Source organism: Oreochromis aureus, linkage group 23 (genome assembly GCF_013358895.1).
Source record: "Oreochromis aureus strain Israel breed Guangdong linkage group 23, ZZ_aureus, whole genome shotgun sequence".
Taxonomy (NCBI): domain Eukaryota; kingdom Metazoa; phylum Chordata; class Actinopteri; order Cichliformes; family Cichlidae; genus Oreochromis; species Oreochromis aureus.
Window position 1 is genome coordinate 20420909 of NC_052963.1, and position 217762 is coordinate 20638670.

The 217762-nt window shown below is 40.5% G+C and overlaps 8 protein-coding genes across 18 annotated transcripts; 6 read left to right on the plus strand and 2 right to left on the minus strand.

The window, feature by feature from the left end:
* Positions 1-31568: 31568 nt before the first annotated feature.
* On the minus strand, positions 31569-51993 carry LOC116317266 (NLR family CARD domain-containing protein 3-like). Of its 2 annotated transcripts, XM_031735984.2 has the most exons (13): positions 50570-51993; positions 50314-50372; positions 49792-50207; positions 43270-43314; positions 42627-42704; positions 41842-41955; positions 39621-39699; positions 36361-36565; positions 34399-36178; positions 34128-34301; positions 33793-33948; positions 33393-33439; positions 31569-32869 (listed from the first exon to the last, which is right to left on the minus strand). In XM_031735984.2, the coding sequence occupies exons 4-13, from the start codon at positions 43275-43277 to the stop codon at positions 32313-32315; spliced, it is 3198 nt and encodes a 1065-aa protein (XP_031591844.1). In that variant the 5' UTR covers positions 43278-43314; positions 49792-50207; positions 50314-50372; positions 50570-51993; the 3' UTR covers positions 31569-32312. The 2 variants fall into 2 exon arrangements, with proteins under 2 accessions (XP_031591844.1, XP_039463127.1); XM_039607193.1 differs by lacking the exons at positions 39621-39699; positions 42627-42704; positions 43270-43314; ... (1 more) ...; positions 50314-50372; positions 50570-51993.
* Positions 51994-52237: 244 nt separating this feature from the next.
* LOC116316868 (growth/differentiation factor 8-like) lies at positions 52238-54674 on the plus strand. The gene is made up of 3 exons (XM_031735515.2): positions 52238-52590; positions 53437-53804; positions 54069-54674. The coding sequence occupies exons 1-3, from the start codon at positions 52251-52253 to the stop codon at positions 54447-54449; spliced, it is 1089 nt and encodes a 362-aa protein (XP_031591375.1). The 5' UTR covers positions 52238-52250; the 3' UTR covers positions 54450-54674.
* A 6196-nt stretch (positions 54675-60870) lies between these two features.
* LOC116317277 (protein Shroom2-like) lies at positions 60871-98452 on the plus strand. 4 transcript variants are annotated; one of them, XM_039606285.1, is made up of 11 exons: positions 60871-60965; positions 63273-63529; positions 67094-67242; positions 83461-83577; positions 83651-85913; positions 86219-86274; positions 89264-89893; positions 93103-93594; positions 95340-95514; positions 95612-95884; positions 97179-98452. In XM_039606285.1, exons 2-11 carry the CDS (start codon positions 63314-63316, stop codon positions 97449-97451), a joined length of 4644 nt encoding a protein of 1547 aa, XP_039462219.1. In that variant the 5' UTR covers positions 60871-60965; positions 63273-63313; the 3' UTR covers positions 97452-98452. The 4 variants fall into 4 exon arrangements, with proteins under 4 accessions (XP_039462219.1, XP_039462220.1, XP_039462222.1 ...); XM_039606286.1 differs by lacking the exons at positions 60871-60965; positions 63273-63529; positions 67094-67242 and adding an exon at positions 69001-69338; XM_039606288.1 differs by lacking the exons at positions 60871-60965; positions 63273-63529; positions 67094-67242 and adding an exon at positions 69376-69627.
* Positions 98453-105448: 6996 nt separating this feature from the next.
* On the plus strand, positions 105449-109292 carry LOC116317288 (claudin-34-like). Its single transcript, XM_039607284.1, has 3 exons — positions 105449-105546; positions 105952-106112; positions 107611-109292. Exon 3 carries the CDS (start codon positions 107816-107818, stop codon positions 108515-108517), a length of 702 nt encoding a protein of 233 aa, XP_039463218.1. The 5' UTR covers positions 105449-105546; positions 105952-106112; positions 107611-107815; the 3' UTR covers positions 108518-109292.
* Positions 109293-109950: 658 nt separating this feature from the next.
* Positions 109951-124577, minus strand: sumo1 (small ubiquitin like modifier 1). The gene is made up of 5 exons (XM_031735812.2): positions 124441-124577; positions 123978-124052; positions 114459-114536; positions 114244-114315; positions 109951-112430 (listed from the first exon to the last, which is right to left on the minus strand). The coding sequence occupies exons 1-5, from the start codon at positions 124450-124452 to the stop codon at positions 112362-112364; spliced, it is 306 nt and encodes a 101-aa protein (XP_031591672.1). The 5' UTR covers positions 124453-124577; the 3' UTR covers positions 109951-112361.
* A 3657-nt stretch (positions 124578-128234) lies between these two features.
* Positions 128235-146466, plus strand: map3k2 (mitogen-activated protein kinase kinase kinase 2). 2 transcript variants are annotated; one of them, XM_039607110.1, is made up of 18 exons: positions 128235-128572; positions 129727-129760; positions 131588-131660; positions 131978-132096; positions 132179-132219; positions 132317-132416; positions 134374-134487; positions 134722-134818; positions 136263-136393; positions 137210-137289; positions 137380-137444; positions 137912-138004; positions 138097-138336; positions 138418-138566; positions 138950-139081; positions 139303-139432; positions 139526-139703; positions 141584-146466. In XM_039607110.1, the coding sequence occupies exons 3-18, from the start codon at positions 131606-131608 to the stop codon at positions 141801-141803; spliced, it is 1944 nt and encodes a 647-aa protein (XP_039463044.1). In that variant the 5' UTR covers positions 128235-128572; positions 129727-129760; positions 131588-131605; the 3' UTR covers positions 141804-146466. The 2 variants fall into 2 exon arrangements, with proteins under 2 accessions (XP_039463044.1, XP_031591682.1); XM_031735822.2 differs by lacking the exon at positions 129727-129760.
* Positions 146467-148521: 2055 nt separating this feature from the next.
* On the plus strand, positions 148522-174281 carry si:ch211-113j14.1 (cytochrome P450 27C1). Of its 4 annotated transcripts, none has more exons than XM_039606299.1 (10): positions 148522-148668; positions 148748-149009; positions 149676-149866; positions 150750-150949; positions 151039-151236; positions 151330-151493; positions 162777-162943; positions 168241-168322; positions 168397-168633; positions 171940-174281. In XM_039606299.1, the coding sequence occupies exons 2-10, from the start codon at positions 148758-148760 to the stop codon at positions 172054-172056; spliced, it is 1608 nt and encodes a 535-aa protein (XP_039462233.1). In that variant the 5' UTR covers positions 148522-148668; positions 148748-148757; the 3' UTR covers positions 172057-174281. The 4 variants fall into 4 exon arrangements, with proteins under 4 accessions (XP_039462233.1, XP_039462232.1, XP_031591695.1 ...); XM_039606298.1 differs by lacking the exon at positions 148522-148668 and having other exon boundaries at positions 148684-149009; positions 171940-172073; positions 174132-174281; XM_031735835.2 differs by lacking the exon at positions 148522-148668 and having other exon boundaries at positions 148684-149009.
* A 78-nt stretch (positions 174282-174359) lies between these two features.
* Positions 174360-216763, plus strand: tmem198b (transmembrane protein 198b). 3 transcript variants are annotated; one of them, XM_031735847.2, is made up of 6 exons: positions 174360-174470; positions 176389-176758; positions 210631-210909; positions 211009-211590; positions 212940-213142; positions 214090-216763. In XM_031735847.2, exons 3-6 carry the CDS (start codon positions 210753-210755, stop codon positions 214240-214242), a joined length of 1095 nt encoding a protein of 364 aa, XP_031591707.1. In that variant the 5' UTR covers positions 174360-174470; positions 176389-176758; positions 210631-210752; the 3' UTR covers positions 214243-216763. The 3 variants fall into 3 exon arrangements, with proteins under 3 accessions (XP_031591707.1, XP_039462235.1, XP_031591713.1); XM_039606301.1 differs by lacking the exon at positions 176389-176758 and having other exon boundaries at positions 174366-174470; positions 210766-210909; XM_031735853.2 differs by lacking the exons at positions 174360-174470; positions 176389-176758 and adding an exon at positions 189632-189962.
* Positions 216764-217762: the final 999 nt, after the last annotated feature.

Consider the following 217762-nt stretch of genomic DNA (forward strand, 5'->3'; position numbering starts at 1 on the left):
TGTACATAAAATGTATTTTTAATCTAGTTTAAAGCAACATGACGCAGGCTTTTCGGAGGGAGAAAGTCAGTAAACAGAAGAGCCGAGAGTGACCACGTGTTTTCAGAGAAAGAGAAAGCGGCAAGGACGCCTACAACTCTGAAACTGAAACTTAACTTAAAAGTTCTGTTTGATCGTTGACATGTGCAAAAATTGTGGAATAAGAAAACAATAACTGATTAAAACAAGACGCATTTAAAAAACATAACAAAAAACTAAAAAAAAATTAGAAAAAAATAATAATTATTGCACTCTAAATATCAAAAGTTACGGAAGCGTAGAGCTGCCACCCAGGCAAAAGAAAAATAGAAGTATATCACGTTATAACGTGAAAAGTTTATTGTTCTAACAAGATACTTTTCATGTTTGTACAATATACTTTTGACGTTTGAACAACATAATATCACGTTATTACAATATACATAAATATCACGTTCGTACAATATTTATATTGTACGAACGTGATATTTATATTGTACGAACGTAATAATTATGCATATTGTAATAACGTGATATTATATTGTCCAAACGTCAAAAGTATATTGTACAAACATAGTAGTATATTGTACAAACATGATAGTATATTGTACAAACATGAAAAGTATCTTGTTAGAACAATAAACTTTTCACGTTATAACGTGATATACTTCTATTTTTCTTTTGCCTGGGTGGCAGCTCTACGCTTCCGTAAAAAGTTATAATCTTGTACCGACAACAAAAAATCACCGGTTTTAAAACGTAATTATTTCACTAATATTACTTCTTTGTAAGGTAAGTTCTTATATTTTACAAAGTTGAAAACTTCCTTGACCCAGCCCACATTTCTTCCAAGAAGCAGAATTTCCTGTAATTTTCTAAGTGGTTTTGAGCAGTATTTCCCCAGGCTTTCCAAAGACCTCTCAAAGGTTTTCTTTGGGCATTAGCTAAATTTTCACTTCACTTAATTCTTTCAGAGGAAAAAAAGAAGTGGTAGATGCATCTGGACCTTCAGCTGATCCATCTAATGTTCACCGAAGCCTCATCAGAAATGGTCTCAGTAGAAGGTGGCTGTCAGGAAGCCATTCTTAAACAGGAAGGGAAACAGGAAGAAAAGGCCTGAACTGAAAGTAAGTGGAAACCGGTCTAATGGAGTGATGAATCCAGATCTGAATGTTTATGGTTTATGGTTCTAATCATCATTAGTATGCAGACCGGTAGGCAGAAAAGAGGTACAGTGAGTGTTTACAGTCATCTGTAAAACATGGTGGAGGCTCTGACATTGTTTGGGCTGCATTTCAGTCAGTGATGTTGAAGATCTTTGTAAAAACTGATGAATTATCAACATAGAAAAGTACCATCACATTTTGATCCAGCATGCAATACCATCTGGAAAGCATCTGATTGGAAACAGTTTAATTTTTCTTCATGACAATGATCCCAAACACACTGCCAATGCAACAAACATACGTGGATAGAAAAAACACACAGTGGAACACTATCAGTCATGGATTGGCCTCCCCAGAGCCCGGACCTCAACATTATTGGAGCAGTGTGGGATCATGTTGACAGAGAACAGAACAAAAGGCAGAAACATCCAAAGAAGAGCTTTGAATGTTCTTCAAGAAACCTGAAGAACTATTTCTGAAGAATGACAGATTTCAATAAATCAATCACCTGTTTCTTATTATCCTAGTAGAAGTAAGGGTTGGTTCCCTGTTTCTTTGTGCTATGCTAGGAACCTTCTAAAATAGGGGTGTGGAACTCCAGACCTGCAGCACGGTGGCACGGTGGTTAGCACTGTTGCCGCACAGCAAGAAGGTCCTGAGTTCAATTCCACCATCAGGCCGGGTTCTTTCTGTGTGGAGTTTGCATGTTCTCCCCGTGTTTGCGTAGGTTCTCTCCGGGTACTCCGGCTTCCTCCCACCGTCCAAAGACATGCAGCTTGTGGGGATAGGTTAATTGGATAATCCAAATTGCTACTAGGTGCGAATGGTTGTCTGTCCCTGTGTGTTAGCCCTGCGACAGACTGGCGTACCCCGCCTCTCGCCCTATAACAGCTGGGATAGGCTCCAGCGCCCCCCGCGACCCTGAAAAGGATAAGCGGAAGCGAATGGATGGAACTCCAGACCTCAAGGGCCAGGTCCTTAGACATGTCGTTGATCCAACATAGCTGATTTAAATGGCTAAATTACCTCCCCAATATGTCTTGAAGTTCTCTGGAGGCCCGGTAATGAACTAATCATTTGATTCAGGTGTGTTGACCCAGGGTGATATCTAAAACCTGCAGGCCAGCCCACCGGACGTTGAGGCCTGGAGTTCCCCACCCTGTTCTAGAGGCTATCATGAAGTTGCTGAAAGCAGTGCATCATCCACCAACCAGTTTGACCGGTAGACAAACTGCAAAGGGTCCAACTGGTGGCCTGTAATGTCCTTCACATGGGCTAACACCAGGTGTTCAAGGGATTTCATGACCACAGACGTCAAGGCGACAGGCATACATGCCAACCCTCCCGATTTTTCTGGTAGAATCCTGAATTTCAGTGCCCCTCCCGAAAATCTCCCGGAGCCACCATTCTCCCGAATTTCTCCTGATTTTCTACCCGGACAACAAAAATGAAAAACCATATCCCAGAATTCATAGCATGGCCCAGCCAATTCCAGTTTCCAACAATGGCGGCAGCTACTCAGGTTTAATATTACTCTTATTACTCTTTCTGGGTTGCAAACTAAACTTTTAGCATATTTTCAGGCGAGAATGTAGCTGAGTAAACTTCAAATATCTGAGCCGGCGAGAACAGCGAACTCCCGGCACATCGTTTTCAAACCCCCGTGGTCTTTCGCTACTCAGGTTAAACATGATATATAAGTCACTTAGATAGCCTAAAAATGTTATTGCTTTTTACTTTTTTCAGTGTTTTATTTGTTCCTGAGTAAATCGGTTTGGCTGAGATTAAAATTATTAGATTAGATTAAATAAAACTTTATTAATCCCTTGGTAGGGTTCCTCCGGGGGTTTTCACACAGCTGAATAAACGTCAAACAGAAAACTGATTAAACAGAAGTGTGAGATGGTCGAGAATTTACGCCAGTGTCCTGTTATATTTAGGTGGGTCCTCAGGTGGATGCAGCCTGTGAATTTGGGCAGCCTGACTGCCAACACTGTGAAATTCAAGTTTTTTTGTAGATCCTCAGATCTTTTGAGGATGTGGGTAAAGCTGGGAGTTCCTGTTTTTTTTTTTTACCACTACAAAAATTTCTGGGTTTGTTTTTTTTGTTTTTTCACAATGTATCCACTGTGTATCCACTGCACACTCTCCATTGTACACATGGATACACTTTTTCTCTAATTTCACATGTGTATGTCTTACAATTTAAGAGTTTTCAATTTAAGAGTTGGCAGTTTTCATGCATTTACTACAGAAGCATTTCTTTGGAAAAAACTGAAACCTAATGTTGAAATAGCCCTTTGTTTTCTTATATTAAGATATCTCAGAAAATAAATGTGTAATTAAATTTCTTTATATTGATAGAAAAGGGTGTTTCAGAGGTCTGGCACACTTAAGATTAAAGTAGGCTGTATGTGGCCAACAATGTAAAATGAGTTTAACATTGCTGGTCTAATAATGACATGTCTGTTAATTTCCACATCCTGCTTCCTCTTCCTCATTAACCGTCTGCTTAAACAAAAATAAAAAATCCTGATTTCATAATTTCTCAAACTGCCACTCATGTTCTGTTTCTCTTTGGTTTTTGCTGTGGATCTGATCTGTCAAAGGGGAACTCACAAACAGCTTCAAGGTCTGAAAATCAGCAGATGCAGTGAACACTGAACATCAGACTGCTGCTCTCTGGAGGTGATGGTTCACTTCTTCATCTCTATGTTAGGCTGTAGCCGGCTTGGCTTAGTTCAGCTCGACTCAGTTTTTAGGGTTTTCCATTAGGTGTTAGCACCTTGTACTAGGTACTTCTTTAGTACTTAAATACTTTTTTAGGAGTCCCAAGCGAGCCTAGTCAAGCCCAAAACATGATGTCAACAGACTGCAATCTACTAATTGGCCAGGGACATGCAGATTGTCACATCTATTGTATTTCTAGCCTATAAGACATTTAAACAACAGTAACTAACCCAGAGTGGCTTAGAGAGAGCCATATTTACAAACCACGTCTCCACACTGCTTTCCCTTTATAGGTTAAAACTATTGGTATTGGTATCTGCAAAACCTGTATTCACTTGGTATCGGATTGATACCAAAAGTTTGCAGTATCGCACAGCACCAACCGGCGGATGACGGGCTATGTGAATGTGAAACCATCGCAAACCATGTCACAGCAGATAAATCAGAATCCTTTTACTGTCATTAAACATCAGAGGTTCAACAAAAAGCAGCTCCCCGGTAGCAGCATTTAGAATAAATAAAAATGAAAACAAATAAATAGCTAACTATAAATATAAATACCAACTATACAATTGTACAAATATACAAGGTTTATATAGATGTGCAAAATTGCTCTGTAGTGTTGCACATGTCTTGGGCAAGTGTGTTTGTGAGTGTGTGTACATGTTTAGACATCTTTGTGAGGACAGAAAATTGGCATGCTACTATACTTCTGGGGACCAACAGTCACTTATGGCAGTGTTTCGTAACCACTGTGCTGCAGCACAAAGGTGTGCTGTGGAAGATTATCTGGTTTCACCTGATTAGTACTCTAAGCGAATGTGAGTAACAGGAAGAACAATTAAATTCTCTTCCACTGGTGGGGAGTACAACGTCTTGCTCCAATTAAATGGGTTGCCAACTGCTAGTAAAACAGAAGGAGATGAAGAAGAAATAACATATAGTCATGCGACAACTCAGCGCGTAATAGCAATAGATAAATATTTGAAAAGAAAAAGTAGTCAATCTGCCCGGGATCCTGGAGAAAATTCCGACCTAGCATGAGTAGCGGTCAGAAGAAAGCAAAAATGTCATTCCAAATTATTATGTAAATATTATTTAAGTGTCATAAAGATTAAATATGTTGTTTTTCAATTAAACTCATGGATGGCATCGTGTCTCAGGGCTCTTTGGATCACTGAAATCAATCTCGGACACCTGTAATAATTAGTTTGCCAGGTGAGCCCAATTAAATGAAAAACTACTAAAGAAAGATGTTGCACATTATAATAATACATTTTACATTTTATTTAAAAGCACCTTTCAGAACACCCAAGGACACTGTATAGCAAATAAAACAGGCATAAAAACATGAAATATACACAATAATACAAATAGCAGATAGAAAGTTTAAGATCTTGGATAAGTTATATGGAGTAGGCAATTTTAAACAGGTGGGTTTTGAGTTTGGACTTAAAAAGAGGGAATGAAGTGATGTTTCTGAGGTCAGGGGGTAAGGAGTTCCAAAGTTGAGGGGCAGAGTGACTAAAAGCCCCCCCCATAGAAACAAGACGAGAGGAAGAAACAAGAGAAAGGGAAGAGGATGATCTGAGGCACCGGGATGGGATGGCCATCCGAACCAAGTCAGAAAGGTATGGTGGGGAGAGAGAATGAATAGCCTTAAATTTATGGAGGAGTATTATAAAATTAATGCGAGATTTGACCGGGAGCCAGTGAAGCTGCTTCAGAATAGGGGTGATGTGGTATGTAGAGGGAGTCTTAGTGATAATAGGGGTAGCCGAGTTCTGGACACGTTGAAGCTTATTGATGGACTTTTGTGTAAGGCCAAATAAGAGTTAATTACAGTAGTCGAGGCTATGAACGAGAATGGCAATGGCATGAGGAGTGAGGAAGGGGCGGAGGCGATTGATGTTACAGAGATGGAAATACGCTGAGCGAGTGACATTATTGATGTGTGAATTGAAGGATAGTGTACTGTCAAGAATGACACCCAAACTTTTCACAGAGGGAGAGATAGAAACCGGCCGGTTATTGATAGTAACAGAAAAACAGGTAGTTCTAGATAGCAATGATTTAGAGCCAACCAGGAGAAGTTCTGATTTGTTGCTGTTGAGTTTAAGAAAGTTGGAAGAAAACCATTGTTACAGCCCTGGCCGTCTAGAGTTTGTTTCTGTCTGTGTCTTTAAGAATCTACAGGTCCTTTCTGATTGGAGAGCTGGCGGCGGCTGATTGGTCCCCTCATCATGTGGCGGTTTTTAAAAGATCCCTCACCAGCAGTTGTTGGCGGCAGTGACTGACAGCAGCAGCAGACCTTACCCTGGCTTCCAAACCTTGTGTTATTCGTGGGTTGTTCCTGAGATATACTGAGCTTTGCATATAGTGTGTAAATTAGTCTTCACTTGTAAATAGTACATTGTAAATAGACACTGAAACAGAAGGGGTGAGCTGCCTTATTATTCTCTTGTACTGTCTTCTCCTGTTTATTTCAGTAAGGGAGTTAGGTGTAGCATGTGTCTTTTGTTTGGAGGGGCCCAAGAACAGATCCCTGGGGCACCCCAGTAGACAGAGGAAAAGGCTGAGAAGTGAAGGATTTTAGTTGAATGAACTGAGTGCGGTCAGACAGGTATGATTTGAACCAAGCTAGTGGAGTATGAGAGAGGCCGATGGTTATTATTGGTTAGGTGTAAGTGAACTTGTGAAGCAACTATTTCTTCAAGAATTTTTGAGAGAAATGGTATATTGGAGATAGGACGAAAGTTATTAAGGTTATTGAGATCTAGACCTGTTTTTTGTTTTTTTCAGAATTGGGGTAATGGCAGCAACTTTGAAGGAAGTAGGAACAATTTAAGTGGTGAGTGAAGAGTGGATAATTGCAGATATGAGGGGATAAGAGAGGGTAGACAGGCTTTGACTAGGACTGTAGGAAGAGGGTCAAGCTGACAGGTAGAAGGCTTTGATTTGCAGATGAGATCAGAGATATCAGTGACAGATAGAAGTTGGAAGGCAGAGAGGCAATGTAATGGAGGTGGGATTACAGAGGAGGGGCTACATGAAACATCAGGAACCAGATCTTGGTGTATCTTGTGATTTTTTTCAGTGAAGAATAGCATTGGAGAGTGGCAGAAGTTAGACAAGTAGAGATGAACAGGTAGAAAATCTGGTGGCCTGAGAAAAGAATTGAATAGTGAGAACAGTGTCTTCATAGAATCTTCACTTGAGCAGATAATGGTAGAGTAATAGGCAGATTTAGTTTGATTGATACGCTCCTTGTAAAACAGAACATGATTATTAAACATTTCCTTATGAACAGTAAGGCCGGTTTTCTTGTAGAGACTTTCAAGTCATCGGCCTTTTGCTTTCAGAAGTCGAACTATTAAGCAGACCATCATTTTCAAGCAATATGGGAAAGAAAAAGGATCTCCCTGCTGCTCAAAAGTCTGAAATAGTTGAATGCCTTGGACAATGAATGAAAACCTTAGATATATCACAAAAACTTAAGCGTGATCATCGTACTGTTAAGAGATTTGTGACTGAGTCACAGCACACACGGGTTCGTGCAGATAAAGGCACAGTGAGGAAGGTTTCTGCCAGATAAATACACTGGATTAAGACAGCAGCTGCTAAAAGGTCATTACAAAGCGGCAAACAGATATTTGAAGCTGCTGATGCCTCTGGAGTCCCACAAACGTCAAGGTGTAGAATCCTCCAGAGAGTTGCAGTTATGCATAAACTGTTCAGCCACCCCTAACCAATGCTCACAAGCAGACAAGCTGAGAGTGGGCCCAAAACTACATGAACTACAAACAGTCTTGTTCACTGATGAGTGCCGTGCAACCCTGGATGGTCCATATGGATGGTGTGGTGTTTCTGCTGATTGAACAACACAAGTGATTACTGACGGAAGGAAATTTCTCTTTTGTGAGTTTAAACATGATCTTAAGAATTTGAACATGTGCATGTTGTCCTGTCAACTTGGTGGGCTATGAGTTGATTATATCGTGAGAAAAAAGAAAAAAAAGGAAAAAAAAAAAGGGGGGAGAAGGCTGACACAGGGCCTGGCCTGGTGTTTCTCCCCTCTCTGAATAACACAGCCAAAACAACATCATTTTCCTGTTCGTCTGTTTTTGTTTTGTTTTTTGTTTTTTCTCTTTATGCTTGATTACAGGCTGCTTTGCCGGCCCTGAAAGCCGAAGCTGATCTGGACTCCTGCTCTCCCCTCTCCCATCGTCGATGTGACCCTGACTAAATGCTGCAGCAGCTGGACCCACAACAACAACCTGAAAATGTCAACAGTGCTGCAGGAAAGGGATCTCATGCAGCGGAGACGGAGAGCGCTAAACCTAAGGCCCGTTTCACTACACGGGGGAAAAAATTTCAGACACCTTCAGCTGACAGAGCTGTGACGAGACGCCCGCCAAGCCCGAATGAAAAGTGAGGTCAAGTAACATAATGCTGACATTGATAACTCTGCATTAACACTGTGCAGGAGAGTGACGGACCAACACGCATGATCGGGCAGCAAAAAGGGCGTGCCAGGGACCGAAGGAGCAACTGAGGTCAAAAGGCACCTCAGAACGGACCTCAGAGCACAGAAGAAGATGCAGGTTTCACCTGCGGTGAGCATGGACACTGGAGAAAGGACTGCCCCAACTGCCCCAAAAAGCTTCTTTCTATCATGGACAACCCCTCCCACCCCATGCACGCCCCCATGATGGACCATGCATGTGACTGGACGGTGATGGACTGACTTGATACTGAGACAAAGACTGCACCAACTTTAGGATTAGTAAATGCCGACAAACAATTCACCCAGCCGGCAAGAGAAGGGTGGATGCTTCGCTTTGTTTTGTTTTGTTTTTGCAGGAGCAGGAGTATAAGAGAGACTGGAGGAGGAGACTGTAGCTTCACATGAGAGTGTGGAACTGCAGACTTAACCCTTTGGTTCCTAATTTTGAGTTACTGATGTTTGCATTAAGAAAACTGTGTTTTATTAGCGGTGTTTTGATTAAGGTATCACATTATATTGTTGGGAATATCAAATGCTACAGTGGAGAAAACGTTTGATTTCACTCATGATTGGAATATGTTACTATTAACCATAGCAGGCCACTGTAAAAAGTCAATTAAATTTCATAGAGGAAAATAGCCAAAATCAAAACAATATTTGTGAAATAAACGGGAAAGGTAAATTTTTATGTTCAAAATAGAGTTATGTAATAACAGACACTGGGCCACGTGACCGAGGTTTTTTCCCCTTAAATAGTAGATTATTAAAAGTAGAATACAACCAACAGGGACATGTGATAGGATGTGGTACTGCAAAAGAACAAGAGCAAAGTAAAGAAAGAAAAACTATTGTGTTTAGTTTTCCATCCATCCATCCATCCATCCATCCTCATCCACTTTATCCGAGATCGGGTCGCGGGGGCAGCAGCCTAAGCAGAGAAGCCCAGACCTCCCTCTCCCCAGCCACCTCCTCCAGCTCATCCGGGGGAACACCAAGGCGTTCCCAGGCCAGCCGAGAGATATAATCTCTCCAGCGCGTCCTGGGTCTGCCCTGGGCCTCCTCCCGGTGGGACATGCCCGAACACCTCACCCAGGAGGCGCCCAGGGGCATCCTTGTCAGATGCCCGAACCACCTCAACTGGCTCCTTTCGATGTGGAGGAGCAGCGGCTCTACTCTGAGCCCTCCCGGATGGCCGAACTTCTCACCCCATCTCTAAGGGAGAGGCCAGCCACCCCGGAGGAAGCTCATTTCTGCCGCTTGTATCCGCGATCTCGTTCTTTCGGTCACTACCCACAGCTCGTGGCCATAGGTGAGGGTAGGGACGAGATCGACCGGTAAACTGAGAGCTTCGCTTTTACACTTAGCTCCCTCTTCACCACGACGGACCGGTGCAGCGTCCGCATCACTGCAGCCGCAGCACCAATCCGTCTGTCGATCTCCGGCTCCCTTCTCCCATCACTCGCAAACAAGACCCCGAGATACTTAAACTCCTCCACTTGGGGCAGGAACTCATCCCCGACCCGGAGTGGGCACTCCACCCTTTTCCGGCTGAGAACCATGGCCTCAGATTTGGAGGTGCTGATCCTCATTCCCGCTGCTTCACACTCGGCTGCGAACCGTTCCAGTGCGAGCTGGAGGCCCTCACCCGATGAAGCCAACAGAACCACATCATCCGCAAAAAGCAGAGATGAGATTCTGAGGACACCGAAGTGAAAGCCCTCCGTTTAGTTTTGATAAATTCAAATTAAAATGTACCATTACACTCAGAGGATCAATATGAGATAAAACATATGCAAATTTTGTATGAAGCACATGACTGATAGCTGTTCTGTCCTGAGCTTTTGTTTCCTATGGCACCCACTTGACCACACCACCAGTTTTCACGCCTAAAGGAGGGTAATTGCGAATATTCTAGGGAGGAATATCACCAAAAGTGGGAAAGGTAAGCCCCGATGGGGGTGATAACACCATAAAATTCACTTATGGTCAAAATTCTTCAAATTTTGACAACAAGCATAAAATTTTCCAAAACTTAGAGACAGAGCGGAGTTCTGGATAAACATAATTTGGCAAACCACATAAGGATGGAGGGTTTGAATCTATAATATTTTGAAATAACACTCAATATAATGCTGACCATGTTGATTATGTTTATTCTAGTATGGAAGGGTTGGCTAATCTGACCAGGAAATGTAATGAGCAGGATTGTCAGAACAGTCGGCGTTAAAGTCACCTTTCACAGTCCAGACTAGGATGGCGTTGGACATCCTCAGGGTGGAGAAAGGGTTGGTGTAACCAAGGTGTGGTTTGGCTTGTTGTATGTACATTTCAAAGTGATACAGCTCTGGAGGGGCCAGTTACCAGGGCATGGAAGGATGACAGACTTTATTAAATGAGGAGAAGGAATTTTCTGGGATTGAAGATCCTCAGGGTGAGTGGTTGACTAAAGCATGCATAAAATAAAAGCTATCATTTTGTTATTGATTGGTAATAGATTGATAATTAGCCACATTCACAGCTATATTGACTTGTTGTGGATGCAGTCTACTTCATGTTTAAGGACTCTAATTAACAGATTGAAGATAGTGACATCGAGGGAATAATATGCAGTGCCACACTGTCAGATGCCAGTGACGGTTGGGCTCAGTGATGAATCAGGTGAGCTGGATTCATGGCTGAATCAAGACATAAATTCCCCTGCTGTGGACAATGAGGGAAAAACAGTGGGAAAAATGGAGTTGCAAATATGAAGTTCATATTAATACAGGTTTTGTTTCTAGGCAGTTCTGCAGATGCAGGCTCTGGGCGGAGCCAGGAGTTTAACAGATTTAACATGATAATTAAATTGCTTTCATTCCCTAACACAGGATGACAAGGCTGGAGCAACGGTACTGGGGAGGAGAATTTCTGATGCTTTCTGAGATATGATGTCACTAACCTTTTTAATTTTCTAGCTCCGGTGAATTGACACATGGGAGTGTGTCAAAAAGGGGGAAGTTGAGAAGTTGAGTTTTAACATCAAACAATGGTTATATGAACATTTTTATGACTTTATTTGTGTGTTTAATAATTTAGCGATGGTAAAACTTAAGCTTATAATGTGTTAGAATTAAAAATGGTTAATTTGTTTTTGATTTCTTTTACTAAACTAAGCGGTTAGGTTCATTTTCATACACACATTGCAAATGTGCTCATAGTGAGTTGACACTCAGTCTTTTGAAGGTCATAAGCTTCGTTCGGCGTGATTGTCCGGACTGATATATTGTAGGTATTGGCTTTGAGTGCAGAGGGGTAAATGCAAACATGCTTACACACATAGATTATGATTAGAATAAGTCCCTGGGTCAGAGAGTCCTGAACATGATATTCTAAACCAAATTTGAATCACTAGAAGAACAATGGATAACAACATTAGATTGTCAAGGCTAGGCAGAGAGGTGTTTTGGTTTTCTGCCTTACGAGAGAAAGGAACAGACACCAGATGAGGTCACGGAGACACGAGGATCCTTCGTAGCAGAGACAGACATAGAGACTACCAGGACAGCAACTGGGTCATGCAGTTTGGGCTCCGGCTAGTCACCTCGAGAGGATGGATCCCAGAAGCACAGCAATAACCATGAAGGGGTTGGCGAAAAGTCCAGGAACACCAGACCAACGAGGTTCGAGAGGCTCTTGGTAAAAAGGGGGACACGGCATGGACATGGAAAGGTATAAGGTGGCACCAAAATGGGGGTGGGAAACGGGAGCACCAAAATAAAGCTGTGGGAGAACTGGAGAGCGATGGGAGTGTCATTAGTAACTACTGTTATTGTTGTAAATCTAGTTTTTCTTGCATCTGAACTGCGGAAACGCAGAGGTCATCCCACATATGGTCAACCCGTTAAAGGGGGACAGAGGGCCTCAGGACCAAGAAGAACTGGACCTTGCAACACTGGAGTGTATGTTGTAAGTGATCTCTTTTTTAAGAGATCAAAAGGGGGAATTGTGAGATTATTATGCTATCATATGTTACCTTATATCTGTAATCAAAGTAGTTGAATCGTGATACTGCTGTAGGTCATATTACATCTTTTAGTCTAGATCAGCGGTCCCCAACCCCCGGGCCTCGGACCGGTACCGGTCCGTGAGTCATTTGGTACCGGGCCGCTAGAGTTGAGGCTCAGGTGTGAAATGTATGTTTTTCAGGGTTTTTATTGGTTTTCAGCGTTATTTTGTTATCGTTGTTATCGTTAACTCGGTTTTCCTGGGTCTTTTCACGTGTGTTATGAATAAATCTTCTTTTTTTCGGTACCGGTACTAGTTTTATTTTGTTGTATTTATCCGTGACACCTTAAAGGCCGGTCCGTGAAAATATTGTCGGGCATAAACCGATCTGTGGCGCAAAAAAGGTTGGGGACCGCTGGTCTAGATGGTGTGATGTGTATGCAGTTTAGTTTCCTTTATACTTCTGAGTTAAAAGAATGTGACAATCATTAGATTTGTTAGATAGGTGTGTATTATCCTGTACCATTGATCTGCTGTGAATGTGTTACACTGTTTCTTGACATTTCATACTGCTGAACCATGAAGAGAATGTTGGGTGCAGAGGGCCTTGTGCTGATGATAGAAGAGACAGACCACATTCCATACCCCCACCTTTACAGAGAGCAGAAAGACAGGGAGCCAAGGCCATAAGTCAGGCTCGCTAGGAATTCGAAAACATGTGAAGGTTTAGATTTTTACGACTAGGTGGGGGCCACTAGAGGCTATAAGAGGTTGAGTAACCCTCCACCATTTCGAGATTTGCTGTGACCCTCTGCATGCATGTCTCCCCATCCGGATGGTCTATGCTCATAAAGTGTTGAATTGTATGGAAATAAATAATTGTTGATTGAGCATTTATACACCGAGTATTGTCCTTCCTTCAGCCCAAAGATTAAAAGAATTGGGAGGTTTTAACAATGGAGTGGTAGATGGTTGGTGGATGGCCACCATGTCCCAACAAGGCTGCGAGGTCAGCAAGGAGGTGGTGATGTTTTCGGCCGGAATCACGGGGAGAGAGCTGGTTGGCCCCTTTAAGGTCCCTGAAGGTGTGAAAATGACCTCTGCAAAGTATGTGGAGTTTCTCACTGACCACTTTCTTCCATGATACAAAAAGAAGAACTGTGCTTTCCACAACAAAATCATCTTCATGCATGAGAATGCACCATCTCAGGCTGCAAGGAATACCTCTGCATCATTGGCTGCTATCAGCATAAAATTAGAGAAACTCATGGTGTGGCCCCCATCCTCCCCTAACCTAAATCCTATTGAGAACCTTTGGAGCATGCTCAAGCAACAGATCTATGAGGGTGGGAGGAATCCACATCCAAAAAGCAGCTCTGGGAGGCTATTGTGACATCCTGCAGACATTCAAGCAGAAACTCTCCAAAAACTCACAAGTTCCATGGATGCAAGAATTGTGAAACTGCTATCAAATAAGGGCTCCTATGTAAATATGTAACTTGACCTGTTAAGATGTTTTTGATTGAAATAGCTTTTGATTTCAGTAAATCTGATCTCCTAATGCTGCAAATTCAACAAATGACCATTTTCAGTTCATTACAACCTATAATATATTTTGGAACTCTGTGTGTAATCATTTGGAACAGTGCATTTTAAGTTTTTTATTTTTGTAAAACATACTGTTTTCATTGGGAGGGTTGTTCAGTAACATTCGAATTATACTCTAATGGTTGATGACTTGAAAATTATGCTGACTGTCACTTGCATCGACTGTTTAGGAAAATCGGAGGGAAATATCATTTGCATACTAATTTGGAATGCAGTGTATTGGGGACAAACTGAGCCAATTCCACTATGCCTGGAGCATAGTGGAATTGGGAAAATAATCAATATGCTTTTTGTGACATTTTTGTTTGGTGGAGTGCCGTGTGACTTTTCTAATGTGAAATATGTGCCGTGGCTCCAAAAGGTTGGGAAGCACTTACTTATGGGGACAAAATGCCCCCATGAGTTTGAAGGCATTTTTGAGGGTCAAAATGTAGTTTTGGTATCAAGGGTTAGGGTTAGGCCTTCATTTTTGATGGTTAGGGTAAGTAGCTAGGGAAAGCATTATGTCAATTAGGTGTCCTCACTAAGATATGAAAACTTGATTGAACTAAGATGTAAACTTTGTTAAGCAGGATAACTGGTTATCTCTTGCTCTTGATGAAAGCGGTTGCACTTTTCTCCTCTCCTCCTCTCCTCTCCCTTAGCTTCCCTGCTTAGCCTCTTGTGTCCTTGTCTAGTCTCGTGTTTTTTGTATTACTTTTCCCTGGAACACTCTCTCAGTCTTCCAACAGTCTGTTCTCTAAAATCCATCCTCATCCATCCATCCATCCATCCATCCTCATCCGCTTTATCCGAAGTCGGGTCGCGGGGGCAGCAGCCTAAGCAGAGAAGCCCAGACCTCCCTCTCCCCAGCCACCTCCTCCAGCTCATCCGGGGGAACACCAAGGCGTTCCCAGGCCAGCCGAGAGATATAATCTCTCCAGCGCGTCCTGGGTCTGCCCTGGGCCTCCTCCCGGTGGGACATGCCCGGAACACCTCACCCAGGAGGCGCCCAGGGGGCATCCTTGTCAGATGCCCGAACCACCTCAACTGGCTCCTTTCGATGTGGAGGAGCTCTAAAATCTAAAAGAGGAATTATGGATTTGATCAACTGGTCCCTGAATGCAATTGACACCCTTTTCTCAATGAGAAGTCTGGGCTCGGGTGAGCCTGAGTGTCCTGGAGCTACTTTCCCTGCCGGATACACGATGGACGGGTGGCATAACTGGAGGGTTGTGTGCCTGGCGGGACTGTCGATCGAAGATGCTGAAGATATCTATCTATTCGGAACCATGATAACAGGGTTCTTGCTGATCGGAGCTGGCTTGGCCCTGGCTTATCGAAGAATTAAGAAAGCGGAACCGGCTGTTCAAACCCCCACAAGACTGCCCGCTGGGATTGAAACAATGGGAAGAGGCGTGAGTTCTCAAAATGGGCTCATTGAGTGCAGCACGGATATCTCCAAGATCTTGGAGAAGCTTACGGCTGCCGTGAACACTCAGAATAAGACCTCTGAGCGCAAATTGGATCACATCTTGGAGAAGCTCACTGTGGTCGTGAGTTCTCAGAATCGGCTCTTTGAGCACAAGAATGACAACATCACGGAGCGTAAGTTTGATAACATCATGGAGAAGCTCACGGCTCTCCAACGGGAGATTGAGAGACCAGTGTTGGACTGTTAGAACAGCTTTGACATTTTATATGAGTTGTTCGCACTAAAGTAAAAACCATCATCACTTCATGCGGCTACCACTCGGCGCCAGCTGTGGTGTCAAGGCTGGAGCTGAACAAAAACACCCTGATAACAGACTGTGCTTAGACTGTTCTTCCTATCCTACGCAAGGCCACCTGGGTTGGCTGGAAGACTGTTTACTTAGCCTGGCAGGGCGAAGGACACTGTCTCAGCTGAACTCTGGACACATACACACACACGCACACAGACATATACACATGCAGATATACAGTCATCCTCCCCTCCCCCCTCCAAACGCCTTCGACGTTTATTCCCTTCCGATGCTGACGGTGGATCATGGAGACCAGTGCATATGCTGCAGGCCCGGATGCACTGTCTACATTGGCTGTCTCTCACCCATTACCCATCCCTGTTGCTTGTCATGTGTTTCTTTGGTGTATTAAGAGTTTTTTCATGTGCTATGTGCAGAGGTGTTTTTTTTTCTGTTCTCAAACTGATCTCCCTGTTGGAGCTCAGTCTGGGGGGAGTTATTTTTTTCTCCTTATCTTTCCTCATGTTGTGCATTTTCCATGTTATACCTCTCTGACCTGTCTTCCCCATGTGATGTTTGTGTAATGTATGTATGGTCGGAAGGGTAAGATGGCACTGGCACGGCTGGCAGCCTTAACCCAATTTCCCTCAGGATGAATAAAGTATGATCAATCAATCAATCAAATTTGTGAAATAAAAGACAACGCCTCTCTTTTTACCTGTTGCCTTACTAACGCAAGAAAAAAAAGAAATGCAGCCAAACCAGCCCATGCCCATAAACCTCAGAGCATCTGTTGCACACTCACAGAAAGTACAGTTGGTGTCTGCCCTTCACATCAAGTAAGTACACTCATTTATCTTCTTTCATTATGAGTTTGATATTTAAGGAAAAGTACTGGAAGTTTTGCAGAGCAAGAGATCCAAGCTAAATTTGTCTTGCAGAGGGAGTAAGAGACTTAGTTTTAATTAGACTAACATTCAGCACCTGCTGGAAGTAGTCTTGAACACAGCAGAGAGCTAAATGCAGCTGTTTGTCATAATTCAATCTCAAGTTTATACTTTTTCTTTGACTGCTAAACTTAAAATAACTACAACATGAACGATCATATGATTGAAACAACAAAATCTCTCTTTGGTTACTACAAAGATCGACACTGTTCAGAAATAACATGCTGCAAAACCCATAATTACACAGCTATTCAGCCAAACTGGTTTAACTGAGAAGTGAACGGGTCCCCGCCCTGCTTTCTTTCATTTAGCACCATAATAAGCGGATCATCCGTCACAAAGTCTGACACTGACAAGCATGTTCAGCACCAGTACAGGTAAGACACGCAGCTTATCTCCCATTTCCTGATCCTGTGCAGTGGGGCACAAATTAAAAGCCTCACCTTTCCAGGTGAATGCATTAAACGTTTAAAAAGCTCAAATCTGCTGGCTTGTTTTGTGCAAAAAAATATGTTGACCTAGTTGATTTTTTAATTTTTAAAAATTATTTTCTGATGTTCGCACAGACAACCACCCCTCGGGATACAACCTGGGCCCACAGGCAGGTGACCAGGGGTCTCGTGGGGGCCACAAGCCTGAAGGAGACCACGGAAAAGAGGGGCGCCACGGTGGAGATGGTCGCCATGGAGGGGATGATCGCCATGGAGATGATCACCATAGGGATGACAACCGTGGAGGTGATCGCCACGGCAATGACCATGATGGCAGTCAGAGGAGACGCAGCCCCGATCGCCATGGTGACCGTGAACATGACCTCGACCACAGCCCTCGTCGGCATCGCCGCGGGAGCGGGAGCGGCAGCGGCAGTGGCAGTGGCAGCGATGGCGAGGGTGGTCATGGAAAACATGGCAAACACGGGCGCAAACACAGGCATCGTCATGGGAGCGGAAGCCCCAGCCGTGGTCATGGTCACGGTCACGGTCGTGGGCGTGGTCGTGGGCGTGGGCATGGCCACGGGCCTCCAAACTGGTAGTGCAGTGAATCCAGGTGAGACACAAAAACAACAGAAACCTGAACCAGTGATTTGTGGATGAATTAGTCGTACTACTGCTGAATGACATCCCACGTAGCAAACAGGTCTGGCCCGGATCGGGTATCAAGCCGGCACTGCTGGCTGACTTCTGGCATGATAAGAAGTATGTCATCCAGATATGGGCCAGGCCTGGCGTAGATGGCACTGTTTATGTGATGGCATGCCATATCTGGCTCGATTATGGTTTGGTTTATGTGGCCCAGGCCCGTAGAAAAAAGGGCTTCCCTGGATCTGGCATCTAGCTGGCACTTCTGACTGACTGGTGTCATGGCACAGTGTATGCCAACCAGATGTGGGCCAGGTTTGGCAATGACGGCACTATTTATGTTATGATGGCACGATTTTTGAGTCATGCGACCGTTTTGGTGATCGGCCCGAGTTTCGCCTTCATCGTGTGTTGTGCATCGTGTAGTATACGTGGGGTAACGAGAAGCGATTAACACCTCACGACCAGCTCCCGATCATCAATCGCTTGATTTCAAACAGGTTTGAAATCCTCCCGACCGTCATGAGGGTGTCACCGCAACCGCTCACACTGCGCACGCGCAAAGACATAAACGTCAGTGAAAAAGACGGAGTAGCACAGCAGTGCAGCGTGTGATCTGGACACAAGCGATGGAGGCAATTGTAGAACTTTGGAAAGCTCATCCGAGCCTTTTCGATGTGGCCTCACAAAATTATCACGACCACAACAACCGTGAAAATAGTTGGATTTACATTGCTGCTCAATCACAGCTGCCTGATCAATGTTTTTCATTAGCAATTTAGCAAAGTTGATGATGGTGGTGTGCGTGTCTGTGTGAGTGAAAGACAGAGAGGGAGAGTGAGCGACAGATTTTCTGTTATAACCTTCATTTTTATGGACGCACAGTGTGAGCACTCAGGTCGCATCAGAGCATCGGGCCGTATAGTGTGAGACCCTGCATCGTGACCTGCGAACTTATAACCTCTGCGAGTCAATGTGCAGTTTGAGCAGAAGCTGAAGTCGCTTAATCTCTGCTGTCTGTTTTTTTGTGTGTCTCTCAGGCAGCAGAGCAGGCCACCAGCAGAGGCCCGTCCTTTTGAAGAGCCTTAAAAGTGAAAGTATGTTGCTCTGTCCTGACACTGAGCTCACTGCTACAGTAGTTTCAGCGTTTTATTTTTTCACTGAAGAAGTTTTGTTTTTTTTAATCCTGCAGCCTTTGAAATCCAGCCAAACAAGCTGAGTGGACGACTGCATAGTTTAGGCAATAGTTTAGGTGATCTTCACATTTGGGTGAAATAAAAAATGATCAAACTGAAATGGCTCTTATGTTTGCTTTTTTTAATGGCTTCTCAAAGTTTTTTAAAGTGCAACATTCTAGCCAGGATCTTTGCAACTTTCTTATAATAGTAAAGTTTACTAAACAACTTTGTACAAAGAGAGAAAAAAAAAAGAGAGCCGTGCTCAGTGTTTTCATGAATCCATGGTGGATCTTTTCAGGTTTACAGACATGTATATTGCTTCTCTAACTGTGCAGCCAGACAGCAGTCCATGCTTCTTTGGAATATACTTATATCTACGATAAAATTAACCTAGTAGATGGGTTACTTTACATATGCCAAAGGTCTGCAAAAGTTTGCAAATTCAAGTCAAAACAGAAAATCAGTCAACAAAAATAATGGTTAAAAACATAGATTATCTTAATAGCTTAATAAAATGCAATATTATAAAACAAAAAGTAAAAGAAAAACTAAAAGAAAAAAATATAAAAATGAAATAAAACAAACAAGCAAAATATTAATTTACACTGAGAGAAAATAAAAAAAATCAATACAATCGTAATAATAATAATAATAATGATATATTAAAATAAACTTAAAGATAAAATAATTTAGTATAATAAATTAATATATTTACATTAAATAAAAAAATAGAATAAAAATGCTGCTGTATAGAGTACAATAAAATATAAAACAAGTCGAAGTTATAAATAGAATAACAAATAACTATATACAATTTTTTAAAAAGTTGCTGGATTTTTTTTATTGAATAAAATGTACAATAGTCAATCAATGAGCTCTAGTGACCTAAATTTAAAATAAAATAAAATAAAATTTCAATAAATAAATAAAAACTAAAAAGCTTCAAAAGCCACATGGAAGAAAATGACAAGCTCCCTGGGGTAAGTAAAGAACAACAAAGAAAAGCCTGTGAAGCAAACTCAAAAATTTTAAAAAAGCATCTTTTCATGAATGTGTTCAAGAGTTCATTTTTCCCTGGATGTGGTCTCTCAGGCACAAACGATCAGGTCTGTCACTCCACCTCTGGGTGGAGCTGCAGGGTCAGTTAAGGTTGCCGTGTGGATTTGGTTTGGCTCCGCCCACCAAACTGACGCAGGTGAGGCAGCAGAGTGTGACAAAGTAAACAGAGATAATCACGTGTGGAAAAGAGAGTGTAACTATTTGTACTCTTATTTGCACTTATTTGTACAACTCAAACATTAAACTAAACATATTAAATACTGAAATATTTAAAACATCCTCCTTTAAATCCACACTCTAAGTGCAGACGTGTGTCTCTCTGTGTATGTTCATAGTCCAGGCTGCTGATATGAAACATGAAGTTAACGTGCGCTCAGCTCTCACTGGGCTTTCATGTCCACAGAAACTCTGAGAAGGTCGAGCTGGTGAACGCACATATTTGTAGGTCAAAGGTCAACATTTTCAGTTGTCATGAAAGAAAACAAGAAAGAGGCGGATTTCTCAAATAAGCAGAAACCAACTTTTAAAACTTTGATGCTTTACTGACGGCGTGCACGCTAACATGCAGATACAGACTGCACATGTAGCTCTGATAGCTCTTTCATACATTACAGCTAACAACATACTCCTGATCCTGGCCTCCAAGTCATCATTAATACCAGCCCAGCCTCTGGAGCTGTCCCAGCACACTGTGACCTCAGCCTTTATTTACAGTGTTTATTTAAAGGGTCCAGATAATTCAAATCCAGTCTGCTCAACTACTGCTCATTTCTAAAGTTCTAAAGCAAAATATAAAGAACTGGAGGATGGCTCAGGACTTGTGCACAATACTGAATATGAGATTGAGGAGAATCGATAAAAGGGTTTCTCTAAATACAGACATATTTGACAGTAGCGAGCTGGTTGATAACATGGTGGTAAATACGCTCCTGTCACAACTTTTTCAGTGTTTTTTTTCTTGCTAGCATGAAATTATTCAAGAATAAAAATGTGTATTCAGTGATTTACGGTTTTGTTTACAAATCTTAGTAGATTTCTTGTGCTGAGGTAGGATTTTGATGTACTTTTACTAAGTTTCTGTGTCATGTTCCTTCTGGTGCTATTCAATTATATACTGAAGGCAAACATTAGCACACATTACAGCACTGTGCTGCACCTACTTTAAAGCTTTTAACAAATATTTGAAGATTTACATTTGACATTTTAGAAAACAAAACAAAGTGTTTTATTATACCTTACAGCAGTAAATTATAAAGTCATTTATAATGAATGAATAAAATGAGCTGTTCTGCTTCACTCTTATTATATTCTGATGGTTATGTGCTGTTTCTGCAATATTATATTTACTTAACAAATTTATAAGATTACCGCTCAATGTACATTTACTAAATTAAAAAGAAATAATATTTTAATGTTCCTGCAGGCTCTTTAATGGAAATTATATTTTTAACACTATAATTGGTGTTGTTATCTGTGAATATTCAAAGTGTTTTACAAAAAAGTAAAAAACAGTAGTAAAGCACATTATCAATTTTTCTTTTTAATTATTAAATGTCAAATTACAGTTATTTAAATGCATTCCTGAACAGAAAAATATAATAGTATTAAAATGTGAATTTGGTTTAACAAATTTTAACTTTTAAACAATATAATTTGACAGATTTTTAAAAAACAATTGTGTTTCCTGTTTTTATACCAGGCGGTTTTATAAATTACTTAAGTGGTGTTAGTAAATTTAAGTTTTCAGTGTATTCGTGCACCGCGGAGCCTGAAATCATGCCTATTGTTAGCTAAATTTTAAAATCCTGTATTTATTTCCTGTTGAATATTATTATTATTTCTCTGATTTCACATGACCTGTTTTTCGTTCCTGGTTTCCCCTGTGCCACCGTGTTTCTGAAAAACCATATAAATACTGCTAATACTACTTAGAACGTTACAAGTCTGACTTCTTGGAAGAAACATGGGCTGGGTCAAGACTTTTGTATTCCATGGAAGTTTTCAACTTTGTAAAATATAAGAACTTACCCTACAAATCTGAAAGGTAAAAATGCAAACTCTCAGTTATCCTCATTAGATCTGTGTTTTTGAACAAAAACATGGGAGTTCTCATAGTTTAATGTGTCAATATCACTGATCTCATTTACAGACTGTCGACTACAAAAATCATCGACGACTAATTTAATTTTGCGTTTGAAGCTTTGTAAGATCCTGAAAGACAGGAATAAGTAGTAGGAGTGTAATAATGGAGTGTAATAATGGACAGGAGTGTAATAATGGAGTGTAATAATGGACAGGAGTGTAATAATGGACAGAAGATGGCAGCAATGCATCTACAAGGATGTCAGCTGCTGTTAAACGCCAAAGAAGAAGGAGAAGAAGCAGTCTCCAGTATCGTAGCTGCGTCCAAATTTAAGGGCCGGATCTTTGGGGGGCTGCATTTGTACGTTACGTTACAGCGACGCAACGAAGGCTGTCCAAGTTTTCCTCAGAATTGAAGGATGAGTCAGGTGTGTCCTTTCTGGCCCAACCTATCCCACAATTCATGGTGTGGCCCAGCCAATTCCAGTTTCCAACAATGGCAGCGACTACTTACTTTTAATATTACTCTTTCTGGGTCACGAAATAAACTTTTAAAATATTTTCAGGCGAGAATGTAGCTGTGTAAACTTAAAATATCTGCTTGATTTATCAAGATATCATGTATTTGCAAAAGTGCTCTGACATTTTCGGAGATGTTACCCACCAGCTCGATAGCTAGCCGGGGTTCAAGGCTCACTAGAGCCGGCGAGAACAGTGAACTCCCGGCACATCGTTTTCAGACCCCGCACAGTTTTTTGCTACTCAGGTTAAACATGATATATACATGATATAAGCAATTAAAATGTAATTGTTTGGCTTTCAGTGTTTTATTTGTTCCTGAGTGAATTGGTTTGACTGAGATTAAAATTATAGTTTTCACACAGCTGAATAAACAGAAAACAGAAGTGTGTGATGGTACAGAATTTACTTCAGTGTCCTGTTATATTTTAGATAGCAAGGAGCAGACGGCTGAGTTTATTAAACTCCACCGAGACAATCTGCAAATTTTATTAAAAGTTTAATAAACTATCATCTCGTCTTTATTTTTAGTTAGCACATACCTTAAACACTTCAAGCTGTAAGCTAATGTTAGTTATAAGAGCAGATGCATGCTGGTGCAATAAGCTGTATGTTATACCTCTAATGGATTCATGATCTGATTAGTCGACTAATCGCAAAACTAATCAAGCAATAATAATAAAAAACAAGTCGATTATCAAAATAATCGTTTGTAGCAGCCCTATTATCAAATAGGAAAAGTACCATCAGATTTTGATCCAGCATGCAATACCATCTGGAAAGCATCTGATTGGCAACAGTTTCATTTTTCATAATGACAATGATCCCAAACACACTGCCAATGCAGTAAAATCATACCTGGATAGAAAAACACACAGTGGAGCACTATCAGTCATGGATCGGCCTCCCCAGAGCCCGGACCTCAACATTATTGAAGCAGTGTGGGATCATGTTGACAGAGAACAGAACAAAAGGAGAAACATCCAAAGAAGAGCTTTAAATGTCCTTCAAGAAGCCTGGAGAACTATTCCTGAAGAAATTACAGTTTTCAACTAGAAAGCGAAAATTTCAGAAGAAATTTTATGTGTGCCTATGCCGCTGCTATTCAGTGTAGTTTGCCATTCATACAGCTACAGAGAGCAAAACTCAGAAGAGCAGCCATTCTCCACCATGAACTATGGTAAAAACAAACACCGCTCACGCTTCACAGATAACAGCTTACAGTTTTGTGTAAAGATGAAGTTACTTCAGTACAGCCCGATTTGCAGGCGCTGTGCACACAGGTTCATGAGCAGAAGTCCCATTGTACCACGGCAGATCCGACAATGTTTGCATGAACACGCTTTGAAGCATTACGTTATGGACCACTTTTCACACATGGTTGGTGTGCCCAAACAGCCGGCTGTAGCTTTTCAACTCACAGCCCGACACACACCCAAAAACAGCCGAGAGAGCACAGACTACGCCCGAGAGGCGTGATTGCAGGTGCCGCTCAGGTGGGTCCACCTCCCTGCAGCGGCACTGCAGACCACGCCCGCCACACACATCAAACACGTAAAATAAATATTTATGCACTTTTGCATTCACTTTTTGTTTTTGTTATTTTTACACAGTGTTCTGAATGATGAACAATGGTCTACAGCCAATCTTGTGTATTATTATACAAACTTTGGTTGTAAGATTCAGATAACTATTTAATAAAAGCTAAATATTTTATATGAGAGTAAGAAAGAAAAGTATATCTTTGTGTCCACCTTTCTCTGTTAATGCCCTACCTGGCCCCTGGCAAAAGCTTTGCTAGATCCGCCCCTGCACAGTTACCAGCTGTCAGCTACACAAAAAAGGAGCTTGGTGTATATTTGTCTGTCAGAAACAGTTCATAACTTCCCTTCAACTCATTCATGTCACCTAAGGGTAAACCTGTTTCTCCATCACCAGTTCAGCTCTGATGATTCAGTAAGGACATCTCCTGATTTCATCTTCATGCTCCAGCAAACATCAGCTGATACTAGAAATTAAAATCAAAAGAATTCTAACAACAGCTGATCAAGCTTAAACGTGCTGCTGTTGTTTAGCGCGATAAACAAACAAGAGAGAAAAGCCGATCATTGATCAGTTTCATGACTGAAGTTTCAACAGGCGAGAGAATGACAGGGGAGGCTGTCATAAAGTTCAACATCGGTAACATCGGTAACTTAGCCCGCACACAGCTGTATACAAACTCCGTAGTGCTAGCTAGCACGCAGTGCGAGTTATTGTAAGTGATTGAAAAAGTCAGCACAGCGAAAATAAACTACACCTAAACTCGGTTTATATCTGACCCAAATAGAGTGCAGGTCATAACTTCTTACCTGAAATTCAGTTCACCTCACGCTCCTGCCTTCGCTTTTCCTGATCCACGATTGACCTCCGCGTTAGCAAACACCGGTCGATCGGCGGTAGCCTCACCGCCTTGTATGTCTCGTTCGCGGCATGTCCTTTCTGTCACACACCGGTGGATAGCTGCCCTCTGTAGCTCCACCACCAAACAACTCAGTTATTTTTCCACATCGACCAGCATCATCGGCCCATATAAAGCGAAAAATAAGTCCAGCTAAGACACAGACCCCTTGCCGAGCGATCGGGCGATTAAACAAATTTTAGCCACCTCACTATCAGCCAAGCCTGGGTGGTTTTTCACGAAGGGTCGCTAGTCGCCGCTAAGCTAGCGGCGCTAAGCTAGCGGCGCTAGCTAGCTAGCCAGCCAGCTATCAGCAACACGTAAGAGAGCTGTTGCTAAATAAACTACACCTAAACTCGGTTTATATCTGACCCAAATAGAGTGCAGGTCATAACGTCTTACCTGAAATTCAGTTCACCTCACGCTCCTGCCTTCGCTTTTCCTCATCCACGATTGACCTCCGCGTTAGCAAACAGCGGTCGATCCGCGGTAGCCTCACCGCCTTGTATGTCTCGTTCGCGGCATGTCCTTTCTGTCACACACGGTGGATAGCTGCCCTCTGTTGTAGCTCCACCACCAAACAACTCAGTTATTTTTTCCACATCGACCAGCATCATCGGCCCATATAAGCGAAAAATAAGTCCACCTAAGACACAGACCCTTGCCGGCGATCGGGCGATTAAACAAATTTTAGCCACCTCACTATCAGCCAAGCCTGGGTGGTTTTTCACGACGAAGGCGCTAGCTAGCTAAGCTAGCGGCGCTAGCTAGTTAACCGACTATCAGCAACACTTAAGAGAATTGTCGCTAATATGGGATGTCTTGATAAAATGAGCAGATATTTGAAGTTTACACACCTACATTCTCGCCTGAAAATATCTTAAAAGTGTATTTTGTGACCTAGAAACACGAATAAAAGACATATAAAACGAAGTGGTGTCCGCCATTGTTTGACTCGGTAGAGGCATGCTATGAATTGTGGGATATGTAGTTTTCACCAAGCATGGCACCCTTTAGGCCGTACTACTCCCGGTATACCACTAGAGAGAGCCAACACACCACAAATGAAGTCTGTTTCTATGGCGCCAAAAGCAGAATCTTTCTCAGGAGCCTAGAAATTGGCCTAAATTTGCACTAAAATCTAAATATTTCAAAAACTATAAAAGTTATAAACACCAAAAGTCACACCATACTAGCCCAGCTCCAGCCGCACAAAATGATGTAACATATGTACCCCTATTGTCAAAACTGTTTGGCAGAGGAGCGCGGAAAATTTTCACTAAAATATTAATATTTAAAAAACTATAATATTCATAAACACCAAAAGTCATAGCACACCATTCCAGATCCAGCCGCACAAAATGAGGTAACATATATGAAGCTTGTCTCAAAACTGCGGGTCGAGATACACTGCAAAATTTCAGGCGGAAAAAGGAAAATAATAATAATAATAATAAGAATAACTAGAAAGCGAAAATTTCAGAAGAAATTTTATGTGTGCCTATGCCGCTGCTATTCAGTGTAGTTTGCCATTCATACAGCTACAGAGAGCAAAACTCAGAAGAGCAGCCATTCTCCACCATGAACTATGGTAAAACAAACACCGCTCACGCTTCACAGATAACAGCTTACAGTTTTGTGTAAAGATGAAGTTACCAGTACAGCCCCGATTTGCAGGCGCTGTGCACACAGGTTCATGAGCAGAAGTCCCATTGTACCACGGCAGATCCGACAATGTTTGCATGAACACGCTTTGAAGCATTACGTTATGGACCACTTTTCACACATGGTTGGTGTACCCAAACAGCCGGCTGTAGCTTTTCAACTCACAGCCCGACACACACCCAAAAACAGCCGAGAGCACAGACTACGCCGAGAGGCGTGATTGCAGGTGCCGCTCAGGTGGGTCCACCTCCCTGCAGCGGCACTGCAGACCACGCCCGCACACACATCAAACACGTAAAATAAATATTTATGCACTTTTGCATTCACTTTTGTTTTTGTTATTTTTACACAGTGTTCTGAATGATGAACAATGGTCTACAGCCAATCTTGTGTATTATTATACAAACTTTGGTTGTAAGATTCAGATAACTATTTAATAAAAGCTAAATATTTTATATGAGAGTAAGAAAGAAAAGTATATCTTTGTGTCCACCTTTCTCTGTTAATGCCCTACCTGGCCCCTGGCAAAAGCTTTGCTAGATCCGCCCCTGCACAGTTACCAGCTGTCAGCTACACAAAAAAGGAGCTTGGTGTATATTTGTCTGTCAGAAACAGTTCATAACTTCCCTTCAACTCATTCATGTCACCTAAGGGTAAACCTGTTTCTCCATCACCAGTTCAGCTCTGATGATTCAGTAAGGACATCTCCTGATTTCATCTTCATGCTCCAGCAAACATCAGCTGATACTAGAAATTAAAATCAAAAGAATTCTAACAACAGCTGATCAAGCTTAAACGTGCTGCTGTTGTTTAGCGCGATAAACAAACAAGAGAAAAGCCGATCATTGATCAGTTTCATGACTGAAGTTTCAACAGGCGAGAGAATGACAGGGAGGCTGTCATAAAGTTCAACATCGGTAACATCGGTAACTTAGCCCGCACACAGCTGTATACAAACTCCGTAGTGCTAGCTAGCACGCAGTGCGAGTTATTGTAAGTGATTGAAAAAAGTCAGCACAGCGAAAATAAACTACACCTAAACTCGGTTTATATCTGACCCAAATAGAGTGCAGGTCATAACTTCTTACCTGAAATTCAGTTCACCTCACGCTCCTGCCTTCGCTTTCCCTGATCCACGATTGACCTCGCGTTAGCAAACACCGGTCGATCGGCGGTAGCCTCACCGCCTTGTATGTCTCGTTCGCGGCATGTCCTTTCTGTCACACACGGTGGATAGCTGCCCTCTGTAGCTCCACCACCAAACAACTCAGTTATTTTTTCCACATCGACCAGCATCATCGGCCCATATAAAGCGAAAAATAAGTCCAGCTAAGACACAGACCCTTGCCCGGCGATCGGGCGATTAAACAAATTTTAGCCACCTCACTATCAGCCAAGCCTGGGTGGTTTTTCACGAAGGGTCGCTAGCGCGCTAAGCTAGCGGCGCTAAGCTAGCGGCGCTAGCTAGCTAGCCAGCCAGCTATCAGCAACACGTAAGAGAGCTGTTGCTAAATAAACTACACCTAAACTCGGTTTATATCTGACCCAAATAGAGTGCAGGTCATAACGTCTTACCTGAAATTCAGTTCACCTCACGCTCCTGCCTTCGCTTTTCCTCATCCACGATTGACCTCGCGTTAGCAAACAGCGGTCGATCCGCGGTAGCCTCACCGCCTTGTATGTCTCGTTCGCGGCATGTCCTTTCTGTCACACACGGTGGATAGCTGCCCTCTGTTGTAGCTCCACCACCAAACAACTCAGTTATTTTTCCACATCGACCAGCATCATCGGCCCATATAAAGCGAAAAATAAGTCCACCTAAGACACAGACCCTTGCCCGGCGATCGGGCGATTAAACAAATTTTAGCCACCTCACTATCAGCCAAGCCTGGGTGGTTTTTTCACGAAGGCGCTAGCTAGCTAAGCTAGCGGCGCTAGCTAACTAAGTCGGCTATCAGCAACACTTAAGAGAATTGTCGCTAATATGGGATGTCTTGATAAAATGAGCAGATATTTGAAGTTTACACACCTACATTCTCGCCTGAAAATATCTTAAAAGTGTATTTTGTGACCTAGAAACACGAATAAAAGACATATAAAACGTAAGTGGTGTCCGCCATTGTTTGACTCGGTAGAGGCATGCTATGAATTGTGGGATATGTAGTTTTCACCAAGCATGGCACCCTTTAGGCCGTACTACTCCCGGTATACCACTAGAGAGAGCCAACACACCACAAATGAAGTCTGTTTCTATGGCGCCAAAAGCAGAATCTTTCTCAGGAGCCTAGAAATTGGCCTAAATTTGCACTAAAATCTAAATATTTCAAAAACTATAAAAGTTATAAACACCAAAAGTCACACCATACTAGCCCAGCTCCAGCCGCACAAAATGATGTAACATATGTACCCCTATTGTCAAAACTGTTTGGCAGAGGGGCGCGGGAAAATTTTCACTAAAATATTAATATTTAAAAACTATAATATTCATAAACACCAAAAGTCATAGCACACCATTCCAGATCCAGCCGCACAAAATGAGGTAACATATATGAAGCTTGTCTCAAAACTGCGGGTCGAGATACACTGCAAAATTTCAGGCGGAAAAAGGAAAATAATAATAATAATAATAAGAATAATAAATCCGAGGAATAGTAATATGTGTGCCTCTTGGCATAGGCACACATAATAAATCCGAGGAATAGTAATATGTGTGCCTCTTGGCATAGGCACACATAATAAATCAACCACCTGTTTCTTATTATCCTAGTAGAAATAAGGGTTGGTACCTTGTTTCCTCGTTCTATGCTAGGAACCTTCTAGAGTAGGGGTGGGGAACTCCAGGCCTTAAGGGCCGGTGTCCTTTCTGTTGTGAAAGGGTCTTTATGCTGCGCAGTGTGACTCACAACACTGGTCCCTGGTCAGCCCTGACTTTGTATTAAAGTAATACTAAAGTAATAATGGTATTTCTGACCACTGATATACCCCAACTTTATCCTTTCAGCAGCTACAGAAAGTTAAGGGACCTAGCTTGTATGAGCCTTATGGGATATTCATATAGAGATCCTTCAGCTTCAAACTGTATTTCCCGTTCAGGACCTGAAGCTCAGTAAAGTGCCTCACCGACAGCCAAACAAAAAAAATTGTAACTTTTTGTACAAACACAAATCTTTTTTACACACACAAATTCTCATCTATACATGCACAAACATAAAATTTTCAGATATTATGGTTTACAAGGTTACAAAACTCAGTTCACAACTACACATTTGATTTACAAGTACAAAATATTTATGACCACAATTTGAGCCCATACCAGTTTTTCATCACATACTTTCATCACGACTGATATAAAAAATTATTGATGTGAACTAATTTACCTGCTCCTCACATTTACATTTCCACATTTATGTCCCAGGTGCAGTTTCAAAACACATGAAGGACTGAAAGTATTTTGTTAATTAATTATTGTGGAAAGTAAAAATCACAGCGATTTAGTGGTCATTAAAAGGTCTTCAGAATTTGCAAATTGATGATGATTCATCTCATAAGTCATGGCACATTGCTCTTCCCTACATAAGCTGCCTTTTCAGATTAAAAGTATTGGTATTAGTATTTTTATCAGCAATACTGGGCCTGTGTTTAATTCATGCACTAGTGCTGTTGCTTATTTAACACACTTTTAATATATTAAGAAATATTGTACCGGGCCATAGGTAGGAGCCACTAGCCCAAAGACTCATGGAATCAGACTTGATCTGACATTTACGTGTTAAATTACAGTGTTACAGCTATTCCAGTTATCTTGTGTTGATCTATAGTTGTTATTGTTGATTTATTGCGGCTGTTTGTTCTGTATTGAGTGTGGCTAGCAATGGCCACCATGACTGAGATTGCTGTGCCAGTTAATGACTTATGTTCTGTTTGGGATGTTATTCTAATAAAGCTGCATTACTGTAGTTGAGTGGTGTAAGGAACGGAGCACCACTGCCTCTACTTTCTCAGGAGACTGAGGCATGTTGGACTTGGCAGTTTAGTCCTGAACTTAATCTACAGATGTGTCATGGCAACTGTCCTGCATCACTATGTGGCATGGCAGCTGCTCTGTAGCAGAGAAGAAGAAAGCTCTGTTGAAGGTGAGGAATTGTAGGCAGCAGCTTCCCAGCCTTCATAGAAATCTACACCAGTAGATCCAGAAAAAGAGCCTCCTCCATCATGAAAGACCCTAGTCTTCCAGCAAATGCATCAATAGGAGCACCACCAGCCTGAAGAATAGCATCTTCATGGAGGATGCCAGACTGTTGAACACTGGTGATGCTCCGTAGGCTCTGCTGCTCCCAGACATAAAAAAAACTTTTACACTATCCACTGCACACAGTTCTGACATTTGGAAATTGACTTGTCATTACTTACTTACTGTAAATATGTTTTTTTTGTATATATTGTTCTTGATGTGTGATATTCTTGTTGGCCATAATTGGGCTCTGATTGCCAATATTTGTTTCACTTCATGTGGATATGTGTTATGGAGTCACAATAAAAACTTTTCAATACTTGAACAAATGACATTGTATGGTTCAGTCTTATAAATATCTCAATACAGCCTAAAACATTTGTCTGTGTTTTTTGTGTGTACACAGAATAAATCTGGTTGTCAGCCACTGCCCTTGTCTCTCATTGTGTTGCAGGTCAGACAGGGTAAAGAGAGACAACATACAGGCAGGCACTGCTCGTCTCATTTGGGATTTTATTGCTCAAAATCACAAATTACAGGAACAAAGGGCTTGTGTTGACAAATCAAAGAAAAGAATACAGATAAATGCCGACAAACATTTTCCATATTGACTTACAAAATTACATAAGAATTAAAAGTTACAACATCCCCCAGCTGACCGTGAGCCTCTTTGACTCACGGTCAGCTGTTTGGTCGGAAAACTTTGCTAATTGGAGTCATTATCTGAACCTCCACAATCCTGTTTGTGCTTCTGGAAATGTTTAGATCATTTTTAAGTGTATTTATTTGTTTATGTATGTATGTATGTATGTATGTATGTATGTATGTATATATGTAAAATAATATAGGATTCTTTTAGGTACGTTGTACTAATTTGGAATCATATGTGTCTGCCCAATGCAACCATACAGTTTATAGAAGGGCACTGCTAACCAAGCTAACTATCCTTAGCTAATAACTTGGCACTCTACTCTCATCCAAATATGGTTATGTCTGGATCTGAAGAACAACCATGTCTGCAGCCAAAAAGCAGGACTGAAACCTTTAAAATGAGGAATCTGGGTGCCGGTTTTTGCTCAGTGTGTTGAGCGGGCGACCACATGCCATACGGCTGAGAGTGGCCGGCCCAAGTTCTGAGTCCGACCTGTGGCCCTTTGCCGCATGTCTTCCGCCTTCTCTCTCTGCCCCTGCTTTCCTGTCCTTTCCTCACTGAGTGTATCAAATAAAGCTCAAAAAGGCCAATAAAAAAAATATATATATATTTTAAAGTGGAATCCAAAACCAGTGAATTATAGGCTATCTTCTATATACAGTCTAATCTACACGTGCAATGGTGGGGCACATAGGTGCAAAAATGGCCAAAGCATTAGTACATTTTCTTTTTAACACTTTTAATCTATGCAAATGCTGGCTCTCTTTCTTCAAGCTCACATAAGTACAACGATGAACCGTAACCAAGCTTAAATGCTGGGAACACAGGTTTTTTGAATGAACACTGGAAACTGTGGAGGTGAATCAGATTGTCATTCGAGACACTATAAAAGGACAGAGTACCAGCAGGCCAGTCCACATACACTGCAACTTTGAAAGATTCAGTCTTTGGGGGTGCTGGCAAACGTTTTGCTTTATTATTGTGCCAGGCAAAACAACCTTGATTGGTGTATTCCAAACTCCAAGACTGATCATTTCCCCCCAACCAACAGTATAAACCAGCTCCTCTTCTTTCAATTTCTCTGTAAGTCACTGCTATCCCAAATGTTCCCTGACATTGAACCTCCCAGTAACAGTTACTAGTTATGCCATTTTTACACATTAGCTGGCACCAGCAGTCAAATCTTTCTGGATGGTTAGGATATCGCTCTTCCTCTCTGACCATGGTCACCTGTCTGTAGTTGTTTGATAGCTTTAACTTTCTGTGAGCTGAGTTTTGTTCCAGTGTGAGTTCACAAGCATCTGATGGGAAGAAATGACACAATGCAATAAATAGCTGACAACAGCTTTTTGACATTTTTGCATAAAAATAACTTAAAACACTGGCAGATTAAAGTGTATTGAAGTAGTAGTACAGTATTAAAGTAGAAAGAGAGAAGCCTAACAAAAAAATTAAATGAAACTAATTAAAAAAAAATCATCCATTATACATCAGTGAGAGAAAAAGTATGTGAATCTCAGGGATCAGAACAGTTTTTAACCATTCATGTTGTGGGTTGCCATATCTGTGCAGCTTCTATGGGTGTGCATGTAGCCCACAACTTTTGTCTATGAGGTGTGTCTTTGACAGGTTTAGACTCTGACAGAGTACAAATAGATTCAATTAGAGATCACAAAGGAACCCATATTAACTTAGTCTGTCTATGGTTAATATTTGGATTGACTGAAGTCTGAAATCTATGTATATAATCTATATATCATCTTAATAATTCTATCAACACTACTATGCTTCCATGTTATGAAACTAAATTAAAAATATTCTTACACTTTTTCACACCAGGTTTCAACCTCCAGGCTCCACAGTGCTCCGCTCTGGAGGAAGATATACATAAAGTCATCAGGATATCCTTTGGAGCATACTCTTTCAACTTTTCTTTAATAAAAAAGCTGAATAACATACCAAAGCAAACAGCAAAATTATTATGAGACTGGTAAACATGTTAAACATGGTAAACTCCTCTGAAGTTAAAATGTGGCATAATATACTTTCCTGTTTATGTCTTAGTTTTTTGTTTGTTTGTTTTGCCACCAAGGTAACTTGTTTTACAGGTATACATTTACCAAATAGATTGTTTGGAGCAGTTTGTCAACAGCTGGACAGCAAGATAGCAAAGCAATTCTACTGTAACTCTCCTATCTGATTTTGCCTTTAGCAAGCTTGGTACCTGAGTATTCGTTTTAAATCCTCAGAGAGATGCTTTAGTCCTTCCTCTCCTGGATGATTATAGCTCAGGTCAAGCTCTCTCAGATGGGTGGGGTTGTTGTTTAGAGCTGAAGCCAGAGCATCACAGCCAATCTCTGAGACCACACAGCCAGATAAACTACAAAGCCAAGCAACAACCCATATATCTTAGATATTTTTATTAGAACTGACATGAATTTGCTGAAATCATGAATCATAGATTGAAAAGAAAATTTTCAACAACAAAATATACAAGCAAAATACTAAATCAAATAACATTTTAATCTTCAAGTTTTCCTTAGACTGAGGAATCCTGACCTGAGAGTTTCCAATTTGCAATCCGGACTCTGCAGTCCTTCAGAAAGCAGCTTCACGCCTCTATCCTGCAGGTCATTGTTACTCAGATCCAACTCTCTCAGATTAGATGACGGAGAGCTAAGAACTGAGGCTAGGGCTTCACAGCTTTTATGTGACAGATTACAGCCACTCAACCTAAGGAAAACAACAAAGAACACAAGGAAATGTTATGCTTTAGCCTTTCCCCCATTTAATATATATCATAACTTCTTTGAGACTGCTATAGACCTACAATGTTTTCTTTGAAGCTTTGACCACTGGTAGTAGCCTCAGAAGAACATCCTCCGAAGCCGAGTACTTCTTCAGGTCAAACACATCTATCTCTTTTCCTGATGACAGTAAGATGAAGGCCAGGGCTGACCACTGATCAGGAGAAAGTTGATCTGGAGAAAATTTTGTGGAACTGACATACTGTTGGATCTCTTCTGCTATAGACCCATCCATCAGTTCATTCAAACAGTGAAAAAGATTAATGCTTCTGTCTGAAAACTGATTCTTTCTGATCTTCTCCTTTAGGTACTGCACAGTTTTCTCATTTGATTTTAAGATTCTCCCTGTCTTTGTCAACAGATCTTTCAGGAGGTTCTGATTGTTCGGCAGTGAAAGGCCAAGAAGAAACCGGAGGACCATGTCCAGGTGTCCATTTGGACTCTGTAAAGCTTTTTCCACAGCACTCTGGTAGAAGTTTACTTCAAAATGAAATTTTTTTTTATCCTTCTTAGTTTGTTGTTCTTCCAGCAGATTGACTCCAGAGCTGATAAATGTCTCATGTATATAAAGAGCAGCCAGAAACTCTTGGACACTCAGATGGACAAAGCAGAACACCCTGTCTTGATATAGCCCTTTCTCCTCTCTAAACACCTGTGTGAACACTCCTGAGTAAATTGAGGCTTCTCTGATTTCAATGCCACACTCTGTCAGATCTGAATCATAGAAGATCAAGTTACCTTTCTGCAGCTGCTGAAAAGCTAGTTTTCCCAGGGATTTAATCATCTCCATGCTCTCTGGACTCCAGTGCGGATCTGTCTCAGCACCCTTTTCATATTTGACCTTCTTCACTTTGGACTGAACAACCAGGAAATGGATGTATAACTCAGTTAAGGTTTTGGGAAGCTCTTCTCCCACTTTGGTTTTCAGAACTGTTGCAATGATCCAGCAGAAGACTGGGATGTAGCACATGTTGTGGAGGCTTCGTGAAGTCTTGATATGGGAGATGATCCTGTTGGCCTGCTCCTCATCTTGTATTCTCTTCTTGAAGTACTCGTCTTTCTGTGGGTCAGTGAACCCTCTGACCTCTGTCACCATGTCAACACACTCAGGAGGGATCTGACTGGCTGCTGCAGGTCTTGTGGTTATCCAGAGGCGAGCAGTAGGTAGTAGATTACCTCTGATGAGGTTTGTCAGCAGCACATGTACTGAGGTGGTCTCTGTAACGTCACTCAAGATGTCAGTATTGTGGAAGTCCAGAGGAAGTCGACACTCATCCAGACCATCAAAGATGAACACAACCTGGAAGTCTTCAAAGTTGTAGATTCCTGCTTCTTTGATTTCAGTAAAGAAGTGATGAACAAGTTCTACCAAGCTGAACTTTTTCTCTTTCAGCACATTTAGCTCTCTGAAAGTGAATGGAAACATGAACTGGATGTCTTGGTTGGGTTTATTTTCAGCCCAGTCTAGAGTGAGCTTCTGTGTTAATAGTGTTTTCCCAATTCCAGCAACACCTTTTGTCAGCACTGTTCTAACTGGTTTAGCGCTTCCAGGTGAGCCTTTAAAGATATCTTCTTGTTTGATTCTTATTTCTGGTCTGTGTGGTTTTCGGGAAGCTGCTTCAATTTGTCTGACTTCATGTTCAAAAATCACTTCTGGAGCTCCCCCCTCTGTGATGTAGAGGTCTGTGTAAATCTCATTGAGAAGGGTTGAATGTCCAGCTTTAGCAATTCCCTCAAACACACGCTGAAACCTGTTCTTCAGCTTTGATTTGAGTTTGTATTGGCACCTGAGAGCAAAGGATTCTAGATGGGAAATAAGAATTGAAATTGGTGAGTGGATCTTTTTGTTGACCTGTATCTCTCACTAGTTTAACAAAACACTGGCTATTTCTACATTTACAATAATTTAAAAATGCAAATATGCACAAATTTTCCCACTTTCTTTTGGGATATTTTCATCACATACAGCATTTAAAGCCTCTTACTGTTCTGCAGAAGGTCAGCCCATGTATTCAGCTGCATTCTCTTTAGGACGTGCACTGTCATCTTCAGAACTGCCTCTCTGTTGGTCCTGCTCTGCTCTTCATTCTCAATGTCTTTATCTTCCCTGTAATCATCTTGGCCCATCACAATATTCTTGAATGACTTTAGTTCATTCTTCACAAGTGTGTTGATTTCCTTTTCAATTTGCTGGAACAGAGAGCAGCAGTATTTCATAACAGGAGGTACAATGGATCTAACCAGTGGCGGTCCTAGCCTGTTTGGCGCCCTGGGCGAACACTCCCTCTGGCGCCCCCCCACACACACACACACAAAACATGTTAAGGATTGTACATTAACATAAAACTGTTGTCCACACACACATATGAAGAGAGAGAGAGAGAGTATGCATAGTATGCAAACGGCAACCAAACAGCCATCATAATTCGTCATACAATGAGAACAGGACAAATCAACAACTGACAATGACTAATTAATATTAAAATCTGTAACATAATGTATTGTTTGGAGTTTAGTCTGTTACTGTTACTATTTTTACCATTTCTTCTTGGGGCAACTGTAACCCACATTATTTCCTTAGGGATTAATAAAGTATTCTGATTCTGATTGTTTCAGGATGACCTGCCATTATCCAATGACACATCTGTTTACCTGTATCATTTGTTCGTTTCTTCTCCTCTTCTTTTCTCTTTTTTCTAAACTGAGCACCTGATGGCTTTGAACTTTTCTTGTCCATCTTCCATTGGTTTTAATTTTGCACTCCAGTATGAACACCCATCCCTCAACCAGAGGATCACCACAACATAACCTAATAGACCCACGCCTTAGTTCACAGATTAACTTTGTCTAGGGTGTATTTCTGGGATTTCACACAACCCAGGATTCAAATCATGAATACATAATGGGCTTGGATTTACAACATTATGAATGAAATGTGCTCTCTTTGAAGCAGCAGGTCTCCCTCCCTTTCGACGGGTTATGTGTGAGACTTTAAATCATCAAACTGTAAATTATAAATTTTAAATTGTTATTGATCCCGTTACCCGAGTCCTAAAGTGTATATTTATTTTCTTACTCTACTATATTTATTGTTCGTTTATTTGCACTGCTGTAACTGGAGCCTCGTCGCCTCGTCTCTCTATATACTGGACTGTATTTAGCGGAGATGACAATAAAGTTTACTTTGACTTCAGCAGCAGCCAGCAGGCGCTAATCGAGGGCTCTCGCACTCAGTTTTCATGTATAGAATTTCGAAAAAACATCGGTGCAAATTATAAGTCTGTATCATAATGTCCGGTGTTTTCGTGTTTGTTGTTTTGTTTTTATTTTGTTTTATTTTGCGAGTTGGTTATTAGATGCTGCTCCAGCCAGCCAGAGAATCCCCCGCCGCCCCGCCCTCTCCTCCCTGTGTGCCGCAAGCAGCAGGCGCACCGCAAACGGAGGGCGCCTTACTCCCAGCAAATGGGCGATAGAAAACCGATCGGTGCCTATGACATTCCTAATATGCGCTGGCTGCCGTCGGGGCAGCATGAGTACGAGCATTTTTTTTTTTTTTTTTTTTTTTTGCCGATGCCACCCCCCATCACGATGCCGCCCCGGGCAACCGCCCGTGTCGCCCGTATCTAAAACCGCTACTGGATCTAACAAAAAGTCACAATGGGACATTTTTTTTCTGAATTGCTTTTGTGCTGTTATGATCCATACAAGCTGTTTGCATGCTGGTCACTATGGATTTTATTTGCTGCCAGTCAAGAGAAAGACTCCACTGACACTTTTAAAGGGAGAAATGATGTTTAGAGATTTTGATTTATTCTCCATTACTATTTATTTTGTTTTTGTTTTGTTTTATTTTGTGCCTCAACCTAAATAAGTTGCTTCATTGGTAAGGCAATGGGTTAGAGAATGAGTTAGGTCTAAATCTAATTCAAGAGTTTTGTTCAATTTAGAAAAATAATGTATGTATAGGTCTAGAACTTTTGCAAGTACCAAGGCTACAATCATAATTATTGTGGCAGGTTTTTTGAGGAATTTTGGATCACTTTTGTTTAAAACGTTTCTTCAATGTGTTGACGTTTGAGGACATTTGTTTATGCACAGCTCTCTTAAGGTCCAATCACACATTTCAGTCGGGTTAAGGGCTTGACTTTGACTGGACAATTGCATCATAGACAAAACATATTCACTTTAGTTTGGTCTGTTCAAAGGACATTGTTCTGGAAATCTTGTGGTTTGTTCAGATGTAACTTCGCAAACCTAAGCAGTGGTGCTCTGTTCTTTTCAGAGAGAAAAGGCTATCCCCTGGAAACCTTTCCAAACAAGCCAAGTCTTTTTCAATGTGTTGTGTCTATGTGCTGTCATGAAATTGGCATTTAACAAACTAACTGAGAGCTGCAGACTCTGAGATGTAGCGCTTGTTTTTTTTGTGTGTGTGTTTACAGTTTCTCTGAGTATTTTACAGTCTGTCCTTGGAATGGTAAATGCACTGCATTTTAAAAAGTGCTTTTCTACTCACACTTAAAGCATTTTACATTCATATTCCAATGGTTGAATCAGAGAGCAACTTGGGGGTTAGTATCTTACTCAGAGATGTTTGGCATACAGACTGGAGCAGCCAGTAGATGACTTGCTCTACCTCCTGAGCTACAGGCATCCCAATATAGAGGAATTTACATTCATTTACATTTGAATGTACATTATTGGACAGATTGTTGTATTGTGTTAAAACACACCTGAATGCTCCAGACCAGATAAATGCCAAAACCTCTGCTTTTATAGAGGTGATCACATGTTTTGAGGATTAATTAGTCAAATGCATTTGATTAACTTTGATTAGTAACAGCTGGATGCTACTTATCCTTTTAATTCCTATGTTCCTATGTTTTTCACAAAACTGCTTAGGATTTTAGGTTAATCTTTGCTAAATACATAATGATATGATGTGTATATTTAAGTAATTTTAAAACCAGATAATGTTTTAATTATGTCCTTATATGTAAATCCTTTGAGTTGAAAGGCTGATTAGGGAGCTTATAACTTGTTCAGCACATGTTTTGATACACATATTGATGTTTATCTGTGGGCTTGCTTCATTACACAAAGTATGCAGTCATAATCACAGATAATCTTAATCTCAGGAATTTAGCTTTAGCACTTTACTATGTCATAGATATATCCCTGTAATAATACAACACTTCTGTTTTATATGTCAGAAAAAAAATCAAACAATTACTGTTCATATACAGACCTCAAATATGGAGTTCAGCTTTTGTTGATTCATTTGGCTTGGCTGAGGAGGCTTGACGAGCTTTAAATCACCTGGAAAACTGGGCAGAAAGAATTACGTTCTGTACCAAATAGATTAAATTTTATTTCCCAGCTCCCCTTTTTGCCACCCTTTTGTCATGGGCTTCACAAATTCTTCAGATTTCTCACTTTGTTTTTGAAATGTAATAAAACTTTCTTTTTAAAATGTGTCCTTCCTTGAGGTCATTTTTGTCTTACATAATTCTCTTAGATTGGATATAATCTAAACTAAGGAGGACCAGACGAAAATCATATTTGGCATGGTTGGATCTTAACAAGGTTCCAAGTAGAGCTTCAACATGCAACAAGAAGCAATGGGAGTGAGGCAAAACATTTTTTGAGCATGCAATTTATTGAAAACACCGCTTAAACTGAAACAGGCCATGTAAAATATGATTTTTTGTCATTTTTCAAGTGGTCTTAAACTTTTGATTGGGACTGTACACATATATACATAGACGTGTGTGTGTGTGTGCGCGCGTGCGCTTGCGTACCCTTAACCATGCAGTTTCAACGTTTTCTGTTGACTTACACAATAATTTTGTAAAGCCAATATTAAGTCTAATTCTAGATGCTAGACATGCACTGTAAATGTTGAAAACTTTGCTTTTTTTAAAATTAGTTTTTTTTAAATTAAAAATATTGGATCTATAGCAAATTGTTTTGCTAAATGTTGAACATACAATACAATACTCCCCTCATATGAGGAATATAGTACTATGAAAATGTCTTGAACCACATCTTGTTTATATTTTGGTGTGACCACCTTTATCCTTCAGCACAGTCTGAACTCTCTTATTCAACTTTCTCAACATTTCTTTAAGTAGTCTTCAGGAATAGTTCTCCAGGCTTCTTGAAGGACATTCAAAGCTCTTCTTTGGATGTTTCCATCTTTTGTTCTGTTCTCTGTCAACATGATCCCACACTGCTTCAATAATGTTGAGGTCCGGGCTCTGGGGAGGCCGATCCATGACTGATAGTGTTACACTGTGTGTTTTTCTATCCAGGTATGATTTTACTGCATTGGTAGTGTGTTTGGCATCCTTGTCATGAAAGATGAAGCTGTTACCAATCAGATGCTTTCCAGGTGGTATTACATGGTGGAACAAAATCTGATGGTACTTTTCTGTGTTGATAATTCATCAATTTTGACAAGATCTCCAACAGCATTGACTTAAATGCAGCTCAAACCATGACAGAGCCTCCACTGTGTTCTACAGGTAGCTGTAGAAAATCACTGCTGCACCTCTCTCCTGACCTTCTCCAAACACACTGATGATTTGAATGTAAAATGTCAGTGGATTTATCACTCCATCAGAGCTGTTGTCATTGATTTTCAGTCCAGTTCTTGTGTAATTTTCATACCTCAGCCTCTTCCCCTGTTTCCCTTCCTTAAGAGCGGCTTCTTGATAGCCACCCCTCCACTGAAACCATTTTTGATAAGGCTTCAATGAACAGTAGATGGATCAGCTGAAGGTATATAAGCATCTCTCAGGGCCTGTGTCAGGTCTTTGCTAGATTTTTTTTTCCTGGTTCTTAAGGTCTTGACTTTCAGATACTGTTCATCTATTGTAGATATTCTTTTAGGCCTTTTGTTCCCCACTTGTCCAGTTTCCTCACATTTGTACGAACACAGTGCACACCATGCTGAGATATGCCAAGCTATCAGTTAACAGCTATTTGGGAATCACATTCTTGGTCCAAAAATACTGTTTTGTGTCTGTCAAACCGTGTTTTCATTGACATTTTCTATTGATTCAATATAAGATATGTGAACAAATGATGTCATTTTGTGACAAGCTGCTCGTAACAAAGTACCTAAAAAATAAAATTAAAACAGCTTCTTTGGTAAGTTGTCTGTTTTGTGTAGTCATAACAGTGGTTCATCCCTTGAGTTAGGAGCCTTTTTTTTATGCTTGAATGATTCATGATTCATGTCCTCAGCATTCATCTGAAAATGAAAATGGTCAGGTCCAGTCCAAGGACTGGAATGAAAATGACTGAAAAAAAGCAATGGAACCTGCTTCATGCTAATAACAATTCATGGCACTGTTGAACATAAATGTGTTTAGTGTATAATGTGCTTAGGAGTTGTCCTGACCATTTCCCACCTAAAGAATTAGTGGGTGAGCATATTTAAAATAATCTTAGAATAACCTTACTTTGGTCCAGTGGAAGAATGATCTGTTTTGAAGTTAATAAGGCTTTGTTTAGATCCATCACTCTTCAGGGACACACTGCTGGGCTCAGAACAAGCAGACCTCTTGTTGTGGATCCTAGACAACAGTTATATACACATACACCATAAATGTCCAGTGTTATCACGCACTTCATGTATATAATAAAGATCAAAGGTTCTGTAAGTGAAATGATCTCAGTCATAAAATTAGTACCAAAGTCCACATTTAGCAAGACTAATTGCAAGTTTTATTACTTGTTCGTAAAATGTCGTCTAAAGTGCATCTGACACGTAATGGGCTTGTTTTTTCTTTTTCAACTACGTTGACTTTTAATTCTTTAAATGACCTCCTTTATTATATTTTAATTTATTTTTCCTATTTACCTGAGTTCTTTTGTGTAATTTTTCATTAATTCTTTAAATCTTACAAAACTATTATTTTTTGCCATCTTATGTTTTTTTTAAATTGAGCTTGGTTTAAAAAACAAACAAATAAACTAACAAACAAATAAACAAACATTGACTGACTTTGTAATAAAGTAAAAAAGTTATTACTACATTAGTTGATTATTATTTATTTTAAAACCTACAAAATAAGAAGTAACCAGTTTTAAAATAAAGTAAAAGTAAAATATTTGACTTCAGACTACAGTTAAGAAGACTTACAAAGCAACATAACATAGAATGCTTGTACTTTATGTAATTGTACATAAAACTGTACTTAAGGTCCACTTCTGGCATGAGTGTCATATTGAGGTGAAAGCTTACATTTTCTCAGGGGAAAGCTGATGCTCCTTGATGTCAACAAGACCTTGCTTTGGGGACTCTGATCCTTCATTCCATTCACTATGCAGACATTCATAGACACAGAGTTGTACAGGAAGATGTAGCATGTATCATAGCATGTGGAAAATTGAGAGAGAGCAAAATCAATTGACAGACAATTGACATTTGCTCTTGCAGAGACAATTTTAAAGAAACTCTTAAACACTTTGGCACTGTAGCAAAGTGCAAGGTTATTAAAACATTAAAAAAAAAGCTGTGCTACTAGTCTTTGATTTAAAATCTCAGATTTTTGTCAGAATTCTTCTGTCTGGATCCATTAGTACTGGTGTATAGTAGATCACTAGTTCACTAGACAAAAAAGAAACTGTGCCAGTAAATTATTGTATAACTTTTCCATAATTACAGGTGTTATAGACACTACTGACATTAACATTTTTCAGATCAAAGTGGGTTCCAGTGTTATAACTGAGATTTTAAATTATTTTTAAATGATACCAGATACAAGGGAGTCCCATGGTATCTGGTATATGTAATATAAATGTATAATTAATTATGATAATTGTTTAAGTGTAGATATAACTCTAGGGTGATAGTGAGCTATTACAAAAACCTTTGACCAGTGTACCTTTCCATTTTGTAGATACTCAGCAGCCACTGCAATCCGAGACAACTAGAGAGTGAAAATGGTTGGGTTAATGTGGTCATTACCAAGCACTTAACAAATGGTTATGATGAAAAATGCACACACACAAAACTACAGTCTAGACTTGCACCACACAATCTAGCTACAATCTAGCTGCTTGTAACTGAGTTGTGTATTATTAAATTTAAACCCACACACATTATTACACACATGCTTTCTGTCATGACTGCAAAGAGTTTGGATTAATACTGGAAAACAGTTTAATGTACCAAGTGTTCAGTAAGTCTGTGTGACTTTATTAAAGACAGCTAACTAAACTGCAGGGTTGCTGCAGTCTTTCTATTTATTTTTTTTAATAGTCCTTTATTTATCCAGGTAAGAAATCTCATTGAGATTAAAAATCTCATTTCCAAGAGAGACCTGGCAAAAGACTCCTGACTAGACTTCTAACAAAAGACGTACGCATACTTGACTAAGACATGCTAACACTTCATAATATCTTTTACAAAGGACATCTTATGACATGAACAGCCAAAATGAAACCCAGTAACTTTGGTTTCATCTGAGATCTACTCAGCTTGTTTTCATATGGATGCAAAGCATGAGACTAAAGATTTCGTAGAGAAATGTTGAGAAATGGTTTTTACAAATTGAGAAGTTAATTTTTGTGCCATTTTTTTCAGTAAAAGGACTAGATGTTAAAATCCCTGATAATGCATTGCTTCAAATGGAGAAAGTCTTGAGGGATGGCTGCTATGAATATAAATAGTATAAATATAAATATATAAATAGTGATTCCTCAAATAAAAGTGAAAGTAATATTGCTAAGCAACAATTGCTATTGTTATATATTAATAAAAGGGGGACAAAACTACCATGCCAGGTAGGTACTGTAAGAACAGGAAACTGCAGCTACAATTCACACAGGCTGATGAGTCTTAATTTTTGCTGTGAGATTTAGATGGTAGTTTCAGAATTTGACACAAAAGGATGGCTTCATCCTCCCTTGTGGTATAATAATGTGGAGAATATGTTTTTGGCACACTTTGGGCTCCTTAGCACCAAATGAGCATAATTTAAACACCACAGCCTACCTGAGTATTGTTGCTGACCACAACCATGCCTTTAGGACCACACTGTACCATCTTCTAATGGCTGCTTTGAGCAGGATAACACACCATGTCTCAAAGCTCAGATCATCTCACACTAGTTTCTTGAACATGAGAGTGAGTTCACTGTATTCAAATGACCTCCACAATCACCAGATTTCAATCCAGTAGAGCACCTTTGGGATTTGGTGGTACAGTAGATTCAGCAGCAACTGTTTGCTGTTTGATGCTGTCATATCAACAAGGTACAAAATCTCCGAGGAATTTTTCCCACATAAGTGTACTCATGCCAAACGCCTTTTTCCAAAAGGAAGTTAAGAAAAGCTAAATGTCTTTGTGGCTTAGTAGGATAACTGAAATTTGTGAAATAAAAGACAACGCCTCTTTCTTCACCTGCTGAATTCACCTTTTTCCTACTGATGCAGGAAAAAAAAAAATGCAGCCGAACCAGCCCATGCCTATAAACCTCAGAGCATCTGCTGCACACACACAGAAAGTAGAGTTGGTGTCTCCCCTTCACATCAAGTAAGTAAACTCATTTATCTTCTTTCATTACGAGTTTGATATTTAAGGGAAGGTTTTGGAAGTTTTGCAGAGCTAGAGATCCAAGTTAAATTTATCTTGCAGAGGGAGCGAGACAGTTTTAGTTAGACCTGCTAAAAGTAATCTTGAACACAGCAGTGAGCTAAATGCAGCTATTTGTCATTATTCATCCTAAAGTGTATACTTTTTCTTTGACTGCTAAACTTAAAATAACTACAACATGAACGATCATACGATTGAAAAGTTCTTTTTCAAACTTAGATGAAAAAACTGTAAACAAAATCTCTTTTTGGTTAATACAAAGATTGACACTGTAATTACACAGCTATTCAGCCAAACTGGTTTAACTGAGAAGTGAACGGGTCCCCGCCCTGCTTTCTTTCATTTAGCACCATAATAAGCGGATCATCCGTCACAAAGTCTGACACTGACAAGCATGTTCAGCTCCAGTACAGGTAAGACACGCAGCTTATCCCCCATTTCCTGATCCTGTGCAGTGGGGCACAAATTAAAAGCCTCGCCTTTCCAGGTGAATGCATTAAACGTTTAAAAAGATCAAATCTGCTGGCTTGTTTTGTGAAAAAAAATATGTTGACATAGTTGATTTTTTAATTTTTAAAAATTATTTTCTGATGTTTGCACAGACAACCACCCCTCAGGATACAACCTGGGCCCACAGGCGGGTGACCAGGGGTCTCGTGGGGGCCACAAGCCTGAAGGAGACCACGGAAAAGAGGAGCGCTACAGCGGAGATGGTCACCATGGAGGGGATGATCGCCATGGAGATGATCACCATAGAGATGAGCCCCATGGAGGTGACTACCATAAAAGATCTTTTTTTCAGTAATCTGGGATAGTGAAAAGTGCTATATAAGAATCAGTCCATTCACTGTCTGAACAGAGTTTCGTCATGTTACTTTTGCACTATTATGCACATGTTGTTATTACATGGCTTGATTAAAGTACACATTAGGCTGACATCTGGGGCCAGAGCTGAAACTGTTCTGGGCCAGCAGTGTGTCTACAACTGGTCTTGTGCTGGCCCATGTGTTGGCCACCGCTGGCAAACCAGATCTGGGCCACCAAAGGCCCGTCATTCTTTGCGGTATGTGGGCCATGTGTAAGCACATTGTGTGGGCCAGATCTGATCCATACCAATTTTGCTATGTGGGATACAGTAGATTATCAGAATTCCTCTCGCTGAAAATGATCTTTGTAAAGATCAGATAATCAGATAATTACATAAAAAGCCACCAACAGTCAAAACCTGGTCCACCTACAATCGCCTCAACATCTGTCTTTTAAAGCAGCTTTGCTCCTAATGTTAAACCTCAGCAAAATCCAAATGTATGAGCTAAATTATTATGAAGGGTGAAACTATCCGTAGACACTGTAAACATGTTTATTTCTGCTGTAAAGTTGGACATTTTAACATAGGAGTGTATGGGAATTGACTCATGTTGCCATGTGGCCATTAGAGGAACTGAAGCTTTTGGTGCTCTAGCATTGGATTTAATTTTGAAGTCAAAATGTTTCCTGCTTGTTTCTTTCATTCAGTTTAGGGTGCGCAGGGCAAAATACCTTCTAGAAGCAGTTCTGAAATTTATTTTAAAGGATAATTTAAACTGACGTTAATTTAACTAAGTCTTAAAACCTTTTTTCTCCCCAAAAGTTACACTTCTACCACAATCTTCCCCCAACATATTTCCATTCAGGATTCTTTTCAATGCCACATCTCTTTTATGAATCGTCTGGCGCTGCTCAGTATGAAGATAATGTCATATTTCTTCAGGCCAACTGGTGGGTTGTTTAACTGTCAATAAAACCTATATACTTATATATATGATAAAATTAACCTAGTAGATGGGTTACTTTACATATGCCAAAGGTCTGCAAAAGTTTGCAAATTCAAGTCAAAACAGCAAATCAGTCAACAAAAATAATGGTTAAAAACATAGATTATCTTAATAGCTTAATAAAATGCAATATTATAAAACAAAAACAAAAAAATTTAAAAACTAAAAGAAAAAAATATAAAAGTGAAATAAAACAAACAAGCAAAATATTAGTTTACACTGAGAGAAAATTTTTAAAAAATCAATACAATAATAATAATAATAATAATAATGATAATAATAATAATAATAATAATGATAATGATAATAATAATATATTAAAATAAACTTAGAAATAAAATAATTTAGTATAATAAATTAATACATTTACATTAAATAAAAATAGAATAAAAATGATGCTGTATAGAGTACAATAAAATATAAAACAAGTCAAAGTTATAAATAGAATAACGAATAACTACTACAATTTTTAAAAAGTTGCTGGATTTTTCTTTATTGAATAAAATGTACAATAGTCAATCAACCCACATAGCAAAATTGGTATGGCCCGGATCTGGCCCACACAGTGTGGTTACACATGGCCCACACACTGCAAAGAATGACGGCCCTTTGGTGGCCCAGACCTGGTTTGCCAGAGGTGGCCTACACATGGGCCAGCACAAGGCCAGTTGCAGACATGCTGGTGGTCCAGCTTGATGCCAGATCCGGGCTAGACCTGTTTTCCATGAGCCTGGGCCACATAAACCAAACCACAATCGAGCCAGATATGGCATGCATCACATAGACAGTGCCATCTATGCCAGGCCTGGCCCATATCTGGATGACATACATCTTATCATGCCAGAAGTCAGCCAGCAGTGCCGACTTGATACCAGATCCGGGCCAGACCTGCTTGCTATGTGGGAATTAGCTCTAGTGACCTAAATTTAAAATGAAATAAAATAAAATTTAACCTCTTCCATGGCATGCATTTTTAATTTCTCTTTGATATTTGGGCATGTTGGGACCTGCTGAATGTAAAAACAATGAATTTCCAGATTTTGTTTTTTTTTACCTGTTTTTTGTTTCTGAGAAAAATTAGATTCACATATGAGGACATATGTTTAAATTTAGATGGAACAGTGGCAGTATGATGTCCTTGTAAGTGGATATCAGGCCCTTGTAGAGCAGAATTTATTATTTTGGTCTAGACATCCCAAAATGTGATGTCCGCATATGTGGATGCCAGGTCCTAGGAGGTTAAATAAAATAAAAACTAAAAAGCTTCAAAAGCCACATGGAAGAAAATGACAAGCTCCCTGGGGTAAGTAAAGAACAACAAAGAAAAGCCTGTGAAGCAAACTCAAAAATTTTTAAAAAGCATCTTTTCATGAATGTGTTCAAGAGTTCACTTTTCCCTGGATGTGGTCTCTCAGGCACAAACGATCAGGTCTGTCACTCCACCTCTGGGTGGAGCTGCAGGGTCAGTTAAGGTTACCTTGTGGATTTGGTTTGGCTCCGCCCACCAAACTGACGCAGGTGAGGCGACAGAGTGTGACAAAGTAAACAGAGATAATCACGTGTGGAAAAGAGAGTGTAACTATTTGTACTCTTATTTGCACTTATGTGTACAACTCAAACATTAAACTAACCATATTAAATACTGAAATACTTAACACATCCTCCTTTAAATCCACACTCTAAGTGCAGACGTGTGTCTCTCTGTGTATGTTCAAAGTCCAGGCTGCTGATATGAAACATGAAGTCAACCTGCGCTCAGCTCTCACTGGGCTTTCACATCCACAGAAACTCTGAGAAGGTTGAGCTGGTGAACGCACATATTTGTAGGTCAAAGGTCAACAATTTCAGTTCTCATGAAAGAAAACAAGAAAGAGGCGGATTTCTGAAATGAGCAGAAACCAACTTTTAAAACTTTGATGCTTTACTGACGGTGTGCATGCTAACATGCAGATACAGACTGCACATGTAGCTCTGATAGCTCTTTTATACATTACAGCTAGCAACATACTCCTGATCCTGGCCTCCAAGTCATCATTAATACCAGCCCAGCCTCTGGGGCTGTCCCAGCACACTGTGACCTCAGCCTTTATTTACAGTGTTTATTTAAAGGGTCCAGATAATTCAAATCCAGTCTGCTCAACTATTGCTCATTTCTAAAGTTCTAAAGCAAAATATAAAGAACTGGAGGATGGCTCAGGACTTTTGCACAATACTGAATATGAGATCGAGGAGAATCGATAAAAGGGTTTCTCTAAATTCTCTAAATACAATTTTGTTTTACAAAAAAGTAAAAAACAGTAGTAAAGCACATTATCGATTTTTCTTTTTAATTATTAAATGTCAAATTACAGTTATTTAAATGCATTCCCGAACAGAAAAATATAATAGTATTAAAATGTGAATTTGGTTTAACAAATTTTAAGTTTTAAACAATATAATTTGAGGGATTTTTAAAAAACAATTGTGTTTCCTGTTTTTATAACAGGCGGTTTTATAAATTACTTAAGTGGTGTTAGTGAATTTAAGTTTTCAGTGTATTCATGCACTGCAGAGTCTGAAATCATGCCTATTGTTAGCTAATTTTTAAAATCCTGTATTTATTTCCTGTTGAATCCTCTGATTTCACATGACCTGTTTTTTGTTCCTGGTTTCCCCTGTGCCACCGTGTTTCTGAATCTTGACATCGAAGCTGCTGTTTGTTGTCAAAACACATGTAAGAGATATAACAGGAGCCAGCATAAGGATGTCTCAAGGTGAGTTTAGTGTCAAAGTAAAAAGATTTAGTTCACCTGATGTTGGAATAAGGTGAAAAAAGGTCTAATTAAAAATGAAAGAAAGAAAAAATTGCTCTGCTGTTATCCCACAAACTGAATTCTACAAAATTTAAAAGAAAAAAAGGAAAACAGAAAAGTTATGAACAAATAAACAGCATAAAAAAATTTCCAATCCACACCTCAGATTTTTGCTGTGGACAGAAACTAAGATCTGAACTTCACCTGTTTCATGCAGTCTGGGTGGATGTTCAGGCAGATTTCAAGTAAAGAAATGTTGTGGTTCATTAACATAATCTGCGTCGCTGTCAATGAAAGGCAGCTCGTTGTATCGGATCGCCGCCTCCCAGCAGAGATGCAGAGCCTGGGCGACAATGTCCTCCGACATCCTCTGAGCAAAGTCCAACAGAGCTCTGCTGGCTGGAGAGGGATCCCGGAAGCTGCCGTCAGCTGAGCCTGCAACACCTTCAGAGTCGCTTGTATCCTTCAGAAACCCCTCAGCCTCGTCGGTGACGCCCTCAACCGGTTTGTCAGAACGGGCTCCAAACCAGCATCTTGACCTGTTACATCCCATTTCACAGAGACGCTGACGTAGCTGTTGAATCTTCAGCAGCACAAGTTTCTACTGGTGACCTTCATGTCTGCAGAAACAATCAGCAGAACAAAGACATGTTGGTTCTAAACACTTCCAGGTGGTGTTTGACCCAACAAGAGGTGTTTATCCTTTCTGGAGAAAGATATCATCACCTTCCGACCTCTGTTTATCCGACAACAGCAACACCAGAGACACCGGGCTCTACGAAACACTGGAGGAAACAAGCCTTTTTAAAATGGGAGAAATTTCATACACAGTCACATATAAAGTTTCTGTCAGACTCTGGACTAAATAAGGCATTTGAAGGCATTAAAAATACACACATGGGTGGCAAATCAAAATAAGAGCCTTCTACAACACACAGTGATATTACAAAATGTGAAAATTTAATTATTTTTTTCAAGTTACCCTCTCTCCTGTGCTGCAGTTCCTCTCCAACCTCCAGAGCTGCTGATAACCAGGCTGCTGAACCAGTTTCCACTTGCTGCTGGTTTGTGGGAGGAGCGAATCGCTGGACACCATCCAAAACAAACTGTTTACCCCCTGAAAGCCCTTAAAGTGCACCTATTCTGCTCATTACCAGCGCCATGCTTTTATTCTTGGACTCATAGTAGCTTTGCATGAATCAGTTGGTGAATGAATTCAGAATAATCCTTCTTTATCTTACGCTGGGCCTTGGTTCAGCTCTTCGGGCCATCCTCTGTTTGAAACACGCTGTTTCAGCTCCTCGTCCTTGAAACCAACTTTCTTAGCAGAGTGTGTGAGCAGCAGATGGAGCTTCTGTGCCTGAGATGACCATATTAGGAATACCTATGACATCATACAGAGCGGAGAGTAGAAAAAAACAGTATGAAACTGAGCATTTAGATCTGGATCTGTCACTGCCAGCTTGTTACTTTGGTGAATTGGTGTGTTTCATCCTAAATCATGACCTTTTAACACCTTTTTAAAAGGGACTGTTATTTTCTGGGTGGCTGATGCTGCCACTGCCAGTGCATCAATGGCAATGACGTTACAGGACACTTGGCTTCGATGCAGATGCAGGAGCTACCTGACAAAACAGGATTAGGATGTGAGTGCACTGGCTCTGGCTCTGTGTGAAACCTTCTGTTTGTGAGGGGCAGCCAATCAGAAGAAAGTCAGCTGCAGGCCAAAAACATAAAGAGAAACTAATGGGCCAGACCCTGCAGGCTTAAAGGGAGAGGAGCTACAAAGCTGGTTTCACACAGAGGATGAACTGAGGGGCAACACTGGGGCCCAATGCAAGAAAAAGAATGATTATTTTGAACTGTGATTCATGCAAAGCTACTATAGGAGAGTCCAAGAATAGAAACGTGTAGCTAGAAATGAGCAGGATAGATTCTCTTTAAAATAAAAACAACAACATAGTGTTATATCATTCTGCATGTGTCATCTAATAAACAACAAGCGCAAATTAAACTGTAGATTTAGCTTTCCAGTTAACACTTACAGCTGAGAGTGATTTTTAAGCCCCAGCAAACAGGAAGCAACAACTTCGAGTAAAATGTAAATGTGGGTCATGCGCAGGTGACGGTGCCTTCAGAGTCCTGCAGAGTGGGAGTTTGTGCAGCTCAGAATGTGGGCACAGAGTCAGCGGCGCTCTCTGGTGGCAAAACAAAATAAAATACAAACAAGAGGGTTTGGAGAGGAAAATGCAATGCGCAGCTGTCAATTCACCTTTTAAAACTCCCTCTGTGTTGATGTTACCAAAAACTAAGAAAAGAAAAGAAAGAAAAAGCTTATTCTAAGAGATCCAGCTAGCTGACTTACCCGTGTGCATGACTGAGACGTTTAGAGATGTTTATATCTCTGTGTTTAGGCTGTATCACACTGTAGTGTGGCATTGTTTCATTTGTCCCGCTTTGCCTTTTTAAACCTTGTTATAAACACACTTCAATCAAACGTATTTGATTATTTCACATCTGAAAAGTTCTCCTACCTCTTTAAATGTCACTTCTAAAAAAAAAAAAAAAAAAAAAAAAAAAAAAAAAAATGCAGCCAATCATAAAGTCCTGGGGGGACAGGCTCACATCAGACGGCGTCACTGCGCTCACTTCTTCTCTCCAGCATGCTCCTCTCGCTCTGCCTGAGCGTCTCCGTTATCTTCTTTTCCTCATCGGGTTTTGCCATGGAGATGAACCAGACCTCCAAGCTGCTGGGGGAGAGCGGAGAGCAGTGTTCGGCCTGCGACTTCCGGGAGCACAGCAAGCAGATGAGGCTCCACAGCATCAAGTCGCAAATCCTCAGCATCCTGCGGCTGGAGCAGGCGCCCAACATCAGCCGCGATATGATCCGCCAGCTGATCCCCAAAGCGCCTCCTCTGACACAGCTGCTGGACCAGTATGATCCGCGGGTGGAGGACGAGGACCACGCAACCACGGAGACCATCATCACAATGGCAACAACGCGTAACTAAACAAACCACTAAGGGGTTTATACCTAAAATAAAAAAAATATTAAATACATGAATACATAAATAAATTGTTTTGCACTTTTTTGTGCGTAAATCCTGTGCGTAAAGAGGCGCAGTAAAATAGGATACTGCTGAGGCGCAAACGACCAAACAGACCTGAGTTACGACTTTAAGGCCGTAAATGTTTATATGATACGATGTTTATATTTACATTAGCCATGAAATCTTAATGGCAGGTGACCAACAGTTATCTTTAATGAGGATTTGTATTTGGTATTACTGGTGTTGAGCGTTTGAGGGAGCCTCCCAGCCTTCACATGCTCAATTGGGGTGGTTAGCACCAGATTTCTGTCGTTTTAATCTGGAGAATTTTAATCTTAGATTAAGTAGTTGATGAATTTAGAAGTTATGGTGATGCAAAATACCATTATTGAAGGACAAATGAAACATTTAAGGAGTTATCGTGCTAATACCACTCATATCTTAAATCACCATTAAAGTCTAGCGACAGAATTTCTCCAAATTTGTTAATTTAATTTTCCAAAAAGGAGACAAAACAGACAACTGACTGACAGCACTAACTGGAATAACGTCGTTCAAATGATCAGGGGCACCTCCAGAATTTTTTCATAGGGGTGGCCACATGGGGGGGGCACTAAAAATATTGTAGTGGCACAGCAAAAACAGAATTTCCAGTTTTAATAAATATTTTTAATAATTATAATAATATCCTTTCGTGAATGTCTGCATGCATGACAACCAAAAGTTTATGTGAAAATGTTTTTAATGCAACAGCATAATGTTTTTGTTTTTGTTTTTTTATATGACTCACTTCTTCCAGACAATCCAATCGCCCAGGACGAATTGTCCTGTTGTCTGTTCAGTCTCAGTCCAAAGATTCAGCCCAAAAACATCCTGAGCGCTCAGCTGTGGGTTCACCTGCGGCCTGCCGACGTGGTTACCACCGTCTTCCTGCAGGTCTCCCGCCTCAAACCTGGCAAGGAGGGAAACAACACCCGCGTCCGGGTTCGCTCCCTGAAGATTGACACCGACGCTGGTGCTGGCTCCTGGCAGAGCATCGACATCAAGTCTCTGCTGCAGGCTTGGCTTCGTCAACCAGAAACCCACTACGGCATAGAAATCAACGCCTATGACTCCAAAGGAGAAGATCTGGCCGTTACTTCAGCAGAGCCTGGAGAGGAAGGACTGGTGAGTCTATTTCCTCTATGACTCTATAAGTATTGGTTTGTTGTAGCAGCTATTTTTATGCATTACACTTAAGCAATGGTTAATTATTGGCTAAATTTCAAGTGAACTCAGTACCTATGATCATTTTTATAATGAAACAAAATTATTACTTAATAAAGTGAGGCACCAAAAACTATGTGGTCAGGTATAGGCACTATAAACTATAAACCTTCCAGCCTGTCTTATGCATTACTGTTTAATTTTCCATTTACAACTCCTTCCTAGCAACCCTTCATCGAGGTCAAGATCCTCGACAACCTCAAGAGATCCCGTCGTGACTCGGGCCTCAACTGTGATGAAGAGTCTGTGGAGACACGCTGCTGTAGATACCCACTCACCGTTGACTTTGAGGAGTTCGGTTGGGACTGGATTATCGCGCCCAAACGCTACCGAGCAAACTACTGCTCGGGGGAGTGTGAGTTCCTGCACCTGCAGCAGTACCCACATGCACACCTGGTGAACAAGGCTAACCCACGGGGTACAGCTGGGCCCTGCTGCACGCCCACCAAGATGTCGCCCATTAACATGCTCTACTTCAACCGCAAAGAGCAGATCATCTATGGAAAGATCTCCTCCATGGTGGTTGACCACTGTGGCTGCTCTTGAGGATATCAGGCATCCTTGAGGATGAAATGTCTAACAGAAATGATGCAAAGATTTCAAATATTGCACTTTTTTTTTCAGTATGATTTAGTAGTTTAAGAAAAGCAGCCAATAAACAGGTTCCGAAGATGTTAAAAAACATCCAAAACTATGAAATAAGTCATTTCAGTTATTCAGTTTTGGTCTTTGTGTTCTAATCCAAACAAAAATTGACCAAACAGGACGCAAACACGCAACAAAAACAAAAAAATTTTAAAAATGTATTTCAACAGAAAGACAATTTCAAATGTGCAAAAAGAGCATTTAGACAAAAATCTAAATATATTAAATGCTAAGTATATCTCATATCTCATATATATAACGCATTTAGACAGGATTCAAAACTGAATACAAGAGTAAAAGTTAGTAAAAGTATAGTATTACAAGTGACTCTTTAGCACAGTTTTTGGTCTCCTCTGGGAAAATGTCTGTATTTTTAGCTGCTAAATGCTGCACTATGTTCTCTAACTGCGTGCGTGTGTGTCTGCTGTTAGCTTTGTAGAGCTGTTTTTCTCTTTAAACTGCTCCATGAGGAGTGCTAATCAAATAGTAAAGTTTAAACCATAACAGTTTTTACACAACCTTTACAAATAGTCATTGACTATATTGTTATACAAGACTTATTGAATATAAGTTATTGTTTTTAGTTTAATCTTTAAGGCTTTTGAGATAATCACTGTTAATATATTCACTTTTTCAGAAAATACCAGAAGATGCAGTCTTACACACATACGTCTTTTTTTTAATGGTGTGTTTACCCACTTTCAGGCCTTTTCGCACATTAAAGTGTAAGGCAATGTTTGAACATGAATATCTCAAAATATTAACAATAAAAGCCTAAAATATTCACTGGTATTTCTTACCATCAAAATAATTCAGGTAAATTGGGACAGAGTCATTAAAAAATGTCTGAGTATTGGCTGGCTAAAATGCAAAAAAATATTTGAGTGCACGCTATTAAAAAAACTTTACATTGCAAAAGAAAACTAGTGACAATTTTTGAATGATATATAGTTATATTTTACAATAATGAAAAGTAAAACGTAAAATATTCTTTAACATTAAATCGTTAGTCACAAAAATGAAGAAAATTCTTGTTTTTAAAAATTAGAATACCATCTGGAAGCACCAGAATTTTTGATGTATTCAAATTTTGATCTGGACTAGCTGCTGATATTTTTTTGTTTTTAGGGTACAACGTGTCATATTTGCTCGATTCAACATGGAATTTGAATGAAAAAAAAAAGGTTAAACAGGACTTTAAAAAAAAAGTAAATATCTAAAAGTAAGTATTTGCCATATAAAGATGAAATTTCACAACAGTCATTTTATATGTCCAAACGTTGGGCCATTAATTTATTATGCAATTTGAAGATGATAAAAATGAGTCATTTTTTAATGAATCTGTCCCAAATTAAAGATCCTGATTCATTTTCATGGTAAATGTGAAGCTGAAATTTAACAGCAGTCACAAACTCAAAGTCAAACTTTGGACCATAAAAGTTTTATTTAAAAGATGGTTGAGCAGATGAAGGACCCCTGTGTAACTCCCCGATGAAGGCGTCTTTGCTGAAATTAGTTTTGTAGGTTAAAACTAATTTCATCATGTTTAATTGTTATTTACAGAGTGCTTTGCAGAGCTTGGATTTGTAAGTAGTTTAACTAGCTGAAGCCAGAGAGTTTGGCTCTATGATTACATACATACTAACTGCATTAATTCAAACTTGGCCATGTTTAATATGAACATTCACCATTGAAATGGGCTAAATATAGCAGGAAATAAGAAAAAGCAGAATAGGCCGCCTTTGAAGAAAAACATGGCTTATCCAGCTGTTACTTTTCAGTTACAGTATTGTGCACAATCAGAAATCTGTATTATTGTTAATGTTACCTTCATATCTCCAGTGTTTGTTAAATGTTCTGTATGCACATAAAAATGCATTTTTAACTTAATCAGCACTTTGTACTTTGGTGGAATCACTATGGGGGTCTAAACACAGTAGTATCAGACAATCATATGTGAAAATGTCTGGAATTTTTATGCCATCCTAACTCAACTTTCACACAAAACACGACTTTCAGACTCAGTAGATGGACCCCTGCTGCTTCCCGTCCTATTTTATGAAATCGTGTCCTGACATGAGCCTTGACCAGAGCAAACCCTGCAGGGCATCTTCCACGTGCGCCTTTATTTTGAAAAACATGAACTGAATGACTCTGATCTGACACTTTGTCCCTCTCCCTGTTCCAGCGCTCATTTGAGAGGAAAAGAGTTGCTCTTTTTTTCCCTTTTCTTTTTTTTGAGGACGTTGTTGCAGGTGTGTTATTCAATGTTGGAATTTTATACTGCTGTTGTATTTTTGTCGTGGTGGATTGTGTGCAGAGACTTACTCACGTGTTAACTGGAGGCAGGAGAAAAAGCTATTGTGGGGTAATTTGGGGCGAAGATTTGTCATAAATGAATATAGTCTCTTTATTCTGAGTCTAAACGTTGAATGTAATCACTGCCTCATAAAGTACTGTCACATTTTGGTACATAATTTCTTTGCCATGTTCTCTTCGCTGAGCTTTGTGACTTCAGTATTTATTTTTTATCAGCAGAATTAGCTTAGAGAAGTCCCAGTGTACTGTGCAAAAGTCTTGTGAAACTCATTTCCTTATATGGTAAAAGGGAAATATATCATTTCTTCAGGAATAGGAAAGTAGTCTTCAGGAATAGTTCTTCATGCTTCCTGAACGAGATTCAAAGCTCTTCTTTGGATATTTCTGCCTTTCGTTGGAATCTAGGATCTGTTTGGGATCTGTGTCAGGTCTTTGCTGGATTATGTTCCTTTTACTTGACATGAATATACATTGCTAGGCTTGATACTTCTGCTTTTGTCCTCCCCTTGTCCAGTTTCCTCAACTTTTTAGAGATACGCTGCACACCATCCTGAGATATGTTAAGTTTTCTGCTAACAGTAGTTTATTATAAGCAGCCTGTTAGAAAAACTTGAATCTATGAAAAATGCTAACAATAACACAGGTTGACAGAATTAAATGGCATTTTTATACCAACAAGGTGATTCCTAAACTACCAAAAGATTAGTTTAAATCAATTCTTTGTTGTCATCCTCTCAAAATGTCCAGGTAGAAGGAGTGAACTGAAAATGAGTGAAAAAGGAGCCAGTATCAAAAGAAACACTTTGAAAGACCTTCAGAAAGTCTGGAGAACTGTTGCTCAAGAGCACTTAAAAGAATTACAACAAAGTCTGTCTAACTGGAGGTAAAGCAGAAAGAAATGAGGGTTTTTGCACTTTTGCACAGTACTGTATACCACTACATCGTTGCAGTGATGTGAACCAACACTGTTGGTCAGGAAAAATAAGAAATTTAAAGGTGTGTTAAGTTCAGGAAGATCCATAAAAGGATCCATAAAAAATGAATCAGCTTCATTGTGTGACAGTTTGTAATGACTGCAGTGTCAAAGTACTTTATTATGTAAAATCTGAAAACTAAACCTATAACAGAACTCCTGCAGTATGTCAAACTCAATCTCATTAAGGACCTGACGTGTGAAATACTTTACTGGGATGCTTTTATTCAACAAGAAAACACCACAGGTTATTATATAGCATGCTCTTACAAACATTTTGATTCAAAAATTAACAAGCTGCCTATACATTACCATAAAGACCACAGTCATGCTTCTGAATATGACTGGTCATATGGAGCATTTGATAAAATCAAATACAATTTTCTGAACGACCTCTCGCCAAATGGAAGATCTGACTGAGCGGTTTCCTCTGCTGTGAAGCATCTTGTCTTTGTGACTCCATCATTTACATGCATTTATGCTGTTCAGCGACTTTCTGAAGACTCTGTTCTCCTGTTCTTGTGTCAGATATATACTGTGAGTTTAAAAAAATACTGTAAAAATTTAAAGCAAAACTGGGTTGTTATCTCACTGTAGACCTTAATGTAAAAAAGTCTCACACCTCCTAATTTTTAGTCTCCACCACCTCCTCGGGGAGATTTCTGTGTTTTTAGCTGCTAATCAGACGGTGAGCGTTGTTGTTTTTTAGAGCTTTGATCTGAAAACTGCTCGATGAAAGTTTGGTTGTAATACTTTTTTCAGTTTTGCAGATGAACAGTAAGAGGTGGAATTTATGATGTGAATGACGGTGGTGGAAAATCTGTTGTGCTTATTGCCAGCTCTATGTCCTTTCATTATTGGGCTCTTTTAGAGTAGCTCGAACTCTCCTCGGTCTGAAACAAGCAGTTTTGACTCCTACCCCTGAGTTTATTGTGCCTGAGCTGACAATATTAGGGATATCTCCCCCCTCTATGACATCACACAGAGCCAGTGTAGAAAAAACTCAAGCAGATTGAATTCTGGGTTTTGGCTCAGAGCGAGGACTTGTACATCCCCTGACCTCGTGGGTTGTTTTTTTTTTTAACTTTGCCCATGTTTAGCCTTAACAAGCATTCAAACAGTTTATATAAACAGAATAACTTTCAGCCTCCTTCCATGGAGGACAAATCGGGAGAAAGTCACTGACTGGTCCAATAGTGTGTAAATAATCAGGAAACTTTGGCTCTGTCAGCCAAAATTCAAGTGTGAGAACAGAAAGCGTGACTTAGCAGGGAGGTTTCAGCTCAATTTGAAGCCGCGTGCAGATGTCCTGACTGTTGTTGTGCTTCACGGGGGTTTCTGACCCAAACGTCTTTGTCCCGCTGTTGGAACAGAGCGTCCACGGGTGACACATATCCACGTGGGTGACTGTGCAGTGAACTGAAGTAAACTCATCACACTTATTTAGTCTCTTGTTAAAATTGCATATGCAGGTGGCAGGTGCATTTAACAAACAAAGATGGGTTTTTTCCCCCTGCAAAAAGGGTGCTAACTTCCAGCTCTGAGTTTCCCACTTTGAGGTCTAAACATCAGGCTGTGTTGCTGCATTTGAGGACCAGAAATGTGTGAAACTCTAACTGCTAGTTTTTGCGTAGTGTTGCTGATGAAGAGAGACACGCTGAGCTTTTCTTTCTGCCACACTTGGTCTGTAAATGTGGGTTCATTTGTCACCTTTATTGTAAATTATATCCAAAATGGAAGATAACCTTGAAAGAGTATAATAAAATAGAGTATCTTGAATAATGTAGAGTATTGTTATTAATCACAGATATTTTTTTTCCAAAATCATAAGAATAAAATTATGGAATCAGCTTTTTAAAACAAGTAGTCACAAACCTAAATATGCAGTTTGTCTGCAGTTAAAACCCTCAATGAGCTGTTGTACCTGGCTGATCGAAAGGAAGGATGGAGCTAATAAGAGAGTAATCACTAAAATATTTACTTCATGACTAAGGTTTAAGAACAGAAAAGGAAAGATGTAGATTTAAGTCTGTGAAGTTTCTCAGTCATCCAGGTCATCGTAGTCTAAGGAGCTTGGAAAGAAAAGCGTCTGGACTTCTTTGAGTTGCTTGAAGACGTTTCACCTCTCATCCAAGAAGCTTCTTCAGTTCTAGGGTCAATGGTGGAGAGTCCCAGATTTAAGCCCAGTGGGAGTTTCCCCCCAAAGAGGGACAAAGGACCCCCGGATGATCCTCTACCTAATCACATGAGCCAAGGTGTGAAAGTGGGTGTGGGTCCCAATCAGCCAGGGTTTCAGGTGAGCTCATTGTGAAACCTGGCAACACCCTATCATGTGATTTCCTGAGGTCAGATGGCCCAGGGTGTGAGTGGGCGTTAAGGCGTCTGGGAAGGGAACTCAAAACTGGATTATAGATGGCAGACAGTTGGTGTCGTAAACCACCGCCTCTGTTCAAAGATGGTCGCTCACAGTGGACGTAAATGGCTTCTTTCACTCCTCTTTCAAACCATCTGTCCTCTCTGTCCAAAATGTGAATGTTGGCATCCTCGAAAGAGTGACCTTTGTCCTTTAGATGCAGATGAACTACTGAGTCTTGTCCCGTGGAGGTGGCTCTTCTATGCGCTTGTGAAGTGGCTGTTTGGTCTCTCCGATGTAGAGGTCTGGGCATTCCTCGCTGCACTGTACAGCATACACCACATTGTTAAGTCTGTGTTTAGGAGTTTTGTCTTTCGCGTGAACCAGTTTCTGTCTGAGTGTGTTGCTGGGTCTGAAGTACACTGGGATGTTGTGTTTGGAGAAAACTCTCCTGAGTTTCTCTGATACACCTGCTACATAGGGGATGACAAATGTCAGTAAATGAAAGGTTCATTGGAGAATGAAGTTTATAGGAGCAAGTGAAGGCATCAAACGGTGAGACGCCGCCGCTAGGGGGCGTAGTGACATCATAAGACAGGTGTAAGAAGACCGAGGGAGAAACGATTGAGAGTCTCTGAGGAGGGTTGAAGTTTTCTGAAAAGCCGTTCAGGACGAGCAGCGGTTCGAGTTTCTTCAGGTTAAAAGAAAAGACCGGAGAAAGCAGAGCGAGACCATCACCTGCTGGAGGCTGTGGAGAGAAGGTTCGTTTACAGTAAGTCAAAGGTGTCGAAATTATATAAATCATAAAATAAGGGTTACATTTTCAACTTTCTTCGATTTTAGCTCATTTTAATTTCTAATACAATCATAATTGATTTTTATCTGCCGTAATATGGTTAGTGGTGTTTTCACATTTATATAGTGGTAAAATATGCGATATTTTGTATATCTAAAACATATTTAAAAACATAAAAGACATAAGGCTGATTGGGGCAGTTTATGTGACATGTATGTCAGCATTTGTAACACTGAAGGTGCTGCCTGTCAGTTTAACGTTGTATCATATTCTATGGGGGTGTGGCAAACTGACCACAACAAGCTTTGGTACGGTTGTGTGGTTGGAACAGCTTGTTTTATCACTGATTTAGGCTCTGGGTAAACATTTCTAATACACTTTAGTGTTAAAGGTTTAAAAACCATCACTGACCGGGGTTTTCAAACTGTTTGGAAATCGCTGGATGAAAACAGCCCTTTTTTTTCTTTTTTTTTAAACTAGATGCTTTAATGGTATTAACACTTCCCCCCAGTAATACATCACATTCACTCACTTTAAAAGGTTTTCAGTGTAAAACATTAGCCATTACAATTTTATGACCTTATCATAACACTATAGACTGTACATAAAAGATGGTAAGATGGTAATTATAATGTTAATGTTTACTTACTGCCATGTTGGAGCCAAAAGTCACCAAACCTCAACGAGTGGGTGATGGGCTAAATTATCAGCTAATGCTAGCTTGGTTAGCAGATTGCACCTATAAACAGTGTTGGTCAAGTTACTTGAAAAAAGTAATCAGTTACTAATTACTGATTGCTTCCCCCAAAAAGTAATCCCGTTACTTTACTGATTACTTATTTTCAAAAGTAATTAGTTACTTAGTTACTTTTTAAAAACACGATTTACAACCTGAATAGGTGATAAAGCGATAGATCTTTCAGCCCAATTCTACTTTTTCTGCATAATCCATCATACAAAATGTAATCAAATGGAAATGTCTCCTTTTAAAACTTGTTTTATTAGTTTTAATCTTTTAACTTTATGCATCAAGCAAAAATTAAATTATATGCAACATTCTCTGACTGGAAGAAATTTGTTTAACATTTAAACCTATTTTCTGCACATTCCAGCACATAAAATAAAATATTTTTTTGTGTTTACACTCAGTCTTTCAAATAGATGCAAGTAAAACACAGCAGAAAATAAATAAAGTCAAAGGCTAGTTGCTCTATTTTCACCTGTAAAGTAGGACGGGAGTAGGCGGAGGTTTAGCCTGGTGCAGGTGTGCCGCAGCGGTCAGTTGAAGACTCCGCGAGTTTCTCTGTGAGTTTCACATTACGTCGTAGCGCACTCGGCGCTTGCTTGGAAGTTAAGGGGGTTTTTTCGCTGTAAAAAGAAGTTTTCTTCCCACGCACAACGGACGCTAATGTTTTTGTCACTTTTTATGGAATCAAACTCAAAATAAGGTCAATACTTCCACGCTTTAAACGCTGCATGCTACACTCTGTTGCGCACTCGATATATTATGATCTGCAGACAGCTGTTGTCATGAACGTCGCACTCGCTCACGTCACTGTCATGAGACGTTCTCGCAAAAAATCACGGTTTTAGTAACGCAGTAACGCAGCGTTCCTACGTGAAAGTAACAGTAATCTAATTACCGTTTTTGCAATAGTAATCCCTTACATTACTCGTTACTTTAAAAAAGTAATCAGATTACAGTAACGCGTTACAAGTAACGCGTTACTGCCCATCTCTGCCTATAAACTGTACAGGTATAAGACATAGACCCATTTACCTGCTAACCAGTTTCAGACATTCTCAAACTTCACAAATAAAATCCATATTATTTGTCAAATAACTTTATTAAAAATGCAACAAAGACACAAACAGAGTCCAGCGATCCTATTCAGTGGCTAGATGTAGCCTAGCAGACAGCTAACAGCTATTTAATTATTGCCGTTTGGCTCTGTAAACAGGAGCACCTCCAGAACGTTTTCATTGGGGTGGCCATATGGGGGCCAATAAAATACAGGGGAGCGGTGACGGGAAATTGTGAGGGAGATATAACGTGACACAATATGAATGACAGAAATTGTTTATGCAAAAATAAATAACAAGTTAAGGTTTCAACTCATTGTACAGTGTCTTCCTCTCACTTATCCTCACGTTTATCAAAATTATTACCAACATAGGACATTCTTGCCCAGAGGGAGCCAACAAACTTTGTGGGGGTGGCCCGTGCCCCCCCCGGCCCCCCTTGGTGGTGCCCCTGTCTTTAAATGCTCCGTCTTTCCTTAGAGTGAGCTGGTGTTGATGGAGCTCACTGAACCAGAGGCGTCATGCATGCTGTGGACTACAGAGATGACCTGAAGCTCTCAGCAGGGAAGATGAAGTGGTGGAGAGAGGTGGACAAATGGAGAGGTACAGTAAAGGAGAAGAACGTAGAGGAAGAGGAGGACAGGGAGCTGGTGGAGGTGCTGCTCCAAGGCAGAGCTCCGTGGGGCTTCACACTGAGGGGAGGCACTGAACACAGAGAACCCCTGATAATCACAAAGGTAACATGCAGAACTTTGTGCTTTTTGTACAGTGATTTAAAAGAACATGTAATCATTTTTTTACTCATTAACCTTATTTACCTGTGAAGGGCAGATTCAGTTGCCCGTCTCTTGGTGTTAAAGGACTGCCGTCAGGATTTAGTTAAACTAAGTAGTGTCCATTTTGAGCCAGAAAGGCATGGACTGATTGTGTATGTATTTGTCAGATACATTTTTAGGGAGGAGAGTATTTAAATGAATAATAAAAACACAACATAAAGTTAATTTATTGCAAATTGCACTGTAATGAATGCATTAAAATGTCTTTTTTTGTGCGTGATTACAATAGTTATTGCTAGGAGTGTTTATTCAAATGAAACAACAAAGGTCGATGGTGTTACCAGAAAGATTTGGGAGGACTGGCACTACAGATAATTGTTACACTGGGTTTAAGTGTTTCAGGTTTTTAATTATGTTTCTGCCCCCAAGCACATCTCCATATCCTTTCTCAGCAGTGCATACACACAGAGCTCTGCAACATCACAACTGGTAGTAGATCGGTTACATATCATATCACTATAGTTTTTAAAATACAGCTGTTGATGGGAGTCAGACACATCTGAAGTTTTTTTAATTAATGTCTGAAATGTTTAACTAGATGTTCAAACGTCTGGTTTGAACAATACATTCCCAATATACTAGCTAGTAAAACTAATTATTCTTATTTTATGAATGTGCAGTGCTTAAATAGGAAATGAATGGCTAAGCTGTATGTTGCGTTTGCCTTTAGGCTACGTTCACACTGCAGGTCTTAATGCTCAATTCCAATTTTTTTATCAAATCCGATTTTTTTGTCTGCTTGTTCACACTACACATAAAACGCGACAGCAAACGCGCTCTAGTGTGAACGCTCAAAGCGGCCCGCATGCGCAAAAGAAGACGTCACACACAACGCGCTCTGTTTAGACCCAGAGCAAACAATATTGTTTGACTGATGAGCCTTAATATAAAGACTTCGGACTTTACGTTTCCCAATTTTTGCTTTAAGTTATTTTGTTATTTACATAATAATGTAAATAACCTAATAATGATCCTTATTGCTGTTTTAGAGGAGCGGTGCTTCAAAGGATAGTTGCAGATTTCTGTCAGAATCTGCAGATTATACAGTACAAATAAAATGTTCACGTTGTCTTCCCAACAGTTTCACTGACATCTACACTGGATGGCCAGGAAGCGTTCGCGATGTCTTCTCGGGCGCTTCTCCGGCGCTGATAATTGGCGTCTGTCTTGTGTCAGTGACGTAAAAGACGGATTTAATGCGACATGACCGTTCAAACAGCAGTCGCTTTCTAAAACATCGGATATGTATCGGATTCAGTACCACATACGAAAGTGACCCAGATCGGATTTGAAAATATCGGATTTGTGCCGTTCACACTGTCATACCATGATCGGATATGGGTCGCATAGGGTCAAAAAAATCGGATTTGATGCGCTTTCGCCTGCAGTGTGAACGTAGCCTTAGCCTCACCCATTGTGGCTGCATTTAAAATATGATTTATGATATGATTAAGAAAATAATCTAATTAACAGTTTCGAATGCATAATTTGTACATCTGTAAAACTTGACTAAATGCTAACTGTTTTCCAAGAATTTTCAGATTTTTAGACTTGTTGGTTTTTAAGATTTTTTTTGTTATTCTGTTTAAATAATTAGTAACCTATTCAGCAGAAACATCCATTTTCTCTTCAGTATTTCATAGTTTGCAGTATTTACAGTAATAAACACCTGCAAGCCTCACAGGGCATGCAGAAAACACATGCATGTGACACAGTAAGAGTGTTTTCACAGTAAGAGTGTTTTCTGATGGTCAATAATGCTTACATTCTTCAGTGCATCTTCTAAATGATTTCTGGTTTATTTGGTGTCAAAGTTTGTTTTTTAAACCTCATGTCTGCCACACTTAGTAACTCTGGCCCTTAATTTTTAAGAAATACTTTTGTATATTGGCTGTAGATATTCAACGCATTGGAGAATATGTCAAACTCTCGTGCCAGAGCACATTTTTTGCAGTTTCCTTACACTGTAACGGGTAATATTTGAGATTTGGAATGGGAAGGATGGACTGATGAACAGGAATCCCCTTGATCTGTTTCATTTCAGTTAGATGTCTGGTGCAGAATTTAAACCCTCTCTGTGCCTGAATCATTGGACTTTAATTAGAGCCGCTGAAAGCAGTGTGAGATGTTACACCTGAGGTTGAAATGTGCCCTCAGCGGTTGCAGAGTAACTTAACTTCAAATTACTTGGAAATTTAGGGTCATATTCCTGAGAGCGTTGAAGCTTTTGTCTGCCTGCTGATCAGCGGGGCAGCAGCAGCCTTTTCCGTCTGCTGCTGCATGAAGAGGTACATCTCAGGGTACCTCAGATTACAGGTGGCTCAGGGTTTTAATATTAATCAGAGCACTCGGGTTGCAGCCAACACAGGTTCTCCTGGATAATGAAACAGTTTACCGAGTGAACTATCCACCTAAAAAATAAAAGAAAATAAGAAAATATAATTTGGTGTGATGCCTTGTGTTTCTGGGATTTTTTTGCTGGTTGTATCAGGTGGTTTAATCATGCGTGTCTTTCTATTCTTGCCTATGAAATAATAATAAGTCTGTACTACAATGGTAAACTTTATCCAGGGGATGGTGCCAAAGGTGCAGCAATGTTCAACCAAACCATAGATGTATGTAAAAGATGGACGTTGCCAGTTGTAATGGAGAAAGGGAAGGTGGAGCAGTCGTCAGATACACAGATATTTGATACCTGAATATGAAGATGTTCTTTTGAGACAAAGTTTGAGTTCAGTTTGTCGCACTCTCTGTTTAGACAGCTTTGTGTGTCAGGTTTTGTGTTGGTGCTCTGATTGGTGTATTCGTGGAGGATTTTTTAGCCCTAATATACTGAAGATAACATACTGAAAATTTCAGTGCTGAGGCGTAGAGACTGGTCAGTGTATTGGCCACTGAGCTAACATGTATTGGCTGAGTGGTTGTTGAGTAGTTGCTGACTGTTGCCAAGTGAAATTGGTAACATAGAGAGTTGTTTGGCTTGGTTGCTAGCAGGTTGTCACTGCCACCCAGAGTTTACATAGTTTGAAAATTGAAAAAGTTTAACACATACCAAAAACAGAGATTATTCGCTTTCAGAGTAAAGGTAGTATGTTACTGTTGCAACCAATACATTACAAAAGAGGGGAACTTTTACTTTGAAGACAAACAGTTTCCAGTTTGGTTTATAAATTTCACAATTTTACTACCACTTAACTAAGTCACCGTCTTCCATGGAAGCTACTGCTGACTGAAGCAACCTACCAGCAACCAAAGAGGTATATTTAGGTGTGACTAGTTTCACCCAAGCGACTGCAACCTTTGCCAAATGTAATGATGGTGAAAACTAAAAGAGATTTTCTTGTATAGCAAATGATGCATTTAGTGATATTGTGATTCTGTGGAGCAGTATCCACACACAGGTTTGGGTCACAGAGTGGCCTGTTATGCAGTAACTTCCATGTGTGTTACCCTCGTGTTGCCCAGGTGGAGGATGGCAGCGTGGCTGCAGCAGTCCGTCTTCAGGCCGGCGATGAGATGGTGAGTGTGAACGCGGTTCCCCTTAGCGGCTCTCGGCAGGAGGCCATATGCCTGGTGAAGAGCTCCCACAAGACCCTGACCTTGGTGGTCCGAAGGTACCGCAACAGCGAAAATGACAGATACTTCTTTATATTTTTATTTTTATGGAACAAAAGAGGAACTTTCTTAGGATTTGGGGGGTTTGATACCAGTTTTTGCTATGTTTGACTGCTTTCTTGGCTCATGTGTAGCTTGTTGGGGCTGAGCAGCAGCCAGCCGGTCAGCAGGAGTTCAGCAGGAGGTCAGAGGTCAAAACCACAGTGCCGGAGTCTGACGGTATATATCAGAAAGAAAATGCAGACACAAGTAATATGTGGTTCAGAAGCACACGTTGTCCCCTGAAAATGCTAAAGCCCTGCAGTGTTTCTTCTACAAACACGAGCTTGTGGGATCGAGAGGAAGGTCGGCTGCAGCCTGACAGCCTCTTACGCGGGCCTCTCGCTGTTTGTTTGCTCCTGAGGCTTAAACAAAAGCTGGTATTGTGGAGGCAGCAGGGCTCCGGCCAGTGCTGTTATTCCAGAGCACAGATAACGACTTGTAAATTACACCGAGAGAACCACCAAACGCCCCCCCCCCCCAAACTTCTGTCAAGGCAGCCTGACTGGGAGACGGTAAGTGACCAGTTTAACCTGCAGGTCAGCAGCTCATCAGATTTCTTTTATCTAACTTTTGAAAAGTCTGTAAATAATGCTAACAGTAAAATGCAGACATGATGTCAGAAATGAAAATTGTCTGAATGAAAAATCCAGGGATCCAAAAGCAACACTAGAAGAGTGAATCAGCGTAACAGGCTTCCAAACAGTAACATGAACTCCAACACAACAAGAACTAATGCTCAAGATGCTGAAATTATAAATCAAAAACTCGACCTAACAACAATCAAAAATGTTAAGCACGAGAGGAAGAGTGAAGCAAAGCAGAATAATAATATAATAAATGATCATATCAGCATAAATATATCAGCACAGACAAGGTCCAGAGGTCCAGCTCAGCAAGTCTTAGTAGTGACAACTGCTTGTCACAGCTGTCAATCAAACCAGTCATGCCAACTTAAAGCTTTTTTTTTTTTTTAAATGACCTCCTGTACAGTTTGTGTGAAGGTGGAAAATATCCATAAAGACAAAGAATGCTTGTTGTATCAGGCTGTAAACATGTTTATTTCTGCTGTAAATTTGGACTTTTTAACATGGGAGTCTATAGGGACTGGCTCACTTTGGGGACAGCCTCTAGTGGACATCAGAGGAACTGCAGGTTTTCACCCTGGCAGTTGCTGCTTAATTTTTTGATGAGCATCTAAACTTTAATAAAGATGCGATATGCCTGTAGATATAAAAATGAGGACTCATTTACAGTTTTGGGTAAAAGTATCTGCCCCTTCTTGATTCCTTAATTTTTGCATATTTGTTACATTTGCATTTTATTAGCTTTAGGGGGCAATTTCTTTTTTACACAGGCCCAGGTTTTTAGGATTTTTTCCTAATAAATGAACTCATTTGCCAAATATTAAGATTTGTTTCATGACTTAAAACATGTAAGTGTATAAATATGCAAGAAAAAAAAACCCCTCTAAGAAATCAGGAATACAAATACATTCTCACAGCGCTATGGACCCGTACAGATAACCTTTTTGATTACATGTGTCATGATGTCCTGTCCTGTCAGAAGAACATGCTCGTCTCTTTGCTTGCAAATGGCAACAGAGTCTTAGAGCTTGAATCCAATTACTCCCTGCAAAGCCACAGCGTGGACCCAGCTTTGCAGAGTGGGTTGAGTCAACAGGAGGGAAAGGTGGACTGGTGGTGTTTCAACAAGCTGCTGATGGGAAGACCTTTAATCTGAGCAGGTTTAGAGAGCAAACGACGGGCTCAGAACAACAAGACGACATTTAAAGCTCTCTCTGAGACACCATTGAATTGCCGTGGGAGCTCCTTCAGTGCAGGCGTCCTCCCCTGTTTGCAGTAGGAGTGGTATAGTCCATGTTGCCTAGGTGAGTTGACACTGCTTAGTGGGATAGGCCGTATCAGCAGAGCCCATTGTTTTCAGGGGCTTTGGCTACTCAGACAAGAGTGGGCGCTCCTATGTGTGTGTGTAGGTTTCCAATCTCTGGACATGTGTGGTTTTTAGAAGATAAAGAGAAGATTTCCACTCCCAGGTACTTCCTCTTTTCCTCTCTCTCTGTTTCTGTCTTTTTTCTTTTTTTACTTCATCATCTCCTCTGATTCAATCAGTTGGTTTCCTCTCAAGTGGGATTAAATCAGGAAGCGGTGAATAACTTTGAGATAACGGCAGCTTTTCTCTGCCTAGATGATATATAAAGGTTGAGAAGCTGAGGCACATTTTACCAAAGCCTAACAAACAGCTTGAGGGGGATTTTTTCTGTTTTCCTTCATTTCCTGTGGATTCGCATTGAGGTGGAAAGAAGGTGGATGGCATTAATGCAGGTAAACCATATCTGTGTGGGTAACTGATTCTCCGCTTTAGCGGATATGCTCGGTGTGGATTTAAGAGGCAAGTAATGTGTGTGGAGTCTTAAACCTGTTGCTCTGTTACCACAAAGATAAGTAAGCTGTTTTTTTTGAGCCTGTGTTCACATTTGTTGGCAGGATTTTAGAGGAAAAAGGACATTTTTGATTTTACAGGGACTTTCCAAAAACCCCATCCCCTGACATTTATATAATTCAAAGTTAAACTGATGTGATGTTTTAAAGGCTTATCGTTAGCTTAAAATGTTCACAGGTTTGAGAGCCTGTTACACAGTTCTTAGATTTTAAAAGCTGCAATGATACAAAATGCTAAAAAAAGACACCCATAAAAAGAGAATGAAATCAAGCGCATCTTCAGGGATTGTTTCTTAGATGCTGTTGGAAATAAATAGTACATAAACATCATTTTTAGGAGACTGGTTTGCTGCTTAACAGCTGGAGTTTAATGGAAGCTTCTGAAAACAACTTCAGTTTCCTCTGCATCTAAATGCTAATTTCCTGGGGAAAGCTTCAGGTTTCAGAACATTTTTCTTCACTTTACACTAAAACAATATTTATGCCCAAAGTGCTGACTTTAAGTAATTTGATTACATATAGTGTGAAATGTTACATTTAATGGAAACTGGTCAGATGAAATTTACTTGATTGGTATACATTCAGTTTATAACAAGCACATGTTCCTTAATGATTCATTTTTTAATAAATAGCATTTTGATTTTATATATTAAGTTGTATAAAGTTATATTAATCAGAATTATTGCTTTGTGTTTCTTGAGACTGAATAAAGTAATGTTAGTGAGCACAGGATCACAGCGGTGTCCTGGATACAAACATATTGCAAACATCTTTGTGGACTTTGTTCGCTGCAGTTTGCTGTTGTCATTTCAGCCTCCTGGACTCTTTTGCTTTGCTTTTTTATCTGTATTCATATTAGACTTTAAAAAAAGCAACAAAGTCCTGAGCAATAATAAAGGCAACAAACATGAAAACTTAAAATAGTAAAATGGAGTTAAAAGCAATTTCAGATTCAATGCAACGGGGAAAAAGAAGGAATAACTGGCACATATACACAAGTATAGTAGCAAGTATATAAAATAAAAAAAAATTACTATGTTAAGTAAAGTGATTAAGTGTTTTTCACAGACAGCCACAAAGCGCTGTACAAAAAAAGAGTAAAATAAATGAAAAAATTAAGTGTCATAGTAGCTAATGTACAGAGACAGTAAGACACAATAAAATAAACAGGTTTTTAAAAATACTACTACTACTACTAATAATAATAATAATAATAATAATAATAATGATGATAATGATAATAATAATAATAATCATAATAATAAACGTTAAAGAAAAATGCACAATAGAAATCCTGTTTAAACAAAACAGGAGTGCAGAAAGTCAGCTAAATGGTAGTAGCTAATGGTAGTGCTAGCCCGGGTTCCACACACTGAAAAGCTCTGTCCTGCCCAGTCTTTAATTGTGTACGAGGAACAACTAACAAATTCTTAGCCTGCAAATGAAGAGATTTCCCAACAGTTTAAAGGCTCTTCTAGCCACAAAGGCTCAATCACCTTTAGTGACTAGAAGAGCCTTTGGGACTAGTCCAAAGTCACGCCAGAAGATCTCAAGCAGCATCCGGGCTCAAGCTCAAACTAACAGGTAGCCAGTGAAGGCTGCAAGGCCTGGTGTGGTGTGGTTGTTCCTTTTGCTACATGTTAAAAGCCTGGCAGCAGCATTCTGTGTGCTTTAGGATAACTGATAACTGGATCCTGTTCGACATATTCAGGTTATCTTCCCTTTATCTGTTTTCACTTATCCTAACATTGGTAATCAGGCTCAGCGGTCACATGAAGATCATTATCAGCTCAATGATTGTGTTCACATGAAAGTGTTAAGTTCAGGTCTGCTGGCAGCCACATTTTAACTTTACGCCATAACAAAAAGATCTCATTTAGACCCACAAAACTTAATGTGCCACGGCGCCTGGCAATCACCTAAAAGCAGTAACAGCAGAACCTCAACATTGCACAGGACCCATCACAAAACTGGCTAATTATGATACTGAATCACATTTTGTCACTGCTATTAAGTATATCAGTTTGACAACAGCATGAAAACAAATAGAAAAATAAAGCTGTAGCATGGGCATGTAGTAGTAGAATTAAATTGTATATTTATTGTTAAAGCTCATAGTAAAGAGTATAAAGTTTATCTGATCTGCTGTTTTCTGGAGATTTGAGAGATCAGCAGGAGGTGATTTCATATTTACTAATGCCTAAATTTGATCAGGTTAAGACTAAAATTAGGTTGCTGGGGTTTTTGTAAAGATACTTGAGACTGTGACTCTGAATTAGTCAAAATTGAAGATGTTCCAGATGTTTGGTGATCCCATATTTAAACAAAGTTTTTGCACTTTTCTCGGCACTGCATTCGATTCCTCTTCTCTCCTCTTTGTTGTTCTTTTAAAAAAAAAAAACTATTTCTTTGTTTCGCGTGGTGGGCAGTGACACATCGATAAGCCCAGCTGTGATGACGCTGGCACTTTCTTTTGTGTGGGCAGCGTTCACAGCTCAACGGGGCGAGATCGGCCCCGCAGACGCCCGCTTGTTTGGGTTCCACTGTCAGCGAGATGGTGAATCAGCAGCATGTGAAAGGGTGAGGGAGGAATGGAGTGACACAGGGAGTGGTGATGTCATATGAGTGATAAATAATCAAACATTTCTTGCATATGTCAGTATCCTGCTGTGGGTCAGCTAATTAATTACAAATACAAAGGTTTGTTTGTTTTTTTGTTGGGAAAACAAAAATAAATTGGGTACTGAGCTGTCTCAGTTACAAAGTTGAACTTTTTAAAGAAGCTATTCAGAAGGTTCCCGGTGCAAATACTGACACTTCTGGGTATGATGCATCAGGGAAAAACATGTGAAAAAAATCTTCTGCCTTTTTATTCCCTGAGGACAAGATTATTATGAAACAGTCCTAAAAAGCAGAAACTGAGGTTTCAAAAATAGAAGAAACTGCAGTTCCTCTAGTGGCCACTTGGGGCTTGATTCAAGTCTCAAGAGTCTCCATAGTTAAAACGTCCATCTTTACAGCAAAAGTAAACGTGTTTCCATCCTACTACAAAAAAGATTTCAATCTCTAAGTTTCGCCTTTCATAACATCTCTGAGAAAGGTGAATTTTATTATAACTAATTAATTAACAAGAGTACTGAGAGCACACTCGCCCATAAAATAATTAACTGGAATTCAAATGTTTATTTTACCACTCTCTGCACTAAATCCCAAGACTCATGATTTTCTGGAGCATTAATCTTGCCTTTGCAACAGTGTTGTATTTTTATGTTCTTTATAGAGTTTTATCACCATTTTATCATCATTACACAATAATGTCTCTGATTGGAGTAGGTGGTGCTCATAGGGATCATTTATGCAGAAAAAAAGTCACATGACACGTGAAATCCCCGTTGTTATGTGAGCGTGCACAGAGCCTGACGTAGACAGCGTGGCTTAACAGAAAAAGTTGATAACCACCTTCATGATACTTGTTATCTCCAACTGTGGTTTTAGGATTTGCCAAAACTGCCTGGCTGTGTTGATCTTCCTAATGTGCACCTCGGATTTACCTCCAAACAACATCCATGCATGTCTGGTATTTGTGGGTTCAAACTAGAGATGGCACGATACCACTTTTTTATGTCCGATACCGATACCGATATCATAAATTTGGATATCTGCCGATACCGATATGAATCCGATATAGTGTGTTTTTAATCAATAAAACTGTTTTTTAATATCTTGCTGCATTTTGTATAAGTTCATACTCAAGTTTAAATAAACAATAACACTAAAGCTATTCTGTTATACCTGTATGTAAAAAATACACTGCACCCAAAATATTTCATAGTTCACCAACACTGATCAATCTAATAAACTTAATTCTCCCTATTCTGGTATTTTAAAGAGTACTTAGCAGAAATATTAAGCAACCTAACTAATAGGGTTGCAAACTCCCAGCAAAAGAAAATAGGGAACCACCCCCCACCCTCCACCTCATGATGCTTAATCGATGTAATCAACTTTAATTTGATGCAGGGTGAGAAAAAAAATGCACAGAAATAAATTATTTTTCAAGAATAATTAAATAGATTCAATATCTTTCTTCAACAGAATTGCAGAATTCACAGATCGTACCTTCTCAAAGAAAAAAGTACTATAGCTTACTAGGGTATATAGACTTAACAGTTACTATATACAGTAATGGACTTCTATACATTTTACATCAGATTAAAACTTTGGGTGTAAGATTCAGATAATTATTTATTAAAAGCTAGACATTTGAAATGAGAAAAGAAAGAAAAGTATGTCTTTGTGCCTCTTTTCCCTGTTCATGCCCTATCGGCCCCCTGGCTAAACTTTGCTAGATCCGCCCCTGCACAGTTACCAGCCGTCAGCTACGAGAAAAGGATCCTGGTGTAGAAAGTAATATTAAATAAATTCTAACAACAGCTTATCAAGCTTAAACGTGCTGCTGTTGTTCAGCCGCTGGTTTCCTCTTTCTGGTGCAAAGTGGACCAAAAACAAAGAAGAGAGACGGAGCCGATCAGCTGATCATTAAGCAGTTTCACGATTGAAGTAGCAGCAGGAAGGTGAGGGAGAGGGAGAGGCAGTCACTCCATATATCGGTTGTTAAGCTTAACATGGGAATGCTTTACAAACATTCAGAGATGAACTTACACACTTGCTTTACTTCTCTCTGGGATAACTTCCTCGGAGAGGAAATGCTGGTTTGGTAGCAACGCTCCAAATACACACAGCCGCTCTATCACGTGATGCATACTGCTGCAACGTGCTACGGTTATGAGCCGAGTTACGCCGTGTCGCAAGTTTTGTGAGGTGTTTTTTTTTTTTAATATTTAATGGATCGGATTACATTTTTTATTTCTCACCGATATCCGATCCAGTAATTTAGGTCAGTATCGGACCGATACCGATACATAATATCGGATCGGTCCATCTCTAGTTCAAACACTGCTATAATTGAAGGCTCACATGTGCTTTTGCCAGTTTTAAATGCAATGCAGTCTAACACATGTTGTGAATCAAATATAAAGATCAGACTTGGCTTTGCTTTTCTGACTTTTTAAATCATAAGTTGGACAATAGTAGATCGTCTGGGTCTGAATTAGCTGTGAAATTGTTTAAAGTTAAACTAACTGGACACATACATCAGTATTGGTCAACCTAGCAAATTAAATTAATGGTGCATTCATCAAAAGCTCCCATAAACACCTGAAACCTATCTTTACTGTTTTGCCTCGTTGGCCTAAAACAGCAAGAATTGGAGTAAAGATTGGCTCTTGGAATAAAAGCATATACTCACTGTATGGCTATAGCTAAGCAGACTCAGACCTTTGTGTGGTTCCTATGGTGTTTTAAAGTTGGCGTATCAAAACTGTCACCTGAACAGTAACGTGCCTTCACACACAGTTTTTAAACTGCTGCAGAGTTGGCAGCGTCTCCTCCCCCTCTCTGGAGGAGTTATCTCAGGGTGAGGCAGTCACTCAGCCTCTGCCCCCTCAGTCTGACATTTGCTGGTATCTCTCAAAACAGACGTGGACCTGAGCCAAACATTCCTGTCTGTGCAGCAGTTCCTGGGAAGGACACTGAAGGAGACAGTCAGCAGTGGGAAAAAACAAGGGTTGTGTGAGAAACAGAAAAACCTTTCACAGAAAAATGTGTTAGTTTTGGAGGTTAAAACTCAAGAATGTTTTTGAGAGGTTGACATGAGCCACTGATTTCTAGACTTTTTGACCACCATGTTTTATTTTATTGAGCCAGAAGTGATCGTTTTTGAATGATCACTGGCTCCTGTCCAGTTGGGCATTTTAGCTTCAGATACTACAGGGATTGACTCCTTTTTAAAGATGGCCTCAAGTGGCCACTAGAGGAACTGTGGATTTTGGCACTGAAGTTTTTCCTCTCAGCTAAAATTTAGTGGCATGTTTTCAAACCACATCATCCAGGTAGTGTCACATTTTATGACCTGAATGGCTTAATCCCGCCCTCCCATGATCGTGCTTGCTCTGTCTTCATTTACTTTCCCAGCAGCCTCAGTGGCTCTCTGCAGAGGCAGAAACTCCCAGACCAAACACTAGATTACAGCAAGGACGCCGGACAGGACAATAACTCCTCCTCCCCTCCATTTTCTCAAATCCCCCACTTTATAATCCTCAAGGAAATCTCCTCCCCCGAGGAGGAGTGTGTTTGTGTGTGTGTGTTCAGACTGGGAGCAGCAGGAGCAGGAGGAGGAGGAGGCAGTAGCTCTTGAGTCATGGAGTTGTCAGATTCCTCAGGGTGCTCGTCTCCATCAGGCTGGTGGGAGTAGTCATGTTTAAGTGCGTCTTTTTTTGTCCTCAAGTGTTTTTTTAAAAAGAAGCGGGTGTGGAGAAATGGAGGGAAAGTGTGCACTGTGAACCAAAACTATCAGCTTACACGTACACATGACACAACCTGTTTCATGTAGCTGGTAAGTTACAATGTTTAGTCATTCATTAATATCATTGTTTAGTTAAAATAATAGTCCTAATTTCTGCACTGTGTCAGACAGATCTGAAGACTTGCTGCTGTCTGGAGCAGGTGTGTTTTAGATATTTATAAGTTTTTGACCTTCTAAGCCTCTCTCGACAGATACTTGGGGATTTTATTGTAAGTTTGAGCATTTCTTTCAGATGCAAGCTCCCTTTTAGGTCATTGAAAGCTGACCGCCTGCAAAAAAAACCCCAAATAAAATCCCTCCAGGGTACACAGACTTTTGGAAACAGTGACAGAGATACCTGTGTTTGCTTCCTGATGTCATCACACTGTGTCCTCCCCTGGCTCCAACTAAGCAACCAACCCTCTGCTTCCTCTGTACATCATGTGATGATGCAGAGATTATTACTGAAACTCGATGAAATGCTGCTCGGCTCTGAAAGGTGCTGGAGAGAGGATTCAAATGCGGGTTACAACTGTGAGCAGAGTAGTAGAATTAGCACTGAATTAGTGGTGGGGACAATTTTGAGCAATCAGAAAAAGGATATAAATTATGACCATAGTGGGTTGCAAAGCAGCTTGCAGAGGCAGCAGAAATGGTTTTCACACTGAAGCAACTTAAAACTATGAGATATACCAACTGAATATAAAGAAGAAGACAAGTACTGGCACTGAGATCAGCTGAAGCGTGCTCCATACTAGGATAAAGGTAATGGTAAAGTTCAGAGTTAACAGCAGATACACGTTATTAATAATTGAGGAGATCAGAAATAAATCGCTGAATCTGTTTCAATCATTTTTAATTAATTAACAACATGTTATTACAGGAAAGCTTTAACACAGTGCTGTGCAAAAGTCTTGAGCCACTCATCTTTTCTTTATATTTTGCTTCCAAGGAGCCAGACTTTCTTCTTTTTTTAAAGTCCCCTTGAGGAGTGTTTCTTGGGACATTGGCTGCTTTTTCACTCATTTTCATTCCAGTCCTCACACCTGACCATTTTCATAGGAATATTTTTTGTTTGTAAAGCCACTTAACTCTGACCTATGAATCAACACGACAATGATCACAGACACGCGTCAATGCTCGGATAGAAAAACACACAGTGGAACACTAGCAGTCATGGATTTTGCTTTTCCTAGCAAATATAAAGAAATGAAGGCTGGTTCGAGACATATGCACAGCACGGTCTCTAATGATTAACATATGGTCATAATGTGGAGTCGTGGTTATCGTCGTGACTCTATTATTTGCAATAGAAGTGACAGTATCAGAGCATCACAGCTGGTTACTAAGGGACTGAACTCTTTGTTTGTGTAACTGTTGTAGCACCTTTATTGCACCCTGTAAAAATCTTATCTTAAAGCATCAGCTGTTCTGTTTCTACACTGACTGCTAACTTTTGCAGATAGTGTAGCCTTAGTTCATCCTCAATACTCAAACGTTAATCTACAAAAACTCTGCATTTTCTTATTTATTTATTTTTTTACCAAAGATTTACATTAGAAGATTCTGCTCCATGATTGGCACGGATTGGCTTTAACTCAGTAACCAATCAGGTGGGAATATTATCAGTTCTTCCTTTGACTGTAACTTCCATCTCTTTCACATGGTCCAACAAAGCTCTCGCTGTGTTTTTTTTTCAGATCCAGATTTTATTTACAGTAGTCAAATATTCACTAAGAAATCAAGACGAGTAGCTTCTAAAGATCACTTGTTACTTTTCATGTGGTTCAAATGATAATGCTTGCTTGCATCCCAGGGTACATCTGCACTGTAGCTGGGTCGGAGAGCCAAATCATTTTATTATTAATCGTTTGGTAATCGGGCTGGTTCTTACTGTATTTACTTTTCCATTCTAATTGTCCTCTTGGAGCACTTTACACAACATGCCTCATTTAAGGCAAGCATTTTTTTTTAGCATTTGCCCTCTGATGAACATGAATGCATGGGAAGCAACTTTAAGTCCAGTATCTTGCCCAAGAGCACGTTAGCATGCAGACTGGAGCAGCCAGGGATCGTCCCACCAACCTCCCGAGTAGTAGAACACCTGCTGTTCCTCCTGAGCTACACCCTTTTACAAAAATGCTTAATATCAGCCATCCACTGCAAGTGACTGGGAGCCAGCAGCTTCTGTTCTGCTTCAGCAATAGGCCCAACTGGAAGCTGGCTGTATCGCTCTCGCAGCCATGTGGGTCAGCCACGTTTCAGTTTCAGGTTCAGTTCTTCCTGAATGAACGCAGTGTGGCTCGTATTTCCTGGAAGCAATATCTGTGACAGCACAGCTGCGCCCCCCTGACAATAGACCCTCAGCGCTTTAGAAAGGGGGATATTTGCATTTTCTTTGTGCAGCAGCTTGTTTGGAGCTCTCAGTTTTTGTGTCGCATGGAGGCGAGGCAGTGTTGGTGATTAAATACAGATATCGACTCTGTAGAAACAGCAAATGATTGTGCAGATTTGGAAAAACGTAAAGAAATATGGGAGGCTAATATTAAAATAAATTCACCCAGGCCCAACACTAGTCACTCATATCTCAGCTGTATTTATTTTGATCCTCTGTTTTCTAATTTATGTTCTGTTACAATGTAAAAACAGAATTTCTGCATTCCCATCACGGTGCTCCATGGCTCAACTCTACTGCACTACAGGCTCAGCTCAGGTTGAAAGTATGAAACCTTCAGCAGAGAATATCACACTTAGTGTTGCCAGACCCAAAATGTTTGACGCTGATCTTCAGGAAATGATGTGAAGCAAACAGGGAAAGTGTCGATTGTTGATTAGATACCAGTGAAACCAGTGAAGATAAGACAGGGAGCAGGACTTAAAACAAGTTATAATGTTAATATAGCCAGGCAACAAAATACCTCGCTATCCCATTAATCTGGCTTCATAGTGCACTCCTCAGATCTTAAGAAAGCTGCTTATAAACTCCAAACACTCCATTTTTACCAAACTGTACAATAAATAAAGTTTACCAGATTTGTAGTAGGAAAGATTTTTGAACCTCCAAATCACAAAAAAACACAGCAAAGGGCACCAAAGACCAAAAACCAAAACTTTAGATGAATCAATCGAACCTTTGGATGCTTATAAACACATAAAAAAACATAAGTAAGTTTTAAAAATTAATACAATTTGAAAAAAAAATCTCATTATTATCTGAAAAATTTTGACTTACTAAACTTCTGAGAAAATAATAAGAAAAGTCTGAATATTGAGATAATGCTCTAAAATTTGTTCCATCACAGTGAATCATGGAAGACGGCCAGTATCGCTGTCCCACTTGAAGCGAGGGAAAATACCTCCCTGCATTCCTTTGCTGAAAGAATGTGGCGTCTACATCGCAGCCTGGCAGGGTTAATGTTTGGCTCAGGGCAGGTAAAAGTCTGTTCTGGTCCAGATATTTAGTTCCTGGACAAATAAACAGCACTGCGTGTTTTAAAGCACCAGCTAAGATGAAAAAGAAAGCTAGTTTGATATCAAGGAGTGTTATCAAAGAGAGGTTTGGGGGTGTCCAACTCAGATCTGATTTTTCTAAGCTGCTAAGCTCCATCGCGACCATATGTCTCTGACAGATCCGTCTCTTAATTTGAAAGTCCTTCACAGTAAGAGACGGATCAAGTCCAGGAGCCAGTAAACCTGCTCGCTTGACCTTTAGACATCATTCTGGATTAAATGTTCCTCACAAGTTAACAGCTTACACTTGAAAACAATGACAAGACGGCTCAGTTAAATGTCACACATCACAGTCCAACTTGTTTCTCACAAAGACTGCAAATAAACGACAGCTGTAGCTTTAAACTTGCATTATTTTTAAGGACCAGCAGGGGCCAACTGCGAGCTAGACAAGTAAAATATAAAAGTGCACAATTTTATTATAGCCTTTCATTTATATTTATTATCAAACATATTTTGGCTAAAAATAAAAGAAAGAAAAATCCCCAAATTTTCTTAATCCTTTTGTGTATTTTGTGTAAATTGGTATGAACCAATTAAAAAAAAAAAAAAAAAAAAATCTAACGCAGATAGCGGAAAAAACTTTTTTCACTAGGTGTAGCATGAGTGACTGTGAGTCATGTTTGACTCTGTAAAAGTTATGAAAATACAGTTTATGCTGTCCTTCACATTTTCCAAAGTTGTAGAAGATTGGAGTCTCTGCCAGGCCGATTCTGGCCTCCAGGCCTCATGTTTGACACCTGTGTCCTAGAGCAGCAGTCCCCAACCGGACGGACTGGTTTAATGTCAGACAATATTTTTACAGACCGGCCTTTAAGGTGTACAACAAAATAAAATGATACGACCAAGACAAAAACTGTGTTATTTTGTAAATATAATAATAAAAGTGAATTCACTGTGTAATTGTGTAACTTTATTAGCAGCGTCCTCCTGAAATGCGCCAACAACATTGACAGGAACATCCTCCTCTCTGCCCCTTAATGCTCTCTGGTCGCTATGGTAACGTGTAAATATTTCTTTCAAAATAAGACACACAACTACAACACGGGAAAAGACCCAGGGAAACCGAGTTAATGATAAAATCCCTGAAAAACATAAATTTCACACCCGAGCCTCAACTCTCGTGGCTCGGTACCAAACGACTCACGGACTGGTACTGGTCTGTTGCCCGGGGGTTGGGGACCGCTGTCCTAGAGTATTGGTCAGATGTTGGTGGAAGTTGCACACTGTGAGCTCATTGTATTATTTTACGGGCAATAACCTGTGAATCGTGAAGAATCGTGTGCCGGATCAGAGTCACTGACATTCTGGTTAAAAGCTGCTGTATAACTAATATTATCCTTATATGCTGAGGTTAGTTATTAGCCAGCTAGAAACTGATGAGAGCGGGGTAGTCACAGTGAAGAAATAAAACTAAAAGGAATCCACGAGAACCAGTGATTACCAAATAAAACAGGAAATAGATTTAAGCATAACTATCCAGAACCAGTTAGAGGTTTATGGGAAAACCGTCCTCAGCACCCTCACTCTGTCACCTCAGTGAACACTTTCCAGATGACTTCATGAGCTCAACTGCTAGTTTCAGATCATTCTGGGGAAAAATGTGAAGCTTATTTTGTAAATTAAGGTCACGTGTAGACTGAAAAAGGAAAGGAGGTGTACGTGTCTTCGAACTGTGGGAAAAACCAGAGCATCTGGAAATTAATAAGTAAAAAACTACATTTGATTGACATCTTTTATTCTAACTTTTGACTTTTCCTCCACCTTTTCTTCTTCCTGCTTCTCTTCTTCGCCCACTGCCCATCAGGGTTAAAATGGTAGATGTTGTGTCACCAAGTACAATGCCGTCAGAAAATGAGGTGCATGTGGCGAGGAGCTTTCTCACCAAGATTTTGCGAAGTTCTATGAGGTACCATCCAGTTAGCTTGTGTCTGGCTGTGTTTGCTGGTAGTTTTTTGGTGGACCTACATGGCGTCAGATCATTGAGCTTTGTGCTTTGTGTTCTTTTGTGGTATTTTAATGTGTATGGTGCTAGCTGTCCAAGTATCTTTAGTTTACTTGCACATTTGTGTCTGTCATCAGTTCTGTGATGTGGGATTTACTAGATTTTACACGTACAGCGCATTAACATGACTTGCTTGCATGGTTTTCTTGTGGTTTGATATGTTGTGGAAAAATTAATGTCTATGATCCTTTTTCAACATGCTCTCCAGGAAGAACCGCTTCAAGGGGTACGTGCATGTTTGGTGTGAGCAAAATGAAACTGTGAAGCTGTCAATTTACCTTTGTGGGGTCTTACCTATCAAGGTACTGATGATGTTTGCAGGCCTGAGGCACACAGTGAGACCCCCCAAAAAAAAACCCAAAACAAATAATACCCATATAATAATCATTTGTTATTCGAGATCACAAATGTGTTACTAAAAATAATACATTTTTTCATCTGCAAAAGTTGCTTTAGCTGTCTACAGTTTAAACAAACAGCATATCTGAATATTAGGAATGATCATGATTTTTAATTATTCAAATATTCATTAAACTTCAAGTCACCGAGTGCCCTGTCATTCTAGGTGTTGTTGTGATATTGTTAATTATAAAAATGTTTCCTATCATGTGTTTATGAATCTGCTTCTACTTTTCATAGCTTTTCCCATTAATTAGTATGGACAATAGAAATGAAACATGGCAGGTTTTTTTATTTTATTGTAGAAAATGTATTTTAGGAAAAATATTAGCTCGTACTGAATCTGATGGCAGCGACACGTTTCAAAAAAGTTGGGATGGGGTCATGTTTACCACTGTGTAGCATCCCCTCTTTTTTAACAAGTCTACAAACATCTGGGAATTGAGGAGACCTTCTTCTGGACTTTTGTCCTTGATATGCAAGGCCTTCCCTGAAAGAGACGTCAGGCATATGTTGCTCTAAAACATGTAGATACCTTTCAGCACTGCTGGTGGCTTTCCAGATGTGCAAGCTGCCAGTTTTCATTTAAAAGTATAGTTAATAACATTAAATTTTTGAATATCTCTCATAGAGATATGAGAAAGACAACAGAGCTATTAAAATATTAAGACCCCACTCAGTCATTTTAGTCAACACAATAGCTTGGTCACTTCAGTGTTAAGTTATAGCAAATACTAAACAATATGTAAGTATATTTTCTCCAGAAATATATATTTTCCCCTGGTTTTGCTATTGCCTGTTAAGATGTAAAATGCTAGTACTTCCAGAGTGTGCAACTACAACCAACAAAACGGGCCATCATTGAATAACATCCCACTACTTGCTATCAGGCATCAGACCGCTAAATCATATATGGTGCTGTGAGATTAGATTCTGCTGACGATTTTAGCTGTCAAAAAGTGTCACTGAAAGAGGAACTCATTCAAAAAATGATTAAAACGTGGGTCCAGAGCAAACGCTGCCAGGTCACAAGTCTGCTACAACTATAGTTATTAATTTTAGTGTTTTTGGACAGTGTAGCTATATAATTCTTACCAGTTCTTTGTAAATATCTGTGTTTGTAATGGTGCCATAAATTTTATCTAATGATCATGGGTTGTTTTTTTTTTTTAAATTTTCCTTGCATTTCTGTGGAATTGGAGTAATAAGACTATTTACGCTGTTTAAAATACTCATTGTCCTGAATCGATTGAATACACAGTGGTATCAGGGGGAAGGATTTGAATGGTGGTGGCCTGCAAAGCCCATGAAGAAATGTTAACTCTGTGAACTCTTGTCTTCTATGAAAGAATTTGAGAAAGAGTATTGAGAAATTGTTTGCTGTGCTTCTGCTTTGCAGGAAGAATGACCCAGGCTCACGTCCTCATTCCTGGTACGCCTCGAAGCTGACAGAGGAGGAGCCTCCTGAGAGAGAGGCTACCCAAGCCCCAGTCTGGCAGCCAAAGCATGAAGCAAGGTGAGCTTTTTTGGTGGTTTATCTTGTCTTTAGTAGACAGATCACAATATTTTTTTCTTATCATCCTCTCCAGGCCCAAAGAGTCGTCCACTCAAGGAGATCAGAACATTCAGCTTCAGCAAACCAGTCAGATCAGCTCAGTGAAAAACATGGAGAAACTTGAGCGTCCCTCACATCCCTACCCAGCAGGTCGTCTTTCCCCAAATAAATACACCAGCAGTGCTGAGCCAATCTGTGGACCGGGACCAGGCAAGAGGGACTCTGGGTTCAGCTGTTTCTCAAGTGGCTCCAGCCCCCCTGTTCATGACCTTAATGCATCTGGTAGAAAGGGAACAAGCACTGAAAGCTTTTTCTTCAAGGGTGTTCACAATGAAGGACCTCAGCCGAATGAGCGGCCCAGATATCTGCAGCCAGCACTGGGGAACGGAGGCTGGAAGGAGCAGCCAGCATCTCGTGTTTCCATTGCAGGGAGACCCAACGTAGGCCCAGTGTGGCAGGTACCAGACAGGAAAAAGTCTCAGTCTCCTCCTCCGCCACCTCCTCCCCTGCGTAGTGACAGTTTTGCAGCTACAAAGGTGTTTCCATACTCTGAAGGTCCAGCAAAAAGCCAAGGCACATCATTTGAAAAGCTGCCAGAAAGTAACCACCACAATGGCATCAGATCCCATCAGGAGAAATCCTCAGAAACCAGACGTAGCTTCAACCCAATGCCTGCCAAAGACTTCCTCCATCCAAACATGCCGGCTGATTACAACCACAACCAGCTCAACCCCAACAAACACTTCTCTTTGTCCAGCAGTGATGTCAGACAGTTTCATTACACCCAACCACCTGCCCACCAGAGGCAGTTCAGTGATGAAAGTCCCTTCTACTTCCTGCAGACTAGAAAGGCTCCTCCCACCAAGACTCAAAGTGTAGGAAGCTACTACCGCAGCCTCCAGGATCTGCCCACAAATGCTTTCAGCCGCAGGCAGATGCCGCACTCTGCAGCATCCATGGTAAGCACTGCTGCAAACCCAAACCTGGAGAGTGGAGGGCATAAGAGATACTACGGTCTTGCAAGTAAGACTGCGGAGTACAAGGCTAGGCAGGGCAAAACTGAAAGCCGGATGACAGAAACAGGGTACCCAAGTTCTCTGAAGACTAACACTAAGGCAAAGTACTCACTGCCTCAGTCCCAAATGCCTTATATTGAAAATAAGGAATGCCATACCCATTCCCACTTTGGGAATGGACTTCACTACAACCACCAGACCTCTGAAATTTCTGTTCAAAGACGTAGTCCAGAGGATACTGCAAAGAGAGGCGAAGGTCACACTAATGACATGAAAATACAGTTTCCAGTACATCAAGTCAAAGATCACAAGGCTAGTCTTCCAAGACATCAAGACCCATGGGTCCCTCAAGAAGACCAACGAATAACCGCCCTGAAAACTCCACTCCTCCACTCCCTGACTCTGGAAAACAAGACCCTGGCAGCAACAACTACAACTGTCTTGTCCACCCAGGACACCAGTGACACCATGGCTGCTAGCAGTGGAAAAGCAAATCGCCGCAGTGACCGTTATGCCACCACTCTTCGGAAAGAGATCCAGCAGAAGCGAGCCCAGCTGCAAAAGAGCCGCAGTGCTGCAACTCTGACTTGTGATGCAGAGGATGAGGATGCAGAGGAATGGAGATCTACGGAAGCTTCTGCATCTTCTGCTGCTTCCTATTCAAATACTTACAAGGACCACCTGAAAGAGGCGCAGGCCAGGGTCCTCCAGGCCACTTCATTCCAGAGACGAGACCTAGAACCCCAGGGACCAGAGGCCTCTGTGCTTAAAACCTCAAATGGGCGCGCTAGAGGACGTAAGCGATGTCAACTGGCAAAGAGGACGCACTCGTTTTCAGAGCCTGACAAAATGGACAAAGTGGGAGTGGAAAGAGAATCCCAAACAGGCTCATTTGGGGAGCGGAGGAAGTTCTTTGAGGCGAAACCAGCCTTTTCCAGGCCTGTACTGAAGTCAAGTCAGAGTGCAAACTTGAACACAGACCTGGATGAGTTGGGCAAACCCAAAGAGAGAGCACCTTCTATAGGGTCTGTTGAGCCTCATCCATCCACAGACTCCAACCACCTCAACCCTGGACATAACGAAGTCTTACTAGAGCAGCAGAGGCTCGGAACATTTGCTGAGTATCAGGCCACATGGAACAAGCAGAAGAAGTCATCGGAAGGCAAGACACAAGGGCGGTATCACTCAGCGGAGAATATCTTAGATGCAGGTGCAGAAGAGAAGGCCATCTGCATCCATGAGAGATCCAGATCTTCGCCTTCTGCAGACTTCTATACACAGGTGAACAAGATTAGGATGATTTTATATTCTAGACCTCCAAACAACAAAAAAGTACAAAAGTCAGTTGGAAGATAACCTTAAGTTGTAAAGCATATTTGGCTGTTGGTTAGGTTTGGGCAACTAAAAAGTCCTATTTAAGATAAGGGGAAAATGGAGTCACAGTTATAAGAAGCCTTTATGACACTACTCTTGAGAAGTAAAAATATGCACAACAAATACCTTAAAGTGTACTAAGTATTCAAATGAGCAAACTGATGCTGATGTTTTCTATGAATGGCACACTAAACCTCACCTTCTTATTGCAGAAAATTCCTTCTTCTTGGAGAGACACTCAGGCCCAAAAGGGCAGTTTAGCTACCAGGTAAGATTAATTTTTGATTGTACTACTAATATACAGATTAATATACTAATGTACCACTAATATACAGAAAGAGAAAAACAGCACTGGGTTTTGATTCACGAAAACTGATACTAAGTGCATCTACAGTTAGAGTACTGTGCAGGTCTTGAGACACCTCTCATTTCTTTATATTTTGCCAGAAAAATGGAAGCTATGTGCAGCAATTTAGTGAAGCACGTGTAAACATACATGAAAATGCCTTATATTAAGCCAAAACAAAATATTCTTTTCATTTCTTTAAGTAGTCTTCAGGAATAGTTCTCCAGGCTTCTTGAAGGACATTCAAAGCTCTTCTTTGGATGTTTCTGCCTTTTGTTCTGTTCTCTGTCAACATGATCCCACACTGCTTCAATAATGTTGAGGTCCGGGCTCTGGGGAGGCCAATCCATGATTGATAGTGTTTCACTGCGTATTTTTCTATCCACGTATGCTTTTACTGCATTGGCAGTGTGTTTGGGATTATTCGCATGCTTGAAAATAAAGCTGTTGTTAATCAGATGTTTTCCAGATGGTATTGCATGGTGGCTCAAAATGTGATGGTACTTTTCTGTGTTCATAATTCATCAAACTTGCCAAGTTCTCCAACAATAGTGAGTAGAGACTGTTGTACATATGTCCTGACCTCCTCTGTACATACTGATGACATTTGGAGCAAAAAATTTGGATTCATCACTCCATTAGACCTGTTCCGACTGATTTTCAGTGCAGTTCTTGAGCAATTGTGCATACCTCAGCTTTTTCTCCCCGTTTCCTTTTTTTGAGAAAGCCAATGTCCAAAGAAACTTTGACTGACCTTCAGACCACCAAAAGACCACTTTTAAAAATCACAAAAAGCCTGGCTCATTTAAATCAAAATGCAAATAAGTAAGGGATGGCTTCAGACTTTTCTGAACATTTCTTTTATGCTCACCAAAACCTACATGTGTTTAGAGGAATGCTCATCACTTTGCAGTGGGACATTTTACAGGAAGAAATATCTGTTTGGTTTCATATAAATGTGGAATTTATCCAGTCTGTGACATTTCAGTGCAGAAAGAACTACTCTCAGTTTCTCCTCTCAGGCTTCCTGAGCTGAAGTGATCACTTTCAGTCACACTAGAACCCATTTTTTCTAACTTTATCTTTTGCTATTGAAGCTCAGGTTTGGGTGAATAGATTCTCCTCAGACTCCAGTCGTCAACTACACCCTTATTTACAAAAAGTGTCTGAAGCTACTGTGGATTTACAGTGGGTGGAGAGTGTATCAGTTTATCCGTAAGCTGCTGCTGACAAAGAACACTTATCTGCTGCATACATGATCAGTAATCCTCAGCATTCACTCCTTTTGTTGATGTGCTGCCTGGTATGCAAGGTGGGATATAAACACCTTTTAGAAAACAGGGAAATTCAAACTCATCTTTCAGCATAACTTTCACTGAGAGGTGTAAGCCAAAGTGATGCTCAAATTCTTTCTTTCTAGTGTTATAATATGCACTTTTTTCTTTTGTTGTATTGGATTTTTCCACATTTACTCTTTTATTTATCCCATCTAACTGTATATATTAAATGGAAAAAGCAACAAAACATCCTAAATTTTTAAAATTAATGTGTTAGATATCTAATAATACCATATTTTTCTAAACATGTTTAGATATTTTAGCCTGTTATGTGAATAATGTTCCTCAAAACTGTCAATCCCTGAAAATATATCTGCAAATATAAAAAGCATGCAATGCAGTCTAACAGCATATGCATCAGAGCTCTTTTTAAGCTCAGTGATGAGCTGCAGGATGCTGGTTTTGATATGTGAAAGATGGGAAGAACAGGTTTTGGAGGGTCCGAGTCATATAAAAGCTTTAAGATTTGGTGCTGGAGCCCTGGAAACCTTTAAGTGGTTATTGTAATTATACACTGCCCCTAACTGTGGACTGGCTCCCTTGTAATCCAAGCTCTGTGTTTGGTTTTCACACTCGTGGTTCGGGTGTTGGGAACTGTAATAGACTCACTCAAACCACACTTGTGAACCTCAAAGTCATCAGTAATATTACTCAAATGCAGCAGGTGAACAGGTTCTTCTGAACTTTGTATCCATGTAACCTGATGTAAACCTGCCCCAGGGTCTCGTCCCAGTCAGATATCCCAGAAAGACCTCACCCAAGACGGATGAATTTTGCACACGTTGCTCCATATAAGATCAACAAGATTTGATGAATTGTTTAACCAGCTGAGAACTTTAGAATTTTTATAGAATATTTAATGACGAAATATTGTGAATACTTTCCCAGTGATCAGCCCTTTAAGTACAAAATCTACATGATGTTTTCCAGCATAATTTCATAAGTACAGGAGAAATCCATGTGAAATTATGAAGGCAATTTTACACCCACTCCAAGTGTCACAATCTAAAGATAAAATCTGTTTTTTCCATATCTCCATATGTAGTTTCATTAGCACAACTGCAGCACTTTAATGTCTGTGAAGTGTTTGTTCCCTTTTTTTTACTTGTTTTCTCATAATTCAGTGGAGAAAACTTCAAAAGGTGTGTTTTGGTTAAACTTTCAAGGCTCATATCACCATGTGGGAGAGGTGTCTGCTCATAACAAGACGGGGGGAGACAGTTCATGATTATTAATTTAGAAAATGAGCTGTGTTAGGCATTTATCTAGCTATCCAACTAAAAATAGAGGAATAAATTGTATTAAACTCTATTTTTTAAATTATTGTTGCAGACTTGTTTTTTGCTCAGACATGTGGTTCAATCATCCTGAAAAACTTCATATTGATGCCCAGTTTCTTCCCAGAACTGACTCAAAAGGAGGCAGCACATATTTTAACATTCCTGAGAAATGTGAACTGAAAATGTCTGAATCATCGTGTTGGAGATGAAATGAATTGATGTATTTTTAAGTCATGTGATGACTGATCTTCCTCAGGTGCTTATGATGAGGTTTGTATTCATTTTGACCTCTAGAGTGAAGTCGGAGAGTCGGAGTTACGAGCCTGACCACAGCCCACAGCTGGTCGAGGGCCCCTCCCCAGGGCTCCCTGACCACAGGACAAATCCCGCTGCCATTCCCGCCCACACCACGCTGTCCTCCGGCCCTCGGAGCCTCAGCCCCAGCCCTGGTTCCAAGCACCCAGCCCAGCCGCCACAAACCCAGAGCCTCCTGCCGCCACCCAGGCCCCATTTAGGCCTAGAAACCACATCCTCCTCCCAGGAATTCCTCGCTGGCGCCCAGGCAGACCCGGCTGGAGTCCAGCCTCTGTCCAGCTCTGCCTCTGACACCCAGCACCATGCTGCCACCTCCACCTCCACTGCCGCTGCTGATCAGGTCTCCTCTGCTGGCCCCGCCTCGGCCAGCTCCCCTCGCCTCAGAGAGATGTCCTGTGCAGATGCGAGCAAAGCAGCTGAAGGACATGAGGTGAAGGAACAGTCACCTTCTCCTTCCTCATCCCCACTCTCCTCCTCCTCCACCTCCTGCACGGCCCCTCTGCCTCTTCCCGGGCCCGATGGAGCACGGTCCCCCTCGCCACAGTTTGCGCCACCGAGGCTGACCGACAGACCGCCCGCCGCGTCTGTGCAGAATGACTCACTGCTCAGGTAAGCAGCTTAACCTCTCTGCCTCCTTGTTACGTAAAGTTCCTCCTTCCCTGTTCCCAGAGGAAGAGGCTTTGAGGAGCAGCTTTAGGTAAACAAGTCCAGGAGGGAACGTGAGATTGAAAACACGACAACAGCGCACCAACAAAAGATAAATAACGACCGAAGCGGTGACGTAGCCGCTCTGCCAGCAGCTGTGGATGCAAAAAAGTGCTCACAGAATCAGACCGGAGGCTGTAATTTTCTCAAAGCCACATGAAGGCTGTGACCTTTGATTTCCACTCAAGTTCTGCTGAGCGATTCTTCCTCCAGTTAGAAACTCGCTTTATATAAATCTCTCCCTCATGTTTCAGCCTCTTTTAATCAGTTTAATATTATTTGTTGTCATCCATCTTATCTAGAAAATTTACCTTGTAATGAGAAATGTGATCATCTTGTTGCAAATTGTGTCATAATGTTGTAATTATCTGCACCTTTTTTTATTACCCTCATAATGGTTTAAGGGTATATCCCCCACATCATTTGTTCTCTTTAAATGATGCTGTTAAAGACCAGCCTCAGGATTAATACCAGAAACTGTTCTGAGAGCTGTAATTATTGAACTACATCTCCTATAGTAATTGTAGGACTGAGGATGCACTTTTAAAACAGGAACCTGAAAATAGTGGAAAAAAACAAAAGGTTTTAAGCTCTGCGTATTATTCAGCAGAGGTTTGATCAAACCTTGTGCCATTTTTCTTTTACAGCTGGTCTTCGTCTGAATAGATATTTCCAGATTGTCGTTGTACTTCTTTGACTGCCTGCAAAGCTAAAAACAATCTGAATCAGAATACTGTATTAATCCTTAAAGGAAATTATGTGGCTACAGTGGCTCCAAGACAATAACATTAACAGACTGAACTAAATTAAATAATACAATATATTACAAAGTTTACAAAATATAAGAAATAGCTCTAATATATATACAAATAGCTCAGTTATAAATATTCTGAATATTACAGAGATCCTGTGTTGTTCAGTGGTGAATTATGGGTAATCTCAGTCTTGTACTGAGCGTGATCATGTGACTGGCCAGCATGTCATGGAGGGGTTGGGAGGTATTGTCCTTATCTTGGACAACATCCGCCTCTCCGACACCATCTTAAGGGAGTCTAGCTCCATCCCCACAACATTACTGGCCTTGCATCCGTGACCCTCAACCTGCTGCCACAGCATGCAACAGCACAGAGGATGGCACTGACCACAACAGACTCATAAACAGACTCACAGTTCCTTGTTATAAAGCACTGCGCCCCCTCATTTCTTTATATTTTGCTTCCAAACAGCCAGACTTTCCTGTTATTTTTTTAAAGTGGTTTTGAGTAATAGTTCTCAAGGCTTTCTGAAAGTAATTGGCTGCTTTTTTTCCACTCATTTTCAGTCCAGTTCTTGTACCTGACCATTTTCAGAGTTATATTGGTCAAGCTCTTTAAGGCTGACCTAAAAATCATTTCTTTATTCAATTATGAAAAATGTCAAACATAACACAGTTTGACAGATATAAAATACTATTTTATGTGATTCCCAAAGAAATATTAACACAAATCTTGGCATGTCTTAGCATGATGTGCAGTGAGTCCTTGAACAAAATGAGAAAACTGGACAAATGGAGGACAAAATTCAGAAGCGTCAGGCCTAAAAACTATCTACAGCAGATGAACAGTATCTGAAAGTCATGTCTATAAGAAGCCTGGAGAACTATTCCTGAAGACTACTTAAAGAAATGACAAGAAAGCTGCCTAAGAGAGCTCAGACTGTGCTGAAGAATAAAGGTGGTCACACCAAATATTGAGGTTTGCACAGTGCTGTACCTTCAGACTTGAACTTCTGTGTGTGTTGTTGTTGTGTTTCTTGATGGTTGACCACCTCGTGTGTGACTTTCTGTTTTGTTTACGGGCTGTGTCTTTTGGTTTATTCGCTTCACCTGGTGTTTAAAGTTTGTATCTCAGCCTCTGTGAACTTTATTTTGAAAGACTTAAAAGTAATCTCGCTGAGCAGACACATTTAAGCTGATCAAAGGAGGTGGAAAAAGAAGAAACACCAGGCACCACCTTTTTCTTCCTCATCCCAGTCCTCCTCGTAGATGGACGCTCTGTTTCTTTCCACAGGAGATTTAGTTTGGTCTCCTTCACTGTTTGACAGTCGTGCTCAATGTGAGGTTTCTCAGAGGTCCGTCAGCTCGCTCGTGTTTGCTATAGTCGAGCATTGACTGGAGACCAAAACCACCTCCAGGCCACCAGGAAATCAGTCTCTGAGGCCTGGGATGGAATCAAATTTCTGGCCTGAAATATTGTTTCAGTCTACCCTGGAGCCATGTCTTCTCACATGGAAGATTTGTAACATCAGATTTCTTTTTAGTCTTTGGGAATAAAAGTCAAACTAATTTAAAGGTGCCAGCGAGGAAACCAAACAAAAAGGTAGAGTCAGTAAACAAATTCGAATTTGGAAGTAAAACACAAGGAAATGTCTGGAAAGCTAAAAATAAAGAAGTGTAATAAAGGATCTGGTAACTGGCGTGGGGAGGGGGTACACAGGGGAAGAAAGAAAGACGGAAGTAGCCACCCAAACCCCAAACCCATTTGTCTGTACAGGCCTTGAGCTCAGCGCTTGACCGTCTGTCACCAGCTAACGACTGAGCATGCTCTATTTTATCACAACAGTAATAATGATTTACAAAATAAACTCGGTGTCTGTATTACCTGAAACCAGGAACTGAGTCCCAAAAAGTCTCCAGTAAAGTCTTTAGTGACATCAGAGGCACACAGACTTCTATACAACCAGAAGTCTTTTTGCAACCAGAGGAGTCGCCACCTGCTGGCTGTTAGAAAACATGCAGTTTTAAGGCCCTTCCAGACTGACCTGATCTGTGCATGTAAATTTGGTTACTGGCCACTTGGGCACAGGTCCAAGAGGAGGAACAGAGCAAAGGGATGAAGTAAAAGTGACAGGAATGATAAGGAAAACTACATACCACACTGTGTCACACTAGACTCTCTAAATAAAGGTCGTGACAGTCAATTTTAATAATTACAGGTACTCTAAAGTTAATATTAAGACTGGTGGATGAATGATGTGGGGGATTTAGTGCTTAAAACATTATCAAACTAAAAATTTAAAAAGGGATGCAGATACTTAAATTTTCCAGCGCTGATTCTATTGTGATTCTTTTTCAGGTCAGAAAGTGAATCAAAGCGCCCCGCAGTGATGGACGTTAGCGGTCAGGTGAGGAAAGTCCCCGTGAGGATCGTCCACGCTGAGAGCAGCACAGGACGCGAGGGTCGAGCCTACCTGCCTCAGAACAGCGGGTCCTGCAGCCTGCCCGAGCTGCCACCATGCATCCCTTCCCTGGGCGCCGCGGAGCGTTTGTCCTCATCTCGGTTCAGCACCTACAACCGCCAGGCGGCACAGGAGTCAGCCCCTGAGCCCAGTTCACCTGGGCCCCAACATTCAGAGGAGGATGCCAAGAGAGAGGAGCTGGTGAGGGACATTATGGGTAAAGACAAGTCTCTGGTGGAGATACTGGACCAGAGTGGCAGGAAGACCACCATGGACCTGATGGAGGGGCTCTTCCCACCAGAGGAGGAGATCCTGGAGGGGGCCCAGCAGCGCAGGAAGGCCCCAGCTGGATCCAGACTGCTCACATCGTCCCCCAGGAGCACAGACAGGTGGGACACTGCAGCAGGAAACATTTAAAATGAAACCTTACTCTTCAAAATGTGCATTTTGTGATTCGAGTAACAGTAAGTGGATCTAGAAAGGCTGATTTTACACACAAGATAACAGCTGTTTCAACAAGCTTATTGAAGTCTGGGGAGGAAATTAAACAGTGTTTCAGACAGATTATAACCTGAGTCCAACTTTTAGATAAATTACAATTATTTCTAACTGTAATCATGCAAAGCTACTCTAGTAAAGTCCAGGTATAAAAGTGAACTGCTGGAGAAGGAAGCGTCCACTGCAAGGCTGATTTTCCATTTGCCAGACTAGCCTGCCCTCTGGTGGACAAGTGTTGCAATTTCGATTCATCCACTTTCCTCGACATCATAATAATAATAACTTTATTTTTACAGCACTCTTCAAAACAAGGTTACAAAGAGCTTCACAGTTAAAATAAAAGCTGCACATTGTAGATAAGTGTACATGTTAAAACATACAGACACATGCATACATACATGCATGGTTTCAAACTATGGCAACAAATGAAGGAGAACAGATTAAGAAAACACTAACCTATAAAAATGAGTTTTTAGCATTGACTTAAAACAAATAACAGTGTCAGCCAACATAATTGAAGGCTGTTGTACAAAATCACATTTAGTGGACAAAAACACATTTGTCTTGACTATTACTGGCTACTTTTTAATGCTAATTGTGGCAAAAAGCCTTTCCTATACTAATAAAATGCAGTTATGGTTGTCCCTGGATCAAATGCTTTAGGTAGGCATCTGTAAGGTTCTGGTATAATTCTGGCTGATATTCAATCACTCTTCTTGTCAGAATTTGTAGAGTTCATTTAAATTGGTTTATTTCCCAGCACAGATAAAGCTTTTAAGTATAGTCCAGAAATTGGGTTGGGGTCGGGGCTTTATGAAGGCTGTTCCAGAAGCTTAATGTTAGCCTGCTTTATCCATCCAAAACCAGTTTTGATGTGTTTGGGATCATTGTCCTGTTGGAACAACTGTCTCCAAGTTTCAACCATCTAGCTGTTGATTTGAGATAAAGTTGAAGAATGTGGAGGTAGTCCTCCTCCTCCTTCATTATTCCATCCACTCTGTGCAACGTACCAGCACCACTGGCAACAACACAGCACCAGAGCATGATGCTACCACCACCATGCTTGACAGCTGGTACAGTGCTCTTAAGTTTGAAAGCCTCAGCTTTACTCCTCCAAACATACCTTTTGTATTTGTGGACAAACAGCTCAAACTTTGTCTTGTTTGACTATAAAACATTTCTCTAGAAGACATTTGGGTTGGCAAGATTTAATTCGAGCTTAAAGGTATTAATTTGTCAGATTTCTTGGTCAGCACCCTCTTGAATCTTGAATCTCAATCCATGATGATGTAAAACTGGCTTTATTGTGGACAGTAATGCTGGTTTCCAGTTCATGGTAGGATTGAGCCTCGGTGGTTTCTGGGTTGTTCCTGAATATCCTAACCGATTTCCTCTCATCTGAGGGTGACAGCTTGTGTCTTTGTCCACACCTTTGCAACGTTGTGACACATCTAAATAACTTTTACTTACGTTCAATTGTTTGAACTGATGATCGCTTGAACATACCGAATGTTTTTATATTTTGGTGTCATCACCAAAAGAGTTCCAGTTGAGAACTTCGAAGATTTTAGGTGCAGACATGCAGTGTCAGTAAAAGTTGCGTCATAGTATTTGTGTTTGTCCTTGTGCGTTTCAGAAGGGAGGAGGAGGAAGTGTCTGTATCAGCAGCCGCCTCACTAGTCCCCAGCTCCTCCTACTATAACACGTCAGCTCCTAAAGCTGAGCTCCTCATCAAGATGAAGGACATGCAGGAGCAGCTGGAGGAGCAAGACTCAGAGGATGAGCTGGATGTTGATCTGGTCAATAAAAAGGTAAAATATGCCCACTTTATGTTTTATTATGTATGCCATTCTGCCATCCTAAAGTAGTAAACGGATTGTTTTTATGTGTCTACTTCATCAACTCCAGCAAGAGCTGATCTCCAGCCTTGCGAAGAAGCTGGAGGTGCTGCGGGAGGCAAGGCAGAGCCTGCAGGAGGATGTGGAGGACAACGAGGCTCTGGGCCGTGAGGTGGAGGCCATCGTGCAGCGCGTCTGTCAGCCCAACCAGCTCGACAAGTTCCGCATGTTCGTGGGAGACCTGGACAAGGTGGTGAGCCTGCTGCTGTCACTGTCGGGCCGGCTTGCCCGGGTGGAGAACGCCCTCAACAGCCTGGAGGATGAAGCACCGCCAGAGGAGAAGGTAACCCCGGACACTGTCCACCAAATCGACTGCTTTCCTCAGCTTTATGGAAGTTTTACACCAAGTTTTAGGCCATTGTTTAGCTCTTAATTTTATAGTTTTGTTTATGTGTATTTCACAGCATATTTATTGTTTGTAGTTTACAAATCTGAACACGTCTGAAAAAGATGAAAAGCTTTGTGCTAATCTATTTAATCATCCCTCCTGAAGCCCAGTGACAGAACAGCAGCTGCAATAACAACAGTACAGTAAAAACAATCTTTACCTTCTGTTTATGCTCATAAAAATGCTAATTGAATTCACATAACATACAAAACACTGTATTTGTCCATTGATGCCAAACGTGTAATTTAATAATGTATGTATGTTTACCTTAATAGTGTGTGAACATTTTAGTTCACAGTACTGTGCAAAAGTCTTGAGCCACCCCACATTTCTTTACATTTTGTTTCCAGGGATCCAGACTTTCTCTGAAGGGTTTAGCAGGCTTTCTGAAGGTCATACAAAGGAAGGTCTTCTGGATATTGGCTTCACTCATTTTTACTTAGTCCTTTACTTTAGTCCTTGTACCTGACCACGGACGTCAAAAAAAACCTAAAACAAAAAAAGAAAAAACAGAACAAAAGGCAGAAACAAAGAAGAGCTTTGAATGTCTTTCAAGAAGCCTGGAGAACTATTCCTGAAGACTACTTAAAGACATGACAAGAAAGCTGCCTAAGAGAGTTCAGACTGTGCTGAAGAATAAAGGTGGTCACACCAAATATTGACTTTCAAGCTCTTAGTATTGCACAAAAACTCTGTTTTTGCCTTATCTGCTGTATTTACATGTATGTTTGCACATGTGTCAGTAAACCACTGCATATATTTCCTATTTTTCTAATAAATGTAAAGAAATTAGGGCTGGCTTAAGACTTTTGCACAGTAGTGTACCTCTCTGCTGTTATGAAATGAGCTCTCTGCAGTAAAAACAAATGCAAAAGAATAATCCTACCACAGTTGTTGGCAGCTTAAATCATAACTGGAATTAAATTCAGGTAATGAATCTACAGTGCAGCAGATATGGCACATATTTCCCTCAGGAGCTGGCTTTAACTGTGTTTGTCTCCACCAACTTACCTCTAGGACTCTAAATGAAGAATAATCTAGCTTAATGAATGTTGGATTGTGTGAATATGTAACTGCTTCCTAAGACATTTTCTGTTTTACTGTTTTTGCTGCACTAAGCTGGTTTAACGTGGTTACATGATCCATAGATGATGTTCTAGATTAATAACTCATATCTGTCCTCTATCAGCGAACCCTGACTGAGAAACGGAAGCTGCTGATGCGGCAGCACGAAGACGCCAAGGAGCTGAAGGAGAACCTGGACCGTCGGGAACGGCTGGTGTCCAGCATCATGGAGACCCACCTGGACATGGAGAGCCTGGACGACTACAGGCACTTTGTGAAGATGAAGTCTGCGCTCATCATCGAGCAACGCAAGCTGGAAGATAAGATCAAGCTGGGCGAGGAGCAGCTGAAGTGCCTGATGGACAGTCTGCCACTAGAGCAGAGACCACTGCTCTGAATCAGTCAAGAGGATGAACCATGTGGCATTTTTATATGAACATCTTTGAATTGTGTGTGAGTTTGTGACCTCAGCCTGGATTTGATGCTGGTGGAGTTGCTGTTTGTTAAAACCAAACTGAGGAGCCTCAGAAACCAAATCAGACACCAGGATTAGTCAGTTACACCTTAAACAGCTTAGAGTGGACCACCACTGCTCATTTCCAGCTCTTATTGTGGTTCTTGGACTCTCCTAGAGTAGCTTCACATGACTCACAGGTTAAAATTGTTCTTTTTTTTTCTTTTTTCTGGGCCCTGGTGCAGCGCGACAACAGCTGTTTTACCTTCTATATGTCTGATTGGTTGCCCCTCGTAAACAGTGTGTGGGTGGGACTTCTCCACGACATAATTTAAAGCAAAGACTAGAAAAAAAAATATCCAAAACCGAGTGTTTGGATCTTTTGGGCCACAGGGATGGCCATGCGTAGTATGAACATAAACATAGAGCACATATAACAGGTCCACTTTAAAACTGTGGGGTGTTTTTGATGGTCAGTTTTTACTAAGAAGGATTCGACAAGAACACAATTGTGTTGTCATTTGATTAGTAGAATCATGCCAGGCATGTTTGTCTTGGACATACAGGGCGGCAAGACACCTCTCTGCTTTGGTCTATTTTTCACATTATTTTGCTGCTTAACAGACTTAATTAAAGTCGGTAATAGATAAAACCATTATTGCGTGCAGGTGCTGTATCAGAACTCCCCTTTTGGCAAAATGGGCTCATAGTGTCAGAACATTGCTCATTACCCAAGCAGAGGATGACAAATACAGATGAAACCAGAAACCATAGACTGTATATAAAAGATGGAGGACCACAATGTCACCATTAGGTTAGTGAATTAGTGGCGACTGTGGCTCAGGGGGTTGGGAAGCTCATCTGTTGCCGGTTCGATCCCCCCGCTCTCTCTGTCCTGGTCGTTGTGTCCTTGGGCAAGACACTTCACCTACCGCCTACTGGTGTTGGCCAGAGGGGCCGATGGCGTGATATGGCAGCCTCGCTTCTGTCAGTCTGGCCCAGGGCAGCTGTGGCTACAACTGTAGCTTGCCTCCACCAGTGTGTGAATGTGAGAGTGAATGAATAGTGGAATTGTAAAGCGCTTTGAGGGTCTGGAAAAGCGCTATATAAATGCAATCCATTATTATTATTATTAATTTCGCTTATGAAGCCTTAGCCTGAGATTTTTTGGTGTCTTTGTGCGTCAAAAGCAGACATGTTGACAGAGGGTTGGACTTGACAGAGGAATCAAAGACACTGTACACCCATTGGCTAATGACTCATGATTGACAAGTTGTTAGCCAATGGTATACTCGCACTAAACTCATGTGACTACAGACAGGAAGAGGAGTGCAATCAATAGCTGGGCCCAAGTTACAGAGACATAGTTGCAGAATTTGTATGATTTCTCTCAGTTTTTTCCCTAGCCCTCCCTTTTTTTCTGTCTTTATATTAAGCCAACACTTCTTTATATTAAAATAGAAGCCCCAGTGGCCCACAAAATGGTGACCGTAAGCATGTCTTCTTCTGATTGTCATTGGTGTCAGTAGACTGTCCTCTCAGTAGACAGGCTTTGTGACCCAGAGTGAAATACTGGTATCTTGGAATATATTTATCAAGCTGCACAGAAAACTTTGTGGCTTCATGTGAATAGGTCTTTGGCAATTGATTTGATTGGTTGCCATGTGTGTCACGTTTCCTTCAAAAAGACTTGAAAACAGTATCTGAATAATTAGGTAAAAATAAAAACGTTTACTTAGGTCACAGAGATCTCTTTACTATTAGCCCCCTATACAACTGGGAATCTTTTTAAACTAAAGGTATCGCCCCCTGATGGCCTAAAAAAAAAATGCAAGTTTAAGGTATTGCAGTGACGGCTTCATGTTCCAACTTTTATATACAGTCTATGCAAGGAACTCAAAGATACTGCTTTTTGTGGAAGAGCTGCGCCCCCTGTCTGTTTTGTGGAGTAAAGCAAACCAGCACAAAGTGAACCAACTCTATGATTTTATCACACTATTTAAACACCTATTAGCATGCCAAGGTCAATATATTTATCAAGTAATATTACAGTAAGGGTGAGTTTTAATACATACATATTTCTACACAGTGTGTTAAATGCTGATAGTGCTGCTCGCTGTGTGAAGCCTTTTTAAACTATGAAGCTGAGCCTTTATCTAGACCCTTGTGAAGTTTAATACATAGAACTGCTACCACATATCAATTATGATATTTTCCTGATTCCCCGTATGAAAGCTGCGTTTCTTTTGCACCTCATAAAACCAAAGCTCATAAAACCAAATGACGCTGTTACTTTGCTCACCCTGCAGTGTTTCCAGTCCCCTCTAATGTTGTTTTTATTTAACTTGCTGAAAGTGGCTGGGTCACGTATGTTTTATGTTTTTAAGGTAATATTTCGTAGTAATTTATTGTAAAGCTTTGTCTGGAAATGTATGTAAAGAAACACTTAACTGCTCAGCAAACATTTCAACTTGGATTACCCAGTGAAAATCATTTCTTAAAAAAAAGAAAGAAGTTTTTAATTTTAATTTTTTTTTCATGACATACTTTTTTTTGTTGTCTAATAAGATTAGAAAGAACAAGTTTGAATCCAAAATGGTAAAAAGAGTTACGATCTGTTGAGGAAAATATTCTTCTATTACAAACTGTTGCTTTCCAGATGTTATTTTTACATGTGATGCACATCTCATTTTAGAGTGAAGCTATTTTGTTTATGCCAGAATAAAGGGTGAATTTGATAAAAACTGGACTATCTTCTCATGAAACAGTGCTAATGTTCCCCCTGCTTGTTTTCTACAGGGAGTGCAGAATTATTAGGCAAGTTGTATTTTTGAGGAATAATTTTATTATTGAACAACAACCATGTTCTCAATGAACCCAAAAAACACATTAATATCAAAGCTGAATGGTTTTGGAAGTAGTTTTTAGTTTGTTTTTAGTTTTAGCTATTTTAGGGGGATATCTGTGTGTGCAGGTGACTATTACTGTGCATAATTATTAGGCAACTTAACAAAAACAAATATATACCCATTTCAATTATTTATTTTACCAGTGAAACCAATATAACATCTCCACATTCACAAATATACATTTCTGACATTCAAAACAAAACAAAAACAAATCAGCGACCAATATAGCCACCTTTCTTTGCACGGACACTCAAAAGCCTGCCATCCATGGATTCTGTCAGTGTTTTGATCTGTTCACCATCAACATTGCGTGCAGCAGCAACCACAGCCTCCCAGACACTGTTCAGAGAGGTGTACTGTTTTCCCTCCTTGTAAATCTCACATTTGATGATGGACCACAGGTTCTCAATGGGGTTCAGATCAGGTGAACAAGGAGGCCATGTCATTAGTTTTTTCTTCTTTTATACCCTTTCTTGCCAGCCACGCTGTGGAGTACTTGGACGCTGCGTGTGATGGAGCATTGTCCTGCATGAAAATCATGTTTTTCTTGAAGGATGCAGACTTCTTCCTGTACCACTGCTTGAAGAAGGTGTCTTCCAGAAACTGGCAGTAGGACTGGGAGTTGAGCTTGACTCCATCCTCAACCCGAAAAAGGCCCCACAAGCTCATCTTTGATGATACCAGCCCAAACCAGTACTCCACCTCCACCTTGCTGGCGTCTGAGTCGGACAGGAGCTCTCTGCCCTTTACCAATCCAGCCACGGGCCCATCCATCTGGCCCATCAAGACTCACTCTCATTTCATCAGTCCATAAAACCTTAGAAAAATCAGTCTTGAGATATTTCTTGGCCCAGTCTTGACGTTTCAGCTTGTGTGTCTTGTTCAGTGGTGGTCGTCTTTCAGCCTTTCTTACCTTGGCCATGTCTCTGAGTATTGCACACCTTGTGCTTTTGGGCACTCCAGTGATGTTGCAGCTCTGAAATATGGCCAAACTGGTGGCAAGTGGCATCTTGGCAGCTGCACGCTTGACTTTTCTCAGTTCATGGGCAGTTATTTTGCGCCTTGGTTTTTCCACACGCTTCTTGCGACCCTGTTGACTATTTTGAATGAAACGCTTGATTGTTCGATGATCACGCTTCAGAAGCTTTGCAATTTTAAGACTGCTGCATCCCTCTGCAAGATATCGCACTATTTTTGACTTTTCTGAGCCTGTCAAGTCCTTCTTTTGACCCATTTTGCCAAAGGAAAGGAAGTTGCCTAATAATTATGCACACCTGATATAGGGTGTTGATGTCATTAGACCACACCCCTTCTCATTACAGAGATGCACATCACCTAATATGCTTAATTGGTAGTGGGCTTTCGAGCCTATACAGCTTGGAGTAAGACAACATGCATGAAGAGGATGAAGTGGACAAAATACTCATTTGCCTAATAATTCTGCACTCTCTGTATATTTGTGAATGTGGAGATGTTATATTGGTTTCACTGGTAAAAATAAATAATTGAAATGGGTATATATTTGTTTTTTGTTAAGTTGCCTAATAATTATGCACAGTAATAGTCACCTGCACACACAGATATCCCCCTAAAATAGCTAAAACTAAAAACAAACTAAAAACTACTTCCAAAAACATTCAGCTTTGATATTAATGAGTTTTTTGGGTTCATTGAGAACATGGTTGTTGTTCAATAATAAAATTATTCCTCAAAAATACAACTTGCCTAATAATTCTGCACTCCCTGTATACAGCAATGCTTAAATAGTGACTGATCTTTTGCTCTCTCGAGTAAAAGGACTGAGACACTGCTGGTGTTTCTGTGGAGGCTGATGTAAGAAGTAAGCATGTGAAGATATGCCTGCTGTAGCCTCATGTACAGCCCACACTTCATGTTTGCAGAAAGCAATAAAGGGATTGCTCTGAGGGACCTGGTGACACAGGCAGCATTTGTCTTCTTTTATATAGACATAAATATTCCATTTTTAGTCTTTTTATGTGAGTTGTTAAGGGTTACATGAGCCAAGGCAGGGGCCCGCCCTGCCGTCATGTGAGTCATTGAGGTCACACGGGTTGACGCATGAATGGCAGGTAAATTACTGGGAAGTGATCCCAGGACTGTACTACAGGTGGCTGATAGTTGGTGTCATAGGCCACCACGTCTGTTCAATGATCGTTATTTGCAGATGGCCTCCTTAACGCCTCTCTCAAATTTTAATATCAGACAAAGATAACCCGAATAAATGAAAAATGCAGTTTTTAAATGATCATTTCATTTATTAAGGGGAAAAAAGCCTAACCTACTTGGCTCTGTGTGGAAAAAGTAAGTGCGTCACAAACCTAATAACTGGTTGTGCCACATTGGCAGCAAGAACTGCAATCCAGTGATTGTGATACCTGTCAATAAACCTTTGACATCACTGCAGAGGAATTTTGGCCCTGTCCTCTTTGTAGAATTGCTTTAATTCACTCACGTCAGAGGGTTTTCCATTTGAACTGCCTTTTTAACACCATACCAAAGCATCTTAATCTGATTTAAGTCCAGAGTTTGACTCGGTCACTCCAAAAACCTTCAGGTCTTGAACTGATGGTCGGACATCCTCCTTCAGAGCAGAATTCATGATTCCATCAGTTACAGCAAGTCGTCCTGAAGCAGCAAAGCAACTCCAGACCATCACACTACCACCACCATGTTTGACTGCTGCTGTGATGTTCTTTGTTTGAAACGCTGTTGGTTTTATGTCAGATGTAACAGGACTCAATTGTTCCAGAAGGTTCAGTTTTTGTCTCGTCAGTCCACAGAATATTTTCTTGTGGATCATCAAGATGTTTTTGGTAAATGTGAGACGAGCCTTTAGTCAGCAGTGGTTTTCTCCTTGAACTCTCTCATGGACGCCATTTTTGCCCAGTCTCTGTCTTATTGTTGAATCATGAACTCTGACCTTGACTGAGACAAGTGAGGCCTGCAGTTCTTTCAGTGTTGTTTTGGTTCTTATGTGACCTCCTTGAGTAATTTTGGAAGGTCGCTCGCTGCTGGGAAGGTTCACCACTGTTCCAAGTCTTCTCCATGTGTGGATAATGTCTCTCACTGTGTTTCACTGGAGACCCAAAACCTTAGAAATGGCTTTGTAACCTGTTCCAGAGTGATAGATGTCGCTGACTTTGTTTCTTTAAATTGTGGTTGGTGGGTCAGACAGGTTCTGTTTAAGTGATTTCTAACTTAAGCAGGTCTGGCAGTAATCAGGCCTGAGTGTGTTTAGTGAGACTGAACTCAGTTTTGGTTAATCACAATTAAATTCAAGATTTTCCCACAGGGCCAGAAAGGTTTGAATAAATTTTTTTTCCCTTAAGAAATGAAATCATCATTTGAAAACTGCATTTTGTGTTTACTCGGGGTACCTTTGTTTAATATTAAATTTGTATGATGATCTGAAACATGTAATTGTGACAAATATGCACAAAAAAACAGGAGGAAATCAGAAATGAGGAAGGGGGGAATACTTTATCACAGCACAGTATGTTAGGAATGGTTGTTTGGCCTTTCCTATGTAAAGATCTGAACACTCATCGCATATGTGCACAAATATGAACATTATCATTAAATTTAAGCACTTAGAAGATCTATGGGCATGAAAATTGGGAAAAATGTAAATTAAAATAACTGGATTTAACTATTACTGTAGCAAGCAATCGACAATTACATCTTGTACTTAAACATACCTTAAACTTAACTTGATGGCACTAGAGGAAACAGGCATGTTTTATCATCGGCTGTGTGCATGAGTAATGATGTCTGCACACGCCTGAGTACAGGAAAAAAACAAGTGACTCACTTAAAGCAGCATTTTGGGCTTCTGTTACAGGTTTTAAAGCAGCATCTGATAGCTGTGTCAGATTACCTGTGAATAAAAAGATTAGTTAGGGACCGATAATATTTAAATAACAAAGATATTTGGTTTTGACCTTTGAAACAGTCGCATGTTGTTTCTGTTTGTTTTGGTTGGGCTGAGGTAAAGCAGAGGTGAAGAGAAGTCTGTCATTCAGGAACCATAACCAGCCAAAAAAAAAAAGGTGTCTTTATCTGTTGTTTACTCAGTGTTTCAAATATTATATATTATCCATTTTTATAGCTTTGCACCGTGACGTTTCACAGCCACTCCTGTCTGTTATCGTCTCTAAGGGATCAGAGCTTTTTTCTCCTTCCCAGACCCCTTCACCTTAGTTCACTTTTATTTATAGCGCATTGCACAAGCTTCATATTGTAAGGTACATATGAGAAGGAAACCTCAATAATCAGCAGCACTTGGTGACAGCAGGGACTAAGAACCCCTTTTTAACAGAACAGAAGCAGTCACAGGGAGAGGCAGCCATCTGAGAGATCACCAACAAAAAACAGGTCAAAGCACTCTGGAGAGAGTGGGCTAAAGTTAATGACCTGCAGTAAAGGAGTGGAGGAAAATATCTCAGTGCATCATGGGAAGTCAGCCTGAGTGTAAGGCAGCACAGCCAGGGGATGGTTCAAGGTCAGTAATGTTGCTGTGAATGAGTCACTGCTATAGTCAAGCCTAGAGATTCGACTTTACTGTAAGTCCTCTGCTGTTGCTCTGATCTTTCTCTTCTTATTGGGAAAGAGAAAGAGAAACCTCCCCTCCATCAAACAGAAGAAATCATCGTCTTCATCACGTTTCCATGTCATTAAATTGTATTTAAAGGGAAGAGAAGAGAATAATAATGTTCAAGTAGTGGTACTGATCAGTGTGGTGCTATTCTTAAGAGATACAGTAATGTGCAAAATTCTTGAACCATCCCTCGTTTCTTTATATGTTGCAAGGAAAATTGGAAATAAGTGCAGGATTTATTGAAACGTGCAAACATACATGTAAATACAGTATATGGGTCAAAAACAGAGTTTGTACAATTCTATAGTCAATATTTGGTATGTTGACCATTATTTTTCACAAAGTCTGAGCTTCAAAGCTCTTCTTTGGATGTTTCTGCCTTTTGTTCTCTTCTCTGTCCACATGATCCCACACTGCTTCAATAATGTTGAGGTCCGGGCTTTGGGGAGGCCAATCCATGTGTCATGATGTGCGTGAGTAGAGGACACCTAAATGCAGACTGAAATTACTGGTAGGTCAAATGAAAAACTTTAAGCATACCTTTGATAAACAACCGAGGAAACAGTCCAAAAGAAAAACATGTATGAAAAAGTGGCAAAATCCAAGGAGTTAAGAAAAACCACAAGAGCAGGAAACCAGATACAAAAATAACTAAGAATATCATGGGGAGGAAAACCAAACGTACTGACAAAGAATAAGTTCAAACTGAAGCTAACAAGAAGTGACTGTCAAAATAAAGCAGGAAGTGAGAAGAGAGAATAAAACGGGGAAATGCAGATAGTTTCATTTACATTTCAAAAAAACAAAAAAGCCCCAACAAAGAGCTGTGAAGTGATCTGAAAGAACATAAAGACTAAAATGACTTGACCAGTAGCAGCGTCTACATCTAAACTTTTATCCTGTCAATCATTTACAGCTTCGCAATCGTGACCAGAAGCTGTATCCAGGTTACCGGTGCACGATGAGGAAGTGCTGCAGGGTACCTGTGAATGAAAAAGCCTTCCTGTTCGGCAGTTTTAGTCTGGTTTTCCTTCCCTGAAGGCGACTTGGGAGGTGTTCCACGAAAGCACCACTCAGGTATGTAACAAAACCAAGAGTTTATCTTTAAACGCTGCAGTTTTTTAACGGATTTCAATGACCTGATGTCTTCAAAACCTGCTTTCATCACATGCTGTGTATAATAGATGTGAGGAACAAGTGTCGGTAACATAAGTGAGGGTAATTTGCAGGGCTTTAACTGTTGAATGTTCATTTCATCAATACTGAGAGAAAATGGTGTGTGTTTTCTTTCTTTACCATCATGTAGAAAGTTCCTTTAGTTTTAGTTTAAATATTACAAAAAGCGAGATACACATAATGTTTGTTCATGGTGTTGTATTTAAAGCCTTTAAGCATTATCTAAAACTCTTTTAGTTGTTAGAGGAGAAACAGAAACACAGTTAAATCTTTAAAAAGTGGAAGCTAAACAAGGAAATTATAGCAGTTTAGTTGGTGTCAAGAAACCAGACAGAGATGACATAGGTCATTATGTACATTTGACTGTGTGCTTAGCTTCATTGTCAAATTCATTTATGGAAGTCAAACAACTCTGTGAATAATCATAAAACAGCACCTGGACACTATAAAGCGGTTTCTCACCGTGTAAGCTCATAAGACTGCATATCACAAGGTTACAGTGGGCTTAAATGGGGCCCAGTGAAATTCAAAGGTACTTATCGGTGTCTATAGTTTATAAATTAACTAAAGCTACCAAAAGAACAGCTATGATTTTATGTATCTACAGCAGATGAACAGTATCTGAAAGTGACGTCTTTAGAAACAGGAAAAAGCTGCATTTCAGTGGTGTTGGAGACCTTGTTAATGACGTGACAATGATCGCAAACACACTGCCAATGCAGTAAAATCATACCTGGATAGACAAAAACACAGTGGAACACTATCAGTCATAGATCGGCCTCCCCAGAGCCCGGACCTCAACATTATTGAAGCAGTGTGGGATCATGTTGACAGAGAACAGAACAAAAGGCAGAAACATCCAAAGAAGAGCTTTGAATGTCCTTCAAGAAGCCTGGAGAACTATTCCTGAAGACTACTTAAAAACATGACAAGAAAGCTGCCTAAGAGAGTTCAGACTGTGCTGAAGAATAAAGGTGGTCACGCCAAATAATGACTTTCAGGCTTGTTAGAATTGTACAAACTCTGTTTTTAACTTATATACTGTATTTACATGCATGTATGGGCATTTTTCAGTAAATCTGTGTCCATTTCCCATTTTTCTAACAACATATGTCCAGGCAATTTAACATTTCAGGAAATCTTTCTTGAAATAAAAGTGAAAGATACAAAACTAACAGTCTTATATATTAAGATAACTTTGAAGAATTTTCACACAGAGATACTAAATAAAAATGCCTACAGGGTACTTAAAAAGGAAGCACATATGGTATTTATAGGAAGTATGTCTGCACTGAGATGGTGAAGAGGAAGATAATCCAATTGAAATGCTGCCCTTTAGTCTTTGTTGGTGGTGCTTTGTTGCTCACTAACAGCTGTGCTTGTGTTTCTTTCCTCTCAGAGGGAGCAGCAGGTGCTTGTTCAGGAGGTAACCCAGGACACGAAGGAGGAGAAAACCCTGACGACTTGTGAGACGAGAACAGAAACAACAGCAAGACTGTGCTGGAGCACAGAAGAGTGAAACATGACAGAGGTGACATCGCCCACCTTCCACCTGTGTTCGGTCTCCTGTTGACACCTTCTGTAGGATCAGGAAATCCAGAGCTATGACCTACCTGGCTCACACAGGCCACGCCCAGTTTGGTGCTCTCGGGCTGGCCTGTTTGGGATGGATGCTCACCGGCGTGGCTCTTGGACTGATCCAGTGGAGGGTGTGGCAGGTATCGGACAGGACGGTGATCACCTCCGGTGTGGCATGGGTCGGACTCTGGAGGGTCTGCTTCGCCAGCCACACCGTGGTGAGCGAGGGCTTCAAGGTTATGTACTGCAGGTACATCATCCTCACCGATTCCTTCACACCACCTGAGATTGCTGCAGGTCAGGTCCTCATGCTCCTGTCTCTGCTGGTGGGGCTTTGTGGGAACGCTAGTGGTGTTTACTCCATGAGGATCGTCTACTTTGGGATAGGTAACAACTCTGCGGTCCGCCGCGGCTTCATCCTCACGGGAGTGCTGTGCCTCCTCGCTGCTGCGATATCGCTCGTGCCTCTCCTCTGGAATCTGAGCGCTGTGGTGACCAATCAGACCATCGAGTTCCCGCCCGAGTTTAAACTCCCCCCAGCACCTGAATCTCAGCACGTGGGAGGCGGCATTGGTGTCGGGATGGCAGGATCGGTCCTGATGATTGTCTCTGGGATTATTTTCTGCACATACCGATTACCAGAAAGGCCTCTGAGAGAGCAGGTGCACCAGGAAAATGACACCCGGGGGGAAGATAACCCCACATTTGAGCTTCAGGAACACTTATGAGGAGTTTGTGTGTGATAAAATAGACAAAAAAAGGTTTTTGCACAGACTTTACACTCGTTTCTTCCTTTTTAACTCCTCGAATATTTACAGTGACTCATCTAGTTTTATAATCTAAAGGAGGATGACTCATCTGCTGACAGCAAACACCCATAACGTCCTCACCTTCATGCCCGAGAAGCAGGCAAATGAAGATAACATGTTTCTTACAAAACAGACAACTCTTTAACTTATGGTTTAAAATTGGAGCCAAAGAAATTCATGTTCATGTTCACTGTATATACAAAAGCTGTTAAGCTACTTTAAAAACTGCATTGATGCGTTAATAACGCTCATCTGCTAAATCGCTGAATGTAAATGTTACAGTGTGCTGAACAAATTATTGTGTGCTGAAATTATTTTATTACACTTCCTTTTCAGATTACGTCACATTTTCAGTGTTTTATTGCACCTCAACTGAAGTAAATGTGAAAGTGAGAACACTGTGAAGGGGGTGTGTACAGCGATACCTTTAATCTGCGGATTTCTGAAAACAGCTCATCAATAAATTAAACACAAACATGAGTCACAAGAAAGGCACTAAGTGTCCCATCTGTAAGCTGTGCTATCGATGAATGTGGTTGTTTTGTCTCAAACGGAAAAATTCCCACCACTGCTCTTCAAAGGTCTAAAACAGTTTGCTATTTAACCCTCTTAATATTTTATTCTTGACTGTAAATACAAATGATTTTTACTGGTTTCCTTCTGCTCAGTCAGTATCTGACGTTTTCTACTTCCCTTCATGCTTTTGTCATGTAAGCTATTGTTCCTAATTTTATTCTTAAAACAAAGAACATGGTACAGTACATGGTAAATGACAACAATAAACAATATAAAAGAAAATGTTTTTTAAAAATTGGGAAATTATAAAGTACGTGATAAAATGCAAAAAAATTATAAATAATAAATAAGTAAAAAACTAAACTAGAAAAGTATAAACAAAATGAAATGCAAAAATATAAAAAAATATGGCCTACATTTTTAAATATTTTTACTAAAGATATAAAGAAAATAGCAATTACAAAAATTTAAAGCAGAATATAAAATTTATAAATTCCTAAAATTAAAAAGTCTAAAACTAAAATGCTAAATTACAATAAATACATAATAAAGAAAAATATCATGTATGATGCAAAATGCAAACTATTTTAAAAGTGTAAATTATAAATATAAAAGATGTATAAAATGTGTCTGGCTCTTAAAGCATGTAGTGAGTTCACTGATCCACTGCTCAGTATGAACATCCACCACTGGAACAGGACAAATATTATATGAACAGCATAACAGGACCACTTTAAATTATTGGACTACAACAAGTGCATAAAGCAGGCACACACACACACACACACACACACACGCACACACACACACAAACACAAACATGAAACACACCAAAGTTTTGTTTTTAAATATTTTATTCAAAAAAAGCCAAAAGCTCATCTCCAGAATTTCAAACCATCTGTATCAATGTTCCTCGAGTGGCGGACAGTCCCGTCACTTCACCGAGATCGGCGTTATGGCTCAAATCACAGCCCTGTACGTCTGGGTGGAGTTTGGGTGGAGCAGATATATCACCAATGCACAAAAAGGACAAATTTCAAACAGCCGGCCAGGTTGAGAAAATCTCATCTACCTATTTTTTTTTTTATGCACACACCTCTGGGGAATGACAGCCACTGATCATTACTTTATTTAACGTTGTTTTTCTACTATGAACTCTGAGGTGCTGCTTTAACCTGATTTAAATGTGAGCCAGAGCTCTGGGGCTGCGTTTACCTTCAGGAGGAACTTCATACAGTACACAGATTAAGAGTTTCATTCCAAAACCAGGAAAGAAAAGCTTTAAAAACACGCGCCGACACCACAGCAGAAGACCTTTCTTTGCACAAAACTGCCAGAGGACTTCAAAAATCTCTGTGACTGTCAGCGAGTAAAACGTGTCTATAACAGGTTTATATTTTCATACATAATTACAGAATGAAACCCTTGAACATATTAAAATAAAGACACTGGAGATATACATGGCATATCATTCACACACACTAATACTGAATACAACATATACACGTAAAAGTCATTTAAAAATGGGTTCAAATCTGAAGTAGTTTCATTTCAGGTTGGTTATTATCATCTTACAACATGGTGCAGTTTAAGAAACATGGCACACGGAGGATGATCAACACAAACTCTTATGTTGTCCACTTCTTATGGTGGACTGTCCACTAATCCAGCTGTTTATGAGCCCTGAATGTCACACAAAACATGTGGAATGAAACATCTAACCTGTTTCTTTTCTCCCCAAACATGAAAATGAAAGCTTAAAAGGAACAGTTCATCCAGAAATCCCTGACTATCACCACGCTTTTTTTTGTGCGTTTCTCAGATGCTTCACACGTACTGAATCATCCAACAGATGCTGAACATCATGTCTCAGTTTTCCATACAGTGAAAGATCCCAAAAAAATGTGGCCTGCTTCATAAGCCTCATAATTTCCCTTTAAAGGTGGTTAATTTAAATTATTCTGTTTAAAATGACCCAAAAGCTCCCTCAGAATGTAAAGAAACAAGTCCTGCGTGTTGTGTTTATAAGATGTCAACTGAGGCTGAACTAGGGCTGAGCTGTACTTTGACATTATACCAGTTTCTACCACAATATGGGTGCAGTGAGTCAGTGTGGCCTTTGTTTAGTCAGATAAATTATTAAGAAAACTTTTTTCTTAACAAACAGAGAAAGCCTCTGAGGAAATGGTGACAGGACTAAAAAGAAATAAAACGCTGCCCCCTGGTGATGAAAACTAAATTCTGCATGTTTGAATTTTACTTGAATTTGACTGAAATAGATGAGATTTGTCTTAAAAGTAAAACAAATAGATGATGTTTCTAAAGCTGGGGTACTGTAATAAATGATCATGATTATAATTCAATCATAAATTGAGCCGTTGTGAGTGACAGCAACCAGATGTGGGTCGCATGTTAACGCCAGGTGTTAATACAGCATGTGTTTCAGCTTCCTAACCAAACTGAGGATATGGTACTCCACCCCACTGACCAAATATGGTGATCCCATGGTGGCTACAACCCCAATATTTAGTTTCTTTTCCAATATAACCCAAGTAAACTGCTTGTGTATGTACTGTGTAATGTACAAATATAAAGGATATAGGCAAATTTTTTACTCCAAAGATCCATGTTTACTGGATTATAGAAGGCAAATAGCATAAGACCTCAAATCGGGCATTCTCAGCACGATCAGAAACAATCCAACCTGCTAAACTTGACAGCTTGCTCCAACCTTTTGTCAGGAGGAGTTACATTTAATCTATCTTGGTAAAGAGGTGGGGCACATTCAAAAGAAGATGATCAACTCAAACCTTCAAACTATCAAATCCCATACCGAACAAAAAACAGCGAGTACTCAAAATAGAGATTAACAAGGAAACCTGAAACTCGAGGGGTGAACTGAAACAGAGCAAACCTTTTCATTCTGCGTGAACTATTCCTTTTTCTGCAGCTGCTTATTATAGGATCATTTATTTCTTCTGATATAACTACATGGATGATTAAAAACAGGAAGGAAAAAGAACGTTTTTCTTGGTAAATGTGGGCTGAATTCATCCCTGCACTTCAGAGAACCGGTGGTCCATGTCCTCAGCCTGTTTGCCAGCCTGCCCACACACGCGGAAGCCCTAATTGAGTCCGTTTTGATCCAGATGGTTTGAAACTGAACAAAAATACGTACATACATAAAAAATAAAATACAAAATAAGTAAAAGAGAAAGAAATAAAAGGATTTAGAAATGTGGGAGGTTTAATCGTTCCAAAGTCCGCCAGTCTGTTCTTGATACACCTCGATGACATCCTCGTCCTCCATTCCCAGCTGGCATTAACACACAGCACAGAGACACGTTTTAGTACAACAGTAATTCACTTCCTGTTATTTGCAGCTCACCAAATCCTGCTTCACATCCAACCCCAACCCCTTCTTCACTACGTCCATGAACCTTCTCCCTGAGACTCGCCCCCACCCACTCCTTTGATTTAGATGATTGACCCCAGGTATTTAAATTCATCTACCTTCACCTTTCCACTTGGCTCTTTCTCTAATTCAAACACACGTATTCTGTCTTGCTTGTACTGATTTTATTTCCTCATCTCTCCAGAGCACACCTCCACCTGTCTGGGCTCTCTTCCATCTGCTCCCTACTCTCACTACAGGTCACAGTGTCATTTGCAAACAAACTGACCTCATCTGTCAACACGTCCATCAACCCTACAAACATGGTTCTCAGAGCTAATGCCTGATGTTATTCTACTTGATGTAATCTGTTAGTGCAGTGGATAAATGCATAGCCGCATTAATACATCAGAATGTTTTACTAACATAAAAAAAAAAAAAAAAAATCATTCAAATATGTGCTTAAAGTATTCATAATAAAGTTTAAGGGCCATGCAAACAAGTTTTACACAAGTTTCCAAGGGAAAAAACAAATAAAAACAAAAATAGGAAATCATGAAATGGATTTAAGATATGAGAGAAACCTGGAAAGAACTGGAGCGTTCACAGGGCTGCAAATTCAAACAATTACCACAGTGTAACACAAAGTCAGTTAAACTTCAGGGATATCAGTGTGTCCAGTTAGGAAGCAGAAACCACCCTGAATCCATTTCAGCTGCTTTAATGTAACTGTTTAGCAGACTGATTTCTCTCTAGTTTAGCTTTGTGTTAGTGTCCTTGTCACTGCTGGTAGCAGTGCTGGAGACCTGCAGCCCATTCAGAATGATCAGGTAGTCCAGCTCCTCCAGGACAAGACAAAACAGTTTGTTGTGTCTTACAGCACAGTTTCAAGAGTGGAGGAGATAATCAGGGGATGGGCTGTCACACAAGCAGAGGTGGACAGTTCAGTAGAAGAAGACCAATCCAGCAGCAAGACGACCTCCAGCGAGCTGTTGGTGAGCATGTTTCTGACCAACAATCAGAAACCAACTTCATGAGGATGATATGAGGGCCATGCACTCACAGCGGCATGCAGTACTTGCTAGAAAACACCAGAACTGGCAGGTCCTCCTACTGGTGCCCCGTTGCCTTCACAGACAAGAGCAGATTCACAGTGAACACAGGTTACAGATGTGAAAGTGTCTGGAGAAGCCGTGGAGAGTGTTATGTTGTCTGTGGCACTGTTATCCTGCCACTGTTTGGCAGTGGGTCAGTGATGGTTTGGGAAGGCAACTCCCTGGTGAAAAAAAAAAAAAATCATCTTGCGACGTCCCATCCTGGAGAAGCTGGACTACCTGTGCAACCTGAGGCCTGCCACCATCTCATGCTACCAGCAGTGATGAGGCCAGTAAAAAATCTAAACTATAGAAAAATCATTCAGGAGGAATAAGGAGAGAGTACTGGTCTGTGTCCATCATGTGCTAAACTGTCTTGTTGTTTGCTCCCCAGTGTACCTGTTGTCATTTTGATTTTACTGACTATGTTACACTGTGATGATTCTTTGTTTTTTTTTTTAACAGTGAATAACAGGGTATTAAAACACACATCAGGAATCCAGATCCAGGACAGGTTTATGGAAACTTCAGTAATTTAACAGAAAGGATGAAGGAACATGCATCTCTACAGAAAGGAGGGACTCTGGATAAATGTGGGGAAGAGCTTAAGAGGACAGTAAAGCCTAAAGATGAAAGGTTACCTCTTTGGGAGTCTGGTTGTCTGCGATTCTCTGTCCTTCAAACAAAAACCTTAGCGTGCTCGCTGGGACGCCCTGGAGGGAAAACACAAATGCACAGAGGTTGGGTTTTTTTTGTTTGTTTTTTTAAAGTGACTTACTCCTGAGCTCTCAGCCCTCTCTGTGTGTGGCCTGGAGTCAAACCTGTGTCACTGAGTAACTGGGAGTGACTGATTTACCTGTCTCTGGCTGTATGACTCCTTCAGCTTCTTTAGATGTGTTGTCATTTTCACCTTAAAGTGGATTTCACTGCTGTCCTGTGGAGGCAAGCAAGGCAGTGATAAGAAACACAATCCCAGGAACTTTATTGTGTTTATGAACCGCCGCTTGCCTGAAAATAACCTTCACTTTATATTGTGTTAAGTCAGATTCCACAGCGCAGGCGGACTGTAACACTTAATAACTTGACTCCGTGTCATACACTTCTTTGTGCTTTTCATTGTAAAAGCGTTTCCTAGCATGAATTTTGCTACAATGTCTCAAAGTTTTTACAGGATTTGGTTCACTGGTGTGTCAAAGACAAGAGACTTTATTGAAATTTTCCACTTCTAATTAATACTTTGTTAAATTTTTCAACTCTTTTTTTCCAGTTATTTCAGAAATCTAAATGTTTTGAGAGTCTGACACAGTTTAAAATATTCCACATCTCCACAGGGTCAGCAGCCTGAACAGAGAAACCCAGCCCTCCCTCTCCCCAGCCACCTTCTCCAGTTTATCAGAGGGAACACGTGAAAATCCCACTCTAGCGGACAACAGTGCCTTTTATATGTACGCAAACGCGCGTTGCAACTTTTTATCTGGTGCGCGTCTTTTATTTTGACAGCGAATGCGCACCTGCGGACCACTTATGTGAACCCCTGGATATAATCGTTTCAACGAGTCCTGGGTTTGTCCCTGGGCCTCCTCCTGGTAGGACTTGACTGGAACATCTCACCTGGCTCCTTTGGGCCAGGCACGCACCTCTTGATTTTTGTAACCTCACAAGTTGTGCTGTTTCCACCACAGCCGGGTTGAAGCCACAATTGTGCAGTCGTGTTAGTTTTTACCACTGATAACCTCAGAGACACCCAAACTACTATTGAAACATCAGAAATCACAATCAAGTTGAAGCCTTGATTGTCAAGTCAAAGTTTAAAAACACAGACTTACATTTTTCCATCCATTGGGCAGTAGTAGGGGAGGCATATTTGAACTATTCATGGCAGGAAACATTTTTATGACTAAAAATATCACAACACCACATAGAAATGTACAGCACTCGCTCACTTGAAAGGTGATGTGCCGACGCTGCCTAACAGAGTCTGTGAAGAGATGGGAATAAAAACTATCCGAGTTTCCCTGAACCACTCGTGTAGTTAGCTTCTAGCTTCTAAGCCCCAGCAGTCATACTATTCTTACAAGTAGAGCTGGGCGATATAAGATTTTTTCATATCACGATATGTTTTTTTTTTATTTCAGGCGATAACGATATATATCACGATATAAGCCAAGTAACTATATTTGTAAGATTTAAATGTGCCGTTGCTCACAAGTAAAATGTGAAATAATCAGCAGCTTGTTTTGATTTAAATATTTATTTCCCATAATAAGTTCAACAGGGTAGATGTACTTAAGGAACATGAGACTTCAGTTTCAAATAAATAAAGGCAAATACTGCAAACTACACAAAAGGCAGCCGCTAAAGCATTTAAGTTTCAAAATAGAACAAACAAAACAGACTACTAAATTGTCAATTTCACTTAGAAACAAAATTTTAATTCTAAAAATAAATCTTAGTTTGTTTTACAGAAGAACAGACAAAATTGACTAACTTTTGTCAATATCAAATAAACTGAGAAACTAAAAGGAAATTCTCAATCTCTCCTTGTTGTATAGCTTAGCTTTTCAAACACTTTTAACAGTTACTTTAGTCTGACAAAAGCCGAATGACGAATTAGCGCTTTCAGTCAGAGACTGAGCATGCACCGCTTTATTGTATTTCCAGACTTGCTTTCGGCACAATTTACAGTGCGCTACTCTGTTTTTTGTCAGACTTGAAATAGCCGAAATACTTTCACACTACGGAACTTCTGTGGCCCTTCCATTCGACAATCTCTCCGGCATTGGAACCATCATCGGTTTTCTTTTCGGTAACCTTCCGTCACGCTGTCGGTTGATTTTTCTCTAGTCGGCATCTCATTTCCTTCATTACCTGGGCAGCCCGGCTGCAAAAACAAATAGACGTGTGCCTTTGCACTTGTGCTGTACGTCACGTGACGTGACGCTGCGGCTGTGATTGGTTCGGCTCTGCGCTACTTAATTTGGATTGGCTGTTCTTTTTTTTCTTTTTTTTAAGAGGACAAGGGAGATGAGGCCTATCGCAATAGTTTAATTTTTCTATCGAGAAAAAATTATTTCGCAATACATATCGTTATCGTTCTATCGCCCAGCTCTACTTACAAGCATCAGCTTGTATTCTCGCTTGTCTGGAAACCGGTTTCATTAAACATGCATATTAATCACCCACTATTGTCCTTTCCATTTTTGGTGTGGCGTAGGACCTGGGTCATGCCAGTGACAGTAATATTTATCTTTAACTTTGTCTATTCTGTCCTTTGATGAAATTGTTGCCAAGTATGACTTAGCCCGCAGCCAGTTCTTTAGATATTTACAACTGAGAGATATTATTAGAACATAGCAAATCAGTCCTTGTCCATTCCTGGCGTATCAACACTCGAAGAAATGATGGTGAAAGATTGCCAGGGAAGGGGCTTGACTTCTAAAGTGTATAATGAACTGGTGGCTGCCTCGCCAGAAACATCAGTAAAAAAGCTTGAGTCCTGGGCCGTTTATCAATGCCCAAGTACGCGAGTACGTACTCGCGTTCTCGGTGAGTACGTACTCGCCGAGAACGCACTGGAGTACGTACCCGCTGAGAACGCACGGGAGTACGTACCCGCCGAGAACACGAGCACGGACTCGCGATATGTACAATTGGAACACCTGCGTACGTGATGATGTCACAGGTCCGGAGTTTTACTGCCGTCCCCTCCTAATTTAACTGTGAGTAACATGTTATGAAGCTTAACTGTAATCACAGCCAAACGGTTTACTCAGGAACAAATAAAACACTGAAATAAACCAAACATTAACATTTAGAAGTGATCTAAGTGACTTATATATCATTTTAACCTCAGTAGTGAAACCTCTATTAATAAAAATAGTGTACATGTACATACGTGTACATACCTTAATAAAAAGAAGCAGGTGAGATGTTAGAACGCTTTTATTTCTATTCTAGTGGACACTCAATACTATAGACAGCTGCTGGAGTTTCTTTAACCTGAGTAGTGAGAAGTCCATGAGCGGGGGGTGAAAACGATGTGCCGGGAGTCCGCTGTTGAGTTTTGGACGAAATCTGCATTCTGGGATATGTAGCTGTCCCAAGTCCACACCGATGCATGCTCGATAAAGCGGGCGGATCGAGAACACATCCGGGACTTTTTCGCGTTCTCGGCTTGATGCGTGCCAATTGGAACAGTACTTGGTCTCCGACTGATGACGTATCACGAGTACACGAGAACGCAGCACGCACAAGCACGCATATTGATAAACGCCCCTGGAGAGAGGACTTACAGGAGAACATCTCCATTGAAGAGTGTGAGAGGGCTTGTGCCAAGGTACAATCTTAAACAGTGAACACTCATTTAAATTTCTTGCAGTACAACTGGTTAAAGCGTACTTATATGACTCCAGTCAAACTTTACGCTTTCTACAGTACCATCCTGGATGTTTGCATAAAATGTGACGAGGAAAAGTGCACGATTTTCCCCTGTTTGTGGCAGTGTCCTGAAATTAGGAAATTCTGTGAAGAAGTAAAACAATGCACTGAAGAAATATTAGAAATAAAAATACATTTAGAACCTAAACTTTTTCTGCTGGGTATTTACCCAGCTAATTGTAACATAACAAGGAAGCATCGGCTATTTTTAGACATAAGGCTGCTGATGGCCAAGAGAATGTCTGCAATTGCTTGGAAAGAGGTGGATAGACCATCCATCCATCCATCCATCCATTCACTTCCGCTTATCCTTTTCAGGGTCGCGGGGGGCGCTGGAGCCTATCCCAGCTGTCATAGGGCGAGAGGCGGGGTACGCCCTGGACAGGTCGCCAGTCTGTCGCAGGGCCAACACACAGGGACAGACAACCATTCGCACTCACATTCACACCTAGTGGCAATTTGGATTATCCAATTAACCTATCCCCACAAGCTGCATGTCTTTGGACGGTGGGAGGAAGCCGGAGTACCCGGAGAGAACCCACGCAAACACGGGGAGAACATGCAAACTCCACACAGAAAGAACCCGGCCTGATGGTGGAATTGAACTCAGGACCTTCTTGCTGTGCGGCAACAGTGCTAACCACCGCGCCACCGTGCTGCCCGTGGATAGACCAAGGATGGGTAAATTGATTTCAGAATTAACATCAACTCTGCCCTTAGAAAAGATAACCTACGCAATCAGGGGTAAACAACAAAGCTCTGATAGCATCTTCAAAAAACTTTCTTGCAAATAAAGGCTTGCCCGTTTGGTGGAAGCTTTTGGAGATGACTCATAAGTGGCCCTCTGCAGTCCATTTGGGAATATGTTTATTGCTTGGCATTGAACGACTACTTTGTAATTTACGTGTAACGTATACCTGCGACTGTGAGTAATGTATGGTGGGAGTCCCACACAGTTACCCCCCGCCTTTTCTTTCATTTTTATGGTGATATATGTACTACTGCAGTATGTGTAGTTTGTAGTGTATGTAAGTTTAGTTACTTGTTTTGTTATGTTTTAGTGGTTGTGTACAGGTGTTATGTTTGAAAATAAATAAAGACACTGTAAGAAAAAAACCCATTGTCTTATTGTGCATTTTGTCTCATTTTGGGAAATACATTATACTCATAATACATGAAAAGCAAGGTGGAGGAAGTCTAAAACTATAGAAAAAGAATAATTCCACTATTATTTAAGATGTTTGATTTCACAGTTACTGTCATTATGGTGTACAGCATCGAGCCTAGCCCTTAAATAGACTGTGATCAGATCTCAGCAGCCTGAACACAAAGTTTTCAATATGCTGAAGGCTAAAAAACACACTTTTACAAACAGAGACAGAGTGTAAAAATATAGAGGAAATGTCTTTAGCCATTAGGGTCAAAGGACTGGGATAGAAACATGACTGACTGTCATTGTTTATGTTGTAATCCATTAAGTGCCAATCATCCCTACATTATAGTTGTTAAAGCTTGTAGTGAAACTTATAAAATCCTAAAATAACTGAACATTTTCAGACAAAACTAAGCAGCAAAAAATAGAACACATTATGGAAACCAATTGAAACTAATTTCAAAGCAAAAAAAAAAATATGATGTGAAAATGATGTGCTCACTGAGTGGCTAAACTTCTTTGTGAGGAGGATTCATGGGATTTATCGAGCCTGGAAAAAATTTGAGCTAAAACAAACAGATGCTCAGCTGCTGTAGGAAACTGTGTGGTTATTAAAATCCACTGTGAAAGAGAGGAGGATGACCTTCCTCAGGGTGATTTAAATGCACCTATACGTGCGGCTCTTTCCACCCAGAAAAATTCACAGTTGACAGCAGAGATGTGAATCCAAAGAAAATAAAACTACGAGGATACATATCCAAGTAGGGCTGTTCGATATAACGATATATATCAGATGACGATATAAAAACGCCTATCGTTTCATTTTACGCTATCGTTTGTTTCGTGGTGTCGCAAAATAAACTGTTTACGGCAATATTTTTTCATTATTTTGATGGTCACTGTAGTGGCTATATTAATTTCCTAAAGTTCTCTCTTTCTCTTATATTTAATATAACCACACTACAGACGGACAAGTGCTTGTTTTTATGCGTTGTCGTTAGCAACAACGACGGTAAAACCACCTCGTGTCCGCTTGTTTATTTTCCACATAAACCTTTCACAATAAAGCTCAAGATCCTGTTAAGACTTTTCAAAATAAACTGAATCACGTGAAAGATGCAGAGTATTTACGGATGAGAAGCAAAAAAGAGCCGTCAGGTGCTAAAAAATAAATCTTAGACTCAAACGTTAGAACAGGCTTTTCCCCGCAGCACGCTGTGTAATAAATACTCACAAAGAAAACGGCGGCCGTTACAACCTATGTCTAAAAATGTATCGTTTCATGCATCAGTTAAAACACTCGACTCCAGGTACGCGACGCCCAGCTGGAAACACTTCACGCAAGTCGAGCTGCCCGACATTCACAGAATTTACAGAAAATGTTACATTTTTGTGATTTATATTGTTATTGGACGATAGATGTCTTAATATCGGGATATGAGATTTTGGTCATATCGCACGGCCCTATATCCAAGCTTGCTTTGTGTTAGCGGGCTTGACAAAGCCTAAACGCTCTTCCAGAGATAGTGGGTGTCATGACACTATCATCTTTCTCCATTAACTCAGGCTTTCTGCTTCACCCTCCTCGCATGTTAACATAAAAGGGACTGTTCATTGTGTCATTTCACGCTTCCTCCTCACAAAATGGATCAACTGAGCACCGTCCACTCCAATCAGAGACATCATCACTGAGATCTTTTCATTAATTAGTGAGTTCACGAGTTACTTTATGAATAAATATATCCATTTTACCACCCAGTGTGCTTTCAGTCAGCATATTAACTGCACATTAGAGCTGTGATACTCAAGACTGCTCAGTATGTTCACATCTGACTGTCTCCAATAACGTAATAAAGGAGGAAATCTCTGCTTTGTTGCCAGGCCAAAGTTAAATTATCTGTATTGATTGAACAGAACTATGTGAGCAGCAACCTCCCAATGTAACCGCTCAGTTTTCTAATCCATGCCATTAACTGCAAATCCAGCAGTGTAGAGCAGATTCAGCAGCATTACGGCCTAACAAAAAGACATACAGATTCTCTGCATCACCGACTGAATTCATTTAAATTTCAGAATTAAAGCGATGCACAGTTTGCACGGCTGTAACCTTTTATGAAGGCTTCACAGAACAGAATTGCTACTTTCTTGTCAATCAGAACATAGACCAGTTTGCACACATCAGAATGAAACTTAGGTGCATTTACTCACAATGAGACTGTAAGGTATAAAGCATTAAAAAAAAAAAAAAAAAGAAGGATATTTACATGTAATAATAGAGGAAAAATCTGTCTATATAAATATTCATAGTAAAAAAAAAAAACCCACCCCAAACTGAATAGGATCTTAAAAATATACTGCACAGCAATACAGCAGCCAAACAAAGCAGCGCACATTCACCATTCCAGACATACTGGACTGTCCTACATATAAGGTCAATTTCAGAAGTTTGCCTCATGCGTATATGGAGAAGGGCAGGGGTTACTGTGAGGGGTCACATCTCAAGGTGCATGGCAGACCATCTTTGATGGCTTTGTGGCCAGCATCTGTGACATTCAGTGGTCTTTTTTGTTTTGTTAATGCCACACAAAGCAAAACAAACATAAAAACTTCGACACTACACACTAACGGTTCACTACAAACACGCTAAATATCTCAAATCTCTCAACTTGCCGTTTTCTTTTTCAGCACCATCACTCCCACAACTTCCCCCTGTTCCTCAGCAACCAAATGCCATGTGTTACCATATAACTTTTTCAGGAAAGTCATGTTTTGTTTTGTTTTCATCTCAAGCACTTTCTGCGTGCGAGCGCTGAATATCTAAGAAAAAGCATGGCATCAATTATTTATCACAGCTCTGGTTTTATCAACTCAAAGTCTGTTTTCCCTTTCAGAAACACAACAGAGAAACAGATTTCCCTGACGTTTGTGACATACAGGTGTATATCGTAGGGCTGCAACTAAAGGACTATTTTGGTAGACAACTAATCTGCCAATTTTTCTTTGATTAGTCAGTTGATCAATGACTATTTTAATAACTCTTATCTCCACTTCCTTTGGGCAAACCTCCTGTTCTAGGCTCCAGTACTTCAGCTGCTCAAGCCTGCCCACCTGTGAATATCACCCTGCTGTCTTGTCCCACAGCAAATTAAAATAATGACCCAGGAAACATTTGTTCACATAAACAAGCTCATCTATACGTGCTCAATGCCAGTTAAACTGTTTGACTATATACATAATTAATTACTGATATGGGCAAAACCACAAATTAACTACCTAACATTAGGTGGGAGAGGTTTACTATTCACAGGGGTGCACGTAAGTGGTCCGCAGGTGCGCACTCGCTGTCAAAATAAAAGACGCGCACCAGATAAGACGTTGCAACGCGCGTTTGCGTACATATGATTTTCTGGAGGACAGACATTTGTTTAGAACTCTTAAAGATGTCGAAGAAGCAAGCTCCTTTAAGCAATTACTTTGGTGTTCCTCCACCTCCAAAGAAATGTCAGGAGTCCGAATCGCAAAAGAAGCGCGTATTCTTGGAAAAGTGGTTGAAGGAGGTGAGCTGGCTTCAAACAAATGATGAACGCACAGAGATGTGGTGCAGAATATGCTGTGAAAATCCCACTCTAGCGGACAAAAACAGTGCCTTTTATATGTACGCAAACGCGCGTTGCAACTTCTTATCTGGTGCGCGTCTTTTATTTTGACAGTGAATGTGCACCTGCGGACCACTTTTGTGCACCCCTGACTATTCAGAATAAACACTAATATTAATGTGAGAAGAAAAAAGACAAACTAGGAGACAGTGTAGCTACTCCTGTTTAAAGGTTTACTATCGCATTTCACTCATTGGCTAACAAAACATGTTTGCTTAGCTAGCATCACCCTAAGAAGTTTCCAACAGGTAAGCTAACATAAATATTAGTGTACAAACACTAACATAAACAAGGTAACAATGCGACACACTAACTTAGGTCCCTAAAACTGTCCCAGTCAAGAGTTGAGGTCACAGCTCCAGGGTGCCGGCATTTTAAATCCTCATGCACTGCAAGTGCTGTCATGTCTTTGCACAGTCTGCATTTAAATTTGTCTGTTTTCTGCGTAATGCTTCCACATTGTTTACAATAGTATATTGTCTCATTAATGCTCTGCCTAACTATAAAACTATGTTGTAACAACCCTTAAAACATGGTTGAAGATTGTTTCCCCCATCTCTCGTTTGCTTTTAAACTTTGCCTTATCACTCGTTAAACACAGCGATACCAAAAGATAATAAATAGCCAATAATAGCCGATAACCTCAATTTGCTGATAAATCAGTCAGGTTCTAAGGGTAAGTGAATAAAACAGAAAGACACCCCCCATGTATGTCAAACTTGCTTCGTAATAAAGGAACCAACTTAAAGGACCACCACCTTTGAGATATTGCAGCATCAATCAAGATAAAGCCAAATATTATATTTTTGTTAAAAGAGCCACTGAGTAGATTTATGGTTGTGGATCTGTAGTTTCAGTTTATGTACACTTTATTTACTTATTAAAGTATAAGAATCCTACGAATGCAAATATGCAAATGTTTGGTCATGGAGTGTAGCAGGATTTTGATAACAAAAAAAACTGGTTATGTCTGATAAGACAGTGTAAAGTGACAGCCTTTACTCTAACAGTCTCTCCCTCCTCCCTGGAGCTGACTCTACACTGACACTGGTACAAAAAGAAAATATAACAAAAATAACACTAAAAATATGTAAGAAAGCATCATTAATATCATCTAACACATACACACCTGACCAATCACTTTTAATTTGATGTACTCTCCATCTTTTTTATCCCCTCCGTCTTGGCTGGATGGTTTTGTCTCCTAAAAATAAACAAAAAAACCGTAAATAAACAAAACACCTCCAAGCACGACACACACACTCATATATATAAATATTTATTTAATTCCAAGCCGGGCCGACACCCGAGTGTCACTGCTTTGGAAAACCATGTCACTCTGTTTTGTAACAGTTTCTGTTTCGTATTACTGCCAACAACCATTGCTCCACAGCAGAACTTTAAATAAGAAACCAGAGCTAGCCGCTAGCGGCTAAATAAGCTGTGACTTCAGGCCCGAAGCTACACGAGCTAACAGCTAGCATATTAGATAACTCGATACGAGGCAGCGGGCATAAATAAACAGCAAGCAGCCTTTTTCCGTTTTCTGCTGGTGATAAAACAACACAGAGCCTTCGGAGCGCATTTCTTACCGTATCTGACATGCTTTTTCTCTGTGTGTGCCGAGGAAAATACACTGACAATAGATGAAGCGTTAGCTCACAGGCGCAGCTCCGGGTTGATGTTATTCGACAACCGGAATTGACGCATGGGGTTGCTTCTTTCAAAAATAAGAGTCTCTCCAAAGTGAAGCACAGACATGATCGTTTAATTTTGAAAAATATAGTTGGGGTCGCTAATCTTTACTCTCAAAAGAGCTAATTTTACCCTATTTTGACTGTAAAAAAACCAAAAACAAAACAACAACAAAAAACACACTTGAGCCCTACAATAAAGCCTATTACATATAAATTACCTTGTATCAATGTTACTAATAGGTGTAAATGATTAAAATGTATTCCTATCTTCTTTATTACCAAATAAACTGAATAATTGTGGTACAAAATATCCAGTAAAATGCTCTGCAAACCACTTTGAGCCCTACTTGTGATTTTACAAATATATAAAATTTGACATAGGCTACTTTTACAAAAGAAAAAAAATAATTTTAATTTCAATTTAAACAAAAAATTTTTTTTTTTTTAAATGCCAGTTTTGATGTAATTTTGACTAAAGTACAGATGTAGATAAACCTTGCTGGAAGTGAAAGAAGCCAAATTTGTCCACATACTTAGTTACCATTTTTCTTTCTTTAACCTTATGGATCTTGAATTGTTAGCTGAGAAGACCCAAGGCTTGAGAATTCAGCGAACAGGCTGCACATTTTTACAATCATAGAATATGAAGAGTTCCTTACACTAGTGCTGAATAAAGTTCCAAAAATGAATATCCACTGATCACATTTATATAGTGTTTTGTTGTTATTTTAAAAGAAGAGGAAGCCATCGGAGATGGGTAAAAAAAGAAAAAAGAAAAAAAAAGCCATATGTAGCGCAGGTTTGTGACCCTGAAACTGTGGCCTGTTGTTATGAGGCCAGGCTATGGTTTTTCTGTCCAAGAAGGCTGACCAAGATAAAGCCAGCAAAGGTCCACATATTGGACAGCTGTATTATAACATATCACATGAAGAACTATATAAATTTTTGTAACTTCATAAATTTGAATTTCCCCATAACAGGTTATTTTTACAACAAGTGGCTCTGTGGTGTAGTGGTCAAAAAATTTGAGAGGGTGGAGACACAAACTCAGTCTCCACTCAGTGTCCTTAGTGTACGTGCTGGTCCCAAGCCTGGATAAATGGGAGGGTTGTGTCAGTAAGGACATCTGGTGTGAACTCTGTGCCAAGGCAACAACTTTTGCACATCTATCGGCTGTGGCACACCCTTGGGAAAATAAAGGCACAGCCAAAAGTGTTGTTTCGAAAATGTTTTGATTATTCTAAATCTACAAATTGTTACAACACTGAGTGAAACCCCCCATATCAGACAGCCCCGTATGAGCAAGCACTTGGTGACAGTGGGGAGGAAGAACTGCCTTTTAATAGGAAATGAACTTCCAACACAAGCAGATTGAGGGAGGGTCGGCCATCTGCCCGACTGGTCACCAAGGCAGACTATTTTACAATATAATATATGTATAATGTAATGTTTGACCATTAGAGTGTGATATAAATCTTTGCTGATAGTAAATGCAAGTTTATGGACACGGTAAATAATTAAACCCGGTATTTATTTAAAAAGTATGGAAAAATATCTATAAAACATTTAAATGGAAAATTCCTTTATTTTAAAATGGTACATTGTACTTTTTTATGGACTCTTGCCCCTTTTCAGTGTACTTTTATAGCACAGAAAAAACTTTTTTTTTGAAAACGGACTAATAATGTGGTGAATATGCAGCACAGAGTACAGACGTTTTATGTTTTTTAAAGAACAATGTTTATATTTTTATGGAAGGAATGCTTGCAGTCTCTGTATTTGACTTTTATCAAGCTGGGTGTAACAATCCAAAGACCAAAACCATAAACCACAATCTAGATAACACTGGGTCTAAATGCAATAATAAACTTAGACAACATGAACAAAACTGACACTAAAATATAATATAGAAACTCTTAGATGGAGAAATGTATTATAATGGGGCCCTTTCCATATCATACAAGTTGTAGGCACATTGCAGAAAACATAGGGCTGTTTTTGTTTTTTAAATTTTGATAATGTCAGGATGACACACACACACACACACACACACACACACACACACACACACACACACACAGACACACAGACACACACGCACACACAGACACACACACACACACACAATGACACTGTGTTTTATTGCAGGATCATTTTAAAGCTCTAAAATATGTTTGTTTTTTGTTTTTTTTATTAACAAATTCATTTTATCTGGCTAATAAGAATGAATATAAACTAGATAAACACTGGCTTATTTGGAGTTTGAGGTTTTTAAAATCAGTTTTGTCTCACCTGAGTGATATCAGAATTTCCATTTGTGCTTGGTCTAAACTGCCCCTATATATGTTTCACATTATTTTTAAGCACCCAGACAAGTTGATTAAAGAGTTTGGCTTTTAATTAAAATTAAAATTCACATTTTAAATTATAAATACAGATCAATACAATACATATTGATCAGTCCATTAGTGACATCAAGTTATTGGCCTTTTAAATGCTGGTGATGTGGATATATAACAAAATACTTTTATAATACATTAAACATTTTGTTAAATTTTATTTAAAAAAATAAACAACCTAGAGCTGTATAGGAAAGAAAAAAAAATTAAAATCATATTATGCATTTGCAAAACTAATTTAAACAGAATTAAAATATCAATTGCTTCAAATTTACTCTTTTTCAGTTTAGTCCAGTTTCAGCAACACGTCAGCCTCAGGTGTTAATTATAATAATAGCAGTAAATACCACCATTACCTGACAATACCAACAAATAGCACCCATTACATAACAAAGAAACCTCCAAACTAATACTAAAAATAATAAAAAACTAAACTAAAATGAAAGAAGCAAATCCGCAGAAGCAAAAGATTTAAATTTATATTTACTTTATTTAAATGGGACAATGCACATTAATTTACATGAGCGCTCAGGTTTATGATGTAAATGTGCCAGAGTAGTCATGCAGGCTCATTTTAATCTCCAAGCCAAATATGCAAAGGCATCTACAGTCATGTAGATGTCAAAGTGTATATAGATATATACCAGCTGTAAATAACTCATGTTCAATTCTAATGTGCAATATTTTGATGTCCAGTCTCATTATTTACTTCCTTCAAAACTACGTATGGTGATATATTATTTATGCATTTGTAGGCATGGCCCTGTGTGTATGTATATATATATATATATATATATATATATATATATATATATATATATATATATATATATATATATATATATATATATATATATATATGCATATTTTAATTTTATGCACCCTGAGAGAGTGTAGCTATAATTTTGTGCTTGCATAATTAATAATAATGAATTTAATCAATAGAAACTCTTAAATCTCTAAATATGTTGAACAATTATATTAAATTGTAATAAAATCTATAAAACTATTAAAAAAAAATAAAACTACAATAACTCAGTGATTAAACACCAATCAAATGTATTTACTCTTTGACAGGAAACTCATAAATTTCTCTGACGTGACAGGTCGTGTTTTTATTGGACTCTTCCGACAAGGTTGGGGTTAAGACCTTTCAAGTTTCCGTAAATGAAATATGATATCCTGGCACTGGTTGTCAAAATAAAACACATAATAGTTACTTGAATGTATCTTCTTTTATTCTCTGTCTCTACTTCCGGTTAAATTATTTTTAATAAGTGACAGCTTGATGGCGTCGTGGGGTCAGCAGCGAGCGGAGCTACCGTTAACCAGGGTGTAAAGTACAGCTAAAAGAGCGCCTCTGATTAAGTTAGCCTTTTAACCACTGCACAGACAAGGAGCTACTTAGTCAGACGAGCCGCCGTTTTGTCGTCTTGTGGTCGAAAAGCTTCAGCTGGCTCCTCTGACAGTCGTCAGGCCTCGTCGTCGTCGTGGTCCGGCAGCACTCGAGTGAAGTTGGGAGCGGACTGCCAAACTTCTGCTTCCTCCAGCGGCTCTCCGCGGGGCCCGGGGCTCCTGTCACCGGCCCTGTGGATGAGGAAGTGACTACACATCTAATTAGCGCCCAGGTACGATACTAAAGAAGTATTGGATCCATTTGAAGGGTTTATTTATTCCTTTAAGGGCTGTTTGTTTTTATTATAGTCGTGCAGCGCAGGTGAACGCTGATTAGCTGTGCGGTTGGCTGTTAGCATTAGCTCAGCTTGACAACTTCCCTGGCCTGACAGCTAGTTGCACACGTCTAGCTTAGCTTCACATATCGGCTCTCTGATTAGATAACAAACAGTATTTTGGGCGTAAGTGTCAAAAGTGTCTTATAATTATTCATCAAAGCGGCTGTAAATGCTAAAAATATGCTAGCATCAGTTGCTATGTTGCTACTCGGCTAACGCTAGCAGGAGAATCTAAAGCGAGCTAATTATCTACCAAAGGAGGCCATAATTGTGCTGTTGATATCAACTTTGTTGTGAGCACTGAGCAAGAGTCGGCACAGAAGATGATGCTCATCAGGAGGATGATGTATGTAAGGGTAAAAGAGAGAAGAAAAAACGCTAAGCTAAAGCTAGCACCAATGCTGCAGCTCTCTCATCAATCAGTGATGATCACAGACTATCATCACCAATTTCCAATCAACTCCTCGTCAGCAGAGGCCATCTTGACTTAAATTTCCACTCTTTTGCAATAACAATAAGATGAGGGCTAATTATGTTTGTACAGATTAAATTCTGGAGGTTATGTTCAATAATATTAATTGATAACTGAACAATAAACTACTTTTATTCCACACTCAAGCGTATGCTGCAACCTTTATAGCGCCTTTATTGGACACTCATAGCTACAGTCATTGCATATTTCACTATACATGGCAATGCAATAGTATAATATACAGTTTAGTGACAAATTCAAAAGCTAAATGCTTGACCTCCTATAGTGTGGGTATCCGGAGCCCAGTTAAACATAATCAGTGATCAGTAGAAAGGTATGGTCTGGAAACTGACTCATCTGAATGGAACCACATTAACCAATATTTTCACATTAAATTGGCAATAAAATATCCACCAGTGTGGGTAGTTTAAATGTGAAGAAAAGGGCTCTTAAAGTAGGGTCAGCATTTACTCCACTACACTTGTATTAAAGATTTTGTCGCTGCTGTTTTCTCATGTGATTTTTTTTTTTTTTTTTTCCCCTTATAAAATCACAAATATACTATTTATCTTTGTAGGGAACACAGCAATTTAAGGGCTCCCATTCCAGAAGTGAGTTCCTTGTTCATTCTCTCTATTGATGTTTCAGAAAATCCTTATATAAAGAGTTTTAATCCTCAGACCAAACCAACCAGCTATGAGGTGAATCATGGCCATTAAAAAGATTTGATTTGGATCAAAAAAAGAAGGCAAAGGTACGAGGCTGTGTACAGGAACTGCTCATCCCCATAATGCGCTGCAAATCCTAGATTTCACAGTGAATGAATTCCAGCCTCCTTCAATGTAATCCTTTGGGTTGTTTTAGTGTTGCGTAATAACAGTTTTGACTATATGTTGTAATTCATGGTGTGTGTGTAGTAAAGTTTAGCCTCGCTGCAATCATTGCTCGCTTGTTTTTCTGAAGTTTTGTGCTGATGTTCCTACATTTAAAGAATTTCAACAGTAACAGCGACCTCCACCGATTGGAGGCATTGCTGTTTCAGTTCAGGATTGTGGGTAGAGTAGTTCTTGTAAGCAGTGTCATAAGTAAAACAGGTTTTTGTTAAACCAGGGTTGTATGTAAATAATATTTAGTAAGCCTGCTTAAGGTGTTTAGATTATGGCTGATATTCAGAATACGTGTGGGATTTTTACTTAAGCAACCTCACAGTTGAGCTCGATATTCTTATGGTTTAAGTCTGTAGTGTGCAGAATAATCAGACACAAAAAGAATAATTGTTTTTACTTGCATTGGCAGTGTGTTTGGGATTATTGTCATGCTGAAAAAACAAGGCGTTGGCAATTAGATGTGTTCCAGATGGTATTGCATGGTGGATTGCATGGTACTTTTTCTGTGTTCATTATTCATTGATTTTAATCTCTGACACCACTGGCTGAAATACAAAAACAGATGATGTTTTGTGACAGGCTTCTACTAAGAAATTGGTTCTTTACTCAAGGCCACTTTAAAAAATGACAGTGTGGCTTCTTGGAAGCAAAATGTAAAGAAACAAGAGCTGACTCAAGACTTTTGCACAGCACTGTATATTGATATCAAGTACCGGGTTTGGGTTTCAGTGTTAATTTAATCATATGTGCTCCTCACTGTGAGGAAGATACTGAGAATCTTTTTTGCTGATCAAAACGTTGCGTTTGACTCAAACATTATTTTACTTATTTTAAGAAATGTGGTGAATACATCCAAGAATATAAACTTATTGAAGTTTATTAGTGAAAAAGACAGATGATTGGCCAGCACAAGTAAAATGAATCAAATGTGTCTGAATTCCTCACCCTAGTTTATTTGCACTATTCTTCTTTCAACTCGCTGGGAGCACTCCTGACTCACACATGCACTTTGTGTGGGGCGTGAAGTGAAGAAATATTGATGACGACATGTTATGTTACCATAAAAATGCAATAAATGCTTCCTAACAAGTTTTACACCTTACACATACCGAGAGTGAGAATGAGAAGCTGACAGGGAAGCTCACAGTTAAGTCAAAAACTTCTGCAAACATACAGAGAAAAGCTGCTGGTGTAGCAGTACTCAAACCCCTGACCCTCGTTGCTGCTGGTGTCCTCCAGGCTATGTTGGAGCAACTGCTGCTGATATGTAACATAGTAGACATAGAACAGCATAGATGATTTGTATCTGATCCAAATGCTGGATTGGTGCATCGGGAAATAGAACTATCATGTAGACATAACACTCTTAAAATATGTATAAAGCCTCCAGATGCTTGTTTTGACATTGAAAAAAATAAATAAAGGCGAGTTACAATAAATTTGCATTTTTCAGACAATTTCAGTTAACAGAAATGTTTTTATTCACACACTATGTGTAATGATCCCTTTTAACTGCATGTAAGGATTTATGATGATGTTTTTGTGTTTCAGGAGAAAGGAATCCCTTTGATGGGAGAATCCTCTTTCCTGGCCTCCTGGGTCAATCGCCGTGCCATTAAGATGGGTAGGTACATGCTGTGAGACAGTGTTACTCATTGGCAGCGAGTCAGCTTCATCTTTTGACAGACCTATAATTTGAGGAATGGTTTTTTTTTTTTTTTTTTTTCCCCGAACAATGGCTCTTTGACATCTTTGCCTGACAATAAGTCCCTTGTGTTGTGCGGCTAAGTGGAAGCGGCTTATCTGAAGAGATAAATGCAAACAAGGCAACTTCATTTTTTGTGTTCATACCGCAAGACAGGTTTTTAGAGGAGTCTTTAGCAAGTTGAGTTTTTCAATGATAAAACCTGTTGAATAAGCAGAAGTCGTGCTGTCTCGCAGATGAGCAGGAGGCGCTGAACTCCATCATGCAGGACTTGGCCGAACTGCACCGCTCCAGCCGTCCTGCCGCGTTCCTGTCAGACCTGTGCAAACCCAAAGCCTCGTCGCCCAAGAACCAGGTAACCCAAGTGAAAGCACAAAGGCTCAGCCTGGCTCATCTTTGCTCTGGCTGTCTTTAACTCTGTGCTCTGTCTCCAACAGAATGATGTGAGAGTGAAGTTCGAGTTCAAAGGGGAGAAGAGGTGAGGTTTCCACTGCTGTGTTTCTCCCTCCAGTGCTGTCAGTGCAGACCAGCAGCAGTGCCCGTCTCTGACCGCTCACCTGTCTTCTTCTCTGCAGGATTTTGCAGTTCCCTCGACCTATCAAGCTGGAGGACCTGAGGTCGAAAGCTAAAGTGGCTTTTGGTCAGACAATGGACCTCCACTACACAAACAATGAGGTACGAAACTTGAAATGTAATTTTCCTCTGCTTCCTGTAGTAAATGGACTGGTTCTTATATAGCGCCTTTCTACTCTACCTAAGCGCTCAAAGCACTTTATACAACATGCCTCAGTCACCCATTCACAGCCACTCATACAGGGACTTTTTTCTATGCTGAAGTGCTTCCTATCTAACATTCACACACAGTCATGGATGCATTAGAGCAGCGGTCCCAACCCCCCCGGGCACTGCGCTGTGAGTCGTTTGGTACTGGGGCGCGAGAGTTGAGGTTCGGGTTTTCAGGGTTTTTATTGTTAACTCAGTTTCCCTGGGTCTTTTCCCGTGTTGTAGTTGTGTCTTATTTAAAAAGAAATATTTACGTGTTAGCATAGCGACCACAGAGCATGAAGGGGCAGAGAGGAGGATGTTACTCTCAATGTTGTTGGCGCATTTCAGGAGGACGCTGCTAATAAAGTTACACAATTACACAGTGAATTCGCGTTTATTATTATATTCACCAAAGACCACAGTTTTTGTCTTGGTTGTATCATTTTATTTTGTTGTATTTATCTGCGACACCTTAAATGTCGGTCCATGAAAACATTGTCTGACATTAAACCGGTCCGTGTCCAAAAAAGGTTGGGGACCGCTGCATTAGAGAGCAACTTGGGGTCCAGTAGCTTACCCAAGCATGCAGACTGCATTGTACCACCAACCGTCCGATTAGTAGATGACCTGCTCCATCTCCTGAGCTACAGCCAGCCCCACCTTTAGGGCAGCCTTCTAAGCAAGAAACGTTCTCCAGCTCCACACAGACTGGATCCCTTTCATGTGGAGGCTCTGTAGCTGTGCTATGATCCCCCTCCTGCCATCCTAAACCTGTCCCTTCAACTGCCCTCGGTGCCCCTCTGTGATGTTGTTCTTCCCTCTGTGCAGTTTTTAAGAACACCCAGTGTGTTTCAGAGGCAGTGTGTCTCACTCTTTGCAGACTGACACAACTTTTCTGCTGTTTTCTTTGGTTATTTTGGAGCAAAGATCCACCTCTGGGTCTGGTGGTGGATCATTGTGATTCATCAGCCAGATGTTTAAATGTTGCTGAATCGCTAGTCTGCAACAGAAATACTAGTAGGTTAAATGAATATTTAAATAATGTACACGACCAGCTACCTGTTGGCTCTAAGATGCCTGTTGGCAGGGGCGAGTGGGATCGTGGTCTGTGGTCTGTTTCAAGAAAGCAGACCACAGTTGTGCTACCAGTGCCATCCTGCCGGCTTTGATGTAGAAAATGAGCGATTGTACGAAAGCTGCATTAGGGGAATAAAAACAGAACTGAGTGAATGTGTGAGCGTGTGACCACATCCTGCACAGGCGTGTGGATGTTAACCTGCTGCTGCTCCACAAGGTTAGGCACGTTCTGCAAACTAACATGACACTGTTAACCACAGAGCTGTGCATGACAGCAACCTGTAACTCTGTTTTACCTACCACAGAACAGGCCCACCAGAGCTTAGCTTTACAGGTTTGCATGCTTTAGCTTTTTCTTCCTATACACAATAGATAAATAATGACTCACAACTGAATTGAAAATCATGAAGTGTTTGAAATGGTGCAGTCACAGTTCTACGCGTCCCAGGAACTTATACAGAAAGGCACAAAGTGAAACATCACTTTCTAATAGCACCAGTGGAGCAGTGTTCTTGAGAAAATGATGGCACTTCCTGTTGCATCTAGTGGAATGCATGAAACCCCATGATGGTACAGCATGACAGACACTGGAGTGTAGGAAGTGCTGTGAACAGCTGATTGGATCAATGAAGCACCTGTGTGTGGATTATGTTTTTGTTGTTGTGCGCTTTGATTTCCACAAGTGGTCAAAAAGAATCACACAATTTTTAAAAGGTTATGTATTCAAGTCATTCTATTTCCTTTGGGTTTTTTTTTTTTTTTCTTCTTTTTTTTTTTTCTCCTCTTGCAGTTGGTGATTCCATTGACAACTCAGGACGACCTGGACAAAGCTGTAGAGCTGCTGGATCGCAGTGTTCACATGAAGAGTCTGAAGATTCTCCTCGTGCTGCAGGTCTCCTCTGAGGTGGGTTATACTACACTGACTTTAATGGTAGTTTCTGCCGGCTTTGTTTTTCTGTGCTGTAACCCCTCGACAGTTTTTACCCCTCAGCTGTAAAAGGCTGATTGGGGTGTTTTTATAGCAATGTTTTTAATCTTTATGTTATAGCAGTGTTACCATAGGATTAGCTGGAAAACAAAGGAGTTGTTAAACTTGTCCAGAATTTCTTTTTAATGTTATTTTGTGTTGTGTATGCAGAACTCGTCATCCAACATGGACCTCCTGCCGTCCCACGAGGAGCTGGACAACACGGGGTTCCGGGTCACAGACAAGAAGAGCATGCTGGCGTTGATAGGTAAATGTTTGCTAAACAGTGATGCAGACTCAAAGCTTGCAGGGACGGGTGCTAGTGACCACCACAGTGTGGTAGTAGGTAAGCGGTGAACATGCTCCTGGCCCAGTACTGCAACAACAGTAGTAATGGCAAGTGAATAATTACTTGAACAAGTTAAGTTTTTATTTTCATCCAGTTTTAAGTAAAATTTGAAAAGGCTAACCATTCAATGATTTGGATCATTTCAAGTTAAAATACAAATAAAAAATAAAGTCATAAACAGTTCAAAAGTTAAAAATAAATTTTGCATAATGTGGTATTAGCACTAAAATAAATATTCGATATTTGATGAATAAGCTATTGTAGGAAAAGTCGTGGCGATGAGATGATCGATTTATTTATTTTTTAATTTTGGAATTTTAAATTGACTGTCTCAGTGGTTCCAGTGTTAAGAAAAATATATGAATGCATGAAACTCTGAATCTTTTGTGCGAAAATAAGAGTCACCTAGGTAGGGCTGCACAATTAATCGTTAGAAAATCGCAATCTCAATTCATACTTATGTGCGATCTCATTTCCAAATGACAACGATTTTTAAAAAAAGAAAGGAAAAAAAAAAGATGACGATTGTACCGCATTTTGATCCGGGACATAATCTGCATGAAAACAAGCGCTCACTCTTCCTGCTCAATAAATGACAAGGGCGGAGCCTTATACCACGTGATACAGAGCCAGCTGGCAGGGAAAAAACAACGGAGAGCACGTGAGAGAAACTGTCTGAGGGGAGAAAACACAATGAGCGCAGAGGAAAAGCTCGCTGATGGCGGTGAGAATGACAACCGCACTGTAACATTAATTCCAAGAAAAGGTTCTCATTCCTCCGTGTGGAAGTTTTTTTTGGTTTAAAAGAAGACGATGAGAGGCAAAAAGATATCATTTGCAAGCTGTGTTTTGCCATCGTAGCAGCACCGCAAGCTAACACTACGAATTTGTATAACCACCTTAAACGTCACCATAAAGTGCAATATGACGAAGCTGTAAAGGCCAAGAAAGTGACAGGACAAATCCGTCCCGGTCAACCACCCAAGCATCAATAACGGGAACCTTATACAGCGCTTCCCCATACCCGTCGAACTCCCGCAAGCACAAAGAAATTACGGAGGCTATCACTTACCCCTCTCATCACCTTACACACGGAAAGAATACTGTTCAAAATGTTATTGTTAAAAGTATTTTAAGGTTTTGTGCGTAAGAGTAGACAAGTGAGACATTTATGTGCAGTTAATAAGTGCAATAAATATTTATATTGGAAAAGAAAATCGTGAGAGAATCGTGATCTCAATTCTAAGCAAAAAAATCGTGATTCTCATTTTATGCAAAATCGTGCAGCCCTACACCTAGGTTAACTGTGACTGTGGCGCACACAGGACAATTTTCTCACTCTCTTTGACCGCCGTCCTGTCAGGTTCCCACTCAACAGACCGCAGCTCTCCTCCTCCAGGATACATTCCCGACGCTCTGCAGCAGGTGGCGAGGAACGGCTCCTTCACCAGCATCAACAGCGAGGGGGAGTTCATTCCTGAGAGCATGGACCAGGTACTGATGCTCAGTAGAGTCCACTTTAGTGTTTTCTACATGAAAAGGAGCTGCTCTAATGTAACAAAGCGGACTGCAAATCTAGTATTTAAATGTAAACTCTTGGACATTTTAAATGTAAAATTAATTTCCACCAGCTGCTTTATCATAAAGCCAATATTTTAAGAGTTTTTTTTTTTTTTTTTGTAAGTTGCCACGCTGGACTTTACAGTAGCCATTAAAGCAGAACCTTCTGGCCTTTTAGTATTTTATTAAAGTTGATCTTTTCTTCCTCTTCTCCCTGCTGTGACTACTGAGTTTTGTGGTGTACCTGCCACTGTGGAGGACAGGTTAAGTCCCTGATATACTCCCAAACGGACCTGGGCGCACACAGCAGGGCAGATGGTGGATGCGTATCTGGGTTCTTTTCATACCACATCGAGTTCTGGGTACATGGACGTGTTTCGCACACGTGCAGTCGGCACACTTGTAGGTGAGGTCGTAGAGGCGTGAATAGCGGAGGTCAGCGTGCTCCCTCGCAGGGACGGGCAGTTTGTGTTACATCACAAACAGCCCTCGTTAAAGTGTCACGTGCTTCAGTGTAAGTGGCATATAACTTGTGACTACTGCAGGTCTGGAGAGATGAGGGAAGGATTTATTTTTCTGTTTTGGAGGTTGTAAAAAGCTTAAATTTAATGTATTTATTATTGAGTTTTCTGAAGTTGCTCTGAGCATCAGTTTGTCAAATTAAATTCACCTGTTAGCTAATGAGATTAAATTTGATTAGTTTTGAGAGGATGTGAGTTTCTCTCTCTCATTTCTCTTGTTTTACTTCAGATGTTGGATCCATTGTCCATGAGCAGTCCGGAGAACTCAGCTTCTGGAAGTTGTCCCTCCTTAGACAGCCCACTGGACAGGTCTGCGTCACAGAATAAAACAGGAAACCACCAAAAACTGCCGTGGAGAAAATCCCTCTGATTTGTTGCTGTTGTCTTTGTGTTGTGCAGTGATTACCCAAAGTCCAGGATGCCCAGGGCTCAGAGCTACCCAGACAACCACCAGGACTTTCCAGGTGAGAGCAGATCTTAGTTCACGGGTGTTAGACTGTTTAAGGGTTTAAAAAAAAAAAAACAACAACAACAACAATCTGATCTACCAGGCAGTGAAGAGTTTAACAGGCTAAAACTTAAACCAGACTAAGAGACAAACCTTTAACCCTCTATAGTTGATGTACTAGCATGTCCAAATCGCACGACTGGTTTTAAGCTCATGTAACAGCAAGATGCAGGTTTTAAATCGTGTTGCTGGACCAAGTAGAACTAGACTTATGATCACTAACCTACACCATGCTTTGCTCGTCACGTTGAGGCCAGGAAGAAATGGTAAAAATGGGATTTTCCAAGGAAAGCGAGCACTCTCAATTTATAGATTGCAGTTAAAAGGCCCAAAACATTCTTATGTCGAGGTCGCCATCTTTGAAAGCTGTTTTGAGGCCATGGCCTGTAAATTTCATCTTTTTGTATCCTCCTCCCTCTGCAGAGTACGATATTCCGGTGTTTGAGAAGTCGGGAAAAGGAGGGACGTATCCTCGCCGGTACGGCATTCCTTTTGGCCTTCAGGATTACAGTGATGGTGGGTTATTTATTTATTCCTACTGATGCCTTAGACAAATTGACTTTAAACAGGGATTTAAAAATGATCACTCTCCTTCATCCTCTGAACAGGGAGGAAGACTTTCCCTCGGGCTCGGCGGACGCAGGTTCACGGTTTCCGCTCTCCAATCAGCTTCAGCTCGACCGAGCAGTCGCCTAGCACAAGCAGTGGCAGCAGCGTCTTCACGCCTGACCTGGAGGAGGCCCCCGGCCCCGCCAGGAGGCCGCGGAGGGGGAGCGACATCGAGCCAAACCCCAATCCGGCCGTGGCTCCGACGCTCTCCGTCATGGACGTCAGTCCACCCAGCCGCTGTGAGTCCTCGCAACACGACACATCCTCAGGATGTTTGTTTTTCTGCGTTTTTAGCAAACCTGATGTGTCTTTGTGCACAGCCCCGCGAGCGCCAACCAACTGGCGGCTGGGGAAGCTTCTGGGTCAGGGAGCTTTCGGGCGGGTCTTCCTGTGTTACGATGCCGATACTGGACGGGAACTGGCAGTTAAACAAGTCCAGTTTGATCCAGAGAGTCCCGAGACCAGCAAGGTACGTACACAGCACCATAGAATATATTAAATACAGTGGTAGGAAAATGGAAAGACAAGGCAAAAAAAAGACCTTAAATAATTCCATGAATCATTGCTTTGGGTGGAAGTGTGGATCTAGATGCTGTGTCAACGCCTTGTTGATTTTTAAAAAGCCAGGGAGGAGAAAAAAAGAAAATCATACAATGTTAATTTGAAAAACAGGGCTGTAAATAAGGATACAACGCAGTAAATTCAAACTAGAGACACTTCGGTCCCAGTTGAGAAAGATCTTTCCAGTCCTCTCGTGTATCTGCTGTTAGAGCCTCTAATTTGTTCTATGTAGAGGTGAAATCGGTTTAAATTTATTCTGCTTGAATATGTGCCCTTCTGTTTCTGCTGCAGGAGGTGAGCGCACTGGAATGTGAAATCCAGCTCCTGAAGAACTTGTGCCATGAGCAGATCGTCCAATATTACGGCTGTCTGCGAGACACGATGGAGCGAACGCTCTCCATCTTTATGGAGTACATGCCTGGAGTGAGTGCACACAAACAGTTTACTTTTTCCAGTTACGTGGGTGTGTGAAGCTAAAAATCTCATGCTCCATGGCATCCATGAGTGTAGATGGATTTCCACTTGAATAAAGTTCCCTTTGTTTGAGTGGAAATGAAAGATGTTTCTCTTTAGAAATGCTAAATTTTAATGTGAGGAACAGCAGGGATATTTCTGATGATTCCTTCCTTTCTGGTGACCCTCAGGGATCCATTAAAGACCAGCTGAAGTCGTACGGAGCGCTCACGGAAAATGTGACGCGCCGCTACACCAGGCAGATCCTGGAGGGGGTTTCCTACCTGCACAGCAACATGATCGTCCACAGGGACATCAAAGGTGAGCTGAGGTTTTCGCTCCCGCTGGGGAAATACTTGGGACCATACGTCGTCTATGAAAAGTAGAGCATGAAACTGTGCAATCGTCCTTCAGGTGCAAACATCCTCAGAGACTCGGTGGGTAACGTGAAGCTGGGAGACTTCGGGGCCAGCAGGCGGCTGCAGACCATCTGTCTGTCAGGAACAGGCATGAAGTCGGTGACCGGTACCCCGTACTGGATGAGCCCAGAGGTGATCAGCGGAGAGGGGTACGGCAGAAAGGCAGACATCTGGTAAGACCACCCACAAAAGTCTTTACTACATTATTCAGTGCAGGATGCATGAAAGTGACGTAAAAAGTCATTTAAGTGGTACCAATTCAGATGAATTTTTACAAACTGACTTTACAAAGTGATGCTTCTGTACCTCAGTCTTGAGCAGACGCAGCAGTGAACTTCCATGTCCCAACAGCTTCCCTCATCAACACTAACATCCATTAGTGTTGCTTCCAGTGTAGGGGTTTTAGTCCCAAAAATCAGGACACCAACCAAAGATGTTTTGGCCAAATATAAAACACACTTTTATTTACTAAAAGGTCAGAAATACCAGGAAAAAGTCAGGTAACACAAACTCTTTTCCTTTAAGTCTTTAGACCAATCCTGCTTATGTGTGCACTTAACCTCCAAAGCCTAATTTGACTGAGGAAAATCTGTGGTTTTCTATTGTGTTGCTTCTGGTATGCATTCTTGATTGAGGCATTGTCGTTACCCTGCCAAGTACGTGGGCGGTCGGTTGGGCTGGCAGTGTGTACACCCAAGTTTGTGAAAATGTAACCTTTAAAGGTGCAGTCAGTTTTGAGGTTATTTAATATAAAGGAATATTCTGCTCATAAATGTACATCAGTGTTTAATTACGTCTTCAGAGAAATTAAAAGGTTTTCATGAACCTAGAATTAAACCATTAAAAGTTCATGGGAACAATACTGGTTTGTGAGACCGGCCACATGCACCGTACACCAAAGGTGGAGGAGAAGAGAACTCGTTGGTCTCCGTCACCAAAGGAAGGAAAACATGAAGGAAAGGGATAATGAGATTGACATCTTAATAAAATGTCCTCCGCTTCCTCTTCATCTTAAGCCTCATCTCCTGATCTGAAGTCAGGGCTCAGATCAGGAGACACTTTATTATTGTCAGCAGATTAGACATGTGACCTTCCTATCTCGGGACAGCTGGCCACAAACCAGCAAAACGGCAGCAGCTGTTAGTTATGCTGACTAATGCTGGACTCAAACATTCCGATTACATGCTCACTTTGTACAAGAGTTTGTTTGCTAAAGGCTCAGTCCAGCAATGTTAGATGCACTTCAAGTATGACTTGAAAGTATTACTAACACCAGCTAACAGAGGCTAATAGTAGCTAACACTGTCAAAAATGGCAGCACTTCCTAACAGAAAAGTTGATGTCTTCAACAAATCACCTCAGTTTTTGTCATGTTACAAAATAACACCGAACTGCTGCAGATCTAACAGATATGACTGGCAAAAAAGAAAAGACATTGAGGGATTTTTGGTAGTTTTTATGGTGGTAACACAATGAGTCCGAAGTGGGTCTTCAGCCTAAATTTAAATAAAATAACAGAACACATTGTGAAGAGAAAGTTGTCATGAATATCTCTCTATACCACTCAGTTTAGATGCACCTAAAGGAGTAGGATGAAGATCACACGTGCTTACCCCTTTTAATACGATTTAATAATTTACAGAGTTCAGTGTTGGTTCTATAGAGCTCCTTCTATCCTGTGTGTGAAATGCTCTGTTTGTTAGAGAATCTGCAAACGAGACCATGTTGGTCACGTATGTAACCAGCGCAAACCTCTGAAGACGCTTCGTTGTAGCCACTAACAGGAAGCTTTGGCCACATGTGGCTTCAAAGATGAAAGACAATGTTGTTGAATGGCTTTTTATAAAATCGTGACTTTAACTGTGGAAAGAAGCAGGTAGGAAAGTAAAGACTGGGTTGCCTTTTAATGTTATTGTGCCACAGAAAGGTGGAAGCTGTAGCTGAGAGCATTTCCTGTGCTGTGAGGCAATGTTATTTGGTCAAAACCAAATAAAGCTAATAAAATGACCCGTCAGTTCTTTCTTGGGCTTAACATTTGTTTCGTCATCTTCAGGAGTGTCGGCTGCACTGTCGTGGAGATGCTGACTCAGCGACCTCCGTGGGCAGAGTTCGAGGCCATGGCGGCCATCTTTAAGATCGCCACGCAGCCCACTAACCCCGTCCTGCCCGCCCACGTGTCGGACCACTGCCGGGAGTTCCTCAAACGGATCTTCGTGGAGACCAAGCAGCGGCCGTCTGCAGAAGAGCTGCTCAGGCACATCTTTGTACATTAACCCCTCCCGCCCCCTCCTCAAATCTTGAACCCCCGCCTGCCTGCCGAACTGCCAAATACGGCCTTATCTGACCCCGCCCCCTCCACCTTTACACTGAGACCACGTTGGACCAGGAAAGACTGGCTGGAAGAAGGTGGGGGCGCTCCTCCTGTCTCTGTTTGTATGAGACTGCCATAAAGGACACAATTTCTTATTTTATTTTTCTCCGCAAGTTGCACCTTAACGTCTCCAATGCGGAGGAAGAGGTTGAGCACTTCCTCCTCTCTGAAAAACTGTTTTGTTTTTTAAAATGTTTGTACGGTTTCTCGCTCTGAGCGTTTTGAAGCGGGATGGTGTCGGTGTTGTGGACCTAACAGGAGCTGATGCCTGACTCTGGAGTAAACCCCACCCTGCCCCCTTCTCATCCTCCTCCAATGTCTTGCTGACCCGACCCCAGAATGTAGTCTCCTGCCAAAACCCAGAGTGACGGGCGCGCTGCTATAGACAAACCTGAATCCCAGATCCAGAGAACACTCCCCCGAGAATTTTCCACCCACCTGCCCTCATCCCTCGCCGAAGTCCACTCCGTTTTTCTGAACGAAGTGCAGATGAAATGTTCTGATTCGTCGTCCCCGTCTCTGTGCCTTTTTATGTTTGAGAATGAGTCTCAGCTTTTTGTTCTCACAGTTTTGTTTTGTGTTTTGTTTTGTTTGTTTGTTTTGATTTTTGCCTCCTGGATAAACTGCCTTCACACCAGCTGATCCCAGTTCAGCCGTTTCTGCCTTTCTGCGACGGGGACTCGCTGTGCTGATCATTTCGGTTTGTTCGTTCGCCTGCTGTACCAGCGCCGCCGGCTGGAAACCAAATATCCTCCGTTTAGAAAAGTCGTCGTGCTGGTGTAGAAGTGAAGCGCCGCATCGGTACCTGTGCTCGCTTTCCTCCTGATTCTCTGATCTGATTGGATGCCTCTTCAGCATGGCATATTTGCAGCAGATTCATGAATTTACTGCTGGTAAAGCCACAGAAAGCAACAGGGACGACTCTCATGACCAGACTTGAAAGGTGCAGCGTGCAGGATTGTTGATTCAAAACATTTAAAAACTCAACTAAAACACACTCGTATCCTCTTCAGACCACCATAGCTAATTCTGGAACGTGACTGATTTGGATGTCTAGTTTAAGGAGAGCAAGTCGATAAATGAAACTGAAGTCGTTGGTAAGCGAAAGCTGGCCGGGCAGGGTTTGTTTTAACCTGTAGAGCTTACACCATCCCATGGACAGGTCAGGTCCTCGCAGGGAGACGAGATCGTGTAACTTCACCAGCAGTTCATCTTTTCTGGTGAATACGTCCGTGTCAGAGAGAGGGAAAGAACTAGTTTAAGTGATGACTCAACCCTGTTTTTGCTGTGCTGCAGTGCTTTGTCTTAAAGTCCCCCCCAAAATGCAGCTGGCTTTTCCAGCTTTTTATCAGCTTCCAACTTTCTCATGGCAAGTGTTTCAAACCGTGCAGTATATTCAGGACTAACCTCGTGTTGTGGATGGATTGTGGAAGTTTTTACATTTCTGGTATCTTCTTCCTCAGCATGAACTTCCATGTAGAGCATGGAAGTTCATCTAACATCTCATCTAACATCTAAATTTGGACCTTTTTAAATGTTCAGATCAAGCCAGCCTGAGTATTTTGATAAGACAGAAGCTGCTAATTTGGTGCTTTCATCTGTTCACAGTGAGTCTCTGCCATCAGATCGGAGAAGCAGTGGGGGGAAACTTGAAGATCTCGCTCTGTTGTCCGTTTCATTTCAAACTAAACGTTTTTAGCTGCTCATCATTTAACTGAAGGGTACACGCAGCCTCTCCTGGAGCTCTGCCACTGCAGTCGGTATGTTTGTCGCCGTTTTCAGACACTCGCAGAGCTTCATTCTCGTGTTTATTGCTTGGTACTGCAGTCGCTGTCACCACCGAATCAAATGCATCAAAGCAGACTCGTCACTTTAACCACAAACGCTCCGTTCAGCACGTTTGATTTTAAAGCATTGACTATGCACACGCTGGATAGCAGGTGGCACCTCAGCTTGTGCTGACGACTTCTTCTTCTTCTTCTTCTTCTTTTAATTCACTTTTTGATTAGTAATGGTGACGTTTCTGAGCAGCTCTGCCAGCAGCCAATCAAATAGTTATTTAGGGCTCAAATTATGCCTTAAATATTGGCCATTTGCAGCAGGTGGATTATCAAGCAGTCCATGTAGAAAGCTTCTAAATGCTTAAACAATGATGTGAATTAGAGTCCTGGTGGGAGTTACTGTTGTGCTGCTAAGATTGAAATGTTTCTAGGTTCAAAGACACGATATGCAAACCTTTTATTATCATCAGAGCCGGTTTCTGCAGAGCAGGGGAGGAAGCGTTTCTGGTGCATTCAGCAACATTTGACCAGCAGAGAAAAGTGATGGTGACTCTCTAAAATTAAACTCCTGCTCAGATCCCCACCTTTCGCTCTCCTACACACATCTAAAGCACCTCTCCTGGTCGTCTTTACTGCTCAGTGAGCCATGACCAGGTTTTTTTTACCAAGCTTTTTTGTGGTGGATAGATTATTGGGTCTGTGATAGTAAATAAACTTAGATTTTAGCTTAGAGAGTCACATGTTTGTGTGTTTCTGGCACTTGTTAATGAATTAATATGCAGAAATGATCCAAACATTGTTTGTAGCACTTGGAGGCCTTTGAAGCTTCATTGTCCAGATATTTGATTGTGAAGTTCATATTTTCTGTTATATATGCAAATCCAAAAACTGTCAAATGGTTATCCACTTGTTTTGATTACACCCAATATTAATAAGTGTTCCTAAATTGGGATGTTAAATAGTCTCTCAGTGATGTGGTAACTTGTAGCACGATTACGGGTGGCGACATGTTAGCAAGCTGCGTTCATGACGTATTGTTGCAGAATGCTAATTGGAGCCAAAAATGAACAGCAAACTTCTCAGACGAGCTGTAGCTCAGATTGTTTTGTTTATTAAATAACCACATTTAAAAATGCTCCAACAGCACAAACGGCAGTTGAGATGTTCAGCTTGCAGCTGCCTGTGTGGCCACTCCCCTTTCTTTAAATCTGATTGGTGAAGTTGTAACAAATGCCACCTGCTGTACACATTTTATACCATTAGAGGCCCCCCCCCTTTTTCTTTTTTTGTTGTATCAGGCTGTGAACATGTTTATTTGTGCTGTAAAGGGATTTTTGAAGCAGCCTCAAGTGGCCACTGGAGGAACCGCAGTTTTTGAAACATACCTGAAGGTTGTTGCTTCAGTCTGTAGTCTGGACTAATATCACATTGTTTACTTGGCCTTCTCATTTATACAGTATGATGGCTCTTTAAACACCGTAGCTAAAGAAAAGCTCTAAATAATTACAAATAATCCTTGCTGAAGCTTCAAAGACTCGGATCAGCTTCTTAGGGCCAACCCTAGTAGTATTAAAAAAAACAAACATTATGCACTTCTGATGTCTCGTAGTGACGTTTAGGTGTTACTACAGAGTCGGATTTTCCTGACTGCACCTTTGTAAAAACAGGCAGGGAACAGTCTCTTTGACCTCTGTCGCCCCGACTTCCTGTGAAGTCACTTTCAAGCCTTTCTTGCTCTGTGGAAACTCAGTTTTACACTCACATTATGCATCTTCTCAGTGGTACGTTCCTTTGGCTCTTCAGGCGGCTTACGGCAAGCCATCTGGTACTGATGGAGATCGCCAGCACTGGTCATCATAGATACGCACTACCATTATGCACTATCGGTTCTTCGCTGATGCCCTCCCCCTCCCCCCTTACAGTTCCTGACGCTCGTGCAGCTCGGCTCGGCGACTTTTTCTTTGCACATTTTTAAAGACTGTTTTTCGTTTTGTTTTGTTTGTTGTTGTTGTTGTTGTTGTTGTTGTTGTTTTTTGTTTTTTTTACTTTGTGTATGAGTGCGAGAGAGATGGATGATGATGATGATGATTATGATGGCGGTTCAGTTAACCTTGACATGAATGTAACGTCTCATTCTTGGCCTCGTTCACCACAGTGGATTAACTCTTCGGTACCAGTATTTGTCACCTGTGGAGCGCCAAGATACACCTGTAGTTCTCGTTTAAAGCCACTGCTGCCATTCCTGAATGAATGAGTGAATGAATAAACGCGTGTGAGTGTGTTAATGTGCATTTACTGCAGATGTTGCTCATTGGACACTGCGCCTGAAATGCCTTGAGCATTCTGACTGTAGGGGGTGAGAGCGTTAAAATAAAAAAATAAAAATCATGTACAAATGTATAAAAATGAAATTGTACTACTTTTTTTTCTTTTCTTTTGTCTTTTTTTTTTTTTTTTTTAAAAGGAAGCTTGTATCCCACATGTTTGGTCTGTGTATTGTAAAAGAAGCCATGTTTATAATTCTAATTGGTTTGTGACCAATATGCCTGTTTATATCAGATCTGTATATCAGTGGTACGCATAATTTTTTAATATATTTTTTATTTTTCCTTTTTTTTTCTCTTTTAAATGGGAGATTGTATGCATGGTTGGGTCCTGAGAGACGCAGCGGTGCCGTTGAATGGTTGCTGTTTTTGGGCAAAATTTCTGGAGTATTGCAACAGCTCGGTGTTCATAATTAAAACAATTATGACGATGACAACAATAAAAGATATTTATTTCACATCGCGGGTTTGCTGGAGTTTTTTGTAAGTTGGCATTGCATTTTTACATCTGTTACACTTCTACAGATGTACAGTACTGTGCAAAATTATGATTCCTTTATATGTTAGGACAACGTAAAATAGGAAAAGTTACTTATTGAAATGTGTCAACATACATGTAAATGCAGCATAGAAGGCAAACACAGTTTGTACAATTCTAACGAGCTTGAAAGTCAACATTTGGCGTGACCGCTTTTATTCTTCAGCACAGTCTGAACTCTCTTAGGCAGCTTTCTTGTCATGTCTTTAAGTAGTCTTCAGGAATAGTTCTCCAGGCTTCTTGAAGGACATTCAAAGCTCTTCTTTGGATGTTTCTGCCTTTTGTTCTGTTCTCTGTCAACATGATCTCACACTGCCTCAATAATGCTGAGGTCCAGGCTCTGGGGAGGCCGATCCATGACTGATAGTGTTTTTCTATCTGGGTATGATTTTACTGCATTGGCAGTGTGTTTGGGATCGTTTTTTCCAATTAAGGGCACGCTGCACATCATGAGTTTTCAGGTAGTATTGTTTTAGAATCACTTTAATGGTGTAAGAATGCTTAAAAAAAACATAGATAATGTTTGTATGTTGGTTTATGTCACTGAAGGTTCTCAGTCATCCAGGTCATCGTAGTCTAAGGAGCTTGGAAAGAAAAGCGTCAAGAATCCTTTAAGTTGCTTGAAGGCGTTTCACCTCTCATCCGAGAAGCTTCTTCAGTTCTAGGGTCAAATGGTGGAGAGCCCCAGATTTAAACCCTATGGTAGTGCCCCCCCAAAGAGGGACAATGGACCCTAACTAATCATACAAGCCAAGGTGTGAAAATGGGTGTAGCTCACAATCAGCCAGGGTTTTGGGTGGGCTCATTGTGAAACCTAACCCCACCCTATCATGTGATGTCCTGAGGTCAGAAGGCCCAGGATGTGCATGGGTGTTAAGGTGTCTGGGACGGGATCTCAGAACTGGATTATAGATGGCAGACAGTTGGTGTTGTAAACCACCGCCTCTGTTCAAAGATGGTCGTTCACAGTGGACAGAGATGGCTTCTTTCAGTCGTCTTTCAAACCATCTGTCCTCTCTGTCCAAAATGTGAACATTGGCGTCCTCAAAAGAGTGACCTTTGTCCTTTAGATGCAGATGGATCGCTGAGTCTTGTCCCGTGGAGGTGGCTCTTCTATGCGCTTGTGAAGTGGCTGTTTGGTCTCTCCAATGTAGAGGTCTGGGCATTCCTCGCTGCACTGTACAGCATATACTAGGTTGCTAAGTTTGTGTTTAGGAGTTTTGTCTTTGGGATGAACCAGTTTTTGTCTGAGAGTGCGGCTGGGTCTGATACTATATATACTGGGATGTATACTGGGATGTTGTGCTTGGAGAAGACTCTCCTGAGTTTTTCTGATAAACCGGCAAAATAGGAGATGACACTGTTGTTGCGTTTATCTTTCTGATCCTCCCTAGTTTGGTGTCTGATCTTCTTTTCTGTGCCTCTTTGCTGACTTGATGAAGTGTTGCAAGGTCCTGATTACTCCAGGTTTGTGTTCCAGAGGGTGGGGAGAGTCAAAGATGAGGTACTGGTCCGTGGGGTTTCGGTAAACTTCAATGTTGAGGTTCCTATTCGCTTCAATGCCTATGGCACAGTCCAGGAATGGCAAACAGTTAACCTTTGTGTCCTACCTGGTGAACTTTGTTTTTATCCACAGCATTAATGTGAGCAGTGAAGGGGGGGACACTCCCATAGGGCTTAAATCTGGGACTCTCCACCATTTGACCTTAGAACTGAAGAAGCTTCTCGGATGAGGTGAAACGTCTTCAAGCAACTTAAAGAAGTCCAGACGCTTTTCTTTCCAAGCTCTTTAGACCAGTATGTTGGTTTGTTTTCTGGCAATGGCATGTATTGATGTGCCACCTCTACCTGTGCAACCTCTGTAGGGCCCACTAGATGTCAACATTCCACCACAGGTACAGCTTTACTTATGCGCCTTTCATGTGGAAGTATTACCGTGATGATATGTAATTACAACAGGAAGTTCATCATTTTCTTGGGTCTGTGTTTTTTCTTTAATGCCAGAGGCTCTGGTAAGTTGTGTTAATGAAAAAATGTGTGACATGTGAACCCCACAGGCGTCACAGCCATGGCTAATGAAACCTGATCTGCATTGCCTGAAGGGGTGGATCTGTACAATGAAAGGTTTGTAATCAAACTGCGCTCCAAGCATATAAATGCGCACACGCTCTGTTGCACACACACAATCGGCTCTTTCACACAGCGCTTCCACTATGGGCTCCCGGGCTGCTGCAACCTGGTACCGCTGCCTCCCAGCGCTCTGCTCCGGGACGGCGCTTCGGGTCGCTCCGGTGCTCAGACCCGCGTCCTTCGCTTCCATCCCGGCCAGAAGAAACCTGAACGTGCAGACAGCAACTGAGGCGGTTAAGCTGAAGAGCATTGATGACTTACCGGGGCCCAGCCGGTCCACCAGTATGTACTGGCTGTTGGTCAAAGGATACGCGGAAAAGATGCACTTATTGCAGGTACTGGAAAAGAATTTAGTGGCTTAAAAAAAACAACTTTTTAACTGTTTGTACATTTGCACTAAAGAGTAGAACAAGTGTGAGATGACCTTCAGCCGACAACAAAAACTGTTTCCACGGCTGCTGCTAGTGTTTCGAGAAAACGCATTCAGGGATGTTACTTTCTTTCAAACTTTTGAACGAACATTTTGGCTTTTTTGTTCACTTTTATTTGTATTGGCTCGATTTTATATGACGTCCAGCCAGAATGAAAAGAATTCGCAAACAGTTGCCGACAGGGTGATCGACCCATGCAAACTAAATGTGGGACAGAGAGAATGTTTGTGTGGACCAATACTTTTAGATGGTTTCATTTAAACATTTTACTTAGTTTAGATGTATGACCTAAAAGTTAAACAGGTTTGGTATTACGTTTTTAGCTATAGAATAGTAATTATACAGTAATATCTGAAAGCAGCTTCCCAAATTCCTTACAAAAAAGCTTTTCAAAGTGTTAATCATATTAAGTATTATTTAGATTAATCTATTTAAAACTAGCTTGAATAAAAGTCTAGTTTTAATTAAATCTAAAAAATAATGGAATTAGTGATTGTAATTAAACAGATATTCATGTCCTCATTGTCTTTGTTACTGTAAACTACACTTTTAAATAACTCAATTTTGTAGGGCTTACAGAAGCGTCTGTATGGGCCCATCTGGCGCTCCAAGTTTGGCCCTTTTGACTTAGTCAATGTGGCGACTCCTGACCTCATTGCTCAGGTGATCCAGCAGGAAGGCCGCTACCCAGTCCGAATGGAGATGCCCCACTGGAAGGAGTACAGGGAGCTGAGGGGCCAGGCCTATGGACTCCATGTAGAGTGAGTGTGGATGATGTCAACAAAAGTTTTATTCATGTGTCCGAAATTCCTTACAAACAGCCAGGGACCCAGAAAGGAGCCCAGAAGAGCTCCTCTGACTTATAATAACCAAATGAAAAGTTCAAATAGCCATTTTATGACAAGATAGTATTTGTATATAGTATTTCGTTTTATTGTATATAGTATCTTATTCTTATTATCTTATCCTGTTCCATTTTGCTGCTGTAATTTTGCACTTTCCACTTTCTGCTGTCCCATGTGTGGGACTAATAAAGGCTTATCTTATCTTATCTTATCTTATCTTATCTTATCTCTTATATAAGCTAAAAGTAATTCTTCAATTTTTGGAAAAAAAAATTGGTAAAGTTAAGCCCATGCAGCAACCTGGTGGATTGTGGAGGCATCCATCGGGTGCTTGAGAAGAATGTTTTTAAGCTAAAAAACTTTTAAAGTCTGATTTCATAAAAGAGTACTGGCGTTCCTCAGGGGTCCTTCATAGTACAGGTATGTATTTAAGAACATTTAACGAGAAAAAATTTACAAAAATCTACTGCGGGTCCATAAAGGAGTGCTGAAACTGAAACTGGCCAAAAGTTTTTTAAACAGCCATAATTCTCTAATAAAGTTAATCAATCAACTTTTTTTCTGTGTCGTGGGGGTAGCATCCTGTTCTTCTTCTTATTGTTATTATCCTTTCTCGACAAAACAGCTGAGGACCTATAAAAGAGCCTTGATGGTCTCTGCTGATTGATACTGACCATAACACAGAGTTTATAAAGCCATAAATGATAAATTGTCCTTTGATTTTGGCAAAACCTGCTACTGGAGTTCCTCAGAGTTTTGTTATTGGTCCTTTTAACTTTTTTCCCTTTTAATTTTACAGAACAGGACCAGAGTGGTACCGCATCCGCAGTGCCCTGAACCCCAAGATGCTGAAGCTACAGGAGGTATCGGTCTATGCCTCCACCATCCAGCAGGTGATTGGAGATCTGCTGCAACGCATTGAGCTCTTACGAACTCGCAGTCAGGACCAAGCCACAGTTTTGGACGTGGCAGCTGAGCTCTACAAGTTTGGCTTTGAAGGTGAGAGGGACAGCAACTAAACCCAAAAGGGGTGCAGGTTAGGGTTTGCAACTCTTTTATTTATGTATTTATTAATATTTTATTTACAGGTATATCCTCCATCCTGTTTGAGACCAGACTGGGGTGCCTGCAGGAGGAGATTCCCCATGAGACTCTTCGCTTCATCAAGGCTGTTAACGACATGCTGACGTTTGCTGACATGGTGCTTCTCTTCCCACGATGGACCCGCAACATCCTCCCCTTCTGGAAACGCTTCGTTCAGGCCTGGGATGACCTCTATGAAGTAGGTATGTAACAGAAAAAAAACACAAAAGGGAAGATTTCTGCTGTTTTGGGTTCGCTTTAAGTTCATTTGTATCTTCTATGTGTTTGCACGGCAGCTCAGATGCTTATCGACAGACGAATGGCTGAAATTGAAGCTCAGGTGAGCAGGGATGAGCCTATAGAGGGCATGTACCTGACCAACCTGCTGTCTTCTGACAAGCTGACCAAAGCGGAAGTCTACATAAGCGTTACAGAGCTGATGCTGGGAGGAGTCGACACGGTGAGGAAACAAAATGCCGTAGCATCATACGTCTCTTCTTCATCCATTCGTTGACTATTGGTAGAAAGGAAAAATGTTGGTTAACTGTCACAGTTTAAACTGCTCCAAAATGCCTTTTATTTTTACTTGTTATTTTTACTGCTGTAAACCAGCAGTTACTGACATCTTTTAAGATTAGTGGGTCAAAAAATGAGCAGAATTAGGGAGTGAGTGTCTGCTAACAAAATTAATACAGTGTAAGGACATGATTAAACTTGTTTGAGAGGTATCGAATGGAGAATCAATATATTTTGATTGAGTGATCTTCTCTGTTAGAAATTGATGAGGGCTGTGGGGTGGTGTTGACAGACAGCAGCGAGACAGGTGGAGCTCATTCTGGATTCATCCAGAGAAGCCAGAGATTTAGTTTACATTGTGGACTAATCTCTGAGTAGAGATCATGAGCTTGCTATAAAAATGAACTTGGTTGCCTGAAATGACCATCTTACATGACTTGTGCTGGGCCTCCCTTCTCCCTCCAATGCTGGGTGTGAACCTTGGTTAAGCTTAATCGAGACACCAGTATAAGTAAAGGCCAGAATGTGTGGGACTTCCTCTAAACATGCAGGGTGAGAACTCTGAAGAGTCAGAGGATGGAACCAAAGTTTCGACACCATGCTCACATCTTTAAGCCATTTGCTCTTGCACACCCAATCTGATAACGTCTCATGGGACGTGCTTTTCAGGCTTAGACTTAGTACAGTTTGCAGCAAATTTTGTCAAAAACATTTATGTGATTCATTTAAATATTATCCTCCCAAGATTTTGCACTCTGTAAACTAAAAAAGACTCCAAAAAGCATATAAGACTGAATTTCCTGGAGGAAACCACTCGAGGGATTAATAAAGTTTCATCTAATCTAATCTAATCTAATCTAAATATCAGTTTGACAGCCATGAAAATGCTGAAATGCGTTGTAGTTTTTAACCAGATTTGTTGATTGCAAATACGTAATTTCTTCACAGAGTATCCCTGTGGGAGTGCTCTGAGCAATCTAAGACCACTGGTTTATATTGACAGCACCACTCCCTCTAGACCTGTCCCAACATCAGCAGTGCATGCTGTTGAATGCCCGTTCACTCAACAATAAAGCATCACTTGTCTGAAATACAATTACTGACAGAAACAGTGGACTTGTGTGTTTGCAGCCATTTCCCTGTTGCCGGGTTTGAAAATGGTGGATTTGCTTCTTGTGAAGGAATTATTCTCATGACTCATCCAGTGACTTCACTCCCCCGCCAATCAATGGCATGCAGTCTTTTGATGTCACATTTCTGGCTCACCTCAGCTCACTTGGAACTCCTAAAAAAGCACCTGGTACCAAGTACTACCATCTAATGGAAAGCCCTAAAAACTGAGTGGTCTAGTCGAGCTGAGTAGGTGCTAATGGAAAAGAACCTTAAGACTGTCAAACTTTATAACAGCATATCCAGCAGCCTCAACTCCCTTGACCCGCTCAGGTCCTGTAAAGAAACTCTCTCTCAGGCCAAGACTCATTATTACTCTTTCCTCATTTGTCATCAGCAAAGCCATTCCAGACTGCTGGACCGGCTACTTCACCCCCTTGATCCACCTCATTCTTCAGGTACCCCTGACCTCTGCTACGACTTTCTTTAAGTATTCCGAGAAAAGTTAATTCTATCCATCAGCAGCTTGCAACAGTTACACATCGGCTTCAGGATTTCATCCCACCTTGTGGGATGCTCTTTTTCCTTTTTCTCCTCTGGATTCCTCTTAGGTCACCAAGTGGATCTCTCAGGCCAGAGCCTCCACATGCACTCTGGACCCCATGCAGACACCATTGGTCAAGCCATGTCTGTGGCCATTTATAGATGATGCCATCATCTCTTCCTGTTACGACCCGGCTCTGCTAGGGGACAGGGAGGTAACATAAACGAGACCCTCACAAGGGAGATCAGTTAAGGCAAAGTTTTATTTACAGAAAAAAAAACTCAGAACTGAAAACCAATAGTGAACCACTAGGAAAATAACCAATACAAAAATAACTTGCTCATGTACGAGTAGAAATTAAAGCTAGCCTCACTGGCAGTAACACGACTAATTACTATCCACACAAATTCCACACATTAAACAGAGTTTCACAAGCAAGGCTCACAGACAGAAGCATATGTGGCAAACTGCACACTCAGTCCAAAGCAGCAACCCCTGAATGAATGTTCATCGGCCTTTTGTAGAACATAGGTGAGTACAGTCAGTCGCTAAATGGTCCCTTTCACTGGAAGTGCAAACCACTGGTTTTCAGGCAGCCAATTGTCTGTGTGGATTGTCACATCCGAATTTACATGCAGGAAGGCTGGCACTGGTTCCCAGCCAGCCAATCGTCTGTGGGTGCTGGCATGCTTGAATTTGCTTGTAGGAAGCTGGCTCACTTCTTCCGAGGCCAGGGGCCGTAACACTTCCCTGGTGTCTGAAGTGGTTCCCTCAGTTTTCAAAACTGCATAAGTGAGTCCTGTCCTCAATAAGCCAGATCTGGAGCAAAACAACCTTACTGACCCAACTCTTCAAAAGAACAGAGCCCAGCCAACTCTATCAACATGTCCAACCAAGAGCTTTATGAAGCCTTCCAGTCTGGCTTCAGAGGACACCACAGCACTTAGACTGTTCTCATCAAAACAAGTAACAGCCTTCTCATTGCTGCTGACCCTAGCCACATTAGCATCCTCAGCCTTATGGCCTTATCTACCTTTGACATGTTTTTTCCTCCTTTCCTTCTTTCACATCTATCTGACTATCTTGGACCCACTAGTACAGCACTCTCCTGGTTTCCATTGTGTCCAACCAAACACAATGGAAGGCCCTCGCTCTGCCCTGGTTAACCAAGGTGTGTGCCTCAAGGTTCTGTGCTTGGACCATTTCTCTTCATTTACATGATCCCCCTTGGCTAGATCATTTGTCGCCGTGATCTCTGTTTCCGTTCCTATGCTGATGACCCTAAACTTTATCACTACCAAACCTATCACACTCCATAGTCACTTGTCAGCTGTCTGAAATTAAAACAAGGATGTCATCTAATTTACTCAAGCTCAAAAGTAATGAAATAGATCTCCTAATTGTGACCCCCCCAAGGCTGTATTCTAGCGGTCCCCAACCCCCGGGCCTCGGACCGGTACTGGTCCGTGAGTCGTTTGGTACCGGGCCGCGAGAGTTGAGGCTCAGGTGTAAAATGTATGGTTTTCAGGGTTTTTATCGGTTTTCAGCGTTATTTTGTTATCGTTTTTATCGTTAACTCAGTTTTCCTGGGTCTTTTCACGTGTGTTATGAATGAATCTTCTTTTTTTCGGTACCGGCACTAGTTTTGTTTTGTTGTATTTATCCGTGACACCTTATTGCCGGTCCGTGAAAATATTGTCGGGCATAAACCGGTCCGTGGCGCAAAAAAGGTTGGGGACCGCTGTTCTAGAGGACTGGAATTTTACTCCTTCACAGGCAATGATGGCAAAGATATTCAAAGCTTATCTTGTCCAGTACAAACCTTAAGTTATTATTATTATTATTATTATTATTATTGTTATTATTAGTATTAATAAATAAATGTGTCTGGATTTTATTCGTTCTTTAATAAGATTATGGACTTAGATGATAAATTCCATCCTTTTTTTACACTTTTATGCTGAGAAAGCTTTTTTAGAGTGGTAATGTCACGGATTGCCGGGGCAAGCCGTGTGTGAATTATTAAGGACCCAAGATGCGGCAGCTCTGGTGCAAGTGAGTTTATTACCCAAAAGTAAATCCAACAGAGATGGCGAGGATGAGCGTAAAACTAAGAAAACCTAAACTGGGAAAAACTAACAGAAACAGAGATGCAGGGAGGCACGGGGAAATACACAGAATGACGGACGGAGAGACGCAGACCATAACATACCAAATAACGCAGACGAACCAGCAACTACAAAGACAGAAGACCCGACTTAAATACACACAGAGAAACACAGGGAGATTACACACAGGTGGTGGACACAGCTGGGAGTAATTAACAAGACGAGACAACAGGTAAGACTGAACACATTCACAAGAGACGCAGACCTTCACCATAAAACAGGAAACAAGAGAACACTACACGAGGATGCAGACAGGACACTGAAAGAGAGACAGAATAAAACACATGGAACCTGAACTAAACATGAGGGGGAGAAAACAAAACCTAAACCAGAAGTAATAATCATCATCATCATAATCACTAATAGCACAACAAGAGAATACGAGAACAAATCATAATATAATAAACTCAACATACTGGGTCCAACGGACCCAGAGCCATGACAGGTAATCCTCTTCCTACCTTTACTTCTAAAATGACGCGGCCCCTCTGATTCTCCTTTTTTAAAAGATCATGTTACTACCACTGTTAACATCATCAGCTTTAAGAGGTGTTTGTTGTCAGTGTGCAAACTCTTTAAGAAACAGGGTCTGCGACATGTGACCTACAAACCTCAGCAACACAATTATTTGTGCCTCATTTGACACTGAATCTGCTACCTGAACCTTTATTTTGTTTTCCTGTGTGGACTCATTGTTAAACTGTCTCCAGGCAGTTGACAGTCATCTCCGTCTTTCCGACAGGAGATTGTGTTAGATTCTGATATTTGGGACGTATGAGTGAGGAAAGCGGTTATTCATCCATATTACGTTACATTGCAAAATTACCAAACCTTTTCCAAACATGTTGGCGTCTTATGTGCAACGAACAACAAAGAAGATACAGATAACCTCTGTGTTGCTCATGTAGAGAACCTAACAGACTGCCATAGCTCATTTAGCACACAAAATTCAAGGTGTGGACTTGTTTGTCCTGACTTCAGTCTGACTCAAGTTTTTCAGCCTCTCACTCAACCTACACCTCCACCACAACCATGTAAGCTTTGATTCATAATAGCAATAACACTAGATTTCCAGCTCTGTGCCCTCTTGACACAGGTCGACAGAAACCGGCTGCCTGGACTGACTGCAATCAGTCAGTTAGATTTAATGGCGAGAAAACCAGCAGCAGTGATTTGTTTTTGTTTTACCCAGCAATGTTTTCATGTGAGAAGCGAACACATTACTTACAGCAAAATTGTTTCAGTTTTGCCCGAGGGAATCAAAACCTCTGGTATTCAAAACAGACACGAGCCCAGTAGGGATCACATCTGGTACGGCACGTACAGCAAGCTGTCACAGAGCCCGTTTGACGGCATTCCCTGGTGAGGTTCAGGCTTGTCCCCATCCTTTGCCACAAGCAGCAAGTTGGAAGTTTGCGTAATCCGGGCATCTTGGTTATCCAAGGTGGGCAAAGATAAAGCTCACACTGTTTAATCAGTATTTGTACGCTGTGCTCGTGATAGGGGAAAAGTAACAGGCTGATCTTAAGGTTAACTTAAAAGGAAGGAAGATAGGGTCCATTATTTTAAGAAGTTTCCTTTTCACATACGGCAAATTTCATGATTCATCCTTTAAAATAGTCTTTTCTATTTTTAAATCAAGTGAAGAAGATAGCTTTCAATAAAGCCATCTTCTTTTTAAGATAAAAGGGATGGTGAACGAGATGAAAATGTGGTGAGGAGATAGTGACTTTGGGTTTTAAGATAAGATGTGTCTGTTCCTGAAACATTGTTGATTGTGTGTGCTCACAGATGGGAAAGAAAATTCCAGAAGACTAGAAATAATTGTTTTTCTGGTTTTTACTGTGTGCCTTTCTCTGTTTGCACTTCCTTTCTTATCTTCACCGTTCTAGTGAAGTAAAGGCTAAAGAGCCCCCCAAAACATGAATACCTTTTAGATTGCAGTTTCTTGGGTGGTTCAACTTTGTGAGTGGGAAATCTGAGTTGAGCGGACACTGCTGTCTCAAATGCTCACTGGGAATTTGGCAATTCCAACTTCAGACTTATTCAGGAATGCACCAATAGAGGCAAAAGGGTCCTTTGAGTTGAGTTTGAGTTGGCTTCAGTATGGTGTCCAGAAACCTTAATCCCTGTTTTTTATACCTAAGGAGTCTCCTTCACCTCTAAGCTTTATAGCAAGAAATCATAATAACAAGAACGATATGGGAGGGAGCCTGTTTAATGGGGTGTGTGAGTGTGTGCTGCAAGGATGTGCCAAGGTGTATGAATGTGCCAGACAATGATTATTGGGGAGTGTCGTGTTGAATCCCATTAATCTTATGTCATACTGAGTTGAATTTGACGTCATGAGTGACGCGCAGCTGTTTGCCTCGGCCTTGGAGTGTGAAACTTAAATTGCTTATTTTGCTTCTGATGTCAGTGATTGCTGCTGAATGAGGGAGAGAGATGTAGTCTGACCCAGCATGTATGTGAATGTAAGAAAGGCAAGCCAGAAATATTTAAAGTCTGCAGTCATACTGGTATTTGAATGTAACAGTGCAGATGTTTATTGATCTGAAGCTAATGCAAAGCAGTGCATAGAGGGGAGAGTCTCAATACAAGGATGTTAGAGTATTACATTTATAGTGAGCTTATTCATTGTTTTAGTAACATTTCTAAAGAGATCAGGCCATAAGAAAACCTGCCAATAGCAGAAAAGCCTCTGCGTGTCCTTTCTGAGCAGTGTGCACACAAATGTTTCACCCCTCACCTAAGAGGGTAATAAAATCTTATAGAGAGTAATTTAACCCTTAATGTAGGTGGTACTGAGAGTTGAGCCTTCAAGTCAAGAGAGTTAGTCTGGGTCACATGAGCCAAGGTGTGGTCCATGACCATCACAGGGGTCACGGTGTGGATCCTCTGTGAAAATTGCCCTACCCCGCCATTATGTGAGCTATTAGGTTACACGGGTTAAGCCAGTGGTTCCCAAACTTTTTTTGCCAGGCCCCCCTTTTTTACAAGAAAAATGTTTGCGCCCCCCCACCACCTAACCCCCCGCACAAACACATCCTCCAAACACACACACCCAGATTTTGTTTACAAACTCCATTGCGGTTTATTTCACACCTCAAACATTTAGTAAACAATTAAGCAAATACAAGTAAACGGCAATAAATTACAGGTAGTAATAAAATATACTACTAACTCTTTTACGCTACGTCCACACCTACACGGGTATTTTTGAAAACGCAGCTGTTTCTATGCGTTTGGGCCTTTCGTCAACACGTAAACGGCGTTGCGATTCACCGAAAACGGAGATTATTTAAAACTCCTTTTTTGCGTTTACGTGTGGACGAGGATTACAGAGTTCGTCACGCAACGTCAAAGGTATGTGCCTCTTTTCACATCACGCTGTGCGCCGCGTTATTGTTTACATGACATGAATTGCAGAATGGCAGATAGAGACAAAATACTGTTACTGTTAATCTGACTATCTTCAGGTTTTACACGCTTACATACACACGCAGGTACTGTCCCTCCATTTAGAAAGGCAGAGGCGTCACGGTGTAATTATTTTACGTGTAGTTGTTTTTTTTCCTGTGTAATAATATTCAACATTGCTGTCAATACATTTTTCAAAAAATGCCTCTCTGTGCAAAATGGGTTTAAACACATAAACAGCTGTGGGATACTGTTTGTCCGGGATTTGAACCGGGGGAACAAATTACGGCAGGATCAGCCTGATATTATTTGTATCCCACTGTAACTTTACTGCATAAAGACCTAACATGTCCAAAATGTCAGGAGTAGTTATTACAAGAAGTGTTTGTGAACTAAAAATCAAGAATGTGGGATACTGTTTGTCCGTGATTTGGAGAGCCCAGCGCTGCTCCCGACGCAGGGAAACTAATTTTGCAGGGGAGACCTACCTCGGCACTTGTGCAGGTGAAGCCAAAGGGAAGATATGCTTCACCATATTTTCTAGTCTTTGGCTTGGAAGGAAGTTGGTTTGGAAACATATTTGGCGATGCTTCATCTCCTGCTTTGCGTTTATGTGGGAGCCCCGTCAAAAACCTGTCCACAGTGTCCAAGTGCTCTTTTTTTTTTTTCTTTTCATACCGCGCCCCCCCTGCAATGGCTCTGCGCCCCCTACACTTTGGGAACCTCTGGGTCAGGGGTCTGCAACCTTTAACACCCAAAGAGCCACTTGGACCCGGTTTCCACGCAAAAAAACCCCCACTGGGAGCCGCAAATACTTTTTGAAATCTAAAATGAAGATAACACTGTATATATTGTTTTTCTACCTTTGTGCTTTGTGTGAACAACTAAAGTAAGTAAGTAAAGTTTATTTATTAAGCGCTTTTCACAGACAGGCAGTCACAAAGCGCTGTACACAAATATTAAAATAAACAATACAATCAATAGACATTATACACAATGTAAAAGATCAAATGTAAATAATGTAAAGAATATAAAATACGTAGATCAACAAAAGGCTTGTTTGAACAGAAAGGTTTTTAACTGCTTTTTAAAAGAATCCACGGAGAAACTAAGGTGTGTTGCTTATGTAATCCATGAAGTGCTACAGAGAAAATTACATTTTATTTATGTAATTAACACATTTTGAACTCTTAAAGAAATATAACAAAAGGAAAGACACCCAGCTGAACTAAAATGATCCATGTAGCAAACAAAAACTGTTGTGAGCCACCACCCTTTTCAGGTCAAGGCTTTTGGAGCCTTGACCTGACTTTTAAAAAGTAACTGGAAAAAAAGCACTATGCCAAAAAAAAAAAAAAAAAAAGATATTTGCAAAATTCTGCCTAAATATCTATTTTACCTTGTTAATGTGTGTGGCGGGCGTGGTCTGCAGTGCCGCTGCATGGGAGTCGGACGCACCTGAGCGGCACCGCAATCACGCCTCGCCGCCTTAAAGTCTGTGCTCTCTCTGCTGTTGTGTTGTCGGGCTGTGAGCTGAAAAGCTACAGCCGGCTTTATGCGTACAGCAACCGCGTGTGAAAAGTGGTCAATAAAGAGATGCTGAAAAGCATGTTCATGCAAACATCGTCGGGTCTGCCGTGATATGTTTACAATGAGACTTCTGGTCCCAAACCTCGGCGCACAGCGTCTGCAAATCGGGGCTTTCATCTTTACGCAGGACTGTAAGCTGTCATCTGTGAGGCGGGAGCGGTGTTTGTCTTTAACATAGTTCACGGTGGAGAACAGCTGCCGACATAATGTGGATTCGAAGATCCATAATTGGCCTATCTGGGGTTGAAAGTCTCGATAAATGCACGGCGCTTCGGCGGGTACACCGGTTTCCCCGAGTGTGATGCTTATTTTGAGCGATGAAAAATATAATAAGATATAATTTTATTTTTATATTTCAAAATCACAATAATCTTCCAATTTAGAACTACAAGTTAAAAAAAAGAACTAAACACAAATAAAATGCACTTCAGCGAAATACTTCTTCTATTTTCCCAAACCACCCGGAGCCGCAAAATAAGGACTAAAGAGCCGCGGGTTGCCGACCCCTGCTCTGGGTTAAGGCATGAGTGGCGTTTAAATCGCCTGAGAAGGGATCTGAAGACTGGAATATCCTTTCTCCTGTAAGTGCAGATGTATGGCCGAGTCTCGTCCTGTGCTGTGCCATGGGTATGTGGTTTGGTTTTTTGGTTTCTCCTGTGTGTATTTCAGGCCCTTAAGACTACTGTGAACTGAGAACCTACACAAACATTCACAGATTTCAGGTCTTATAGTGCAGTAGTTTCTCATAATGCCACCCTGTTTACATTTTCAGGTATTAGGAGCTAACCTCCTGCTGTGTGTTTAGACTGGAGTTTTTTTTTAGTTCAGTTCAGATGGTTTGTGCCACCCAGCTGCTGAGCTCAGGAGTGTGAAGGAGGTGTACACAGAGTCAAAAGGAATTATTTTAGCAGGATGGGAAAGAAAAATTATCCCTGCAACTGCCGAGTAAACATCACAAATAGAATAGAATAGCCTTTATTGTCATTGTACAGGGTACAACGAAATTGGAGTGCCACTCCCTTGGTGCAAAATGCAATAATAAATATAAATGTAAAATATAAAAGGTACAATAAAATAAACGTAAGTACTCAAAAGTAAGTATGATATTTACAGGATAGCAGCATTAATATAATGACAGTATGACAGTATGAATAGCAGCATAATATAATGACAGTGACAGTATGGTATGGCTAAGCAGGTTCAATTGTTTTTGTGCTTATTTACAACGGTGATAGCTCTGGGGAAGAAGCTATCCCTGAATCTGTTTGTCCTGGTTTTATGTGACCTCTATCGTCGGCCTGACGGTAATAGTTCAAACAGTTGATTACTGGGGTGAGAATGGTCCTTGATGATATTGCCAGCTCTGTTGAGGTACCGAGAGTTTGCAATGACCTCCAGGCTGGGCAGAGAGCAGCCAGTGATCTTCTGGGCTGTGTTGATGACCCTCTGCAGTACTTTCCTGTCTGCAGCTGAGCACCCTGCATACCATGTTGTTATGCTGTACGTTAGAATGCTCTCTATGGTGGCTCTGTAGAATGTCACCAGCAGCCTCTCCTCCAGGTTGTTCCTCCTGAGCACTCTCAGAAAGTGGAGACGCTGCTGGGCCTTTTTTACCACCGCAGTGGTATTTGCAGTCCAGGAGAGATCATCAGAGATCTGCATGCCCAGAAACCTCATGGAGTGTACCCTCTCCACACGGTTCCCGTGAATGTAAAGTGGGGCCGGGTCTGCTCTGCCCTTCCTGAAGTCCAAGATGAGTTCTTTAGTTTTCGTGGTGTTCAGTTGGAGGTTGTTAACTGAACACCACTCAGTCAGTCTGTTGACCTCCTCTCTGTAGTCCGACTCATCCCCCCTTGAGATGAGTCCAACCACAGTGGTGTCGTCCGCAAACTTTATGATGGTGTTTGAGAGATGGGTAGGGGAGCAGTCGGATGTGTAGAGCGTAAACAGGAGGGGACTCAGAACACATCCTTGTGGAGACCCGGTGCTGAGTGTGATGGTGCTGGACAGGTGTGGGCCGAGTCTGACAGACTGTGGTCTGTTTGTCAGGAAGTCCTTGATCCAGAGGCAGATCGGGGTGGAGAGTCCCAGGTGAGACAGTTTCTGGACCAGGATCTCCGGGATGATATGATTGAATGCTGAGCTGAAGTCCAGAAAGAGCATTCTCACATAGCTTCCTCTGTGCTCCAGGTGACTCAGCGCAGTGTGGAGCGCTATGGTGATAGCGTCCTCGGTGGACAAAGAGACACTATAGTGTTTTTTGTGTTGTAAGCATTGATGTACATCAATAACTTGCACGGTAATAATTGTTTTAAGTTTTTTGTGATGTTTTTACCTCTAATTTTTACCTACGTATCTACTCACCCTCTTCCATTTTTCTCCCACCTGACTCCAGACGTCCAACACCTTGTCGTGGGCTTTGTATCACTTAGCGAGAGACAGCAGGGCTCAGGATCGACTTTACAGCGAGGTGAATTCGGTTTGCCCTGACAAGCGGGAGCCAACCATGGACGACCTGAGCAGGATGCCCTTCCTGAAGGCCGTCATAAAGGAGACATTACGGTGAGCTGACAGCTATTTGCGTCTGTCTCTCAAAGGAGTCAAGTTTTTCTTAACCGTAAGCATTTTAATCGAAGACCTGATGGTTTTAAAAACAAGTCTGTAATTCATAAATGAAAAAAAATCTACAAACACGTGATGTATTTTGCATCTGCATGCTGGAAATCATCAAGTTGGTGTTTTGCACTGAATGTTTTCAAAACTTGGCTGTCCACTCATCCAAACTACACAAGTGAGTGATGTGAAGTCATTCATCACAGGGAACAGTTTGAGTTTGAGACAAGCAGTAACAAGACTTTGTGAAAGCTGGGATTTTTTTGGATGCCTCTCGTTTACTTCTCATCCCTCCAAGGATTTGGAGGGATGTGAAATTCCAGTGAGTGCCAAAGCTTCTCATGTAAGTTTCCCACACAGGTGCTAAATCCTGCTGGAAGACTGAACTGGCAACTTCATGAAGGTTGCCAACAGAATGATAAAGTGCTCTGAAACCTTCTGCTAGACAGCAGAGTTGAATTTGGACATGATAAAAGGAATACTTCTCCAGGTTTCTTGAAGGACATTCAAAGCTCTTCTTTGGATGTTTCTGCCTTTTGTTCTGCTCTCTGTCAACATGATCCCACACTGCTTCAATAATGTTGAGGTCCGGGCTCTGGGGAGGCCGATCCATGACTGATGGTGTTCCACTGTTTGTTTTTCTATTCAGGTATGATTTTACTGCATTAGCAGTGTGTTTGGGATCAATGTCTTGATGAAAGATGAAGCTGCTGTCAATCCGATGCTTTCCAGCACTTTAAAAGCCCTTTGGAAGCAAATTATAGAGAAATGAGGTTTGGCTCAGGACTTTTATAGAGTATTTCATGAGAACGGCCCAACCCTGCAATGTCAAACTGTTTTAAGATCACTTACTTAGACAAGTCAGAGCTTCATTAAAAGCAACATGTGGTTATCAAGTTTGAGTCTTAATAGAATCGTGCTTTTGTAGTCCTATGCCTCAGTTCCACAGGTTATAAGCGTCAGGATATTTAGTGGTAAAAGCTCGTACTGAGGGAGTTCAAGTCTGTGAAAACCTTCAGCTACACATGCATGCTGTTTTTTTTCTTTGAAAATTTGATTAAATGAAGCACACACAGGAAGTTCTCATGCTGAATATGTTGTTTTGGTCTGTTTCCTGCCTCTGCGGGTGCAGAATGGAAACCCATGTGGTACTTGCAAATAATCAAGTGGCTGCTTGTGTACAAAATGGTTTGCTCAGTGTGTGTCATCACCTTTGAAACTCAAAAATTGCTGTGTTGTTCTTACACTGCCACACACCTTAGATGACTAAATTTCAGAGAGGTGTGTTTTTATGAAAGATAAAAAAAAAGTAACAATCTCGAGGATTACTGATGGCGTTTGCTGTGTTCCCGCTTCTCTGTCGTCTCTGTGACAGACACCTATCAAAAACCCTCAGTCAGCAAATCATATCACAGTAAGAATAAGAGCAAAATACACAACCGGCCAAGGCTGAAAACTCCCTCCATGCCAAACTCAGAATACTGGTGGCATTTTCTTGAGCAATTAAAGACAATACCATCCTTAAAAAATAAATAAATACATTTTGGTATGTACTTTTAAAGATGTGACACAAAACATTTAATTCTGTTCTGCCTTGCAAGACTTCTGCCACAAACCCCTGGTGACAGATCCAGTTTCTCCAGTCACTTCTAACTTGGACCAAGTCCACCTCTAGTAGCATATTACAGGAAAATGTGTGCGTGAGTTCCTGAGAAATCCCACAGACATCCTCTGTGGCGGTAATTGTCATCTGTGGTGGAGTGATGGTGCCTTCCCAACACGGTTTGGTCCAACTGTGACCTCAAACATTTACTGGCGACTCTGATCATGACACAACAGGAAAATGAAGCTTTTTCTTTTGAGTTTTCACTGATTAACTTTGTCCTTCTTTTACAAGTTGAACTTTATTCTCAATCAGTGGATTAAGTTCTTTCTAACTAACGGTGAGTTCAGGGTCAAACTGGGGTCAGAAAATGAAGAATAATACTAAGTAAGCAATTCTTAAGCCACATAGCTGTGTCATCATTTCTTTCCTTTTTAAAAAATTTTAATCAATCATGACAGTGACAATGCCAGAGTCAAAAAATCCTTCGGGATTATTTGCATTTTGCACCCATCCCAACAGGTTTTATCCCACAAGGGCGATGATTTGATTCAGCCTGTATCATTAAGAGGGGTAAAGGTTCACAAGGTTAAAGTTACATATTTCACTGTTTTTGCACTTTCAAGGTCTTGTACTAATTGATTTATTGCGAATGACCTCTTGTGACCCATCCCCAACAACTTCACGTTCCACACTTAATGAACTGCTCTGTGGAGAAGCAGCTGTAGCTAGAGCTTTCAGAAAAAAACAAGTCCAAGTCTGCCCGGAAAGCTACCTGTGTACTTATTTGCATATGGTTTTTTTGGCCTCGGTGGAGCTCTGTCTGACCGCCCTTCTAGTTTAAAAGCAGTTGTATGGTGGTGGTGGTGGTGTTTTCTTTATTTTCTGTGTTTATAGTTAAGCTGTTCCAGCCAGATTGTTAGTGTTATGAAGGGCAGGTCATGCTCAGTGAGAACCATCGGTAAATTAAAGCTGGTTTTATCTGTTCCAGGAGTCTGCTCTGACCCATCCAGTTCTCCCATCTGTAACACAATACCTCCATGTATACACGATGTTTTCACAGGACTCTGTGCAGCCATGTAGAAAGCGAAGTACCCGCCATCATTCAGTAGCTTTTAGGAGCAATAACTTGCAGAAATGGTTTTCTTTATGACTTTATCAGTCTCTCACATCGTTGTGGAGGTTTTTGGCCCAGTCTTCTTTAGTTCATTGAGATTTGAGGTCATTTGTTTATGCACAGTTCTCTTAAGGTCAACAGCATCAGTCAGGTTCAGGTCTGGAGTTTGACTGGACCATTGCTGTGCTTGGGATCATTGTCCTGTTGCGTGACCCAGTTTCAGCCAAGCTTGAAGTGTCAGACAGATATCCACAGGTTTGACTCTAGAATATTTTGGTATACAGAGGACTTCATGGTTGACTCATTTACTGTAAAACAAACTTAAATCATCACCCCTCCACCATCGTGCTGACAGCTCATATGAGGTGTTTTGTGCTGATATGCTGTGTTAGGTTTCGTGCATTTTGGCCAAACGTCTCTACTTTGGTCTCGTCTGTTCTCATCCTGTGGAAAAAATTAGTTCCTACACTAAATTACCGTCAGATTTATGAAACATGTGTACTGTTTCATAGGCTAGACGCCATATTATTTAAAATTTTGTAAGTGAGTAAAAGAGTAAAATGATCATACATTCTGGTACCTGATAAAAGGCTATATAATGAACCATGTACCTGAACGTATTGTACCATGTATGGAGAAAGCAGTGACAACGTTGTAAGAGGAACGCCTGCACCTCTAAGGCAAGAAATAAGAAAAAAGTCTGACGACTGTAGAAAATTCAATAATAGAGTGCAGCAGAAAGAGCTGAGTATATCTCTATTCTCACCTATGGTCACAAGCTTTGGGTTGTGACAGAAAGAATGAGCTTGCGGATACAGCCGATGGAAATGAGCTTTTCCTTAATGATAGTATTTAATTTTCATTGCATGCATTTTTAAAAAATAGTTTTGCAATTCTGAGCATCTTGTGGCTTATGGTGTTTAGAAATACTCTAAATAATAACCAAAAGGTATCAATATTGTTGTTATTAATATTTGAATATTTATGCTGCCGCAGATTCACTTGTGGTTTATAGAGCATTTAAAAGTAGAATGGGAGGCAGAGCCTTCAGCTTTCAGGCCCCTTATCAGTGGAACCAGGTCCCAGTGGAAGCAGTAATGCCGGACTGCATGTGACTATGAGAATAGTTTTCCAATGACTGTTCACTATTCACTTCGTCCACTTCCACACTTTCTATTTACAGCTCCTAGACTTCTAACTGTTACAAACAAAATAGATTATATGACTCCTGTGTCATCCAAAATTTATTTGAAAATATTATTTACATATTTTGTCTTTGAGTCACTGTGACCATCTTCTCAATAACTTCTCAGTTCTCCAATTGCACTTAAAGCATAAAATTAGCTCGAGTCCTTGCTGTTCTTTGAGATGCTTATGATTTATCCCTCTGTCCACTCACACGTGTCCATTTTAGGGTTGCAGGCATATTGGAGCCTATTCAAGCTGGCACTGGGTGAGAGCTGGGGTACATCCTGAACAGATCGTCGGTCAGTGTCAGAGTTGTTTGTAATTTGTTATTCATGTGGGTTCTTCATATTTCTGTCCTTGGAACAATAATAAATTTGGTTCCAGCACTAAACAGTTGTACTTTCAGGTCAGGGTAAATGCATTCAGACTGGTCTACACAGTATTTTTTCCACTCTCCTTGCATTTGGTTCTGCTTTGTTTCTCTCTTGCCTTCTGTTTGAATTTATTTATTTATTTTTTGGGTCAAAGCACTTTAGAAGATTCTTTATAAAAAAAGTTATTTCAGATAAAAGAAAGCAATAAGAAGAGATCATTTCAAGGAAGTGATTTCCTGATGAATTCATTTACTGAAATAAAGAGTTTGAGTCTGATTAGACTTTGATGACGCTCCATAGCAGAGCGAAGTGTACCGAGGGTCTGTCCAGGGTCTGTGGAGTACACTTAAATGACCACATATGTTAGAATTTAACTGCCAAGTCTCATTTTTTTTAGAGCTCTTGTACATAAGAAACGCTGATTGTTTGGTTCTGGGGGAATTCATTTTTAAAGGGATGCTGTCACTGCTCTGAATACACTGTGATGATCTAATGAACTTCCTCAGTTGAGTGTTTCTTCCAGGTTTTTGTGAATTCTGAAATAGTTAATGGTTTCTAAGACTGTCTCTACTTAACAATAAAGAGCAGAAGAAGAGGCAGAACCCCCACCCATGAGGGGCAGCCAATCAGAAGAAAGTTGAGGAGGTTTAGAGGCTTGTTTCAGACATAGGGTTGACTGGGGCATGCTCTGTGGCACGATATAAGACAGTTAACCCCTTTTTTAAACTGTGAATCATGCAAAGCTCCTCTAGTAGAGCACGAATGAAAACACTTAGTTGGAAGCGAGCTGAATCAGCCCTCTTTCAGTAAACATCTGCCCTTTTTGGCTGTGGCCTCATGTATTTTGTCCGTCTTCTGATGCAGTTTACGGAAAAACCAAAATGTCAGCTGCGATTGATTACAAAGCTGGAAACATCTCTCATGTCTTATTGGAGGCTGATTTGTTTCTTTCTTCCTCAACCAGCCTGTATCCAGTGGCTCCTGGAAACGCACGCCTTGTTTCGGAGAACGAGGTGATTCTGGATAACTACTGGTTCCCAAAGAAGGTAGGAAGACACAGTTACACACATACACTCGTATGTCTTTAAGCATCTCTCTAAAATAAGCCGTCTTATTCCAGACTCAGTTCCATCTGTGCCATTATGAAGCCTGCCACGATGAGTCCGAGTTCCCAAATGCAGAGCACTTCCTCCCAGAGCGGTGGTTTCGCAGTGACACGCCGAATAGCTGCAGCGACAGAGCCAGGCCCGGCTTCTACCAGCATAACCCTTACAGCTTCATCCCGTTCGGTGTCGGGGTGCGAGCCTGTGTGGGGAAGAGGGTGGCAGAGATGGAGATGCACTTTGCTCTGTCCAGGGTGAGTGATGCAGAGCTGCTCTCTCCTGGATAGTGCTTTTTTAAGGGTACCTTTTGTACCCTCTGCACAATCTTTGCACACATGGGGGCAGCTGCGTTCCTTGGCAGGATTGCCCTTTTCCAGCCTCCCTCGCCTGCTTATAGAAAGCACCATGTGGTAGAAACTGGTATTGCATGAAAGTACAGCCCAGCTAGTTTGACTTGAGTTAACATCCCTTTAACCCGGAACACTGTTGTAGTTTCTTCACTTTCTGTTGATAGTATTAGATAATTTTGAAAGATTGTTGGCTTTTTCTCTGTTTTTTTTTGGTATTATTGTAGGTTTTAACTTACAATATAAAGTGTCTGAATTGAATTGAAATATTTAAAATTATTTTTAAACCCAGGACTTTTAAATAAGTACCTCTTTCTAATAAAACTAAGAATAAATGCTGAAAATGACACTAGATGTTCTCTCCAAGTGAAGGCAGCTGCAGTACCTTGTCTTTCTGCAGTCTACAGATACTAGCTGAGCAACAGGAAGCTGCAAGAAGGAATTTCTACAAACCCCACGTTTCGTAATTATGACTGATTGCAAAAAAAAAGAAAAAGAAAAAGATGAATGCCAAACAAAATAGAAAAGCTCCTTCTTATGGAGCTCCAGCACTTGAATGCACTGAGACATGTTGTATCACTTCCCCTGTATTGTCTTATCTTTATCACTAAGGACATCTACAGACTGTTGAATACTTATGAAGAAGCCGGCTGGCTTAAAGTGGCTTTTCAGGCTGGTGTTAAAAGTCAGCACCTTTAGAGCGCCACAGATTTTGTATTTTTAACCTATTAGTTCACATTTAAACGGCGAGCGGTCACGGCAGATGGCTGCCCTTCCCTGAGCTGGGTTCTGCTGGATGTTTCTTCCTTTTAAAAGGGAGTTCTTCCTTTCCACTGTTGCCAAGTGCGTGCTCAGAGGCAGTCTTTTGATTGTTGGAGTTTTCTCTGTCTTTACCTTACAATATGCTTCTGAGACCCAGCTCATTTAAGTGCTGTGGACAAACGAAACATGTTACATTTTTTAAAAATTATTTTTTATCTTCTGCCCCTCGTAGTGGACACTGGGTCCTGCTTGATTACAGAATGATGCCATGTTATGGTATTGTTTTCATTTTTATTTGTATTTTTGGTCAAATTTATTTGTATTTAATGAACATTTAGTTGGATGAAGGAGACACGTCTGAACACAAAAACATCATTTTAAAAGAGTAGCTTTTTAAAAAGGAAGGCGAAAGCTCAGAGGGGGAAACCCAGGTTTTTAAAGGGCTGAGCTGGGGCAAAATGAAAATGCCTGACATTTATTATGGATGATAAATATTGTGTAAGTTTGGGCGCTGATGTTGTGGGAAGGCAAATGTCTGCTCATCTGCACTGATGCAACCTTGTTGCGCTTTAGGACATTATTCTTTTCATCGACAGATTGCCTAATCTTAAATAATCTGTCTCAGCTTGTTGAAATTTCTATAACTACGACCTGTTAACTGCTAACTCACGTCATAGATATGAGAATATGAAAACAGATATGCTGAAGAATGTTTGGGCTGCTTTCAGAGATGAGAATCTCCCTGTGGTTTGTGTGTTTTGACATTTTCAAAATGCAGGTTGCATAATTAGCGTTTAAATGCAAACATCAGTCTTTGTGGTTGTGATCAGTGTTGTTCTGTTTTCGTGTTAAAAACAATGTTAACCCAATAGGTTTAATTGTTGACAAAGTGAATTTATAAAGAAAGGAGAAGTGCAGTTTGATGCACTTTTAGTATATATGTTATGTTCTGCAAATCAACAGAGTAAATAACTTAGGTAATCAAACTTTTAGCTACAATATTTGTGTGCATGTGTGTTGTTGTGTGTGTGTGTGTGTGTGAATCCTACTGAAAAAGCCGGCATGTTCTCCTCTGAGCTTTCACTCTCCTACTGTAATGTTTGGCCCTCCTCCACCTCGTCCCATGCCAACAACAACTCAAACTCCCCTTCTAAAAATTCTGATTATTCCAGAGGTTGTTATTTTTCCCCTTATCAGAGACATCAAGATGATTTATGAACTTGAACTTTGATCTTGAAGAATTTGTCTCGGCTCATTGATTTGACTGAATGTTATGGTCCCAGGGTATCCGAGTCCTGCTACACACAAAGCTCTGGTAAATAATGCTTTTAGTGTTAAGAGATGAGCACTTCCCTTTGGTTTGTGTGTTTTGACATTTCCTGACACCTGGTTTCATTACTTCTGTCAGAGGGCCTTCAGATTTTGTGGTTGTGGTTGGTGTTGATCTGTTTTCTTCTTTAAAAGTCTTTCACCCAATTTCAGTACGATTAAATTCAACTGAGGAGGATATTATTTCTCCTTCTACATACTGTAGTGAAAAAAAACTTCAGAGCCCTAGCTTACACGTTGCTTCTTATCCATAATGGGTGTGGTCACTTTGTCCCTGCACAGGCTGCTTGAAATCTGGTAAATCCTTTGAGCTTTCACCTTCCTGTTCTAATATCCGGCCCTCCTCCACATCATCCCCACATAGCTATTCGTCTGACTTCCCTTCTACAATTCTGGGTAAAATTCTCTCAGTCACAACAAGTGGGAGATACTAAGTCCTGCTGTCCAATACGAAGGACAGCAAATAAAAATTTGGCATTGAAAGTGTTAAAATGACTGCAGATTTCTGAAATCCTACTAAATTGAAGATAATCTAATATCGAAAAAACATTTTGGTAAAAAACAGTTTGTGTTTTATCAATACAATCATAATGTCGTATGGCTAATGGCATATGGCTAAAATGTGGAAGCTGCAATTTCCATTATTTTGAAAGGAAAGTTAGCACAACCTCCACAAATGTGGCATCAATAGAAAGCCCAGGATTTTACAGATACAGATACAGTGCATAGATTTTGGTTGATGTAGAGGTCTCTGACTTATAAACCTCACATCAACAAATTAAGGAAAAGCATAATAGGTCTACTTCAAAAAAATTGTGATGTGCAGGGAAGGTCTTTCTGAAATGAGGCTGCAAGTGTCTTAGTGTTATGTTGAATGGTAATATAATAATTTTATGACAAAAAGATCTTAAATTTTCTAAGCTGTGGTCTTAAAAATTGCATTAACTCGCTTGTTTTCATAATTTGTGCAAATAATTTCGTTATAATTTTATTCTTAAGAATTTAATCATTTTTAAGACATCCATATCTCCTATAATTAACAGAGGAAGCAGACGATTTATGGGCTAAGGAGACTCAAATCTAAAAAAATTTCTTTAACACAGTCCTGCTATTGCTCTGCAGCTGATGCAGCATTACGAGATCCAGCCTGAAGATGGTGCACCGACCGTGGAGGCCAAAACTCGGACGCTGCTCATCCCCGCTAAGCCCATCAACCTGCGCTTCCTCCCCAGAGCCTGAAGATGGCACCAGTGATGGCAAGCAGCTCGTGCATTCACAATAAAAGTGCTCCCAGAAGTTTCTTTCTCAGTGTAACTTTAGTTTGAGCAACAGGCTAAAACTGCACAGAGGTACAAATGAGTAATTAGATAAAAATTTAAGGCCAGTTCTGTTGTTTGCCAATCTGGGTGTGGCGCACTAACGCATGGTGCAGATTCCTGTCAGCAGCCGCATTTAACAAATTTCAGCAGTGATGGTAGTGAGTAAATCCTCAAGCCAGGTTGACACATGCAGGGATTTCTCTTTAGGAACACATTTAATGGGCACATTTATAATTTTAAAGAAATAAGCACATAATTTATCTACATATTTATCTTTATATGTATTTCTTTATATTTCCTTAGCTAACGTCTATTATGGTCTTCCTTTATTATTTGATAGTTGTTATCATTTTAATTAAGATCCCTTCTTAGTGTCCAGTTTTTTTTTCCATGTTTTTTGTGGCTACATTTGTTTTTTTCTGCATGCTTTGTGTCATTTCCTGTTTTGTTTTGGCAATTTCTCTCTCTGTGAGTCTCTGACTACCGCCTCACAATGGAAGTAACGTAACCAAAGAGTCTAAAAAGTTTCCTTCTGAAGGAGAATTCATCAAAAACAAATGAAACCCACAGTGCTTGGTACCAGACTGTACTGGTGGACTACTAAAAGTGCATCTTAGTTACATCACCACATGAATTCCTGATGTTTCATGCAGACTGTAAACGAGGACAGTCGAGAGGGCTGAAGCCCATCCTAGCAGTCTTAGGGCGAGGCAGGGTACACCCTGGACAGGCCTATTTTACTTCCACTCATTACTTACTTACCATCTTACTTACTTTACTTACTTACATTTTACTTTACATACTTTACTTTCTTTAATTACTTTTGGTCTTTACCTACTTATTTTCTTTCTTTCTTTGCTTACTTTCCTTACTTCAATTTTACTTTTGTAAATTACTTTCTTACTTTACTTACTTACTTACTTTCTCCGTTACATCCTCACTTACTTTATTTAACTGCTTACTTGTTTTCACAGTTACAGAACATGTTAATGTTAAACCAAAAATATAATATGCAAATGTGTGAGATTACAGCAAAACTGCAAATTTACCATATGTTATAAAAACAAGAAAAAAACAAATATTTAAAAACCTGCCAAAATCTTTCCTAAAACCACAAATTATATTGTAATTCTTTAGGCAAAAAACAAACCGAATTAATGCTTTTATACCCAGATTGGAGCAGGCACACTGAACGTCTCTGAGGAGGTATAAATTAATAAAGTATACATTTGTTTTTATTTTTAGGAAAAGTAAAGTAATAATATGAATTTGGCACAGTCTTGTTGTTGTAAGATCCTCTGAGCACCGTGCTTCTCTTTTTCCAAACTCCTTCCAATTAATTCTCCTTCTCATGTTTCTGGGAGTTTTTTTTCTTTTCATTTCATAAAAACAAAACAAAATAAACCCTGTTTGCTTTGCTTCCTTTGTGAGTGTTTTCCTACCGTCATTAGTTTCACCTATATATACATAAACATACATAGACCAACCATGTCAGTCTGTATCGTTTATCTTTTTGTTTTCCTGGAATTCTGTTTAGTTTTAGCCCTCTGAACTAGTTCTGGATTTTCTGAGAGTTTTTCGGCCATTAAAGGCATGTTTTTTTTGTTTTTTTAAACCTCCTTTAGGTTTGTGCATGTGGCTCCTTAGTTTATTAACCCGTAACAGTATTTGCAAAACAGATGTTATTAGTTTTTAGTTACTACTCAAGTATAACTTCTTTGCACTGTCAGATCTGAGAGTACACTGGCTGTTAAAGCCGTTTAAACACAATACTTTATTTCCTTTCATTAACTTTTACACTGACTTTGAGTTTGACATTGACTTTGGCTAAAGTGAATCTCTGAAGTCTTTGATGATGAACTAGTAAAGTGAAATTCTCCCTTTAAAGTTTTTAAAGATTTTATTTGTGCATGTATTTACACACAAAAGAGCTGTTTTATCTTTCATAAACATATTTGTGCAGGAAGTAATTTAATATCTTTCTTCCTCTTTCAGAGAAGCCAGAAAGAGAGAAAATGGACTTCTCTGCAGAGTTGTTCACACAAAATTTAACCTAATGCCCAAATCTTGCCTTCTGCATTATATAATCACTGTAATTGTATAACAATGAGTCCTAATATAAAACACTCTGTGTGTGTGTGAAAATGCCTGTCTAACTCCAAGCACTTTGCTTTGCATATCTGTTTTTATTAATCTCTTTGGTGCATATCAAGCTGGAGCAGGTGGGGTCAAAGCTCAGATGTTGGAAGTGTGAAAATACTTATGCAGATGGGTAGTGCACACTGCCCCCTTGTGACAATAAGGAGGAACGGCAGGCTGTTTATATATTTAAAGGTGAGGTTAATAAAATATTTTATACCGTACACTGTTTGTTTTTGCTGTAAGCTCAGCATCAACCACACAGAGGAATAAAGTTGGAGAGAGTGTGTGAATTTACTGAAGGAAAAACAAATGTTTACCAACTTTCTTAAAATTAATTTAATATTTGTAGTTTGAAGCTCTAGATGCAGACTTTTCTAACTCGGCTCCTTTTTTTTTTTTTTGCAATGGTTTTGAACAATTACAATATCACATGTAGACATGGTGATTGTGATCCCAGTAAAGATGAAATGTTTGTGTTTTTTCTAAATGAATCAAGTATTTTCTTTATTTTTGTAATGACTTTTTAATTCACTGATGGAAGCAGTCTGGCCAGGCTTTGGATTGGCTGAGTGGATATTTGTGTTAACAGGTAGCTTAACAGATGTAGGTAAGTGTATAGTATTGTGCAAAAGTCTTAAGTCACCCCTCAGTTCTTTATATCCTGCTAGGAAAAATGAGAAATGAATAAGTTGTGTTGTAGGTGCAGCTACTGAAACATGAAGCATGCATGAAAATAACATATATAAGGTAAAAAACAGTGTTTTGCACAAGTCTAACAAGTTTCAAAGTCAATATTTGGTGTGACCACCTTTATCCTTCAGCACAGTCTGAACTCTCTTAGGCAGCTTTCTTGTCATGTCTTTAAGTAGTCTTCAGGAATAGTTCTCCAGGCTTCTTGAAGGACATTCAAAGCTCTTCTTTGGATGTTTCTGCCTTTTGTTCTGTTCTCTGTCAACATGATCCCACACTGCTTCAATAATGTTGAGGTCGGGCTCTGGGGAGGCCAATCCATGACTGATAGTGTTCCACTGTGTTGTGTGTGTTTGTTTGTTTTTTAAATTCAGGTATGTTTTTGTTTATGCCGCTGGTATTTGAGAGTGTGTTTATAAACTCAAAACAAAAACAAGATGTCTCTATCCAAACATCAGTTTTGGCTCTTTAAGCCATTGTTAAAGAATGCAAAGAGAAGGCATGACTCTACATGCACGAGGAAAATCTTGTACATCTACACAGTGTTGCGTGAGTCTTGTGAGGTTTCCCAGTTTGAACGATGCACTGATGTGATATTAAAGAGCGTTGCACACAACAGTCTGAATTTTATTTAAGGAGACAGAAGGACAAAGTCTCTTTTCTAAAGACAGATAAGTGAGATTTGAAATGAGAGGTTTTCCAGAGCAATTTTCTCACTTTTTAAAAAAAAAATTTATTCTTATTTTTTTTTAACAACGAGTGACAGTACACACAATCAAATATCACAAGTAACTGAATCTGACATACAACAAGAGAGAAACTTTCATACCATATCGAACAATTACCTACACTCTTTGGCCCCTTTATTAGGTACACCTTGGTAGCACCAGGTTGGATCACCTTTTTCCTTGAAAAATGTGATGGAAACATTCTTTAGAGCGTTTGGTCCATATCAACCTGTCGGCATCACAGAGTTGTTGCAGATTTGTCGGCTGCACATCCATGATGTGAATCATTATGTCCCAAAGGTGCTCTATTGGCATGACATCTGGTGGCTGTGGAGGCCATTTGAGTTCAGTGAACTCATTATCATGTTCAAGAAACCAGTGTGAGATGATCTGAGTTTTATGACATGTGCAGTTTAGATAAAGCTACAAAGACACACACAGACACAAAAGGGGGTGTAATGGTGTGTGTGTGTGTGTGTGTGTGTGGGGGGGTTATCAAGTGGTCAATGTTCTGGCCAACCGATAAAGGATAAAAGGAAGCTTCATCCTGTGCTGTCTGAGGTTGCATTTAAGAGCTCAGCCTCTAGGAGCCGCTGCTAGAATTTAAATGTCCCTCCTTCATAATCAGTAAAGCCGTGCAGGCTCTGACAAGTGAGCCCTCGTCATTTTTTTTTAATTTTTATTTTTTGCAGAGGCCATCCTCTACCCGCTGCGTTAATGCGAGCTGCTCAGTATCCTCCAACCAACCATCCAGCCGGCCATCCAACCAGCCCACAACCCGGATCATCCAGCAGCTCTTTTTGTTTGCTCTCACACAGCTCTGCTTTATATCCGGCATGTAACGGTTATTTTACTAATCTTACCCCGTTTGCCGTAAGACTTTCTCCCCGATGGATCACTAATCCGGGCGGCCGGGGATCCACCGCCCTGCAGGCTGCCGGGGGAGACTGAGCACGCCGTCCGGGGTGAAAACGGTGGAAATGGTCGGTGTTTCGGGCTCGGGAGGCTCCTTTGGCCGTGATGCGAACGCGGACGAGGCGCGTCAACCTGTCGGAGATGATGGTGAGTGGCAGATTAACGCGCACGGCGCGCTTTATTTGTCTCAAACACTTGCTGTCAAGCATCAGGAAGGAGCGCAGCTTTATTTTAACTGATGCTTTTAGCTGGAGAAGACGTGTTTTTACGCACTAAAATTGCCTACTCTTTGGGATTTAACTGAGGCCAGCTGGCTTCCTGTGATGGATGCTGAGCTCCGGTGATGTCTGACCCGGATGGCCGCATCGGGGTCGATCTTTGGTTTGAGTCAATTGCCTCTCATTATAGCAGATGGATGGATAATGGATGGATGGGGTATTTTTAGAGAGGACTGAGAGCATGTCTGTCTGAGTTTGAGCATTTCCAGAGGTCCCTGAAGTGATCTGAAACAAACTCCGGATTGGTTTTAAATGGTAAATGGCCTGTATTTATATAGCGCTTTCTAGTCCCTAAGGACCCCAAAGCGCTTTACATATCCAGTCATTCACCCATTCACACACACACATTCACACACTGGTTTTAAGCCTGGTTTAACCTCCTGATTTTGAATTTTGGGACTAGGATGATTAATTTTAGAAAATCACATCATAGTTAAAGTAGTCGCTAGTTTCACTCATAAGCTGGAGTTATATATGGGAAATTGGAGCGAAAATTGGCATTTAGATTCGTTGGTACTGAAACGTGAGTGGATTCATTGATACATAAAGCTAACTAGCAGCATGTTTTGGTTCCACCTCTCAGGTGTTTAACGTAGACCTTTGCCAATAACAGTTATTTAAAGGTTTTACGTCATCCCAAAATTACGTTTGCAATTAGAAGAGTAATCATCTAGTCTGTAAAATGTTGGGAAATATTGGAAAAACTGCATCACACTATCCTGGAAATCCTCCTGAATACTATTTTTAGTCCAGATCTTTGGTGTACAATCACGGCATTAAGAGAAACCTAAATATCATTGTGTTTGAGAGGCTGGAAGCAGAGAAAGGTTGAAATTCAGATTTAAAAAATGATTTAGGTGATCATTTCGTCATATAGAGTGATTAATTTTCTGTCATTTTTTTTTAGGACAATTGGTTTTATCAGTTGTGGCTCCATAGTGTAGAGGTCCACTGATTTGAGAGCAGGAGGAGACATAAATCTCTTAGAGTTGGATCAGGAAGGGCATCCAACAGAAAAATCTGTCAAATTAGATATGAAGAAATACCTAAAGAAGAAGCTGAAAGTAGCACTAAATAATCCAAGTTAAATTTTACAGGTAAAGTTCACAACTGCAGTCAAGAGAGAAAGAAGTGTTGTCTCTCCCAATCCAACCTCAGGCATGCCTATGGCTGCAGTGGGAAGTAGTAAATCCAAAGTTCTCAGTTGGAGTTTTCAGCTGTGACGACCTCTGTAAAGTCAGACTTTGTGATTCAAGATGGCAGCAGAGTGTTGTAAACCGTGGAACCTGTAATCTGTACCACCGTTTTTGAGTATTTGTGTTTTGCTAAATAAGCTGTACACAGACCAGACTGTGCCCATGAACATTCTTGTAGATATAAGCCCCTCCCTCCAAAAAACAAATAAACAAACAAACAAACAAAAAACAGGCATTTATCCAGGGCCCTATACTATAAAGGGTTCAGCGTACTCCAGTGTATCTTTCACGTATCTGGATTCACTTACCCGAATATTTGCAATCAGCATTTAAGAATCTATTCTTACTGATGCTCATCAGGGAAACACAAAGACTTTGAACAACTGAAAAACTGTTCTCCCTGCAGAGGTTCAATAGATCTTTGGTTGGAAGTGAACCACCTTAGGAGTACAGTAAACTCAGAGCCAACCTTAAAGTTACCTGGATAAGATAAAGTTCAGTTTTTTAGTACAGAGCTCAGGCATTGCTGTTGATCACTGAGTGGCTCTACCTCGCTAGAGAGCAAAACAAAGCCTGTTTTTCTGGCGACTGCCAATGGAAACGTGACTGTGTTGTCACTCTGAGCTCTGACATCCAAGTTTTATAATTTATACCTAAATTCACTTTAAATTCAGTTTAAATTAAATCCAGGCTACACGTCAGTACTGCTGCACTGCCAATGCAGTGCAATGCATGGGTTGCAGAGAAGTGTGACACAAACAACTGATTGATCCATCTCTGAAGTCAATATTTTTCAGAACGAACCCTACAAATATCACTTACATTGTGTGATTTTTAAACATTTTTTTTTTAATCACATACTAATTTAGACTCCGTGTTGCTACTATGACTGTGGCACACTGTGTGCTATGGCCGCGTCTTAATATTAGGTTATAGATGTTTTCTGCCACAAGCTTCAAACACCACAAAGTTTGGGGAAGATTGAACAGTTTGTGAGTTTTAGCTGCTTCTTGTGCTGTGGCGAAACATCGAAATTCGCCAAGACGTTGCACGAAAATCCAAACGCTTTATAAATTAGCACTGCAAACATCTTTAGGTTGAACTAACCAAGGGTGAAGCTGATTTGATTTATTGTCTTGGTGGAGTACACCAACGTATAAAACCTGGAAATGGCTAGCTGTGTCAAACATTTCATACTGATATTAAAATGGCGGACTTCCTGTTGGGTTTAGGGTATAGCTCCAAGAAGCTTTTTTTTTTTTTTTTTTTTTTTTACATCTTGGCATTTTACATGAAGCTGACAAAACTCATACACAAAGGTGAAACCATAGATTGTAGAAAAGATGGATGTAGCATAAAAATGAACCTAGTGGGGATGTGTGTTCTTTTTAATGGCCAGCAGGGGGTGACTCCTCTGGTTGAATAGTAGTCTATGGAGAAACTGGTTCTCTATGAGCTCAGCAGATGGCTTTCTGATGGGTTTATGGCCCCAGTCACTATTCCCAAGTGTCACTTAAAAAAACAAAACAAAAACATGTAGTTATTTTTGTAGATTTTGGCCATTATTAGAATCAGAAAAAAGGGCTACCCAGGATGTACTTACTGAATAACAATTTGACAATTGCAAGGCAAACATAGCTGCTGCAGCTATTTTTATTCCATAACTTATTCCATAACACATATACTGCCTACAACAAAGGTGTTATATTTAAAGGATGTGTTTAAAATACTCATTTTTGTCAGAATATGATAAAGTAAAGCAGCAAGTTCTCACCTTAGAGAATCAGTAACAAGCACATGTTTGCCAGTTTTGCTTGGGGAAAAAATGAAGTGATTATTCAAGCAACATAATAGTTGCCTAACTAATTGCTGCAGCTAAAAACAATCAGCTCAAGCATGGCTGCTAGATAATTTTCAGCACTTAATGAACACTTTAAGTCTGAAATATTAAACAAACATTAATCAAGAAGGCACCTAGTCTGTAGCTGCACTCGTTACTGGAGGCAGTGGATGAGGGTTGAAGGCTTTTAATGTGTTTCTATTTTAGGCTCGTGTAGCTGTGTGAGAAGCTCCAGAAGCTGGAGACACCCAGCTGTCCTCCCCACATGTCAAGCTTAATTCTGCCTTTTCATTCAGAACACTCATCATCAAACTTTAACCATTTATTGCAGCAGTGGAGATACAAGGCTTCGCACCAAGAACTGCAATCAAGTGTTTGTGATAACTGGCGATGAGTCTTTCACATCTCTGAATTTTGGCCCAATCTTCTTTGTAGAATTGCTTTAATACAAACACACTGGAGGGCTTTCCAGCATGAATGGCCTGTTTAAGTTCATACCAAAGCATCTCAGATGGATAGAAGTCTGGACTTTGACTAGACTGTTCCAAAACCTTCCTTTTGTTTTTTGTTTTTTGTTTTGTTTTTAGCTATTCAGAGATTCATTTTGGATCACTGTGCTGCTGTATAACCCAAGTGCTCTTGAGCTTCAGGGGATGAACTGATGGTCGGACATCCTCCTTCAGGATATTCTGGTAGAGAGCAGAATTCATGGTTCCATCAGTTACAGCAAGGCAGCCCCAGACCGTCACACTACCACCACCATGTGTGATGTTCTTTTTATGAAGTACTGTGTTAGTTTTATATGGGATGTAACGGGACTCAAACCGTCCATAAAGTTCAATTTTTGTCTCATCAGGCCACAGAATATTTTACCAAAAGTCTTTGGGATCATCAAGAAATGTTTTGTTGTTGCTTTTTGAAAGCTTTTAACCTGATTCACTTTGTCAGTCCCTCAGCTGACAGTTTGTTCATGATTTACCAAAGGAGCAAATACTTTTTTTACTCAACCCTCCATTGTGGGTGGTTGACATCTGATTGGCCCCCTAAGGGTCAATCTCCAGTAGGGTTTAAAAACGTGAAACTTTCCACCTTTTGGTTTAAGAATTGTAGAAGCCTCTTGAGAAATGAAACGTCTTCCAGTCACTTTTGTTTTTTCAAGCTCTTAAGACTATTTGGGTGACTGAGAATTTACATAGACATTAATCCCAGGAGGAAGCTGGAAAACTTGCCCATGCTTTTTATATCTAGTCATCTGCTCACAGAAATATCAAAAGGTTTAGTTACTGAAGTCATTGCATTGGTTTCTGGTTAGCTTGGGAGTTGATTTAAGACCTTGAAGGGTTTGGTACCTTAGTACCTCTGTGACATGCTGTCTGCGGCCTGTGTCTACCAACAATTTTTCATTTGCTGCATTATTATTAGTGTTTAAAAATAAAAACATTCCTGTTTAGCCTTTCAGGAGTCCACTTCCTGGTCCGAGTGATCATGTTACCTCATTTCTAGCTGCTTTATCAATTTCAGGTTACTGGTCTGTTGTTGGTTTCTATTATTATCATATTGAATTTCTGTTTATTTTATGGATTTAACCTTGGCTGTTATCTTCTTTTTATATTTTATCTTTGCCATTAAAAAAATAATTAAATCTACCATATCAATCAAGTTTTGCTTGCTCGTATTAAAGGTAGCATTAGCCCCACAGACAGACCTGCTTTCTTTCACGAGAAGCCATTTGGAAATTGCTCTCAGCATTGGTACAGAGATAAATCCATCAGAGGAGAGCAAAATGAGCCTTTTCTGCACCCACAGGAGCAAAGAATGACCCAGAATGCATTGCAGGCTCCAAGTCAAGTTGGGTTTTAATGAGTGGAGCTCATCCTTCATCAACATACCTGACTGAAAAGCTCAGTTCACCTTCACTTACAATTGGCTCATGAAACCTTTAGGGTCATTTTAAAAGCCATTCTGGGCACTGAAGGTTTTTTTCTAACTGAAGCAGGTTAACTGAAAGTAAAAGGCAGCATTTTGTGATGAAAATAACTCCTGATATATTTTGAGTTTTCCAGACTTGAGTTATGAAACAGTGTGAGGATGTGAGCCACTCAGAGCAGCTGCCTGATAAAAACCCTGCAGACCTCGAGCCGGCTCTTTGTGTATTCACTGTGTGTCAGGCCGCCGTCTTATCGGTGCAGTCAGGCGGCACGACTCGAGCTCTGCAGCCCGCCAGGGGAATGAAAATGCCACAACACGTCACTACAGATTCACTAGTGGGTCAACGTCTCCGGCATGGTGCTGCTCACGTACTCCTGGCCCCCACCCTCCCCTCCTGTCTGATGTAGCTGAGTTTGTTCTTGTCTGGAGCATCGAGTCACAAGCAGCTATGCAGGTCCTGCAAGAAAACCTAAACTGATACACACAAGGACACTAAGAAAACATTGGTACTTTGAAAGGAAAAAATGCTTTAGAAGTGGCAGCACAAGCAGTGAAAGAAGCATTATGATAAGAGTTTGATCAAAGAAGCAACATAACCAGGATCAAACAATGACCTTTTCTTAGTTGCGCCCCTTTCTCCTACACTGACATGTTTTCTCCCCTCCCTAAAATGTAAATTCACTCTGTGTGTAGTTCACCTCGAGTCAGGACGACTAAAGGAGAAGACTAGAACAAGTCAGTCTCTCGGGGTTTCTGTAGGTGCGCTTTTGGAAGAACTTTTAACCGCTGTCTACAGCTGCCTTTGTCTGTGGTTGATCTGAGTGATATCTCTATGCGTGTCTTTTCTTTATCAGGTTCAGAACTTCATTCAAAGTCAAGTCAGTGCTTGTTGTTGGTGTGTTTTGGACCTCAGGGCCACCATACTGCAAATCTGTATTAAGAGAAAAAAATCTATAAGTGCTCAAGTACTTCCTGCTGTTTTTCTGCAATTATTTGCGGCACTGCTTAGGTATGAGTAATTTAAATCTTGTCATCTCTCTGTGAGCCTGAGACTTTATAGAGACATCTATGTGCCGACTAGTTGAGGAGATGCAAGTTAAGCATCTTTCGTGCAGACCTGGAAAACAGTCCCTAGAGGAAAGGGTTATTTGTTAACGGATGCACTTTAATCCTACAGTTTTATCTTAAAAAAAAAAAAAAAAAAACTAGGAACATTTACATATTTTGACTCTCTTTATAGTAACTTCAGGGTTTTTAGGCCATGTTCATCTCTTTAAGATCCACTGTAGTTTTAGTTTGGTGTTGTTTGGAGGTCACTGGGTTTTCTTCACAAACAGGTTCATCTTGTTGAGCTCTCCTGTTCTATTTGCTGTTTTTTGTACCTGCTCGAGGAGCAGACGTCCAATGAGCTGTGGGAATTGTGGCGTTTGTGTCAGATCTTCCTGTGCGGTGTTTCAGGGTCCAGCAGAGATGATAGGCGCACCGAGTCAAACTAATTAGTGTACAGACTCAAACAGAGAGCTGAGACCTGCGGCGTGCTGAGAGCCAGATGTTTGTTCAGAAGGTTGCGGCTTGTTGATGGAGCTGACAGGTGCGGCTGGGCAGTCTGAGTAAAGGCTACAGCTCGCTCCTGCTCCAGATTTGAGCTTAAAACAAGCAACTCTCAACTGGGAATTAATTCAACTGAACATTTAAAAAAAAAAAAAAAAGTAATATTTATTTTTACTGCCTTATTGTTTAAGGTTAAAGACAAGAAATATGTAGAGAAAAGCCCCCTGCTTGCACTCAAACCTGGGACTCGTGCCCAAGTCAGTCAGCTGTAAGTTAAATCATAATCAAGCAAAGCTAACAAACAGCAACATGAAACCTCTGTCTTGTTGCTGTTAATGTGAATAGTTTTTGTAAGAATTATTTTTGACTGTTAGGTAAACCAAGCAAAGCACATTTACACTGATGTTTATGTGGATTAAAGGCAAAGGTAAAACAGTCATCCTTCAACTTGACTTTCGTTTTTACAAAGTGGGATGTCATAGGGAGTGGTAGTCCAGGTGAGCAAAGACCTGAACTGTGTTTTCATTTGGCACAACAATTCTTCATTGGATGTTTCAGAAGGTTAAAGCAGAAGTCCACATTGACTGTCTTTTGCTCAGGAACGATTTCATGCTGTGCAACCCAGAGCGTCCTCACTTGACACTCTGCCTTTGAACTCCTCAACTGATTAAACTGCTTATTTGTAGCCGGAGTACCAGCTCTGATCACCAGCGAATATCCTCCACATGGCATTCGGGTAACTTTGAAAAAGGATGTTTGCTCTCTGTAAGTTTGAAGTCCACAGAAAGCACAGTGCATGTGGAAGCTAGATGAGGATGAAGAAGATGATCTTGATAGTCCCAACGTTAATAAAGAATTTACAAAACCTCCCACTGGGTTTGATGACATCTGGAGGAGGAGTCTTTCATTAACCAAACAATTATTTAATTAAAATTAATTTGTAAAAATTAACTTGATTTAACTTTAATTGTTCAGAATATGGAATAATAATAATTCACTGCTGTCCTTCAGTGTAGGTGATTGTTTAAACCCATTCAAATAACAAAAAATTAATGCAACATAGTCCTCTAGTTTTTGTAAGGCAGTTGAAGTTTCCAGCATGGTAGTGCCTTGATCCTATGCAGAGGACAGATACCCACAATCCTTTACTCTGTGTAGCCAAAGTCAAACAGACAACACACAATCATCAATCCTACATGTGAGACTCCAAGCTGATGTCGATTTTGTTATCGATGACCGAAACAGCATTTTCAAATCTGTCTCGTCCCTCCAGTCAGGATTGTTCAGCCGCTGGAACGCGCTCCATCATCTAAACAACTTTGGCTCTTAGAGATCAATACCTGTGAAGAACTGACTGTGTTTCAGTATCGGTCTGTCAGGTTTCCAAAATTACACAAGCTTGTTAATGCTAGTTCTCTTTACAGCATCAGCAGGTTGGGAAAACACAGCTTTAACTGGAAAAATGAACAACACAGTTCTGATTCATCCCAGTATGTGAAGCAGTGGAGCTGGAATAATTGTGTTGATTGTAGCTGATGGCCACGGTCCATCTCGTTTCAAACCGTGCAAAACACAATCAACCCTCCTATTGATCAGTGCCACGATCCCAATGTTATTGAAGTTCAGGGTGAGCAGAGAAGAGCATGGACTATTTCTGCACGTGAACAAGAACGTGGCTGTTGCTAAATAGCAAGTACGCCAAGTTCTTATTTGAGATGTTTACTCAGGAGTTCAGACTTCCACCTATGGGAGGAGGCAGGGCGGGCATTCTTCAACTGGAACAGCAGCGTGTCTTTTCCCCTTAATTTCACAGTGATTAATATTTAGGATGAAGTTCTGTGCACTACAGAAAATTATTCTATGTCTAATTAAAGTTGTTGGAGACACTGATTGACTCGAGTAATACAATCATTGTACATACAAAGTGATTATCAGAACAGTGTCTAGTGTTGGATCCTTGGTGGTAATTTATGGTTTTCATAGTAGATTAGTTGATTTTCCTAAGGTTTAAAGAATCTTTGCATAACCTTGACATGTCATGACAAATGCTATGCTTATGTTATATTGCACGCGTGTGTGTGTGTGTGTGTGTGTGTGTGTGTGTGTGTGTGTGTGTGCGTGCGCGCGCGTGCGTGCGTGCGTGCGAGTGTGTGTGTCAGAATTGATCCTAAACACACAACTATCCTTCAAAGAAATGTCCTGTTGACTGTAGTTTTACCCTGAAGGTTAATTCACAGTTTGGTCAAGCAGGCTTCATTAGATGAAACTGTCTTTTTTCTGGGTAATCTGGACTAAGTTTCGTTTTTTGTCTAATGTGGAGAATTGCTTGATACCCAGCGTAACAGCTAGCTGGCTAACGGCTAGCTTACCTGCAATGCCACTTTCTGGCCAACAGACGGCACTCTTACAAATGTCAAATCTGATTTCACTGTAATTATATCAGACGAGTGTTTATGTCCAATCACGGCCGTCAGTGACAGCTTATCACACACACCAGATGTGAGGAGTAATACGTGATTCATAAAAATAAAGTGGCATTTTGATTACGTAGGATAATAAACTTTTTTTATTTGAATATTTTTACTTTTTGCTTATTTTTTAAGGGAAATGTTCATCTGATTTCTGTGATCATTTACAGTATTTTTATTTACTGTTTTACATGAGGTATTGATTAAACTGAATACCAAAATTTTTATTATAAGTATATGAACATACAGGGCATATTTAAGAACCAAATAAATATTACCATAAATATTTTCTAAGATAACAGCAAAGTTTCCATCCAGCTAAATCAAATTGAAATGAGAATTTTTAATTGACCAAAGGCTATCTCAAAGTTGTGTTCATCCAGGCAACAACTTAAAATTTAATAATGACAACTCGAATTGAAGAAAAGCGCCTTCACAGGTTCACTTTCCATTCATGGAACATACAGCCATGTTCACAACTACTGTCAGCCTTCCTCCATTGAAAGTTTTGTGTTATTCTTCACAGATTTGTTGACGCTACACCCTCATAAAAAAAAAATAAAAAAAAAATAAATCCTGAAGTTATTTGTTCCAGCAGTTTTTCTTCTTTTTCTGTTGATCTGCTAATACTAGTATCCCCAGTGTGGCTGTGCCTCTGTGTTTAGTTTCTCCTCCTTGGGAACAGATCAGTGGTGTTTCTGGTCGTCTCCCTCAGTGCGCCGTTGAATGGGAAACAGTGAAGCGATTGGATCAGCCGGGGGGTGTTCAGACATGCTGTGCAGCAGGATTAGGACAGTGTGAAAAAGAGAGGAAGCCTTTCTTGTGGGAGGGTAGCACTTGCATAAGAAAGATAATGGGGGTATTTAGTTCTTCAACACGTGCTGCTGTAGATCTGAGAGTACCTGAGAGGCGTCTTAATCCCAAATGTCTTTAGGTTTTATGCTGCCAGTTTCTCTAGTAATTTGAGTTTTTTGATGTAAAACATTAGTCCAGATCTTGCCTGACCTTGCCTCCAGCTGCATGGCGTTCAGTGAAGGTTCATTATACTTTTATATCTGGAGTGAGCCGACCACAAATTGACTTTGAAAGCTGCTCAAATGTTGCAGTTGAGCTTCTTGTCATTCATCTTCATGCCAAACAGGCTGGGAATTAAGTTTTAGGTTAAACAGTGTTAAAACTCTTGTTTTCCAACAGTGGAAGAAGAAAGATTATTTTACAGGTACAGGATTAAATTAGTGACAGGCTTTAGTTCAGTGTAAATCGCTTTAGAAGTTTAAAGATGTTAAAAACTAGTTTTTCATATTCCTAACCTTACTTGTTGAGCTTGTTATTTCTCATCAACTGCAGCTGAAAACAAATTTCAGACTAATTGATCACTTACCGTGGGACCAGTCTAACAACTGACATTAATTTGGTGTTTGGCAAGATTTAATCTAATTTGAAAAAAAAAAAAGGTTTAGTCATCTTGAGATAAACGTATACACATTTGTTTTGCAGCTGACTGTGTGTGTACAGCAACAGAGAACCGTGTTGAAAAAATTATGCTGAAAAGCATGTACATGTTGTCGGGTTTGCCGTGGTTCTTTTACACTGGGATTTTCCATCCATCTCTGGGGTTATAGAGGCTGGTCCAAAAAAGAGAATATATCCAGTGAGCAGCAGTGCGCTGGGAGAAAACATCTTGTTAATGTTAATGGCGAATGACCTGTTTTGACCTGCTAGGAAGGAACTGGTAATGCAAATAACCACTTGTTACAACCGAGGTATGCAGAGAAGCATCACTGAAGGCACAACATGTTGAACCCGAATTAAAGATAGTAATTAATCAGTTATTTGGATCATTCTTAATCCTTCTCATTATTATTGTTGTTTTTTTCATTTTATTTATGAATAAAATCTGTCTGTCGGTCTATCTATGACTAAAATAACCTCTTCAGCTCTCTCAGCAGTGTGTTAGGATAAAAACTCCTCCTTCTTTACTGATCCCTTATCAGCAGATTCTCCCCATTTCGCCCAATCAGAGGAAATGGCAGGAGCCACACGTGCTTTTTATAAGTGGAGCAGCCCATTCAGTCTCAGCCTTATGTAACCTGCTCAGTGTGTGTCTGAGGAGGTGTGAGAACGCCTCGGCCTCTTGGCGCCGTCGGTCGTGCCTCATCCTCGCAGAGTCGTGCCGGTGTTTGTGGGCGAGAGCCGATGTGCAATCTGAAAATAATATTCATCTGACGGAGTCACGTAATGTTGTCATGTGAAATGTGAGTCACCTCCACCAAGTTTAAGTGAGCTTTATGTCCTGTCTCAGTATCATTCGGAGCACAGCAGACATTAGATGGGCATTTTTAAAATTTGATTTTAATTTCACCGTGATAATAGTTCACCATAAGCTAACTGGCAAACTGGATGTTGCCAGTTCAAAGTAAAGATCTGCTAGGAAGGTTTGAAATCCTGTAGTTCAAAGCTTTTAAATTTATTCTACATAAAAAAAAAAATCTAAAACACAAGATCCAAGTGTTTTAAATGTTACGCTAAACTAAGCCAACTTACACTATCAAGTTTTATAAAAGTCTGTTACCCTCATAACCCAATACAATACAACACATTTATCGAGATAAAGTGAAATTACTCAACCTCTTTAAGCTTTTACTTGAGTCAGCATTCATGCCAGCATTTAAATGAGAGAATAGAAGTTGGCAAGCTAGGATAAATATCTTTTATTTAAAAAAGATATGTTAAATAGCTTACACCAAGAATGAATGCGCTAGTTAGCCTAGCATGCTAACATTAGAGCTGAAATGAAAACTTTTCATTTTCAGCTCTAATGTTCATGTTGTCATAAAAGTCATTCTTTTAACCCAGTTTAATAGATCAAGTGTTTGAGATCAGGTTGTGAAAAACAAAACAAAAAAAAGCTACTACTCTCTAAGACTTAAAGACATGCTGACTGTAAGTAAAAGGTTAATGGTTCAGTAATTTCCCATATCTCGATAAATGTTGTTTGTTTCTATTGGGTTATGAGGGTAACAGACTTTGGCAACCTTGATAGTGTAAGTTGGCTTAGCTCCAGTGTAACATTTAAAACACTTGGAGAAAATGGATAGATTTTTTTTACTTGATAATCAAATTTAAACAACTTTGGTACTTTGAACTACATTTCAAAAATTGGCATCTTCCTTCAGATCTTCACTTTGAACTGTTTTTACATCCAGAGTGCCACCTTTAAAGTGGCATTGTGACGTTAACTCAGCAGGTTAATCTAGGCCTGTCTTCTTTAGCTTTGATCTTTTGGATTAGAAGAGGGAGTTAGAATACATCGTGAGAACATTTTAATCTTTAAATTGAATGTTCAAAAACTAAGATTGGTTCCTATGAGCAGTATTTACAGTTGTGAGAGTTACAGTAAAATGTTGTTATATGTCCTGTCCATGTTGTCTATTTTGGGGTAGCCCAGATTAAAACTTAATTTAGATTTTTCTCTTAGATTTTAAATTTTTAGTATTCCAGCTTTTTGCTCAGGATTGACTGGCATCCCTTGGAAAGTAGAGTTTTGTCACCCTGCTGCTCTTGGCACTGTTTGGTCCTGATAATCTGACCTGCCTGTCACCCATGTGTATGTCTAAGACATGTGATCCCCATGATTCTGCTGCCAATGGTCAAATCCTCCTCTGCGCACAGTCACATTTCCACAGCAACCCCAGCCGATATTGATTAACATGTGCACAGGGATGGCAGCTGGAGTGCTAGGTTATCAGTGGGACGATTGACAGCGGCGCCCTCTCTTTTCCGTCTCTTCTGTCTCTCCCGGAAGCTGACATGTAAACCGGTGACACACTCGGTCCTCCGCTGTGAGCGGCGGGAAGCTGGCAGCTCGCTCTGAGCTCATCATGAACAGGCCTGTTCTTGGCAGCTCACCCACCAGCCTGTTACCTTGGATGGCTGATGAATAACACCGAGAGACAGAGAGAGGTCTGTCTGCATCATAGGCTCATTTTCTCAATAAACCACCGGCATTCAGATGAAGAGGGAAGAGAAGTTTTCTAGAGAGCGTGAGAGAACGTTGCAACTTTAGTGAGATGGGACAATTTTCCTCAGGTCAGTGATGTTGTTAAACTTTGGATGTATTGAATATGAACAGTGCTTTAATTTGTGTTGTAATGTGATGATGTGCTTATTACAAAAGGCTGAGAGTGTAAAATATTGGGTGTTTTGATCCACCACTGAGTAACTAACTAAACTAAATAAATTGAAAACTAAATAAAAAGGAAAATTAATACAGGAGACATATAAATAGAAAACACTTTAAACTGATTCATGCCTATAATATATACATTTTTAATATCAGATTTGGTGTATTTCATGATATATAAAATTTGCTATGGAGTCCTTTATTTCTTTATGTCTGATTTTATCTGTTTTGGTCCTCCATATTTTAAATATTAAAAAACTAACAAAATTTATGAATGAATATATAAATAGACTAAAAAAGAAACAGGAAACAGGGTAAGCAATACGAAGGAGAATAGATACATATTTTTTTCATTCTTTCATATTTAATTTTTTTTTTTTTTTTTTACATTTTTGGTAAATTTATAGATATTTTTAAGGAGTCCTTTGTTTATTTTTTGTATATAGTTTGATTTAGGCACTGCTGGTCCTCCATACAGCCAAGAGAAAATACAGACTAACCATATGACTAACTAGATGAGTAAATAAAAACAAAATTGGAAAAGGAAAAAAATGGGCAATCAAGGCAAATCATCAATACTGCTAATGTTTTTATTTATTGTAATTTTTTATTTTTGTTATTTTGGTCCTCCTTATGCTAACAAAATATCCCAAAATAATTATACAGATTAAATGGTGCAAAGAAACATAGAAGTAAATTATATATGACCTACCAGTTTATTTAGATATTATTTTTAGTGCATTTAATTGCGGTATTGATTTTTTTTTTTTTTTTTTTTTTTATACTAAACAACATGTAGTAAAAGTAAAGTAAAATAGAAAAGTTGACACAAATACACATAATAATTTAACTTTGTTATTACTGATCATGTCATAAAGTTCAAAACTTGATGCCTGGGAATAAAACTTTTTTTCACTGGGTGAATGGGTTAAATGCAGAGAGGAATTTCCCCACGGGGATCAATAAAGTATACATTATTATTTTTTGTGAATGGAAACCTTTTTGCATTCTGTCCACTAAATGGTTAATTGGGAAATTATATAGCAATTAAAAATAAGCCTTGCAGATAAGTATGAGTCGACCTATTTTTTTTCCTACGTTGCACTTGCGTACTTTAGAACGTGTGTGTGTGTGTGTGTCTGTGTATGTGCGTGTGTTTTCTTGTTTTGAATCATAGGAATGGTTACCAATGCAAAGTGATCTGAAAACGAGTTGGAGTGCAGTGAGTAATACATTATGAAGCTGTTATGTAACGCAGCATGGTGGGAAGGCAACGGCTGTTTTTTTTTTTTTTTTTTTCCCCCCCTTTTATACTCTTTCTCCTTTCTTTCTTTTGTTTTCACTCTCCTTTTTCAGTGTTTTCCTATCAGGCCTTAAACAAATCACCACATCCAAGACCTTTAAAATCTCGTATCCAAGTCAATTGTGGAATAATAACTAGAGGTGATAAACCTTTTCAAGTCTGACATCTGACAAAAACAATCACATTTTGATGTTGCATTCATAATAAATCGCTACCATAAAACATGTTTTTCAAGCAATATTTGTAGTTTTCTATACTTTTTTTTAATTCCCCTTTATAAATTTAATCTTTCACCACCAGGTTCAGTGTTTTCTTTATTATTATTATTTTTTTGTAGTGCCTGGTTAAATAAGGGTTACAAAAACTTTACTGCACCGTCTTGTGGTAGCAATTGGTACTGCATGAAGGTACAGCTTATATCTAGTTCAACGTCAGTTGATATCTCACCTACACAACACATGGACGTCTTTAAAGTCATTTCTTCAACTTCTGTAAACTATTTTGTGGACTTTTAGAAGGTTTTAAACTATTTTTAGACATTATATTTTGTTAGTTATTCAGTGTTCCAGTTCCACTTGTTCAGTCTGTTTCCGCACATGGTTCATCACTCTTCTCTGAGCCCTCTTCACCAACAAACACAAACACCCACTGAAACAAAAAGTTGAGGACGTGACTTCCCTTGATATTATAAATATTTTTAGAGTTGAAGGCATTGAGGTAGAGAGTGGCGAGTCGAAAATCTTAGGTCCCAACTGTTGAATAGAACATGTGAAATACCGATGTTGTTTCTCTATTTTTACAGCCATAAGCTACAGTCTGACTGTAATAGACAATTGTTTTTTTGATCCAGCTGGAACCATGAGTTGATGAGGATCCTGGTGTTAAAATGTAGGTAAAAATGAGAAATTTCGTAAGCTATAACTTATTTTGAGCAGATACTGACCACACATGGTGATATGACACTTGAAAATTTACCTTTTTGAAGGTTTCTTCACTGAATAATCAGGAAATGGATCAAACATCCAGAGCATTAACACCTGTTTCCATCCCTTTACGTCACAGCTGGCACACTTTATTGAAACTATGATGTTGATGGTTAATGGCGGCTGTAGAAACCGTCTTTTCTCTTTAAATTGTGACACTTGGAATGATTGTGAGACTGATTTTTAGTTGAAGTTTTTAACTGTGCTGATAAAGTTTCTAAGGATGTCAAGCAGGAACTTTTTTCAGACATGACTAATTTCACTCTTCATTTCCAAACCTGTAATTGCTGCGTGGACATTAGTGTGTTCACTTCCTGCTAACAGGAAGTTGGATCGTGGTATTTTAAGCCCAGCCGGTGCAGCAGATCTAAGAACAGTTGTTGTGATATTTCTCACCATTACCAAAGCTTTGGCGTCAGTCACGACCGTGACACAGGCGGTCACGTTGTGTGTTGTCATTTTTGTGTTGGTGGAAACTGTTGGGTGACACAGCGACAGCTCAGATTTTTTTTTTTTTTTTTTTTTTTTTTTGCAGTTTGTGTGTAAAGTTTCTCAAGTCTGAAAATTGCTGTTGCACTTTAACGCAGCCGTATGTTCACAGTGGAAAGTTTTCGTGCTGTAAGCGACATCTCAACAGAGTTATCCCAGAGAATCAATGATGTTTAGCTTGTTTAGCTTGTCTGGAGCCACATTAGAGCACCTGAGTGTGAATTACAATGAAAAATTTCAAGTCCAGTAGGTACAATAGTCTCATGGGTACATAACACTGCTGTTATTCAAAATCTTCCAGGATATTCTCTGTAAATATTTCCCTTTATTGTGAACCTAATCACCAAAATAATCCAATTTTCTCTCGCTCATATCCAGATTTTTAAGGTTAAAATAGTCAAAAGAATAAAGGATCTCATGTCACCATGAACCTGTGGAGTTAAAGATCAATCTGAACAGCCACTGTAGTGGAGGAAAAGTGGAAAATCATAAACATGACAAAAAAGTTCCTTTTCTCTGATTTTTACTGTGCCATAAAACGGTAAGAAAGCATTCGATTTGTCTGTAGTGGAGTCATTTAAGGTTTGCATGTCGTGGCCATTTTCTTCTGCTGATGCCACTTTGCACTAAATTAGTGGAAAATTTGTGACATTCATTTGAAACTTTCTATTTTTAGACATAAATTTGAGAAACAAATCACAGAAGCTAGATGTTTGACCTCGGCTGTTTCAGCTTGTGGACATTTACACCCTCTAAACGTCCTCTCCTACTATTAAAAACACATGAAACCTTTGTTTTAGATGCTTTAGTCTTGTTGCACAGACACAAAAATCCCACTTTAAGCTGCTTTTGGTTGTAATTTCCAACTGAAATGAAACCAGGGAAGTGAGATTAGTCTTCACAACTTCACACAGGAAAAATACTTGTGGACAAAGATGACTTCCAAAACATCCCCATCTGGGTTCTCCAAGGTTTCAAGGACTCATTTAGTCCCTAGAAGAGCTTGAATGCTCTGCATTTTTCTCCCACAGCGAGCCAGAACACTCTTGGATATCGAGTGAAAATCTCTTTAAGAAACTTTAAAGTCAGAAATATCAGACCCTCTCCCCCTGGGCACTAAACTGTCTGCTCTGAAAAGCCCTGACTCTGATCACGAGGGAAGCAACGATCAGCTCAGTTCAATCTCATGTTCTCCAGCTGCTAATTATGGACCATAGTTAAACTATATTAGTAGATGGATTAAAAAAGTGCGTAGAGGATGATGATAACATGATGTTAACTTAGTGTTTATACACCAATCTGTGGTTAATCATTAGCTATTAATCATCTCTGACTGTCTTCCACAGCGTGTCTTTTCCTCCTGTCTCTCTGCCCTCCAACCAGTTGTGGCAGATGGCTTCCCCACCCTGAGCCTGGTTGTACAGGAGGTTTCTTCCTGTTTAAAAGGAGTTTTTCTTTCCCACTCTTGCCAAGTGCGACTGTTGCTATGATTTGGTGCATTTAAGTAGAACTTAACTGAATTGAACTGAATTAATGTGACACTATAGAATCAGGCAAGGTCATGGTGATGAAGTGATGGTTACAGACCAGTCTCTAGGGCCTTGATGGCAGTTGTAGGGAAAATTGCAACCTCACAAGGAGGTTGGCAAAAACCTCCTAGTGACTCCATTGGTTGCTAGCATATTTTTGTAGCTGTAGTTTGACTAGAAGTGGTGGACTTAATTGTAAATACTGCCCAGCTACTTTCTGAGCTGTAGTGAAACTGCGAAACACAAACTGGAAATTGAGACGGTTCACCTTTAGAGTAAAAGTTGCGCCTTTTGAAACTCGCAGTGCGGAGGCACAACTTTTATTTTGGAGGTAAACCATCTCCATTTTCAGTTTGCATTGCACTTTATTGAGTTTTGCCACCACTTGGCTAGTAGTTAGTGAGTATTTGCAGACAAACATGAAAACTACAGGCAACCAAAATAATCTGTTAGCATGACGTCACGTGTGAAGCCTCAGTAAAAACTAAAACATCTCATTTTTAATGATAACATTAATATATTAAACTTTAGGCCTATAAGTCTTTCTAGTCTGGATAAAGTGATGAAGTGAGTTTGTGTTTTAAAATAAACAAATAAATACAAACCACAGCTAATAATGTGGGATTTAAAAGAAAAAGCCTCATTATCAGGACTTATCTGGATCTCACTGCCACCGAAAGCATAGTGATCTCTCACTCCGGCAGACCAGCTCTCTAGAACACTGGATTAATGCAGTAAGGCCACTATAGCTGCACGCTGTAAACATATGGCTAAGCAGGCACTGCTGAGGTCATCTGGGTTTCTGGCTTCTTACTGGCTGAAGCCCAGCCTTCTGACCGGCTTGGAGACCTCGCCTGAGGGGATTAACAAAGCCGAGTGTGTCAGTGAGTACAAACAAACACACATACGTGAACGCGCTGCTGACATCCAGGTATGAACCAGCAACAATGAAGCAGGCACAGATAGTCAGAGGTGGGAAAACAACAGAAGTATTTTTAAATCAGCACAACATGAGCAGATTTTATGAGTCAGAGTTATGAAACCTACACAACCCTCTGTGTACTGAGGTAGTGAGACAAAACACTGACAGGAAAATGAGGCGAAGAAGACAGAAAATAAAATAAAAATCAATGTCAAGTGTGTTAGATTCTTTGAAATCCTTCAATGTCAGACATAGTCCTGAATGGGTTCCCCATTTACAACTAAACGTTTCTAATGAAAGCTAAAAGCTAAAAAGCTTTATTTCTTCTTAAGGTTCATCCCTGCAGACTTTTCTGTGTCAGAGTTTATTAAGATGCATGAGTACAGCATGAATCCCGTCTCCTCCTTTTTAATCTTCTGACAACAGACTTCCTTTAAAAAAAAATAATTAAAAAATCTGTAAACAGTTGAACTGCAGACGCTTACATTTGTGAAGGCTCTGTCCCAGGACATCCCCCTCACAGAACAGAGCAGGCATCAATAACAACAGTTCCGACCAGGCGTGCGACGTTTCTCCTGTTGGTGCGGTAGCATCTAATCTCGGCGTGCCGCTGTCGCTGTCTGTGGGTCTTGTTATGTTTGAAGTTTTCTGAATTTTACTTTGAGTTTCCTTGTTACTCTTCAAGATTTTCAGCTGGTGATCTTGTTATGTGGTATTCTGGATGGTAAATTGGTTATTAATATTTGACTCTTTGTTTTGGTCTAGCCGTCCTGGTGTCTTCTCGTATCTTGCGGTTATGTCGAGGCCTCTCTGTTAGGAGTCTCTCTGTCTTATTTTGTGAGTCCTTGCTTTGAGCTCTACTTCCTGTGTCTTTGATTTCTTCAGCTGTGTCTGGTTCCCCAGGTGTTTCCACCTTCCCCCTGACTGCCTTCCGTGTCTCGTTGTGTATGCATTGCCTCGGTCTCTCGTTGCTCCTTGTTACATCATAGCCATTTTTCCTTTGCTGCCTGGATTTTGTTTCTTGATAGCTTGGACTCTGTTTTCCCTCTGATTTGTATTTATGTGTGAACTTTTAGTGGTTGCTTTTGAACTCTGCCTTTGCGTCCTGCATTTAGGATCCTCACCAAACCTTCTTTTAGTTTTTTTTTTAACTGAAAAAGAAGGTGAAATTATAATGTGAGAAAAATATATAAAAAGGTTGAACACGCTATATAGACTGAAAGCAACACTGCCCTGTGTGTGAGAGGAAAAGGACTGTAGAGTAATGTATTATTAAAAGTGTGAGCTTTGTCAGCAGGACTGAAAGAGTTGCTATATTAATAAAGTTTACCCGATTTGTAGTCAGGAAAGAAATCCGGAATAATTGCCATCTGTGTGAGTTGACAGACTTGATCAATATCACAGCTCCATCATTAAGACTAGAGAGAGTCTGATGGATTATAATTCAGTATGTAATTAAATTAATGTTTAAAAGGCCGTTTTAGTTTTGATTCTTTGATGCTTTATTCTCAGTTGCAGACTCGATGCTGCAGAATTCAAACATAGGCTTGGTCTACATGCAAATTTGGTATGAGGTTGGAAAGTGCAAATAGGTGCTCTGTGATTTTTGTGAAAGCAGATAATGACCCAGAATCTTTTTTTTCTTTTAAATGTAGAAAGAAAAGGAGCTGAGCTGTAGCGTAACTGCATGCAGCAGGCATTTCTCAGCCAGGCTGTTTATTAATAGCCACAGTTTCTTTATTCATGAGGAGGCTTCGAGTTCAGACTGATGATGTCAGCGTAGGGAACGAATTGAGTCTCTAACTCACTGATTAACAAACAGAGTTTTTGTTTTTTTACCAGATTGTTTGTGTAAAGCAGGGACTGATTTCTCTGTTTGGAGACTTTTATGTGTTTCTTCCTGTCCTCCTAACACGGCCGATGGATCGACCCGATCGCTTTGCAACAAAAGGTTACAGAAGTGTTTCATTAAATGCAGACGAGTAGGGTCTGTTCAGTGAATTCACATCAAGCTTCAGAGAGCGAGAGAATAACATTAGACCTACTTGAGCCGCATTTAAAAAACAATGGAGAAGCAGGGTGACTGAGGAAGCAGACGCATTTTAAAACCTTCCTCGCTTCTTTCATTGTTTGAAGGTGAGGAGTCGGGTTATGCTTGTTGCCTTTTGTTGAACGGTTGACAGCAGAGAGATGGCAGCTAACAAGACTGAGAGCAGTAAGCGATAAATAATTATAAAAACACTCCGAAACATCAAGTGTCCTTTAGAAACTGACTGAAAACCATCAGTACGTCCGGTGCAGTGTGGAGGGTGTTATATAATAATTTGGCTTGTGTTAAATTCCCCCCCCCCCAAAAAAAAACATGCACACTTACATCACATACCCAGAAAAATCTAGGTTTGAAAACATCACGAACTATGAGACTGTAGGCATCACCTATGTGCATATTTAGTGCAGCAGATAACTGAAACAGTCTTTCTAAAAGTGGATACAAGCACCAGTGCATTTGTTACTCCCAGTAACTGTTACACCTTTCTAAATTTCACAATTTTCATTTTTTTATCTTGAGAAACGGCTGTTTTCTTTCAGGTTTTGCTTTTGAATACACACAAGTCACATTTATTATCTAAAAATGTGTTTGTTATGCTGGTTAACTCATGTAACTAACCAAAACTGCACTATGAAGTTTAAGGTTAGTCTGCTGTTCTACCCTGTCCCACTTTAGGCCAAGGTAAATAGATTGGAGTTTATAAAGCACTTCACTCTTCACCTAGCACCAGTGTTGGATGTGACGTGTTCCAGATTAACATATTAGTGTAATCACATTACATTTTTTGGTAACGAAGTAATGTAATGTCCTAATGAGATGGATTACTTTTACTTTCATTGCATGAAAGGACAGGAGCACGAGGGTAAACTGCATCCAAGACAGAAACAACAGCATTTCTCCTTGAACTCTCCCACGGAGGCCATTTTTGCCCAGTCTCTTTCTCACTGTTAATAAATGAAAATTTTTTTTACATAATTTTTTTGGCACCTGAATCATGAACTCTGACTTTAACTGAGGCAACTGAGGCCTGTAGTTCTTTAGATGTTGTTCTGGGTTCTTGTGTGACCTCCTGGATGAGGCATTGATGCCCTCTTGGAGTGATGTTTCAGGCTGGTCATTCCTGGGAAGCTTCACCACTGTTCCAAGTTTCCTCCATTCATGTATAATGGTTCTCAATGTGGTTCACTGGAGTCCCAAAGACTCAAGAGTGGCTTTGTAACCTTTTCCAGACTGACGTTGTTTCTCAGCTGTTTCTTTAGATCTGTTCTTTAGAAGTGTTGCTTCTGATTTCTTGATTCAACAGATCTACCAGTAAGCAGGCCTCGGTGTGGTTAGTGAAACTGAACTGAGCTTTGTTTAACAAAAAAAAAAAAAAAATATGGTTAATAACAGTTAATTCATGATTTAACAAGACAGGAAATTAGTGAAATCATTTAAAGACTGCATTTTGTATTTGCTTGGGTTATCTGCACAAACGTACGGATACCTACAGTTGTTCAAATGCAATGCAAACGCGATGTATTTGCCAGCTAAAACTTTGTTGTGTTGTCCACCAAGGACCCAAGTAAACTAAAATCTGAAGATTGGCGAGCATCCATTTTTAATCCTGCAATTTCACCTGTCTGTGTATTTTTCACAGACAAAACACAAAAAAATCAGTTTGGGTTCACTGAGGCTCTTCATCCTGGAGTATTGTGTTTATAATTATTTATAATTCAGAGGATGTTACACGGATGTACAACTTATATCCTGAATACTCAGATCTTCTCATTAAGAGAGCTTTTAATTATTTTCATTATGAACACAGAAGTCCAATCCTCATAGTGGTTGCATGAATGGATTTATATCCTCACAACAAGGAGACACACACACACACACACACACACACACACACACACACACACACACACACACACACACACACACTCTAATGTATAGGAACACATTCAGGGGGAATAGACTAGGCCATTGATTGGCTCTCTTGCTGTTGCTATGGGAGTTTAAGCTGCTCTTCTATTGGTCAGGCTTCGGACCAGGACCCGTGTCGGCTGTCTGTCAGCATCCCGCCGTTGTCATAGCAACAGACAGGAAGCAGGGTGGGAGGAGGAGAACGGTGTGGTTGTTGTTTTTGTTGAATCCCACAAAAGCAGATGAAGAAATTCCTCTGTCTGTGGTCTGTTATGCCTTTTTTTTCCTTCCATTTCCTAGAGGATGATCACATTTAATGATGCACATTTAAAAAACTGTTTCTACACACACACACACACACACACACACACACACACACACACACACACACACACACACACACACACACACACACACACACACGCTGCAGGGTCACTGGGCAATGACCCGCTAATCCTCTGCCAAAAGATTATTATTAATATGACATGTTGGGATGAATAGGGGATAAAATAAAATCGTGGGAGTGTGTGTGTGTGTGACAGAGAGAGAGAGAGAGAGAGAGAGAGAGCGAGCGCTGTGAGTGTGTATGAGTGGCTGAAATCCTATTTTTTTTTTTCCCTTTTTATTTTTTTTGAATCTACTGCACATTTATTTGTCGTCTTCTTCCTTGTGACTGCTTCATTACGGTTCTATTGAAATGCACCTCTGCCCCTCTAGAAACCCCCCCCCACAAAACAGCATTCGCTTTTAGCAAGGTTGAACTTGTTTATTTCGCCATCTATTATTCATTAACCTGAAAACATACCATCATTATTATTTCTGCTATAAAATTCAGGGTTTAATGCTGTCATGAGGCAGTGCTGCTCAGTTTGCTGGGCTTAGACTGTGCTTTGAAAATTGATCCGATATTTTCATATTAGTAAGTAATGGGAGAGAGAAGAAGGTCAGCCTGTGGGGCAAATATGGCCTCCTCTCCCACATGAAGAACTCTGAGAGTTTGTGAGATTTTGGCTTTAGGTTTTGATGCTTGGACTGGATGTAAAATTGATGATGCAATTTTTAAGACCGCTCAAATGTGATTTTCAGCCCCGATAATTTCATGTGGCTCCTGTTCGTATGAAGGTATTACGGAAGAGGATTAGGGCCACTGGGGAAAAAAAGAAAAGAAAAGTGTACACGTCTTTTTTTTTTTTCTTCTTTTCCTGAATTCTGAGATAAAAGTCAGAATTCTGAGATTAAGGTCAGAATTCTGAGAAAAAATAATTCTGATGAAAAAGTCAGAATTCTGACTTTAATCACAGAATCCTGACTTTTTTCTCAGAATTCTGGAAAGAAGAAAAAAAAGATGTGCCCACTTTTTTTTTTCCCCCCAGTGGCCCTAATCCTCTTCCGTAAGGTATAAGGACTCGAGAATGATAGGAAAGAATGAAGATCTGTAAGTCTGAATATATCGATAGTATGAAGGTTAAAGTTTGCATGGCTTCATTAAATGTACTAAAGTTATTGTGCAGAAAAAAAATAAAATAAACAAAAATCAGCTGACTATAAGGTGGTCAGGTGGGAACAGTTCTTATGTTTGTTTGACTTCTTCTCATTTGCTTTTTGTTCTTTTCTGCCTCCTAATTCACAGCTTTCTGTTGTGAGCTGCTCGGTGAGAGAGCGTTGTGGACTTAGTCTCCGATTTGTGTCCGGCAGGATCAGGATTTGTTGATTTGACACATGCTCACAGCTGTGTTTGTCCAGCCTTTCCATTACTTTTCTTTTATCCTTTTTTTTCTTTTTTAAAAACACCTTCCCTGGGGGAAAGTGAGTAGGACAACATGTTTACCTGCTCAGCGTTTGACAGCGGTGAAGGCAGAATCACTTAAAGCACTGCAATGTGATGGACCAGGAGGAGTTCTGGTTGTTGGTTTCTATGGATGTGTTCCTATAAATTTTATACTACAGTCAACCCCTGAAATTCATGGGGATTATGCTCCTCGAGCACCACGAACTGTGAAAAACCACACATTTTGGATGTTGTGAAAAAAAATGCCTATAAATGTCATGATCAGCAGCTGCTGACCGGGTGGAGTTCAGAATAGTGAGAACACCAAAGCAGAAGCAGGAAGGCAAACTGGATTCTTAAAGAAGAATTTGCCGTTTATTTGAGGCCGAAGAAAAATGAAAAACAAAAGGCAGAAGGCAACTCAGAGGAAACTGACTAGAATTAAACTGGGAAAACTAAAATACTGAACACATGCAATCATGAACATGGGGAAAATAGAATTGATGTTACAGGTGAAGCGAAACTGAACACACTGAAGAGATGAGAGACTGTCAAAATAAAACAGTCTGCGTCTCAGTGTGTTTCCTAAGACACACGAGATTGACACTGGGACGTGGGGAGAAACTGAGGCAATAGCAAGGGACACAGAGAGGACGAGAGACATCACGGGCTGGTGAGAACACACATGGATGCACATGACTGACAGGGGAGACAAGGACGAAACACAAGGAGGAAAACATGGAAACAACTAACACACAGCTAAACCAAGACACAGAGAGAGGGGGAGCAAGACACACAGAAGGCAAGCAAATGCAGACATAACTGGGGAAACCTTAAACTCATCAACACTAGAAGAACCAAATCTCATAACATAAAACATCTTAATAAAGCAAAGAGTAAGAAATCCCAAAGTAAACTGTTGTTATAGTTTAAACCCTAAATATGTGGCATCTCAGGGCTTTAAGAAGAACAAAATAAAAAACATGAAAACATGAAGCGAAACACTCAAGATAGCTACACGCGGTAAACTTTTATGATGTGGGAATGGTGGACTGCATCTGATGCAATAGGGGGAGATGAATAACGCTCCCGGATAGGCTACTTTGAAACCTACCGCCTCTGAGTACAAAGGTATTTCCCCCAAGTTGTGTTGTTAACAGAACAGAACATTTAACAGGATTTACTTAATTTAAATTTATTATTTATTTAGTAAATTGATTCTCAATAATTTAGCATTAAAATGCATGAAAAAATAGATATTGCCACGAAAAAAAAAACAATTTATGGAGGATATTTGCGTTTTCTGCAAAATTGCAAGGGTTTCTACAAACAAGAACAATCCACGAGAGACTGAGGCCGTGAACTTTGAACCGCGACTTCACAGGGGTACACTGTAGTATATAATAACTAGAGATGGCACGATACCACTTTTTTATGTCCGATACCGATACCGATATCATAAATTTGGATATCTGCCGATACCGATATGAACCGATATAGTGTGTTTTTAATCAATAAAACTGTTTTTTAATATCTTGCTGCATTTTGTATAAGTTCATACTCAAGTTTAAATAAACAATAACACTAAAGCTATTCTGTTATACCTGTATGTAAAAATACACTGCACCCAAAATTATTTTATAGTTCAGCAACACTGATCAATCTAATAAACTTAAACCTACTCCATCCTCCCTATTCTGGTATTTTAAAGAGTACTTAACAGAAATATTAAGCAACCTAACTAATAGGGTTGCAAACTCCCAACAAAAAAAAAAATAGGAACCACCCCCACCCTCCACGTCATGATGCTTAATCGATGTAATCAACTTTAATTTGATGCAGGGTGAAAAAAATGCACAGAATTAAATTATTTTTCAAGAATAATTAAATAGATTCAACATCTTTCTTCAACAGAATTGCAGACTGCACAGATGGTATCTTCCCAAAGGAAAAAGTACTATAGCTTACTAGGGTATATTAGACTTAACAGTTACTATATGCAGTAATGGACTTCTATACATTTTACATCAGATTAAAACTTTGGGTGTAAGATTCAGATAATTATTTATTAAAAGCTAGACATTTTAAATGAGAATAAGAAAGAAAAGTATGTCTTTGTGCCCCCTTTTCCTGTTAATGCCCCTATCGCCCCCCTGGCTAAACTTTGCTAGATCCGCCCCTGCACAGTTACCAGCAGTCAGCTACGTAGAAAAGGATCCTGGTGTAGAAAGTAATATTAAATAAATTCTAACAACAGCTTATCAAGGTTAAAGGTGCTGCTGTTGTTCCGCCGCTGGTTTCCTCTTTCTGGTGCAAAGTGGGCAAAAACAAAGAAGAGAGACGGACTCGCGACAGAAAAGCCGATCAGCTGATCGTTAAGCAGTTTCACGATTGAAGTAGCTGCAGGAAGGTGAGGGAGAGAGAGAGAGAGAGGCAGTCGCTCCATATATCGGTTGTTAAGCTTAACATGGGAATGCTTTACAAACATTCAGAGATGAACTTACACACTTGCTTTACTTCTCTCTGGGATAACTTCCTCGGAGATGAAATGCTGGTTGGGTAGCGAGGCTACAAATACACACAGCCGCTCTATCACGTGAGCACACTGCTCCGACGTGCTACGGTTATGAGCCGAGTTACGCCGTGTCGCAAGTTTTGTGAGGTGTTTTTTTTATATTTAATGTATCGGATTACATTTTTAATTTCTCACCGATATCCGATCCAGTAATTTACGTCAGTATCGGACCGATACCGATACGTAATATCGGATCGGTCCATCTCTAATAATAACACTATATATAATAAGGCTAAGGGTGTAATTTTCTTGTAATTAAATAGAGTTTAACTTTATTTCAAATATTAATGTAATTATATTTACATACAAATATTGTGTAGGTGACTCACACTAAATTATGATGATTATGATTTTTATACTGTAAATATATTAAAGTACTGTGTAATTAACCCCAAAATGTTGATTCTGTTGATCTGACGTAGCGTTTTCAGTGGGAGAAACGTTTCATCACTCATCCAAGTGACTTCTTCAGTCTCAGCTGACTGCAGGTTTCCCCGACCTCATAAACAGTACATTTGCACAATAACTAAACCTTGCCCACTGAATGAACAATGGGCTGTGAGGTCAGTTCCTTGATCATTAATATGCAGACTTTCATGACCATTGATCAACATCCATCCATCCATCCATCCTCATCCGCTTTATCCGAAGTCGGGTCGCGGGGGCAGCAGCCTAAGCAGAGAAGCCCAGACCTCCCTCTCCCCAGCCACCTCCTCCAGCTCATCCGGGGGAACACCAAGGCGTTCCCAGGCCAGCCGAGATATAATCTCTCCAGCGTCCTGGGTCTGCCCTGGGCCTCCTCCCGGTGGGACATGCCCGAACACCTCACCCAGGAGGCGCCCAGGGGCATCCTTGTCAGATGCCCGAACCACCTCAACTGGCTCCTTTCGATGTGGAGGAGCAGCGGCTCTACTCTGAGCCCCTCCCGGATGGCCGAACTTCTCACCCTATCTCTAAGGGATAGGCCAGCCACCCTTCGGAGGAAGCTCATTTCTGCCGCTTGTATCCGCGATCTCGTTCTTTTTCGGTCACTACCCACAGCTCGTGGCCATAGGTGAGGGTCGGGACGTAGATCGACCGGTAAATTGAGAGCTTCGCTTTTACACTCAGCTCCCTCTTCACCACGACGGACCGGTGCAGCGTCCGCATCACTACAGCCGCAGCACCAATCCGTCTGTCGATCTCCGGCCCTTCTCCCATCACTCGCGAACAAGACCCCGAGATACTTGAACTCCTCCACTTGGGGCAGGAACTCATCCCGACCCGGAGTGGGCACTCCACCCTTTTCCGGCTGAGAACCATGGCCTCAGATTTGGAGGTGCTGATCCTCATTCCCGCTGCTTCACACTCGGCTGCGAACCGTTCCAGTGCGAGCTGGAGGCCCCCACCGATGAAGCCATCAGAACCACATCATCCGCATAAAAAGCAGAGATGAGATTCTGAGGCCACCAAGTGGAAGCCCTCCGCCACTTGGCTGCGCCTAGAAATCCTGTCCATAAAATTATGAACAGAATCGGTGATAAAGGGCAGCCCTGGCGGAGCCCATCACCCACCGGAAACAAGTCCGACTTATTGCCGGCAATGCGAACCAAACTCTTACAACGGTTGTATAGGGATCGAATGGCCCGTAGCAGTGGGCCAGACACCCCATACTCCCGCAACACTTCCCACAGGACACCCCGAGGGACACGGTCGAATGCCTTCTCCAAGTCCACAAAACACATGTAGACTGGTTGGGCAAACTCCCATGCACCCTCAAGTATCCTCGAGAGGATAAAGAGCTGGTCCAGTGTTCCGCGACCAGGACGAAAACCGCATTGTTCCTCCTGTATCCGAGGTTCGACTAACGGACGAACTCTCCTTTCCAGCACCCTGGCATAGACTTTCCCAGGGAGGCTGAGGAGTGTGATCCCCTGTAGTTGGAACACACCCTCCGGTCTCCCTTCTTAAAGATGGGGACCACCACCCCGGTCTGCCAGTCCAGGGTACTGCCCCTGATCTCCACGCAACATTGTAGACGCGTGTCAACCAGGACAGCCCTACAACGTCCAGAGCCTTCAGGAACTCGGGCGGACCTCATCAACACCAGGGGCTCTGCCACCGAGGAGTTGTTTAACTGCCTCAGTGACCTCGACCCCAGAAATTGGCGGGTCATTCCCTCATCCCCAGACTCTGCTTCCTCCTCGGAAGGCGTGTCAGTGGGATTAAGGAGGTCCTCAGTATTCCTTCCACCGCCTGACAATTTTCTCAGTCGACGTCAGCAGCGCACCGCCAGCACTATACACAGTGCAGGTAGAGCACCGCTTTCCCCTCCTGAGACGCCTGACGGTTTGCCAGAATCTCTTCGAGGCAGTCCGAAAGTCTTTTTCCATGGCCTCTCCGAACTCCTCCCACACCCGAGTTTTTGCTTCAGCCACTGCCCGAGCCGCATTCCGCTTGGCCTGTCGATACCTGTCAGCTGCCTCTGGAGTCCCACAGGCTAACCAAGCCCGATGGGACTCCTTCTTCAGCCTGGTGGCTCCCTTCACCTCTGGTGTCCACCATTTGGTTGGGGATTACCACCACGGCAGGCACCAACCACCTTGCGGCGTCGCAGCTCAATGCAGCAACCCGGCAATGGAGACGCTGAACATGGTCCATTCGGACTCAATGTCCCCAGTCTCCCTCGGAATGTTGTTGAAGCTCTGCCGGAGGTGTGCGTTGAAGATCTCGCGGACTGGGGCCTCTGCTAGACGTTCCCAGCACACCCTCACTACTACCCTGATCAACAACCTGTGTAATTAAATTTAGGTATTGCACAACTTCAGGTGGACCATAATGTCCTCTTAATGAGGCTTGAGCATCTGGTGGGCATCACGGGCAGGCCAAATGCTCCTGATGCGACCTAGATCTCGGCTTAAGACCAGAGGTGACCGCGCATTCGCCTCTGTTCCAGAGGTAGGGTGCAACAATCTCCCTCAAGCTATTCGCGTGTCCCTTATTCAATTCAATCTTTTAAATCTCGATTAAAAACGTATTTATTTAGCCTAGCCTTCCCGGCTACCTAGAGCCCGCATTTGTAAGTGTACTGTACTTTATCGTTTTGCTCTGACTAATGCTTATAATGATTTAACCTTCAGCCTTTTGGCTTGTGCCTACTGTGTGCCTACTGTGCCTGGTGTATTATTGGTTAGTTATGTCTCCCACCTGTCAGTGTATTTGTATTTGTACCTGTTATTGCTCTTAATTGGTTCTGTGAAGCACTTTGGCAAACCTCTGGTTTTTAAATGTGCTATATAAATAAAATTGTATTGTATTTTACAGGAATGGGAAGATAAATTATAATGTGAGTAATTTGAAGTAACTTGTTCAATTTGATGGTAATTTCCCATCTTGCATTGTAAATATGCTGTACTTTTTGGGGCGCTGACTGTATTGTGGCATGGATTAATCTGGTCTTTTTTACATATTTATTTATTTATTTTCATGTAATAGCATTATGTTGATGTGTATGACAGATACTATATTATTCAACTGTTCTTTTGTTTTATCAGTATGAATGTGACAAGGACCATATAAATACAGGCCATTTACCATTTACCAAAGAGAAAATGAATCCTCAAAATTTCAGGCCTATGTGACCCTATAATGTTGGAGCCAAGTCTAACTTACTTTTTTTTCACAATTGTATTATAAAGTGTTACCTAATAGTAAAATAGAGAAATAAATTTAGCAGTCGGGTGTTGCACTGCCTCCACCTTATACTGTGTAGAAGGTGTGCATCCAGGGAAAGTCACTGAAACAAAAGTACTAACTATACGACTACACCCACAGAGTTTAAGTCGACTTCAGCACCGTAGGCTTGTTGGCTTCTGGTTTCTTGAATCGACTTGTGAATGTTTTCCCTGCAATATTGCGGAGACTGTATTACTCTGCACAAGTTGCTCCTAAAGCCACAAATATCCTTCATATGTTTATTTTTAACTGTTTTTACATTACATGCATGTTCATTAAGAAGTTTCAGAGTTGTATTTTGAACTTTCGACTAACTTGTTTACTTTATTCTAATCCAAGCACATCACTGCAGCAAAAACCTTTGGGACAAGAGTTAAATTCCTAAAATGTGAAAGTGCTTCCACGTTATGCAGAAAAGTTCTGACACTTTACAAAATTACTTTGCCGTTCGAGAAGAGAGATCAAAGGTCAAATCCAGAGCAACAGCAGCCAGAGATAATGTTTTAGTACTTGGCTCCAGTCTTGAGCACTTTGTCAAACATGCCAAACCAGTTTTCACTTCCAGTTTTTGTTTTTTTCTTGTTTTTTTATCAACCCCTTCATAACCTCAGGGAGGCAATTAATTAAATCCTGAGGGAGGAAAGTGAATGACGCAAGTGGGGAAGGGTGGGAAAAGGAGTGGCACCCAAACCAGGTGATCGGGAGAGAGCGGACGGGAGCTAGAGGTACTGAAGGCGAGAAGGGAAACAAAGCAGGCAAGAGGAAAAGGAGAGGAGAGCTCATGAATAGGAGAGTAAAGTTCCCCAGACAAGGGTTACATAAGCACCTCTGACCCAGAAACCTTCCACAACCGGACTGAACTTGCCCTGAGATGGAGAGGACGAGAACCGCCTGAGGAGGGAGGAGAGAGGAGGCGTGGGAAGGAGGTGAAAGAGGAGGGGATTTGTTTAACTGATGTGTACATCCTTTTACAGCAGCTGTATGTGCATTGTGAATTAAATAGTTTGTGACTGTCGCATAGGTGCATGCTTTCAGATTAGCAACACTACTATGAAGCAATTTGTTAGTGTGAAAGTTACATTGACTAAAACACATGAATGAAAGGTTAGACGGGACGTGGAGGGAGCAGGTGAGGACAGACAGAGATTTGAATGATGGAGGCAGCAGGAAATGAGGTGAAAGACGAGGTGAGAGTGATTTAGAAGGAAGTCGTGTTGGTGGTTGCTGACAGGTGTGCACAGTCAGACGCAGAGGAAAACAAAGAACAAACAAGGACGGGCGCGAAGAAGGACAAAGCCAAGGCGAATTTATTTACCTGAGCTTCAAACAGAGGCCTGCACTGGAATGCAGATGAGGAAAGTAAATAAAGCCGTGGCTGGTGAAGCCTTCGGGAAGATTGATCACTTTATGAAACGCGATGAATCACTGCATTGTTACAGATAAACAAATATAAACCGATATTAAGGTATGAGGACGCTTATAGAGGTTGTACAGGCAGAGCTGAGGTCGCTTGAATGGATAAGAATGCTTGGATCCAGCCTGCTTGCAGCACATGTATATTGTATCAGCTCAGTCAATTCAAGTATTTTGGGCAGAAACACCCCACTAGTTCTGGGTTTGGACTCCCTTTTATCTTCAGAGCTTCTCTAATTCTTCATGGGATGGATTCAACAAGGTGCTGGAACCATTGCTCAGAGATTTTGGTCCATATTGGAATGATGGCATCATATAGTTGGTGCTCATCCATGATGATAATCTCCCTCTCCCCCACATCCTAAAAGTCCTGTGTTGGACTGAGATCTAGTGACCGTGGAGGCTGGAAGCTGATTAGCTATTTAAATAGGTCTGCCTGGTGAAGTAGCTGGTGATTGTTTAAATCACACAGCTTTTTTTTAAATTCTTGCCATGGCAGTGAACCAGTTTCTTTAAACAACTACTAGAAATTGCAAGAGAAGTAGATTAATGACAAATTTGTTAAACACAATATTGCAGCGTTACTTGCTCAACTGAAGGGATCCTGTCCTGTTCTTTGCTTACATTTTTGTCTTGTCTTAGAGACTGTGGTGCCTCTGAAAAGTGCTGCATGAATAAATAAATATAGCTTGCTCAGTTAAGTTGGCAGCCTGCTACAGCAGATTGTAAAAGGCTGTCGTAAAAGGAAACAGAATAAACATTAAATGGATTGAAGTCAAATAAGGATACTCAAAATCCCAGGTAACAAAACGCGTAAACAAACAGATGAAAGATTTGGGTCATGCAGAATTAGCGGCCATCAATACAGAGCACAGAGTTTTAGACATTAGGGTGAACAATGTGGGTTTTGGACATCTATTAGAAATGGATCTTATATGTCAGACTGGGGAATCGGGCTGTTAAAAATAGGACTATTTGAGATTGACTAGCTGGAAAACAACCATTAAAAAAAAGTGTTGGTTTTGTGCTGTTATTGGGCCGGATCTCTCTCTCTCTCTCTCTCTCTCTCTCTCTCTCTCTCGACGTGACGCACTTTATGTTGGAGTCAGCCAAGGGTCTCTTGCACGTCTTCAGCTCATTCAAAATGCTGCTGCCCGCCTCTTGACTGGTACCCACAGACATGAACATGTAACCCTTATCCTGTCTTCTCTTCATTGGCTTCCTGTTCATGACAAAATTAATTTCAAAGTCCTAACGCTGGTTTATAAATGCCTTAATGGTCTTGCTCCCCCATATCTATCTATCTAGATGGACATCTATCTATCTATCGATTGATATCTATCTAGATATATGCATGCAAGAGGAGTGTCAGGGGTGATTTATGAAAGACGCATAAAAGCAGGAGTGACAGTGAAGTTTTACAAGATGTTAATATTTGTGAATTATATTGTGAATGACCAGAATGGACAGGATTAGAAAGTAGATCAGATGGACAGTAGGGCTGAGTGGTTGGAGATAAAGTTGAAGAAGTAAGGGTGAGATGATGTGAACATGTGCTGAGGATGGAAATGGGATCTACTGGACAAAGGATGTTGAAGATGGAGCTGCAAGGCAGGAAGTGAAGAAGGACATGCAGAGGTTTGGTGTAACAGAGGAGGATTCTAGGTATAGGGTGAGATGGTGATGAATGACTTCCTAAAGGGAGCAACTGAAAGAAGACTTATTTTACAAACTCATCTCCTGGGTCATTGAACTCAACACTCTGTATCCTGACACCTCCCCACCCATTTTTGCATCATATCAGTTTTAAAACCTTAAGGGTGCTTTCACAGCTAATACAGGCCTCCATTTGGTGGGCTCTACAGTGCTTCAACTCTTATATTGTTGGCTTATCCCTTTTCTTCTTCTCTCTATCCACAGGTAAAACCATGCACCTGGACAGTGCTCCATAACCTCCCTTGCCCCTCACCTCCCTCCTGATCACTTCTTCTCCTCCTCCATTTGTCCTCCTTTCCCTCCCTTTTCTCTACTGCCTGTTCACGATGACAACCACAGTGGAGACTATGCTGGCACAGCCTGACCTGGAGCTGGGCCCTGAGCGGATGGACGGCTGCGAGGCCGCTCGTGGGCATTACAAAGTGGTTCCCTCCGTTGTCTGCTCGATGTGTTGTCTCTTTGGCATCATTTACTGTTTCTTTGGTGAGTTGAACAGGTGATGTTAATGCAGCAGCAGCAGTTGTTCTTTGTTCTATTTAAGACCTGTTGTTGAGGTCATGTGTTTCTGGCTCTTTTTTTCAGGATATCGCTGCTTCAAGGCGGTGATGTTCCTGACGGGCCTGATGTTCGGCTCCGTCGTTATCTTTATGCTCTGCTACAAGGAGCGCGTGCTGGACACCCAGCTGAGCGTGGAGGCCTCAGTGGGCATTGGCCTGGGCATTGGGACGCTCTGCGGCCTGGTCACCATGCTGGTTCGTAGCGTGGGCCTCTTCATGGTGGGCCTGCTGCTTGGCCTGCTGGTGGCCGTGGCCACCCTGGTCGGCATGGAGGAGCTTTCTGACAGCCCGCCGCGCTCTGTCTGGGTGCCCCTGGGCGTGCTGCTTGGCCTGGGCATGCTGTTTGCTGTGCTCACCCTGCAGTGGCAGCGTCTGTTTACAACGCTGTCCACAGCGGTGTTCGGGGCAGCCGTCATCACGGTGGCTTTGGACTACTTCGTAGAGCTCTTTGCCCTTGTGCTGTACATGTATGAACGGATTAAAGCAGAGTCTGGAAAGCCTGTGTGCTGGATGACATGGGTGGTGCTCGGGGTGTGGCCTGCCCTCACCCTGCTGGGTGTCGTGGTCCAGTGGAAGGTGACCGCTGAAGGATACTCCCATACCAAGGGTGAGGAAAGCTGGTTCCAGTGTATATTTGTGGTGCTTGGCTCTGGTTTGCTGCTGACTGTAGCAGTTCACCATTTTTCTTCCTAGAAGACATACCTGCAGGAATGAGTCTAAAGGAGAGCAGGGGGTTCATTCCAGTATATTTATTTAAAAGATTTATTTACTAATTATTTAGCACATATAGATTTATAAAATAATATTAATCTACCTTTAAATTATGATATAATCTTATAGGTTATGGTGGCAATATATAAAATAATGTATCTTTTGTTGTGGGTTTGCAATGTATATTATACATTTTTTTATATATATATATATATATATCTTTATACATTGCACACTAAGCAGACTTTTATCCATATAGTAGTACACATAAAGTCAGATCCTCTGGCCCAGTGTACAAATGTACATTAGATAAAACTAACTCTAAAATAAGAGAATTATCTCACACCAAAACGAATGATTTAATGTTCATTTATTACATCTGCAGTCTAAACTAAATGTCTTTGAGTCATGTAAAATATAGAATTTAATTAACTAAACAAACAATAAGTTATTTTGAGGTCCTGGACAGCTATACCAGAGTTTGGGATTTCCCCACCTCTCAAATTTTACTTTAACCCTGGCCAAGTATTATTGACCAATCAAGTTTAAGCAGGCTTTGCTTGTTTGCTCGTAAAAACTCTCTTATTAAGAGGGAAAGAGGAAAACGCATGCTGAAATTTAAACATCAGTGATCTGAGGATAGTTATACTTTTTCTTAGCTTTTAAAATTGATAAACCAGGACAGGTGGATACAACAGGAAGTCTTAACCTGGATATCCGCTGGCTACACACAAAATATTAGACATAATTGCCCAGATACACCAAGAGATCAGCCAATAGTTGACATGTTCCTAGAATTTTAGAGCAGCTCTGTAGCTTTTCTGCAGTGATTTGGTTCTAAATGCAACATTTACAAATACAATAAAAGCCTGAATTTTGCTGCTCTTTAATGGCACTCCTGTATCAGCTTGTAATGTCCTGACTAGACTTCAGCAGTTTTCAGCAGAAGTATGTTATACTTCACTTCTGACAAAATGCATTAATTAAAAAAAAAAAAAATGGTCATTTGAAGGTCCAATATTTTTAAGATGTCATGCATCTAAGTGAGAATCTCTTCAAAACTCAAATCTGATCTGAGTTCCTCAGGGGACCTTTATGGGTGCTCTTACGTTTTTAATAAGATGAATCTAATTTTCACATAGAAAAGTATATAGAATATAGATGGATATCAACATTGCCTCTGTTTTTAGCTTTGAAAAACAAAAAAAAATCTTTCCTCATTAGCCTCCCTTTGTTTCTCCTCAGTAATCATCAGCCGCCAGCAGCGCAGGATGCAGGTGATGCGCATTCGTCAGCGGGATGACCGCTACCGCAACAAGAAGAAGAAGAAGCAGCAACATGGCTCCTCCTCACACCATCAACACCAATCCAAACAACTGCACACGGAGCCCGCCTACCGCCGCAAACCCAACCCTATCCGCCGCTACGATACAGACGTCCTCTCTCCTGTGAGGACCAGTAATGATACTGTTAAAGGAAAATTTTTAGTCTTGAAACAAATAACACAGTTATTTAGAGGAATTAGTCTGTCACTGAATTCTAGAAAAAATAGAAAGAAATCAGTGTGAAACCTTACATTACTGTACCCAAGGTCATTATACAATAATAACATATAGACAAGACTGTCCTAAATCATATATACTAAATGCTTATCAATATCCTAAAAACAAGACCGATCAGGATGCGATCAAAGTACCAGATACCTATCATTTAACTAGGTTACTTTATAGCTAGATGGCGAACTGTCCCCATGTGAGCTATCACTGAGAAAAGTAAACATCAGTTGTATATGTTTTGTTGGTTCATTCCATGATTTACTGATGGCTAAAATTGATTCTGTTTAAAAATATACACAAGTGTCATGTATCATGTTACCTAGTGAACCCATATAGCAAGCTAGCAAACTAGAATTTCAACTCAGCTCAACCTTTGCTGACAGAATCATAGTAAAAAGAAAGTACACCCTCTTTGATTTGTGAGGCTTTACATATCATGATAAGATAATAATCTGATCCAGTATCTGAACAAACCAAAAGATTTCTTTATTATGTCCTTTGGACAGACTAGACTAAAGAGTAGATTTTTGGCCATAATGCACAGCACCATCAGCGCAAACACTTCATACCAATAGTGAAGCAGGGTGATGATTTTGATTGTTTTTCAGCCAAGTACCCTGAAGCCATGCACTCATTGTGTGGAATAAATAGGTAACAATAGGTCATGTGACCACAGTCAAACATTGTTTTAACCAGATGATCAAATTTTCAACACTTTTCAATAGCTTTGAGGCAACCAATTGGGCAAGTAGTGATTTTGAAGTTATCCTGCCATTTGTTAAGACTGGCAATAAAAAGAAGGAACCAGACTAACTCCATAAACTCTTTGTTCTTTCTAGAGCTACATCCAGAGTTTTAGAGATCGGCAGGTGCAGGCACAGCCCTTTCCAGGCCGGCTAGTCGGAGGCTCCCACGCCGTAGTGGAGATGGGCTATGACTGTGGATCCACAACACCACTCACTGGAGCAGCAGGACCTTCGCTACGGGTCTAACCACTCCAGAACCTCCCAGATGCCTGAACATACCACTTACCCAGAGAGATATATGTCTCTATAATCACACCTGTGCTAGAACAAACCATTACACACCTAAGAGGATGGAAAAAATATATAGGGCTGGATTTACCTGAAATGCAAACACATTTGACTCTTTCCCTAAATAAATTTTGGATTATAAACCTCTTGCTGGAGCAACCAGCGTGGTGCCGAGGTTAGCTGACCTCTTTTCACCGTCCAAACGCACAAATGCATGCATGTACTTAACATCACAAAAACCGCAGCTACAATTTTAAAGATTGATGTGGAAGCCCAAAACAACCTGCTGGACCCATGCCCAACCTGTCTGCCACCATCTCAACTCAAACCAGATCAGGGATTGGAGCTTCAGTGCAAACCCTCCTCAGGTTCTAACACAGGCTTTGTATAAAAAAAAATGCAGATTCCTTGTTAATAGTTTCTACCACTGATGTTACAGAAGCAACTAGAAGTCGAATTAAAGGTCCAGTCAACATTGTCTTTAAAGGGAGGTAATGACCCTTCACTGCAAACTGAGATCCTCTATTTGCTCTCTGTGCCATCCGGACTACATACATCCTCTTTGAAATGAGGAAAGATTTCATAACTGTCACATTTAAAGAGGGGAAAACCCTTTGCCACCCTTGGTGCTGGACGACACACTACTTCAAGCGGCCAACTGCTCTGAAGGCCAGGGAATCTGTTTAAACGGGTGCCTTGCCCCTCCGTGGACTGTAAAGTTCAGCATCAGGAGAGCGGTTACTGGCAGATATCCCACCAGTGGCTTCTTCTTGCATTAAAATTGAACATTTTTTTCAGTGAGGGGTGGTAGCCAGGGAGCTACAAAAAGCAGGGTTAAAAGACTTTTTAGAGGTGAGCTTGTTGTTTTCACAAACGTGTGGATAAGTGAGGTTTTATTTACACTGGCACCTCAAAAGATCTGATTTTGAGGATTCTCAGTGCTGGAAAATATAAATCTTGCTCATTTTGTGTCCTGAACTTATTCTCTAAGAGATCAGTTTCACGCCTAAAACAGATGTCTTTTTCACTCTACCATTTACCTTTGCGTAAAACTTGGCAGAGAAAGGTCATTGATAGAATAGCAGAATTTTTTGTTTGTTATTCCATAAAAGTGAAAATAAATTAAATTTCATTTGTCAGATAGCTCATTTACCATAATTAAAACAGGATCAAGAAAACTAATGCTAGCAGATAAAATAATCATTTATTTTCATTTATTAGCTTTATGATAATGGAGGTAACATAACTGAAGAGTGGCAGAAATTAGTGCCAATGTTACATTTTTAGTTTCTTAAATACGATTAATTTAAAAAGAATTTGTTTATTCCAGTTGTCACATAGCTGTAGTCATTATTTACTGATACAATAGTGTTAAGAAAGTGAAAGCTTGATTAGCTAAACTACAAATAACCACACTAATAAAAAAGTAGTGGGAATTATTGTTGATGTTAGCATGATAGGCTAACTAATGTCAACTTTTTAAGTGAAAACTAGTTAGCCTGCTTTACTATGGAAGGAAATTAGCCTAGCTTGCTAGTATTGACTTTCTGATTCAAATAACAGTTTATCTGCCCTGTAACCAACTTTTGAAAAGAAAACTGATAAAGATTTAATAAGTAAATTTGAGAGTTTTTAGTTTTGTCTTCTAATGTTCCTTTAACATTTACATAATATTTCAGAGTTATTATAGCTGTTTGTTGTTGTTTTTTTGTTTTTTTTAATTTAACCTAATTTAACCTGGGCTGTGTAGGTTTGATTCATGTAAGATTGAAACTGATTGAGAGATTGTGTTTCAGGTATTGGTTATTTTCCAGTATAATGAATTAAAAAGGTTTTCTCAGTGATGGTTTAGGTATCTGCCAAACAAAATCTCAGAAATGTGCCTGTTTGCACCTTAGACAGACCCAGCTGAGGTGCTAGTGTAAACAAAGCTCACAGGTCTGAATGACAAAATGGACTAATGGCCATAGAAACTTGTATTTAGAGCAACTTTCCATCATGTGCATTGACCTTCTTTATTTGGGACAACATAACATTTTTGTCACCAGTGAAAATGTGAATACTTTCTTATTGTTGCTGCCTTTTTAAAGGAAAAGCAGACACATGAGTGCGGAGGGGGGCTGTTTCTATTTCTCACCTGACATGCATGATCTCACCCAATCCTGTGTGGCACTGAACACCCTGCACCCTTTCATGTTCATCGATGTGAAATTTGTACATAAAAAAAATACAACACTTACTACCTTTTTTGGGTGGGAGGGGGATTTTTTTTCCTTTTTTTACCATTTGATTGTTATATTTAAACACATTCTTTTCTTAAAAGTCACATTTAGTGGTTTATTTCGAGTGGGATGTATTTATTTGTTTTATTTAATTATTTTCTGTAAAGGAGAGTGCAATCATCACTGTAGGCCAGTAACTCCATGCTTTTATTAAACTGAATTATGACTATGATCATTAAAGCATGTGTTCCAATGGGCCTGTGTACAATAAAATGTGTGAGTGGTCTTTTAAAGCAATGCCATGTAGGCACGAAACATTGTCTATCGTTGGCTCCCTCATTTCTTTCTTTACACTATTAATGTGGTAAGTGCTTATATGGAAAATGGTGTGTTCGACCTTTTAAATTTATATTGAGGAGAAAGATCTGCTCCTCTACACTGACCAAGAGAGAGAACATCTGTTGTAAGGAGCTTCCTGTAATCAGAGGTCACAGTGTGGATCAAACTATTGTCCTTGTCATCAACCTCCATCATGCAGTCCTCCTCTGTTTTTGTCATATTAACATGTGTAAAGGTGGCCCATAATTAGTGCCTCGGGAATGTCTTTTGGCCGCTATACAACTGTATTAATGTATGTACATCTGAACACTTAGGGGGCATCCAAAAGGAAGTGGTTTGTCAACTTGTCAATTAGAGACTATAAAAGCTACCTTGGTTGGAATAACTGCTGGTGACACAAAATAAGCGGGTCCTGACTCACCAATTAGAACAATAGATACAGTTGATCGACATATGACAGGGTGGCAAATACGTTAAAGGGTTACCTAGGCAACTGGAGCCTAAGAGATGAGTGAATTGCTCACTGTGTGGATGCTCCTTTACAGACTGAGCAGCCTGAACGGGCAGACTCGGTACATCTGTGATCAGGGTCGTGAACTTTACTTTGGTTTCAGAGCTGGTGGTTTGCTATGAGCAGAACTTTGTGCCATAGTTTCCTTTCAGCAGAAACATGTCTGATCTTTCCTTTCGTTAATGTTTATTTAAGAGAATTTCACCCAATTTCTGAGGGTCTTATCTTTTTGTAAGAGAAAATCGCCGATTGCCAGGGAAAAATATGCATTTTGTTCATTGTTGCAAGTGGTTGCTGAAAGTTGCGCCAAGTTTCACTGCCACTTGGTAAGTAGTTGGTAAGTATTTGTGTACAAGTGGGTGACTTCCACACAAATTCTGGGCAACTGCAGAAATCTGCTAGCTAT

Excerpts from the sequence above, each read along its gene's own strand:
- LOC116317266 (XM_031735984.2), bottom strand. Across the intron at positions 39,700-41,841 it reads CATTCTTCCACTGGACCAAA|TTTTCCAGGTGATTTAAAGC; the intron begins GTAAGGTTATTC and ends CTTTCTGCCCAG. Across the intron at positions 33,949-34,127 it reads TGCAAATTGGAAACTCTCAG|TTTATCTGGCTGTGTGGTCT; the intron begins GTCAGGATTCCT and ends TTGGCTTTGTAG.
- LOC116316868 (XM_031735515.2), top strand. The coding sequence starts at position 52,251 with ATGCTCCTCTCGCTCTGCCTGAGCGTCTCCGTTATCTTCTTTTCCTCA. Across the intron at positions 52,591-53,436 it reads CATCACAATGGCAACAACGC|ACAATCCAATCGCCCAGGAC; the intron begins GTAACTAAACAA and ends CACTTCTTCCAG. Across the intron at positions 53,805-54,068 it reads AGCCTGGAGAGGAAGGACTG|CAACCCTTCATCGAGGTCAA; the intron begins GTGAGTCTATTT and ends ACTCCTTCCTAG.
- LOC116317277 (XM_039606285.1), top strand. The coding sequence starts at position 63,314 with ATGCATGCTGTGGACTACAGAGATGACCTGAAGCTCTCAGCAGGGAAG. Across the intron at positions 63,530-67,093 it reads AACCCCTGATAATCACAAAG|GTGGAGGATGGCAGCGTGGC; the intron begins GTAACATGCAGA and ends CGTGTTGCCCAG. Across the intron at positions 95,885-97,178 it reads AAGCACCGCCAGAGGAGAAG|CGAACCCTGACTGAGAAACG; the intron begins GTAACCCCGGAC and ends GTCCTCTATCAG.
- LOC116317288 (XM_039607284.1), top strand. The coding sequence starts at position 107,816 with ATGACCTACCTGGCTCACACAGGCCACGCCCAGTTTGGTGCTCTCGGG.
- sumo1 (XM_031735812.2), bottom strand. Across the intron at positions 114,316-114,458 it reads AGTCATACAGCCAGAGACAG|GGCGTCCCAGCGAGCACGCT; the intron begins GTAAATCAGTCA and ends TTTTCCCTCCAG. Across the intron at positions 112,431-114,243 it reads ACAACCAGACTCCCAAAGAG|CTGGGAATGGAGGACGAGGA; the intron begins GTAACCTTTCAT and ends TGTTAATGCCAG.
- map3k2 (XM_039607110.1), top strand. The coding sequence starts at position 131,606 with ATGGGAGAATCCTCTTTCCTGGCCTCCTGGGTCAATCGCCGTGCCATT. Across the intron at positions 131,661-131,977 it reads TCGCCGTGCCATTAAGATGG|ATGAGCAGGAGGCGCTGAAC; the intron begins GTAGGTACATGC and ends GCTGTCTCGCAG. Across the intron at positions 137,290-137,379 it reads TTAGACAGCCCACTGGACAG|TGATTACCCAAAGTCCAGGA; the intron begins GTCTGCGTCACA and ends TGTGTTGTGCAG.
- si:ch211-113j14.1 (XM_031735835.2), top strand. The coding sequence starts at position 148,701 with ATGCGCACACGCTCTGTTGCACACACACAATCGGCTCTTTCACACAGC. Across the intron at positions 149,010-149,675 it reads AAAAGATGCACTTATTGCAG|GGCTTACAGAAGCGTCTGTA; the intron begins GTACTGGAAAAG and ends TCAATTTTGTAG. Across the intron at positions 168,323-168,396 it reads ACTACTGGTTCCCAAAGAAG|ACTCAGTTCCATCTGTGCCA; the intron begins GTAGGAAGACAC and ends GTCTTATTCCAG.
- tmem198b (XM_031735847.2), top strand. The coding sequence starts at position 210,753 with ATGACAACCACAGTGGAGACTATGCTGGCACAGCCTGACCTGGAGCTG. Across the intron at positions 210,910-211,008 it reads CATCATTTACTGTTTCTTTG|GATATCGCTGCTTCAAGGCG; the intron begins GTGAGTTGAACA and ends TCTTTTTTTCAG. Across the intron at positions 211,591-212,939 it reads AGGATACTCCCATACCAAGG|TAATCATCAGCCGCCAGCAG; the intron begins GTGAGGAAAGCT and ends GTTTCTCCTCAG.